The sequence below is a fragment of the Oncorhynchus kisutch genome, linkage group LG1, assembly GCF_002021735.2.
Source record: "Oncorhynchus kisutch isolate 150728-3 linkage group LG1, Okis_V2, whole genome shotgun sequence".
In the NCBI taxonomy this organism is placed as follows: domain Eukaryota; kingdom Metazoa; phylum Chordata; class Actinopteri; order Salmoniformes; family Salmonidae; genus Oncorhynchus; species Oncorhynchus kisutch.
Window position 1 is genome coordinate 36877160 of NC_034174.2, and position 288358 is coordinate 37165517.

The 288358-nt window shown below is 42.4% G+C and overlaps 5 protein-coding genes across 8 annotated transcripts; 2 read left to right on the top strand and 3 right to left on the bottom strand.

The window, feature by feature from the left end:
- Positions 1-4360: 4360 nt before the first annotated feature.
- Positions 4361-8345, bottom strand: LOC109895267 (class E basic helix-loop-helix protein 40). Its single transcript, XM_020488891.2, has 5 exons — positions 7896-8345; positions 7695-7758; positions 7304-7411; positions 6812-6935; positions 4361-6411 (listed from the first exon to the last, which is right to left on the bottom strand). The coding sequence occupies exons 1-5, from the start codon at positions 7967-7969 to the stop codon at positions 5504-5506; spliced, it is 1278 nt and encodes a 425-aa protein (XP_020344480.1). The 5' UTR covers positions 7970-8345; the 3' UTR covers positions 4361-5503.
- Positions 8346-23430: 15085 nt separating this feature from the next.
- Positions 23431-188326, bottom strand: LOC109895256 (inositol 1,4,5-trisphosphate receptor type 1). 3 transcript variants are annotated; one of them, XM_020488886.2, is made up of 60 exons: positions 188116-188326; positions 178600-178714; positions 168109-168179; positions 135555-135670; positions 134684-134770; positions 133936-134094; positions 127911-128009; positions 127493-127576; positions 127123-127269; positions 126813-126908; positions 126624-126668; positions 118897-119051; positions 114758-114857; positions 114305-114465; positions 113767-113908; positions 113366-113524; positions 107559-107731; positions 106264-106383; positions 105198-105392; positions 104565-104816; positions 104142-104283; positions 103768-103921; positions 103347-103537; positions 102976-103108; positions 102833-102887; positions 102529-102694; positions 101669-101839; positions 101004-101084; positions 100561-100698; positions 100352-100477; positions 99925-100125; positions 99428-99679; positions 98873-98998; positions 94986-95114; positions 92275-92395; positions 90097-90281; positions 89134-89282; positions 77135-77246; positions 75923-75958; positions 70832-70876; positions 69207-69342; positions 65970-66157; positions 58032-58215; positions 57588-57841; positions 56836-57036; positions 56414-56524; positions 55624-55719; positions 55371-55514; positions 55056-55163; positions 54498-54690; positions 50730-50852; positions 43755-43930; positions 42700-42864; positions 41642-41831; positions 41111-41206; positions 40876-41009; positions 29221-29386; positions 27376-27536; positions 26087-26248; positions 23431-25888 (listed from the first exon to the last, which is right to left on the bottom strand). In XM_020488886.2, exons 2-60 carry the CDS (start codon positions 178689-178691, stop codon positions 25802-25804), a joined length of 8241 nt encoding a protein of 2746 aa, XP_020344475.2. In that variant the 5' UTR covers positions 178692-178714; positions 188116-188326; the 3' UTR covers positions 23431-25801. The 3 variants fall into 3 exon arrangements, with proteins under 3 accessions (XP_020344475.2, XP_031678785.1, XP_031678787.1); XM_031822925.1 differs by lacking the exon at positions 75923-75958; XM_031822927.1 differs by lacking the exons at positions 70832-70876; positions 75923-75958; positions 188116-188326 and having other exon boundaries at positions 178600-178691.
- A 283-nt stretch (positions 188327-188609) lies between these two features.
- sumf1 (sulfatase modifying factor 1) lies at positions 188610-212372 on the top strand. 2 transcript variants are annotated; one of them, XM_020488873.2, is made up of 9 exons: positions 188610-188983; positions 200441-200614; positions 200899-200973; positions 204908-204990; positions 205224-205349; positions 206008-206122; positions 207395-207508; positions 207590-207649; positions 211888-212372. In XM_020488873.2, exons 1-9 carry the CDS (start codon positions 188693-188695, stop codon positions 211987-211989), a joined length of 1140 nt encoding a protein of 379 aa, XP_020344462.1. In that variant the 5' UTR covers positions 188610-188692; the 3' UTR covers positions 211990-212372. The 2 variants fall into 2 exon arrangements, with proteins under 2 accessions (XP_020344462.1, XP_020344467.1); XM_020488878.2 differs by having other exon boundaries at positions 188611-188983; positions 205227-205349.
- Positions 212373-221435: 9063 nt separating this feature from the next.
- Positions 221436-223363, top strand: LOC109903482 (uncharacterized). The gene is made up of 2 exons (XM_031835109.1): positions 221436-221544; positions 221704-223363. Exon 2 carries the CDS (start codon positions 221708-221710, stop codon positions 222644-222646), a length of 939 nt encoding a protein of 312 aa, XP_031690969.1. The 5' UTR covers positions 221436-221544; positions 221704-221707; the 3' UTR covers positions 222647-223363.
- A 1349-nt stretch (positions 223364-224712) lies between these two features.
- LOC109895220 (leucine-rich repeat neuronal protein 1-like) lies at positions 224713-262854 on the bottom strand. The gene is made up of 2 exons (XM_020488862.2): positions 262391-262854; positions 224713-228257 (listed from the first exon to the last, which is right to left on the bottom strand). Exon 2 carries the CDS (start codon positions 227974-227976, stop codon positions 225838-225840), a length of 2139 nt encoding a protein of 712 aa, XP_020344451.1. The 5' UTR covers positions 227977-228257; positions 262391-262854; the 3' UTR covers positions 224713-225837.
- Between the last annotated feature and the right edge of the window lie 25504 nt (positions 262855-288358).

Consider the following 288358-nt stretch of genomic DNA (forward strand, 5'->3'; position numbering starts at 1 on the left):
TTTGAGAACATGGGGAAGGGGGTCACAGACATCCTTAACATCATTAGGGCACAGAGACTATCCAACTTGGTCACCAACATCTGCAAAACAGTCAGGAAAGCCAGCCACGTTGAATGGTACTTTGCCACCCCCATCCTCAGAACCCTCAGACTCAGCACCATCGAGAACACTGTGCTGGGACCCTCCACCAGTGCACAATACATGGAGAGATTTGGGGTTCAGGACATGTCTGCCCACGGCTGGGCTGGCATGCTGGAAGTTCAAGGACATCATCGCCCACCTAAGCGCCATTTCAGCCGTAGACCGCAGCAGGTATGGTGAAACGTCATTCAGCACCGCATCACAAACAAACAGAAAGACATTGCATGGATGGCTGTTCATGGTTTCCTCCCCACTAGGGAATTCATGTATAGACAGCGCATAGCATGTACAGAGAGCTACCCCCATGGATGCACTGACACTGAAAACATATACCACCTGTTTGTTGAGTGCTCCGTGGCCAGGCGGGTCTGGGCCCTGTTTGTTGCCTCTGTTTCCTACAACAGGTGTTTGGTCAGACGTGAGTAAGACATCAACAAAATAAAGGAGATGATCGTGGACTTCAGGAAACAGCAGAGAGAGCACCCTCCTATCCACATCGACGGGACCACAGTGGAGAAGGTGGAAAGATTCAAGTTCCCCGGCGTACACATCACTGACAAACTGAAATGGTCCACCCACGCAGTGTTGTGAAGAAGGCGCAACGATGCCTCTTCAACCTCAGGAGGCTGATGAAATTTGTCTTGGCACCTAAAACCCTCACAAATTTTTACAGATGCACAATTGGGAGCATCCTGTCAGACTGTATCACAGCCTGGTATGGCAACTGCACCACCCGCAACCACAGGGCTCTCCAGAGGGTTGTACGGTCTGTGCAACGCATCATCGGGGGCAAACTACCTGCCCTCCAGGACACCTACAGCACCTGATGTCACAGGAAGGCCAAAAAGATCATCAAGGACAACAACCACCCAAGCCACTGTCTGTTCACCCTGCTATCATCCAGAAGGTGAGGTCAGTACAGGTCCATCAAAGTTGGGATCGAGAAACTGAAAACAGCTTCTATCTCAAGGCCATCAGACTGTTAAATAGCCATCAGTAGAACGTTACAGGCTGCTACCTATATACATTGACTTGAAATCACTGGCCACTTTAGTAAATGGAACACTAGACACTTTAATAATGTTTACATATTTTACATTACTCTTCTCATATGTATATACTGTATTCTATTCTATTCTATTCTACTGTATATTAGGCTATGCCGCTCTGGCATTGCTCGTCCATATATTTATATATTCTTAATTCCATTCCTTTACTTAGATTTGTGTGTATTGGGTATATGTTGTACAGTTGTTAGATATTTAAGCAATAACGCACGGGGGGGTGTGGTATATGAACGGCGCAAAGCCGAGTGCCTGGATACAGCCGTTAGCCGTGGTATATTGGCCATATACCACAAACCTCTGAGGTGCATTATTGCTATTATAAACTGGTTACCAACATAATTAGAGCAGTAAATATATATGTTTTGTCATACGCGTGGTATACATTCTGTTATACCACGGCTGTCAACCCATCAGCATTCAGGGCTCGAACCACCCAGTTTATAATACTCGTTAGATATTACTGCATTGTCGGCACTAGAAACACAAGCATTACGCTACACCCGCAATAACATCTGCTAAACACGTGTATGTGACTAATAAAATTAGCTTTGATCTGATTTATACGACAACAAAAAATATAAGAAATCCTTTGCTCTGGGCTACGTGGGACAGAATGTGGCCAATGGCAGAGTCACATGATGACAGTCCCCAAGTTCAAAGCCAAACTAGGGGAACTCTACGGGAAACCAGAAGTTGTGAATCTGCTTAACTGTAACAACGACATCGGCCAATACAACAGATCTATGAAATACATCCAGGGGCTGGAGTTAAAGATAAGCCCCAAACCCAGCCAGAATCTTTTAACAAACCCCCACTAGCAGGACAATGAGGGAAAATCTAAGTATGTGTATTGACCCAGAAGCAAAACATTGTTATGGAAGTATGAAATGATTGCTTTGTTTTAATAAATATTTGCCTTAACCACTGCCTCAACCATTTCTGTGTTTTGCTGAGGTCATTCTTTTATCATATCAATGAGGTTTGGGTTCCTTATTTTACCAGCAGGGGCCCCCACAGGGCTGAGGTTCTCCACTGGATAACAGTGGAGTTAATAGTGTCTATAACCAGTTATCCATCCAAACATTGTAGGCCAGTAAAGTACGTTGGATAAAAAATGTCACGACAGGCCTGATAGAAACAGCACATTTGTCGGTAAACTTTCCAAATGTCAACAAAACAAAATACGACAGACAAGGTGGATTCTTTTTGTGTTGGTAAAATGAATCATGTGAGACGTCGGTGAAAACGCTTTTATATGCACATATTGATATAATAACAATCATATCGAAGGAAACTTGGAGTCACGCAATGACATGTGACCCTCCCACTACGACTCTGGGAAAACATGCCATTTATGAGGCTACAGATGAAATACAATACGATCGTCACAGGGTAGAGAAATTGCAAGGTGATGGATGAGCTTGATGCTCCTTTCTAATAAATATTCAGGGTCTTATTCTTGTGACATAATGATCGATGCTTGGCTGCCGTTTGACAAATCAAAAACATTCTCACTCTTTTGTCCATAATAATCTTATAGTTTAGGCTATAGGCCTACCTGCACGGTAGGCTATCTACTGTAAGCTGTTGGCTAGAGTGCACATGGCAATACCAGAGTGGGCACATTCGCTATTAATGCAACATTTGTTGTGACAAAACCATCAGTAGAATTGAAAAATGCGATGGAAACCCATTTAACTTGTATTTTTATTTGGTACATGGGAATTGAACTGAAAAAGTTATTTTTATGTGCACTATGTCATCACGCACAGCCTTTTATCCGCAACAAGTCAATTTGATGGAAACACAGCTCTCTTGGGAAAATGAGCATATTGTTTTAATGAGGATTTTAATATATTTGCATGAAAATCTGTCACCAATTGGATGGAAACCTAGCTTATCAGTGGCCTTCTATCAGAGGCTTTCTATTAGTCATTTTAAATTAGCTGTATTTGTAAACATATATGAGAGAAGGTTGGTGTGTGTGTCATGAAGAGCAGTGACCATGCTCATGTACACCTGACTGCAGAGCATCTCTCCCTTCCTGGTCCCATCAACTCACCAATCACAGCTCAGCGCTACCCAGGGACAGCAGTGTGGCTGCACATGTGACAGCCGTGTGTGATCAAAATCATAGGTAGCTGTAAAAAATTACGTATCTGCTGGCATTTACTTTGTGTCGGTCTATTATGTGCTCCCACATTGAACTTCTCCTACTGGACAATATTGATCACCCTGAGATTGTTGATAAACTCAACAGCTTTGACTTAAATGTACACCAGTTCTTTAAACCTTGATCCCAGTTTATTAATAATCATCATTGCACCAGGATCTTTGACCCAATGCCCAATTCTTTGTTGTCCATAAACTATATAGACTGTACTATGAAGTGATAACATTATGATTATAACTATCTACCAGGATATTTGAGCCAGAAACCTGGTTACATCTGCCAGGAGGCAGAAACGTCCCCACAAGTGGATCTTCCAGCAAGACAATAACCCCAAGCACACATCAAAATCCACAAAGAAATGATTGACCACAACATCAACATTTTGCCGTGGCCATCTCAGTCTCTAGACATTAACCCCATTGAAAACCTGTAGTTTGAATTGAAGAGGGCAGTCCATAAGCGCAGTAGAAGGATATCTAGGATCTGGAAAGATACTGTATGGGAGGAATGGTCTAAGATCCTTCCCAATGTGTTCTCCAATCTCTTTAAACCCCCATCTTTTTGAGAGAATAACACTATTGCTTGTTAAACAAAATCTCTTTCTCTAAGCAATTGTATTACTATAAAATAATATAATTTCCCAATTTCTTTTTGCAACATAATTTAGCTCAGTATTTGTATTATTTACATTATTGTATTATTCTTGTGCTTCTGCATCCAAATGACTTCCAGATAAATATAAAAAACTGCCCTTTGCAGCTTACGGATTGTTGAGGGACCACCACGGTATCTGTATGTGTGTTTATTTATGTATGTCAGAAGCAGAGAGAACACCCATAGCAGTGTGTCTCTCCTTATGACCAGCCGGGCAAGACAAGCAGGGAGACTGCAACAACTCTCCCCAGTTGTTGTGTTTGTGGCAGAACTCGATCCCAGAATATACATTTCACCACAACATGCACTCTACTCACTCATGACGAACCAAGCAGATAAAATACTTTATTAATACGCTTATATAATGTATGTCAACATTTATAGACAAAATATGTACATCAAACATCTTTCTGGTAGGTCCCAAAATATCAAAGTACCTCTTTCTATAGAAAACTAATCTTCTGCTAAAACATATACATTCACTTCTCGCCAACTCCCAAATACATTTCATAAACACCTGATGTATTCTTTTATCAGTGTTTCACAAGTAAAAGGCAACAGGATGATAAACTCCAGGTTTGACTTGAGCAGAGTCAGATTGCAGATCAGGGTCAGCGCAGGGCTACAGTATGTACATGAGTTATTATGCGGTAAAAGGACTGTCCAACCTTTCTCTCTGGTTCGAGCGCTAGGACACGTATCAAAAATAGAGATGTACAAGAAGTATAAACAATAATTACAAAAAGTCCCTCTAAACTGTCAGTGAATTCCCAACTTGACATGGTCACATGATGACCTCACTAACTCCATACAGTAGGGAAATTATTTCACTCAGGATGTTTGTTGTTGTCATAGGGAATGGGGCAAAGCGCATTGTCAGTGATGGCAATGGTGACCTAAGGTAAATAGACAGCAACCTTTGGGTGAATGGTGACTATTGACATTTGGTGTGACATGGTTTACAAGGACGGTGTGTGTACAGCTGAGCCCTGTCAGTGTCCACAGCATGTAGAAACCTCAACAGCAGCAACATGTACGGGACTGCCACTTTTTTACATTTATACATTCAACCGTGTGTGTGTGTGTGTGCGTGTGCGTGTGCGTGTGCGTGTGTGTGTGTGTGTATATATATCCAGATGTCAATGTTGCACTCAGCACTCTGGTGGGGGTATAAAGTCAAACATTCAAAGAGGATTAGGAAACAGGTTGAGCTGTCTTCTATCCACACATTCCCTCTTTCTTTTATTCTCTTTTTCTGTTCGCAGCTGTGGATTATGCCTCACTGATCTGGGACCAGCCCTTCTGCATGCGCTCTATCTGTCTCCCTTCTGTCTTCTGACTTCTGGGATGAGGGGAGAGGGGTGGTGGTGGGTGATCTGACTGTCTGGTCACGTTCTCCTCCATGTATCCTCTCAGCATAGCAGTCTATGTTCAATAACACTTTTCTGTGTAAGTGCTCAGTGGTCTCTCAGTCTTTGGTTTCCAGGTTCATGGGAAGTACCTGCTTTAACACTTGGAGGAAGGCTGGGGAGTCCATGGGGCTTTGGGCTACGGTAGGGGGAGAGGGAGAGCGCCCCCTGGGGGACATCATGATCGAGGGAGAGGGGGCATGCCTGTCACTAGGCATGCCCTGCGCGGAGCCTCCCAGGCCAGGGTAAATCATGGGCATGGCCCCTGAGTACCAGCACTTCTCCAGCATGGGCAGATAGGCAGCGGCAGAGGGGGGGATGAGGTAGAAGGGCATGCAAAGGGGATGAGGTTGGGCCTGGTGAGGGGAGTAGGCGCTCATGTAGCTGCCGTGGCCACTGGAGGAGGATGAGGATGACTCTCCGCATGAGAGAGACTCGTCCTCGGATGACTCGACCCGGCTGCGTTTGTGGCACGCCTCATCTTCCTGCTTAATGCAAAGTGATGCCCTCTTTTCTCCCAGCGCCCTCTTCAGCTGTCTCTCCTGGCCGTAGTACCCTGTATGCGACGCCAGATGCTCAACCTGCTCGCCACCGTAGCCGCTGTCTGTGTCTGTATCGCTGCCGCTCTGCTCGCCGCCCACATGGGCATACCTCCGCTGGATGACGGGAACGCAGTTCTTCCCATGGCCTTCACTGGGCTTGGGGGGCTGGCCTGCAGGCTTCTCCCTGTGGGCCTGATGATGTTGGTAGTGGATGGTGGTCTCTTCAGACCGGGGTTTGCAGGGGCTACGGGGAGGACCCTGGAGGACCTCAGTGGCCACCTTGTGCAGGTGGTTGACCATGTGGGAGGGTGAAAGGTCACCGTGACCCTCCTGGTTGACCAGGTATTGCAGCACCTCCTTGGCACAGACATGGAAGCCTGAGCGGAAGATCTCCTCACTGTTCTCCTGGCTGGGAGAGGACTGCTCTGTAGGCAGGAATGGACAACACCACAAACGCTGTCAAACACAGATCTAGCCACAATGCAATATTATGGAAACTACCAAACTACTTTCATCGTATTTACATGATTCTTGTAAGTAATATATCTTAATATGGGTATAAAATCCCCTTCTACGCAACCACATCCAAACTAAACTTAGCAGTTATTCTGACTCAGTTCCTTATTCTATTATTATGTTATTATAATGCAGTAGATGAGCAATGCACTGTGCTGCATTTGAACATTAGTGAGGATGTGGTCTGCATCCAAATTGAAGCTAGCCAAGGCAAGAGACCACAAGCTATATTTAAATTCACTGATTTGTATGCGCTTCTGCATAATCATCTTATTGTGTGTGTGTGTGTGTGTGTGTGTGTGTGCTCACCGATTTGCATGCCATTCTGCAGACTGAGGATTTTCTGCTGCTGGTTTTCCAGTAGAGTGGTTAGAGCTTTCACATGCTTAAGCGTGAGCTCCAAAACCACAGCCTTCTCCAGATGGCCAAGAGTCTATGGGAAGAACACACACTACTTTCAGCACGGGCTCATCTCTTATGGATTACTAACACACACATGCACACAAACTTTCTCAACAACAATCAAAAGCAATAACTAAGTAGATCTACTCAAATGCAACATTTTAATGTGTAATATTACATTCTTTAATCTATAAAAATACAAATCAGAGGAAATGTGTTCAATTTTAGTTAACATCTGAAAAATGCCATTTGTTTAAGTACTCACATTCATTATTTAATTTTAAATTCCTTTACAGATCTCACCTGTTAGTCAGGCTGTCACCTTAACCTGAAGTACCACCAAGCAGCCACTTGATCGCGCTTTAGTAATGTGCTACTTCAAGATAAATAGGAACTTACTGTAAGTTTCAGGTGCTCGGGCAATAAATCTTTCAACTGAGCGATGCACTCGTTTATCCTGTCACGCCTTTTCTTCTCGATAAGTCGGTGAGGCAGTTTGTAGGTTTCCTAAAGGCAGGAGTGATATTGAGGTTAAATAACAACATCAGCAGTTTGACGAGCAGCACTGTGAACAGTAACATGGACTCCACGGATTACATCATATGGGAAAATAGGTCACCACATGATCGGAATGATCAGGCCAACTAATTGATCTAAATACATCAATGTTTCAATAGCATTGTATATAATCATAATATTATTCTATTGTAATCATATTTACAAACAGTTAATTAAGTGAATAAACACCAATATTGATTCTATAAAAAAAATATATAAAATATCAACCAACCTTGCTATCATCTCCTCGTTTCATTCCCCGACGGGATTTGTATACATACATAGGGAAATCCATCCTAATGAAAACCAGAAGACAGTCAATGAGATGTGGGTTTGGTGAGGTTGCGCACTCAATGTCAGGAGACGCGAATGTATGCCACTATAAATTGGGCAAGCATGGCATAGGGCACAAGAAGAATCATCAGCAACTTACCCTTGCATGTCAGACAGCTCAGCCTGCTGGTGCTTGGGGGTGGGTTGCGCACTTGGAATCCTTTCCATTTCCATTCTCTTTAAGCTACTCCAAATGACGCAGGAAAGGGCAAGCTTTTTCCCCCAATGTTTTCACTCAAGAACACAAATGAAATTGAATGAAAGTAAATAGTCCTTGAAATTTTTCACAAAAATATTTAAGTATTTCCTCCAATTTGTAGAGATAAGTAATCTATTTTACATTTGCATTGTTGTTGTTATGATTATTTATCGCATAATGGGAGCAGTGTCCCGGAGATCTCCACGTAGTCAGTCAAGAGGGAGTCCCGCAGATGCACTAGTCTTGGTTGCGCGTTGGGAAAGTGGGGGAGGACAGAGCTACGTGTTAAATAAACCCCTGACTCTCGCTCGCAATGACCTATCTCTGTCACATGAGTCTCACGTTTTGGACGGCGCTTGTCTTCTCGGACTGCCCATTTTCTACTGATAATGAGGATCTGGGGGCGGACGTCGGCGCCACGTCACACCGGAGGGCTGAATCCCGCGTCCAGTGTACCTGGCTAATATAGCCAGGCTAGTAGCTTCACACAACACAGAGCTACGCATCTCTCCAATAATGCTCAGCAGGTTCCACTACTGACAAGACATCATGGCAATAATAATAATATTGATATGGGAATAACTTCGCAAATATTGGGGGGTTTAAACGTGACAATATCTTATCCCAATCCGTTTATTTAGGCTATATCATCCACCTGTTGTGTCATACACAACACAATTTAGCCATAACTTTATACAAATAAATAATTCACAATTACAATGCATTATTAAATTATTATACTCTAACTTGTTCCTCTTCACTGTGATAAGTTAATATACCTATGGCATAGGGTTTTATAATAGGGGGCTTGCCATTTACCTTGTGTAGCACAATGTCTTAAAAACAGTAATGTACGGCTATATTAAGTTATTTCACCATATAAACTCAGTGGCTGAAAATATTAATTGAAAATGCAAGATAGGCCCTATCAGTGAAAGAGAATGTGCTAAAAACTGAGTAAAAGTGCATGTGATGCCACAATGTCAAATGTTGGAAATGTAGGCTAGCCCTATTATTATTGGTTAACTTGGAATGAATCCATAGATTCATAGGCCCACAATTTAACATTATAATTCAATGTAATGTTTTTTGTAAATGATAAATGATCCTTCAAGCACATAGTATAACTGAAAACCTCTGATGTGGTTTTTTATTTTGTTTTGCATTAGGAGGACCCTGTTGAAAAAAAGGTGCACCTGCTTGAGACATTTATATTTATAAGAGATCTCATTGCTTAGAGACAACCAGACTAATTGCTTTGGTTTCAACAAGTGTGAAGGGCCATAATGTTATTTTGCACCATCAGAACCATCTGCTAGTTCAGACTGGAAATGTGTCTGAAGACTGTCTGCATTGTTATCAAGTGTGCCACTACCATTGTCAAATTGATCTCATGGCCCCACCCGCCCCTGTGCGCTGAGGGCACATTCAGCACATGGCTACCATTTACAACTAATTTGCTGTAGGCTACTCCACTAGCAGCGTATCACCTAGCGGGCTAAAAACAGCAAGCAAGCTAGCCTTTTAGCTTCCCACATCTCCCCCCATGTGAAAGAATCAGATTTATAAGTAAATAATGTGCCCGAGCAAATATGATTTACTTGCCAGCAGTTTTTAAGGCCTAGTACTCGAGAAGAGTCCGTGCTCGAGACCACATATGGTCAGTGTTGCCATGTTCACTACTTTGAAAACGATGTTGCAGGTTTTTGGGTTATTTCTAAGTTGCACCACGGCCGCCTTGGCATTTTCTTTTAAACATATGTATTTCACTGTAACCTGCTACTGACTGTCAGGCAGTGCCGCATGCTGTTGCTGAGTGAGTGACTGGTGGGGAGGGCCAGAGGTGTTTGTGTGTGTGTAGAGAGAGCACTACAGTTATTGACTGAGACATGAGGGAGAGGAGCCAGAGAGATATCTATTGGGTGAAATACCACAGTGTGCAATCTCAGTAAGATTTGTGACCTGTTGCCACAAGAAAAGGGCAACCAGTGAAGAACACAATTGTAAATACAACCTTTATGTTTATTTACAAATACACCTATTTGCACATAATTACAACACTGTATATTTGAAATGTCTTTATTCTTTTGGAAGTGTAATGTTACATTTTTTATTGTTTATTTGCCAATAAAAACATGTAACCTCTACTACTTAACTAGGCAAGTCAGTTAAAGAACAAATTCTTATTTACAATGACGGCCTACCCTGGATGACGCTGGGCCAATTGTGCGCCATCCTATGGGATACCCAATCACAGCCGGGTTGTGATACAGCCTGGATTCAAACCAGGGACTGTAGTGACACCTCTTGCGCTGAGATGCAGTGCCTTAGACCGCTGCGCCACTTGGGAGCCAAGTGTTTATTATCTATTTCACTTGCTTTGGCAATGTAAACATATGTTTCCCATGCCAATAAAGCCCCTTAAATTGAATTGAGAGAGAGAGCAGCACGCGTGCACGGTTGTGACAACTTTTTACTAGTTGTAGGTGGGCTAAAAAGATTGTCATTATGGAGACACCTATTTCCAACCCTTTTTCCATAAAACATAACAATAATACGCTAGAACTAAATAAATAATTGAGACAAAGCACTGGAAAATTACTTTTGGTGCACTAGAGTGAATGACATAAATTCACTCAGAGGTGGTTTAAACTGCATTCTAATGTTGACTGCTAAAAGAAAATGGTATCTAGCAAAGGGCTTTATGCATGGTCAGTTCTTGGGTCTTGGGGTCAGCCCGAGAGGAAATTTGAAATGGAAGTTATGGAACTCCCTCGCGTTCTCTCGCCTCAGTAAAAGACCCAGATGCAGACAGTTCGAATAATGGACTTTATTATATAAACAGGGGGCAGGCAAAGGACAGGGGTCGGTAGTCCGTAAGGGCAGAGTCCGTAAGGTACAGAGTGGCAGACAGGCTCAGGGTCAGGCAGAGGTCCGTAATCCAGGGCAGTGGCAAAATTTACAGAACGGCAGGCAGGCTCAGGGTCAGGGCAGACAGAATGATCAAAACCGGGAAAACAAGAAAACAGGCTCAAGGAAACAGAAGTACGAAAAACACGCTGGTAGGCTTGACAAGACAAGAAGAACTGGCAAAAGACAAACAGAACACAGGGGACAATGGGGAAGATGGGTGACACCTGGAGAGGGATGGAGACAAGCACAAAGACAAGTGAAACAGATCAGGGTGTGACACACGTGGTTGTTTTTATGTGGAACAATATCCCTGGAGTCATTGCAAATCAATTTGTGCCACTTGTGTAGCCTACCGAGACCTGGCAAACCAATTTAATAAATAGCCTATTACTTCAGTTTGCTGTTGTAGCCTTGTGTTATAATGAACACATTAGATTGACGGTAACAATAGTCAGATTAGGCTACAGGTCAAACTATTTGTTGACAAGCATATTCACTTCTATTATTCATATTTAATTCAGTGATTTAAATTATGACACCATCCTCAGTAGCCTATTCCAGCAGGCTATTGGGAAACACAAGCACTTCTTATTACAAAATAGCCTTGCTATTCATTCATAAATTAGTCTGCTACTTTGAACTACAGGCTACTGTAGACTATCTGAAATTAGATGTAGGTCTGTCAGAGGCTATAGGCTACCTGCCTTTAGCTAAGCAAATTATGGCAAAGTGTAATTACAATCATAAACCCAGATTTTAGTCTGTAGCCTATGCCTATTAAAATGACAAGTCAATCTCGCAAATGGGCCATTTATACAGTTTGTAGTCTTAACATATGGCACATAATAACGGCACAATTGCCAGAAAATAACATTAGATTTTTTAATCTTCATCCAAGTGTTTCTTCCTCAGAGATTTCGAGATCCTCTGTCCAACTTTCATCACTCAAACTCTCCTTTGGGATTTATGTATAGTTATGCACATGCGCAAAGGGGATTAATTTAGATTTATAAACCTTGTTCGAGCCCTGAATGCTGATTGTCTGAAAGCCGTGATATATCAGACCATATACCACGGGTATGAAAAAATATGACTTTTTACTGTTCTAATTACAGTGCTAACCAGTTTATAGCAATAAGGCATCACAGGAGTTTGTGGTATATGGCCAATATACCACGGCTAACGGCTGTATCCAGGCACTCCACGTTTTGTCGTGCATAAAAACAGCCCTTAGCCGTGGTATATTGGTCATATACAGTGGGGAGAACAAGTAGTTGATACACTGCCGATTTTGCAGATTTTCCTACTTACAAAGCATGTAGAGGTCTGTAATTTATATCATAGCTACACTTCAACTGTGAGAGATGGAATCTAAAACAAAAATCCAGAAAATCACATTGTATGATTTTTAAGTAATTAATTTGCATTTTATTGCATGAAATAAGTATTTGATACATCAGAAAAGCAGAACTTAATATTTGGTACAGAAATCTTTGTTTGCAATTACAGAGATCATATGTTTCCTGTAGTTCTTGACCAGGTTTGCACACAATGCAGCAGGGATTTTGGACCACTCCTCCATTCAGACCTTCAGGTTTCGGGGCTGTCGCTGGGCAATACGGACTTTCAGCTCCCTCCAAAGATTTTCTATTGGGTTCAGGTCTGGAGACTGGCTAGGCCACTCCAGGACCTTGAGATATTTCTTACGGAGCCACTCCTTAGTTGCCCTAGCTGTGTGTTTTGGGTCGTTGTCATGCTGGAAGAACCAGCCACGACCCATCTTCAATGCTCTTACTGAGGGAAGGAGGTTGTTGGCCAAGATCTCGCAATACATGGCCCCATCCATCCTCCCCTCAATACGGTGCAGTCGTCCTGTCCCCTTTTCAGAAAAGCATCCCCAAAGCATGATGTTTCCACCTCCATGCTTCACGGTTGGGATGGTGCTCTTGGGGTTGTACTCATCCTTCTTCTTCCTCCAAACACAGCGAGTGGAGTTTAGACCAAAAAGCTCTATTTTTGTCTCATCAGACCACATGACCTTCTCCCATTCCTCCTCTGCATCATCCAGATGGTCATTGGCAAACTTCAGACGGGCCTGGACATGCGCTGGCTTGACCAGGGGGACCTTGCGTGCGCTGCAGGAATGGTTTTCCTTGAGACTGTGGTCCCAGCTCTCTTCAGGTCATTGACCAGGTCCTGCCGTGTAGTTCTGGGCTGATCCCTCACCTTCCTCATGATCATTGATGCCCCACGAGGTGAGATATTGCATGGCGCCCCAGACCGAGGGTGATTGACCATCATCTTGAACTTCTTCCATTTTCTAATAATTGCGCCAACAGTTGTTGCCTTCTCACCAAGCTGCTTGCCTATTGTCCTGTAGCCCATCCCAGCCTATTCAAATTGCTATCGTTAAAATACAATTGTGTTCGTTGTCCGTAGTTTATGCCTGACCGTATCATAACCCCACTGCCACCATGGGGTACTCTGTTCACAAAGTTGACATCAGCAAACCGCTCGACCATACAACGCCATACACGTGGTCTGCGATTGTGAGGCCAGTTGGACGTATTGCCAAATAAAATAAAAAACAACATTGGAGGCAGGTTATGTTAGAGAAATTAACATTACAATCTCTGACAACAGCTCTGGTTGATATTCCTGCAGTCAGCATGCCAATTGCATGCTCCCTCAAAACTTGAGACATCTAGTATTGTGTTGTGTGACAGAACTGCACATTTTACAGTGGCCTTTTATTGTCCCCAGCACAAGTTTCACCTGTGTAATGATCATGTTGTTTAATCAGCTTTTTGATATGCCACACCTTTCAGGCGGATGGATTATCTTGGAAAGGAAAAATGCTCAATAACAGGGACATAAACACATTTGTGCACAAAATTTGAGAGAATTTAGTGTGTATGGAACATTTCTGGGATCTTTTATTTCAGCTCACGAAACATGGGACCAACACTTGACCTGTTGCGTTTATATTTTTGTTCAGTGTATATAGCCTCCCAATATTGTACAATCTGTGTGTTGATTCAGTGGCCTGGCCTATTTTTGTTTGAATTCAAGACCAGATCTCTGTTTGTCAGTGTCAGAGTGTCATTTTGGTCATTTGTGTGGTATTACAAAAGATTCAGCTAATGTTTCCTGTCATGTAAGTGAAATAGAATTGAATGAAATGAAAGAGCTATAAAAAAACAAAGCCTCTGAGCCTATGATTTTTTTCAACCGGCTCTGGTCGCACTCCTCAGAACGTCCTTAATTGGCTGGTAGGGAAGAGTGGGGGAAATAATCTGAAGTTGCATGCTCACTATACATTAGGAGGGATAGTGAAAATGGTTTGAATTTGTGATAATTGTGGCTTTCTATTTGCCCTCAGCATTCATTGTTTTCACCATTCTGACAGTCGAAAGCAGCTTTTTTTAAAGTATGGGTGGCAGACATATTAAAACAATATTATATTAGGAACTCAGTTGGGGTCTTAAATGACTGCTGAAAGTTAGAATATATAACATATGCCATTTAGCAGATGCTTCCATCCAAAGCGACTTATGTGCATACATTTTATGTATGAGTGGTCCACGGGAATCAAACCCACTACCCTGGTGTTACAAGCACCAGGCTCCAACAACTGAGCTACAAAACATCACACATTTCACAAGGTGAAATTTTGAGATTTGGTTGTGCATCAGCAGTTTTTCTCCTGTTATGTCAGTCACTCAATAAGCCATGTCAGCTACAATTTTTAGATTGGTAAATGAGTCTAGCCAACTATAAAACTTGTAGTTATCATGGACGAATACTGACCGGGAAAGCAGGGCACGTGGCCAGGGGCCATGACCTAAAGGGGGCCCACATTGATTTTGTTAGTCACTCTCATTCAGATATCCTATTATCATGGCATAAGTCATGGCAAAATGTGTAGCATTGCAGGAAATTAGCTTTAAAACTGCAATTTTCTCATCTCTGCCCTATGGAAAAAGTAATAAATTGCATGAAATTTGAAAAAAAAGCTAACATTTCTCTTCAACCCATGGCAAAATGTGTAGACTTGCAGAAAACTTGCTTTAAAACTGCAGCATTTTCTCTCCCCGTGGCAAAATGTGTAGAATTGCAGGAAATGTACTTCTCTCTCCACAGTTAAGAGAGGGGCCACTAAAATGTTTTGCCTGCCAACCAAATCTTGCTTAGGACCTATTAACATATTTATACGTATTTTAGTACGAGTATTTTGTCATTTGAATTACACTGGGCTGAACTAAACTTCAATGTACACTGCTCAAAAAAATAAAGGGAACACTAAAATAACACATCCTAAATCTGAATGAATGAAATATTCTTCTTAAATACTTTTTTCTTTACATAGTTGAATGTGCTGACAACAAAATCACACAAAAATGATCAATGGAAATCAAATTCATCAACCCATGGAGGTCTCAAAACATTCAAAATTTGATGTCACACTCAACTTTGATGTAATGTCCTTAAAACAAGTCTAAATGAGGCTCAGTAGTGTGTGTGGCCTCCACGTGCCTGTATGACATCCCTACAACGCCTGGGCATGCTCCTGATGAGGTGGCGGATGGTCTCCTGAGGGATCTCCTCCCAGACCTGGACTAAAGCATCCGCCAACTCCTGGACGGTCTGTGGTGTAACGTGGCATTGGTGGATGGAGCGAGACATGATGTCCCAGATGTGCTCAATTGGATTAAGGTCTGGGGAACGGTCGGGCCAGTCCATAGCATCAATGCCTTCCTCTTGCAGGAACTGCTGACACACTCCAGCCACATGAGGTCTAGCATTGTCTTGCATTAAGAGGAACCCAGGGCCAACCGCACCAGCATATGGTCTCACAAGGGGTCTGAGGATCTCATCTCGGTACCTAATGGCAGTCAGGCTACCTCTGGCGAGCACATGAAATGCCACCCCACACCATGACTGACCCACCGCCAAACCGGTCATGCTGGAGGATGTTGCAGGCAGCAGAACGTTCTCCACGGCGTCTCCAGACTCTGTCACGTCTGTCACATGTGCTCAGTGTGAACCTGCTTTCATCTGTGAAAAGCACAGGGCGCCAGTGGTGAATTTGCCAATCTTGGTGTTCTCTGGCAAATGCCAAACGTCCTGCACGGTGTTGGGCTGTAAAGCACAACCCCCACCTGTGGATGTCAGGCCCTCATACCACCCTCATGGAGTCTGTTTCTGACCGTTTGAGCAGACACATGCACATTTGTGTTCTGTAGGAGGTCATTTTGCAGGGCAGTGCTCCTCCTGCTCCTCCTTGCACAAAGGCGGAGGTAGCGGTCCTGCTGCTGGGTTGTTGCCCTCCTACGGCCTCCTCCACGTCTCCTGATGTACTGGCCTGTCTCCTGGTAGGGCATCCATGCTCTGGACACTACGCTGACAGACACAGCAAACCTTCTTGCCACAGCTCGCATTGATGTGCCATCCTGGATGAGCTGCACTACCTGAGCCACTTGTGTGGGTTGTAGACTCCGTCTCATGCTACCACTAGAGTGAAAGCACCGCCAGCATTCAAAAGTGACCAAAACATCAGCCAGGAAGCATAGGAACTGAGAAGTGGTCTGTGGTCACCACCTGCAGAACCACTCCTTTATTGGGGGTGTCTTGCTAATTGCCTATAATTTCCACCTGCTGTCTATTCCATTTGCACAACAGCATGTGAAAGCTTGCTGAGCAACAGCATGTTATTGTCAATCAGTGTTGCTTCCTAAGTGGACAGTTTGATTTCACAGAAGTGTGATTGACTTGGAGTTACATTGTGTTGTTTAAGTGTTCCCTTTATTTTTTTGAGCAGTGTATTTAGTATTTTCAAAATTCTACAATTTATATTTTCTAGACACAAAATACTTTCCCATACCAATTTTTTAGAGCGGTTTACATTTTGTGCCACCCTGCATTGGTATCAGAAGTCGGAAAGCACGATGGTGTGATAAGAGCATCTGTTAAATGAACTCATTATATTTGTAAAATGTTTGATAAATTCTTTGAAAGAAAATGTACTTAATACAATTGTGAAATGTTGTTGTCTCATGTAGCCATCTTAAGATGAATGCAATTGTAAGTTGCTCTGGATAAAAGTGTCTGCTAAATTACTAAAATGTAAATGTAAATGTAAAAATGAACAATCACAAAACAAAGCATGCTGAGTATTATGACGATGAGCGCCGCCCTCGAAACAAGGGCAATAATAATACCCAGTGTGCTTTGTCGTTCATTTTGGGATATTCATTTTCACCTACACTGTATACATTTACATGTTGGTCATTTAGCAGACACTCTTATCCAGAGTGACTTGGTCAACTCAGGTAGATAAACAATAATCACAGTCATAGCAAGAAAAAGGGTTTTGTAACCATTACTGAAAATGTTGCTGTTCGGGTTGGCTAGTTGCAAAATCATTCCTGTTTATTTTGATACATTGATCTGTATGGTATTTTGTATCTTTATTTTGACATTTTTGCCCTTCCATAGCCAAGTTTTTTTAGTTTATTGTTTGAACAGTTGCTGAGATTATATTTGGTTATCAATGCAAAGTATGATGTTTATTCATTTCCAAGTTGAACAAAGACAACAATCTTGAAGTTGAAGTGATTCAGATATTTTGGCACAGTGAATCACTACCCAAACATGACACAACTGGTTTCAAGTGGCCAAGAGACATCATGTGAATCAGACAGGGGATATGTTTACATAAATGGATAGGTAGACACTTTTGCTTTCTCCTCATATCAACATAATTTCTGTAAGATTAAAAATTATGCCTGTAAAATAAAAAATTACGTTGCACAAGCCTTGCGCTTATAAAATGGCTGTGCTCCTTTGGAAATTTGGGCATGTTTAGAGCGACACCATTAGGTAAAATATATAAACTCAGCAAAAAATAAATACCTGTTCATGAGGGTTGCCTAAACACACAAATGATATTTCAGAAAGATGTGACCTTTTTAACCCTTTGAAACAGCCCCTGTTTAAGGCACTTCCGGTTGTCACAGGAAGCTGAAAGTAAACGCATATCCTCATTGGAGTTGACAACTACTAGTCAGGCTTCATTCCGGGCCTACTTTTTGCACGGTCGTTGCGGTCAGACCGAGCGAGCTACGGTCAAGTGTGGCACCTCGTTGGACACGGCACGCACGGCCTAGGGACTACAGTGATGCCATTTTCCAACACTTTCAGTGTTGATTTCAGCCTGTCCATTTGGTGATGGTTCATCACTGTTTAAACTTATTGGAAATGGACAAAAGTTAGCCATCAAGTCAGCGTCCATCAGTCAATAAGATATCATTCTGATTCCAAACTGATACATACTGACAGCAAACCCACTTTGTCCAACTCGTTTAGAAGCCAACTAACACATATTTCAGAGCTGGCCCAAACTTCACATAGCCTTCTGTTAAAAACATACAACATTTAAAACACGTAGTTATGTTCTAGCTGCAAACCTCGCTGCGGCGACCCCAAATCCCGAGTTTCGACTCAGTAGGTCATTCGAAGCCCGAGCAGTGACCTTAATTGGTGCTGAAATTTCACTTTTTCCGGGCGTTGTTGCGGGATCCCTGAAAGAGCAATCGGACAGAAATTTTTGGGTCCGTCTCTTGGGGGGGACTGCAAGAAAATAGTGGAATGTAAAAGGTTATTAACCGGTGCATATGCTTTTAAAATAACAGTTCTGTTCTGGAACAGTGTAGATCACGTTAGTTCCCAGCTCTGATTCTGTGCTTTAAAAAAATACATTTACCCATTTTCATTTCGGGTCCCTGAACTGGTTCCAACCCTTGGTTTGTAGAACTTATAGTTTTAAAACCGAAATGTACTTTACGAGGGTAGTATACAATATTATGTGTATTTTATAAAGTTGAACAGGTTAACATGCACCTGCCTGCTCCATACTCTGGCGACTTCTGTCAATTACTCCGACGACTGTCTATTAAATAGGCTTCTATCATAGAAGTCAATACAGCCTTGGCTTGAAGAGGCTGTTGGTCTACATTGTGCACCAAATTCATTGATTTATCTGAAAAATCTTGAAGAAAGTCCCAAGCATGCGACATACCACTTAGTATCATTAGTTGAAATCTAAGGGTTTAAGTAATTCAATTTTACCAACAACACGCACGTCACACTGTGCATTCCAACCATTACTAAAATATTTAACATTTGGAATGCGGACAATTAATATGGAAGCCCCCACAGACCTGAATCATTTAGACTGAATGGACCAATTATATACCGGCATAACCAAATAAAGCTAATTTAATCCTATTTCCCCACTATCCGGATTTGAGGGAAAAAAACAACATATTGTGACATTCATAGAGAAATGAAACAGGTCAGAAGGACAACATATAGGCTAGTTAGCCAATAAAGGGGTTCTGATATGGTTAATGTTTTTGCCACACATAATAACCTACAATTAACTTCTTAAAAATAAACGTTTGAGTTGGAACCAAATACGTTTTTTCAGAGGGATGCCATAGGCCAGGGGTTCTCCAACCTCTCCTTGGGGAGTCCCAGCCATTCCATGTATTTGAACTATTCCACAGCTAGCGCAACTGATTCAAATTGTCAACGTATCATCAAACCCTTGACTAAGTGAATCAGGTGAGTTAGTTCAGGGCTGCAACAAAATTGTGAAACATCTGGGGGTCCCCGAGGACAGGTTTGAGAACCACTGTTGTGGCCCTCCAGGACTGGAATTGAATAGCCCTGCTATAGGGTGTTGAGCCTTATTTGCATATTTCCCTGGTTGCCTTTCGAGTGAAGTTTAGAGTGACCAGTACCACCCGTATACTTAGATCGACATTGTATTTGTCCCATTATGCCGTCTCTGAGAGCACGGGCAGCTTCATTGAAGCCATCTCCATTTTTAAGTACATTTTCTTCTTCTACTACTTCAATGACTTGCCAGACAAACTGAAAGGGTGTATACGACCACTTGGAGTGTGTTGTTTGACAGAATGGAGCCATGGTTGGCGATTTACTGCCACCTGCAGTTACGCAATGTTTGCTCACAAGTATTAATTCATTGGCTGATCCTCCTGGTGACCTGGATGAATTATGCAATTCTTCCTTAACCCAAAGGAAGTCCCACCCAGTTGACTATTTCAAAATGGTGAAAGTGCTCAATGGCACTGCCCATGCTAAAATGGGCTTTTGAGCACTAGAGTCCTCTATCCATCTCTATGGTACCACCCATGACTGTGTTTGCTTGTGACAGAGACATCATTGTTGCAGTCACCATATTAATTATAATGACTTTCACCAAGTGAGATTCAAAATGAATGTTGTCATTAAAAACACATTTGAGAAAATACATATTTAATAAACTCGTAGTTCACAGGCCACATTAGGCCTGCAAGTCATATCATGCTGGATAGCAATGTGATGTGTAATTCCTCTTGGAACCCAGCCAGAGTAGGGATATCCAACATTTAGCATTTTCATTCACCCGCAACCTGCATTCAGAATGACTGCCAGGGTTGGGAAGTTAAGGACATTAGACTAAATAATCTAAACTGGAACAACCATTTCAGTTGCAGGTGCACTAAGACCAAGTAACAGATGTGTTGAGTTTAGAAAAATGTATGTTATTTATATTTGAGTAGCATAAGATTAATTCATTAATCAATGTACATGCAAAAACCTAGATATTCTACAAATCAACCTGCAATAGAACATGCTGGAAAATATGATATGGACTTGGTTTTGGCTCAACTCTGGTTATGAACACAAACACTGCCCACTGGGCACAGATGTCAATTTGATGTCCCATGTTGGTTTAATGTAAATTCATTGAAAATATGTTGAAACAAAGTTGATTCAACCAGTGTGCCCAGTGGATGGGGTTCTTTTACACCACTGAGTGTTAATTTAACTCCTGAATCAACACTAGTTAACACTGGCCAATTTGCTGCCTGCTATGAAAGGGACGCACACATCTGCATTTCAAGAACCTTTAAGAATTCTGAAGAACCGCAGATACCACGTCAAGAACCAAGCACTTAACTCACTTAAATAGGGCAAGAGTTGAGAAAGAACCATTTAAGAACCTTCATTTTTTTCAGTGTAGGTAAAGATTGAGTACACACCTCATCAACTCACAATACATTTTGTTACCAAAGAGATTAACTTTAGGGACACAAACAGGTTTAAGATTTTTAAACCTGGGCCTCCCGAGTGGCACAGCGGTCTAGAGGCGTCACTACAGACCAGGGTTCGATCCCAGGCTGTGTCGCAGCCGGCCGCGAACGGGACACCCATGAGGTGGTGCACAATTGGCCTAGCGGTGTCTGGGCTTGGGGAGGGTTTGGACAGCCGGGATGTCCTTGTCCCATCGTGCTCTTGCATCTCTTTGTGGTGGGCTGGGTGCATGCACGCTGTCTCGTGTCACCAGTTGTAGCGTTTCCTCAGGCAGATTGGTGCGTCTGGCTCCCGAGTTAAGCGAGCAGTGTGTCAAGAAGCAGTGCGGCTTGGAAGGGTCGTGTTACGGAGGATGCATGGCTCTCGACCTTCGCCTCTCTCGAGTCCGAACAGGAGTTGTAGCGATGGGACAAGAAAAAGGGGTAAAAGCCCCCCCCCCCCCCAAAAAGGTTGTTAAGCCAGTGTGTGTGTGTTTTGGGGGGTATACAATCATAATTGTCATGCTCATCAATTTGTTCAATGTTTTAGAAGTTTATTTCCACAATTATTTTAAAAGAAATTTGGCCATCAGTCCCTTACTCAACATTAGGGGCATGGCGCCTCTGTGTAAAATGAATGACCAGAAATAAGTCTACACTAAATGTTATATTTGAAATATTGATGTGTGACGTATTGTTCCTGTCAACTAGATTGTATAAATAAATGAAATAAAATACCCCATACAGATATAGATGTGATGCCCTGCCGAGGGTGAAAGTTTTCACATATCTTTCAAATAGACTGTAAATAATGGATATTTTATACACATTTATTGAGAATCTGTTTAAACAGCACTCCATTTCTTGATCAACTTTGTTTCACCATTATTCTCTGCAGTCTGTGTTGCCCATAGAATAAGAATAATTCATGATTCTTCATTCTATGGCACTGGCTTCAGGTCGGCCTTTGTCGTGTTTGCCTCTGTGATGAGTGAGTCAAACCACAAACTCATTCTCACCTGGTTACTGCTCGTAAATAACAGGAACTAGTCCTGCAGCCGATGGGTGGATTAAATTAGGAGAGATTTACAACGTATCACATGCTTTGGATTCACCTTCTGCTAACACTAGCATAACTGCACGCTATATGATGTAGTCGATTGCTTGTGGTTGACTGTTCTGCAGACAAATACAAAAATATGCACATACTGTAAAAAGCCCTTTTCAAACGAGGTGATCGAAAGGATGGAGTGGGTCTTTAATGGACCTCTTGGCATCATCTACTAGCACTGTTACAGAACAGTGACTGGTAATTCTTTGCCGATGGCAGTCTGAATGGGGTAAGAGGACACTCATTTGACAACAGGTGCTGTGGTAAGAGAACACTTACCTAACGACTGGTCCAGGTGCCATGGCAATGGCACGTACCCGACTGACCTGAAGAACCATGTAACGTTATAATGGGGACAACTATTAATACCCCTTTGCGCTCTCCAGGTTGTTCCATACTAAGAAAAGGAGACTGAGGTCTTAACCCTTTTTTCCCTTATCTTTATCGCTTATTTTAGGTATTTTTTATATTCCCTCTAAAGGGCATCTGCATTGTAGCTGTATATTAATTTGATCTCCTACTGCTTAGTTTTATTTTCTTCAGTCTGCTTACTGTATTGGGATATCTGCCATTTTCAATCTGTATTATCCTGAAACTTTTGGAACTCGTTCAATAAAGCAACCTAAAAAATAGCAGGAGCTAAGCTGTAGGGCATTTCCTAATTAGTGTTAAAGTGAGAGAGCCTCCAGAGGAGATTTCACACTATCTGGTGGCATTCCCCTGCTTCCTGTGTGTCAGAGGACTCATTCAGCTCTGGCTGCAGTGGGCAGCACCCTGCATGAATGGCACTACTCTAGTCATAAGTGGATAACCAGTTATGTGCATCGCATGATACACATTTAACAGCACACAGCAACCTAGCCCGTGTCCGTCGTTAATGCCTCATTCACTTCTAATTAGTGGGGAGAAATCACCTCCTATACAAGCTTCATCATGATGCCTCTATCTATGAAAAGCTAAAGAACTTAGAACAAATCTCAGAGTATATAGTATGTTCTCTAAAATGCTTATGTTAGAGGGTTTTTTCCATCCATGTGACCTGACGAAGACAAACTCTGGGACCTAGTTATAGGCTATAGGGCTCAGAGTTTTCCCTGGTCAGGTGAAGTGTTCAGGACAAACTCCTAACCTATAAAGTAAAAAGAGTAATGGACCAACTATTGATCCTTGGGGGACACCAATCATTAGATTCTGATACAGATTCTGTGTAATACATGTCACAATTCTTCTCTCTGTGCTGTTATATTCCATACAGATAGACAGAGGGTGATTTTTTCCACACATCTTTATTAAATAGACTTTTAAAGAATGTAATGTACATTTTAGACAGCTTGTTTTATATAGTAGTATTAAAGGCTTAAATGAGACTTTGGTCAAACAGCACTCAAAATCTTTTATATTAGTACTCTGATTTCTTTACATGAACACTGCAATCAAACCAGGACACCTCTCTTCACGGAAGGCCCTTCACAAACCAAAGTGACAAGTAGACTTAAGAAACTAGCGATAATAACAAAAATCAGCACTGAATTGATAGTAGAAATTGATGAAAATATAAGACTGTCAGAATCTCATTCAGTGCCAACAAGGAGAATAAAACAAATTCTCACTAGGTTGTTTAGTGTGCTCCCAATGTATGACATAAGCAATACCAACACTTTTACATGTGGTGACGTCTTCAGTGTGACTCTTTCTTGGCTTTCCTCATCAACTGCTACATGGGTGTACACCCCCCTCATAGTGCTCAAGTACATACCAGTGCTCACAAGAACCATCTACAGGGGACATACACACAGTACAAACAGGTAAATACACTTCAGGAGCCTGAGGACAAGACATCACAAATACATAACCTCAAACAGACGCCTCATTCTTAAAGCTTCCTAGAATGTTCAGATACCTTCAAGTCCGAATATAAGAACATTTAAACATATATAGTATATATGCACACAAACTCATATAAAAGTGTTTGAAAGCCAACACTCCTGGCTTTAGCAAAATACCCATGCTGTGCAAATGGATTTTGGGTTGAGTTGTCTTTTGACAAACATATATAATTGTCTCATTTGTCATTGGTCATTGGTCTAAAAAAAAATCATAAAGGTGATCACAACTCTATTCCACCATTATTATATATATATAAAAAATTATAATAATTCCATCTCCCTCAGACATTATGTACACATAAAACAAATGTGTGGTTGCATATTGGAAAGTATTCATATTGCACCTCGTACAAAAATAAGATATTAATTATTGTTTGCCCACCAGGTTTCAAACACAAAACAACAGGAAAGCATCCTTCAACACAAGTGTCCCAGTGCTCTCATGAGTCCTATTGTGCAATTGTCTGAGACTTCAAATTCACCAAATACATCAAGGCCATGGGAGAGCAGAACCGTGTCACCCATTCCAAGAGGTGAGGAAGATGGACAAGGCATTAAGGTTACCACGACAACCTAAGGCATATTCACTTTAGTAATTTTTACGACCTAAACTTACATAACTGGTTCCTTCTTCTTAAGTTCAAGGGCACTCTGGCACACCCCATATATTCCCCATCCACCCACTCAAACTCATGTGCACTATGCACAGTACATACTCAGTACATTACATGCATACACCCCATCTCCTAATGTGTACTAACTTCATAACTTAGTGTTGATTAAAGGGGAAATCTGCAGTTGCTACATCCATTTTTGGACTCCTATATTAATGATATAAACCCATTGATTTCTGAAGAATATGACTTATAAATATACCTCATGAGCTTAGTTCAACTGTCGTACCCCATCAGAACCCAAAATATCAGTTTGTTTTACTCCAATGTTTGTAAACAATGTAAATGTAAACAAACACTGTATAGCCACAAAACATGGTTAAAACTATATATTTGATATCATGGATGGTCAGTCCATGAATCCATATTTCTGTCTATGAATTTAAGAGAGGTTACATTTCTCCAGGCCCATAGCTGCAGTAAAGAGGTCAATGGAATGCAGATGGTGGGGGATGCTGGATTGGCGCAAATCCAATCAATCAATCTGATCTAGCAAAGTGGATATTTGTCAAATCCGTCATGATTTATGTATTGTAACAGGCCCACAATGTGCTTACTAAAGTGCCACTTGGATATATTAGTTGACAGCCATACAAGCATTATACTCCGATTTGTACCTAAACATAGTGTGAAATACACATATAAACAATAGCTTAAATGTAGACTAATTATGATTGAGGCAATGAGGGGATTTGGGATCTTTCCTCCACGCGTTTCAGTGGCATTTCTATTGTTTTGGTCAAGCTTGATTGACCTCTTTACCGCATGTATCCCTCAGCTTTTTACCAAAACAGAGTCGGGGTGGCAGCTTTGATATTGTTTAAAATGCAGATTGGCACTTTAAGGCATTCTGCACACATTCACACATAAATCCCTTCATACACATAAAGCCCATAGTAGTGTCAGGGACACTACTACTGTACATATAAACTTTGGCATACTCCTGTACCCTTCGTAGATTGTCAGAAAAAGAAGTTCTTAGACACTAAGGTCGGCCTCTCCTTTGTGTGAGTGGTCCTGGGTTAGGGTTAGGTTCCTGGGAGGTGGTGGGTGGTGGTTGTTTCCACAACGTTCCTCCTCAGGCTGGCTGCTGGGGGTTAACGTTCATGTGAGGGGGGTGGCCCAGGAGCCCAATCCTCTGCTTCTGTTTCCTCTGCTCTGTCATCTGCCAAGGGGGTTGGGGGTAGGAGGTGTGACAAGGGTTATGAACTCTGGGAACCCACCCCACCCATCACAGCCAACCCCAACTCCACAAAACTTTCTCCAATAAGTTTTAATAAGGTTTAATAAGCAATAGTAACCTATCCAGTCATCTCAGATCTACATGAATGCCAAGCCAATTAGCTGTGCAGATGAGACTCACCTGCTCCTTGAGTTCCGTGAGCTGTCCAGACAGGTTACACACCAGCCTCATGGCCGACTCCAGCTTCTCCTGCAGGTTCCTGATCTCGTTCTGCTCGCCCTCCGCATCACTGCTCACCAGCGACATTGCACGCATCCGCGGGAACCAGTCCAGGTTGTGCTCCTGTAAATAAGAATTTGCTCTTAGTTGCACAACTGAATGCATTCAAATGACATGGGTCTTCCATGTTTAACCCAACGCCTCTGAAGCATAAAAATGCGTTGAAGGCATTGAAACATAAGAGAAAGGCTGAGGGTTAGCAACAGAATCCTCCGTGGAACTGTATTTGTGTTCTACACTTTGATTTGAATAGGACACCAAACTGAACCGTACGGTATGACGACCAAAAATAATGTACACCGAACAGTAAAACCTGTGACTCTCTAAGAGCGGACTACTGGCATCTCAGGTCTATCATAAAGGAATACAATAATTTACCCCATTCCCTTTCAAGTGTTTTCATTGTCACAGCTTAATCTGTTTTGGGGTTTGACAACAGTTCATGTTAAGTCTTGTCCCTCTGCATTTCTGTTTGTCTCATCCTGTGAGATCACAATGTGTGTGAGAGGGTGGCAGGTAGCCTAGCGGTTAAGAGTGTTGGGCTAGTAACCGAAAGGTCGCTGGTTTGAATCCCTGAGCCGACTAGGTGAAAAATCTGCCAATGTGCCAGTGAGCAAGGCACTTAACCCTAAATAGCTCCTGTAAGTCGCTCTGGATAAGAGCGTCTGCTAAGTGACTAAAATGTAAATGTGTGTCTATCATCTAGTGTGTTTGTGTCATTCAGTCACTCAGTGTCATTCAGTGTGTACGTGCCATCTCTGTCAGTTGAGGGCGGAAGGGCAAATAGCTACGTTGAGGCGTGTGTGTATGTGTCACGTTCTTCTCTCGGACTCAGTACACACTACATACACAACTACGTACACACAAGGTCAACAGAGGAGGCATTTAGGTGCTGAAAGGAGAGTCAAGAGAATAAATATGCAGGCGGCCAAGGTCAGCAGCTAGTCAAGGGATTTACCTGAACAAACAACAACTCTATATAACAACTCTATATATCACAACTATAATACAGTATACCCTAACCATGCAAACTTCAGTCTACCCCCAGGACAGGATGCATGTTGTAGTGTACCCTATGCACTCATGTAAGTGGGGCAGCCTGGTTATATGCTGTATCAAATGACCTGTTAGACATTGTGGTTTGAGTCCAGAGCCAGCAAAGGCCTGGTGTGTGTTTGTGTGTCTGTCACCTTGATCATCTCTGCGACGTAGCTCTCGGGGCCGGTGTACTCTGTGGAGTCCTTCACCTTGACCAGCACTATGAAGAACAGGTAGTGCCACATGTTGTGCTCCTCCTTGATGTGCTCCTCAAATGTCACCGTCTTGTTGTCAAACTTGTCTCTCTCCAGACCTGTGAGGAAACAAAACATGCACGCACATACACACACACTTAGGAATGCTGTCAATTAGGTCAATATGACAGAGGACCTGGTGAATGCTAGGGGTATTATTAATAAGGGTTCTAGGATAAACTAGGGGTTTGTTGTAACGTTAATGGGTTACAGAGTTAATGTTTACAGTAAATTCATTGAGCTGTATCTACAGATATTTTCTTTAGTTATTTACATATGTAATTGTATTAGAATTCGTGTGTTGGCGATTGAGAGAACTATATACATATTTTGTTGTATTGGTTAGTATTGGATTACGCTTTGACTGCAAGCTCCAGAATGCCTTGTGACAGGAAGTAGAAAGAGAAAGCGCCAGTTATGTACAAGTGATTATCCTGACTTTCGCTAGCAACTTTCTTTTGTTTTGTAGAATCTAAAAGTTGTTAACGTTAACATTTAACAAGTAGTATTACTAAAAGAAGCTTTCATTTCAAACCCGACGTCCCGAGTTATTACTTTGAAGATAGTTATTCTATAGGGTTCGGGTTACGATAAAGATCGTAAATCAATTCATCGAGGGTAAGCCATTGTCGTCTTTCCAAGAAAAGGAAAATGTGACTTCCTGAAAGCAGAGGAGCACTTTCAATCCTGTGATATAGTGTTGTGTTTAACAAGCATCTGGCAGAAGCATTTTGACCTTTCCTGTGAACAAAGAACCCTCTCTCAGTCTGATGACTAAACAACATTAGTCTTCCTGGACAGACTGGCCATATTCCCAGAATCTCCAAAATATGAAAATGATCATGTGAATTTAGGGAATCCGTGGGAAAGTGTTGTCATTTTAGATTTGATCTAACTAGGCCAAAATCCTCTGACACCTGTTTAGGTCCTGCTACTACAGTAGGTGTATTGTCATTGAAATCATGAATAGGGATTCTATTCATGGACATACTGTATACTGGAAGAGGATTAAAGGGCAAGTCTGACTGTTACTTCAGCGGCTGAGAGGAGGACCAGGTCAATGGCTTGAGCAACCACCTCGCGCACTGTGATGGGATACCATCTTTCTAATCTCTCTCCAGTCTGTTCTTTGTCTCCGTTCCCCCCAGGAAACCATGGCGATGGTGAACCCCTCTGGTCAGGCCTCATCTAACGCGTGTGAGTCATAGACCAGCTCCACATACATACAGCTCAGAAACAGACGAAAACTGATCCAAGGTTACTGTGTGAGAACTGTCCCTGGACTAATTATATCTGCTGCCCACTGGACCCCACTACTTGACTGCCTAAGAGAGAATAAATGTGTGATGGGCAGGCAGGAATCCTCCATGACTCAGTCTTCTAGAGAAAGAGGGAGGAAAGAGGTGATGCAAGCAGTAAACTAACATTCATACAGGAAGGTCAAGCTAAGGACGTGTCTGCAGAACTTGTGCTTACTCATGAGGGTGTGTGTGTATATGTGTGTCTGTACTACCTACATACTCCGGTCATGCTCAACCACCGTGACACCATGTAGTTTATTTAGAAATAGAAAAAAAGTAACCATTTAAGATTATCTTGTAAAGTATAACTAAATTCTGCACGAATCTGCCAATTTTCTACTATCAAACTGAGAACAAAACTATTCAGACTAAATGTCTACCCCAGGCAAATGACTAGTTCTGTTCTTCTCAGTCTAGAGACAGTGCAGCTATGTCTCCTCACCACAGATGAAGCAGGTGGTCTTCAAGACCTCTTCTTTCTTCTGTTTCTCACTCCTCAGGTCTGCAAAGGTATCGATGATGACTCCGAAGATGAGGTTGAGGACAATGATGATGACCATGAAGAAGAAGAGCAGGTCGTAAATCACCCTGGCTGCAAAGAGAGGCTCCTAGAAAGAGAGGGGGGGGATTGGAGGGAGAGGAGAGGTTATAACTTATAATACATGTTAGGAAGCATTATAAACTCCAGGTCACGACTTGTACTGTACAAGGGCTGTGGAGGTAACAAAATTTCATCAGCCGGTGATTGTCAAGCAAATAACTGGTCGGTCTCACGGTAATTGACCGTTAATTAACAAACACATTTAGCATCTCCTGACTTCCACACCTAACCTACAAAGCCACTGATGCAGACCCTTGGAACATCTACATTTATTAAAGTCTAATAAATCCATGTAATATAGCCCACACCTGCACAATAAATCTATTATTTATTTTAGACAGGTCTAAAGAAACATGATATGAAGAAAAAGTAGTCTATTTCAGAAGAACAGAATAGCATACTCTGAGTTTTCCTTATGTTAGGTCCTGATCTGGCTTTGCCAAATGACTGTGGGCTACACTAGTTCATTTATCAGACAAGATTTTGTTAGAATTCCATGGCATCATTTTATAGTATGAAGAACACAATTGAACAAACCTGAATAAAATAGAAAGGATATTTTCTCCAAACGATTTGAGGGAGTGGGCAGATATGGCTATTCTGTGTTGAGCATTAACAAATAAATATGTATTCCTATATGCCTAATTTAGAGTTATTAATGTAACTTTAGTTGTTCTACATACGTTGGGCTATATGTTTAGATTTTTTAATACATTGTAAGGCTGCATGATGCGACTAATGATGATTTGAAAAAAGTTGCTTGAAAGTCATGAGCGCTGCTTTGTTTTTAAGCGCAGGCTGTAGACACTTCAGTCTCTCATTTACAATTTGAGAAGTACTTGATAATGCCTCAAAAACCAGCAGCATCCCCTTTGTGTGGCCGTAATGCACCTTAAAAAATCCATGCCGTTTGCGGACTGTGGTCGATGTGCCCATCTCGCTGAGTGCTGTGCGCTCCGAATCACCTCTCACTCACATGGCTCTCCATCACGTAATCGGGTCTTTCTCAAAGGCTACAAGTGAAGACAGACATCGGGGACGCAAATTCCGAGGTGCATATTGACGATATTGGAAGAACTGTCCACATTTACTTTGATGAGTAGGCCTAACGAACAGCAAAAGCACTAGCCTATGTCAATCTACTATCCCCATAGTACAAAAGTCAACCTATTCTATTCTGTGAGAGAAATAAATATTCCAAACATAGTCTGGGACAGTTCTGGGAGATAGATCCCCAAATAATACAACCACTAACATCAAAAAAACGTTTTTACGCAATGTGGCTGACGCAACAGATCAGAACATTTAGCTTAAAATGTTCATAAACTATTAGTCTATTTCTTCACATTATAAGCGTAATAATGTGCACATGGTAGTAGGCTATAAGCGCGAATGTTCCATTGGCAGAAAATACCATGATCAAAAGGGACCGCAAATGCAATTATGCATGTAATGCTTTAATTATACAAGGTGCATTTTTATGGTGAAAATTATCTTCCCCAAACTTGAAACTCACGTGCTACTTATGTATGCTAGTTAGGCTCTACACCCCTTGTAAAGCGGATTAATGTGCTCAATTTTAAGTTATTTGGCCAAACCTTATCAAAACATATAGGTGTTTGGGCTAGGTTACATGATTTGTGCGACTATGATTAGAAAAAGTCACACAAAAAAGGAATAGTTTCTTATGCTGGCAAGTGATAATATATCATTCACAATTAATAGGCTAATATTGTCACCTATCAGACTATTATTGATGTAATCTTGTCTTTACATATACTAAATTTGTTTTGATTTAGAATAGCAAATGGAGGACGCTTTTCATGTGGTTCATTTTCATCCCAACCAGGTAGGCTACACACCTGTTGTAAATAAAAGCAATGTGCTTAATATTAAGACAGCTGAGAAATAAATATAATAGGCCTAGCCTATAGAAAGCTGATGGAATCCTCTTTTTAGTAGAGGCCATCACTCTGTTTTCTCGTGCAATTGCATAGCCTATAGAAATGCTGCGCAACATGAGGTTGAGGACAATGATGATGACCATGAAGAAGAAGAGCAGGTCGTAAATCACCCTGGCTGCAAAGAGAGGCTCCTAGAAAGAGAGGGGGGGATTGGAGGGAGAGGAGAGGTTATAACTTATAATACATGTTAGGAAGCATTATAAACTCCAGGTCACGACTTGTACTGTACAAGGGCTGTGGAGGTAACAAAATTTCATCAGCCGGTGATTGTCAAGCAAATAACTGGTCGGTCTCACGGTAATTGACCGTTAATTAACAAACACATTTAGCATCTCCTGACTTCCACACCTAACCTACAAAGCCACTGATGCAGACCCTTGGAACATCTACATTTATTAAAGTCTAATAAATCCATGTAATATAGCCCACACCTGCACAATAAATCTATTATTTATTTTAGACAGGTCTAAAGAAACATGATATGAAGAAAAAGTAGTCTATTTCAGAAGAACAGAATAGCATACTCTGAGTTTTCCTTATGTTAGGTCCTGATCTGGCTTTGCCAAATGACTGTGGGCTACACTAGTTCATTTATCAGACAAGATTTTGTTAGAATTCCATGGCATCATTTTATAGTATGAAGAACACAATTGAACAAACCTGAATAAAATAGAAAGGATATTTTCTCCAAACGATTTGAGGGAGTGGGCAGATATGGCTATTCTGTGTTGAGCATTAACAAATAAATATGTATTCCTATATGCCTAATTTAGAGTTATTAATGTAACTTTAGTTGTTCTACATACGTTGGGCTATATGTTTAGATTTTTTAATACATTGTAAGGCTGCATGATGCGACTAATGATGATTTGAAAAAAGTTGCTTGAAAGTCATGAGCGCTGCTTTGTTTTTAAGCGCAGGCTGTAGACACTTCAGTCTCTCATTTACAATTTGAGAAGTACTTGATAATGCCTCAAAAACCAGCAGCATCCCCTTTGTGTGGCCGTAATGCACCTTAAAAAATCCATGCCGTTTGCGGACTGTGGTCGATGTGCCCATCTCGCTGAGTGCTGTGCGCTCCGAATCACCTCTCACTCACATGGCTCTCCATCACGTAATCGGGTCTTTCTCAAAGGCTACAAGTGAAGACAGACATCGGGGACGCAAATTCCGAGGTGCATATTGACGATATTGGAAGAACTGTCCACATTTACTTTGATGAGTAGGCCTAACGAACAGCAAAAGCACTAGCCTATGTCAATCTACTATCCCCATAGTACAAAAGTCAACCTATTCTATTCTGTGAGAGAAATAAATATTCCAAACATAGTCTGGGACAGTTCTGGGAGATAGATCCCCAAATAATACAACCACTAACATCAAAAAAACGTTTTTACGCAATGTGGCTGACGCAACAGATCAGAACATTTAGCTTAAAATGTTCATAAACTATTAGTCTATTTCTTCACATTATAAGCGTAATAATGTGCACATGGTAGTAGGCTATAAGCGCGAATGTTCCATTGGCAGAAAATACCATGATCAAAAGGGACCGCAAATGCAATTATGCATGTAATGCTTTAATTATACAAGGTGCATTTTTATGGTGAAAATTATCTTCCCCAAACTTGAAACTCACGTGCTACTTATGTATGCTAGTTAGGCTCTACACCCCTTGTAAAGCGGATTAATGTGCTCAATTTTAAGTTATTTGGCCAAACCTTATCAAAACATATAGGTGTTTGGGCTAGGTTACATGATTTGTGCGACTATGATTAGAAAAAGTCACACAAAAAAGGAATAGTTTCTTATGCTGGCAAGTGATAATATATCATTCACAATTAATAGGCTAATATTGTCACCTATCAGACTATTATTGATGTAATCTTGTCTTTACATATACTAAATTTGTTTTGATTTAGAATAGCAAATGGAGGACGCTTTTCATGTGGTTCATTTTCATCCCAACCAGGTAGGCTACACACCTGTTGTAAATAAAAGCAATGTGCTTAATATTAAGACAGCTGAGAAATAAATATAATAGGCCTAGCCTATAGAAAGCTGATGGAATCCTCTTTTTAGTAGAGGCCATCACTCTGTTTTCTCGTGCAATTGCATAGCCTATAGAAATGCTGCGCAACATGAGGTTGAGGACAATGATGATGACCATGAAGAAGAAGAGCAGGTCGTAAATCACCCTGGCTGCAAAGAGAGGCTCCTAGAAAGAGAGGGGGGGGATTGGAGGGAGAGGAGAGGTTATAACTTATAATACATGTTAGGAAGCATTATAAACTCCAGGTCACGACTTGTACTGTACAAGGGCTGTGGAGGTAACAAAATTTCATCAGCCGGTGATTGTCAAGCAAATAACTGGTCGGTCTCACGGTAATTGACCGTTAATTAACAAACACATTTAGCATCTCCTGACTTCCACACCTAACCTACAAAGCCACTGATGCAGACCCTTGGAACATCTACATTTATTAAAGTCTAATAAATCCATGTAATATAGCCCACACCTGCACAATAAATCTATTATTTATTTTAGACAGGTCTAAAGAAACATGATATGAAGAAAAAGTAGTCTATTTCAGAAGAACAGAATAGCATACTCTGAGTTTTCCTTATGTTAGGTCCTGATCTGGCTTTGCCAAATGACTGTGGGCTACACTAGTTCATTTATCAGACAAGATTTTGTTAGAATTCCATGGCATCATTTTATAGTATGAAGAACACAATTGAACAAACCTGAATAAAATAGAAAGGATATTTTCTCCAAACGATTTGAGGGAGTGGGCAGATATGGCTATTCTGTGTTGAGCATTAACAAATAAATATGTATTCCTATATGCCTAATTTAGAGTTATTAATGTAACTTTAGTTGTTCTACATACGTTGGGCTATATGTTTAGATTTTTTAATACATTGTAAGGCTGCATGATGCGACTAATGATGATTTGAAAAAAGTTGCTTGAAAGTCATGAGCGCTGCTTTGTTTTTAAGCGCAGGCTGTAGACACTTCAGTCTCTCATTTACAATTTGAGAAGTACTTGATAATGCCTCAAAAACCAGCAGCATCCCCTTTGTGTGGCCGTAATGCACCTTAAAAAATCCATGCCGTTTGCGGACTGTGGTCGATGTGCCCATCTCGCTGAGTGCTGTGCGCTCCGAATCACCTCTCACTCACATGGCTCTCCATCACGTAATCGGGTCTTTCTCAAAGGCTACAAGTGAAGACAGACATCGGGGACGCAAATTCCGAGGTGCATATTGACGATATTGGAAGAACTGTCCACATTTACTTTGATGAGTAGGCCTAACGAACAGCAAAAGCACTAGCCTATGTCAATCTACTATCCCCATAGTACAAAAGTCAACCTATTCTATTCTGTGAGAGAAATAAATATTCCAAACATAGTCTGGGACAGTTCTGGGAGATAGATCCCCAAATAATACAACCACTAACATCAAAAAAACGTTTTTACGCAATGTGGCTGACGCAACAGATCAGAACATTTAGCTTAAAATGTTCATAAACTATTAGTCTATTTCTTCACATTATAAGCGTAATAATGTGCACATGGTAGTAGGCTATAAGCGCGAATGTTCCATTGGCAGAAAATACCATGATCAAAAGGGACCGCAAATGCAATTATGCATGTAATGCTTTAATTATACAAGGTGCATTTTTATGGTGAAAATTATCTTCCCCAAACTTGAAACTCACGTGCTACTTATGTATGCTAGTTAGGCTCTACACCCCTTGTAAAGCGGATTAATGTGCTCAATTTTAAGTTATTTGGCCAAACCTTATCAAAACATATAGGTGTTTGGGCTAGGTTACATGATTTGTGCGACTATGATTAGAAAAAGTCACACAAAAAAGGAATAGTTTCTTATGCTGGCAAGTGATAATATATCATTCACAATTAATAGGCTAATATTGTCACCTATCAGACTATTATTGATGTAATCTTGTCTTTACATATACTAAATTTGTTTTGATTTAGAATAGCAAATGGAGGACGCTTTTCATGTGGTTCATTTTCATCCCAACCAGGTAGGCTACACACCTGTTGTAAATAAAAGCAATGTGCTTAATATTAAGACAGCTGAGAAATAAATATAATAGGCCTAGCCTATAGAAAGCTGATGGAATCCTCTTTTTAGTAGAGGCCATCACTCTGTTTTCTCGTGCAATTGCATAGCCTATAGAAATGCTGCGCAACATGAGCTCATGGGCACTCATGAAGTGTTTGATTAGAGGGACAATAGAGTACCAGGCAGTTAACAAGTTTGGTAGGCTACTAATGACCATCAGCAACATCAGAGCTTGGAGAAGACTAATTACCGTGACTAAACGGTCACGTGGAATTTGACTGCCTTCATGACTGGTCACCGCAACAGCCCTAACTGTAGAACGTGACACAGTGCGGGTGTACAGACTAAACCAGGGATGAGCAACAGGTTTTTGGTCCAGCCCACTAACTGCTCAACCTATAAAAAACGATTTAACTGCTCGAATACAATAAAATAATAAAGGTCCATTTAAATCAATGTAAACCAGTATTAGAAGATTTAAGTGTGGACTGGACATACTGTGACCCTTCAGGATGGCATTGCCCACCTGTGGATTAACCACATATAAGACTTAACACAATATAACACAAAGAAATGACACATATAACACATAGCACAATAAGGTCAGAGTAAAGCCAAAATCTTAGACAGTGAAAGTGGGGCCTGACCCTGGCATGTATCATACTGGGCTGACATATGATGAAGTGACCTAGTTCAGAAAGAGTGACCCATAAGCCTTGTTCACAGTGCAGGACTTAATGGTCAAATCAGTTTTGTTTTTCAAATCCATTTTGGAATACTGACTTTCCAAACAGCAAGAGACAAGTGACCAAACCGGATGTGTGCGTGTTCAGACAGCATTCATTTGCTGACGTGGCTACACCAGTTGTCATAGTAACGACAGGTGTGTGCACAGTGGTGTAGGCTGATAGGGAGCCTGAGCACCAACACCAATCACCTCAGAAATTATCTAGCTGTAACGGCGTTCTTCGTTTGTTGAAAGAGAGTCGGAACGAAATGCAGCGTGGTGGTTACTCATGTCTTTAATGAATGAAAAGTGACGATACATGAAATAACTATACAAAATACGAAAACAACAAACGGAACGTGAAACTTATTACAGCCTATCTGGTGAACACTACACAGAGACAGGAACAATCACCCACGAAAGACAAAGCGAAACTCAGGCTACCTAAATACGGTTCCCAATCAGAGGCAACGAGAATCACCTGACTGCTGATTAAGAACCGCCTCAGGCAGCCAAGCCTATACAACACCCCTAATCAGCCGCGATCCCAAATACTACAAACCCCAATACGAAATACAATAACATAAACCCCTGTCACACCCTGGCCTGACCAAATATATAACGAAAACACAAAATACAATGACCAAGGCGTGACACTAGCAAGCTAAGGTGACAACAATGCCTGCCATGGATGTTACCCAGTTGCTTTGAATGTTCAAAATCCTAGTGTAAGCCTCAAAGGATAAGGTGATCCAACTTTCAAATCAAATCCTTTTTGGCTAGCCAAGGCAGTCAACTAAGTTAACTAACTAGGTAGCTGTTCAGCTTTCTAGCACATTCACTAATTTGTTTGTAAACAATTAACAAGTTAATTAGCTACCACATGTTCTTGTCAAACTGGCAACATAGTAACTAGCTAGCAACAACATAATGCCAAACAACAGTCTAAAATCCACTTGAGGGTAAATAAATCAGATGTGACTGTTCAGACAAGTCACATCGCCAGGAATCAGATTTGTATCTAACGTCAAACCACCTACGAAGGTGGTTTGATATGTGGCTTGAAATATTCGATTCCATGTGCTTTTTGGCTGCTCAGACTTCAAAACAAAGTAAACATTTAGTTGGATATGAAAGTAAATCGGATTTTAGTCACTTCAAACTGCCAATGACAACACGGCTATAGTGATGGCCCGGGTTGTGTTCATTTGCGTAAACAACTGAAAACGTTTAAAGACATTTTGCAATGGAAAGTGGAAATCTGTTATTAGACAGGTCCAGGTAGTCCCTCTTTGTTTCAGTCTGTTTCTTCCATTTGGTGCCTATAATGAACATGGCCCAGGCTTTTACATAAAGGCAGAACGGGAGCATTGGTTATGAACAGGGGTATAGCCTAATCTGCCATGTGTGTTGATGTGAAACATAAGAACACAAGTGCAAGCGGCCAGATGCCACACTGTTACGACAATAAGAAACAGTTACGCAAACAGGCTATAATGTCGGTAACCTAACACAGGCTCTTCTCTCTTCCAGCACCTCTTTTGGACCGTAACGAGCATTTTATAGCTCCAGAGGCAAAGATTAAAATGTTCTGCACCATAAAACCTCTGGAAAACTTTAGAAAAGCTTTAGATTTCAGAGTTTCTGGGTGAAGCTTTTTTTTTTAAGAAACAAAAACAAACTGACATTCATTTCAAATGTAGGCTACGGGTCAAATGACCTTCTTGGGAGGCACCCAGTGATTGTGTACCGGTTTATGACAGGAGCAGACATTTCTCCACGATGCTCTATGTCATCAGCCCTGGTCTGACAGAGTTCAGAGAAAAGCTATTTCCAGACCCTACTGATTCCCACACAGGGAAGAAGGCCAAGCAGATGGAGGGGGTTCTGAGGAAATTATTGCAAAACCTCAATGTGGGGTGAGGTTAGGCCCATGACCACCGCAAATGACTGCTGATGGCACTCCCCCAGAGCCTACCTCCATCCCACCGTATCGAACTTCCCCGTTTCACCCCTCAGAACGCCTCTCCCCCAGAGCCTACCTCCATCCCACCGTATCGAACTGCCCCGTTTCACCCCTCAGAACGCCTCTCCCCCAGAGCCTACCTCCATCCCACCGTATCGAACTGCCCCGTTTCACCTCTCAGAACGCCTCTCCCCCAGAGCCTACCTCCATTCCACCGTATCGAACTGCCCCGTTTCACCCCTCAGAACGCCTCTCCCCCAGAGCCTACCTCCATCCCACCGTATCGAACTGCCCCGTTTCACCCCTCAGAACGCCTCTCCCCCAGAGCCTACCTCCATCCCACCGTATCGAACTGCCCCGTTTCACCTCTCAGAACGCCTCTTCCCCAGAGCTAAACAACCGTATCAAATTCTGCACGTGTTACATAATGCATAAATCAGTCTACCGGTAGCCTATGTTGAATGTATTTTAAGACATGATCTTGGTTTTATATGGTCTGTAACTTCCCATGAATTGATGTAACCTATGTTGTAGTTAGATACTGACAAAGACGTTAGTACAACATGTCGATCATGTCGTTTATAGTTGCAGCACACAAGACGTTAGTACAACATGTCGATCATGTCGTTTATAGTTGCAGCACACAAGACGTTAGTACAACATGTCGATCATGTCGTTTATAGTTGCAGCACACAAGACGTTAGTACAACATGTCGATCATGTCGTTTATAGTTGCAGCACACAAGAAGTTAGTACAACATGTCGATCATGTCGTTTATAGTTGCAGCACACAAGAAGTTAGTACAACATGTCGATCATGTCGTTTATAGTTGCAGCACACAAGACGTTAGTACAACATGTCGATCATGTCGTTTATAGTTGCAGCACACAAGACGTTAGTACAACATGTCGATCATGTCGTTTATAGTTGCAGCACACAAGAAGTTAGTACAACATGTCGATCATGTCGTTTATAGTTGCAGCACACAAGACGTTAGTACAACATGTCGATCATGTTGTTTATTGTTGCAGCACACAAGACGTTAGTACAACATGTCGATCATGTCGGTTATAGTTGCAGCACACAAGAAGTTTGTACAACATGCGTTTACTGTAGTAACACATGCGCAGAAGGTACAGTTGTTTAGCTACAGGAAGAGGCATCCAGAGAATCTGGTTACGCAGCCACTCCAGTCTATATACCAGCAGCACTTTAATGGTTCTTATCTAACTTGCTTCAGAAAACACATTGTGTTGGTAATGACGATAATGACATGACTCACCAGCTTCAATACAGAACATACAGAATTTTGCTATAGACATAGGTTTAACCCTACAGAAGATACTGAGCTCTATAGTCTAACTGACTGGGTCTGGACATTCACAAAGCATCTCAAAGTAGGAGTGCTGGTCTATGATCAGGTCCTCTCTCTTATTTAGCTATCCTACTCTTCAATCCCAGAAAACACACCCACTGGGTGGCCTACCAATTTCATCAGGTGTACTGTGTACCTTTCATTTGATTGGCGCAATATTAGAATGTAGCCTATGGAGAATGCGTTCAGAATGGAGATCAGTGAGAGCCATCAAAACATAAGCATATTCCTCTCTGTTTCAGAAGCCATGCTTAGATTAAATAGCATTCTGATATTTCACAATATGTATGTTTAGGGAAGTTTTCAAGAACCCGAAGCTACTTTATGAAAAAAATCCGGTTGAGAGCCTTTACGCACGAAAATTATAACAGAGTTCTTCAACCTATTGTAATGTTGAAAGACTGGTGTACATAGAATTATAATAGGGAGGACCGTACAACAGCATAGCCCTATTGCTTGCACTGACTATGGAACTGTGTGATGACAATGGCCAAGTATTGCACCATGTGTCATGTTCAAACTGTTTACGGCGGAAATATGTGTCATGTTGCTATGTTTTTCAGTTTGCTGCCATGTGACTGGTTTCACGTTCATCTCGAGTGTACATAAGGAAAAATCATCTGAAACCATTTCTATGTTTATTTACAATCCCCTTCTGCAAACAAATGATCCATTTACCTAGCTCTTATCAATCAATAACTTCATTTATAAATTACAGTGCATGAAGAATAGTGTTATTTGTATCGGGAAAAATTAAGTAGATGTTTTTCCACTTGGAACCGACAGGTTTGCTAGACCTTATTCATGGTTTCCTCGTGCAAAAACATGATGTATTTATGAAGAAATTAAATCAAGGTCAGAATACGCATATCTGTAGACACACCTACATTTCTGTGATCTCCACCCCAAACGCATAGGTTGCTGGCATATGCATTTCCCCATACTTAAATTCAAGGTCTGAATGCGCACAGAGGAAAGTGTGTGAAAAGGTCATTAAGTTCCATTTACGTGCACGTACAGCACCAGTCAAAAGTTTGGACACACCTTCTCATTCAAGGGTTTTTCTTTATTTGGACTATTTTATACATTGTAGAATAATAGTGAAGACATCAACGCATATGGAATCATGTAGTAACCAAAACAAGTGTGAAACAAATCAAAATATATTTTAGATTTTACATTCTTCAAAGTAGCCAGCCTTTGCCTTGATGACAGCTTTGCACACTCTTGGTATTCTCTCAACTTCATGCATTAACAGGTGTTCCTTCTGAAAATATTTTATTTCCTTCTTAATAAAAATCAAGAAAAACCTTTGAATGACACCCACCCCCGACTGGGTGGGTGTCTGGTCTGTCTGTTTACCTCTTTGGAGGGCTTTCTCAGGACGTCTCCAACCCCCCCTCCACTCCTCAGGCCATGGCTCAGCACAGTGACGATACACATGAGCAGAGAGTCACACGTACGCTCCTTGCCATCCTCCCTGTCCTCCACAAAGTCTGAGGGAGAGTGACAGGGAAGAGGGTTAATACACACACAACATCTAATTGCCCTTTCACTTTAGGTTATTATTATTGTATATAGTTTTACTGTATTGTACCTTCCACTTGGAGCTCTGTGGTGCAGTTGTTCTCTCCAGTCTCAGACCGACACATCCCAGCAGACACCATCTCATTGGCCAAACTGGCTCCGTTCTCTATAAAAGATATCAGGTTAGGTAGCAACGTGTATTAATGGCAACTAGATGAACAACACCTCCAGATAACACTATTGTATTGTTTTCCTTGTCCCTGTACTGTTATGGCTTTCCAGGGTGTGAGGGAAATTGGGTTGTTGTGTAACTATGTGCAACTCCTATCAACAGACCATAAACGTCTAGCCTGGTCCCAGATCTGTTATCGCTGTTTTGCCAACTCCTTTGGAGTTGAGGAGTTGGCAAGACGGCCCAAACAGATCTAGGACCAGGCTAATAAACATTCCTGGTCTGCTCTATAGAATTGGAAGGAATGGAACGGGCATCCCCATTCAGATTAATTATGCCACAATGGGTGGACTGGCTGCCATATTGTGTGTCCCCATAGCAGTAAAACAAATAGTAATTATATTTCTATGGTCTCCTCCTTGTCCTCACCCAGGGTGGTGTTGGGGATGCGATCCACCTCCAGGATGAAGTCATCCTTGAAGAAGATGTACCCTACGATGGAGAACAGGTAGACCAGGATGAGGGCCAGCACTGCTGTCAGCACGATGGAGCGACCGTTACGGGTCACACTCTTTATCACGTTCAGTAGAGTCTCCTCCCTGTACACCAGGTCAAAGAGCTGCACGAGAGACACAATACAGAGTTAACACAGAGTTATAGTTAGACCTAATATAGAAACAGCATGGAAGCATTTAGGAATTATTATTTGTTCAATATCTGTTTGGAATTATATTTTTTTGTGACCTCGATAAATGTATTGAGATAAATATATTCTGGTTAAGAAAGATAAAGTGTAAGAGGGATTGATACATTTGTCCAAAAACAGAATCATTTTTACGCATTTTTACTCTTTTTACGCGTCTTCTTTCATAGCCGTTCTTTTTTCCTGAGCAGATTCCCAGCCATTTTCTCTATGACAGGACGTACATAACTTTTCAGCAGTATATCCTATCATTCACATGGACATTTTCTGCATCCTGAGTGGCGCAGCGTTCGGAGGCACTGCAGTGCTAGAGGCATCACTACAGACCCGAGTTCGTTCCCGGACTTTATCACAACCGACCGTTCCCGGGCGCACAATTGGCCTAGCGTCGTCCGGGTTAGGGGAGGGTTTGGCCGGGGTAGAACGTCAAATTTGTTCTTAACTGTCTTGCCTAGTTAAATAAAATAATAAAAAGCCCCTGGGCCTCAGAGTTAGTTACTGAATGGAAAACATCCAGACTGGCACATGCAGTACACCTGACACATAAAACACCAGCAAGCACCACTCAACTCCCCAACAACATATCCTAAGCCAGTTCCTGTTCATTAAAAGTCACTGTCCTTAAATACCCTGTGTGTGTGTGTGTGTGTTTGCGCCTGCACGCACACACCAGAACATACACTAATGTCCCTGGACAGCTTCCTATTAAGTGTAACTGTGCGCTCACCATCAGCCATATATATTAATATACAGATGATATATGTAAATGTATAGACATTCTCACCAGTAGGCTGTAGAAGAAGACATGGACAAAGACCCCCAGGCTACAGATGATGAGGTACATGAGGTGGTAGAGGAACTCAACGTCCAGGATCATGGCCTTGTAGCCCCGTGTGAACGTCCCTCTGTTCCCCACAAAACTCATCAGGAAGATGGTCTTATTACACACCTGCAGGGACACGATAGGTTTATATTTATTATCATTATTTTATCTAACTTTTATTTAAATTAAGGAAATACCACATTGAGGTCAGAAGACCTCCTTCACAAGTGAGACCTCACCATTAATGGAATGGGAAGTAACACTTTAAGTAAAGTATCCAGCCATAATGCTTTATAACTTGTTGTAAGCATGTATAAGCCTTCATTATGTCTTATAAAACAAGGCGTAGAATATTTTAGGTCTCTCTCTACTTAAATTGTCAATATTCTCCTTGGACATGCACTACATGATGATCCATGATGACCATAAGACACAACATGATAATATAGGACAGGCATTTCATGGATTAGCATTGGATTGTTCTTAGTATAGTAGGTTTTTAGTAATACTGGGGTTCAGTAGATGAGTGTGGGGTAGCTGTCTCCCAGCTACAGGCAGCGAAGGGAGACGAGGAAGATAGAAGAGCCCATTTGAGGACGCACAGGGAGCAGGCCGTGTGAAAGGGGCATTTCCAAGGAATTTTTGGTGGCTGCAGGTGGGGTGTCAGCCTCCTCCAGTGTCTAGTGGCGCATTTCCCAGCTGACCAACCAAACACTCAAGCCATGCCAGTGAGCGAGCCACGCCAGGGAGTGACACCACAGGCAGACTGAGCACTGGAGAGAGGTCTGCATGGAGGGGGCATGTGGACAAGGTATGTGGGTAGTGGGCAAAAGGGTGGGTATGGGCTGTTGAGTGAGGTGTGAAGGGAGTACCTGGGGCTGGGGGTATGGAGGAGTGGGGGGAGCCTACTGAAGACTAGCAAGACCATTCACATTGGAGCACACGGAAAAAAAGATGAAGTGTGTGACTTATGATACAATAAAGTCATTCACACACGTTTCCCCATGCAGACATACGTTGAATGCTCCCAGCAGAAACAGGGTGGGCTGCAGGCCCACGGAGAAGATCAGGCGGATGATGGTGGCGATGATGAGGGTTCGGACCCCCAGGGGCTGGGGCATGGCCACCACGATGGCCAACAATGCCAACATGCCCACCCAGAGCAGGGCAGACAGGTGGGGCTCCAGGGTACCTGCCAAGGACACAATCACACATAAGCATACACACACGCCAGTGGAGTGTATTAATGGATGCGAAGGCCGGGCATCCCAAAAAATGGATGCGAAGGCCGGGCATCCCCAAAAACTTCTTTACAAAAGTATCTTTTGTCTCTGTGTTTTCATAATTTTCCTTCAATTCACAAGAGGCTGAATGTATCTTACTGGAGAAAGCACACAACATCGCCCCTCTGTATGTGTAGGCCATCTGTCTGATGCTGTCTGGTCAAAAAGAGTATGACAATGTTGCTGCCTGCAGCATTGAATGAAAGGGAAGCTAGCAAGTATTTGGCCTCCCGTGATTAAAAAAAGTATAAAATATAACGCCAATCAACACTGAGCTAAGCTGAGTGAGCGCAACCGAATGGTCCTGAAAAGAGAAACATTTGGCTTCACTCCTATCACATCGCGTCGAGAGAGAACTACGTCATTGACAGAAACAACTTGAATTGTTGCATCTCATTTTGTTGTTGTCCTCCGGTAGCTCGCTAGCTAAAATTGGCCCTTTTCTAAATTAACCATGGATGAAGATAGGGATTTGGACTTTTACTTCATTCTCGATACTGGCCATTGATTATAACGGCAATTCTGATCCAACCATAAATTCATACATTGTGCCCCTGGACTGAGAGGATGGAAGTTCAATATGTATCTAGATGTAGAAGGCTAATGTTAACTAGCTAATGTTTCCCATGAAAGGAAGTTAGCCTAGCGAGCAAGCATAGCCAGCATAAAATAAAAAGTGCATACTGTATGACAGAGTCATAGACCGTTTTGTCAACATTAAAGAGATCAGGATGGCATCGTAGTTTCTCTACAAGTTGGGTGAGTCAACATGCTTTTTCTACTTGCACGCAGGCACACAAATCAGAAGCATAGACAGCCACATATTTAGCTTACTTTGATTAGACCCCATCTTTTAGATGTCACTGTACAAGACTTAACATAGGTGATAAATGATGTTGAAATGTTGAAGTTGAAATGGTGCTGGAATACATGCGGGAGCTTCTGTTTTCTTTGCGACTTTCAGAAACTCTCCGTGGTTCTAGATCTATATAGTAGGGTACATGCAATATGCTTTGTGGACTTCACAAATTGTCAAATAGAAACATAAATAAATAGCTTTTTATCTAGGACAGAGTGAGAGATCTACTTGGATGGGCCTAACGGGAGGGATATATAACCTGAAAAATAGCTGTTATTAGCAGAGTTTTGGAACTCTTTGTTATTGGTCTATTAACTTAGCGACTGTTGCTATATTTAGCGAGTTTTCAGACCCCTTCCAGCAACTTTTATTGGTAAAAGATTATAGTGATAAACTTAGCTACTTTTCAGGCTGCTTATGGGGAGTTTGGACACCGAGAGTGTCTATGGTTTTAATAGCATTTAGCAACTTTTCCCACTCAATTCTTCCGCAAACGAGAATAGGAGAAGCTGTTTGTGCAACATGAGTCACAGCAACGGCGCGCACACAGGTAGAGAAGCACAAGGCGAGGGGGTGTGATGCGTGAGAGTGGGCGAAAACGCAATTTTGGTCAATTGGTGCTGTGATGTCGTCGCAGCCTTGACAAAATGTCACCTATTGACTTCTAGAGACAAAACAAGGAGCCAATAGCGGATCACACTGAAAATGTTTTGCCAACACTGGTTGTACAATGATGTATGATACAAAACACAGGAAAACTTAATTTTGAGTACACTGGGCCATTAAGCATTAATTTACACAAAGACACACACACACATAAAGACACACACACACACCTATCTTGTCAGCCTACAATCCCCACTTACAAACAACAATCTCTCCACATAAGAATGATGTAATAAATAATGCAATAACGTTAGCTCATAGTTATACTGAAAGGCACTTGAGAATGAAAATGACGGTGCACATTAAGACCAAGAGGCTTTTCCCTGATCTCTGACTACCAGCAGCCACCTGGGGACTTTGAGGAGCTGCACTTTGAACTCAAACAGAGCATGTTACATAACCCTAAAAAAGTAGGACACACTTGAGTGTGTTTTCCTTAGTGGGGCTTTAGAGAGAAGCCTACCTGATGCTCCCCTTGATCCAGGGGTAAATCCTGGATTAATGTGACAGTCATAGGGTTTCATGTGGCTCTGCCGTCACTACCACCGAACCAATCGCATCCCCACCAGCACCAGCAGCCCCCCCCACCCCAACCTTGAACTAGGCATGTAACAAAGGGCCACGCAAAGACCTGGTTCTGTAACCAGCCCCATTCACTAAACCAGGAGCTTACTCCTGGCAGGTGTGTTTGTGTTAGTGATGAGGGGGGAGTGGGTGAAATCGATATTTACATATCGCAATATCATTTTGGATGATATTACAGTGTATCAATACTTTGTATCGATTTGTAAAATAAATTAAAAAGTAGCTGCGCCAAAACCTTTTCATCCTCCATTTTCTTTTGAAATAGTGAGCCAACATGTTTGCAGTAGTTTTATTTCCAAGACTGACCAAAACTCATTTTCTTACGCTCTCCCATCTCTCTGCAGCAGACATGTAGAGAGCAATATGTTTGGAACATCAAATCGCAATATTGAACCGCAATACATATAGAATCATGAGAATCGCAATAGATATCGTATCGGCACCTAAGTATAGTGATAATATTGTATCATGAGGTCCCTGGCAATTCCCCGCCCGTGTGTGACTGTGGTGCATGGGAACGGGGGTGGGAAATTAGGGCAGAAGAAAAAGAGAGGGAGAAGTAGAGAGAAGAGGTAGATAGACACGAGAGAGAGGGAAGACAGAGGTAAAGAAGGAAGAAGAGGAGCAAAAATGGAAAATAAAAATAATGAAGGGAGACAGCAAGAGAGAGAGAGAGAGAGAGAGGAGAAAGAAGAGCGAGAGAATGACAGTTACTCCCTCCCTCTCACATGACAGGTGCCACTTACATAACTACCACTGCCTCTAAAAATATTCTACTGAAAGATTCATGACTGACTGGCTGGGGGCTGCTGGAGGGGTGTGTGTGTGTCCGACCCCCAAAAATCTTGTGTAAATATGTAAATATTTGTAATAGCGTGTGTATTTGTAAACACACAAGAACTAGGCCAAAGGTATGTGGGGTGTCACGTGATACCCTCTCCCTCTTCACACAGCTCTACTGTAGGGAGGGAAATGCACACACAGGCACACTGGGATGTACTATGCTGTAATACTGCTGTAGTCAACAGGAGAGGCCTCACCCACAGCCATTCTGCTCCACTCAGTTTTCTTATTTTTCCTTTATACTTTTACAAACTCTTATTTTCAATGACGGCCTAGGAACAGTGGGTTAACTGCCTTGTTTAGGGGCAGAACGACAGATTTATACATTGTCAGCTCGGGGATTCGATCTTGCAACCTTCCAGTTACTAGTTCAACGCTCTAACCACTAGGCTACCTGCCACCCCAGTAATTACCTCATCTCTGACCGTACTGGGTAAACGGCCTGTATCGCAGCACTCTCTGGATAAGACTAATGTCAATGAGCCAATGTATATGAACTTTCCACATTAGAAAGGGCCTTGGACGTTTTTGAGTGTTATGCATTTCTTCAAGTGTTTGAACAGAACTGGGTGCATCAAAAGAGGTTAGCTTTAAGATGTGCTTTACAGAAGCCAATGAAAGGTTGTGCTGAAGTGTTTAAATGGCTCAGTGAAGAACGGGGACAGTGAGTGAGTCCTGATCCCAGTCAAGTGACTAGAGGTCACTCTGATGAAAAGAAAAATGCATAGACCAGCACACATTTTAAGCTGGTCCATGCCGGCCATGCTGGTCTACTTTGTTCTGCTGGGAAAACAGCATGGTCTAGCTGTTTATGCTAGCAGACCAGCCTTCTTAGTTTTTTCACTGGTGACAAGCATTCATTGTGTTTTTACTGGTGACCAGCCTTTGTTGTGTTTTCACTGGTGACCAGCCTTCATTATTTTTTTGGGGCTGATCTCTGTCACCCTCACTGACCTGATGGTATGGCAGGAAGTTTTCTGCCAACCAAGAGGTTGAGGCAAGGTAAGGTGGGGTCCCAAGTGTGTTCATCAACGAATGCTTAGTAGTTGTCAACTAATGTTAAAAGCTTTCTTGTAATCAGGAAAGTTTGGTGAAGGTACACTGAGCTTCTGGCAGCTAGTTGCAAGTAAGTTACTTCATTTGACAATAACTTACCGACATCTGGGTGCCAGTGAGTTACTAGCTGTTACTGGCTATTAAGTTACTGTGAATTTTACAATAACTTACTGACATCTGGTTGCCAATTGGGTAACTCAAAATTCACAGCAACTTCCAGGCACCTGACTTAAACAGTAACCTCTTAACAGTGCAGCTCTTTAATGTCACAAAGCTCTAACAAAGACTGCAGAACTGACAGTGTTTAAAGAGGTACTCAACCTTCGACAACATAACCATCAACCACCTAAACTGGTACTACACTTCCACTGACAGTTGTCAAAAATATATTAGAAAAAGCCGCCCAAATATGCTAATGAGGCCCATTGATACATTGCCCCCACCTACATTTCAAAATGCAGTGGTGATAGTACCTTATATTCAAAATATTGGGTAAAAAAATGAACCATTATACTAGATTATCCACACATGTACCCTAAAAGGAACCAGTACCCGGTGAGTTCCTATGTGTACCTCTGAAGGTACCTTATGTGTACCTTTGACCTTTTTGTACCTAACTGTATCCTAATCTTGAGATTGTGTGGATATACATTCTTGGTAATAAAGATGTGCCTGGTGGCACTGCTAAAACAATAATGCACTTCCACCCAAAAGCTTGCAAGTTCAAATCCCCAAAGCATTTATGCACACTTCACATCAAGTGTCCCTAAAAGCACTGCTATTTTTACATTGTTGTTGTCAGATAATCAAACAATTATTGACTTAATTCTGGGCACATTTTAGCAAAGCGCAGAAATGTATTCTTGCCATTAAATGTGTGGGCAAATCTCTGTCATATCCACAGACCTGCTGGCGTAGCAGGAAATTCTAGTCAATAGCAACCGAGAGGTTGTGAGATTAAATCCCAAGTTAGGTATCGTCTCAAGTAACCAGCATTTTACAGCAACACCTTTATTCAGCTGTAAAAATACAGTAACTTGTTGTTCACCTTACTTTCACTGCAACCAGTAGCCTGTATCGTACCATAAAATGACAGGAACTTAAACAGTGTAGCATTTCATTGCATAAAAGGAAAACATGGTGGAGAGGGAAATAACAGGATGGTTCTTCACAACCATCACAGCAGTAATGAACCCTTCCACTCAAAATGTTTTAGAAAATAATAATGTTTATACATGTCACCCTCAGCCCTGACAAGGAACCCCGAAAAAATATAGTTTGTATATTCTGCTCCAGCATTGTCTAGTAGCTGGTCTGCAAAACCATGCCCATCATTATGATATTTCCCAGCATGCTCTATTGCAGATTGAGTTATAGAATTATTTGTTTCAATATCTGTGTTGTTGCATGTACATTGACTGATGAATTAATCAATTCATTGATCTTATGGTACACAAAGAAACATAACATACATTTTTCTAAACTAATCAAATATGTTAGTTGGATATATTGTACCCGTTACTGAAATGGTTGTTCCAGTTTAGGTTGTCTCATTCATTCACTTTTTATTCCTAGTGGTCATTCTAAATGCATATTTTGGGTGAATCAAAGTTCAAAATCGTTGGATGTCCTCACTCAGGTTAGAGTCCAATAGGAACGAGACATCACTTTGCAAGTGAGCATAATGTGACTTGATGTTGGTTTTGTGGTCACTTTGCAAGTGAGCATAATGTGACTTGATGTTGGTTTTGTGGGTGACAAGCATATGCTGGTACGTCCAGTGTCCAAAACACAGTGAAGGCTGGTCACCAGCCTATGCTGTTTTTTTCAGCAGGGCAACGGGTCAGAGGGGAAGGAAGGTAGGAGATTACTGGGCCAAGGGAAGTTTGGGAAGTGAAGGCCAGCAAAGGATTGTGGGTGACTTTTCTGAGGCCAAAATGTCAAAAATATTTTTATTTCTGAACCACAAAGATCAGAATGCCCAATACATACACTTACTGGTACACCGTTTGGAAATATTTACTGTTGTTGTGCACTCATAATGTTCCATAGTGCAAAAGTAGCTGTGTTACAAACACAAAAGAGCACGAAGGAGAAAATCTTAGCAATCCAGTTGCACTGAGATACATGTAGAAGTCCAAGTGATGCAGTGCAACTGGGCTGGATCATACCACCGTTTTTGGCCCTCAGTGTTGTGTGTGCGGCTCACGCAACCTTCCTCTGACCCGATGTTCTACAGCAGCACCTCAAAGGGATATACAAACTTGCTTGATCTCTGAGGGGAACAGAGCCGTGGCCGGAGTGCCCACATAAACAGACCATGGCTCAACACACATGAAAGAATCAGCAATGGAAACAGCGGAAACCTGAAATCTCTTAACTCCTTCATGTACAGGGAAGAGTCTTAGCACTGACTGAAGATACAGATGATGTCCCTAGTGAACAGCTACAGTATGTGTAGACAATGGTTCATTTGTAAAAGTGTTTTCTTACCAACACTACACGCATATACACTGTAAACACATATCCTGTTGTTTTTACAGTATCTTACTGGCAGCCAGTTGCCTGTAAGCTACTGTTTAAAAAAAGTACAGTATGTTACCATCATTTCCAAAGAAACTTTGGTTTAACAGTACATTACCGTAAAGTTTATACAAAATGTAAATGTCGAAAGTCAGGGTCGCTGGCAGGTGACTGACCTTCACGCAAACCCTCCAGGGGGTAGAAGAAGGCCACCAGGAGGTTCATGAGGACGGCCAGGTTGAAGGAGATGTTACTCCAGAATGACATGTTTCTGGAACACCAGTACAACACGGGCTGGGCTAGAGGAGAGAGAGAGAGAGACAGAGAGAGAGAGAGAGAGAGAAAGAGAGACAGAGAGACAGAAACAGAGAGAGAAAGAGAGACAGAGAGACAGAAACAGAGAGAAAGAGAGAGAGAGACAGAAACAGAGAGAGAGAGAGAAAGTCAGAGAGAGTGACAGAGAGAGAGAGAGAGAGGTAGCGAGAGAGAGGAGAGAGAGAGGTAGCGAGGTAGCGAGAGAAAGGAGAGAGAGGTAGCGAGAGAGAGGAGAGAGAATCAGAGAGAGAGAGAGAGAGAGACAGAGAGAGAGACAGAGTCAGAGGAGAGAGAGAGAGGTAGAGGTAGCGAGAGAGGTAGCGAGAGAGAGGTAGCGAGGGAGAGGTAGCGAGGTAGCGAGAGAGAGAGAGAGAGAGAGAGAGAGAGAGGTAGCGAGAGAGAGAGAGAGAGAGAGAGAGGTAGCGAGAGAGAGAGAGGTAGCGAGAGAGAGAGAGAGGTAGCGAGAGAGAGAGAGATGTAGCGAGAGAGAGAGAGAGGTAGCGAGAGAGAGAGAGAGGTAGCGAGAGAGAGAGAGAGGTAGCGAGAGAGAGAGAGGTAGCGAGAGAGAGAGAGGTAGCGAGAGAGAGATAGAGGTAGCGAGAGGTAGCGAGAGAGAGAGAGAGGTAGCGAGAGAGAGAGAGAGGTAGCGAGAGAGAGAGAGAGGTAGCGAGAGAGAGAGAGAGGTAGCGAGAGAGAGAGAGAGGTAGCGAGAGAGAGAGAGAGGTAGCGAGAGAGGTAGCGAGAGGTAGAGAAAGGTAGAGAGAGGTAGAGAGAGAGCGAGAGAGGTAGAGAGAGAGCGAGAGAGGTAGAGAGAGGTAGAGAAAGGTAGAGAGAGAGAGAGGTAGAGAGAGAAAGGTAGAGAGAGGTAGAGAAAGAGAGAGAGGAAGAGAAAGAGAGAGAGGAAGAGAAAGAGAGAGAGGTAGAGAAAGAGAGAGAGGTAGAGAAAGAGAGAGAGGTAGAGAAAGAGAGAGAGGTAGAGAAAGAGAGAGAGGTAGAGAAAGAGAGAGAGGTAGAGAAAGAGAGAGAGGTAGAGAAAGAGAGAGAGGTAGAGAAAGAGAGAGAGGTAGAGAAAGAGAGAGAGGTAGAGAAAGAGAGAGAGGTAGAGAAAGAGAGAGAGGTAGAGAAAGAGAGAGAGGTAGAGAAAGAGAGAGAGGTAGAGAAAGAGAGAGAGGTAGAGAAAGAGAGAGAGGTAGAGAAAGAGAGAGAGGTAGAGAAAGAGAGAGAGGTAGAGAAAGAGAGAAAGAGAGAGAGGTAGAGAAAGAGAGAAAGAGAGAGAGGTAGAGAAAGAGAGAAAGAGAGAGAGGTAGAGAAAGAGAGAGGGGTAGAGGGAGAGAGGTAGAGAGAGAGAGGTTTAGAGACAGATGTAGAGAAAGAGAGGTAGAGAGAGAGAGGTTTAGAGACAGATGTAGAGAAAGAGAGAGAGAGGTAGAGGTTTAGAGACAGATGTAGAGAAAGAGAGAGAGAGGTAGAGGTAGATAGAGAGAAGAGGGAGGGAGGGAATGAACATGAAGTTACACATTTTACCAATAAGAGTGAATCTATTGGACATTTGTTTGTTTGTTATGAAACTGTACAGCAGGCTCTGTATATTCTGTAGTATGTATAGCTGGAGGCCAGAGGTGTGTGTGTGTGGCTGAGTGCTGTGTGATACAGTACGAGTCACTGATACACTGTAAGTGTGAAACAATAGAACGGTTCAGTACTAAAGCACAAATACATTCTTATAATATAATTAAATGAACAAAGATGATACTTTTACTGCTGTTCATGTTGGTTTAGGATACAACCTTTAGACATGTCACTGTAACCTTTCCTCTACTGAGGCTGGCTGTCCCCTCCCCACAGCTGACAGTCAATCTGGCCTGTTGGCACAGTTTATTGACGCTATTGGTGTGTCACTATTCTGATTCAGTTTGGTTTTATTGGAAAAGAAGACATAGATGAGGGACTTTTCTCGCTTGTCTGACAGTGAGGAAAAAGTGTTTAGGCATGTGCTTGTGTGGATGCTCAGTGTGTGTGTTTGTGTGTGTGTGTTCTTAGTAGTGAGTCATACAGTTACAGATGTTTCACACCTCAGTGGAAATTCCCCAACAGCCCACTGACAGACAGTGGAAAGAAGAGCTATTAGGGTAAATCCATTTGAATTCAATCACCTTTTGACTGCATCCCCTTTGAATTGAAACAAAAAGTTCCATCCATATTTGACCATGGCAGTACTACTCAGAAAGTGACTTTTTGGACCTGAACGCTAAAACATTCCAGAGGTAAAGGTGCTTAGGGCGTACCTATTTTGCATACCCCGCCATACCATGAGACATCCATGTCTTTATCACTGGAAATGTAAACGGATAAGATATACACCACCATTCAAAAGTTTGGGTCACTTAGAAATGTCCTTATATTTGAAAGAAAAGCACATTTTTTGTCCATTGAAATAACAAAAAGTTGATCAGAAATACAGTGCAGACATGGTTAATGATTATTGTAGCTGGAAACTGCAGATTTGTTATGGAATATCTACATAGGTGTACAGAGGCCCATTATCAGCAACCATCACTCCTGTGTTCCAATCGCATGTTGTGTTAGCTAATCCAGGTTTATCATTTTAAAAGGCTAATTGCCCAATAGAAAACCCTTTTGCAATTATGTTAGCACAGCTGAAAACTGTTGTCCTGATTAAAGAAGCAATAAAACTGGCCTTCTTTAGACCAGTTGAGTATCTGGAGCATCAGCATTTGTGGGTTCGATTACAGGCTCAAAATGGCCGGAAACAAAGACCTTTCTTCTGAAACTCGTCAGTCTATTCTTGTTCTGAGAAATGAAGGCTATTCCATGTGAGAAATTGCCAAGAAACTGAAGATATCGTACAACGCTGTGTACTACTCCTTTCACAGAACGGCACAAACCACACAGATGGTTGAGGTCCACATATCAGATAATGTTGACTTGAATGGGAATATTTGTTGTTTTTATGTCTCTGTGTCCAGTATGAAGGAAGTTGGAGGTCATTTTGCGAGCCAATGCTAACTAGCGTTAGCTGGAAGTCTATTGGTATCTGCTAGCATGCTAGTTGATACCCATAGACTTCCAGTGGATAGCATAAAAATGGTATCCACGAGTTCATCTGACTCTGGGGATGTAGATAATGGGCCTCATTGCAAAAATCCCAAAGTATCCGTTTAAAGGTTTAAAACTTTAATTTTAAATGATATTAAACTCAACCGTTTATCTTTTCTAGTGTTGAAGATGTCTCATGGTATGGTGGGGAAAATGTGTAAACTTTGAGTCACTTTCTGACCACTTCTTCCCCATGGGCAAACATGTACGTAAAATTATGTTTAAATCAAAAGGGATGCTGTCAAAACGTGACTGAATTCAAATGGAATTACCCAAAAGGGAAACACTAACTTCTGTCAAAACAGTGAGAGGATGACACTCGCTCTCTTAATACTATCCCTGCGACAGCTCCTCTGGGTCACATCATTAGATCACTAGGAATTACTGCGAGGTTTTGGCATAACTTCTTATTAAATGTTTTCTTTTGACTGCATATAGTTAATGCAGTCACATTTCACTGGAAGTAGAGTAATATAATGAGTCCTGAGAAGCCATTTGGAAGAGCTAGCTACCTCTTAGTTTCTTCTGCCAGTTCATCTCATTGAAGAGGTCCTCTGCGCTAAGGAAGAAGTCATTGATCTTGCTGCCCTGCTCGTCCCTCTCAGTGGTGTAGTACACCCTCAGTTTGGACTCACAGGTCAGGAACTCACAGATGTTGGGCACAGGGAACACTATCTCCTCCATGGTTCGGTCATGACGCACAATCTGAGAGGAGGACACACACAGGAACACACTCAGTCAATGTCAGCTCTATGGGTGTGGAGTGGACCAGCCACCTAGCCCCTGGTTGGAGAGCACTCATGTGGCTGGACAGTGGAATTTAGCTCCAGGCTTTTGAGTATTTCCATTAAACCACATCAGATTAAGAGGAACTGAAATCCCTCTATGGCAGTTTCCCCAATGCTGGTCCTGGAGACCCAAAGGGGTGCATATTTTGTTTTTTGCCCTGGCACTAATAGGACCAGTATTACGAAACACTTCCCTATGGCAAAAACATTTTTCTTTGTCAATGACAGTTAAAGATATCCAATTAATACACTGTGTGAGTGTGTTTGACTGATGTCACTGACCTCTATCTGAGCAGTGTGTTTGGCGTAGAACTCCAGAGCCTCGTCTCCCTCTCCGTTGGTCCCTCCTGGTTTCAGCATCACCTGCAGCTCCTTGTTGTGGCGTGCCAACTACAGGGGTCCAAGTCAAGTAAGGGGTCAAATCGCTCATGAGAAGTATAGCAGGCAAAACTGCATCTGACTGTTGTGTGAGAGCCTCAAATGGTTGTGTCCAATAGTTGAATGTAATATCAATCAATTGTGGATCAAATGGTTGGTTATTCAAAAAACGATGTCCTTCTAAATGTGTCATTATGATAACTAGGCCCTGTCCTCTACCTGGTGGGCCAAGATGTAGATGTTGTGGCCCACGTTCCTGGGGGAGGCAGCATCATGCTCCTCCTCCTCCCCGCTGTCGTCATCCTCTTCGGGATCCTCAAACTCCACCTCTCCCTGCAGGTAGGCCTTCTTGATCACATCCACCTGAGGATCTCACCACCACCCAGACAACAATTACCTTCATTGCCCTATACCTGTGTGGGGAGACTTATGGGTGCAATTTAGATTTTTTTGGGGGGGGAAATGGGCTCACCAGCTCCTTAGGTCTCATGTTGTACAGGATTCTCTCAGCATTCTCACTGTCATGGCGACTCTCCATGATAGCCAACAACAATTTGGAGGCATTGTTCTGAGAGAGCGAGAGAGACACTTACAAAAAAACTTTTGTCTTTAATAAGACATCCTCATTACACTAAAAACACTACAGAGAGAGAAAGAGAGAAATAACTGAGATAATGGTTTGTTATCATGTAAACGTTATGCCATAGTCATGAGATACGTATAAAGTTGAAAATCAAATCTTTCTAAGCCGTTTCTGTTCCTCCTTCCAAAGAAAACAGGCAGAATCCACAAGGCTTAGAGGGAAAATGCAATCTGCAGATATTTGGTTTGGCACCAAAGGAGCTAGCTTAGGAGAGATTCATGAGTTGTCTAGGTTTCAAAAGCAGCAGCACACTGTTTGTGAAGTTCCACTCCGGGATAGAGTATCTACTAGAGTAGGGAGTAAAGTAGCTTTTACTACTAGGTCCAGTGTGGAGACCCAGCCTATGTTTTTATTTATTTTATTTTACCTTTATTTAACCAGGCAAGTCAGTTAAGAACACATTCTTATTTTCAATGACGGCCTGGGAACAGTGGGTTAACTGCCTGTTCAGGGGCAGTACGACATGTCAGCTCGGGGGTTTGAACTCGCAACCTTCCGGTTACTAGTCCAACGCTCTAACCACTAGGCTACGCTGCCGCCCCAAAATGTCCAAAATGGCACCCTATTCCCCATATAGCGCACTACTTGTGACCAAAACCCTTTGAGAGGGAGGCCTCACCTTGAGTTCAAGCACCAGGTCCATCCTCTTCTTCCCCAGTGGGTTGATGTCATTCAGGATCAGGGCGATGATGATGTCAATGCCATTGGACTCATGGGTGGCGATGCAGTTCTGCAAGGAAACAATAAAAGTCAATTTTATAAATGCGCTGCATGGACTACACTAGGTCACTAGTTATCCATGTCAGGGCCCTCTCAACCTATCCATAGACAGTATTAGTAGTATGGATGACAAATAGAAGTGGACCCAGGATAGGAGTCCATAACTGCTTCATATGGTATGCATATGTGCTTGTAGCTAGTTCTTACGGGATGGGCCCACTGTATCTGTTTGTAGTTCTAATGACAAAATGACACAGGCCCACAGTTAGTTGGTTCTAATGACAAGAGCCCATACATAGCTGTGGTTCTAAAGGCCAGTACCTGGTTCTCGTGGCAGGGTCCTTGGCAGTACTCGGTCAGGCTCTCCACTGTCTGGTTGATGAGAGCCACGTTCTTCTCATTGATGTAGAGGCCCAGTAGACCCAGGCCTCCCGTGGTGCTGCCACAGATACAGTCCAGGAACTGCAGCGTCTCACACACCAGATTATAGTTGTTCTTATTGTTCTGACACCGCAGAAAGTTCTGGAGAGGGACCAAGGGAGGGTAAGAATACAGCGGTTTGCACATTTTATACATAACATTTTTTATTTCATTCAGAAAAAATTACATTACGTAAAGTGTGACTCTGAACTAAAGAACATTCCAGTTAACATCAAACTGAGGACAGGATGACCCTGACTCCTTAAAACACAGAGAATATCTATACATGAGTCACTGGGTAATCAGCGCCATAGTGTTGAGCTAACAGTTAGATTGAAGACGTGACCACCAGGCCTCCATTAGTGAATAGAACCATCGATCTCATGACTCCCATATCATGTACTGACTACGCACTTCATGTTCATTCACAGCCATATTAAATGGCTCATAGAACACAACGCAGAAAGTCCTAACATTTACATTTTGGTCATTTAGCAGACATTCTTATCCAGAGCGACTTACACAATCGACCACTGCGAACTAAAGACATAGCGGTGAACTTCATAACTATTGCCATATAACATGACTTGTCCTGCTAAGAGGCTAGCTGTGAGGGCTAGCTCCCCTGATGTTGGGCTGGCTGAATAACTGACCTGCAGGTCTCGGTTGTGGTTCTCACAGAGCAGCTGGAGGAAGCGCAGGATAGGCTGCATGATGACAATGATGAAGCTCATCTCTCCATCTTCCTGGCTCTTGTCCCCGGCGCTGGGCGTGCCGTCTGCCGCCGAGAAGTGGTCCTCTGGGTCAGCCTCACGGCGGTACGAGTTGAAGGCTTTCTTAGTGGCCGACGATGCCTCCAGCAGCTGCTCTCTCGCTTCCTCTGTCACCACCACCGCTGAGTCTTTGGCTGCAGAGACACAGGGATGACAGAGGAACCAAACTAGGTATTGGGGATAAAATTAAGACTTCTTTGTGGCAGCTAGTATTTATTGCTAAAGTGTTCAGAGAAAAACAAACCTTAGATCAGTGTCTAGGGGTAACTTCATCCTACTCTCTTAAAATGCAATAACTGACAATAAAATAAGTTGACCTCTGACCTTTCTTGCGGATGGGCACTTCCTTGTCGGGGGCGTCGTCGTCCCTCTTTCTGTTGCCGAGGTCGCTGGTGTTGACTGTCACAGTGGCTTTGATCTCCAGCTGGGCCAGCTTCATCCGGTCGTAGAATACCCGGAAAAACTTCTCAGACTTCTTGTCCTCCGTCAGACGGCAGAAGAAGGAACGCTAGTACAAAGGAAGCCAAGTAAAGGTACTGGGAAGTAATGTTATTTACAACAAAAGGTTACAAGGGAGGAACGTTCATTTCCGTCATGTGAATGCTTGTGTATTGTTGTGTGTAGCCTTCTTCACCAAATTGAGTACACTAGGCGTTATTGTTGATGGCTCAGTTGGTTACTTGCAGCGTATAGTGTTCGCAATAGCACAGTTCTGGGTTTGATTCCTGCATGACAACAATACATGTGATAACTGTAAGACAGCTTTGGATAAAAGCATCTGCTAAATGTCCCTTTCGCTAAACAAAGGTTCAGGTAATTCAAATTGATCAAAATAAGACAGGTCTGCACTACTGTGTATACAGTACCACCAAGTACATATCATAAACATATACACTTTCTGCTACAAGGGCAATTCTGGTAATGTATGTAGTTACTGTAACACTGAATATTACCATGGAGATTACCTAAAGTCTCCTATTTAGACAACTTGTTTGATTCGGGCAACCCAAATTTGTCTGTCACACTGCCAAATGGTGAAGCGGGTTATTTGACCAAGAATGAGAGTGATGGAGTGCTGCATCAGATGACCTGGCCTCAACAATCACCCGTCCTCAACCCAAATGAGATGGTTAGGGATGAGTTGGACCGCAGAGTGAAGGATAAGCAGCCAACAAGTGCTCAGCATATGTGGAAATTCTTACACAGGGACACGAAGTTAATCTTAAATTAATCATTGTTTATTTGTCAGCGCGCTGGAGAGGTTCCAACAAACTTAATGCACCATAGTGAATGTGTCAGAAGCTCTGCCTGGGCAGTCCCAGCAGTTGTCTTATATACGGCTATACACAGACAAGCTATATTTGCATGATGTTTCATTCATGTGACAGACCAATCAGTATTCATAACATGTGACTGAGCAATATCTCACCAGGTTTCTTCTCTCTAAACTGAGACCTTGAAACTAAGATATATTTTGTTTGTTCTGAAAACAAGGTCTGGGTGTGCTGCCAAATTGCAGCTACTGATAGTGAGGATTTGTACAGTCAGCCACTTGCAAACACATATTTGTTTATAGAACAGTACATGTTCATAGAACACAGAAATTAGTTATAAGGAAAGAACAAACATGAAAACGTTTTGGAAAAGCATTCCAGGTGAAGCTGGTTGAGAGAATGCCAAGAGTGTGCTGTCATATAGGCAATATTTATATTTGAAGAATCTCAAATATATTTTGATTCGTTTTAAAAAAGGGTTATTACAGGATTCTATATGTATTATTTCATAGTTTTGATGTCTTCACTATGAGTAGGTATGTCCAAACTTTTGAGTTTTAGTCAAATATTATATGTTCGGGCCCTCCGACCATCCGCTCAAGAAAAAGTTGTCCCACGGCTAAAACTAGCTGATAAATCCCTGGTCTGACAACATCGTGTTTCAAGATGGGAATTCTCCTCTTTCTTTCTTTCTTTCTTTTCTTTCTTTTCTTTCTTTCTTTCTTTCTTTCTCTTCTTTCTTTCTTTCTTTCTTTCTCTTCTTTCTTTCTTTCTTCCTTCCTTCCTTTCTTCCTTTCTTTCTTTCTCACTCTCTGTGTGCCCCATGCATGCAAAACACCATTACACCAAGACCACAATCAGCCTCAGCAAACACTAAAGAAGGGAAGGAAAAAACCCCGTTAACGCTTTGACTGTGCCATCAAGATACTACCCTTTCTGAACTGCCTGTCATCTAATGCTGTGGAAGACCATTGCCAAAACACTGCCAGATCCATACAGATGTTTGGTTAAATTGTTTATTTATTCTGTTTTTAAAGCGACATATTCTTCTTGTAATGAATATTGCAATATAAAATAAATTGATTATTATTATTATCTCATGTGGTTACAGAACCTCAGTGGAGAGACCACAGTTTGGACTTGGACTCTTTATTCTGTGGGGGTCACATTCAAGCTAAATGGGAGCACATTCTAACCCCTGACTGCAATGAGATCTGTGCTGTCCTATTTCCCTGGAGTGGGGGGGGGGGGGGTTGGTAAGAGCTGTTATCTGGTCACAGTCTACTTGGAGGGAGAGGAGGAGAGACTCTGACCCAGTGGCAGAACATGCCCAATGCTCAGGGTGAATATGACACGAGAGGGAGAAGCCTACCCTACTTACACAGATAGAGGGAGGAAGGGAGGAAAGAAGGAGAGAGGAAGGGAATAATGGAGGGAGAGAGAAAGACAGACAGGGAGCAGAAAAGAGTTAAGAAAAGGGGCGAGATTAACAAAAAATTCAATGAGAAAGGGAAATGGAGTAAGAGAGGTAGGGAGAAATGGGGACGGAGTGAGCGAGTGGTTGAGGAAGGGGGGGGGGGTAATGTTATCAGAGTTGGTATCTAGGCTAGCTCTAAAAAGCTTGTTGCATAACTTGCTTTTTTTCTAGGTTAGGTGTGAAGTCTTAAACTGGGGTAGTGGTTGTGTGCTTTAGGGCTGGTTTAAGCGTGTGTGTATGTGTGCGTGCGTGTTGACATGCGAGGTTGAAAAACAAATAATTTGTAGTTTAAACAAAATGGACAAACTCCATTTTATGTCATATTTAAAAAGAGAGATGTGTATGGAACGCTTGCTGGCATGAGGGCGTTCAGTAACACAATGTTAGACATGTGAAATGAATGAAACATGCCACTCCTCCTTGGTAAAGAGCCCTGAGTTTGCTAACCTTAATTCTCTGAATACAAGGGAATCTCATACTACAGGAGATAGCTAAGTGAACCCACTGACACACCATACTGTACACAAGCACACACAGAGAATGTGGAATCATACAACAATGCACACACACAGTCGTGGAGTAATCTGCAGCATTAATAAACTCTGCTTAAAAGCTTGGGCAAAATATGTTACAATGTTGCTCACATACATTGTCATAAGTCACAGAAATAATGTCTTCTCAAATATGTAGGTCACCACGGATCAGTGTGGTTGTAAAGATAGCATTTTCGAAGTATCCAAGCCAACATTTAATGGGATAGTACCTTGCTCACTTACTATCAAAAAGTATATCTATAGTTTAGTGAAACTGATAACATACTAGTGTCTAGCCAGCAGTCTTTCCTCAGTATCAAAGGATTATGCAGTCTGAATAAAACAGTATTATGTTGTGTCATCAGGTATTCCAATGACAGATCTGCCCAGCTTAAACCCAAAATCAGTGACTTCTCCCTACACCCTCCTCTACTCCAAATCAACAATGACATCATTGTGTACTTATGCCCCCTGGGCAGCAGACTCCAAATCCCCCAGGCCCCACCCACCCCTACCCCCACCACTGTGCACCAGACCACTCGCACGTACACCCTCTGCCACCAGTCAGGGTGAAGGGGTGTGGGATGGAGGAGAGTAGGGGTGGTGGTGCGGGGAGAGTGTGCGTGCTATCCAGCAAGATCCAGTGCAATAAATAACTTGATGACAGAGTGGATAGTGCAGAGGCAGAGAGGGGGGATTAACTGAACCTCACAACCTGGCAAACCACAGAAGTGTGTGTGTGTGTGTGGGGGGGGGGGGGGGATGAGTGTTCATGCCTGTCTCTCTCCACGTTCATCTCTCCCAGAGACCGTAAAAAAAAACTCTCTCCTTCCCATCTCTCTTTCTCGCACAGGCGTGGGTGGGACATTGGGGCCTGAGGAGGGGGTGAGGGAGGAGGGGGGGTAGGCTTCACCGGTGGGGCCTTGGCCAGGATAACACACACAGCGATTACACTGATCCTAGCGGAGACAAGAGCTCTTCACAGCCCCCCTACTCCTCCCCTCCTGCCTCTAACCCTGGATAGCTTACATAACACACACACACACACACACACACACCGGTCTAAGGAATTGCATCTCAGTTGGGAGATGCAGGAGTCCCATAGGGCGGTACACAATTGCCCCGCCGTCGTCCGGGTTTGGCCGGGGTAGGCTGTCATTGTAAATAAGAATTTGTTCTTAACTGACTTGACCTGAGCTCTTCTAAATCCTAGAGGGTCCTAAAGGGTCTCCCTCGCCACAATTGATTCAAAACAAAGTTTGCATTGTGTGTGATTGCATTGTATGCATCACACACTGTACACATTTGTTGTTGCCGAACCATGCATTTTGCAACAGCATGATGGTAGAAGTAATATGGTCTTTCTTTCTTTCTTCTGCATTTCAGCGTGGTCAAAACATCCCCCTATTATTAGAAGACATTAGTAGAATAGAGAGATATAGTGTTCCTACAAGTACATTGTTTTGGCAGGCGTATTAAAAAGACATCTGTGTTTAGACCGGACTTAGAAAAATTGTTCTGGAAAAGAGACAACGCTCGACAGATTGATGTTGAGGATGTTAAGACAGACATGGTGGTGGAGGAGTAGAAAATGGAGTGATGGTGAGGAGGAGGGAAGAGGAGAGAGAGAGCGAGAGGGAAGTGAAGGATGGGGAGTCTCAGGGGCCCCCTGGAGTGTTGGGTAAACAGAGAGACTGTCTGTAACCATGGAGACTAACCCCAAGCGGAATGAGATTTAGGCGTGGCAGGGCGAGGCGGGGGCTCTGAAAAACAAGGTCACAGCGCTTTCCCTTCTCTCCTTCCGTTCCGCCACTTGGCATCAACAAAGGGATGTTATATAACAGCTATTTATAACAGCGCTCCCTCTCGTTCCCACTCTCTCTCTCCCTAATTCACGTCAGGCAGCGCCACACATAGACTAACTGCAATTGCAGCTCTCCTCCGCGTCTCTCTTCCTTTTGCCTTCTCTCTCCACTGAATCATTTTCTTCACTTACAGCCTTTTGTCCTCTCTTACCCAAAACGAGCCTCTTTGCTTCCTTCTTCCTGCTATCCTCTTCTCTGTTCCTTCATCTTCTACTCTTCTTCCTTATCCTCTGTCCTCTCTGTCACTCTGACCCTCCCCTGACAATGGAAGCTTGAAAAAAATCACAGACTAGACAATAGAATAGGACAGATGACCTTGTGTCTTGTCAATCATCTTACACAGTAACTCAGGACTAAAACCCAGAGAGGAACCTCACCATCCCAAACTTACTAACTTCCTTCCTTACATATTAGCACAAAGAAGCCTTTATTGGTGTGGCATTGGTTCTTCAGTGTGCAGTCAGTCTATGGATGCCTCCTGGAAGGCAAATGAGCAGCATGACTTCTGGTTTCACGTCAGGTGCCCGACCACTGCTGAAATGTCACATCACAACACAATAACCACGCACACACACAAGACCTTTCCCTCCCTTTGTGCCAACAGTAGCCGTCACAGGAAGGAAGAGTGTGGCAGGCAGGAACAATCTAATGTCTCCTGGAGAAAAGTGACTGATGTTTTTAATTATTTTATGTAACCTTTAACTAGCCAAGTCAGTTAAGAACAAATTCTCAATGACGGCCTACCTCGGCCAAACCCTAACCCGGACGACGCTGGGCCAATTGTGCACCACCCTATGGGACTCCCGATCACGGCAGGTTGTGATACAGCCTGGAATCGAACCAGGGTATGTAGTGACGCCTCTAGCACCGAAGCCTCTAGCACTGAGATGCTGCGCCACTCGGGAGCCCCTGACATGGATTGTTCTTGGCTAACTTTCTTTTATTTGTAGAAAGACAGTTGCTCAGTCACTCCTGGCCTGCCTAGAAGCTGGCAGGAGAGTGTATAAGTAAGGAGTTTGAGCATGACTGAGGGAGTGGGTGAGTGAGTACATGGTCAGGTTTATTTCTGTGTGGTATGTAGATCAGGGGGTAATGGTAAACCGTGCGAGTGCTATCTCAGGCTTCCATCCAGAAGAGTTGTCAAATCAAAATCAGATTCTATTGGTCACATACACGTGTTTAGCAGATGTTATTGTGGGTGTAGTGAAAAGCTCGTCTGGGATAGACCTGTCAACACAGATAAGAAACCTCAGAGTGGATCCCTTCTTAAAAAGATACATTGAAAACGAGGAGTGCTAGTACACCAACAAACATGCGCATTGCTATTAGTTTGTGTTTCATAGAAATAATATGAGGTCAGGACTCCAGCAAATTAATCTAAAAATAATTACAATACTATTTGTATAGTCTTAATATTCTTTGAGAGACAAATCCACTTTTCATCATAATTAAATAAATATATCTTCAAAGACCAGGGTTCAAAGACCAGGGTTAAGAAGATTATTATCCAGCTCATCAGTATGAAAAGTGAACCTGGAGGTTTCTAGAAAGACCTATTCTAGTGTGTCCTCAGGTTTCATAATCTACTGGGAGACAGAACAGTCCAAACACCACAGAGGACAACTGCAGAGACGTCAAGTGGTTATTTGTAGAGGTGACAGTTGGTGATCATCTGGAGAAGTATCCGGGTCAGAAAGCAAATTATCTAGCCTAGCAAGCTGGTTTACATTCATGAAATGCTACAGTATGTTAAGTCATGAAGTACTTAAGAGAACATGTCTCCCCTTTTTAGCATTAAATGATAATACTTATACTCTAAATTTCCGCTCAGTGTTTCAGAACAAAATAACTATGTAATAAAGAGCGGCAGTTTATTTCCAGTCGCCCCTCCTCTCTCCCTACTGCCCCACTTCCAGAGGCTCAGCATGACCCAGTCTGGGTCGAGAAAGAAAGAGAGGGAGGGAAAGAGAGAAAGAGGGAGGGCTGGAATGTTTTTAAGCCCGAGACATTCCTCATTGTTCATTCACACAGGCCTTATGTAATGCTGGTCACGTGATACTCTGTGCTCTCTCTGCAGCAGCGAGGCTAACAGGCAGGGAGGGAGGCAAACAGGGATACAGGCAGACAGGCTGCAGCCGTGGGAAGTCAGGACATCATCTCTGCTAGAGTGGCTTCCTCCCTCCTAATCTGATTACGCAAGTTGCCCCTGCTTACGCAAGCACAGGCAGGCAGAGACAGACAGACAACACAGACAGATTGATAGCAAACATAAATGCAGCGGGCTTGTGCACACATTTATATGCACACACACGTAACTAAATGTCTCCTATGTTTGCAGAGAAGTATCATATTTCTCCATTGTAAACAATCCAGAGGGCTTTATGGAGCAGGTGTCATGTGCCTCACAGTTTCAGTTCAATCATTCCCCTTGGCCTCAAGGGACTGTTTAAAGTTGACAGTAAACTTGGTCTTTATTGTGTGCTCAGCTCTGTCAGGAGAAGTAGAGCAGTGTTGTGGGGCATGCTGAGTCATTCTCTTCTTTAATAATAATAATTTTGGGGGTGTTTATATTTGTCCTGTTACAAGTGTGTAATGGAAATGTGTTTCTTGCATATTCCAACTCCCCTGAGCGACCTGCAGGAAGTGGGGTCACAGCCAGGGTCACCATTGTTCAGAGCCCCTAGAGCAATTAGGGCTAAGTGCGTTCCTCAAGGGCACAGCGACAGATTTTTCACCTTATCAGCTCAGGTTTTCAAATAAGCAACCATTTGGTTACTGGCCCAACACTCGAACCTTGAGGCTACCTGCCACCCCTTCTAAGGCAGCGGGGAGGGGTGTGGACTAATGCAAAATGGCTGCCTTGTACAGGGTCAGAGCAGGCCAGTACCTGGATAGACCTTGGTACTGTCCCTATCCAAGGACTTCTCTTTTTCTCTTTTTTTTCCCTCATCTATGAAGTGTGTTGGATGTTTGGACCAATGATGTATGTTGTTTATAGTAGTGAAATGCACTTTAAATAATGTTTGGTTTGATTTATCATTCAGGTATTTATTAGGCTTCAGTCATTCCTGACAAACCCACATCCTTATGATTGGCAGCTGGCTCTGACTCACTTGGATGGTGGTGTTCCCACCCTCCAGCAGGGCGATGGCCAATAGGATGCTCTCCTGAAAGACACGGTCACTGGTGGTGTTCATGATGAGGTCGATGACCAGGTCGGAGGCGCCCTCCTTGTCCAGATGACACTGCACCTCTGCCAGGCTCATCTCCCCTCGACTCAGGGCTCCCGGACCACCTAGACCTGAAGGGAGGGACAGGGGTGGAGGGTCAGGATTATGAATGTGGTTTTCCCTGATCTACTGATTTATAAGGATAAGGAGAGGTTTCAAATCTTATATCTAACATCTTACTACCACAGTCATCTATAGATACCTCTAAATTACTCATTCACAATGGAATGTCTGGCGAAATATGAGTGCAAAATAGGGCAGTCGCCTACATCCAGGCAGTCGCCTACATCCAGGCAGTCGCCTACATGTATATTTCATTGTGAAACCTTTACAAACTAATTTACAATGTAATTGCATATATAATTAGAAAGCAAATTCAAGTTTTAGCCACATTTCAAATAATGATGTTTTAATTTCATAAGAAAACATCAAGAGGGGCTACTATGCTTCTTATGAGCGATTAACACCAGTATCAATGACAACACCCATGGTAGCCTTTAGTAGTGGCACACACCCACGGCACTCACACACACATGCAAACACACCCGCTGCACTCACACACATGCAAACACACTCGCTGCACACACACACAAACACACAGGCAAACACACTGCACTCACACACCCACACACATGCAAACACACTGCAATCACACACATGCAAACACACTGCACTCATACACCCACACACATGCAAACACACTGCACACACACACAGACATGCAAACACACTGCATTCATATGCACACACAGACATGCAAACACACTGCATTCATATACCACCCCCCCCCCCCCCACACACACGTAAACACAATGCAATCACACACTCACACACATGCAAACACACTGCACTCGCACACATGCAAACACACTGCACTCGCACACATGCAAACACACTGCACTCACCCCCCCCCCCCCCCACACACACACACACATTAATAAGGCTTGGGGGGGGGGGGGGGGACCCAAGAACTAGGCTTATTACTCATTCCCATTAGAGGCATAGTGTTGTAACAGCACTTACATATTACATTGATTGACATGGACACTAAATCATTGAACATTGAACATGGGCACTAAAACATGCTTTACCTGGGTAATATGACATCATTCCATATGCGTTTACAGCTGCCACCATGTTAAGTGTGATAAACTTCTGCATCCTGGTGATGGTCTTAATACTACATAGAAATAAGCTACACTCTTATCATGGTTTATTCAACAGGCCTCATTCCCCAAAAAGCCAGAGTAGTTCTCCTCAACTGAGCTGTATGAGAAAAGCTGTGTGAAGAGATACATTGCCTCAATATTTTGGTCAGATCAATCACAGTGACCTGCTCATCATGAGGAAATAACAGTGTTGTGCTCAGTCACAGGGCTGGACTAGAGCTAGACATCTCTACAGCTCAGCAGTAAAGAATTATGTGTGTGTGTGTGTATAGAGATAGGCCTCCTGGTTATATAACAGAGAGATAATGAACAGGTCTGTTTGAGAAATCTTGACATGCATACACTTCTTTAGCAGAACAATATCAACTTCCCTTAGTTGTGCTATCTGCATGACTAATAAAGATGAATAAAGATACTTTTCTTTGGAAGGGGGCAGAGGTCCAGAGTTAAGAATTAGGTCAAAAGAATATGCAACGTTGCCATGCTTGGTTTGTGTGCACTAGAAACTCTTGCTTTTTAAAAATAATTATAATATTTTTTTTACATTTTAGGTTCCTTTTGTTCATTTGCATCTGGCAAATTACTCATACAACAGTTTGTGACAACTTACACAAAACAATGGACAGACAGACCGAGAGACAGAAGAGGACAGATGGAGAAGAGGATAGACGGAGAAGATGGGGAGACAGAGAGAAAGACAGACAGAGAGACAAGGAAGAGGACAGGGAGACAGAGAAGAGGATAGACGGAGAAGATGGGGAGACAGACAGAGAGACAAGGAAGAGGACAGGGAGACAGAAGAGGATAGACGGAGAAGATGGGGAGACAGACAGAGAGACAGACAGAGAGACAGAAGAGGACAGACGGAGAAGAGGATAGACGGAGAAGATGGGGAGACAGAGAGAAAGACAGACAGAAGAGGACAGACGGAGAAGAGGATAGACGGAGAAGATGGGGAGACAGAGAGAAAGACAGACAGAGAGACAAGGAAGAGGACAGGGAGACAGAGAAGAGGATAGACGGAGAAGATGGGGAGACAGAGAGAAAGACAGACAGAGAGACAGAAGAGGACAGACGGAGAAGAGGATAGACGGAGAAGATGGGGAGACAGAGAGAAAGACAGACAGAAGAGGACAGACGGAGAAGATGGGGAGACAGAGAGAAAGACAGACAGAAGAGGACAGACGGAGAACAGGATAGACGGAGAAGATGGGGAGACAGAGAGAAAGACAGACAGAGAGACAAGGAAGAGGACAGGGAGACAGAGAAGAGGATAGACGGAGAAGATGGGGAGACAGAGAGAAAGACAGACAGAGAGACAGAAGAGGACAGACGGAGAAGAGGATAGACGGAGAAGATGGGGAGACAGAGAGAAAGACAGACCGAGAGACAGAAGAGGACAGACGGAGAAGATGGGGAGACAGAGAGAAAGACAGACAGAAGAGGACAGACGGAGAAGAGGATAGACAGAGAAGATGGGGAGACAGAGAGAAAGACAGACAGAGAGACAAGGAAGAGGACAGGGAGACAGAGAAGAGGACAGACGGAGAAGATGGGGAGACAGAGAGAAAGACAGACAGAGAGACAGAAGAGGATAGACGGAGAAGATGGGGAGACAGAGAGAAAGACAGACAGAAGAGGACAGACGGAGAAGAGGATAGGCGGAGAAGATGGGGAGACAGAGAGAAAGACAGACAGAGAGACAAGGAAGAGGACAGGGAGACAGAGAAGAGGACAGATGGAGAAGATGGGGAGACAGAGAGAAAGACAGACAGAGAGACAAAGAAGAGGACAGGGAGACAGAGAAGAGGATAGACCGAGACAGACAGACAAGATGAGAAACAGTAGAGACAAATAAGATGACAGACAGAGAAGAGGACAGACAGAGGAGATGACAGATAGAGATACTATATACTAGATATAGGGAATCTTCTCAGAGAGATGCTCTCACCTGATTGGCTCTTGCTGGGCCCTACTGGAACCAGGGTTCCGTTGCTGAAGGCAGTCAGGCTGTCCCTCCGCCCACCACTCCTACTATGGAAGTTGCCATAGTAACGGTTCACCAGAATCTGCCTCAACGCCTCACCCTACAAAGAGAAGAAAACTGAGGTGTATTAATGGGATGGTGTAAGAGAGGAGACTTGAGAGGGAGTTTATTATACAGTGTACATTATGAGCACCATATATGCATCATCATGCCAGTGAGGCCCAGTTGAATTGATTAAAGTGGTTTGAAGAGGGAAGGGACATATGGCAACTTCCCAGGATCAGGCCAAGCCAATCAAAAATAAACATTGTGTGCATGAACTGAACTGCTCTAAGTTACCCACATAGTCCTGCAAGGATGAAGATTAGAGTTCAGATGGCATGTTTGTTTTGGTTGGAATAGGGTTCTGAAAACACCAGGGTTATGGGTTTGATATCAGCATGGGCTCCCTATGTCGCTGTAGATAAAGCGTCTGCTAAATGTCCATATTGTTATTACTCTCCCAACATTCTCATTCACATATTGAATAAACACTCAATAACACAAGTAAAAATAAGTCATCAAGCTTGTTATATCTCTATCCCTGGTAAAAGTGAGCCTGCGTCCTGCTTTGGGAGTTTGGGACCTAGCTTTTTTCAGACAGGCCTGCCCTCCCAAGACATAGCAAAGATGACTCATCCAGCCACCAATGGGAGTCTGCACGACTCTGCCATTGCCACGGCAACTGCAGCGCACACGTTACCTGACAGACCTCCCATGAGGGGAACTGAGGGAAAAGAGTGAGAGGTGGTAGAGTGTGTGTGTGCGTGTGTTACAGTCAGCCGTGGGTGTGCATTTGAGAATGAGAGCGACATTACATAAAGCCTGCTACCATGGTAATGCTCCAGCTAGCAGAGATGGGCTAACCCACGCAGTACGGAGAACAGAGCCTTATCTGTCATCGGCAGGGGGCAGATTTATGGACATTGTTTGGGCATTGTGTGAAACAAACGACACAATCACACATCGAGAGCCAAACATCCAATCACGCTCCACATCTTTGTCTTCCACTCCCCATTTCCTTTGAGACAACAAGTGTGTGGAGGTGGGAAGGTAGCATATGTTGTGCGAGTTGGTCCATCTGTGTTCGATTGCAGTACCCAGTTTGTGTTAGAGACAAACTGACTGCTAAGAGAATGCCACTGAAATACAGGCTTCACTTGTGCTCATCCTTTCCACACACACAGACACACTAAGCCAACCGTGATTATATGGAGGACACCAAGTCAGCTAACAACAACCGTAGGGTAAGGGCTGCAGTGGAGTTCGTAATCTGTTGAGTTCAGTGATGGGTTAAGGGTTCAGGCTAGGGTGAAAGCCTAGCAATCTCTACGGTCGGTCTTGATCATGTGTGTGAGCTTCTGTTATGTTAGAGTTACGTTCAGGACTAGGGGTTTATCTTGGTCATGTTATGGCCTTGGCCACTAGTACCTACCCTTTTCTGATGTTATGCTCATGTTCATGTTCGGATCCTCCGGTAGTTTATTAAGGTTAAATTGGGGTTAAGGGTTTATGGTTGTGCTCATGTTACAGTCAGGATTAGTACCTACCCTCCTCTGGTCATCCAGTATTTTCTGTGGCTGGTTGAGATCCAGCTGCTGGTGCAGTGAGGTGGGTTAGCACAGCACAGCGGGCCAACAGAAACAAACACAGGGTTATTCCTCATGCAGCATTGGTAAGGCCAACATACACAGACACAGTGTTAATAACAGATTATTAATAATTCTATAAATTATTGACTTGCAAATAGGCAGCTATAGGGTTGTGCCATGCCATTGACTGGTTAGAGCGGGGTGGTGTGAAGGTTATGGAGGGGTCAAAGCAAAGGGAGGGGTCAGCAACGGCGATGATGACTATCAATCAGGAAGTAAAGGGAGGGTGAAGAGAATCAACAGTTCACTCTCTGGAACCACAGCATATAACGAACTGCAGACCAACGTTGCAGTCAGCAAAGTACAATACTACTGTACAAATGACAGCACAAATAAAAGTAATCCATGGTTCTCTTGTCTTTCATGTGGATCCTTGGCCTTTTGGAGAGGTTGCGGCCACATAGTGGGATGTACAGGATACCTGTTAGCTAGCTACAACTGTTTGGAGTCCGATCACGCTCCCGTGCAATCATGTTAATTACATAAGATGCAGATACACTAGAAGGGGAGGCGTGGATGGGGAAGGGGTGGAGGGGAAAGAGAGAGGGAGGGAGTTACATAATGGAGCTCAGTGACACACAGGAGCTTAGAAAACCCATCTGTCACCATAACAAGAGAGCGAGAATAACACAACAAATCACAACACAGGGCTCTGCCAGCACAACCATGCCCCCCCTGAAACAAGGAAGGAGGGAATAAAGGGCGGCTGAGGGCAGGCCTATAACTGGCTACATTAACCTGTTGAGTGTAGGGGGCAGTATTTTGATGTTTGGATGAAAAACGTACCCAAATTAAACTGCCTATTTCTCAGGCTCAGAAACTAGAATATGTATATAATTGTCAGATTAGGCTAGAAAACACTCTAAAGTTTCCAAAACTGTCAAAATACTGTCTGTGAGTATAACAGAACTTATATTGCAGGCGAAAACCTGAGGAAATTCCAACTAGGAAGTGCCTCTTATTTTGAAAGCTCCCTGTTTCATTGCATGCCTTCCCTCCATTTAAAGGGATATCAACCAGATTTCTTTCCCTACGGCTTCCACATGATGTAAACAGTCTTTAGACATAGTTTCAGGCTTTTATTCTGAAAAAATGAGCGAGAATGATCACATCTCGATAGTGGATGACTGGGTGCCAGCAGAGTTTTGCATGCGCAACAGCTTGGAGCAGACATTTTCTCTCTCTCCTATTGAAAAAGCTACGGTCCGGTTGAAATATTATTGATTATTTATTGTAAAAACAACCTGAAGATTGATTATAAAAAACGTTTGACATGTTTCTACGAACTTTACGGATACTATTTGGAATTTGCGTCTGCCCCGTCGTGACTGCTCGAGCCTGTGGATTTCTGAACAAAACGTGCCAACCAAATGGAGGTATTTTGGATATAAAAATAATCTTTATGGAACATAAGGAATATTTATTGTGTAACTGGGAGTCTCGGGAGTGCAAACATCTGAAGATCAAAGGTAAGCGATTCATTTTATTGCTTTTCTGACCTTCGTGACGAATCTACTTTGCTGCTAACTGTTTGTAATGTTTTGTCTGCTGAGAGATGTCCTGACATAAACGCTCAGTTTGCTTTAGCTGTAAAGCTTTTTTGAAATCTGACACATCAGGTGGATTAACAACAGGCCAAGCTGTATTTTGCTTTATTGCACTTGTGATTTTATAAAAATGTAATATTTTTAATAACTTAATTTGAATTTGGAGCTCTGCAATTCAGCGGATGTTGACGAAAATGATCCCGCTAACGGGATGGGTGCGCCTAGAAGTTAGAGAGGTTGTGTGTGTGTGTAGGGTTGGAATAGTGTGCCGTTTTCCTACCGTATATCCAATATATGGTAGATAAGCCTGAGAATTCCTGGTATGTGTCTGTATAGAGACTAGCATGTTTGTGTCACCTTAAAACTTTCAGTGATTATGTTACCTTTTACACATCACTTAAAGACTTAAGAACATTTAAATCTAACTTAAAAAGTTACGTTTACATAATCATACTGTTTCCTTCAAAATGTATGACCACATCAATGCCAGACAGCCACCGTCACACAGCCTGCTGATCAGAGCAGATCTGCGCTCTCTCCCCAACGCCCATGGGTCCAACCACAGCGACCGCACAACAACCCCTTATGCTCACCACATCCTCCCCAACAATCGTTCCACCGAGCTGGAATCTCCCCGCGGCAAGCCCCTGCTGTCTGTCACATCTCCAGATTCCACGTTAAGAGAAAACACATGCAAAAACATTCCCCTTTTAGGTGTTTTTTTTGTGTGTGTGCTGTGCATGTCCATGTGTTTGTGTTTTAGCAGGCGGAGGGAGACAGTCATGTTTAGACCCGTTGCTGACTGAAATGGATCTTGGGGTTTGCCGCTTGGCTGCCCACTGTCCAAAGTTCTCCAAACACAATAAAGACATTGAGGAAACCTAATAGAATGTCTGTTGCTCTCTGTCATTTTCGCTGCAACTAACCTGCTTTTCTCAGACTTGCAAAATGAAATCAATCTAGTCCACCCAAGCTCTTGAGCCAAGGCCAACACCAACCAAGTGTCTGGTGAGTGTCAACAATTGACCGGAACTACTTTTGTACATAGTCATAGTCATCTATAAAGGATCTATTCAGCTAAAGTAACAGTTCAGAATGTTGCAGAGATGTAACGTATAGAGCTGACACAATTCCATGTTCTACATGACAGAGTATCATATCTGCTCTAAAACATTTATATCTGACGGTTTTGTGACATTACACCCTCCTGAACAGAGCCCAGGTCCCTCTCACTGATTTGCCTCCTTCCTCTTTAAATCATGGGCCCAGGTGTTAAAAGGGAAATCTGAGATTACAACATCCATTTTTATTATTTATTACATCCATTTGTATTATTTATACATTTGATACCCATTGATTCTAGAAGAATATCACTTATGGATGCCTCTATTAGTTCAACTTTCACACCCCATCAGAACCAAAAATACACGCTTATTTAGTGGCGAACCAGTGGGGAACCAGAATGAGAACATTTTTGTTCTGGCCCAACACCAACACACATGATTCAGCTTCACCTAATCAACTTATCATCAAGCCCATGATGTGTTGAACTGAGTTAGCTGGTGCTCGGTTAGAACAGACATGGTCCCCCTGTGAGTTGCCGGTCCTACCAGAATTAAGAATACATAACATAGATATTCTAGAGCAGCTCACACATATATGTTCATGTGCATTTAGGACAAGCTACATTTTAACCCACATATATTTATCTTGCTTAATCACAGAGAGGTGTGTGTGTCTGCACTGTGCTGTGTGGGGAGTCTCTTCCAACACTAACACACCACGGAAACAACCTCTGCCAACTCTACTTAGACTACACACACAGTGTAAGTGACTGTGCAGAGTGTGAGAGAAAGAAGGAGAGAGATACTGAGAAAAAGTGAGAGAGACAGAGACAGAGAAAGAGAAAGATAGAGGGAAAATAGGGAGAGGTATTAGCGAGAGAAAGGTGGGCGAGGTTGGCTGGCTTGTTTACCTCATACTGCCGTTATTACATCAGAGCTAGCGGTGAGGAGGGAGGGGCATCAAACCGGTGTGGATAGGGAGGGCTGTAGACAGATATATACCCCCCCTCCTCAACCCTGTACCCCATATAGCCCCCCCATATCCCCTCTTGGACCCCTCCTGCGAAGGCACAGCCAGTGTCTTTGGGTATACAGCTCCTCCACACTGTTATTGGCAATTACCTCTGAAGGTCACACATCAGTGGAGGTCAGGAGAGAGAGAGAGAGGGAGAGAAGCAAGGAGAGAGAGAGAGGCAAGGAGAGAGAGAGACGCAAGGAGAGAGAGAGAGACGCAAGGAGAGAGAGAGAGGGAGAGACGCAAGGAGAGAGAGAGAGGGAGAGACGCAAGGAGAGAGAGAGAGGGAGAGACGCAAGGAGAGAGAGAGAGGGAGAGACGCAAGGAGAGAGAGAGAGAGGGAGAGACGCAAGGAGAGAGAGAGAGGGAGAGACGCAAGGAGAGAGAGAGGCAGGCTGGGTTCCAGGAAAAAGGGAAAGAAAGCCGACCCGGTTCTTATGTAACCACCGCCCCAGAGCTGGCAGCGGCCCAGGGATCGTGCAGCTCACAGGCAGGGAAAACTAGGACGCAGCCACACACACACACACACACACACACATCTTCCTAATCCTAGATACACTGTTACAGTGCCTCCTACTGACACCCTGGGGAAAGGCAGGGGAAACACCCTAAAACAGCCATGAGCTCAGACTGCACATAGAAAGTAGAGAATGGGGAGAAAGGAAGAATGCATAGGGTAAGAGAGAGAGGAAGAGAAGATAACTAAATGGCACACATTTGAGAAGCCAACATTTCTGGTCACAAATGCATTTAGGTCAAACAGAAAGTGTCAGGATATTCTATCAAACTCACACTCTCCTCTTAGTGGTCCATAACTAGGGCCAGGGATTTTCTCTGCACACTTGACTAGAACAGAAAGAACTCCTGGTCCTGTCCATGACAGCATGGTGCTGCAATATCATTGACTAAAGCTCTTCCTGAAAGCTCCATTCATCCTTCTAGTGAAATAGGGAGGGATGTTCCTAAATGGAACTAGTGCACACATTCCACAGCCCTTAGAGAGACTGACTGGGACACACATACTGGCAGCCTGCCCTACCAGCATGGGACTCACCCTGGAACAGCACAGCACTACTGGGTAAAGCGCACACACGTGCACATATGGGAACGCGCACACACCCACCCACCCACACCGTTACTTACTGATTGGGAGGGTGAGGAGAGCGGGTGGATGAGCGGGAGAGAGGGTAACAGGGAAAGCAACCCAAATCTACCACTACAACCCCAGGCGTACTACCTACAGACACATTTCACCACCACATACAGCCACAACTACAATCACAGACCTACATTTAAGAGGACAAGGCACATTCACAGAACAACTGAAAGAGGGAGAGAGAAGTTGAAGAAAAAGAGGGACAACCTCAGGCATATCCATCTCATCATCAAAGGCCCTGAGCTGAAAGAGAAGAGAGGGGTGGAGGGTTAGCCATGGATTAGCATAAAGAGGATGCAGGCTGCTGTGTCAGTGTGAGCAGGGCACACCACATCATTAGATGGAGCAAAAAAAACTAAATGTCACAGTCTTAACAAGTAGACCCTTGTTCTCATTAACTTTTTATTGGGCTTTTCTATTCAGGTGAAGTCCGTCAGTTGAAAATAGAAATTCACGCAGACGCATGATAAAAGAACAGGTTCACACTTCCCACAACCAATAATCTGAACCTAATGATCTCTTTTGAAGGCGTTACAATTTTTATTTAATTTTTTTATTTAACCTTTATTTAACTAGGCAAGTCAGTTAAGAACAAATTCTTATTTACAATGACGGCCTAGGAACAGCGGGTTAACTGCCTTGTTCAGGGGCAGAATGACAGATTTATTTTTTACCTTGTCAGCTCGGGGATTCAACCTAGCAACCTTCGGTTACTGGGCCACCTCTCTAACCACTAGGCTACCTGCCGCCCCGAATCAACTATACCTCCTAAAAGCTATGACTGCTCTTACGTAATGATGGAGGTACTGTCAGCCATTGGTTAGCATATGGAGGATACAGGCTGCCGCTGTATCAGTGTGAGCAGGGCACACCACAACATTAGGAAGCATACACAAACTTTAGTCAGACAGTATATAAAGAGCGTCTTCATGTGATGTGAATCTTAGCACACATTTAATACTTTAGAAAATACATTCATTATTAAAGGGTGTTTGACACAAAACGGAAAGAGTTGGTATAATAGTAAAGGCGAGATCCATCAATTCTGAGCCAATTCCCTTTCTAGGAAGATCGGGGGTTATATCTCCCCGCTTGACCTCAGACATGAATGCTTTCATTGGACCGTGCTGGTCAGCCAAGTAGTCATGAGGTCAGTCTAGCCTGGACCAGCTCAGTGTGTGTGTGTCTATGTGTGTGTACTCATCATGTAGATCCATATCATTCCGTATCACATCAGAATAAAAAGAACACACTCACACTGGTTGATAAGTTGTACAATGTGAGCGATCCTAAAAAGAGAAGGGTAGAAACTAGATAGGGTTGGTCATCGACACCACTGTGATGGAGAGAAGCAGTGGTATTCGAGGTTCGGGGCTGCTGATGGAGGTAAGGTAAGGTGTGTTGTGACTCGTGTCCTACCTTCTCTCCATATCCTCTGTCTTTGGTCATCATCTCTCGGAGGGTCTGCAGGACCTTGATACAAAGCCTCTCTTCATTCTCCTCCAGAAGCTGCTTGGTGTGTTTGATCAGCCTGGGGAGAGACAGTATCAAAGGTCACAGTGGGGTCCACTAACCATGGGGTCAAGTTCACAAGGATTGACTGGATGGGTGGGTTTGGGGCTCACCGTAAGGTGGTGTGGTGGGTGTTGTACACACATTTTCATTTAAGTAATTTAACCAGAGTGACTTAGTAGGTGCATTCAACTACGTTTTTTTATTGGAAAACAATCACATATTAGTCATTGCAAGTAAACACTTAATTTTGTTTCTTTTCAGATGAAGTCTGCCAAGTGGAAATAGAAATTCACGCAGACACATAACTTAAGATAAAAAACAGCTTCACGTTTCCCACGACCAATAATCTTATCCACAAATGTTCTCTTTTTGAAGGCCTTGGCCACATCCAACTATACTGAACAATAATAGAAAACGCAACATGTAAAGTGCTGGTCCTACATTTCATGAGCTGAAATCAATTTGACACTAGAAGGTACAGAAGACGGTGTTGGTACTGTCAGAATGAGGGCGTCTGTAGTCCCACTGGTGTTGCTGCTGTGTGTCTGGGTTCAGGGAGAGACCGACACACAGACCACCACCCAACCTGACATCTGGACTAAACTGGAAGACCTCAGAGACACTGTGCACAACCTGGGGGTCATCGTGATGGGAGAGCAGCTGAGCAACACAGACTGAACTATCCGTCTACAAGAGCCAGGTGGTTGATCTGAAAGTGGAGCTGACATCACCAAGTATCAGATGTGAGGTCAGGAAGGAGAGTGACGGTACAGTCACAAAGATCCTATTAATTTAATAATTACCTGTTCTCATATGTAATTCCATGGGTACAGTAATGTGAAAACTTTGCATAATCTTTTTACTTCATCTACCACAGCAACCTTTTCTACGTGCACCTTTCCTACACACTTCTCAGTAGTTGGAATTCAGACTTACCTTACTTACTGTGCCTTCGGAAAGTATTCAGGCCCCTTGACATTTTCCACATGGTTACAGATTTATTCTGTCCCCCCCCCCCCCCATCAAGCTACACACTAAACCCCATAATGACAAAGCAAAAACGTAAATATCACACTCACATAAGTATTCAGACCATTTACTCAGTACTTTGTTGAAGTACTTTTGGCAGCGATTACAGCCTCAAGTCTTCTTGGGTATGACGCTACAAGCTAGGCATACCTATATTTGGGGAGTTTCTCCCATTCTTCTCTGCAGATCATCTCAAGCTCTGTCAGGTTGGATGGGGAGTGTTGCTGCACAGCTATTTTCAGGTCTCTCCAGAGATGTGCGATCGGGTTCTGGCTGGGCCACTCAAGGATATTCCGAGACCTGTCCTGAAGCCACTCCTGTGTTGTCTTGGCTGTGTGCTTAGGGTCATTGTCCTGTTGGATGGTGAACCTTCGCCCCAGTCTGAGGTGCTGAGCGCTCTGGAGCAGGTTTTCATCAAGGATCTCTCTGTACTTTGCTACATTCATCTTTCCCTCGATCCTGACTAGTCTCCCAGTCCCTGCCACTGACAAAGATCCACACAGCAAGAAGCTGCCACCACCAGGTTTCCTCCAGACGTGATGTTGGCACTCTGAACTATTTGGCCTATCTAGAGCTCTGTCAGAGTGACCATTGGGTTCTTGGTCACCTCCCTGACCAAGACCCTTCTCCCCGACTGCTCAGTTTGGCCGGGCGGCCACTTCTAGAAAGAGTCTTGGTGGTTCTAAACTTCTTCCATTGAAGAATGATGGAGGCCAATGTGTTCTTGGGGACCTTCAATGCTGCATAATGTTTTTGGTACCCTTCCCCAGATCTGTGCCTCAACACAATCCTGTCTCGGAGCTCTACGGAAAATTCCTTCGACCTCATGGCTTGGTTTTTGCTCTGACAAACACTGTCAACCGTGGGACCATATACAGACAGGTGCGTGCCTTTCCAAATCATGTCCAATCAGTTGAATTTACCAGAGGTGGACTCTAATCAAGTTGTAGAAACATCTAAAGGATGATCAATGGAAAGAGAATGCACCTGAGCTCAATTTCAAGTCTCATAGCAAAGGGTCTGAATATTTGTGGAAATAAGGTATTGCTGTTTTTTGCATTTAATAAATGTGCAAACATTTCTAAAAACCTGTTTTCGCTTTGTCATATATGGGGTATTGTGTGTAGATTTTGTTTTACTTAATCCATTTTACGACAAGGCTGTTACAGTTACGTTACGTAACAAAATGTGGAAAAAGTCAAGGGGTCTTTAATACTTTCCAAGGCACTGTATGTAGGTGCGTAACGAGCATTTCAGGCATGGTTCCCTTGCACGCATTGAATAGAATTTATATAACTGCTGAAAATCCTTCCACTTGCTGGCCAACAGATTTTCTGCTGGAGTTTTCATTCAATTGCGTTTCAGTACATTTTCTCGACAGACTTACTAGAATATATGGAGAAAACAGTTCAGAATATTAGGGCCCAATGAAAGAAAGCCATGTAAATACATACATATTGGTCTCATTTAAAGCACCAATTGATAGATACAAAAATGGCCTGATCTTGTATATTATTTATGGCTCATAAAGTATTTATGAACCATACAAATTAAAAGTTTGGAAAGCCTTTACACATTAAATATATTGGTTTGATTCATCCTGAAAGTTACAATATTAAATTCATGAAATATTGGAAGGTGAGAATAATGTACAATAGGGGTTGAACAGTAGTCCTATAAACCTACCCTAATAATCCTCACTAATCATAGAACTTTGATGACAACGGTCCATTCGTCATGAAGCGTGGCCCAGGCTCCAGGTTTAAACTGCTATATATGGTCTGCATTTCATAATGATTCAAATAGGCTACATGTCCCAACTTGTAATACGTTAGCCTAATATGATCTACAGTGCCTTGCGAAAGTATTCGGCCCCCTTGAACTTTGCGACCTTTTGCCACATTTCAGGCTTGTCCATTTTGTAAATTCAGATCATTTCGCTTTTGGAGAGGACACTGGACGCTCGGGCCGAGGAGCATGTTTGATTTGAGCGATCTGACCTTACACCGGCAGTCAAGCACCCAAGCTAACATTGGCTAGCTACTTCCAGACACAAATGAGAGTGACCAATCTGACCATTGTACTCGCCCTAGCAGAGCTGGTTAGGCATTTTCCGTGTTATCCAGAGCGTTGGTGACTAACTGTGTTGCTGGCAACAATTTAATTACGCTTTTTTGCAGACTTACAGTGCCTTGCGAAAGTTTTCAGCCCCCTTGAACTTTTTCGACCTTTTGCCACATTTCAGGCTTCAAACATAAAGATATAAAACTGTATTTTTTTGTGAAGAATCAACAACAAGTGGGGCACAGTCATGAAGTGGAACGACATTTATTGGATATTTCAAACTTTTTTAACAAATCAAAAACTGAAAAATTGGGCGTGCAAAATTATTCAGCCCCCTTAAGTTAATACTTTGTAGCGCCACCTTTTGCTGCGATTACAGCTGTAAGTCGCTTGGGGTATGTCTCTATCAGTTTTGCACATCGAGAGACTGAAATGTTTTCCCATTCCTCCTTGCAAAACAGCTCGAGCTCAGTGAGGTTGGATGGAGAGCATTTGTGAACAGCAGTTTTCAGTTCTTTCCACAGATTCTCGATTGGATTCAGGTCTGGACTTTGACTTGGCCATTCTAACACCTGGATATGTTTATTTTTGAACCATTCCATTGTAGATTTTGCTTTATGTTTTGGATCATTGTCTTGTTGGAAGACAAATCTCCGTCCCAGTCTCAGGTCTTTTGCAGACTCCATCAGGTTTTCTTCCAGAATGGTCCTGTATTTGGCTCCATCCATCTTCCCATCAATTTTAACCATCTTCCCTGTCCCTGCTGAAGAAAAGCAGTCCCAAACCATGATGCTGCCACCACCATGTTTGACAGTGGGGATGGTGTTGAGCTGTGTTGCTTTACGCCAAACATAACGCTTTGCATTGTTGCCAAAAAGTTACATTTTGGTTTCATCTGACCAGAGCACCTTCTTCCACATGTTTGGTGTGTCTCCCAGGTGGCTTGTGGCAAACTTTAAATGACACTTTTTAAGGATATCTTTAAGAAATGGCTTTCTTCTTGCCACTCTTCCATAAAGGCCAGATTTGTGCAATATACGACTGATTGTTGTCCTATGGACAGAGTCTCCCACCTCAGCTGTAGATCTCTGCAGTTCATCCAGAGTGATCATGGGCCTCTTGGCTGCATCTCTGATCAGTCTTCTCCTTGTATGAGCTGAAAGTTTAGAGGGACGGCCAGGTCTTGGTAGATTTGCAGTGGTCTGATACTCCTTCCACTTCCATTTCAATATAATCGCTTGCACAGTGCTCCTTGGGATGTTTAAAGCTTGGGAAATCTTTTTGTATCCAAATCCGTCTTTAAACTTCTTCACAACAGTATCTCGGACCTGCCTGGTGTGTTCCTTGTTCTTCATGATGCTCTCTGCGCTTTTAACAGACCTCTGAGACTATCACAGTGCAGGTGCATTTATACGGAGACTTGATTACACACAGGTGGATTGTATTTATCATCATTAGTCATTTAGGTCAACATTGGATCATTCAGAGATCCTCACTGAACTTCTGGAGAGAGTTTGCTGCACTGAAAGTAAAGGGGCTGAATAATTTTGCATGCCCAATTTTTCAGTTTTTGATTTGTTAAAAAAGTTTGAAATATCCAATAAATGTCGTTCCACTTCATGATTGTGTCCCACTTGTTGTTGATTCTTCACAAAAAATACAGTTTTATATCTTTATGTTTGAAGCCTGAAATGTGGCAAAAGGTCGCAAAGTTCAAGGGGGCCGAATACTTTCGCAAGGCACTGTACTATTGCTAGCGATCCTCAGGAACAACCACACAAACGTGACAGGCAAACGTGACTGTCTTTTTACTGTTGTTTTTATTTCTGTACTTCCCTATTGTTCACCTAATACCTTTTAAAAAATATATAAATTGCACTGTTGGTTAGAGCCTGTTGTATTTGGCGCACGTGACAAAAAAAAATTGGATTTGATTTAAACAAAAAATGTAAAGAAACTAACACTAAATCAGTGACAGTTATACATGTATGTGGGTATAACTGACGGTGGCTACCAATAGTGGCAAATATTTAACACGATACAAATGGTAGAAAACACAGTGAAAAATCCAGGCATAAAATTAAAAACAATCTAGAAATCATAAATCAACTTGGTAGGTTTGGCGCTATACTGTTATTTGCGCATAGCTACAGATGCCTATAGCTTGAGTATCCAAATTTCATCCGGTTATTAAATCAAGCTTTATTTATACAGCACATTTCAGATATGAATGCAACACAATGCACTTCACAGGAAAAAAACGAGTACAAAGAATGAAAATAAAAACATATTTACTACACAAGAAACATGAGGATAAAAACACAAAAGAATAACAATTTAAAACTGAAATTTAAACTGAAAGCAGCCTAAGGAAAATTGAAGTTAAAAATGTATGTTTTAAGATCCCTTTAAATATGTCCACAGCTTCGGCCCCCACAGGTTTATTGGCAGGCTAGTCCAGAGGCAAGGGGCATAGTAACTAAAAAAGAGGCCTCTCCATGCCTCTTGGTCCTAGGCTTTGGGATAGCTAAAAGGCCAGTGCCAGAGGACCTGAGGGACCTCTTGGGTACATAACTTAAAAGGATGTCTGATATGCATTGGGGTGCACAATCGTGGATTAATTTGAAAACCAATAGAAGAATCTTAAAATTAATTCTAAAACTCATAGGCAGCCAGTGCAAAGGCTTTAAAACTGGTGTAATGTGCGCTCTCCGTCTGGTCTTGGTCAGTACCCATGCTGCAGCATTCTGTATGTTTTGCAATGGCTTTCTTGGGTAGACCAGACAGGAGAGCATTACAGTAGTCAAGCCTGATTGTAATAAAAGCATGGATGAGTCTCTCTGTATCAGCCTAAGAGAGTAAGAGGTAAACACCTCTCCGGGAAGAGGAAGGGCGTGGTTGTATGCTTCATGATTAACAACTCATGGTGTAATCATAACATAGAGGAACTCAAGTCCTTCTGCTCATCCGATCTAGAATTCCTTACAATCAAATGTTGGTCAAATTACCTCCCAAAATAATTATTGTCAGTTATCGTCACAGCTGTGTACATGTGTACATGGCTGAATATAAACAGTTAGTTTATAGCTAGTCACGCCGCAAGGCAATCAAAAAAGAAAAATGCCAGTACAGGGAAAAAGGAGTCGCAATTCAACAGCTCAGACACGAGATGTGGCAGGGTCTAGTTAAGAGGTGACTCTGGGATTCTGGCCTCCGAGGCAGAGTTCCTCTATCCAGTGTGTGTTCTTTTGCCCATCTTAATCTTTTCTTTTTATTGGCCAGTCTGAGATATGGCTTTTTCTTTGCAACTCTACCTAGAAGCCCAGCATCCCGGAGTCGCCTCTTCACTGTTGACGATGAGACTGGTGTTTTGCGGGTACTATTTAATGAAGCTGCCATTTGAGGACTTGTGAGCCACCTGTTTCTCAAACTAGACACTAATGTACTTGTACTCTTGCTCAGATGTGCACCGGGGCCTCGCACTCCTCTTTCTATCCTGGTTAGAGCCTGTTTGTCCTGTTCTGTGAAGGGAGTAGTACACAGCGCTGTACAAGATCTTCAGTTTCTTGGCAATTTCTCGCATGGAATATCCTTCATTTCTCAGAACAAGAATAGACTGACGATTTTCAGAAGAAAGTTCTTTGTTTCGGGCCATTTTGAGCTTGTAATCGAACCCACAAATAATGACGCTCCAGATAATCAACGAGTCTAAAGAATGCCAGTTTTATTGCTTCTTTAAATCAGGACAACAGTTTTCAGCTGTGCTAACATAATTGCAAAAGGATTTGATAATGATCAATTAGCCTTTTAAAATTATAAACTTGGATTAGCGTGCCATTGGAACACAGGAGTGATGGATGCTGATAATGGACCTCTAAGGCTAATATAATAATAATCGATTAAATGTTTTATTTTTATAATATATTTAAATCAGCCAATTCCAGCTAGAGTAGTAATTTACAACATTAACAATGTTTACACTATTTCTAATCAAGTTGATGTTATTTTAATGGACAGAAAATGTGCTTTCCTTTCAAACAAGCACATTTCTAAGTGACCAAACTTTTGAACGGAAGTGTCTCTGTGTGTGTGTGTGTGTGTGTGTGTGTGTGTGTGTGTGTGTGTGTGTGTGTGTGTGTGTGTGTGTGTGTGTGTGTGTGTGTGTGAGATATATATGTATATATATTAGTTGAAGTCAGAAGTTTACATACACCTTAGCCAAATGCATTTAAACTCAGTTTTTCACAATTCCTGACATTTAATCCTGGTCAAAATTCCCTGTCTTAGGTCAGTAAGGATCACCACTTAATTTTAAGAATGTGAAATGTCAGAATAATAGTAGAGAGAATGATTTATTTCAGCTTTTATTTCTTTCATCACATTTCCAGTGGGTCAGAAGTTTACGTACACTCAATTAGTATTTGGTAGCCTTGCCTTTAAATTGTTTAACTTGGGTCAAAGGTTTTGGGTAGCCTTCCACAAGCATCCCACAACAAGTTGGATGAATTTGGCCCATTCCTCCTGACAGAGTTGGTGTAACTGAGTCAGGTTTGTAGGCCTCCTTGCTCGCACACGATTTTTCAGCTCTGCCCACACATTTTCTATGGGATTGAGGTCAAGGCTTTGTGATGGCCACTCCAATACCTTGACATTGTTGTCCTTAAGCCATTTTCCCACAACTTTGAAAGTATGTTTGGGGTCATTGTATATTTGGAAGACCCATTTGCGAACAAGCTTTAACTTCCTGACTGATGTCTTGAGATGTTGCTTCAATATATCCACATAACTGTCCTTACTCATGATGCTTTCTATTTTGTGAAGTGCACCAGACCCTCCTGCAGCAATGCACTCCCACAACATGATGCTGCCAACCCCATGCTTCACGGTTGGGATGGTGTTCTTCGGCTTGCAAGCGTCCCGCTTTTTCCTCCAAACATAACAATGGTCATTATGGTCAAACAGTTCTACTTTTGTTTCATCAGACCAGAGGACATTCCTCCAACAAGTACAATCTTTGTCCCCATGTGCAGTTGCAAACCATAGTCTGGCTTTTTTATGGAGGTTTTGGAGCAGTGGCTTCTTCCTTGCTGAGAGGCCTTTCAGGTTATGTCGATATTGGACTCTTTTTTACTGTGGATATAGATACTTTTGCACCTGTTTCCTCCAGCATCTTCACCTTTGCTGTTGTTCTGGGATTGATTTGAACTTTTCACACCAAAGTACATTCATCTCTAGGAGACAGAACGCATCTCCTTCCTGAGCGGTGTGATGGCTGCGTGGTCCCAGTGTTTATACTTGCGTACTATTGTTTGTACAGACGAACGTGGTACCTTCAGGCATTTGGAAATTGCTCCCAAGGATGAACCAGACTTGTGGAAGTCTACAATTTTTTTTCTGAGGTCTTGGCTGATTTCTTTTGATTTTCAAATGATGCCAAGCAAAGAGGCATTGAGTTTGAAGGTAGATCTTGAAATACATGCACAGGTACACCTCTAATTGACTCAAATTATGTCAATTAGCCTATCAGAACATAATTTTCTGGAATTTTCCAAGCTGTTTAAAGGCACAGTCAACTTAGTGTATGTAAACTTCTGACCCACTGGAATTGAAATACAGTGAATTATAAGTGAAATAATCGGTCTGTAAACAATTGTTGGAAAAATTACTTGTGTCATGCACAAAGTAGATGTCCTAACCGACTTCACAAAACTATAGTTTGTTAACAAGACATTTGCAGTGGTTGTATGTAAACTTCTGACTTCAACTGTATCCAGAGCTCTTGCAGCATTTTGTCCACCCAATCAAGGATCAGATAATAAATCTAGAACTGAAAGCTTAAGCTACAGCTAGCTAGCACTGCAGTTCATACAATGTGGTGAGTAGTTGACTCAAAGAGAGAGAAAGACAATAGTTGAACAGTTTCAACAAATACGTTTCTTCAAAATTGAAGGAGAAGCAAGAGAGGAAGGGAGAGGGAGAGAGATAAAGCTATATTTCGTAGTATTTTTCTTTTCACTTGCTAATTTAGCCTCCTCAAAACACCCAGCTCAAACAGAGAAGGATGCTATGTTAGCTATCTGGCTATCCAACACTAGAACCCTTCCATGTCAAGGAAGCTTTTGGTTTTAATAATTTATTGCCACCGGGGCCCACCGGTGTAACTGCTAAACTGCTTGCTGACTGTACACTGTACTGTAATTGTAGCGGGTTTACTAATGCGTTACTTCTATTCTATGTTGACTATGATGTTAGATAATATGGTAACAACAAAGTAGCTATGTGTAGCAGTTATGACATGAAGGTTTGTCTTGGAAATGTTTTTCGCCTGGTCAGACAGCTGATGTGTTGTGCACTGAAGTCCACAAGCAAAGAGAAAAGGTGAGAGAGGAGAAGTGCACATAGAATCAAAAATAATTACAATGACCAAAGTTCTCATACTGTTTGTATGTGGCTGCAATGAAAGTGAACTGTGTGTGCGCGTGTGATCATTCTGCCGATTCTGTTGAAAAACAGAACGGAACGAAACGGGGATAAACATACCTGAATTTGTCCAATAGAAACTCTAGTTTGCAACTGTTGGACTAACGATTACACCCCAGATCAGCTAGATGAAGGCAAGAGTGTGCAAGGCGGCATTGAATGGGTCACGGTTTGTCACCTTGATTACAAAAAATTATCTTGACCCATGCACCTACGTTGTAAACTTTCATTCACAGGCTAGGTTGTAGCAACCTCATGATGTGTTTAGGGAATGCAGTTAATATGATGTGTTTAGAGAATGCAGTTAATGTAGCTACTCTAAATCTTAGAAGACATGGTGATTCAATAATAAATCTATTTAATCATAATTCACTTCCTCCTCTACCATGTTCTATTCACAGACAGACCGAAGGTGGTGTTCTCTACTGCTCTGACTAACTCTGTAGGACCCTTCCGTAGTGACACTATGCTGATCCTTGCCAGGCTTACAACCAAATTACAGTTAGCACATACTGTTCATGGCATACATTTCAACCATTTGAGGACAAAATAATGTGCACGAATGTCTGAATATGTTTTTTATCCTGATCCAGGTCTCTTCACAGTGCCAGCGAGAGGAGTCTACTACTTCAGATACACTGTCTGTGGTCAGGATACAGAACCAATAGTTGTACACTTGTATAAGAACAACCAGAGTATAGTAGTCACAGGTGAAATGAATGATGGCCAGTATGAGTATGAATCTAATGCAGCAGTCCTAGAGTTAGAGGAGGGAGATGTGGTCTACCTGCAGCTGGAATCAGCCCACCAGGTTTATGATGATATCCTTACTCGTACCACCTTCAGTGACTTCCTGCTCTTCACCATGTAGTTTCAGGGTGTGAATGAATGTTTCCTCCCACCAATACATTCATAAAGAATGGGCAATGTGTCTGTCATTACTTTGAGCTTTCAAAGTGAAATACATATAATGATCTGTCTATATACCAGAGGTGTGGACTCGAGTCACATGACTTGGACTTGAGTCACAAATATGACAACTCGACTTTGACACCAATGACTTGTGACTTGACTTGGACCAGAGCCTTATGACTCGACCTGACTTGATACCCTCCCCAAGCCCAAATCTAAAAAAATGATGCTATTAAAAAAAAAAGTGTGCAGCGCATCAACTCTTCATTTAACGATTACAGTTTGAACCGGACAGCAGCAAATAAAATTGTGCCAGATGAGAAAACGTTGTGCGTGGCAGTGCAGAGGAACGTTGGCGGGTGAATTCAGATGGAGCCCTTGGAAAGATGATACCCAAAATTATTTGAATATAAAGACAACGCTGTCTCAACAAAAAAACGGATTGCAACTTGCAAAACATGCGGGAAGAAAATTACCGACGGAGGCGCAACAATTTCCAACTTTGTTTGACATTTGAAGCTGCACAAAGAACAATAAGTCGTGGCTAATATGGCCGACAGCTATATATTTTATTACTTTACTAGTGTTTCATGTTGGCTAACGTAAAGTTAAATCAATGAGCTTCCACACAGTCAGTCAGTGCGGGAACATGATCATTGCACCCAAGATTGAGCTACAAACGGCGAGGCAGTTGGTAGCCTAAATCCTGCCTGACGTTCCTAAAACAAGGTTGGGCGATTGTGTACAAGCCTACATCGCCCGATTGTGCCCCATAGCGATCCACAATAGTCGATCACTATTGGGGGGGGGGGGGGTCTTTCTCATGGCTACCCATATTTCCATAAATATATAACATTTATTTGGAAAGTATCTATATATTTTTTAAAAGCATTCATGATTTGCGTAAATGAAATATACTAACAATTACTCTTCTTAAAAATATGAAATGGTATTATATTTGGTGAAGAGCACGCATAGCACATTCATCTCCTGTACATCTATCACTCCAGTGTTTTATTGGTATATTGTAATTACTTCGCCACCATGGCCTATATATTGCCTTACCTCCCTTAACTTACCTCATTTCCATACACTGTATACAGACCTTTTCTACTGTATTATTGACTGTATGTTTGTTTATTCCATGCGTAACTCTGTGTTGTTGTATGTGTCGAACTGCTTTGCTTTATCTTGGCCAGGTCGCAGTTGTAAATGAGAACTTGTTCTCAACTAGCCTGGTCTTGACTTGAGACTTGACTCGGGACTTGCCTGTCTTGACTTGGGACTTGAGTGCTAAGACTTGAGACTTACCTGTGACTTGTAAAACAATGACTTGGTCCCACCTCTGCTACATACTATCCCATACACTGTATACGTTGTTTAGTGTGGGGTGGGATTGTTACTGTGAAGACACGTACTTGCAGATGAAGCCGCCACTCTCACACTTCCTGCGGGAGTCAGTGTTCTCAGGGAAGAGTAGCTCGGGCCGATGCAGTACATCCACTAGGACAGACAGCTCAGCCTGGACCAACGGACGCAGGCGGTCTTCTAGAGCTGACACTATGTCCTACAGAGACAAAGTGACAGGGAGGGAAAGGGGGAGAGAGGAAGAGGGGCAGAGAAAAAGGGAGCGAGTTAAAGGGATAGTGTGAGATTCTGTCAATTAATGATAAAGACAGTTGTGCTAAGCTCATGAGGCATTTATAAGTTATATTATTCAAGAATCAATGAGTAAATATAAAGAATTGAAATGACAGTTACCAACTTCACAAATCCCAGACTGTAGCTTTAACTTTTTGTGCCTCAGTGTGGTAAAGGGATTGTGCGAGATTTTGCCAATGAAGCCCTTTTTGTACTTACCTAGAGTCAGAAACTCATACCTTTTGTGTGTCTTTGACGGAAGTTGAAGGAAGTTGAAGGTCGTTTTGTGAGCCATAGCTAGCAATTGTGCTAGTTCACAACTGCCCATCTGACTCTGGGTAAGTAGAGAAAGGCTTAATTGCCAAATTCTCGCTCTACCCCTTTAACACACTGAGGCACAAAAAATGTAAGCTGGTCTGGGATTTGTGAAGTTGATAACTGTCATTTCAATTCTTTATTCACTTACTGATTCTTGAAGAATATATCTTATAATGGGCTTATGAACTTAACACAACTGTCTGTCTTTATCATAACCCAAAATATAAGGTTTTATTAATCCATTGTTCACAAACAACAAGAATGTAAACAAACTATGTATAGCTTCAAAATTATTAAAACTATCGCTTGGATGTCATGGTCTGTCAGTCCTTGCATGTGTAGAGCAATATCTATGAATTTAGGAGGGATTACATTTCCCTAGCCACGTCCCTCAGACAGACTCACACAAACAGTGTACCCACCTGAAGTCTCTCGATGATGTTCCTGTAGTCTCGGGAGGTGGTCAGTACTGAGTCTCTGCGTGCAGCGTTACGGGCAGACATTCTCCAGGACATGGCTGTCTTCTGAACGATGTTGTTGGACTTCACAAACAGGTTGTTCACCTGGCTGTCCAGATCCACTGGGATGGCTATGGCTCGCCCTTTAGCTATCACATTCAGTACCAGTCAAAATTTTGGACACGCCTACTCATTCAAGGGTTTTTCTATATTTTTACTATTTTCTACATTGTAGAATAATAGTGAGGACCTCAAAAGTATGAAATAACACATATGGAACCATGTAGTAACCAAAAAAAGTGTCAAACAAATCAAAATATATTTTATATTTGAGATTCTTCAAAGTAACCAACCTTTGCACACTCTTGGCATTTTCTCAACCAGCTTCATGAGGTAGTCACCTGGAATGCCTTTCAATTAACAGGTGTGTGTTGTGTTGACATAGGGGAGGTATCAGTTGTTTTGTGACAACATAAAGGAGGTATACAGAAGAAAGCCTTATTTGGTAAAAGACCAAGTCCATATTATGGCAAGAACAGCTCAAATAAGCTAAGGGAAACGACAGTCCATCATTACTTTAAGACATGAAGGTCAGTTAATACGGAACATTTCAAGAACCTTGAAAGTTTCTTCAAGTGCAGTCGCAAAAAATCCATCAAGCTCTATGATGAAATGGGCTCTAATGAGGACCGCCACAGGAAAGGAAGACCCAGAGTTACCTCTGCTGTAGAGGATAAGTTCATTAGATATAACTGCACCTCAGATTGCAGCCCAAATAAATGCTTCACAGAATTCAAGTAGACACATCAACATCAAATGCTCAGAGGAGACTGCGTGAATCAGGCATTCATGGTTGAATTGCTGTAAATAAACCACTACTAAAGGACACCAATAAGAAGAAGAGACTTGCTTGGGCCAAGAAACATGAGCAAGGACATTAGACCGGTGGAACTCTGTCCTTTGTCTGATAATCTAACTGTGAGATTTTTGGTTCCAACCGCCGTGTCTTTGTGAGAAGCAGAGTAAGTGAACAGATGATCTCCGCATGTGTGGTTCCCACCGTGAAGCATGGAGAAGGTGTGATGGTGCTTTGCTGGTAACACTGTCGATTATGTATTTAGAATTCAAAGCATACTTAACCAGCATGGCTACCACAGCATTCTGCAGCGATACGCCATCCCATCTGGTTTGCGCTTAGCGGGACAATCATTTGTTTTTCAACAGGACAATGACCCAACACACCTCCGGGATGTGTAAGGGCTATTTTTCCAAGAAGGAGAGTGAGGGAGTGCTGCATCAGGTGACCTGATTTAACCCAATTCGCAGCAGGTTGCCTAGTGGTTAGAGCGTTGGGCCAGTAACGGAAAGGTTGCTGGATTGAATCCCCGAGCTGACAAGGAAAGAAAATCTGTCGTTCTGCCCCTGAGCAAGGCAGTTAACCCACTGTTCCCCGGGCACTGAAGATGTGGATTTCAATTTAAGGCATACCCCCGCACCTCTCTGATTCAGAGGGGTTGGGTTAAATGCAGAATACACATTTCAGTTGAAGGCTTTCAGTTGTACAACTGACTAGGTATCCCACTTTCCCTTTACAATTGGGATGAGTTGGACCGCAGAGTGAAGGAAAAGCAGCCAACAAGTGCTCAGCATACGTGGGAACTCCTACGTGGGAACTCCTGTTGGAAAAGCATTCCAGGTGAAACTGGTTGAGATAATGCCAAGAGTGTGCAAATAATATAAAATATAATTTGATTTTTAAAAACTTTTTGGTGTCATTTCATAGTTTTGATGTCTTCAATATATTTCTACAATGAATGAGTAGGTGTGTCGAAACTTTTGACTGGCACTGTACACACAACCAAGGAAGATGTCATACAACACTCATCTTCAGAGTACATCCCAATCATAATAGCACTGCCTCATCAGGGAATTTGACTAACAAATGACCAACAAATGGCTAACATCAAGTTGGATTTCTTTGACAACCCCAATATATAAAGTGTTATACAGTTGGTCAAATCTATACATACAATAGAGTAGGTCATAGAAGCCAGGTTAATTTGAGGGATCTTTGTTGGAAATGTAAAATCGGAGCTACAGTAGTATCGGGGGTTAGTGTTATGAATGTGTTGTACTTCTTACCCACGTCAGACAGCACCTTGATACAGCTCTCCACTGAACCCTTCTGGACTGGGACCAACCAGTTACAGTGGTACACTCTGAACACTGCCTGTAACTGCTGTACAAACACTGGCTGCCTGGTCTGAGGAGGGTTAGGAGAGGGAGAGGAGAGGAGGGTGAGAGTGAGAGGTAGAGTGAGAGGTAGAGTGAGAGGTAGAGTGAGAGGTAGAATAATTGAGTTATAAAAAACTGATCAACTAGATAATACTATAAGGTTTATATAACCATGTTATTGTATACTTGACATGGATGCTTCCGACTCACACTAACTATTAAGGCTCCACCATTACAAACCATACCTCCACCTAGCCCTGTGAAACAACACGGTGGCCCCAATCTGGAAATCAATCACGCCAAAAAACTAGTACAGTGACAAAGTGGAATCACACTTCAATGGCCTCGACGCAAGATGCATGTGGCAAGAACTTCAAACCATTGGGGATTCTAAAAGGAAAACCAGCTGCGTGGAGAACACGATGTCTCTATCCAAGATGAGCAAAACACTTTTTATGCTCGCTTCGAGCTAATCAACACCGCTCCTCCTACGAGAGCTAGTGCTACTGAAGAGGACAGTGAGCGCTCGATCTCTGTGGCAAACTTGAGTAAGACCTTCAAGCATGTAAATATTCACAAGGCAGCCGACCCCTATGGTATCCCCGGCCGCGTCCTGAAGAGCATGTCCATACCAGCTGGCTGGAGTGTTTACAGATATATTCAACCTTTCCCTGTCCCAGTCTGATCTTCAAGTTTCAAGATGTCCACCACTGTCCCTGTACCCAAGCAAACAAAGGTAACCTGCCTTAATGATCATCGCTGTAGCTCTCACTTCTGTAATTAAGTGCTATGAGAGGCTGGTCAAGGACCACATCAACTCCACCGTACCCGACATCCTGGACCCATTAACATTTTCATTTTAATTTCCGACCCAACAGATCCACAGATGACGCAGTCGCCATTGCTCTGCACAGTGCCCTATCCCAGCTAGACAAGAGGAATACCTATGTGAGACTACAGCTCAGCTTTCAACGCCATAGTCTCTTCCAAGCTTGTTACTAAGCTCAAGGCCCTGGGTATGAACACCTCCCTCGGCATCTGGACTGGTGGTGAGGGTAGGCAACAACACCTACACCATGATGACTCTCAACAGGAGGGGCCCCTCAGGGTTGTGTGCTCAGCCACCTCCTGTACTCCCTGTACATCAACGACTGAGTAGCCACAACACGACGGTGGTGGGCCTGATCGCCGACGGTGACAAAACAGCCTACTGTGAGGAGGTTAAAGCCCTAGCAGGGTGGTGCCAGGAAAGCCAATGAGCTGCTCGTGAACTACAGGAAACAGGAAGGGGAGCACGCCCCTATTGACTTTGACAGGGCTGCAATGGAGAAGGTCAGAAGCTTCAAGTTCCTCTGCGTGCACATCACAGAATACTTAAGAGTACAGAATATTGTATGAAACAATACACTGATTTTTTTCTTAAATATAATTTAAAAAATTAGATTTGATTGAATAAATGTATTTATTGGTTTATTTTAATTGTGAAATAAAATGTAATAAATGAATTGAAGGTTATTTGTTAAAGTGGCAGTGAGGTTGAAATAATACTATTTTTGTGTAAAAGCTGAAAAAAATGACTGGAATTTCAGCCAGTTCAGTTGGGATGTGATTACAATGTGATGTGTCACAATGTGATCTGATTATAATAGACCAATGACTGTTCATCTGGGTAAGGGGCGGGCTCTAGACCAACCTATCAGCCAATCAGGGCTGTGTATGTAAATATCTTCAAATTTGTTCCTAACGCCAACACGATAACTGTGAGCATTCCACAGACCAAAGGAGGCTCAGGGAAATACATGAATACATTATTATTCATTAAATAAACACACACAGTGATTTATTAGAGAATACAGAGATATTTTAAAAATACAATTACAAAGACAGAATGGGGGCTAAATGTACCGATTTTAAAGGTTGTGTCATTAGATTTAGGGTGTGGTTGGGTCGGCAGAAGTTTTAGGCCAAAAAAATTGTGTCCCCAGAAATTCTGGTGAAAAAAATGGGGTCCCAGCTGAAAAAGTTAACACCTAGTCATTTGTGGTCCCCATTTTAAAAAATGTATATAAAATACCTCTGTCAGGTTCCCCAAAAGTGAGGCCTGCAGCAGAGGATAAAAGCAGTCAAAGAATAAAACAATTGTCCGTGATGATTTTCAGAACAAGCCACTTGATAACCTGGTTTCTCTCCTCTCTTACACAGTCTCCACATTGGTGCAGATGTCCATAATAAAGGTCTCGAAGGTGGTACTCCTTTTATTCTAGGAATTGAAGAGCAGTTTACCAAGAACTAGATGAATGGACATTGAACATAAAGAGCTAGGGGATGGGGGATTGATAAACAATTACAAAATGCTGTCTACCAAGGTTATGACTCCCGTGCACACCATGATAACAATCATTATAGACTGTGACAGGAGTAGGCTACAGCCCTCTAAGGATAGCTCTACGGGATTATGACAAACTCCATGTTCCAAGATAGAAAGATAACATAAACGGCAAATGAGATTGTGAAAACAGAGGAAGGAAGGTTGTACTGGCTTTCTCCGAAAGACCTTGGTTCCTCTTACAGAACGTCCCTCTCTTTTCTGGGTAGGGATGTGGGTTGCCGTTGGTTACCTGCAGGCTGGTGCTCTGGTCGGAGAAGGGTGAGCTGAAGAAGGTGGTCACGATGCTCATGACTGTCTCGGTCACATAGCTCTCCAAGACCGTGTCGGCATGTTTGCGGTCACTCGTGTTGTTGGACACCTGCAGAGGTCACAAGGTGAACACAACTCATTCCTGTTTCACCTGCAGTTGTACTGCACTTATGACATCTATACATTTTGAATACAGGCCTTTGTATAGTATAGTATAGTGAAGGACCAATGAGTTTTCAAAAGGGGCGGATTTCATAGAAGTATATTACAGTTTATTATAGGGAGGATAAACTGTATTTATGCTATTGTGCTCCAATGATGCCTTCTAAATTTCATTAATATTTTTTTAGAAAAGTTTGTTTGAAACCCTGATCCATTCTCATCAGTCATTCAGACGTATATCTCTTGCCTGGTTATTTCTACTTAGAAAAGTCTTGAACGGGCCGCCTAACATGCTGACCACACCACCCGCTTTGCGTGTGAAGCGTTGCAAAATACATTTACACAATCATTTCATCAAAACTGCTTGTGCGCGTCAAAGTTGCTCTGGATAAGAACGTCTGCTAGTTGGTGCTTTGAGAACTAACAATCACCTCAATAAAATTCAAAAATCAAAATCAAAAATTCCAAAAGGTATGCATTCAGGAGTATTTTTGTCATGGCATAGGGCCCTCATTGATTTCATTATAAATGTTTGAGTCACTCAGATAGCATAAGCCATGGCAAGATGTGTAGAATTGCAAGAAATGTGCTTTAAAACTGTAAATATTTCTCTCAGACTCATGGCAAAATATGTAAAACAGCAAAAAATTGCTTTAATTCAGCAACATTCTTTCTCCGCCACATGGCAAAATGTGTAGAATTGCAGGAAATTAGCTTTAAAACGGCAACATTTTATCACTGTGGCCAACAGGAGGGCCTCAAATGTTCTGAACGCACCATGGCCACGCCCATGTTCACGCCTCCCACCACCTTCGCCTCATTTTGATCTAGAAAAAACCTTAGCTGTGTTCGAATACCCATACTAACATACTGTATATTACATAAGTATATACTGTATACTTAATAAGTATATACTACATACTATTAGTTCATTTTAGTATACTGTAAATGGAAGAGTATTCTTTCAGTTTACTAGCTCTTCGCCGGTCTACCGGAAGTTGATGCTGTTGCTATGCAACCTCTTGCAAGCTAGTTAGCATAACACATTAATAGTTAGACATTTTATGGATTTGGATGTGTTCTTAAATTCAATATGTTCTTAAAATCAATATGGATTGCCAGAGTGTGATCTTAAATTCAGAGCGTTGTCAGATTGTCCATTTTGTAAATTCAGATCATTTCGCTTTTGGAGAGGACACTGGACGCTCGGCCGAGGAGCATGTTTGATTTGAGCGATCTGACCTTACACCGGCAGTCAAGCACCCAAGCTAACATTGGCTAGCTACTTCCAGACACAAATGAGAGTGACCAATCTGACCATTGTACTCGCCCTAGCAGAGCTGGTTAGGCATTTTCCGTGTTATCCAGAGCGTTGGTGACTAACTGTGTTGCTGGCTTTTTTGCAAACTTACAGTGCCTTGCGAAAGTTTTCAGCCCCCTTGAACTTTTTCGACCTTTTGCCACATTTCAGGCTTCAAACATAAAGATATAAAACTGTATTTTTTTGTGAAGAATCAACAACAAGTGGGACACAGTCATGAAGTGGAACGACATTTATTGGATATTTCAAACTTTTTTAACAAATCAAAAACAGAAAAATTGGGCGTGCAAAATTATTCAGCCCCCTTAAGTTAATACTTTGTAGCGCCACCTTTTGCTGCGATTACAGCTGTAAATCGCTTGGGGTATGTCTCTATCAGTTTTGCACATCGAGAGACTGAAATTTTTTCCCATTCCTCCTTGCAAAACAGCTCGAGCTCAGTGAGGTTGGATGGAAAGCATTTGTGAACAGCAGTTTTCAGTTCTTTCCACAGATTTTCGATTGGATTCAGGTCTGGACTTTGACTTGGCCATTCTAACACCTGGATATGTTTATTTTTGAACCATTCCATTGTAGATTTTGCTTTATGTTTTGGATCATTGTCTTGTCGGAAGGCAAATCTCCGTCCCAGTCTCAGGCCTTTTGCAGACTCCATCAGGTTTTCTTCCAGAATGGTCCTGTATTTGGCTCCATCCATCTTCCCATCAATTTTAACCATCTTCCCTGTCCCTGCTGAAGAAAAGCAGGCCCAAACCATGATGCTGCCACCACCATGTTTGACAGTGGGGATGGTGTGTTCAGGGTGATGAGCTGTGTTGCTTTTACGCCAAACATAAGGTTTTGCATTGTTGCCAAAAAGTTCAATTTTGGTTTCATCTGACCAGAGCACCTGGTCAGCACCTGGTCAGAGCACATGTTTGGTGTGTCTCCCAGGTGGCTTGTGGCAAACTTTAAACAACACTTTTTATGGATATCTTTAAGAAATGTCTTTCTTCTTGCCACTCTTCCATAAAGGCCAGGTTTGTGCAATATACGACTGATTGTTGTCCTATGGACAGAGTCTCCCACCTCAGCTGTAGATCTCTGCAGTTCATCCAGAGTGATCATGGGCCTCTTGGCTGCATCTCTGATCAGTCTTCTCCTTGTATGAGCTGAAAGGTTAGAGGGACGGCCAGGTCTTGGTAGATTTGCAGTGGTCTGATACTCCTTCCATTTCAATATTATCGCTTGCACAGTGCTCCTTGGGATGTTTAAAGCTTGGGAAATCTTTTTGTATCCAAATCCGTCTTTAAACTTCTTCACAACAGTATCTCGGACCTGCCTGGTGTGTTCCTTGTTCTTCATGATGCTCTCTGCGCTTTTAACGGACCTCTGAGACTATCACAGTGCAGGTGCATTTATACGGAGACTTGATTACACACAGGTGGATTGTATTTATCATCATTAGTCATTTAGGTCAACATTGGATCATTCAGAGATCCTCACTGAACTTCTGGAGAGAGTTTGCTGCACTGAAAGTAAAGGGGCTGAATAATTTTGCACGCCCAATTTTTCAGTTTTTGATTTGTTAAAAAAGTTTGAAATATCCAATAAATGTCGTTCCACTTCATGATTGTGTCCCACTTGTTATTGATTCTTCACAAAAAAATACAGTTTTATATCTTTATGTTTGAAGCCTGAAATGTGGCAAAAGGTCGCAAAGTTCAAGGGGGACGAATACTTTCGCAAGGCACTGTACCTGACACCAGCCATATTCAACCAGTGTTGATTACTCATAAATTTATTATTTACGAAAGCACCCAAATGTCCATTGAGAACGCACAACGACGATACCATTTAGCTAACCTAAGAATGACAGGAATAATAAAGTCAATAAACATTGGGTAGTTAGTTAGATAGCCTATAGTTAATATACTGGCAAGTTTGATGTATAAGAAGCCAAGTAACTTTAAGTAGCTAGCTAACATACCGGTACATACTGCTGTAATGATATGCTATGTGGTTCGTAAGGACAGTGTAGCTAACAAATTGTCAGCCAACATAACGTGTAAGGTAACTTATTTGAAAAGTAATTACTTTATTACATTGCTCAACATTGTTAGCATTTGTCATAATTAGTATCTGCTATTGTTGGACTTCGGTGGCATATTTTCTACCATTTTCTTCAAACCTGAAAACGATGTGATGCCACACCCATTTCCTGAAGAATTGCATCAAGGTCCCTAAAGTACGGAAATAGTGTCCTCTGCGTGTGTAGTTAATATTTTGGCGAATTTAGTACAACATACGACCAGTAAGCATAATATATACTCAATTCACATCAAATACTATGGTTAGTGTGGGGAGTATTCGAACACAGCTCCTGTCTTGTATAAGTCTCTCACCCTGCAGATGTCCACCAGGAAGTTCTCAAAGAGCTTCCACATGTGGTTGCTGGTGTAGATCTCCTTCATCTCCACCTCCGTGTCCACGTAGCAGTGGTTCAGGAAGTTGATGTAGGCTATCTTCACCTGGAGAGGACAGCGTTAAGCACACACATTACACCCTGTCCATAGCTCAAGGAGTTGTTTTACAATGATGATGAATACATCCTGATGTGATTCTAGCTCAGGGCAGGGCACAGTGATTGGGGCCTGTTAGTTGACTAATCTAGGGGCCATGGTTGTTCTGAGTTTGTCCCTGTAGAGTAGGGCTCACTACTGTCTAAGACCGAAAAGATGACAGATAGTGGACAATGACTTGTCCATAAGAGTGAGACGGGAACAAGGGCAGAAAGGCCATTATAGGAAAGGTTAGATGATGAATGGCAGGCCTGTGAAGACTTGGGGATCCACAGCCCCCTGCTCTACACCTTCAAGTCGAACCCCAACTCCCTAAGCCCTACCCTTCTCCCTAAACCCTAAACTCTGCATCTTCCATCCTGAAGCTCCTCAGCTCACCTCAGGGATACAGTCCTCGTGGGTGACCACCCTCACTATGTCGTCCAGAGGCAGCAGAGAGTTACATTTGATCTCAGTGTAGACATTCTTTCCCTCAGTGCAGACAGCCAGCAGCTCTACCAGGTGGATGTGGTACATCAGAGGGCTGTTCTGATCCATACGGTCTCGCTCCGACCGCATCATCGTGACCAGGGTCTGGAAGGACGCACGGTCGTTGTAGAACACCAGCACGTCCTCGCCAGCATTCACCAGCTAGGGGGAGAAAGGGACAGAGAAGAAACATATACTAAGTCAATGGAACAAAATAGACTATGGAACAGTTGAATGCCGGGTATTTTATGTGTGGATAGGGATCGATAAATACAACAAACTGTGTAGGACACAATTTGATTTCATTGGGTGGTTATGATTTGATTTAATGACGAATGCGCCATACGACTGGCTGGACAGAATAAGAAATTGGCAATGAGACAACAGGGTGAGGATGAGATAGTTACCTCAGCCATGACGATGTCTTGACACTTTTTGATGAACTTGCTCTCGGCCTTGACGATGGTCTGCAAGAACTTGAGGTACTGGACGTTGCGGCCGTGCGTCTCGATGCAGTGGACAAAGTGCTGTACCACGCGCTCGTTGATCTCACTGCACAGCTGGAAGTTATTCATGAAGATATGTTGCATGGTGACAGCCTCTAGGATCTGATAGGGGAGAGAGAAAGGAGGGGGAAGGAGAGAGATAAATGGAGGGAGATACAAAAGAGAGAGAGAGAGTTCATTCTGGATCAACATTGAATTGGTACATCTTCAGAAATCTTGATGTACATAAACTCTCAGGTTTTATTTTATTAGAGGAAGACAGTGCTAATGCCATGGTTAAAGTAATAACAGTGGTGAGGTCATGGTGGGTCAGTGCGGTCTGTCTCACCCCTGGATTGAGGAACAAGTTGATGTGTTTGTGGAGCAGAGCCTGGTTCTGCTGGTTCCCTGCACAGAAGTTCTGCAGGAATTGGTGGGCCAGCTTCATGATCTCCTGCATGCGCACGTCCTCGCCCTGGAGATAACACAGAGGATGAAAGGATCGCGAGTACACACACACACACACACACACACACACACACACACACACAGCAGTACCTTCTCGTAGGGGATCTGTAGTAGCTCCAGCACCACGGTGTGAGCTCCCATGTTCCTGAGGAGTCTCTGCTGCTGCTTCTTACTCTTCCTGCCTGACAGACCCTCCTGAACACATAGCCTGCTGAGACGCAGCAGAATCTACACACATACACACACGGGGGAGACAAACAAGTGGAGAGAGAGGGTCTAGCTCAACTATGTTAAAAGGGAAACGGCAAGAGTCTGGGCAATTTAGCCATTGATCTCCTTACTTGGCTCGCAAAACTACCTCTAACTTTCTTCATACTGCACAGAGACATAACAATGATATCCACGAGTTCATCTTACTCTGGGTAAGTAAAAAGGTATTGCCAGAATCTTGCAGTATCTCTTTAACAATAGCTCTATCCATCCCAGAGATAATACAGTATACTGAAAAGTTAAAAAGACTGTTTAGACTTCACCTCCTTCACCACTCTGTAGTTGTAGCTCCTGGTGCTCTCTGGTTTCCTTGGCTTGTCTGAGCCACCCGAGTTGGAGTCACCCTAACGAACAAACAGAACAAGACCATTAGCCAATGCATCTCTCACAAAGGATAGCGAGCTTAGCTAACAAGTTTAACACAGAGAGCCAGCAGTGAAAAAAGTACCCAATTGTCATACTTGAGTAAAAGTAAAGATACCTTAATAGAAAATTACTAAAGTAAAAGTGATGCGTGTTTTTTACATTTATTTACAGATAGCCAGGGGTACACTAACACTAAGACATAATTTACAAACTAAGCATTTGTGTTTAGTGAGTCCACCAGATCAGAGGAAGTCGAGATATCAAGAGAACATCCCTGGTTAATTGTGTGAATTGGACCATTTTCCTGTCCTGCTAAGCATTCAAAATGTAACGAGTACTTTTGTGTGTCAGGGTAAATATATGGAGTAAAAAGTACATTATTTATTTCGGAATGTAGTGAAGTAAAAGTACAGTTATCAAAAACAGAAATAATAAAGTACAGATACCCGAAAAAACTACTTAAGTAGTACTTTAAAGTATTTTTACTTAAGTACTTTACACCACTGCAGAGAGTTAAGCGCTAGGTGGCTAACTCCTGGTCTGTGCATGCCTACTACTGTACCTTCTTGTGTTGAGACTCTGCAGAGCCCTCCCCAGCATCCATGCCCTCATCTGGCCCCTGTCTCTTGTAGACCCACAGCTCAGACTTCTCCACAATGGAGCGTAGCTGGTCCAGGTCTGACTTGATCTGCTTGTAGTTCTCTACATCCTTACTGGTCACCAGCAACTGGACCTGGAGACATGGACAACAGACCAGTAGGACACCAGTATGGAGGATACCAGGTGTGGGATGGTTGTTTATGATTAGAGTCGAACAATGGTTTTACCTGACCATGTGCCTTGACTAGGACAAACTCGCCCTCGGAGGTTATAACTGCAGGTTTTCCTGGTCAAGTCAGGCAGCCATTTCCTGGTCAAGCTAAACTAAAAGCCTAAGTGGTATTTGGATAACTGTATAATTCTAAGGATATTACGTAAGTGTGAGTGATGGGTCATGGGTAGACTACATACCCTAATGGAAAATATGGACAATGAGTACAGTAACTTCTAGGAAAGTGAATATGTATGATTATTCTGCATGTATGACAAGACAACAGTACATCTGTCATTGTAGTCATTTAGCAGGCATTCATATTCTGACAGACATACAATAAGTGCATTATAATAAGGGCATATAATTATAGCTAATGGTTATGCTTTTGTGATGCAGATAAACTCAACCCTAGTCTTTCTGAGAAATGCTTATACAATCTACTCATGCATTTGGAATTGGCAACTTTGAATGAGATGTAGGTCATGGTTTCTATAATATTACATTAGCAAGCGAAGGTCTGATTTTTAGTTTGTTTTAAAACTGCAGGTCAGAAAACAGCTGACTCACGCATCACTAGTATATACAGTGGGTGGGTAGTAGGAGTGTACCTGTTTGAAGGCCTGTAGGACCTCCTGTCTCTGACTGAAGTGTCTGAAGAGCAGGTGGAGGGCTCGGGACACCAGGGGAGGGTAATCGTGCATGGTCAGGTGGAGAAGGACCCTCAGGAAAGTCCTACCACCGTGGTCATCCAGGTCTAACGGGGTGTTCTCCTCACTGGATGTGGACACACAAGCAAACATATATAAAACGTGCGAGCGCACACACACACACACACACACACACACACACACACACGGTCAAGTATCAAACAATAACTAAACTGCTGCAGGTTTAGTGTATCACAACAGTTACCTTCCACCAAATATCCCTTCTGCCTGCTCCTCTATGTGCTCAAAGTCCAGAGCTCCTGAGAAAACAATTCAGAGTGACCTTAGTAACACACAAAGAGGTAACATGCCAAGTGATGGGTGCCATGACCTGAGCTCTCCTCCCACCTGGCATGTTGTTTGGTCCCTCATGGGTTCCTGCTATAGACAGATCTGACTGGGAGTTGCTCTCATCAAACTCCCTCTTAAAGATACACAGCAAACAGGAGATCCGGTAGTCCAGACGCACATTCAGAATGAACTGCAGAGAGACAGAGAGGAACATGACACATACTGAATAAGGAAGACTGTTGTACTGTAGAGGGATCATATTAGGATTAGCATTGGGGGTTATGGGTGAGTAGTTGGGGTTAAGGAGGGTAACCAAGTTTGGGGGAAGGGCGTTTGCAAATGGGTGTACGAGTGTATACAGTAGATCTATGGTCTGTATGGCATTGATTGTGCTATGGTGTGTACTGCATGTGTGTGGGCCTTTCTACCTGTAGTATCTCTATGATCTTGAGCTTGGTGTCCATGACCAGGATGTCCTGTTTCTCTGGCTCTGTCTGGGTCTTGACCTGGTCCCCGTCGGGTGGGTTGATGGGGGTGGTGGGCAGGAACCCCCCTCCTCTGAGCACCACCTGAGTCATCAGCTCACCCACCCCGTGGATGGAGCGCATCACGTTACTGCCTGGAAACACACATGATTGCGACAACCATCATGTATGTGAGAGCACAATTGTTCTGTCCTTTGTTAGCCATGGGGTGAATAATGCTCAAGCCTAGGGTTCCAAAATCCCAGAAGTCAAGTAGAATTTCTGGGAAAAACCTGGGAACTTTAGAAAAATTTCAACCCTACTAAAGCCCCACTGATGTATGGACCTTCACCCCTCTGCAGGGCAGTGTGTTACCGTGTCCTACCTTTAGTCTCGTCTCCCTTTTCCAGCTTGTTGATGGGGAAAATGGTGCTGACGTGGACACAGTCCAGGATGGCCAGCAGGATCTTGGTCAGCCTCAGCAAGTCACTGAAGTTGTAGAAGCCAAAGTAGATGAGGTTCCGAGATAGATTCACTACCTGGGAATGGACAAAAAGAGACGGGAAGAGAGAACAAAGCTAGTGATTAGTAAATCCATGTCCTACTGAAACCCATTCTTCTTTGACCAATAGGAAGTGCATTTAATACAGATTAGACCAATAGTGACTGAGCCTAATACTGCTTTTTGCCTTTGACCAATATGGACTGGGTCTCATATTGATTTGACCAATAGGGACTGAGCTTCCAGATGGGACTGACCTCGAAGGTGAGTTTGTTCTTCTCCTTGTCGGCGAATGGGAAGCTCTGACACACCACGTCTCTAAGATAGTTCTCGACAAACTCCATGGTCAGGGCAAAACACTCCTTGATCTCATCCTTGGACGTCCCGTCATTGTCATAGCTGGGACCAGAGGGACACAGATCACAGGTAGGGGACAGGTGAGTACTTACAACTAACTCCTACCATGTTAATGCTTCTCTAAATACTCCACTAAGAATATTTGTTTTTGTTTTACCTAAGTTAAAATAATGTCCATGTAAGACAGACAAGGCTATGGCACATTGTTTTCAAACCTTCACTACAAACCGTATATATTGCACTAAAGTATTTTCTGATTGGCCATTGAACATGTCACTAACTCCTCTCCTCAACCCTGATAGGCCGTCGGCCCTGCCACTCACTCGTCAATGGCGATCTCGGAGGGGATCTCGGACCAGAGGCGGGCGTACTTGACGGGCGTGACCTGTTCCTGGGGGTCGCGGTCCACGTGCATGTGCAGCATCATGCGGCAGAAGGAGGCGCGCAGGTCGTAAGGCAGATCCTCGTCAGACATGCAGCGCAGGATCAGATCCACGTCCAACTGGCCAGAGATCTTATTGATGGCCAGATACTGACGGTCCAGACACATCCTAGCAAACAGGTTCAGCTGGTACCTGTGAGAGAGAGGGACATAGGCATCACTGCTTAGACATTACGATACACAGAGACCAGGAACAAACAGAAAATTAAAGTCACAAGGTTAGTGATGCCGCCTGGTTCTCTCTACTTCCTGGCACTTTTTATTAAATCAATTAATGTCATTAGTTGCAGAATAAAGTAGACTATAATTAATTTATCGGACCTTTTCCAAGTAGTCAAGTGTAAGGGATGAGGAGGGTGGGTACGCACCTCATCCACTCCCAATGTGTAGGACCCAAACCCATTTCCAAAGGAAACCAAGCATATACACACATGAGTATCGACAGAGATAGAAGTTATTCATCTTCTACAGATAACACAGTAAAGATGAGAGAACGCCTGGTGGTGTTTCTGACCTGTAGTAGCTGACCACCTCTTGGTCCTCCTTGGCGCCCTCCTTGGCGTCTTGGGCCAGCTCTCTGATGCTCTTACTTCTGATCTCCTTACTACGGTCCTTCCAGAACAACCACACCTCCTCCTCGTCCTCCTCAGACTCCACTGAATTCTCCCCGATGGATGCTCCCTCGATCTCAAACCTGGACAGCACCAGTCTGGGGAGGAGACAAACCGGTATTACTCCTCTAACCACAGATTTAGGATCAGAGTAGACTATCACGCAATCCTGCACACAGCCGGTTGACCAAACCAGAGGTACATACAAACATGTTAGCGTGGCTATACACGTGACTGACACATTTATAGCTACGGAAACATACAGTGTGCTTGAACCAAACAGCATCATATGGATTTCTGAGAACACAAGAAGTAAAACTGCCTCTTCATTTGTGTAGCACTGAGAACAAAACACATAGGTATAAATGAATGCAAGCCTTCCGTCATAAACAAATATTACAGTTGACTATAGAATACTATAGTACTTACTATAGAATTATATAGTATTCTGTAGTAAACTGTAGCATACAGCAGAATACTATGCTACACTGTAGTATCCCTCGATCATATGTACTACTTACTATAGAATTTTGTAGTATAGTGTAGAAAACTACACATTGTAGTATCCCTCGATCATGAGGTGCTTACTATATCATTTTGTAATGACACATGGCGATATTAAGTGCATTGCAATCAAAGCATTTTCTGTCTGAAAGAACAGATGTTTACTGAATGGCCACATGTTGTACTAGATAGGCATGTCCATTAGGACAAGCATGAGGATCCACCAGGAGTAAACACTCCATCATGCAGTCACCTTGAACAGCTTGATCTGTATGACGGAAAGGGCTCCTACTGAATACACTTCAATAAAGAGAGCAGTATTGCTGTATTTATCTGCCATACTAGAACAGCCTGTAACAGACCATAGACCTACACAACCATTGACTATTTTTGTTAAATGTTTAGGGGAAATTAGATTTTAAAGGTATTGATTAATTGAAATCTCGTGTAAAAGAGAGGGCTTACTTGGTCTCTATAAGGATGTCTCCGTTGATGGGGTCCAGGACTGCGTTACAGATGAGCTCCTGTGTCACCGGGATGGATTTGTTCATAGACACACACAGGTCTGACAGATAGTCCAGGAACCTGGAACACACACACACCATTCAATGTCAACTGCTCCACATGTGCACAAAAACACATTTATTTAGACCCATGATGTCCAATGAAAATTTCCCCAAACACTACACAATTAAATGACACATGAAAACATAGCATCTGCCCTCGAGCAGCTTACAATACACTCCACACCACAGGAGGCTGCTGAGGGGAGGATGGCTCATAATAATAGCTGGAACGGAGCACATGGAATTGCATCAAACACATGGAAACCATGGATTTGATACCATTTCACTTATTCCGCGCCAGCCATTACCACAAGCCCGTCCTGTACAATTAAGGTGTCGCCAACTTCCTGTGGTCCACATGTCTTTACTCCCTTGATGTGGCAAACGACTAACACATTCCGACACACAGCCACCAGTCTTCAATTACATTGAACACAGCAATATACTGTATCATCTGGCTAAAAGGAGCATACAGACATATCAAGACATGCAAATGAACACATAAAAAACACTATACACACAAACATGTGTGCATGCGAAGTGAGCGCACTTGCACACACCCACATGTTTGTTTTACCATCTTTGTGGGTACCAAACAATTTATTACCATTTCAAATCCTATTTTCCCTAACCCTACCCCCATAACCTAACTCCTAACTGAACAAAAATATAAACGTAACATGTAAAGTGTTGGTCCCATGTTTCATGAGCTGAAATAAAAGATCCCCAAATTTTTCAATACGCACAAAGCTTATTTCTCTCAAATTTTGTGCACAAATTTGTTTACATCCCTGTTAGTAAGCATTCTCCTTTGCCAAGAGAATCCATCCACCTGAAAGGTGTAGACTATTAAGAAGCTGAATAAACATCATGATCTTTACACAGGTGCACTTTGTGCTGGGGACAATAAAAGGCAACTCTAAAATGTGCAGTTTTGTCGCACAACACAATGCCACGGATGTCTCAAGTTTTGAGGGATCGTGCAATTGGTATGCTGACCGCAGGATGACCACCAGAGTTGTTTCCAGAGAATGTAATGTTAATTTCTCTACCATAAGTTGCCGCCAAAGTCGTTTTAGAGAATTTGGAACCCTAACCCCTAAGCCTAAAATAGCCTTTTTCCCTATGGGGAAGTATCCTTGTGAGGACTTCTGGTCCCCCACAAGGATAGTAAAACCAAACACACACACTGACCTGGGCTCCCGGTTCTTCCTGACGAGGCTGACAAAGGTGTCTATCTCTGCAGCGGTGATGTGTTTCTCCAGCAGCTTGCGGTTGTTGTGGAGCAGAGCTGTGATAGTGTCCTCAGCCAGAACATCATAACCTATCTGCTTCTGCATGAAGCGGAACTGCTTGGCTATATACTCCTGTGGGACAAACACAGGCTCTGATCATAGTCAAACATTATCACAACATTGGGACTGTGGTCCTTTATGGCTCAGTTGGTACGTGCATGGTGCTAGCAACACCAGGGTTGTGGGTTTGATTTCCACTGGGGCTACTCATGCGAAATTCTATGCACTCACTAATGTAAGTCGCAATGGATAAAAGCTAAATAGCATATGTTACATTGTGATGCAATGCTACTGGATGAGGTCAATAAATTAATGCAAACCCCGTTGAATGGTTAGCCACATTTGATTTAACAAACATTGCAATTGGATTGAATTAAATGTGTTCATAGTGTGATCCACCTTGCTACTAAACTCAGCAAAAAAAAAAGAAACAGCCCTTTTTCAGGACCCGGTCTTTCAAAGATAATTTATAAAAATCCAAATAAACTTCACAGATCTTCATTGTAAAGGGTTTAAACACGGTTTCCCATGCTTGTTCAATGAACCATAAACAATTAATGAACATGTTACTGTGGAACGGTCGCTCAGACATTAACAGCTTACAGACAGTAGGCAATTAACATCACATTTATGAAAACTTAGGACACTAAAGAGGCCTTTCTACTAACTGAAAAACACCAAAAGAAAGATGCCCAGGGTCCCTGCTCATCTGTGTGAATGTGCCTTAGGAATGCTGCAAGGAGGCATGAGGACTGCAGATGTGGCCAGGGCAATAAATTGCAATGTCCGTACAGTGAGACGCCTAAGACAGCGCTACAGGGAGACAGGACGGACAGCTGATCGTCCTCGCACTGGCACACCACATGTAACAACACCTGCACAGGATCAGTACATCCGAACATCAAACCTGCGGGACAGGTACAGGATGGCAACAACTGCCCGAGTTAGACCAGGAACGCACAATCCCTCCATCAATGCTCAGACTGTCCGCAATAGGCTGAGAGAGGCTGGACTGAGGGCTTGTAGGCCTGTTGTAAGGCAGGTCCTCACCAGACATCACCGGCAACAATGTCGCCTATGGGCACAAACCCACCATCGCTGGACCAGACAGGACTGGCAAAAAGTGCTCTTCACTGACGAGTGATGGTTTTGTCTCACCAGGGGTGATGGTCAGATTCGCGTTTATCGTCAAAGGAATGAGCGTTACACCGAGGCCTGTACTCTGGAGCGGGATCAATTTGGAGGTGGAAGGTCCATCATGGTCTGGGGCGGTGTGTCACAGCATCATCAGACTGAGCTTGTTGTCACTGCAGGCAATCTCAATGCTGTGCGTTACAGGGAAGACATCCTCCTCCCTCATGTGGTACCTTTCCTGCAGCAACATCCTGACATGACCCTCCAGCATGACAATGCCACCAGCCATACTGCTCGTTCTGTGCGTGATTTCCTGCAAGACAGGAATGTTAGTGTTCTGCCATGGCCAGCGAAAGGCCCGGATCTCAATCCCATTGACTACATCTAGGACCTGTTGGATCGTAGGGTGAGGGCTAGGGCCATTCCCCCCAGAAATGTCTAGAAACTTGCAGGTGCCTTGGTGGAAGAGTGGGGTAACATCACAGCAAGAACTGGCTAATCTGGTGTAATACATGAGGAGGAGATGCACTGCAGTACTTAAAGCAGCTTGTGGCCACACCAGATACTGACTCTTACTTTTGATTTTGACCCTCCCCCTTTGTTCAGGGACACACTATTCCATTTCTGTTAGTCACAGGTCTGTGGAACTTGTTCAGTTTGTCTCAGTTGTTGAATCTTGTTATGCTCATACACATTTTTACACATGTTAAGTTTGCTAAAAATAAACACAGTTGACAGTGAGAGGATGTTTCTTTTTTTTGCTGAGTTTAGTTCAGGTCTCCCGAGTGGCACAGCGGTCTAAGGCACTGCAGCTTTGTGCTAGATGCTTCACTACACACACCCTGGTTCGAATCCAGGCTGTATCACAACCGGCTGTGATTAGGAGTCCCCATAGGGTGGCGCACAATTGGCCCACCGTCATCCGGGTTTGTCCGGTGTAGGCCGTCATAGTAAATAAGAATGTGTTCTTAACGGAGTTGCCTAGTTAACAAAAAGTTACACACAAAATAGTTTCTGTATTGTTACTTACCTACAATTCCCACTCATTACTTCAACAACAACACATTTACTGTAACACAGGAAAAACCAAATGACATTTTGGTGGATTCAAAAAAGGTAGATAAAATGTAAGATCCCTCCTGTAAATTCCCCAAATTTCCATGGGTAATTCCCAAATGTCTTCCAAATTGTCCTGGATTTGTTCAACTGGCCAGTGTAACGTCAGACTACAGACACAGTATTAGTGTGGCCGTATCAAAGGCCTCCAGGCCATTCATCTGAGAAAAAAGCTTCAAACTGCAACCAGTGCCTGCAACCTGGTTCAGGTTATTCGTCAACCTACCAAGGTAGTTAAACAGCACAGGAATGAAATTGTCAACATATATTGATCACATCTTTACTAATGCTGCAGAAATTTGCTTGAAATCAGTATCCAGATCCATCAGATCTACTGATCACAATATAGTAACCATATCTAGGAAAACCAAAGTTTCAAAGGCTGGGCCTAATATTGTGTATAAGAGGTCATACAATAAGTGTTGTAGTGGTTCCTATGTTGTTGATGCAAAGAACATGTGTTGGTCCATGGTGTGTAATGAGGAGCAAACAGATGTTGCACTTGACACATTTATGAAATTGCTTATCCCAGTTACTAACAAGCATGCACCCATTAAGAAAATGACCATAAAAACTATTAAATCCCTGTGGATTGATGAGGAATTTAAAAATTGTATGGATGAGAGTGATGAGGCAAAAGGAATGGAAATTATGTCTGGCTGCACAACCGATTGGCAAACATACTGCAAATTGAGAAATCATGTGACTAAACTGACTAAACTGAATAAAAAGAAGAAACTACACAATGAAACAAAGATAAATGACAAAGAATGATAGTAAAAAAGCTTTGGAGCACCTTCAATGACATTTTGGGGGAAAAAGACAAACTCATCTGCATCAGTCATTATATCAGATGGTTCCTTCATTACAAAACCAACTGACATTGCCAACTACTTTGATGAATCCGTAAAGTACAGTTGGGCAAAAAAGTATTTAGTCAGCCACCAATTGTGCAAGTTCTCCCACTTAAAAAGATGAGAGAGGCCTCTGAAAAAGCTCTGCGACACGTTAGGGTCCACTCGTTCAGACTGGTCTTACTCCATCATTTATAAGAATACAAGCCTGAACCTATTTCTAAAGACTGTTGACATCTAGTGGAAGACATAGGAACTGTAAATGGAGTCCTAAGTCAATGGATACTGTAATGGCATTGAATAGAAAACTACAAAACCACAAAAAAATTACTGAATGGATTTTTCTCAGGTTTTCACCTGCTAAATCAGTTATGTTATACTCACAGACACTATTTTAACAGTTTTGGAAACTTGTTTTTTTTCTATCCAAATCTACCATCTACTATGCATGTCATATCTTCTGGGCACGAGTAGCAGGCCACTGAATTTGGGCATGCTTTTCATCCAAAATTCCGAATGCTGCCCCTACCCTAGAGAGGTTAACAAAGAGCTGCAGTTAGTTTCAGAATGGGTAGCAAGGAATAAGTTAGTCCTAAATATTTCAAATTAAAAGCATTGTATTTGGGACAGATCATTCACTAAACCCTAAACCTCAACTAAATATTTGAATAGATAATGTGGAAATTGAGCAAGTTGAGGTGACTAAACTGCTTGGAGTAACCCTTGATTGTAAACTGTCATGATCAAAACATATTGATACAACAGCAGTTAAGATGGGGAGAAGTTTGTCCAGTATAAAGCGCTGCTCAACCTTCTTAGCAGCACTTTCAACAAGCAGGTCCTACAGGCTCTAGTTTTGTCACACCTGGACTACTGTTAATTTGTGTGGTCAGGTGCCACAAAGAGGGACTTAGGAAAATTGTAATTGGCTCAGAACAGGGCAGCACGGCTGGCCCTTGGAGGTACACAGACAGGAAACAATAATATGCATGCCAATCTCTCCTGGCTCAAAGTTCACTACTTGTATTTGCACTGAGCTGTCTGTTTAAACTACTAGCAAACAGCTCAAGACACTATGCACTATGCACTACACATGATAACATACGCTGCCTTGACAGCAGCTAATGTGGATCCATAATAAATACAAATCTTAGACTGGGAGAACAGAGGCTGTCCACAGGCACCACGCAGCTTCCTCCTTCAGTTGAAACCACTCCAACAATTACACACAGTATGTGACAGTGGACTGTCTGTCTGTGTGTTTGGACAATGCATGTTTCTGTTGGCGTGTGTGTGTGTGTGTGTGTCTTGTGGCCCGGAAGGGAGCGTTGTGCTGCTAAAAGTTTTATGAAGGCAGAATGTGAGGAAGGAGATGATTGTGGATTACAGGAAAAAGAGGACAGAGCACGCCCCCATTCTCGTTGATGGGCATGACAAAACCTATTCCCCCTCAGGATCCTCAAAAGGTTCTACAGCTGCACCATCGAGAGCATCTGGTTGCATCACCACCTGGTATGGCAACTGCTCGGCCTCTGACCGCAAGGCATAACAGAGGGTAGTGCGAACGGCCCAGTACATCACTTGGGCAAAGCTTCCTGCCATCTAGGTCCTCTATACCAGCCGGTGTCAGAGGAAGGCCCTAGAATCCAGCCACCCTAGTCATAGACTGTTCTCTCTGCTACCGCACGGCAAGCGGTACCGGAGCGCCAAGTCTAGGTCCAAGAGGCTTCTAAACAGCTTCTTCCCCCAAGCCATAAGACTCCTGAACATCTAGTCAAATGGCTACCTAGACTAGTCGCATTGCTCCCCCCCTCACCTCACCACTGCCACTCTCCGTTGTCATCTATACATAGTCACTTTAATGTCACTTCACTCTACCTACATGTACATACTACCTCAACTAACCAGTGGCCCGCACATCGACTCTGTACCGGCACCCCCCTGTATATATTGTTATTTTTTTTACTGCTGCTCTTTAATTACTTGTTACTGATAAGAATAAGAGATAAAAATATATTTTGAAACAGCACTGTCGGTTAGGGGCTCGTAAGTAAGCATTTCACTGTAAGGTCTACACCTGTTGTATTCGGCGCATGTGACTAATAAAATTCGATTTGAGAATACTTGACACACTGACTGAACAGCACATTCAATTACAGCTAAATGCCATCATACAGTTTAGGCTAATTGTACAAGTGCTGTGGCTCGATATTTTGGCTATAGGTTAAGTCCCTGTCTGCTGGAACACACGGTCCAAAACACCACGTGAAAACAACCCCTATGTCATTCCTCTACTAAAGCCCGCTAGGTTCTGCAGGTCTAATCGAACCAGGTACTGTAGGTGTATATAAAATCAAATGGATATAGCGCCACTCAGGCTTCCAATTGAATTCGGGGAACATCATCACAACTGCTTACACGCTCATTTAGCATCTTCAGATCAGCAAACACTGAAAGAGTATGGGTTCGGTTAAGGGGCTAGGGATAAGGTTGGGGTAGTGGTTGTTTTGGGACCAGACCAGCCATGTAAACTGTCATGTGTGTCCTTGTGTGGCTGTCGTAGGCCCAGACCAGTAGGCCTGACAGTTACCGAGCTGCTTACCTGGTTCTTGCGGTAGTCCTGTTGGGAGTGGCGTAACACACGGTAACACAGGCGGCAGATGTGCCTGAAGGGGGCGTGGCGCTGGTCAGCCAGCTCCTCCAATCGCAGCATGGGCCCATCCCCACTGTCTGTGAATGGAGCCTGCAGTAGCTTGAAGATCTAGAGAGAAATTCCACCCATTGGATGATAGTCCATCAGGTTAAGAAAATAAATTTGTTTGGAAAAATGTTTGGCGAAGTATGACAGTTTGTTATACTTTGTTGAACTTCAACAGAGTTTAATAGAAGACAAAGGAGCTTGCATCCCAATGGATCCACATTGAAAAGGAATGAAGTAGACTTTTTCACCCCTTCAGTCTGTGGACGTTCTAGTTGTCCCTTATGAATGACATTGTCCTCTACCTGTTTGAGGATATTCTGTTCCCTCATGAGTTTCTGTCTCTCTCGATTGGGCTTGTTGACCATGATTTCCAAAACATCTTGGCCATTATTGGGGATGTCCACCACAAAGAACACCAGGTCCTCCAGAAGCTTGGTCACTGCCCTGGAGGACACACAGGAAGAATTTTTTAAAATTTAACCTTCATTTAATTAGGCAAGTCAGTTAAGAACAAATTCTTATTTACAATGACAGCCTACCCCGGCCAAACCCTAAACCAGATGACGCTGGGCCAATTGTGCGCCGCCCTATGGGACTCCCAATCACGGCTGGTTGTAATACATCATGGAATCAAACAAGGGTCTGTTGTGACGCCTTGAGCCCTGAGATGCAGTGCTGCGCCACTCGGGAGCGCACATGAAGATTCTTTGAGATTTAGAATTCTTAATGAGGGCCATGTTGATACCCAGAGTTCCAAGGACATTCCATTCTGGAATGGTTTTGTGCCTACATTGAAGAGGTAAAGAACACATAGTGAGCACTAAAATAGCTGCCGTGTACCTCCTCTCGTTCTGAGTGATGGTGCCCTTCTCCAGTTTGCCTGCGATGGACGCCAACACTTTACTGGCATCATTGGCAAAGTCAAGATCTCGGACTTCAGCGGGCGAGACGGGTACGATGGCAAACGCCTCTTTGTCTTCTTTCAGTGCTGATGTGCCGATCTAAAAATAACAACATTGTGAGGAACTGATGAGTTAATTAGGATTGTAAAATTAAGTGAATTCTAGTAAGTAAAACTCACAAATAGAAAATGAATCATTTGTGCATCCGGTGGTCAGATCTAACGTGAGGGTATTATTATTTTATGAAATGTTTGTGTTGGACAGATTTAAGTGGGACACACAAAAAAACATGATATAAAGTAGTTAAAGATTGGGCTTGACAGACTATTGGTAAGGTCTCAAACTGTCTGGTCTTAATTAATGGAGATTGGCTGGTTGAGCTGTCACTCACACGTAACATGACCGGTTTCTCCTCTTCCTTGTCGATGGGGTGGTTAGTGCTGTGGACCCATGTGTTGGTGCACAAGTGTCTGAGCCTCACATACGAGTTCCTGGGTGCACGCACACACACACACACACACACACACACACACACACACACACACACACACACACACACACACACACACACACACAATGAGCATTGTGAGTCAAGAATGAATGTCATTACTGGGCTAGGCCCACTATAGCATATACTAAGAAGTCCCATACCAAACAGGGGAACAGACATGTGCCACTGATTAAATATTGAAAAATGTATATTTTCTGATGTATTCCAGTACAGAGAGGGATATCATAATAATAGTGGTTACTGTAAACCAAACATCTAACAGTATCTGTATAAATCAACCAAAATAAAACCAAACATCTTCTCCTTCATCAACGTCACCAGTCCTTGCACCCTCACAACCAACATGAAACAGTAACACTGGTTACTGCAAGTCAAACCCTCCCTACTGAACAGTCAGCTTGGAAGTCAAAAACAAGACACAGACACGCACACACTTTATTGCTTCATGACCTCATGAAACTCCCTCACCTACTCTCCCAAGACGGAAATCCTCCCTACCCTCTCCAAAACACAGGCTCAGACCTGTCCAATGTCAACAGATTCTGAAAACTCCATGACCCTAACACAGCCCACTCACCATTTCCACTGAAAGTGAGAACAGAAATGTGTTTAAATGGGGGAATTGCACTTGAAATCAACTAAATGTGTCTGATAACGAACAAACACCACACAAATCTAAAGATTATACACCGACCAGTCAAAAGTTTGGACACACCTACTCATTCAAGGGTTTTCTTTATATTTACTATTTTCTACATTGTAGAAATCAAAATTATATTCTATATATATATATATATATTATTTGTATATTTTTTTTTTATATTTGAGATTCTTCAAAATAGCCAGCCTTGATGACAGCTTTGCACAATCTTGGAATTCTCTCAACCAGCTTCATGAATGCATTAAATGCATTAAAATTAACAGGTGTGCCTTGATAAAAGTTCATTTGTGGAATTTCTTTCCTTTGAGCCAATCAGTTGTGTTGTGACAAGGTAGGGGTGGGTATACAGACGATAGCCCTATTTGGTAAAATACCAAGTCCATATTATGGCAAGAACAGCTCAAATAAGCAAAGAGAAACAACAGTCCATCATTACTTCAAGCGCTATGATGAAACTGGCTCTCATGAGGACCGCCACAGGAGAGGAAAACCCAGAGTTACCTCTGCTGCAAAACACAAGTTCATTAGAGTTAACTGCACCTCAGATTACAGCCCAAATAAATGCTTCACAAAATTCAAGTAACAGACACATCTCAATATCAACTGTTGAGATGAGATTGCGTGAATCAGGCCTTCATGGTCAAATTGCTGCAAAGAAACCACTACTAAATGACACCAATGATAAGAAGAGACTTGCTTGGGCCAAGAAACACGAATAATGGACATTAGACCGGTGCAAATCTGTCCTTTTGTCTAATGAGTCCAACCGCCATGTCTTTGTGAGACACAGAGTAGGTGAACGGATGATCTCCGCATGAGTGGTTCCTACCGTGAAGCATGGAAGAGGAGGTGTGATGGTGCTTTGCTGGTGACACTGTCAGTGATTTATTTAGAATTCAAGGCACACTTAACTAGTATGGCTACTGCAGCATTCTGCAACTATACGCCATCCCATCTGGTTTGTGCTTAGTGGAACGATCATTTGTTTTTCAACAGGACAATGACCCAACACACCTCCAGGCTGTGTAAGGGCTATTTGACCAAGAAGGAGAGTGATTGAGTACTGTATCATATGACCTGGCCTCCACAATCACCTAACCTCAACCCAATTGAGATGGTTTGGGATGAGTTGGACTACAGAGTGGAAAAGCAGCCAACAAGTGCTCAGAACATGTGGAAACTCCTTCAAGACTGTTGGAAAAGCATATAAAACGCTTTTGGTTTACTACATGATTCCATATGTGTAATGTTATAGTTTTGATGTCTACTATTATATAATGTAAAAAATTGTAAAAATAAAGAAAATCCAAACTTTTTACTGGACTGTACAGATACAGTGGGGCAAAAAAATATTTTGTTAGCCACCAATTGTGCAAGTTCTCCCACTTAAAAAGATGAGAGGCCTGTAATTTTCATCATAGGTACACTTCAACTATGACAGACAAAATGAGAAAAAAAATCCAGAAAATCACATTGTAGGATTTTTAATGAATCTATTTGCAAATTATGGTGGAAAATAAGTATTTGGTCACCTACAAACAAGCAAGCTCCTCTGTCCTCCACTCGTTACCTGTATTAATGGCACCTGTTTGAACTTGCTATCAGTATAAAAGACACCTGTCCACAACCTCAAACAGTCACACTCCAAACTCCACTATGGCCATTACCAAAGAGCTGTCAAAGGACACCAGAAACAAAATTGTAGACCTGCACCAGGCTGGGAAGACTGAATCTGCAATAGGTAAGGAGCTTGGTTTGAAGAAATCAACTGTGGGAGCAATTATTAGGAAATGGAAGACATACAAGACCACTGATAATCTCCCTCGATCTGGGGCTCCACGCAAGATCTCACCCCGTGGTGTCAAAATGATCACAAGAACGGTGAGCAAAAATGCCAGAACCACACGGGGGGACCTAGTGAATCACCTGCAGAGAGCTGGGACCAAAGTAACAAAGCCTACCATCAGTAACACACTACGCCGCCAGGGACTCAAATCCTGCAGTGCCAGACGTGTCCCCCTGCTTAAGCCAGTACATTTCCAGGCCCGTCTGAAGTTTGCTAGAGAGCATTTGGATGATCCAGAAGAAGATTGGGAGAATGTCATATGGTCAGATGAAACCAAAATATAACTTTTTGGTAAAAACTCAACTCGTCGTGTTTGGAGGACAAAGAATGCTGAGTTGCATCCAAAGAACACCATACCTACTGTGAAGCATGGGGTGGAAACATCATGCTTTGGGGCTGTTTTTCTGCAAAGGGACCAGGACGACTGATCCGTGTAAAGGAAAGAATGAATGGGGCCATGTATCGTGAGATTTTGAGTGAAAACCTCCTTCCATCAGCAAGGGCATTGAAGATGAAACGTGGCTGGGTCTTTCAGCATGACAATGATCCCAAACACACCGCCCGGGCAACGAAGGTCCCGGAGTGGCCTAGCCAGTCTCTAGATCTCAACCCCATAGAAAATCTTTGGAGGGAGTTGAAAGTCTGTGTTGCCCAGCAACAACCCCAAAACATCACTGCTCTAGGAGGAGCTCTGCATGGAGGAATGGACCAAAATACCAGCAACAGTGTGTGAAAACCTTGTGAAGACTTACAGAAAAAGGTTTGACCTTTGTCATTGCCAACAAAGGGTATATTACAAAGTATTGAGATACACTTTTGTTATTGACCAAATACTTATTTTCCACCATCATTTGCAAATAAATTCATAAAAAAATCCTACAATGTGATTTTCAGGATTTTTTGCCCTCATTTTATCTGTCATAGTTGAAGTGTACCTATGCTGAAAATTACAGGCCTCTCATCTTTTTAAGTGGGAGAGCTTGCACAATTGGTGGCTGACTAAATACTTTTTTGCCCCACTGTATATAGATATATCTATGTGTGTCCTTCCAGGGGGGGGGAATATGACTGTTTACTTTTCATATTGCAACATTTTCATTAGAATCTGATCTGCATCAACAGTCACTGTTTTTTTAGGACTTTCCGGACACACAGTCATCAGAAAATGTTTCAATTATTGAATTGGAATTTCAGTTTAATTCCTCAATTGACTGACTTCAACTCAAATTGACCCCAGCCCTGACAAATACAGCCTGGTCACTCACCTTTGCACATGACAACAACACAGGATGTATTTTAAAATCAACAAATTATCTTGGATGTTGTAAAAAGAGATGTTTCTTATTAGAACAATGGTAAATTCCTCTGAAAGTATTATGAGTACTAGGGTCTTTTCGCACAATGTGAACTGCTGGGGGCTGCTTAGCAGCAGACTATGTGGCCCCAAAGTCCTATCTGGGCACCAGGAAATTGCCTCCTCTTAGCATGGTAGGCTCCAGCTCAAAGTCCTACCTGGGCACCAAGGAGTCCCCCCCTCTCAAAGTGGTAGGGTCCAGCTCAAAAATGGAGGAGATGTCATTGCCTTCAGGGACAGACACCAGGGTATACATGACCTTCTCCTGGGGGTTCCTGAGGCGGGCGCGGAGGTCGACCTGCTCAGAGTCCAGCTGGAGACACAACATGGAAACACAGTCTCGTCAGATCACTGTACAGCAACATAGACATGGGCACTGAAGACCAGAATCAATGATTATGAAGAGTAAAATAATTGACAGACCATCAGTATACACCGAGTATACAAAACAATAAGAACACCTCTTTCCATGAGATACACTGACCAGGTGAAAGCTATGATCCCTTATCGATGTAACTTGTTAAATCCATTTCAAAATCAACGTAGATGAAGGGGAGGACACAGGTTAAATAGTCATTTTCAAGCCTTGAGACAATTGAGACATGGATTGTGTATCATTCAGGGGGAGAATGAGTAAGACAAAAATGCATGTGCCTTTGAACAGGGTATGGTAGTAGGCGCCAGGCGTACCAGTTTGTGTCAAGAACTGCAAAGTGTGTATCAAGAATCGTCCACCACCCAAACGACATCCAGCCAACTTGACACAACTGTGGGAAGCATTGGAGTCAACATGGACCGGCATCCCTATGGAATACTTTCAACATCTTGTAGTGGGGGGGGGGGGGGGGGGGGGTGTATTAGGAAGGTGTTACTAATGTTTGGTATACTCACTGTACATGGGTTAAGTTTTGTAATAGAAACGTTAAAAGTTCAGGTCACACACACATGGGTCAGCTTCCTGTGAAATTCCTAGATCAATGACCTAAAGCTCAAATCCTGGGCAGGAACTGACTGAAGAAGATAAGAGAATCACAACTCAAAGGGATCTTTTCATTCACCACAATGTGAGAACATCGATTTGATCCAATTTCTTGTTTAAAAAAAATCTAATTTAGACCAATAGAACTCTATAGGCTTAATTCAATATACTGCACTAAACCTCATGACCTACTAATTGTAGGAAGTTTTAAAGACCAAAAGAGACATTCTGGTGTATTGAAAGTATCAAATCAGTGTTATCACTGAAATATCAACAAATATGTATAAATATTAATTTCAGTAATTAGAGTAATAAGTAATTTAGTATAATTATCTGGTTAAACTGCAGCTCTTTTATAAGTTTGGCTTTTCCGCTGTGTTCACATGGTCACTATTGTAGAGTGGATGATTGTCTAGTAACACATTACCCTTTTGACTTTATGGTATTGACCCGAACCGCGCTGTTCTGGCTTGGTGATTTTCTTTTTACGTCATCCTGTCAAGATACTACATGGTGGATTCATAACCAGGCCAGTGCGGTATAACTTGGCTCGGCTTCGGTATACAGTTGAAGTTGGAAGTTTACATACACTTAGGTTGGAGTCATTAAAACTGGTTTTTCAACCACGCCGCAAATGTCATATTAACAAACTATAGTTTTGGCAAGCTGGTTAGGACATCTACTTTGTGCATGACACAAGTAATTTTCCCAACAACTGTTTACAGACAGATTATTTCACTGTATCACAATTGCAGTGGATCAGAAGTTTACATACACTAAGTTGACTGTACCTTTAAACAGCTTGGACAATTCCAGAAAATGATGTCATTGCTTTAGAAGCTTCTGATAGGCAAATTGACATAATTTGAGTCAATTAGAGGTGTACCTGTGCATGTATTTCAAGATCTACCTTCAAACTCAGTGCCTCTTTGCTTCACATCATTTGAAAATCAAAAGAAATCAGCCAAGACCTCAGAAAAAAATTGTAGACTTCCACAAGTCTGGTTCATCCTTGGGAGCAATTTCCAAATGCCTGAGGGTACCATATTCATCTGTACAAACAATAGTACGCAAGTATAAACACCATGGGACCACGCAGCCGTCATACCGCTCAGGAAGGAGACGCGTTCTGTCTCCTAGAAATGAATGTACTTTGGTGCGAAAAGTGAAAATCAATCCCAGAACAGCAGCAAAGGACCTTGTGAATATGCTGAAGGAAACAGGTACAAAAGTATCTATATCCCACAGTAAAAAGAGTCCTATATCGACATAACCTGAAAGGCCGCTCAGCAAGGAAGAAGCCACTGCTCCAAAACCGCTATAAAAAAGCCAGACTATGGTTTGCAACTGCACATGGGGACAAAGATCGTACTTTTTGGAGAAATGTCCTCTGGTCTGATGAAACAAAAATAGAACTGTTTGGCCATAATCACCATCGTTATGTTTGGATGAAAAAGGGGGAGCCTTGCAAGCCGAAGAACACCATCCCAACTGTGAAGCACGGGGGTGGCAGCATCATGTTGTGGGGGTGCTTTGCTGTAGGAGGGACTGGTGCACTTCACAAAATAGATGGCTTCATGAGGAAGGAAAATTATGTGGATATATTGAAGCAACATCTCAAGACATCAGTCAGGAAGTTAAAGCTTGGTTGCAAATGGGTCTTCCAAATGGACAATGACCCCAAGCATACTTCCAAAGTTGTGACAAAATGGCTTAAGGTCAACAAAGTCAAGGTATTAGAGTGGCCATAACAAAGCCCTGACCTCAATCCTATAGAAGAGTTGTGGGCAGAACTGAAAAAGCGTGTGCGAGCAAGGAGGTCTACAAACCTGACTCAGTTACACCAGGTCTGTCAGGAGGAATGGGCCAAAATTCACCCAACTTATTGTGGGAAGCTTGTGGAAGGCTACCCAAAGCATTTGACCCAAGTTAAACAATTTAAAGGCAATGCTACCAAATACTAATTGAGTGAATGTAAACTTCTGACCCACTGGGAGTGTGATGAAAGATATAAAAGCTGAAATAAATCATCCTCTACTATTATTCTGACATTTCACATTCTTAAAATAATGTGGTGATCCTAATTGACCTAAGACAGAGAATTTTGACTAGGATTAAATGTCAGGAATTGTGAAAAACTGAGTTGAAATGTATTTGGCTAAGGTGTATGTAAACTTCCGACTTCAACTGTATGTTCATCCCCATAGAGCCAGGGACAGACACACACCTCCAGGCATGGAGACAGCCCTCAGTTCCCTACTCTGTTAGTCATACAAGCTTGTTCAACCATGTGTTGACAAAGGCTGCGTTTACACAAGCAGCCCAATTCTGAACTTTTTTCCACTAATTGGTCTTTTGACCAATCACATCCGATCTTTTGACATATCTTTTTTTTTCAGATCTAATCTGACTGGTCAATAGACCAATTAGTGAAAAAAGATACGAATTGGGTTGCCTGTGTAAACGCAGACTAATGCAACTAGTGCATCAGTACTTACTATGTAGTCCTGTGTTTTGTAGAGACAATTGTGCAATTGAGATCATTTCTAGTGGTAGACTGCCATCTGTTGGCTAAAGGCAGGTAACAGTTGCCTGACGACTCAAAATGAATTCTTCCACTGCTCATTGTTGAATTTGTTTTTGGTGACGTCAAAATGAGTGGTGTTGTACACCACTCAGAAACTGCTTCTTCAATAGAAATGCTCAACCACACTTGTAGGCGATGTCATGGCGACGTTGGCTTCCAAAGCTCATGCATAGAAACACGTCATCGGGTTTATCGGTCGTCTGGCGCGGAACTGCACATGTGTAGGCCATCAAATCAAAGGTATTCCTCATTCCTTTCATGAGGTTGGACAAATAACACGTTCTACTAAAGACATTGGTCAGGCTGTGCATTTAGATTTCAGGAAAATTAACAACTAAGGAAGAATATTTCACTTACATTGACTTCTCAAACCCTAAACCGGTCTACTTGGTCTGTTTTGCAAGCATTCCCGGAAATCTTGCGATGTTGCGCCCCTGGGTTTAGAAACTCTGTGGCTTTACCCACATGTGCTTTGGCTCTAGCCCAACCCATCGGTTTCTGGAACCAAACAGAACGGTTAAAATATGAATGCTCTCTAGAAATAGGCTGAAATGTACTCAGAGCAAGGCTCATTAAGGAGATAAAAAAATAACACCGTCCATGGGCGTGGCATAGCAATTGGCCAGAGCAAGGAGTTTGGGTAGCCAGGCAAAGTTAACAGCCCTCACTAGACACTGTGTCTCCTAACCAATTGTGCTATTATGTAGGTTTTTTCACGATATTTGTAAATGATTTTGTACATCATGTTTCTGCAACCGTATCTTACGGCAGAAAAGAGCTTCTAGATATCAGGACAGCGATCACTCACCTCGGATTAGACACCAACAACAACAGCAGCAAGCACGACTCACACGATATTCTCCAAACACCCCACAGTGCAGACATCCCAATTATTCGCAAAAGGAACCACAGAGGAAGAAGAGCAGGACGCCTCGTCCAGACCCACAGAAGGCAACTAGGAAAGCTGCCGTTACCGTCAATATTACTCGCCAACGTGCAATCATTGGACAATAAACTAGATGAGGTACGATCACGAATATCCTACCAACGGGACATCAAAAACTATAATATCCTATGTTTCACGGAATCGTGGCTGAATAACGACATGGATATTCAGCTAGCGGGATACACGCTGCACCGGGAAGGATAGAACAGCACACTCCGGTAAGAGCAGGGGGACGGTCTGTGCATATTTGTAAACAACAGTATATTATGATAAATTGCAGGCCACACTACTTGCCTAGAGAGTTCTCAGCTATACTTTTCGTGGCTGTTTATTTACCACCACAGACAGATGCCAGCACTAAGACCGCACTCAGCCAGCTGTATAAGGAAATAAGCAAACAGGAAACCACTCACCCAGAGGCGGCGCTCCTAGTGGCTGGAGACTTTAATGAAGGGAAACTTAAATCAGTTCTACCAAATCTCTATCAACATGTTAAATGTGCAACCAGACGGGAAAAAAATTCTAGATCACCTGTACTCCACAGACAGAGATGCGTACAGAGCTCTCCCTCGCCCTCCATTTGGTAAATTCGACCACAACTCTATCCTCCTGATTCCTGCTTACAAGCAAAAATTAAAGCAGGAAGCACCAGTGACTCGGTCTATACAGAAATGGTCAGATGAAGCAGATGCTAAACTACTATCACAGACTGGAACATGTTCCGGGATTCTTCCGATGACATTGAGGAATACACCACATCAGTCACTGGCTTTATCAATAAGTGCATTGAGGACGTCGTCCCCACAGTGGCTGTACGTACATACCCCAACCAGAAGCCATGGACTACAGGGAACATTCGCACTGAGCTAAAGGGTAGAGCTGCCGCTTTCAAGGTGCGGGACTCTAACCCGGAAGCTTACAAGAAATCCCGCTATGCCCTGCGACAAACCATCAAACAGGCAAAGCATCAATATAGGGCTAAGATTTAATCATACTACACCAGCTCCAACGCTCGTCGGATGTGGCAGGGCCTGCAAACTATTACAGAATACAAAGGGAAGCACAGCCGCGAGCTGCCCAGTGACACAAGCCTACCAGATGAGCCAAATCAATTCTATGCTCGCTTCGAGGCAAGCAACACTGAGGCATGCATGAGAGCATCAGCTGTTCCGGACGACCGGGTGATCACGCTCTCCGTAGCCGACGTGACTAAGACCTTTAAAACAGGTCAACATTCACAAGGCTGCGGGGCCAGATGGATTACCAGGAGGTGTGCTCCGGGCATGTGCTGACTAACTGGCAGGTGTCTTCAGTGACATTTTCAACATGTCCCTGATTGAGTTCGTAATACCAACATGCCTCAAGCAGACCACCATAGTCCCTGTGCCCAAGAGCACAAAGACAACCTGCCTAAATGACTACAGACAGTGGCACTCACGTCCGTAGCCATGAAGTGCTTTGAAAGGCTGGTCATGGCTCACATCAACACCATTATCCCAGAAACCCATTATCCCAGAATCCCTAGATACCGCCCAAACAGATCCACAGATGACACAATCTCTTGCACTCCACACTGCCCTTTCCCACCTGGACAAAAGGAACACATATGTGAGAATGCTATTCAATGACTACAGCTCAGTATTCAACACCATAGTACCCTCAAAGCTCATCACTACGCTAAGGAACCCGGGACTAAACACCTGCCTCTGCAACTGGATCCTGGACTTCCTGATGGGCCACCCCCAGGTGGTGAGGGTAGGTAGCAACACATCTGCCACGCTGATCCTCAAAACTGGAGCTCCCCATGGTGCATGCTCAGTCCCCTCCTGTACTCCCTGTTCACCCACGACTGCATGACCAGGCACGACTCCAACACTATCATTACGTTTGCTGACGACACAACAGTGGTAGGCCTGATCACCGACAATGACGAGACAGCCTATAGGGAGGAGGTCAGAGACCTGGCCGGGTGGTGCCAGAATAACAACCTATCCCTCAACGTAACCAAGACCAAGGAGATGATTGTGGACTACAAGAAAAGGAGCACCGAGCACGTCCCCATTCTCATCGACGGGGCTGTAGTGGAGCAGGTTGAGAGCTTCAAATTCCAACAACAAACTAGAATGGTCCAAACACACAAAAGACAGTTGTGAAGAGGGCACGACAAAGCCTATTCCCCCTCAGGAAACTAAAAAGATTTGGCATGGGTCCTGAGATCCTTAAAAGGTTCTACAGCTGCACCATCGACAGCATCCTGACTAGTTGCATCACTGCCTGGTACGGCAATTGCTTGGCCTCCAACCGCAAGGCACTTGAGACGGTAGTGTGTACAGCCCAGTACATCACTGGTGCAAAGCTGCCTGCCATCCAGGACCTCTACACCAGGCGGTGTCAGAGGAAGGCCCTGAAAATTGTCAAAGACCCCAGCCACCCCAGTCATAGACTGTTCTCTCTACTACTGCACGGCAAGCGGTACCGGAGTGCCAAGTCTAGGACAAAAAGGCTTCTCAACAGTTTTTACCCCCAAGCCATAAGACTCCTGAACAGGTAACCAAATGGCTACCTGGACTATTTGCATTGTGTGCCCCCCCAACCCCTCTTTTACGCTGCTGCTACTCTCTGTTTATCTTATATGCATAGTCACTTTAACTATATATTCATGTACATACTACCTCAATTGGCCTGACCAACCAGTGCTCCCGCACATTGGCTAACCGGGCTATCTGCATTGTGTCCCACCACCCGCCAACCCCTCTTTTTACACTACTGCTACTCTCTGTTCATCATATATGCATAGTCACTTTAACCATACCCACATGTACATACTACCTCAATAAGCCTGACTAACCAGTGTCTGTATATAGCCTTACTACTCTTATTTTCAAATGTATTTGTATGATTGTTCGATTTCTTTACTTACCTACACACACACACACACACTTTTTTTTCTCTGCTCTGTTGGTAAGAGCCTGTAAGTAAGCATTTCACTGTAAGGTCTACACCCGTTGTATTCGGCGCACGTGACAAATAAACTTTGATTTGATACTTCTCTATGCAGACACCGCCATCTAATCGTGGTACTGGGGAAGTGCTCATTACTGTGACATGGTGTTCAAGCGGAGGTACACAAGTTAGAAGAGTTACAATGATCATTGTTTCCTGGGACACAGTAGTGGTATGTGGCTGATTCATTTCACATTGTGTCAACGGTGACTGAAGACGTTGGGTTGTGACTGAAGACGTTGGGTCGGTCCATTCAGTGGGACACAGGAAAACACGGTCACAGCAGAATACTGTATCTGGTTCAGATGATCCACAGTATTCATCATTCCTCCAGAGCCCACTGCTACCAGAACAGGACACTGTGACTTACTGAGGAACGGAACTCCAGGCACTCCTCCTCATAGTCAGGGTTCACCTGGAAAACAAACACAACAGTACATACATATAAGGAGTAAGCTAGAGATTACTTCCCTGGTAAAAATTAAAGATCAATATGATTTTGACCTGTGTTGTAGGTACCGCAAGGGTGTGTGTGTGTTGTAAAGGCAGTGTTACTGACCTCTGCAGCCAGATAGTGTCCAGTGGCCAGGTGTTTGAACCTGAACAGACTGTTCCAGTAGCCAGCTCCGCCTCGACATGGATCATGCTGCACCACCTATCATGAGTAGAAACACAGGCATCAGTCACATGTCATATCTCATGCTGGAGTTGTGTACATGCACATTTTAACAACTTGTCAGACCATATAAACTTTAAAGTCAAATGTAACTTTTAGTGACCATAAATTGGCAGTTGCGAGGGAGCAGTCAAATTGCCATGATCTGAGGGGCCTTCTACAAATTCTATTTCCATGTGCACTTCCTCCACACCTCCACCTCCCATAAGGCTTTGCTGCTGGTTGCAGAGGTAGCCGACTGACGTCCGGTGGTGCGCAGGAAGACATATTGTTTTTTACGGTGGTCGTCACAGGTGAGGAACTTCTCCTGTTCCGCATGGAACAGGCGCACCACGTCGCCCTGGCAACAGACAGACAGGAAGGTTGTTACCATAGAGACTGCTAGGGAAGTGTCACTCTGCCTTGGGCTAGATTTTATGGCTAAATTAACAGTCTTCAACTGGGATACCGGGTTCGTTGAACCATTATTTTCTCATTCATATTGATTGGATGATGGTCCAAATCAAGGAAAAGTCAACTGAGAAAATCAGGCCTGATTGGTTGAGAACTGTGATAAAACCAACCCCTTTTAGAATGATCTCCTGATTGTCACTCCATTTCATGAACAGCACGATCTTCCAGCTGGTGTTACAGTTGACCGAGTTCACCTGAAACACAAAACAGGCAAAAAGAGTTCCACAGGATTACCAGTTTAATCCTTTAATAACAGAAACACATTATCACTGGTACTCTAATAACTACAGAGCAGCACACCATTCTCACAGAATAAGCTGTAGGCTAGAGCTTAATGCAAATCCTTGAAATAATTGATGCAAATGTGGAGGACCATGCCACAGTGGTGTATTGTCTAATATGGTAGGAGGAGCCCAATAACAGTACACACTACACAGACTCCTATAAATTCTCTACATACAGCATACTCCCACACAGCCATCTATAAAACATAGAGGAGATGAGCTGCAGACAGGGTGAGGGTCTAACCTCGTTACAGCCTGGGTTGTCCACAAGCTGATGGGTGCTGGCATGTAGGGGCTGGCCAGCATTCACTGGGTTCAGGACCACTTTGTCCCCTATCACCACCTGGAGTGAAACATACACACACTACAATTTAGTATGCATTTATTCCACGTGTGCACACACTTATTCACACGTTATGTGCCCGCAGAGACACACACTCACGTCAGCTGCTAAGAAACATTAACAAGACTTATTTGCATGCGTCTGTCCACAGTCAAATACAGGATACTATGTGAAGCTCTGAATCCCAAACTAAATCACTCATCCACAGGGGCTATTCATTAGATGTATTACTACTAGAACAACCAAGTCATGGCTCCACCTGCAGTCACCTGGTACTTGGGCTCAGTCATCTGTGTTGCTGCTTTAATCCACTGAGAGCGACTGTTGCAAACTCATATATAGCTCAGGTGGCTGGACACCTGAGCAACTGGCGGGCGAGCTACTTATCACCAAAAATAAGCGAGGCGCAGTGCGGGAGGCGAATATAATAGACCTAGGAGATACTGGGGCAAGATATAAATGTTCAGGAGCTGTAGTTTAGAACGTGCAGTTTGATTGGCTGAGCCAAATGTAGATGAGTGCAAGACCTGTTGTAGGTACCAGCACTAATGTGAAGGCAGGTAAGGCAGAGTTACCTGAGAAAGAGATCCATCCATAACAACTCGATGATGAGCCTCGTGGAATACCTACAGTGTGACTCTCCAGAAAAGTAGTGCTAAAAAGTCTGTCTAAATCAAGCTAATGTTAGCTCACAAAACAAAAACAAAAAAGGTAAAACCAACGATCATCAGCAATTCTTCCATATCAGTAAGTGTACATACGGCACTAAACCATAATATAAAAAGGCAACATGTAAAGTGTTGGCACCATGTTTTATGAGCTGAAATAACATCCCAGAAATGTTCCATATGTACAAAAAGCTTATTTCTCTCAAATTCTATGCCAAAATGTGTTTTACATCCCTGTTTGTGAGCATTTTTGCTTTGCCAAGATAATCCATCAACCTGACAGGTGTGGCATATCAGGAAGCTGATTAACCAGCATGATCATTACACAAGTGCACCTTGTGCTGGGGACAATAAAAGGCCACTCTAAAATGCCATTTTGTCACACAACGCTAAGTTTTGAGGGAGCATGCAATTGTCATGCTGACTACAGGAATGTCCACCAGAGCTGTTGCCAGAGAATTACATTTTATTTCTCTACCATATGTCCATACCCGGCTTCTTCACCTTCAGGATCATCTGAGACCAGCCACCCGGACAGCTGATGAAACTGTGGGTTTGCACAACCTAAGAACTTCTGCAAAAACTGTCAGAAACCGTCTCAGGGAATCTCATCTTTTATTTATTTAATTTTTATTTCACCTTTATTTAACCAGGTAGGCTAGTTGAGAACAAGTTCTCATTTACAACTGCGACCTGGCCAAGATAGCAGTGTGAACAGACAACAATACAGAGTTACACATGGAGTAAACAATAAACAAGTCAATACCACAGTAGAAAAAAAGTCTATATCGTCTATATACATTGTGTGCAAAAGGCATGAGGAGGTAGGTGAATAATTACAATTTAGCAGATTAACACTGAAGTGATAAATGATCAGATGGTCATGTGCAGGTAGAGATACTGGTGTGCAAAAGATCAGAAAAGTAAATAAATAAAAACAGTATGGGGATGAGGTAGGTAAATTGGGTGGGCTATATACCGATGGACTATGTACAGCTGCAGCGATCGGTTAGCTGCTCAGATAGCAGATGTTTAAAGTTGGTGAGGGAGATTTTTGCAATTCGTTCCAGTCACAGGCAGATGGCACTGTGATAAACTGCATCTAGTTTGCTGAGTAGAGTATTGGAAGCTATGTTTGTCGTCCTCAACAAGAGTCTTGACTTGACCGCAGTTTGGCGTCGTAACCGACTTCAATGGACAAATGCTCACTTTTGATGGCCACTGTCACACTGGAGAAGTTTGCTCTTCACAGATGAATCCCGGTTTCAACTGTACCGGGCAGGTGGCAGACGTGTATGGGGTCGTGTGGGCAAGCAGATTGTTGATCTCAACGTTGTGAACAGAGTGCTTCATGGTGGCAGTGGGATTATGGTATAGGCAGGCATATGCTACAGACAACGAACACAATCAGATTTTATCGATAGCAATTTGAATGCACAGAGATACCGTGACACGAACCTGAGGCCAATTGTCCTGCCATTCATCCGCCTCCATCTTCTCATGTTTCAGCATGATAATGCACGGCCCAATGTCGCAAAGATCTGTGCACAATTCCTGGAAGCTGAAAATGTCCCAGTTTCCATGGCCTGCATACACACCAGACATGTCACCCATTGAGAATGTTTGGGATGCTCTGGATCAACGTGTACGACAGCGTGTTCCAGTTCCCACCAATATCCAGTAACTTCGCACAGCCATTGAAGAGGAGTGGGACAACATTCCACAGGACACAATCAACAGCCTGATCAACACGATACGAAGGAGATGTGTCGCGCTGCATGAGGCAAACGATGGCAAACGATTGACTGGTTTTCTGATCCATGCCCCTACCTTTTCTTTTAACGTATCTGTGACCAACAGATATTACAGATATCTGTATTCCCAGTCATGTGAAATCCAACGATTAGGGCTGAATGAACTTATTTAATATTGACTGATTTCCTTATATGAACTGTAGCTCAGTCAAATCTTTGAAACTTTAGCATGTTGCGTTTATATTTTTGTTCAGTGTAGTTAGATGCACCATTTAGTACTTTTAGCCAGCTTGCTCGCTAACTGATACGTTAGCGAACCTGGTAAACAAACTTTGCAAACATAGCTACTTAAGCTACAAAATGAATACCTAGTTAGTTGTGGATAATTACACACACTCCAAAACCGTGTGTATCATTCAGAAAACATGCATATTTATTTCATTATTAGCAAAGTAAAATGCAGTGTTTTTTAACACATGCACAGCCACCATCTTGGGCAGAAAACCTTTTTGTTGCTACTACCTCCCGCCAACCCAAAACTGACATTAATGTGCTGTGCCACTGTGCAAACGTTTTGTCAAAGGGTTTTGCAAGCTGCGTGTGGCAAAAAAACTCAAAATAAAAAATGTACAAAAATATCTGGAGCTGTGGTGGTCATAAAGTTTTGTCAGCTGGGGATTGTCAAGCAAATAACCGTTAATTAACAAACACATTTAGCATCTCCTGGTTTCCAGGCATAGCCTACTAGCCACTGATGCAGACCTTTGGAACATCTACATTTTAAAAAGTCTAATAAATCCATTTAATATAGCCTACACCATCACAATACATCTAATCTTTATTTTAGACAGGTCTAAAGAAACATGATATAAAGAAAATGTAGTTTATTTCAGAAGAACAGATAAGCATACTCTGAGTTGTCCTTATGTTAGGTCCTGATCTGGCTATGCCATATGGTTGTGGGACACACTAGTTTATTTAGCAGAAAAGATTTGCTTAGAATTCCGTGGCATTAGTTTATAATATGAAGAATACAATTGAACATAGCTGAATAAAACAGAAAGGACATTTTCTCCAAACGATTTGAGGGAGTGTGCACGTGTCTATTCTGTGTTGAGCGGTTAACAAAGAAACAGGTCCTCCTAATGCTTAATTTACAGTTATTTATGTAACTTTAGTGGTGATACAAATGTTGGGCTATATGTTTTGCAATTTAATACATTCTAAGGCTGCATGATGCGGCTCTAATGATGATTTGAAAAAAGTTGCATGAAAGGCATGAGCTCTGCTTTGTTTATTTTCACAGGCTGTACACACTTCATCAGTCTATCATTCACAATTTGACAAGCACTTGATAATGCCTCACATTTCCCGGCGGCATCCACTTTGTGTGGGCGTAACGCCCCCTAAAAAAATTACATGCCTTTTGTGGCCAGTTACAGATGTGCACTTGGGCTGAATATAATAATTATCAGCTGTGTGCGCAAAAGCACCTCTCACTCACATGGCTCTCTCAGATATCTTAATTCCTATTAGCCAATGCCCATCACGTGATCGGGTCCTTCTCACAGGCTACAAGTGAAGACAGACATATCGTGGAGCCAACTGAGCACGTCTTTATTGAATTCTGAGGCACATATTGAAGACGTTGGATGAATTATCCACATATACTTTTCTTCAGCCAACAAGATGAGTAGGCCTAACAAACAGCAAAAGTACTAGTCTATGTCAATATATTATTATTACTTTCTCGTCCTTGTGTGCGAGAAAGAAATGTTCCCAACATAGTCTGGGACAGTTGTTTGATGCAATAGATCCCAAATTATTACAACCACTAGCATCCCAAAAACATTTTAAAAGCAATGAGGCTGATGCAAACGACCAGAACATTTAGCTTAAAATTTTGATAAATTATTAGGCTATTTCTTCACATTATAAGCACAGCAATGCGCACACAGCAGTAGGCTATAAGCGTGAATGTTCCAAAATACAATCATTTAGCGGGTAAACACCATTCTCAAATATGTGATTATGCATGTAATGCTTTATTATAAAGGTACATTTTTATGGTAAAAATGATCTTCCCCAAACTTTAAACTTGTGCACCGCCTATGTACTACTGAATGCAAATTAGGCTCTACACCAGCTGTAAAGCAAATTCATTTACTTAATTTTAACAAGTTATTTGGCCACCTTATTTGTGATACAAACCTTATCAAAATGAATAGGCCTATGGGCTAGGCTACATGAAAAAGTCACACAAGCTGGGAATCATTCACAAGTGACAATAGCCTATCACTTGTGAATTATATAATATTGTCACCCATCAGACTATTCATAATTTAATTTTGTCTTTACATATACAAAATAATATATGACATTTGTTTTTATTTAGAATGGACCATTATCACACACTTGTATTTTTTGCCCCTATTTCGAGACATGTCATCTATGCACTTAAATAGCGAATGGAGGACGTATTTTCCGGTGGTTCATTTTCATGCCAGCCAGGTAGGCTATACTCCCGTTGTAAAGAGGAGCAATGTGCTTACTATTAGGAAAGTTGAGAAATAAAAAAAGTAGCCCTAGCCTATAGAAAGCTGATGGGATCCTCTTTCTTATAGAGGCCATCAAAGCCATTTTATCTCACGCAATTGCATAGAAATGTTGCGCAACATGAGCTCTCATGAAGTGTTTGATTAGATTTTCGAAAACATTTGCATTGAAGTTAGAGTGATTAGAGGGACAATAGAGTGCTGAGTACCAGGCTGTTAGCAAGTTTGGTAGGCTACTAATGACCATCAGCAACATCAGAGCTTGGAGAAGCCTAGTTACCAGTTACCGTGACTAAACGATTACGTGGAATTTGACTGTGGTCATGTCTCGTGACCGCCGGTGTGGCAGTAATACGGTCACCATAACAGCCCTATCTGTGATCATATTAGATTCCTGACACATTTGGTTCACTCAGTCTGAGTACTTGTTTAAGTTGATTACACAGTATGATTCAAGCGATTCCTACATACAGTATGTGATCATTTCCATAGGTGTAACTCACACTGTCTCCTATAGAGCGCAGCTTGTAGAAGGGATCGATTTATATAAATAAACATTTATAAACTGGGTGGATCGAGCCCTGAATGCTGATTGGCTGACAGCCGTGGTATATCGGACCGTATACCATGGGTATGACACCTCAGACACCTCAGGGTTTGTGGTATATGGCCAATATACCACAGCTAAGGGCTGTATCCAGGCACTCTGTGTTGCGTCGTGCCCTAGAACAGCCCTGAGCTATGGTATATTGGCCATATACCACACCCCCTCTGGCCTTATTGCTTAAATATATAGAACTCACAGTAACACCTATGGAGCAGAACCGTATACTGTAGATAGAACTCACACAGTCTCCTATGGAGCGCAGCTTGTAGAACCATGACATAGATACAGTAGAACTCACACTGTCTCTTATGAAGTGGAGCTTTAGACCCATATAGAACTCACACTGTCTCCTATGGAGCGCAACTTGTAGAAGGGTTGAATGTAGAACCAGGAGCCTTCGTTCCCGGCCGTGTCCAGCATCACTCTCATGGCGTTCTTCTCCAGCAGCGCTGGCAGACGCTTGTTCACAGTCAAGTACTTGTTACTCTTCAAATGGAGGAGCTGGGGGAATACAGCAAACATACAATATTATACGATAAGACATAAGTTATTGTGTCTGTCATTTTTGTGATACAAACATACTGAACAGTTTTGCTTGTGCACTTCATCGTCTTCATATGATTTATTCTTGTGTTGTGTGGGCTTTCACTGCCCTCATGAGCATGCAAAACATTCTCTCAGAGCAGTCTATGACTGAAAGGTTATGACTGAGAAAAGAATATGCTCCATTCTGAAGCTAGAAAAACACTATCTAGATCCTCCCACGTTACTGTTCTATTTATAAACACACATAAACCACATGGATGCCTCCAGGGCTCCCAGTCTCTCCTCACCAAGTTTGGAACCAGCAAAATATATTGGATGGAAAGCCTCAAAATGCTTTCCTCACTTTAAAATCCCATAGAAATATGTGGGCTACGATGACATTATTGGCCACAAATTTGGAATATGAGATGTGAGCTGTAACTGAATGTGTTGAGACAGTTACTCATTATGACATGAATTGGCTTCATTGATGATGTGACATTCAGCCGTTAGTACAAGCCAGACATCGGTCTTGCAGACAATGAATATGTACACACACACACACCTGAATGACGTTCCCATACTGAATCACCGTTCCAAGCAACTTTTTATTTTCAGAATCGTTTTGCTTCTTTTCCAAATCCGCTGCATGCTACATAAGTGAGGGAAAGAGTGAAGAGTTAGACATTATTATTGCTACTACCAACATTGCTGTGCTTTTGCACAAATAACTATACATATGGACTTGAGTAGGAGGGAATACTTTCTATGACAGAAATCTCAAATAAAAAGAATGTAGCAACGGCATGTGCTGTTGCCTGCAAGCGTCAACTGGAATGCTAGAACCTAAAACTCTGTCCTCACATTACCATGGTAACACAGGCGAGATTTGAATCTATCATTTTATGACTGTAGTTAGATTCCAGAAGGCTTTAAATGGTTTTGTTTTAGGAGAGAGAGAGAGAGAAAGGTGGGACGGGAGTAGTGAAACTAAAGTATGCTTCAGAAATGTCTATAAAAGGACCTGAACATTACCTCATCAAATATATAATCCTCCATAAGAACACCCTCAAACGAGTGTGGGGACAGAAAACCTATCCTCTCTAAGAGAGCTCCTCAAACAGTGGTGGTGAGGCCAAGACTGCTACTGTACCTGTCAAACTAGACAAGTCTGTTGTTAAAGGGAAATGGGTATTTCACACTTGTAAGTGCTTTACTAATGTAATGTAGCTGTATTGTATTTTAAAAGTTATTGCTAGTTTAGAGTTTAGTTTATATTAGTTATCCAAAGAGGGCTCATCTATTGTTACTCTTCTTCATTCAGCTGGATATGAGACGACGAGTCATTATGCCACTGATTAATGTATATAATCAATAATTTAATACAGTAATATGTTAAGACAGTTGTATAGGGGTCAGGTGGAGGAGTCACTCACATGGAGTTTGTTGAGGAGGACCGTGTCTGTGGTGCTGTTTCCTCCAGGTTTCGCTGCCTTCCAGAACTGTTTCTGAGCAGAGTACCGATTCATTGGACACAACCTGAACAGACAGTCTGAACAGAGAGACACATCAAAGTGTATTGGTCACGTACACAGTTTAGCAGGTGTTATAGCAGGCCCAGCGAAATGCGTTTTGTTACTAATTGCAGCAAAAATGTCAAACAAGTACATAAATAATAATTCAAAAAAAGAAATCACGAATGTCAGTATGAATCCAGTTAATAACCCAAATAACACAATCAGTAATCTAACTGTAATCTATGCGTATATCCACCAAAACTACAGAGTGTACAAAACATTAGGAACCTTTCATGACAGATTGACCAGGCGAATCCAGGTAAAAGCTATGATCCCTTTTTCATGTGCCAGTGTAGACGAAGGGGAGGAGACCGGTTAAATAAGGATTTTTAAGCCTTGAGACATGGATTGTGTGTGTGTGTGTGTACGCCATTCAGAGGGAGAATGGGCCAGACAAAATATTTAAGTGCCTTTTAATGGGGTATGGTAGTATGTGCCAGGCGCCTGTCAAGAATTGCATTGTTGCTGTTTTTTTAATGCTCAATAGATTCCCGTGTGTATCAAGAATGGTCCACCACCCAAAGGACATCCAGCCAACTTTACACAACTGTGAGAATCATTGGAGTCAACATGGGCCAGCATCCCTGTTGGAACGCTTTCAACACCTTGTAGAGTCAATGCCCTGTCGAATTGAGGCTGTTCTGTGTGCAAAAGGGGGTGTAATTCAATATTAACACGGTGTTCTTAATTTTTTGTACACTCAGAAGGATATGTACAGCAGTAGATATACAAGTGAGCTACAATATGTGAAGAATACAGTAGGAATACAAAGTGTGAAAATCTGCATAAAATAAATGTTTCATGTCTTTATATACATGGGAGAGGAGCGTTGGCTGTGTGTGAGTGTGTGTGTGTAAGTAGATAATGAATAACAGTTTCAGAGGTGAAGAATGGTTAGGATTGAGGTGTTGTCAATGCAGCTATATTGAAGTTGCTGAAACAATAACTAAGGATGAACTTCAATTGATCAATGTAAATAAATACACAATGCTAAGTGAGGTGCCTAATGATGCACACACCGACAAAGCCACACGTGCACAAAACACTTGCATCATCATTCTCCCGGAACTACATGCTAAAACACACACACAGTTCAAAATTAGGTTAATATCCAGATAAGTCTTTTGAGCGCAGATCAAAGAGGGAGAGGATGTGACGTGTGTATTTCCTCCATTAGTGGAGGAAATATGGATAGGGTAATCAAATCAACAGGTGTAGACCCTCCCGTGAAATGCTTACTTACAAGCCCCTTAACCAACAATGCAGTAAAAAAATATATATATAATACATATTTAAAAAATGTAAAAAAGAGTTAAGAAAAGATTTACAAAAAAAAGTAAAGGCATCCCGAGTGGCGCAGCAGTCTAAGTGCTTGAGGTGTCACTACAGACCTAGGTTCAATACCAGGCTGTGGCACAACTGGCCGTGACCGGGAGTCCCACAGGGTGACGCACAATTGGCTTAACGTCGTCTGGGTTAGGGGAGGGTTTGACTCTTCGCGCTCTAGCGACTCCTTGTTGTGGGCAGGGCGCCTGGAGGCTGACTTCGGTCGTCAGTTGAACAGTGTTTCCACCGACACATTGGTGCAGCTGGCTTCCGGGTTAAGTGGGCAGGTGTTAAGGAGAGCGGTTTGGCGATCATGTTTCGGAGGACGCATGACTCGACCTTCGCCTCTCCTGAGCCCGTTGGGGAATTTCAGCGATGAGACAAGATCGTAATTTGATTGCAATTGAATATCACAAAATTGGGGAGAAAATGGAGAAAAAAATACAAAAACGAAATAATAACAGTAAAAAAGTAACAGTAAAATAACAATAACGAGGTTATATACAGGGGATACCTATACCAAGTCAATGTGCTGGAGTACAGGTTAGTCGAGGTAATTGAGGTAAAAAAAGGGGGGGGGGTTCAATGCAAATAGTCTGGGTAGCCATTTGATTAACTGTTCAGGAGTCTTATGGCTTGGGGGGTAAAAGCTGTTAAGGAGCCTTTTGGACCTAGACTTGGGCACTCTAGTAGCGCTTGCCGTGCAGTAGCAGAGAGAACAGTCTATGACTAGAGTGGCTGGAGTCTGACCATTTTTAGGCCCTTCCTCTGACACTGCCTGGTATAGAGGTCCTGGATGGCAGGAAGCTTAGCCCCAGTGATATAGCCTTTGTAGCGCCTTGCGGTCGGATGCCGAGCAGTTGCCATACCAGGAGGTGATGCAACCAGTCAGGATGCCTCGATGGTGCAGCTGTAGAACTTCTTGAGGACCTGAGCACCTATGCCAAATCTTTTCAGTCTCCTGAGGGGGAATTGGTGTTGTCGTGCCCTTTTCATTACTGTCTTAGTGTGTTTGGACCATGATAGATTGTTGATGTGAACGACACCAAGGAACTTGAAGCTCTCATCCTACTCCACTGCAGCCCCATCGATGTGAAAGGGGACGTGCTCGGCCCTCCTTTCCTGTTGTCCACGATCAGCTCCTTTGTCTTGATCACGTTGAGGGACAGGTTGTTGTCCTGGCACCATAGATCTTTGACCTCCTCCCTATAGACTGTCTCATAGTTGTCAGTGATTAGCATGTAAACACAATGTGTGTGTGTGTGTGTATATATATATATATATATATATATATATATATATATATATATATATATACATACACAGGGCCTTCGGAAAGTATTCAGACCCATTGACTTCTTCTACATTTTGTTACGTTACAGCCTTATAATGAATTTAAAAAAGAATAATATGGAAATCCAGCCACCCTGTTAAGGTTTTCTTCCGTCGAAGGAGAGGAGGACCAAAATGCAGCGTGGTTATCTCGATACATCTTTAATAAAGATAATAACGAACAATACAAAAATACTAAACGTAACGTGACGTGAAAAAAAAAAAACAGCCCTATCTGGTGCAAACAAACACAGAGACAGGAACAATCACCCACGAAACACTCAAAGAATATGGCTGCCAATCAGAGACAACGATAAACACCCGCCTCTGATTGAGAACCACTCTAGGCAACCATAGACTTACCTAGACAACTCTACTATACCACAATCCCATAACCTACAAAAACCCCAAGACAAAACACACCACATAAATAACCCATGTCACACCCTGGCCTGACCAAAATAATAAAGAAAACACAAAATATTAAGACCAGGGCGTGACACACCCAAACTGTTCTCTATGCTACCATACGGCAAGCAGTACCGATGCACCAAGTCTGGAACCAACAGGACACTAAACAGCTTCTACCCCCAAGCCATAAGACTGCTAAATAGTTAGTTAAATAGTTAACCAATAGCTACCCAGACCACCCAACTCTGTTGACTCAACACATGCGTTGTGATTACTGTTTATGGTCTATATTCTTGCCTATTCACTTTATCCCCACCTATATGTACACAGAGTTGAAGTCAGAAGTTTACATACACCTTAGCCAAATACATTTCAACTCAGTTTCACAATTCCTGACATTTAATCATAGTAAAAATTCCCTGTCTTAGGTCAGTTAGGATCCCCATTTTATTTTAAGAGAGAACGATTTATTTCAGCTTTTATTTCTTTCATCACATTCCCAGTGGGTCAGAAGATAAATATGCTCAATTAGTATTTGGTAGCATTGCCTTTAAATTGAACTAGTCACTGATCATAATCTTGATGTGATTGGCATGACTGAAACATGGCTTAAGCCTGATGAATTTACTGTGTTAAATGAGGCCTCACCTCCTGGCTACACTAGTAACCATATCCCCCGTGCATCCCGCAAAGGTGGAGGTGTTGCTAACATTTACGATAGCAAATTTCAATTTACAAAAAGAAAAAGACGTTTTCGTCTTTTGAGCTTCTAGTCATGAAATCTATGCAGCCTACTCAATCACTTTTTATAGCTACTGTTTACAGGCCTCCTGGGCCATATACAGCGTTCCTCATAGAGTTCCCTGAATTCCTATCGGACCTTGTAATCATAGCAGATAATATTCTAATTTTTGGTGACTTTAATATCCACATGGAAAAGTCCACAGACCCACTCCAAAAGGCTTTCGGAGCCATCATCGACAGTGGGTTTTGTCCAACATGTCTCTGGACCTACTCACTGTCAGTCATACTCTGGACCTAGTTTTGTCCCATGGAATAAATGTTGTGGATCTTAGTTTTTCTCAATTGCTAAAACCCAATTTGTAAAACCTTGCTCCATTTCCTGAAAACATTAAACACAAAACCTCATCTTCAAGCACTATTTACATAACCTCTGACTCCTCATGCAAAATGAACCACTCGCCTCAAAACAGTTTTACCTGTGTTCAAAATCAAACACTGCTCTCAAATCATAAACAAAGTGATCAAAATGATATACACTCTCAAGCAGTCAGTAAACAATACACCGAAAAATAGAAAAACACATTTTTCAAAACATACAATTCTCAGGGAGAAGTACATTTTTATCAAAAAAAATAATCATTTTTCCGTCATTGTCTTTTGATGAACGAAAACATGTTCTATCATAGTAGCTCAAAATGTATCAGAAATTACTACTCTGCTATGCTCCTTGCAATTTTGTTTTTTGTTCTTCCTCCTCCTTGTACCTCTATTTTTACAGTACTGTACCCTGCATCTCACAAACTTGTCCTTTGTCTCTTGTTCTTTGTTGATATGAGCCTTCAACCAGTCAAAATCTAATGAGCAGTCAGTACTGTTAATAAATGGAAAGCACAATGTTCAGGGCCATACAATTCATTGTACTACAGTATCCATTCTCAGACTTTCTCCTTCTCACCTTCAACAACCTGTTTGCTCTCTGAACTGGCTTATATTGGTTGTGTCGCATCATTTGAAACAGGTTAAATCAGTTTTGAGTGGTTGAGTTCAATCAATGACATATGTTCTCTATTTGTATTTGATTGTTGCCACTTGTGTTTACCAGTATGGATGACATGTGCATTAGAGTGCAGAATGTGTTTTGAGAATGAGAATGTGTTTAGAGTTCTGCTGAAAAGTCTAAGTGAGATCTGCAAATTGTGTTTTATCATGTGAAATGGTTTAAGGTATTGACAACAGACTGCATAATTAGCCAAATGAGTCCAGGCAACTGAGAACCTTGTTCAGCCAATGGGTTTTAGTGTTTTAGCAATTGAGAAAAACTAATGTTTTTCCTCATAATCCTGGACTATCGGATCACCATTTTATTACGTTTGCAATTGCAACAAATAATATGCTCAGACCCCAACCAAGGAGCATCAAAAGTCATGCTATAAATTCACAGACAACACAAAGATTCCTTGATGCCCTTCCAGACTCGCTCTGCCTACCCAAGGACGTCAGAGGACAAAAATCAGTTAACCACCTAACTGAGGAACTCAATTTAACCTTGCGCAATACCCTAGATGCAGTTGCAAAAACATTTCTCATAAGAAACTAGCTCCCTGGTATACAGAAAATACCTGAGCTGTGAAGCAAGCTTCCAGAAAATTGGAACGGAAATGGCGCCACACCAAACTGGAAGTCTTCCGACTAGCTTGGAAAGACAGTACCGTCCAGTATCGAAGAGCCCTTACTGCTGCTCGATCATCCTATTTTTCCAACTTAATTGAGGAAAATAAGAACAATCAGAAATTCCTTTTTGATACTGTCGCAAAGCTAACTAAAAAGCAGCATTCCCCAAGAGAGGATGGCTTTCACTTCAGCAGTAATAAATTCATTTAACTTCTTTGAGGAAAAGATCATGATTATTGGAAAGCAAATTACAGACTCCTCTTTAAATCTGCGTATTCCTTCAAAGCTCAGTTGTCCTGAGTCTGCACAACTCTGCCAGGACCTAGGATCAAGAGAGACACTCAAGTGTTTTAGTACTATATCTCTTGACACAATGATGAAAATAATCTCTAAACCTTCAAGCTGCATACTGGACCCTAATTCCAACTAAACTACTGAAAGAGCTGCTTCTTGTGCTTGGCCCTCCTATGTTGAACATAATAAATGTCTCTCTATCCACCGGATGTGTACCAAATTCACTAAAAGTGGCAGTAATAAAGCCTCTCTTGAAAAAGCCAAACCTTGACCCAGAAAATATTTTTAAAACTATTGGCCTATATCGAATCTTCCATTCCTCTCAAAAAAATTTGAAAAGGCTGTTGCGCAGCAACTCACTGCCTTCCTGAAGACAAACCATGTATACGAAATGCTTCAGTCTGGTTTTAGACCCCATCATAGCACTGTGACTGCACTTGTGAAGGTGGTAAATGACCTTTTAATGGCATCAGACCGAGGCCCTGCATCTGTCCCCGTGCTCCTAGACCTTAGTGCTGCTTTTGATACCATCGATCACCACCGTCTTTTGGAGAGATTGGTCACCCAAATTGGTCTACACGGACAAGTTCTGGCCTGGTTTAGATCTTATCTGTCGGAAAGATATCAGTATGTCTCTGTGAATGGTTTGTCCTCTGACAAATCAACTGTAAATGTCGGTGTTCCTCAAGGTTCCATTTTAGGACCACTATTGTTTTCACTATATATTTCACCTCTTGTTGATGTCATTCGAAAACATAATGTTAACTTTCACTGCTATGCGGATGACACACAGCTGTACATTTCAATGAAACATGGTGAAGCCCCAAAATTGCCCTCGCTAGAAGCATGTGTTTCAGACATAAGGAAGTGGATGGCTGCAAACTTTCTACTTTTAAACTCGGACAAAACAGAGATGCTTGTTCTAGGTCCCAAGAAACAAAGAGATCTTCTGTTGAATCTGACAATTAATCTTAATGGTTGTACAGTCGTCTTAAATAAAACTGTGAAGGACCTCAGTGTTACTCTGGACCCTGATCTCTCTTTTGAAGAACATATCAAGACTGTTTCAAGGACAGCTTTTTTCCATCTACGTAACATTGCAAAAATCTTTCTGTCCAAAAATGATGCAGAAAAACGAATCCATGCTTTTGTCACTTCTAGGTTAGACTACTGCAATGAACTACTTTCCGGCTACCCGGATAAAGCACTAAATAAACTTCAGTTAGTGCTAAATACGGCTGCTAGAATCCTGACTAGAACCCCAAAAATTGGATCATATTACTCCAGTGCTAGTCTCCCTACACTGGCTTCCTGTCAAGGCAAGGGTTGATTTCAAGGTTTTACTGCTAACCTACAAAGCATTACATGGGCTTGCTCCTACCTATCTCTCTGATTTGGTCGCTACGGTCACAAGACGCAGGCCTCCTAATTGTCCCTAGAAATTCTAAGCAAACAGCTGGAGGCAGGGCTTTATCCTATAGAGCCCCATTTTCATGGAATGGGCTGCCTACCCATGTGAGAGACGCAAACTCGGTCTCAACCTTTAAGTCTTTACTGAAGACTTATCACTTCAGTGGGTCATATGATTGAGTGTAGTCTGGCCCAGGAGTGAGAAGGTGAACGGAAAGGCTCTGGAGCAACGAACCGCCCTTGCTGTCTCTGCCTGGCAAGTTCCCCTCTTTCCACTGGGATTCTCTGCCTCTAACCCTATTACAGGGGCTGAGTCACTGGCTTACTAGGGCTCTTTCATACCGTCCCTAGGATGGGTGCGTCACTTGAGTGGGTTGAGTCACTGATGTGATCTTCCTGTCTGGGTTGGCGCCCCCCCTTGGGTTGTGCCGTGGCGGAGATCTTTGTGGGCTATAGTTGGCCTTGTCTCAGGATGGTAAGTTGGTGGTTGAAGATATCCTTCTAGTGGTGTGGGGGCTGTGCTTTGGCAAAGTGGGTGGGGTTATATCCTTCCTGTTTGGCCCTGTCCGGGGGTGTCATCGGATGGGGCCACAGTGTCTCCTGAAAAATTATTTGTCTCAGCCTCCAGTATTTATGCTGCAGTAGTTTGTGTCAGGGGGCTAGGGTCAGTTTGTTATATCTGGAGTACTTCTCCTGTCCTATCCGGTGTCCTGTGTGAATTTAAGTATGCTCTCTCTAATTCTCTCTCTCGGAGGAATCTGTCTGTAAACAATTGTTGGAAAAATTATTTGGGTCATGCACAAAGTAGATATCCTAACCGACTTGCCAAAACTATAGGTTGTTAACAAGAAATTTGTGGAGTGGTTGAAAAACATGTTTTAATGACTCCAACCTAAGTGTATGTAAACTTTCAACTTCAACTGTATCTACTTAAATTACCTTGTACCCCTGCACATTGACTTGGTACTGCTACCTTGTGTATATAGCCAAGTTATTGTTACTCATCGTGTATTTATTCAATGTGTTATTTTTCTGTTTTTCAATTATAAAATGTTCTCTCTGCATTGTTGGGAAGGGCCCTTAAGTAAGCATTTCACTGTTAGTCTACACCTGTTGTTTACGAAGCATGTGACTAGTACAATTTGATTTGTGTACTGTAGTGCATGCTGAAATATGACAGGCAGTGTTCAGTCACTGTACATAACGCCATACAACGGGCCAGTCCTGATAGTACTGTGATTCTACCTGTCATTTCCATAGCCACGATAGGAAGCAGGCTGAGAGAAACAGCTCCTCAGATTTGCATGTGGTCTCAGCTAACCCAACCAAACAGAGTTCCTCTTCTGGAATACCTAATCAACAAGCTGTTCAAACGTACTGTACTGTTGCAGTGACAAAGAGCTCCACTGATGAACCCAAAATACACAAGTACATCAATCCTTTCCGCTAGATAGGGGTATTATAACCAGTGGAGGCCATAAAAATGTATTTGCATACTGGAGATATTACATACTGTAGATATGATATAACTTACACTTCTTTTGTACTGCAACTCAGCTCATAACAGTACAAAGTACCTATGGTCAGTACCAAATCACATATCTCGGGGCCAACTTCATACGGAACTTGTATTCAGAAGTCTAAATAGAGTGAAAATCCCAAACTAGGCTTTTATGCCGTATACTGACAGTATGATATACTGACAGTATGATATACTGACAGTATGATATACTGACAGTCTTGATTTTTAATAGCGTTAAAAAAACTACAAACGGTTGGGGACATCCCCGCCTTGTGGGGGATGCGGTGTTGCCACCATACGGGCCACCCACGCCCCCTGTCTCTCAGGCCTGGTTTCTTCTTTGACCTCAGATTAGATGAGAGCTCTCTCTCTCCTCAAAGCGAAATTTTGAAAAAAGAACAATGTGTCATCCTCCCACTTTCTCTCTCTCTAGTCGTAGCAGCAGTAAAGTGACCAAATAAGGCTAGCTAGAGCAGGGGAGTGAGAAGAGAGAGGTGGGGACTCCAACTCTCTCCAACCCTCCCTCTCTTCCTCTAAGCTCTCCTCAAGCTAATAGCTGTTTCTGCCCCCTTTCCTCTCTGATATGGTTTACACCATGCAGTCCAAAAACAGGGTCAGACAAACAAATAAGAGGAAGTGGTTGTGGAGAAAGACAGAAAGAGCGCAAAAGTAAAACATAGGGAGGGAGTGTGAGAGAGAAAGAAAGTAGAGAGTGAACATAGGGTGAGGTGCTTTGATCTATTCCCTTAGAGCACAATTCTCTGGACAGAGCGGCCCTTTGTAATGTGTAGCGTGTGTGTGCGCGTGTGTGTGTGTGTCCGTCGAAAAAAGATGATGTACCATCTCTGGCTATGGGGCAGAAGAAAAAAAAACGTCCACCAGGATCAGATCAAACTAGGAGTCAAAATGGAGTCAAACGGCAGATGAATGTAGAATACCACAGGAGAGCAGACGGGCCGACTGAGAAATACAACTCCTTTAACACAAAACAAGTACCTTATAGTAACACAAACAGTCTTGTTTGTTTACCTGACATACAAAATACCTAAGTGGAAACTGGACACACACACACAGACATATTGTACATACACACCAGGGATTCCGTTAGGAAAATGTTACGCCGGACAACTTGACGAGGAAGATTTTAATTTACTGTCCAACTGAGAAATTTACCAGACCCATATGCATTGCGTGCATAACCCATTAGGACGTGCACCTACATTCAAAACATTTGCGGGAAAACACCATTCTAAAACAGCGCACCTAGGAAAACACCGATTATGATTTTTCAACGCCGATACCGATTATTGGAGGACCAAAAAACGTTGATACCGATTAAAATCTGCCATTTTTTTGTGTATTTATTTATTTGTAATAATGACAATTACAACAATACTGAATGAACACTTATTTTAACTTAATATAATACATTAATAAAATCAATTTAGTCTCAAATAAATAATGAAACATGTTCAATTTGGTTTAAATAACGCAAAAACAAAGTGTTGGAGAAGAAAGTAAAAGTGCAATATGTGCCATGTAAGAAAGCTAATGTTTAAGTTCCTTGCTCAGAACATATGAAAGCTGGTGGTTCCTTTTAACACAAGTCTTTAAATATTCCCAGGTAAGAAGTTTTAGGTTGTAGTTATTATAGGAATTATAGGACTATTCCTCTCTATACCATTTGTATTTCATATACCTTTGACTATTCGATGTTCTTATAGGCACTTTATTATTGCCAGTGTAACAGTATAGCTTCCATCCCTCTCCTCGACGCTACCTGGGCTCGAACCAGGAACACATCAACAACAGCCACCCTTGAAGCAGCGTTACCCATGCAGAGCAAGGGGAACAACTACTCCAAGTCTCAGAGCGAGTGACATTTGAAACGCTATTAGCGCATACCCTGCTAACTAGCTAGCCATTTCACATCGGTTACACAGCCTAATCTCGGGAGTTGATAGGCTTGAAGTCATAAACAGCGCAATGCTTGAAGCATTGAGAAGAGCTGCTGGCAAAACGCACGAAAGTGCTGTTTGAATGAATGCTTACGAGCCTGCTGGTGCCTACCATCGCTCAGTCAGACTGCTCTATCAAATCATAGACTTAATTATAACATAATAACACACAGAAATACGAGCCTTGGGTCATTAATATGGGCGAATCCGGAAACTATAATTTCGAAAACAAAACGTTTATTATTTCAGTGAAATACGGAACCGTTCTGTATTTTATCTATCAGATGGCATCCTTAAGTCGAAATATTGCTGTTACATTGCACAACCTTCAATGTTATGTCATAATGGCAAATTAGTAAATTAGTTCGCAATGAGCCAGGCGGCCCAAACTGTTGCATATACCCTGACTCTGCGTGCAATGAACGCAAGAGAAGTGACCATTTCAGTTGGTTAATATTGCCTGCTAACCTTTCTTTTAGCTAAATATGCAGGTTTAAAAATATATACTTCTGTGTATTGATTTTAAGAAAGGCATTGATGTTTATGGTTAGGTACACGGAGCAATGACAGTCCTTTTTTGCGAATGTGCACCGCATCGATTATATGCAACGCAGGACACGCTAGATAAACTAGTAATATCATCAACCATGTGTAGTTAGAACTAGTGATTATCATAGATTTATTGTTTTTTATAAAGATAAGTTTAACGCTATCTAGCAATTTACCTTGGCTTCTTACTGCATTCGCGTAACAGGCAGGCTCCTTGTGAGGCAGGTGGATAGAGCGTTGGACTAGTTAACCGTAAGGTTGCAAGATTGAATCCCCAAGCTGATAAGGTAAAATTCTGTCGTTCTGCCCCTGAACAAGGCAGTTAACTTCTTTGGGATAGGGGGCAGCATTTTCACTTTTGGATGAATAGCATGCCCAGAGTGAACTGCCTCCTACTGAGTACCAGATGCTAATATATGCATATTAGTATTAGTATTGGATTGAAAACACTCTGAAGTTTAAAACTGTTTGAATGATGTCTGAGTATAACAGAACTCATATGGCAGGCAAAAACCTGAGAAAGAATCAAAACAGGAAGTGGGAAATCTGAGTTCTTTTTTAACTCACCCCTATCGAATACACAGTGGGATATGGGTCAAGATCACTTCCTAAGGCTTCCACTAGATGTCAACAGTCTTTAGAAACTTGAATGAGGCTTCTACTGTGAAGTGGGACCGGATGAGAGCTCTTTAAGTCAGTGGTCTGGCAGAGTGTCACAGCCTCATGACGAGCAGTCACGAGAGTTAGCTCTCGTTCCATGGCTTTTCTACAGACAATGGAATTCTCCGGTTGGAACATTTAAAACTTTTATGATAAAAACATCCTAAAGATTGATTCTATACTTAGTTTGGCAAGTTTCTTCGACCTGTAATATAACTTTTTTTACGTTTCGTCCGACTGGACCAGATCACTCTTTTGGATTTTTTTACCAAACGCCCTAACAAAAGAAGCTATTGGACATAAATGGACATAAATGATGGACATTATCGAACAAAACAAGCATTTATTGTGGAACTGCGATTCCCGGGAGTGCATTCTGATGAAGAGCATCAAAGGTAAGTTAATATTTATAATGCTATTCATGAATAATGTTGACTACCCAACATGGCGGATATTTCTCTGGCTGGTTTGGGCTTTGAGCGTCTTTCTCAGGTTATGCTTTTTCTGTAAAGTTTTTTTGAAATCTGACAGCGGTTGCATTAAGGAGGAGTGTATCTAAAGTTCCATGCATAACACTAGAATTTATCAACATTTATAATGAGTATTTCTGTGAATTCATGTGGCTCTCTGCACAATCACCGCAAGTTTCAGGACTACTGGACGTAACATGCCAATGTAAAATGAGATTTTTTGATATAAATATTCACTTTATCAAACAAAACATACATGTATTGTGTAACATGAAGTCCTATGAGTGTCATCTGATGAAGATCAAAGGTTAGTGAATAATTTTCTCTCTATTTGTGCTTTTTGTGACTCCTCTCTTTGGCTGGAAAAAATGTTTGGGTTTTTCTGTGGCTTGGTGGTGACCTAACAATCGTTTGTGGAGCTTTCGCTGTAAAGCATTTCTGAAATCAGACACTGTGGCTGGATTAACAGGAAATGTTATCTTTAAAATTGTGCCTAATACTTGTATGTTTGAGAAATTAGATTTATGAGATTTCTGTTGATTTGAATTTGGCGCCCTGCATTGGCTGTTGGCGAGGGGTTCCGCAAGCGGAACGGGGTTAGACAGGTTAACCCCAGTCCTAGACAGGTTAACCCACCGTTCATAGGCCGTCATTGAAAATAAGAATGTGTTCTTAACTGACTTGCCTCGTTAAATAAAGCTGAACATTTTTTTCACATTAAATGTTTAAAAATGGGCAAAATCGGCATCCAAAAATACAGATTTCCGATTGTTATGAAGTCCGTATTGCCCAGCGACAGCCCCGAAACCTGAAGGATCTGGAGAAGGTCTGTATGGAGGAGTGGGCCAAAATCCCTGCTGCAGTGTGTGCAAACCTGGTCAAGAACTACAGGAAATGTATGATCTCTGTAATTGCAAACAAAGGTTTCTGTACCAAATATTAAGTTCTGCTTTTCTGATGTATCAAATACTTATGTCATGCAATAAAATGCAAATTAATTACTCAAAAATCATACAATGTGATTCTGGATTTTTGTTTTAGATTCTGTCTTTCACAGTTGAAGTGTACCTATGATAAAATTTACAGACCTCTACATGCTTTGTAAGTAGGAAAGCCTGCAATAATCGGCAGTGTATCAAATACTTGTTCTCCCCACTGACTTAAAGAGCTCTCATCCGGTCCCACTTCACAGTAGAAGCCTCATTCAAGTTTCTAAAGACGGTTGACATCTAGTGGAAGCCTTAGGAAGTGATCTTGACCCATATCCCACTGTGTATTCAATAGGGGTGAGTTAAAAATGAACTCAGATTTCCCACTTCCTGTTTTGATAGCTGTGTTGAATAAATAAGATACATAACGACTAACGAAAATACACAGGACAATTTAATTCCACGAAATTATGCAAATGAACTTATTAGACCGATAAGCATGACGGTCAAATGTATTTAGCTCGACTGGTATTTCCATCACTTAATAAAAAGCAATATTTCGCAAAAGCTGGCAATTAACAGCTAACGGAAACCCAGGTAAAAACACACACTCTCGCTCTCTGTGTCTGACAGGTAAACAGCCTGTGGTGAAGGTTCTCTCCAGTTTCCTCCTCAGTCAGTCAGTCAGCTGTGGGAGACGTCAGGGAATTCTGTGGACGCTCCTTCTCAGAATTCCCACTCGGACTCCAGGGAGAGATTGCTCAGAGGGTGACCTGGTAAACTAGAGCATTTAATGATTTGCAACATTGTTTGGCATTCCTGATCTTAGCTGGAGCTCTGCGCTTTATTAGAAGGAAATACTATCTACGCATCACAAAACAGGACTATGACCCACCGACTCTCTTCATGAGCTCACAGTCAAGGAATCGTAATGTAGACCAAAGTGGAGCAAGCTAGACGACCCCACTAAGTAGTTTTTCACCTCAATTTTTTCCCCTCTTAGCAGGGCTCAAAAGGCCTCTGAAGCACTGCAACAGAGCTCAAATGTGTTGCTCAGAAAGACAGGCTGTGAGGCATCCCACTAAAACCATGACAACCACAGACAGACACGCTGCTCCTCCCCTCTCATTACCACCCAATATATGTGTTAAACTGTATCGGCTTCAAGCTGTTCCTCTGTCATGAAAACTGAAAGAACCAAACCAGCAACACATACACACCTCAGATCTCCACATCAAACAGCACTCCTAAATAAACATGGCCTTAGACACACACACACACACACACACACACACACACACACACACACACACACACAGAGGGAGAGAGCACGAGAGAGAGCGAGACACAGACAGGTCTATACTGTTTTCATGGTCTTGGTTTCACCACCTGATGACAAAAAGAGAGAGCTGGGCTTGGGCATCAAACAGTGTGTGTGTGTGTGTGTGTGTGTGTGTGTGTATGTATATGTACAGTGGGGAGAACAAGTATTTGATAACCTGCAAAATCGGCAGTGTTTCCTACTTACAAAGCATGTAGAGGTCTGTAATTCTTATCATAGGTACACTTCAACTGTGAGAGACGGAATCTAAAACAAAAATCCAGAAAATCACATTGTTTGATTTTTAAGTAATTAATTTGCATTTTATTGCATAAGTATTTGATCACCTACCAACCAGTAAGAATTCCGGCTCTCACAGACCTGTTCCTATTTCTTTAAGAAGCCCTCCTGTTCTCCATTCATTACCTGTATTAACTGCACCTGTTTGAACTCTTTACCTGTATAAAAGACACCTGTCCACACACTCAATCAAACAGACGCCAACCTCTCCACAATGGCCAAGCCTAGGGAGCTGTGTAATGACATCAGGGATAAAATTGTAGACCTGCACAAGGCTGGGATGGGCTACAGGACAAATAGGCAAGCAGCTTGGTGAGAAGGCAACAACTGTTGGCGCAATTATTCGAAAATGGAAGAAGTTCAAGACGACGGTCAAGCACTGCACCGTATTGAGGGGAGGATGGATGGGACCATGTATCGCGAGATCTTGGCCAACAACCTCCTTCCCTCAGTAAGAGCATTGAAGATGGGTCGTGGCTGGGTCTTCCAGCATGACAACGACCAGAAACACACAGCCAGGGCAACTAAGGAGTGGCTCCGTAAGAAGCATCTCAAGGTCCTGGAGTGGCCTAGCCAGTCTCCAGACCTGAACCCAATAGAAAATCTTTGGGGAAAAAATAAATAATGAAAAAATAAAAAAAACTCTAGACCACCTTTGCTCCACACACAGAGACTCATACAAAGCTCTCCCTTGCCCTCCATTTGGCAAATCTGACCACAATCATATTCCTGATTTGTTAATTTTCAATATTTGGAATATTGAATTACAGTAATCGTCATCAACAAGAATGGCGCCGGAGAGGATGGCTGGCATTTTACGATCCCCAAACCATTTCTGCCCTAGACAAAATTCCCCAAACACTTCCCAATTGTTTGTGCAGTTCAAGTCTGCAGACATTTGTTCATCTGCATCGCAGTCAAAGTTGTTTTCGTTACCAATAATAACTTTGGAAATGTGTGTGTTTCTTTCAAAGTAAGTGCCTTATCACGTTATATTAGTTTCTGCATGTCGTGTTCTGTCGTTTCTACTGTAGCATAATATTTTTGCGTATATTCCTCATAACCGTGGACACACGAGGTAACGTTACTTAATTTCATAACCTTTATGGTGTTATTCTCAATGCTTAGGTTGCTAGCTACATTCTTCTATTAGCTCTGGAAAACATTGTTAATTGCATCAGAGAAGTATCAGCATGTATTGTATTTTGAAGCTACCCTGGCCCTAAGGCACACCATCTCAGTGCTAGAGGCGTCATTACAGACACCCATGTTCAAATCCAGACTGCCTTTCTTTCAAAGTAAGTGCCTTATTACCTTATAAATAGTTTCTGTATGTCGTGTTATACCGTTTCTACTGTAGCTCACTGTGTGTATGGAGCATAATATATGTGTATATTCCTTATAACCGCGGACACAAAAGGTAACGTTACTTATTTCATAACCTTTATGGTGGTGTTATATTAAATCGTGCTTATGTAGCTAGGTACATTATTCTATTGGCTCTGTAAAACAATGCTAATTGCGTCTGAAGTATTGGCTTGTTGTATTTTGAAGATACCCTTGAAAGATATCTTATACCACTTAGTCATTTAGGATGGCAGTAGCATTGTTGATGAAATGCAGTCATCGGTGCAGAACTAGGAAGCCGTCTTGGGAAAAGAGGGTGGCAAAGAAGGGAGTTGCAAAGGAGGGAGTTGCAAACATAGAGAACACTGTAGCACAGATCCTTAAGGAGTTTTTCTTTACTATCACCATGAGAAGGACTTTCACCAGGAAGGTATATATTTCACTAATTGTGGTTGTTGTCCCCACTCCTGGCTCTCTCTTCTCCTGTAGCTCCAAGGCATAGCGATTGGTCTCTGCAATGTCTCCCACCAGCTCCTCTGTCAGAAACATCTTGAAGCGCTCTGCCTCAGATGGAAATGGCAAGGGCAGTTGCACTCCAGACTGAGACTCATCAAAGCAAACAGCAGGGCCAGGAGGGGTGAAATGGCTGGCAGCCTTCCAGCTACCACAGAACTCCTGTACTTCATCCACTGTCAGTCTGCCTCCATCACCACCTTCAAAGGGGACTAGGACTTTGTCAGTGGACAAGGGGTCGTCAGATTCAGGGTTCTCAATGGCTGGGGGGCAGCTCCTCACTGTCAGAATCTGATTGACTCATTGACTGACTCATTGTCATACATTTTTTACATCTCCAGAATTTCCGCATTTGTGAGTTGTCTCCTTTTGAAAGACATTGCTAATGCTACAGCTTAGATCACTAGCTACATACATAAAACAACAACACTGAATGGCGCAGAGTGGGAGTGAGAGGTTATGTGATTGACTGCCTGCGCGCACCATTTGTATCAATAAATCACTATCTGAAAATGTTTTGTGGTAATTGATATACTTACTGTTTTCACGTTTTTCAATTTCCGGTGATAAATCATGCATTCCGATTCTTGCATAGATGGTAATGGGCACATTGTACAGTCGTGGCCAAAAGTTTTGAGAATGACACAAATATTTCCACAAAGTCTGCTGCTTCAGTGTCTTTAGATATTTTTGTATGATGTTACTATGGAATACTGAAGTATAATTACAAGCATTTCCTAAGTGTCAAAGGCTTTTATTGACAATTACATGAAGTTGATGCAAAGAGTCAATATTTGCAGTGTTGACCCTTCTATTTCAAGACCTCTGCAATCCACCCTGGCATGCTGTCAATTAACTTCTGGGCCACATCCTGACCGATGGCAGCCCATTCTTGCATAATCAATGCTTGGAGTGTGTCAGCATTTGTGGGTTTTTGTTTGTCCACCCGCCTCTTGAGGATTGACCACAAGTTCTCAATGGGATTAAGGTCTGGGGAGTTTCCTGGCCATGGACCCAAAATATCGATGTTTTTTTCCCTGGGCCACATAGTTATTACTTTTGCCTTATGGCAAGGTGCTCCATCATGCTGGAAAAGGCATTGTTCATCACCAAACTGTTCCTGGATGGTTGGGAGAAGTTGCTCTCGGAGGATGTGTTGGTACCATTCTTTATTCATGGCTGTGTTCTTAGGCAAAATTCTGAATGGGCCAACTCCCTTGGCTGAGAAGCAACCCCACACATGAATGGTCTCTGGATGCTTTACTGTTGGCATGACACAGGACTGATGGTAGCGCTCAAGTTGGTCTTCTCCGGACAAGCTTTTTTTCTAGATGCCCCAAACAATCGGAAAGGGGATTCATCAGAGAAAATGACTTTACCCCAGTCCTCAGCAGTCCAATCCCTGTACCTTTTGCAGAACATCAGTCTGTCCCTGATGTTTTTCCTGGAGAGAAGTGACTTCTTTTCTGCCCTTCTTGACACCAGGCCATCCTCCAAAAGTCTTTGCCTCACTGTGCATGCAGATGCACTCTCACCTGCCTGCTGCCATTCCTGAGCAAGCTCTGTACTGGTGGTGCTCCGATCCCGCAGCTGAATCAACTTTAGGAGACGGTCCTGGCGCTTGGTGGACTTTCTTGGGCGCCCTGAAGCCTTCTTCACAACAATTGAACCGCTCGCCTTGAAATTCTTGATGATCTGATAAATGGTTGAATTAAGTGCAATCTTACTGGAAGCAATATCCTTGCCTGTGAAGCCCTTTTTGTGCAAAGCAATGATGACGGCATGTGTTTCCTTGCAGGTAACCATGATTGACAGAGGAAGAACAATGATTCCAAGCACCACCCTCCTTTTGAAGCTTCCAGTCTGTTATTCGAACTCAATCAGCATGATAGAGTGATCTCCAGCCTTGTCCTTGTCAACACTCACACCTGTGTTAGAGATAATCACTGACATATCAGCTGGTCCTTTTGTGGCAGGGCTGAAATGCAGTGGAAATGTTTTTGGGGGATTCAGTTCATTTGCATGGCAAAGAGGGATTTAGAAATGAACTGCAATTCATCTGATCACTCTTCATAACATTCTGGAGTATATGCAGTATATACAAACTGAAGCAGCAGACTTTGTGAAAATTAATATTTGTGTCATTCTCAAAACTTTTGGCCACAACTGTATGTGTGTAAAATACTTTTTTGAATGTTGTACTGATTATTATGAGCTAAGCTAATTCCAGCTATGCGTGGAGCCATGTTTGTTGACATACAATACATTCTGGGTTTCACGTGATCGTCTGTCAGACCAAAGATGCTATAACAAATTGAGGTGAGTAAGGGTTCACTCAATTTTTGAGAACTTCAGGAAGTGAATGGTGGGATGTGAACGATGGTAGACGACACATCCCTTCAACATGCATACTATAAACAGACCAAACTCATCTAGTCTTCTCTTATTATCTTTGGTTTCTGTGAGGAAAAAAAGCATGGCTGCACGCTGAAACTAATCGTCGGATTACTTTAGATTTCTAGAAAGTGTTTTACTCAATTATTTCGATCAATGGTGAGCTCACCCGTGAGTTGATTAATTATACATAGTAATTGCTATTAGCTAATTCATATTGTAGTTTATGTCAACCGTGAGTTAGAAAATATGACCGCTTGTGTTGTGTCAATCTTTCCTCAGTTAGTGCTAGGACAAATGTAGCCTACATTTTTCCGTTTGGATGATTGTGTTATGCTATAGATACTTCTGTGAACATCGCATCCAAAAATAAACTGCTCACATTCTGGACTTAATTTTGTAAGGACTGCGTTTGTGTAAATAGTTTCTGAAAAAAGTGTAGCCAGCTCAATTGATGATTGTTGCATCATTTGAAAACTGGCCGTTCTAAATAAGCATTTTAAATAAGCGTTCTAATCACTGTAGAACGATCACACGTGTGAAAGGGTTCATGTCCTTGAGTAGCCCAGCCAGAGCCCAGACTTGAACCTGATCAAACATCCTTGGAGAGACCTGAAAATAGCTGCGCAGAGACACTCCCCATTCAAGCTGAGAAAGCTTGATAGGATCTGCAGAGAATATTGGGAGAAACTCCCCAAATACAGGTGTGCCAAGCTTGTGGCGTCATACCCAAAAAGACTCAAGGCTGTAATCGCTGCCAAAGGTGCTTCAACAAAGCACTGATTAAAGGGTCGGAATACTTATGTAAATGTGATATCAGTTTTGTATTTTTAATATATTTACAAACATTTCAAGAAACCTGTTTTTACTTTTGTATCATGAGGTATTGGGTGTAGATTGATGAGGGGGAAAAAACTATTTAATCAATTTTAGAATGAGGCTGTAACGTAACAAAATGTGAGAAAAGTCAAGGGGTCAGAATACTTTCCAAATGCACTGTATATTGTACTGGAAAAATTCAGTTATAAATGATTTTGTCTTAGTTAAAAATAAATTGTCCTCTAGTAGACTTTGATTAAATGTCACCTTTATCGCTTGAGATGTTATGGCATTCAGGACCAGAAAGTCACTTTCTGAGCAGTACTACAGTGGGAAAATATGTATGGAAGGTTTTGTTCAAAAAGGGTGCTGTCAAAAAGTGATTAAATTCAAATGGATTTACCCTATTGTGCCATAGTAACAACTAATGTGTATACTAGGGTTAGGCGGTATACATATTTGTTTTATTCCCAGGCAATGGATGAGTCTCGAAGCTATTCAATGGCTTCCTTCCCTTGCCTAACCTCTCCTTTACCTCACTGCCAGGTGAAAATCATATGCTGAAGACATTACCACAACACACCTGGTAACTAGGCCCTGTATTCTAAACGTCTGGTTTGAGCCTGTGAAGAGCTGCTTAATCACCTAGTACACATCCATGTAAACAACTTTAGCTGTGACGAGGAAGAAAGCAGGATGAAGGGAGGAGAGTGAAACAGACAAAACCAGCCACGGACACTGATCCCACTAATGTCTTCCACATGCTCTCACATTGTTGTTCACCAACAAATGTTTTAAAATGGCACAAAATATATACATTTTTTTAAACACACAAAGAGAAGGCTCTGGCCCTTCTCTGGTAATTTAGGTGGAACAAAAAGGTTCTAATCTTGTTCATTGTCAATTACCTTAGAAACAGAGTTGGTCCTGATTTAGAGAACACGTTTCTCCTGAGAAGACGGTAAGGAGAGTTTTGAGAGCGATCATTGTGGAACGGAGCTAGCTTAATATACTGCAACAAAGGTGGACATTATAACTGTGTTCACGAGAGGAATGGATGGGTCATCTCAGGCAACAACAACATTTTGAACTGCTACAGACCTAGGTCTACACAGCACAGACCATTCACTGAATAAAGGAAAACTGAACAGTATGAGATGGGTTAGTCACAGTTTAGTAGTTTAGTCTGCAACTTAAACGGAATAAAGATACATCTGTCAACACAACAACCCCACACCTTATTTGTTCCAAAACACACAACCCTGCAATCACGCCTGGCTTCTTAGCAGTTATGGAAGAGGAGGAATAGGAGTTCTAACATGGTCACTTAGAGATGTAGTAGCCCAGCCGTTTCAGCACCAGAGCGTGTATGGTTTGCTGAGCTGCAGCGACATGGGCATAATGTATGACATGGGTGTAAGTTTGTGTAAGTGCATGAGTGTGTGTCAAATGAATGCCCTTGCACACATTAGAGTCTGTGTGTCTCTAACTGTGTGCGTGCTCCATGCTTGCAGATGTGTGCATGTGTTTGCCTACATATGTGTGTGCGTGCGTGAATGTGTGTGTGCATGTGCACTTAGGTGAGGGAGTGTGTATAAAGTGCTTCTGCTTACATTGGGAGGAAATGGTATGCATACCTCGGCAGTTAGGCCTGGTAGCCAGGGCTAGTCTGGCCCTCATCCAGCAGCAGGCTAAAGTAAGGAGGATTATATCCACCGTCTCTCAGAGCAACAACACTGCATCCCTCACAACACAGTATTTACCTTTTACTATTATTTTCTCTGAGGAAGAACTCTCCAAAAAATGACACAGAATCTAGGATCAGCTCACCCTCTTCAAATCCTAACCATAACCATTAAGGAGGGGAAATGTGAAACTAACCTAAGATCAGTGTCTGTCTCATGGTAACACCATCCTACACCGGAGGCCATCCGGCAGACACACGATACCTCCCCAAGGAAGTCTTAAATAAGCACTTCCCAACCCGAAGTTTGGGGAGAGAAAAGGAAGTACAGTATCTCCCACAGAGGGTATACAGCGGTTTTAGGTATTTGGCTAATGTTAAAAACAATAGGAAGAGACCATTTCTTATTAATTTTAACATCTGAAAAAAACAAATAATAAACCTATAAAACAGAATGGAAATAACAGTATAATAAATGAATCTGTTTTTGGGGTCACAGGAGGCTACATCTGTGACCCCAAAAAGGCTACATCCCTCCTGGCTAGCATATGTTATTGTTCAACAACAATGCACTGACTGTTGGAATACAGGCTACATCAGGTCACAGCACTGGTTGAAGACTTACATGACACACAAGCCCAAATCTTCCTGAAGTGAGTGCACACATCTTCCTGAAGTGAGTGCACACATTCCCTCACCCTCAAGGATTGGCAAACATTGGATTGGTGTAAAATATATATATATATACACAAAAAAACACAGTAATACAATGCTTTCCAATCTGTAAGGGTAAGTGAGCAAATGTGTTTCATAAAGAAGAGAGGAGAAATGGAATTGGGCTACAGTCTTTAAACAAATCCTATTCAAAAACGTTGAGGGAGCCACGATAGCCCACAGCCATCACAGGAGCATGACAACGCCCCTCTCTCTGCCTCTAAATTCAATTTTAATTTAAGGGCTTTATTGGCATTGGAAACATGTTAACATTTCCAAAGCAAGTGAAGTATATAATGAACAAAAGTGAAATAAATACAAATTAACAGTAAACATTACACTAACAAAAGTTCCAAAAGACTAAAGACATTTCAAATGTTATATTATGTGCAAATAGGGAAAGGGACAATGAATAAACATAAATATGGGTTGTATTTACAATGGTGTTTGTTCTTCACTGGTTGCCCTTTTCTTGTGGCAACAGGTCACAAATCTTGCTGCTGTGATGGCACACTGGTATTTCACCCAGTAAATATGGGAGTTTATCAGAATTGGATTTGTTTTCAAATTCTTTGTGTGTCTGTAATATGAGGGAAATATGTGTCTATGGACATACATTTGGCAGGAGTTTAAGAAGTGCAGCTCAGTTTACACCTAATTTTGTGGGCAGTGTGCACATAGCCCGTCTTCTCGAGAGCCAGGTCTGCCTATGGCGGCCTTTCTCAATAGCAAGGCTATGCTCACTGAGTCTGTATATAGTCAAAGCTTTCCTTAAGTTTGGGTCAGTCACAGTGGTCAGGTATTCTGCCATTGTTTACTCTCGGTTTTGGGCCAAATAGCATTCTAGTTTCCTCAGTTTTTTTATTAATTCTTTCCAATGTGTTGAGTAATTATCTTTTTGTTTTCTCATGATTTGGTTAGATCTAATCGTGTTGCTGTCCTGGGGCTCTGTGGGGTCTGTTTGTGTTTATGAACAGAGCCCCAGGACCAGCTTGCTTAGGGGAATCTTCTACAGGTTCATCTCTCTGTATGTGATGGCTTTGTTATGTGAGGTTCAGGAATCGCTTCATTTTAGGTGGAATAGTAGAATTTAACATCTCTTTTCACTATTTTGATAATTAGCGGGTATCGGCCTAATTCGGTTCTGCATGCATTATTTGGTGTTTTACGTTGTACACAGAGGATATTTTTTGCAGAATTCTGCATGCACATTCTCAATTTGGTGTTTGTCCCATTCTGTGAATTCTTGGTTGGTGAGCGGACCCCAGACCTCACAACCATAAAGGGCAATGGGTTCTATAACTGATTCAAGGATTTTTAGCCAGATCCTAATCGTTATGTCGAATTTTGTGTTCCTTTTGATGGCATAGAATGCCCTTTGTGCAAGTTACATGTGGCGCAGTTGTTTAGGCCGAGGTATGTATCGCTTGTGTGATCTAGGGCAACGGTGTCTAGATGGAATTTGTATTTGTGATCCTGGCAACTGTACCTTTTTTGGAACACCAGTATTTTTGTCTTACTGAGATTTACTGTCAGGGCCCAGGTCTGACAGATCTGTGCAGAAGATATAGGTGTTGCTGTTGGCCCTCCTTGGTTGGGGACAGAAGAACCAGATAATCAGCAAACAGTAGACATTTGACTTCAGATCCTAGGGTGAGGCCGGATGCTGCAGACTGTTCTAGTGCCATCGCCAATTCGTTGAAAGACAGTTGAAGTCGGAAGTTTACATACTCATTTTTCACAATTCCTGACATTTAATCCTTGTAAAAATTCCCTGTTTTAGGTCAGTTAGGATCACCACTTTATTATAAGAATGTGAAATGTCAGAAAAATTGTAGAGAGAATGAGTTCAGCTTTTATTTCTTTCATCACATTCCCAGTGGGTCAGAAGTTTACGTACACTCAATTAGTATTTGGTAGCATTGCCTTTAAATTGTTTAACTTGGGGCAAACATTTTGGGTAGCCTTCCACAAGCTTCCCACAATAAGTTGGGTGACTTTTGGCCCATTCCTCCTGACAGAGCTGGTGTAAATGAGTCACGTTTGTAGGCCTCCTTGGTCACACACTTTTTCAGTTCTGCCCACAAATGTTCTATTTGATTGAGGTCTGGGCTTTGTGATGGCCACTCCAACACCTTGACATTGTTGACCTTAAGCCATTTTGGAAGTATGCTTGGGGTCATTGTCCATTTGGAAGACCCGTTTGCGACCAACCGTTAACTTCCTGACTGATGTCTTGAGATATTGCTTCAAAATATCCACAATTTTCCTCCCTCACGATGCCATCTATTTTCTGAAGTGCACCAGTCCCTCCTGCAGCAAAGCACCCCCACAACATGACGCTGCCACCCCCGTGTTTCACGGTTGGGACGGTGTTCTTCAGCTTGTTAGCATCCCTCTTTTTCCTCCAAACATAACAATGGTCATTATGGCCAAACAGTTCTATTTTTGTTTCATCAGACCAGAGGTACTTTCTCCAAAAAGTACGAGCTTTGTCCCCATGTGCAGTTGCAAACCGTGGCTTTTTATGTCGGTTTTGGAGCAGTGGCTTCTTCCTTGCTGAGCAGCCTTTCAGATTAGGTCGATATAGGACTCGCTTTACTGTGGATATAGATACCTTTGTACCCGTTTCCTCCAGCATGTTCACAAGGTCCTTTGCTGTTATTCTGGGATTGATTTGCACTTTTTGCACCAAAGTACCTTCATCTCTAGGAGACAGAACGCGTCTCCTTCCTGAGCGGTATGATGGCTGCATGGTTCCATGGTGTTTATACTTGTGTGCTATTGTTTGTACAGATGAACGTGGTACCTTCAGGCATTTGGAAATTGCTACCAAGGATGAACCAGACTTGTGGAGGTCTACAATTTCTTTAGATTGTCCCATGATGTCAAGCAAAGAGGCTACACCTCCAAATGGCTCAAATTATGTCAATTAGCCTATCAGAAACTTCTAAAGCCATGACATAATTTTCTGGAATTTTCCAAGCTGTTTAAAAGGCACAGTCAACTTAGTGTATGTAAACTTCTGACCCACTGGAATTGTGATTAGAGGTCAACCGATTATGATTTTTCAACGACGATATCGATTATTTGAGGACCAAAAAAAAAAGACTATACCGATTCAAATCGGCCCATATATATATATATTTTGTAATAATGACAATTACAAAAATACTGAATGAACACTTATTTTAACTTAATATAATCAATTTAGTCTCAAATAAATAATGAAACATGTTCAATTTGGTTTAAATAATGCAAAAAGAAACTGTCGGAGAAGTGCAATATTTGCCATGTGAAAAAGCTAACGTTTAAGTTCCTTGCTCAGAACATATGAAAGGTGGTGGTTCCTTTTAACATGAGTCTTCAATATTCCCAGGTAAGAAGTTTTAGATTGTAGTTATTATAGGAATTATAGGACTATTTCTCTCTATACCATTTGTATTTCATATACCTTTAATGTTCTTACAGGCACTATAGAATGCCAACCTAATCTCGGGAGTTGATAGTCATAAACAGCGCAATGTTTGAAGCACAGCGAAGAGCTGCTGGCAAATGCAGGAATGTGCTGTTTGAATGCTTACGAGCCTGCTGCTTCCTACCACTGCTCTATCAAATCATAGACTTAATTAAAATATAATAAACACAAAGAAATACGAGCCTTAGGTCATTAATATTGTCAAATCTGGAAACTATCATTTTGAAAACAAAACGTTTATTCTTTCAGTGAAACACAGAACCGATCCGTATTTTATCTAACAGGTGGCATCCCTAAGTCTAAATATTGCTATTACATTGCACAACTTTCAATGTTATGTCATAATTATGTACAATTCTGGCAAATTACAGTCTTTGTTAGGAAGAAATGGTTCTCACAGTTCACAACGAGACAGGCAGCCCAAACTGCTGCATATACCTTGACACTGTTTGCACAGAACGCAAGAGAAGTGACACAATTTCCCTAGTTAAAAGAAATTCATGTTAGCAGGCAATATTAAACTAAATATGCAGGTTTAAAAATATATACTGTATTGATTTTAAGAAAGGCATTGATGTTTATGATTAAAGTACACATTGGTGCAATGAGTGCTTTTTTTGCGAACGCGCTTGTTAAATCATCACCGTTTGGCGAAGTAGGCTGTGATTCAATGATAAATTAACAGGCACCGCATCGACTATATGCAACGCAGGACAAGCTAGATAAACTAATAATATCATCAACCATGTGTAGTTAACTGGTGATTATGTTAAGATTGATTGTTTTTTATAAGTTTAATGCTAGCTAGCAACTTACCTTGGCTCCTTGCTGCACTCACATAATAGGTAGTCAGCCTGCCACGCAGTCTCCTCGTGGAGTGCAATGTAATCGGCCATAAACTTGTCCAAAAATGCAGATTGTTATGAAAACTTGATATCGGCCCTATTTAAATCGGTGGACCTCTAATTGTGATACAGTGAATTATAAGTGACATAATCTGTCTGTAAACAATTGTTGAAAAATTTACTTGTGTCATACACAAAGTAGATGTCCTAACTGACTTGCCAAAACTATAGTTTGTTAACAAGAAAATTGTGGAGTGGTTGAAAAACGAGTTGTAATGACTCCAACCTAAGTGTATGTAAACTTCCGACTTCAACTGTATGTTGAAGAGGTGGGGCTTAAGCTGCATCCCTGTCTCACCCCACAGCCCTGTGGAAAGAAATGTGTGTGTTTGTTGCCAATTTTAACTGCACACTTGTTTGTGTACATGGATTTTATAATGTTGTATGTTTTCCCCCCCAACACCACTTTCCATCCATTTGTATAGCAGACCCTCATGCCAAAAGGAGTCAAAAGCTTTTTTGAAATCAACAAAGCATGAGAAGACGTTGCCTTTGTTCAGGGTGTGCAGGGTGAATACATGATCTGTCGTAGGGTAATTTGGTAAAAAGCCAATTTGACATTTGCTCAGTACATTGTTTTCACAAAGGAAATGTACGAGTCTGCTGTTAATAATAATAATAATAATAATAATAATAATAATAATAATGCAGAGGATTTTCCCATGGTTGTTGTTGAAGCATAACCCACGGTAGTTATTGGGGTCAAATTTGTCTCCACTTTTGTGGATTGGGGTTACTAGTCCTTGGTTCCAAATATTGTGGAAGATGCCAGAGCTAAGGATGATGTTTAAGAGTTTAAGTATTGCCAATTGGAATTTGTGGTCTGTATATTTTATCATTTAATTGAGGATACCATCAACACCACAGTCCTTTTTGGGTTGGAGGGTTTGTATTTTGTCCTGTATTTCATTCAATGTAATTGGAGAGTCCAGTGGGTTCTGGTAGTCTTTAATAGTTGATTCTAAGATTTGTATTTGATCATGTATATGTTGTTGCTGTTTGTTCTTTCTTATAGGGCCATAAAGATTGAAGAAGTGGCTTACCTATACATTCAGGTTTGGATAGATAACTCTTTGTGTTGTTTGGTCTCTCTCTCCCTCCCGCCCTCTCATGATAACAAGTGTCACCAACACATGTCATCACCACCAGTAAATGAGTCCATGTAGGAGGGGTTACCATGGCCACTTTGACCACTTAGTGGGAGTGCACACACAGACACAAGCATGCACAAAGATAACTTGACTCCACACACACACACACACACACATTACTGTACAGACAGATAGACAGAAGCTGTTGGTAACAGTCTCCTAGGAGGAGATAAATTCAGAGAACTTCTCTGGGACATCAAAGACACAATTGTCATTCAGTGTACTCTGAGGAGACCCAAGCTTTATGGGTTATAAATACAGTACAAATATCTAGACTGCAGCTAATGGTCACAACGTATGATAGACAAAGCCCCACTCGCATTAAACCACATCATGCAATGTAGCAACTAACTCCCAGTATGAGTGGAATGCTTGTTAGTCTCACTGCCTTACAGCCATGCTTAAACATCCTCATTAACTCCTCACGGGGCGACACTTACTTATACAATCCTTTGATTACTGCAGAGTTACATCATACTTTTCTCACCTCCTCTGTGATAATTAGACACTAACACAGCCGAATGCTAAAACCTAAAATAAATAGATGGAACATCCAACTAAATCCAGACTAAAAAGATGAACATACTGTATTTTATTAGACAGATTTTATGGTGTACAGTGATAATGCCCTATAGGAAGCCGGTGTTGGGAGAATATTGGCATCGGTGTTGTTAGAACCAAGACCAAGTCGAGGACCGGCAAACCATGCCAATACAACGGGTTACCAACATATTCAAATAATGATTGAAATATTTCCAATAAAACGTTATTTTGATAAATGTATTTATACTAGTTCATCCTTCCACAAAATATAGTCCTGACACTAATCTATGGTTTCTACACAAGCCGGCTAGTCATTCGTTCTATCGGTTGCCAGAGACGCGACCCAGTCATTCAGTCTTTTTGTTCTTTACCTACGGACATGATCCAGTCGTTTGTTCTAAATGTTCCATAGCCATACTAGCTGGCAACGTTCTTATCCCTTGCTTGCTAGCTAACCAAATTAGTCACTTCAAACAGTGCAGCCAGAATAACAGCAGAAGCTGCATTTGCATAAACTGTTTTGTAGTGAAATTTATTTGGATGCCCCCATTACAATGAGATAAAGAGGTGCGATTTCACCTAGCATAGAAAAATGTGCTCTCTCGTCAGGACACTTTTGTTCAGAGAAGCTAGCCAACAACAAAGGTAACACAAACCTTTGTATATTTGACTCACCACCTGGATCCGGTCCTATGTAGCAAAATTTTAAATTTTTATTTTTTTATTTTTAACATTGGATAAAAGTAGAGACTCAGAGCTACAAAATTGTATATCATACACAGCATTTTTGAGGAACAATGGGAAAGTAATTGCTTTGAAGGGTGATACACTTGTAAACTCACCTTTGATTAAAAAGGGCCTTTGAATGTTTTGGTGACTACTGGAGAGCTCTCCTTTGTCTACACCCATTCAGCATTGTTCACACCCTCTTAAGCCAGCCCCACCCTTCTCTTTAAGGATTCTAACCTGAGTTGAAACTTGAGTGAGGTGCACATGTACAGTACATAAACAGATGCATGCACCATATATTTATGTGGTGGACACTTGATACAGTCACATGATATTGTTGTGGTATGTAACAAAGTCATGTTACGACCACAGATATCAATATTAATTTTATATGTCAATACTTTGCTAAGTCTTGCTAAGTGGATGGGTCTCTACAGAAGGTGCAAACGGTACAGACAAATGGTTACTTGCATAGTAGCAATATCAAAAATAGTGTCAAAATAAAATATAGTACGTACAAGAACAAGATCAATAATGATATTAGTGATAGATGAGGTGGTTATATGCATACAATCAGCGGTAAAGTGGCTGAGCAGCAGGATAAAAAATAAAATAATAGTAGCAGCAATGTATGGCGTGTGTGTTAGGAGAGAGTCATTTGAATAGAGGCACTGCAGATACTGCTGATGACTGGTTCGTCCAATGCATGAACAAGGGAATCTATATTCGGAGAGCCTGTTTTGGTTCTGCCCTTGACTTTTCTGTAGGGTATGTGATGTCCATAGCCTCTGTCGCAAAACTCCCTGATCTTCTCAAAAATATACGTTTGTCTAGCTGTGTCTACTTTGGTCTTTCTGAAGCACTGCTTGATGAGCCCGAAGCACCAGTCGGGGGCAAACATGGTGTGGCCTGTGATCAGGAAGTGAAGGTCCAGACTGGTGGAGCTTGTGCATACCAGGCACAATACCAGAGCACAAACTTGTTCTGGTTTTGGCCACTGCAGTTATCACAATTCAGGTCCCCACGTAGTTCCCCAACTCTGTAGTTGTTGAACAAATGGTGCATGGAGTTGATACCTGCGCTGCTGTCTTTGCTTGCTTGGGCCAGCTCTCTTTTTGATGGAAGGCATTCGACCATTCTCCTTGTATGACTGGTGGAGAAGAGTAAGGCTGGTTCTACTGATGTTGAAAGACAAATATTTTAGCATTATTATACAATAGATGAGAAATGGCATTCTGAGATAACATCGCTACACACAAATCATACATGTAACGTTAGATAGCTAGCCAGCTTGCAGCTGGCTAGCTAACTGCAAGCTTTAGATAGCAATACAAACCGATTGTCATAGATACCTAAAGGTAACCAAATAGGTTCAATGTTAGCTCGCTAACATTAGGCTATAACTACAATGTGAAATGGCATTCTGAGAAAACATCACTAACGATACACACAATTCATACACAAATGAATGTTAGCTAGCAAGCCAGCAATCTAATCTCAGCTAAAAGCAAGTTTTAACTTGGTCTTATGTTTAGACATGTCAAGTTAATGTTAGCTAGCTAAAAAATGAACTAAAGTAACGTTACTAGCAATACAAACCAATTGTCATAGCTAAAGTTAACCAAATAAGTTAGGTGCAATGTTAACGTTAGCTAGCAAGCCAGCCATCGAACTCCAGCTGGCTAGCTAACAGCAAGCCTTAACTGGCAATGAAAACAACTTTATGACAAAATTAGAAACGTATAATATCTGAAACTGTAGCTAGATTCTTACCCGTATACATGGATGAAAGCTTCACGGCAGACTGCAACCCCTTTCATTAAATAAGACGTCCTGTGTCATTTCCATTTCGTTTGCAGTTTGTTTGGCCTGTTGTGTTCCACTGATTTCAAAACTTGGTCAACTTCTTCCGTGACAACACTGTTGATCTCCGTTTCTTCCCCATCACCGTCATCAGAAGACTCTACAATGTATTCTTCAATGAAAATGTTTTATCTAAAATCAGGGATTTCCTCATCATCCGATTCATTTTCAGTCAGAGAGTCAAGCATGGCATGATCGTCCTCCAGAAAGTAGCCCATCACAACTTTTTCCCACTGACCTTTGTCGATAGCGCTTGATAAATTCAGGGCAGCCATGTTATTGAGAGCAGTAGCAACATATTTGCAGTTCTTACGTTATATCTTTAGAAAAAAATGCAGTAGAAAGGATTATCTACGCATAACGAGCAGCTCATTTTATAGACACAAGACTCATCTCTCAGCATGTCCAGCCACTCATTATCTCTGACAATTATGGCTAGCAGGAACGTTCCTGCTATTTCTTTGGCTAAACAAACTAAGCTCTTAATTTAACAACTTTATTCGTATTTACAGATCGCATAAAAGTTTGGTATTAAGGCATATGAAAGTTCAAATGTTCGAGAAGGCATTTCTGCCAAAAACGCATTTTGATTTTAAAAAATGATGTTCAAAACAGCTCTCCTGTGAATTCGTGACTTGCAACATATGCCTAGTTTCCTGAATCAGTCCACATATATCTAAGAAAACGATGCCAGCTGATTCATGATTTTGACTGACTGAGAAATGCTGCCTACCTGCCAGTCTCGCCCTGACAGAAATGTGAATTAATGTCTAGATACTTTTAGGCATTTTAACATCATAGATTTAGCCGGTGGTAACATGTGGAATAGACACTGGCTGGAATGCTGTTTTAACCAATCAGCATTCAGGATTAAACCCACCCGTTGTATAAAAAGACACACAGGCTACAGTCAAAGCCTGACACACTCACATTGCACATCAGCTTTGTAGGCCAAAAATGTTCCATGGGTGATAACGACCCCTGACCTGAGACTTAAAGGTCGTGAGTTCAGTTGTACTTCCTGTTATGGGGATAGAAATAACCCAACAGCCAGAGATATATCTCCCTTCATGAGCCTCAATATGTTCCTATTCTCACAGAATCACATCTGAGCAGGAAACATAGACAAGATGACACACACACACACACACACACACACACACACACACACGCACCAGTGTCAAAGAGAGCAGCACTTTTTGAAGTCTATGTGGACAGGGAGGGATACTGGCGCTATCACCAGAGAAACGCAGTGTAATACAAGAAGAAACATCTCCAGTGGAAAACACTGTGTAAACAGGCTGGATTTACTGAGGTGACGTGGTGCTGCGTAAGCTGCTATAGTAGAATGAGAGGGGAGTATACCATTCTCTTACCTCTGAACTTTTTTGGGGGGTTGTTAAGGTCCCCTGTGTCGGGCTGTACCACACAGCGGTCATCTACCAACCTGTGGAGAGAAGAGACAACGACGGAAGTCAATCATGGACGGATGTCAATCATGGACAAGTCAGAAACATCGATAGTCCACATACACTCTTAACATGCCAATGAACACGAACCGTTTCAATATACTAGAAACGTTCATGCACACATTCAAATGTGCACTCACACAGCTCTCTTTATTTTTAATATACAACCCCCTGGCTCTAAACAAATGTGTCTCGTTTCAGGAAACTAGGTGTATGTCGCACCTCACTACTTCACAGGAGATGCATTTGAACGTAAACATATATATTTTTTTCCTGTAATACGAATACAAGTCAAGACATTGTCAGCTATAATATGGTCATTAATTGAACTGGAATGCAGGTAACAAGCAAGAAACGAACCAAAACATTGTTCAGAAAGTTGCTTTTAGTTGCCTGGTTTGCTAGACTGATATATACTAAATTCATTTTTAAAACGGATGGGTTTATTGGTGTTAAAATACACCAGTTACAGTGGTCCATCCTATAAAAGTTGCAGAGTAATGCGGCACAGCATGCATGGTGCCACATAATTATATGACACGTTATTTAAGTGCCAACCACTTACCATTAATGCTAGTTAGTGCTAGTTTGACCACCAGAAGGCATCTTTGAGAAGCATTTGATAGCCTTCAATAGTGGCTGTACTAGAGAATTTTAAAATGTTTTGTAAGAACATAGTATATGGGACTGATTAAAACATTTTGCTTAATTAAATTTGCTTAATATCATGGTGTTTCTATTCCAAGAAAAAAAAAAAAAAAAAAAACTCTGGGTTTCCGTTAGGATGGAACGGAAAAATGTGGCGCTGCACAATGTGATGGTCGGGAGTAGGCTACAGTACTGGGCTATTTTGCTAAAGAATCCCCATGTCATGCGGGCACGCTGGAGACCGCGGATCAATTCTCCAATGGGGAGGAAGGAGTAGGCGGTCCTTGTAAAAAAATATTTGTTCTTAACTGACTTTTCTAGTTAAATAAAGGTTGCACTAAGAGCATAACATTTCTACACCTGAATTGTAGTGTAACCAATAGCCAAACGGAGATTCAGTCAAAATAAAATCTCATTGATTTATCAAGACCAGTCCCCATGCTTGTCTCAGAGCAGCATGAAACAGTGCTAAAACAGTTGTAGGCTATTGCTTCAAAACCTATTGCTTCTAACTTCAATATGCTCTTTAAATAAATAAGACCTACACCACTTTTAACAGCACATTACTCAACACCAGTGAGACTCATGTTGCCTACGGTAGGCCAAAACAAAATTGAAAAATATGACGTGACTCTCAGCCAATAATTACATTTGGAGGATATTTCTGTAATTCAGTGATATTTATTCCCATAGTAATTCATTATGGATCCATAACTAAATAAACGTCGGCATTTTGAAATAATATTTGTATCATTATTTTATTAATGAAAGCATAAAGATGCCATTATTAGCTACATTGTTGTAGACTGGCACTAAGAACAGCAGGAACATTTCCCTAGTCAGCGCCATTATTAGCGCAATGCCCCTTAAAGTGTTGCCCTGTGCTACCCAGTGTGGCGGGGGTCCACCCCCTTCCCTACGAGCTAGGTCTGTCTTCTGTGCATGTCTCTGCGGCCCATTCCGTTCCCCCTGCCCTTGTGCCTTGAACCTCGCGCGCTTTCAGTGGGTGGGTGGGACAAGACCAGAGCAGACTAGACCAGACCAGACCAGACCAGACGTTTACAAACAGTTAGGTTGGAGTCATTAAAACAAATTTTTCAACCACTCCACACATTTCATGTTAAAAAACTATAGTTTTGGCAAGCCGGTTAGGACATCTACTTTGTGCATTACAAGTAATTTTTACAACAATTGTTTACAGACTATTTCAGGGTATCACAATTCCAGTGGGTCAGAAGTTTACATACACTAAGTTGACTGTACCTTTAAACAGCTTGGAAAATTCCAGAAAATTATGTCATGGCTTTAGAAGAACATCACTTGAGTCAATTGGAGATGTACCTGTGGATGTATTTCAAGGCCTACCTTCAAACTCAGTACCTCCTTGCTTGACATCATGGGAAAATCAAAACAAATCAGCCAAGAAAAAAAAAGAAGATTGTAGAAGTCCACAAGTCTGGTTCATCTGTACAAACAATAGTACGCAAGTATAAACACCCTGGGACCACACAGCAGTCATACCGCTCAGGAAGGAGACGCGTTCCGTCTCCTAGAACATACTTTGGTGAGAAAAGTGCAAATCAATCCCAGAGCAAAAGCAAAGGACCTTGTGAACATGCTGGAGGAAATAGGTACAAAATTATCTATATCCACAGTAAAACGAGTCCTATATTGACATAACCTGAAAGGCTGCTCAGCATGGAAGAAGCCACTGCTCTAAAACCACCATAAAAAAGCCAGACTACAGTTTGCAACTGCATCAGTCCTCTGGTCTGATGAAACAAAAATAGAACTGTTTGGCCATAATGACCATTGTTATGTTTGGAGGAAAAAGGGGGAGGCTTGCAAGCCGAAGAACACCATCCCAACCGTGAAGCACGGGGGTGGCAGCATCATGTTGTGGGGGTGCTTTGCTGCAGAAGGGACTGGTGCACGTCACAAAATAGATGGCATCATGAGGCAGGAAAAGTATGTGGATATATTGAAGCAACATCTCAAGACATCAGTCAGGAAGTTAAAGCTTGGTCGCAAATGGGTCTTCCAAATGGACAATGACCCCAAGCATACTTCCAAAGTTGTGAAAAAATGGCTTAAGGACAACAAAGTCAAGGTATTTGAGTGTCCATCACAAAGCCCTGATCTCAATCCAATAGAAAATTTGTGGGCAGAACTGAAAAAGCGTGTGAGCAAGGAGGCCAAAACACCTGACTCAGTTACACCAGCTCTGTCAGGAGGAATGGGCCAAAATTCACCCAACTTATTGTGAGAAGCTTGTGGAAGGCTACCCAAAACATTTGACTCAAGTTAAACAATTTAAAGGTAATGCTACCAAATACTAATTGAGTGTATGTAAACTTCTGACCCACTGGGAATGTAATGAAATAAATAAAAGCTGAAATAAATCAATCATTCTCTCTACTATTATTCTAACATTTTACATTCTTAAAATAAAGTGGTGATTCGAACTGACCTAAGACAGGGAATGTTTACAAGGATTAAATGTCAGGAATTGTGAAAAACTGAGTTTAAATGTACATGTATATATATATATATTGTCCTGCTAATAACAGGGTTAAAAATATATCTGTGAGAATATTCAAGAGAGTTTTATATAACTCTAAATTAATAATACAAATTTTGAAAATTGTGTTGTTTAAAAAACAGCAATATTTTGGCGATTATTTTGTTTTCAAATAATGTAAAATGAGCAAGAAGGTCATTCTTGAACATGGGTAATACATTGTTACTAATTTGTAAATAAAGCCAGTTTGTCATTTAGAATGATTTATTTCTGTTTTCAGAGGGAGATAAACCAAAAACCTACAGTTCTCATTGGTGTCTCAGTCAAGGCCAGCACGGGTATTGAACCAGCATCTGTAGCATCACAGCTTGCACCGCTATGCAATGTCTTAGACCCTTGCGCCACTCAGGCGCTGCGACACAGCCCAGGATCAAACCCAGATCTGTAGGGATGCCTCTAGCACTGCGATGACCGCTGCACCAATCTGGAGGCCCTTATTCACTCTGTTTAGCACATGGCCTCACATGTGATTGCTTAAAGGATGGGTGGGGCTAAGGCTTAAGAGGGTGTGAACGATGCTGAATGGGTGTAGACAAAGAAGAGCTAGCTCTCGAGTAGGTGTACCGAACCATTCAAGGGTCATTTTCTCAAAAGTGGGGTTACAAGTTTATCAACTTCAAAGCAGAATTACTTTCCCATTGTTCCTAAACTGAAGTGTATGATATACCATTTTCTAGCGGTGAGTTTTTACTTTTATCCAATGTACAAAATACCATTTCAAATTTAGCTACATAAGATTGAATCAAGCCGGTGTATACATTTATCCACATGGGTTATTCATATACAGTATTTGTAGGAAACCTGCAACTTTGCACATCGAGGGCTTGTATTTTAACACAACAAGAAATTCCAGGTTAAGGGCTGGCAAGTAAGCATTTCACGGTAAGGTCTACACTTGTATTCGGCGCATGTGACAAATACATTTTGATTTGATCTAAGCACATTGTCAGCACGAGATCCTGCAATAAAGCACCATTGGACCCATAAAAAGTACACTATGTTTTCAAAACATTCAACTACAGAGCACTGTTTATCCTGACTCCCTTAGTCACTATTGTTAATTAAACCAATCACATACTTGTGATTTCACTGTGATGTTTCTTGATTCGCCGGTGCTCTTCCACAGTCCACACAATGATGAAGAAATGAGAGTTAGGATTAGTTGGCTGCTGCCAGTGGGTGGACAAGCTAGCATTCCTGTCGGTGACAAATTTAGCTTTTTACTGGCTCGGAATAAAGATTGCCTGGACTCCAGCCAGATCCAACATCCATCCTAGTCGTGTTCCTGTGGACTCATGGAGTGTCCACACACATGATCAGTCGTACTACACATGGACCTGTCTGTCTGCACCAGGGATACACCTCTCTGAACATGACAACACACTGAGGCTCCTGTCTACAGTGTCAACCTCCGCAGAGCATTATACAGCATAGCTATACTGAGCATCTGAATGACGTTTGCTTAATGTGCAGCCTGGGTTTGTTAGATCAATGTGAGCAAGATTTATCACATACAGACACTGACATGTTAATCTTGTGGAGAACTGATAAAAATGTGATTGTCTGACCCTCGTTACTGTCCAATTCCAGTTACTGTACATTAATCCTACTTTAACAGCTGCTCGTCAGGACAAGAGAACAGGCATCCTAAAAGACAAGAGGATTCTCAGACTAAAGCCCTGGAATCATACCGCATTGTTCAAAATCTAACCTTTGATTTGTCCCCTCAGGCTTTCTACTCTGGTTTGTGAGAGTTGGAGAAGGCCATCTGTTGGGTCCACACTTCTAATGGTGTGTTGTATGTATGCATCTTGGTTTTTGAGTGTGATTATTGCAGTGTGTGTGTGCGTGAGTACACCAGATGATTCTTGGAGAGGGCAAGTGATGTCAACCGTGTGCATTTGTCATAATGACATGGTATCAGAGCATGACCTGTGTGTTTAGGGTTCATTTCAGGAGTTATTGTATAATAGTAACCTGTAAGAAAAGAGGGTCTATGGCACTACCCTCACCTCTCTCCCTACAATCCTATCCCTGAATGATTGGGGGGTAAGAGGTTAAAGAGCACACTGATGGTGAATTTGAAAAGGAATTTCTCCATAAGCTGTAGCGTTAGGTTCCCAGCTCTGTAGATGTGTAGGTCATGTTAAACCCTGAAGCTCCTATTCTTTGACGTTTGAAGTTGTATTATATGTTGTGTGTATGTGTGAGATTGTGTTTGTTTTTACTATCCTTGTGACATTGGTGGAAAAAGTACCCAATTGTCATACTTGAATAAAAGATACCTTATTAGAAAATGACTCAAGTAAAAGTGACCCAGTAAAATACTACTTGAGTAAAGGTCTAAAAGTATTTGTTTTGAAATATACTAAAGTATCAAAAGGAAATGTAATTGCAAAAATATACTTAAGTATAAAAAGTGAAAATAATTTAAAATTCCTTATATTAGGCAAACCAGATGGCACAATTTTCTTGTTTTTTAAATTACGGATAGTCACAAGCATGTGTTTAGTGAGTCCGTCGGATCAGCGGCAGTAGGGATGACCAGGGAAGTTCTCTCGATGAGGACCATTTTCCTGTACTTTTGCGTGACAGGAAAAATGTATGGAGTAAAAAGTACATTCAACAAAAATATAAAAGCAACATGTAAAGTGTTGGTCCCATGTTTAATGAACTGAAATACAATACCCCAAAAAGCATTTCTCATTTGCCAAGATAATCCATCAACCTGACAGGTGTGGCATATCAAGAAGCTGATTAATCATCATTGTCATTACACAGGTGCACCTTGTGCTGCGGACAATAAAAGTCCACTAAAATGTGCAGTTTTGTCACAACACAATGCCATAGATGTCTGAAGCTGAGGGTGCATACAATTGGCATGGTGATTGCAGCAATGTCCACCAGAGCTTTTGCAGAGAATATAATATTAATTTCTCCATCATAAGCTGCCTCCAATGTCGTTTAGAGAATTTGGCAGTACGCCCAACCGGCCTCACAATAGCAGACCATGTGTACGGCATCATGTGGATGAACGATTTGCTGAATTCAACGTGCTGAACAGAGTGCCCTATGGTGGTGGTGGGGTTATGGTATGGGCAGGCATAAGCTACGGACAATGAACACAATTTCATTTATAAATGGCAATTTGAATGCACAGAGATACTGTGAAGAGATCCTGGAGGCCCATTGTCGTACCATTCATCCGCGGCCATCACCTCATGTTTCGGCTTGATAATGCGTGGCCATGTCTCAACGATCTGTAACAATTTCTAGAAGCTAAAAATGTCCTAGTTCGTCCATGGTCTGCATACTCACCAGACATGTCACCCATTGAGCATGTTTGGGATGCTCTGGATCTACATGTTCGACAGTATGTTCCAGTTCCCTGCAATATCCAGCAACTTCGCGCAGCCATTGAAGAGGAGTGGGACAATATTCCACGGGCCAAAATCAATAGCCTGATCAACTCTATGCGAAGGAGCTGTGCCACACTGCACAAGGGAAAATTATATTTTAGGCTTAGGTTTAAGGTTAGGGTTACAATTCACATTAGGGTTAGGTTTAGGGTTCATTTTAAGAATTTTGTTTGGTCCCCACAAGGATAGTAAAACAACTCAGTGGAGGCAGTGAGGTCTCTTTCTGCTGTGACTCAGTCTGATCCATTTTTCATGAGCAGCGGGGGGGTTCCAGGAATACTGAGCCTCTAGAAGTCAGGTGGGATTGATCTTATGGAGAAGTTGTGTGTGTGTGTGTGTGTTGATCATAATCATAAAGTTTAAGTGATAATACATTTAATATATACAACAAGAGGGAAAAAAAGTAGTGTCTCCACCTCCATCCTCCCATCCCATCCCATTCCCCCAATCAGCCAAGAGGTCTCCATCCAATCCAATTGTTTGTATGTGTTGTACAAATAACAATTTATACAGCCCGTGTTGGGCTTTAGCTGAGATGATTATTTACAGAGTCAAGCATATTTTTCCAGGCTTCAATTGCACCTCGACTAGAACCATTCATTTTCGCGGTCGATAATCACTGGTATTATGGTCCAATGTACTTTTTCTCTCTCTCGTCCACATGCACAAGCATGCTGGTGCCCGCACACAATTACATCTTACCATTGTGTTCATTGCTTCCCACTTACTTCCAATTCCTCCCAGTCTACCAGTAAATTATACATACTATCATTGTCATGGAGCCATCCAGGACCAGACATCCACTTCCACTTCAAAGGGCTTAGTTCTCCCAGCCCTGTTCTTTGGGAAAAGTGGGAACGTCATTTATCAACTCTTCCAAACCACGCTCTATCAGTGGCCCACAGACGGCCGAAGGGGCCCCTGTGCAGCAAAGTAGAGACCCCTCCACCTGACACACACAGCCCTTCGTACCAGTACCTCCCAGCTACAATAAACTTCCCTAAGAGGTTAACTGACACACAGGCCACACCATCTCTTCTGTGATTAATCTCCACAGCATTCCTCTATCAAACACACTCCTCTTAATATGGGGACTCACACACACACCACATCCACCACAGACAAAAGTCATTTATATATGCACTGCAGAGCTTTGATGGCATTACCTTTATGACCTTTTCAAGTGTAGATGAAGCTATGAATTCACCCTTAAAGGGATAGTTCCCTCCCAAATGAAAGTCTGTCAGACATTTTCAGACCTCAAAACTGGCATAATGCCCAGATAAGTTTAAGTCCCATGGGATCTGCTGAATAGATCCAGCTGACTGCTTTTGAACGGCATCCGTGGTCAGGAAGAAAAGTGGTCAGACAAAGCAGATGCTAAGCTACAGGACTGTTTTGCTAGCACAGACTGGAATATGTTCCGGGATTCCTCTGATGGCATTGAGGAGTACACCACATCAGTCATTGGCTTCATCAATAAGTGCATCGATGACGTCGTCCCCACAGCGACCTACGTACATACCCCAACAAGAAGCCATGGATTACAGGCAGCATCCTCACTGAGCTAAAGGCTAGAGCTGCCGCTTTCAAGGAGCGGGACTTTAACCCGGAAGCTTATAAGAAATCCCGCTATGCCCTCCGATGAACCGTCAAACAGGCAAAGCATCAATACAGGACTAACATCTAATCGTACTACACCGGCTCTGATGCTCATCGGATGTGGCAGGGCTTGCAAACCATTACAGACTACAAAGGGAAGAGCTGCTCAGTGACACGAGCTAAACAACTGTGCTCGCTTTGAGGGAAATAACACTGAAACATGCATGACAGCACCAGCTGTTCCGGATGACTGTGTGTTCACGCTCTCCACAGCCGATGTGAGTAAGACATTTAAACAGGTAAACATTCACAAGGCCGCAGGGCCAGACGTTTTACCAGCATGCGCTGACCAACTGGCAAGTCTCTTCACTGACATTTTAGACCTTTCTGAGTCTGTAATACCAACATGTTTTAAGCAGACCACCATAGCCCGTGCCCAAGAACACTAAGGAACCTGCCTAAATGACTACCGACCCGTAGCACTCACGTCTGTAGCCATGAAGGGCTTTGAAAGGCATGTCATGGATCACATCAACACCATCATCATCCCAGAAACCCACTCCAATTTGCATACCGCCCCAACAGATCCACAGATGATGCAATCTCTATTGCACGCCACACTGCCCTTTCCCACCTGGACTAAAGGAACACCTATGTGAGAATGCTATTCATTGACTACAGTTCAGCGTTCAACACCATAGTGCCCTCAAAGCGCATCAATAAGCTAAGGACCTTGGGACTTAACACCTCCCTCTGCAACTGGATCCTGGACTTCCTGACGCGCCACCCCCAGGTGATAAGTGCCGGTAACAACACATCCGCCACGCTGATCCTCAACATAGGGGCCCCTCAGGGGTGCGTGCTCAGTCCCCTCCTGTACTCCCTGTTCACGCATGACTGCACGGCCAGGCACTCCAACACCATCATAAAATTTGCAGATGACACAACAGTGATAGGCCTGATCACCGACAACGACGAGACAGCCTATAGGGAGAAGGTCAGAGACCTGGCAGTGTGGTGCCAGGACAGCAACCTCTCCCTCAACAAGACAAAGGAGATGATTGTGGACTACAGAAAAAAAGAGGACTGAGCATGTCCCCATTCTCATCAACGGGGCTGCAGTGGGGCAGATTGAGAGCTTCAAGTTCCTTGCTGTCCATATCACCAACAAACTAACATGGTCCAAGCACACCAAGACAGTCGTGAAGAAGGCACAACAAAACCTATTCCCCCTCAGGTGACTAAAAAGATTAGGCATGGGTCCTCAGATCCTCAAAAGGTTCTACAGCTGCACCATCGAGAGCATCCTGACTGGTTGCATCACGGCCTGGTATGGCAACTGGTCAGTCTACGACCGCAAGGCACTACATAGGATAGTGCGAACAGCCCAGTACATCATTGGGGCCAAGCTTCCTGCCATCCAGGACCTCTATACCAGGCGGTGTCAGAGGAAGGCCATAAAAATTGTCAAAGACTCCAGCCACCCGAATCATAGACTGTTCTCACTGCTATCGCACGGCAAGCAGGACCGGAGCGCCAAGTCTAGGTCCAAGAGGCTTCTAAACTGCTTCTACCCCCAAGCCATAAGACTCCAGAATGTCTAGACATTTACACCACTGCTGCTCTAAGTTGTCATCTATGCATAGTTATTAAAGTAACTCTACCTACATGTACATACTACCTCAACTAACCGGTGCCCCTGCACATTGACTCTGTATCGGTACCGCCCTGTATATAGTCTCGCTATTGTTATTTTACTGCTGCTGCTCTTTAATTACTTTACTTTAATCTCTTATTCTTATCCGTATTATAAAAAAATCTGCATTGTTGGTTAGGGGCTTGTAAGTAAGCATTTCACTGTAAGGGCTACCTACATCTGTTCGGTTACAAGACAATGTTATTTGATCACTCAGGGCCGTGCACAGACCTTTAGAGGGACAGGTGCTCAAAGTGAAAAATTGTGTTGACTTAGATATGATTGTAAGTAAATGATCTAATATTCCTGTAGCCACATTTCAGTGATTCCTCCATCCCAAATGGATGGGAAAGAAATAGTCACCATCTAAAATGACTACAATAGATCGTATCCATGTTTGCCAATCAGTGATAATAGCTCAAGGATAAAAGGGATAGGTGAAATGAACTCACCCCAGAGTGCTGATAAAGCCGTTGGTGGAGCCCTCTGCATACAGGGAGCAGATGTCCCCGATGTGTAGGAAACTGGACATCTTATCCGACATGTCTCACACACACAGGGCCACACCTGGAGGAGAGGAGAGGCAAGGAGAAGTACTGCTACAAATAGAAATCACAACACACATTTTTTTTAAATGGAGAGAAAAAAAAACATTTCTGAACTGGGCAGGTCACACGGTCAGGAATAACCCAGGACCCAAAGAGTGATTTGAGTCTTCATTTTCCCAGCTAACAATTTTAGGCAACCCTAACCCATAATGTTCCTCTAATGTTTGAGTGTCCAGTTTTCCATTAGTTAGCGGAACATTTTATATATGTTAGTAAAAACCTTCTGGGAACCTTTTTAGCATGTTTTGGCATTAGAGTAAGGAAAACATTCCCTTAATGTCAAACACAACAGACCCAGAAAGTGGTTGCCATGTTCTCAGAATGTACAATTTGAATGTTCTAGACACATTTCATGGTACTTTGAATAACTTTCACATGTCCAGTTCTGTGGGTTAGGAGAGAAGTCCATCAACGTCCCGCCAAATATACACAGAACATAGTTGCCATGTTCTCAGAATATAAGATATTGTTCATGACACGTTTCATGAGAACAATGCAAGAACATTCGTGTCCAATTTTCTGTGGGTTAGGAGAATATTGGTGACATGGTTACCATGTTCTCAGAACACAAGATATTAAAAATAGTCTAGACACATTTCAAGAACATTTCTGCACAGCAAATTCTCCAGTGTTAAATCAACACAAGCTAGGTTTTCATCCAATTGACAACAGATTTATGTAAATATTCTAAAATCCGCATAAAAATAATATGCACATTTTCCCATCAAACTGACTTGTTGCAGATAAAGGCTGTGCGTAATGACGTAGTGCAAATAAGAATAACTTTTGCGGTTAAATTCCCATGTACCGTATAAAAAGATACAAGTTAAATGGGTTTCTATTGCATTTTCACTCTACTGATGGTTGTCTCGCAAAAAAAGTGTGTTATATAGCAAGTGTGCACATTCTGATATTGGCACGTGCACTCCATCCTAGAGCTCACATATAGCCTACATGATGAGATTATTATTATGGACAAACGATTAAGAATATTTTTACTTGTCAAACAGCAGCCAAGCACAGATTATCATGTCACCAAAATAAAACCCTCAATATGTATTGGAAAGGAGCAACAAACTCCTAACCTTGCACTTTCACCACCCTGTGAAGTTCATCAGAACTTATCTCCTCTGTAGCCCAATAAACAGCATGATTTCCCGACCAGTCGTAGTTGAAGGACCACATGTCATCGCGTGACTCCAAGTTTATTATTTCGATATGATGGTTACTATATCAATATTTGCATGAGTATTTCTGCCAACATTTCTCACATAATTCATTTTACCGACAAAAATATCCCACCTTGCCTAGAATTGTTTTGTCGACATTTGGAAAGTTTAGCGAAAAGTGTTCTGTTTCCATCAGGCCGGTCATGACATTTTTTAACCGACATGTACTTTACCCACATAAAAAGATTGGATGGAAACCTGGTTCATGACCGTGTTAAATTTAACACTTGGTCAGTGTCTATACGGGTCCACACTTTTCAGTGTTAAATTAACACTGTGTTTAGTGCTGACGCTGTTATACTTTGCCAGTGTTTGGAAATTAACACTTATGCAAAAACACCTTATATAGAATTTTGAACACTAGGAAGTGTATATAGTTTACACCAATGGTGTTAAGCAATAACACCTGAAATAGTATTTTTTTACAATTATGTAAAGAGGTCTGTATCACTTCACAATATCGCTAATGTTGAATTAAGGATATTGTAACAATAGGTACAAGTCTTTACTGCCAAATGCTTTTATGTAATCATTTACAAAGACTTCAGGACTGACAGTAGACACGCTCAAACTTCAGTTAACAGAACCATAGGCCACTTAAACTGGTACAACACTTTCACTCACGGGTGGCCATAACATGAAAGCCACGCCCCAATATAATTTCAAAGTGTGCCTTTGAGTGAATTGCAGAGTTACCACCCATGACATGTAATTGTTCGTGACAGAGACATGCTTGTTGAACTTGTTCATTTTCAGTTCTGCCAAAGCAAGGGCTGTCCAGAGCATTTCTTATGCATCAGCTGTTAAAAGGATTGAGGGTTCGAATGGTGCTCCCAAAGAGTCCATGGTGGTGGATAGGCCTTCACTGTAGGCTGCACATGTTGCCTTTAACCAGTAGGACACAGATAGTATAGGAGGTTAAGAAGGTGGACTTTGTGGCCTTTATAGCTATGGAGATTAATGGCACTGCCAAGGTGGAAACGAAGTACAGAAAAATAGATATCATTGTGGATGCGGTGGAGCGGTTCCTGGGACTGAAAAACTTCTCGGTAGAGGACATGCAGAGTATAGAGTATTGCCCTAGAGCACGAGAAGAAAAATATGGAGATTTGAAGGAAGGAATAAGTGGGAGTTTTGTTTTTGTCAATGTCCTATTTGTCATTTGGGTTAGTTTTCCTCATCAAGTATGGATTTTTCTTTGTACTTTTTTTCTCAACCCTGTCCAGTTGGTGGCTGCAATACACATTTTTGGGTTGTAGTCCGTCATAAAAGCCGAAGAAGTAGTAGTTTCAGTCCTGTGGACTTCACCAAGTGAGTTCTTACTGGAGACTAAATGTATTATTAAAACTCTTTAGGACAATACATTAAATATATCATAAGGCCTTACTTTGATGACCAAGGTTTACCCTAACACAGCGGTGTTAGGAACCTCCTGATTTACACATTATGCAGGCTTGCAAAGTGATGTATAATTCCTATTGGAAACCAGACAGAGTTAGGACATCCAACAGTTGGAAACATTTCAGTAATGGGTGCAATAAATCTAACTAACTGATTAGACCAGATTTGAATTTTTTTTTGTTATTTATCTTTGTGTAACATAAGATGAATCAATCAATGTAAATGCAACAACACAGATATTAAAAACAATAAAAATGTCTGTCTTGCAGTACAGCGTGCTGGCAAATCTCATAATGATGGCTGTGGTTTTGATGGGAATGTTTTACACTCAACACGGGTTATTAACACCAACACTGGGGTTCTTTTACACCACTGAGTGATAATGTCTTAGAGTTCAATTTAACTGCTGAATCAACTGAAATGTTACACTGACAAATCAACACTAGGTAAATTACCAGATAATTTGCTGTGAGTGTGTATATATATATATATATATATATATATCTCAAAGCTTCTTCCCATATGTTTCACTAAACATCACACCTTGTTACTATTGTCCAGCCAATCAAGGACCTGATTGGTGAACAACTGATCCATTCATAGCTTTGTCTGTTGTCAAGGATAGAGATACTCACACAGAGCTTTGAACATAGTGTTTCGATTTACATATTTGACCTACATGAATACATTGTGCATGATCATTTATACAGTAATTATTATTCAACAGTCCTCACCTGGGATTTAAAAACTGACAACCTCCTGGTTCACGGTACGCCGATCTTCCTGCTATGCCACCATGTCAGTGTAATGTCTCAGTTAATCTGACTATTCTCATCTTTGATTGATTTACTTATTTCAGCAATTAAAGGGCTTTCAGTATAGTTGTCTCATGTTGGTGGAGCATGTTAACCTGTTTTACTGATACTCCTGAATCAGTATTATCAATAAAAGTTCAATTTTCTATTGGATTGAGATCAGGACTTTGTGATGGACACTCCAATACCTTGACTTTGTTGTCCTTAAGCCATTTTGCCACAACTTTGGAAGTATGCTTGGGGTCATTGTCCATTTGGAAGACCCATTTGCGACCAAACTTATTGACTGATGTCTTGACTCTTAAGATGTTGCTTCAATAGATCCACATAATTGTCCTCCCTCATAATGTCATCTATTTTGTGTAGTGCACCAGTCCCTCCGGCAGCAAAGCACCCCCACAACATGATGTTGCCACCACTGTGCTTCACGGTTGCAATGGTTTTCTTCGGCTTGCAAGGCTCCCCCTTTTTCCTCAAAACGTAACAATGGTCATTGTGGCCAAACAGTTATATTTTTGTTTCATCAGACCAGAGGACATTTCTCTAAAAAGTACGATCTTTGTCCCCATGTGCAGTTGCAAACCGTAGTCTGGCTTTTTTTAATGGCAATTTTGAAGCAGTGGCTTCTTCCTTGCTGAGCAGCCTTTCAAGTTCTGTCAATATAGGACTCGTTTTACTGTGGATATAGATACTTTGTACCGGTTTCCTCCAGCATCTTCACAAGGTCCTTTGTGGATGTTCTGGGATTGATTTGCACCAAAGTATGTTCATCTCTAGGAAACAGAACTCGTCTCCTTCCTGAGCGGTATGATGGCTGTGTGTTCCCATGGTTCTTATACTTGCGTTCTATTGTTTGTACAGATGAACGTGGTACCTTCAGGCCTTTTCGAAATTGCTCCCAAGGATGAACCAGACTTGTGGAGGTCTACAATAATTTATTTTGATTTTCCCATGATGTCAAGCAAAGAGGCACTGAGTTTGGCATTGTTTGGCACTGAGTAGGCATTGAAATACATCCACAGGTACAACTTAGTGTATGTAAACTTCTGACCCACTGGAATTGTGATACAGTGAATTATAAGTGAAATAATATGTCTGTAAACAATTGTTGGAAAAATTACTAGTAGACATCCTAACCGACTTTCCAAAACTATAGTTTGTTAACAAGTAATGTGTGGAGGGGTTGAAAAATTAGTTTTAATGACTCCAACCTAAGTGTATGTAAACTTCCAACTTCAACTGTATCAGACAGGTGTGTTGTAACTGTTGCCAAATAATGACATTAACTGACATAGTATATTGCTAAGAATGTGAGAGTAGGGTGATTACCCTAGCGGGTCTCGAACCCAGGCTACCAGCACCAATGATGAAAAATGCCCAATAAGGGATCTCTCTATGGCATGTGCTTATTAGGCCAATATATCTCAGCCATGGCCAAAAGATATCCTAACCCCTCATGTAGATGAAACCACTTGATAGGAGTAAGCGATAGGGTGAATGCACTTTAAAGTAAATCTCAGCTCTGTTAAAAGTATACCGAAGAAAAATAAATATTTTAATTGATCATAGTGATTCAAGAGTATCATTAAAAACAGGTTCAATTATACAACTATACTGAAAGCTCTTAAATCGCTGAAATAAGTATATCAAATAAATAATGATAATAATCAGATTAACCGATACCTGACATGGTGGCATAGCGGGATGATTGGAGTAGAGTAAATCAAGAGGTTGTGAGTTCAAATCCCAGGTGAGGTCATGTTGAATAATAACTACTATGAAAATGCACAATGTGGGCCCCCCGAATGGCGCAGCGGTCTAAGGTACTGCATCACAGTGCTAGAGGCGTCCCTGGGGGAGCTTAACTTGGCTCATTGTGATCTAGTGACTCCTTGTGGTGGACCGGGCACCTGTAAGCTGACCCCGGTTGTCAGTTGAATGTTGTTGCCTCTGACACATTGGTGTGGCTGGTGGGTGTGTGTTAAGTTTGGTGGGCCATGTTTCGGAGGAGGCATGACTCAACCTTTGCCTTTTGGGGAGTTGCAGTGATGAGACAAGATTGAAAAAGGGGGTAAAAATAAATAAAATCACAATGTCAAATATGTACGTTAAAAGCACTGTGTCCCTAACCTTGCCAAGTATGTATGTTTAGCTTGACGTTGATGGAATATTCTTCTAATCCAGAGACAACTGGACACATGCACGTTCTTCAACGTTACCATGAAGTGTGTCTAGAACATGAATATCTTATATTCTGAGAACATTGTAACCATGTTCTGGGTATATTCTATTTGACACTCAGGAAATAGTCTCTTGGAAACATTCATTGCACATCACAGGAACATTCCTATGACAACATTAGTTAATTGCCTAATGAGACCCTTAAGGCAACATTCTCTAAAGTTTTGGGAAAGTTTGTTGTTAGCTGAGGAGAAATCCCAGAGAGAGAAGTAGCAGGAGCATTTGCATGGGGCCAGGCACTATCTGATGCTCCAGCCTGGTGTGTGTGGGTGAGGGGTAAACAGTTAATGATTAGGAGAGGCAGAGAGAAACAGGAAGGCCATGCACCTGTGGTTATTAGACCTGTCATGGGCTATATGGTGGAGGGAGTGACAGACCCGTCAGTTCAACAAGTTTGAAGGTGTCACTGTGTGTTATTGTAACACTGACCCAAGCTGGATTACAATCAGGGCTGGATTCAATCCCCTTTCAATTCAGGGAAGTAAGCGAAAACAGCCCATTACTTTCTATTGGACTTGGACTGAATTGTAAAGGAAGTTACACCAAATCTGGTCAGTGGTTAGAATACAATGTATGACATCTTGGGATGACACATGGTCTAGACTCTAGTAGTGCATGGTTATTGTTATACAGGTGTTACAGTGCCCAGTGAGTAAAGCTGTGTCCTATGCTGTGTTAATACCCTTAAGAGTCAGTCCTTACCATGCCTCGAACATCACAAACAGTGAGAAAGCCTGGAAACTGAGGCTACTGACCACAGAAAACTGGACACATTAATGTTCTTGTAATACTCCCATGAAACACGTCTACAATACTATTATCTTAAATTCTGAGAAAATGGTAACCATGTTCTGGGTAACTTATATTTGACACTTAGGGAATGGTCTGTTGGAAACATTCCTTGCACATCACAAGAACATTCATATGACAACATTGATTAATTACCTAATGGGACTTAAGGGAATGTTCTCTAAATCTGTGGGAACGTTTGTTGTTAGCTGAGGAGAAATCCCAGAGAGATGTAGCAGGAGGATTTGCAGGGTGGTGCGGTCTGCCCAACGCATCACCGGGTGCAAACTACCTGCCCTCCAGGACATGATGTCACAGGAAGGCCAAAAAGATCATCAAGGACAACAACCACCCAAGCCACTACCTGTTCACCCCGCTATGATCCAGAAGGCGAAGTCAGTACAGGTGCATCAAAGCTGGGACAGAGAGACTGAAAAACATCAATCTCAAGGCCATCAGACTGTTAAATAGCCATCACATTAGAGGCTGCTGCCTATATACACGGACTTGAAATCACTGATAACTTTAATAATTGGAACACTAATCACTTTAATAACTTGTATTACTCATCTCATATGTATTAGAGGTCGACCGATTAATCGGAATGGCCGATTAGGGCCGATTTCAAGTTTTCATAACAATCGGAAATCTGTATTTTTGGGTGCCGATTTGCCGATTAAAAAAATAACCTTAAGTCAGTTCAGAACACATTCTTATTTTCAATGACGGCCTAGGAACGGTGGGTTAACTGCCTCGTTCAGGGGCAGAACGACAGATTTTCACCTTGTCAGCTCGGGGGATCTAATCTTGCAACCTTACAGTTAACTGGCCCAACGCAATAACGACTTGCCTCTCTCGTTGCACTCCACAAGGAGACTGCCTGTTACGCGAATGCAGTAAGCCAAGGTAAGTTGCTAGCTAGCATTAAACTTATCTTGTAAAAAACAATCAATCATAATCACTAGTTAACTACACATGGTTGATGATATTACTAGATATTATCTAGCGTGTCCTGCGTTGCATATAATCTGACTGAGCATACAAGCATACAAGTATCTAAGTATCTGACTGAGCGGTGGTAGGCAGAAGCAGGCACGTAAACATTCATTCAAAGAACACTTTCTTTGCGTTTTCCGAGCAGCTCTTCATTGTGCATCAAGCATTGCGCTGTTTATGACTTCAAGCCTATCAACTCCCGAGATGCTGGTGTAACCAAAGTGAAATGGCTAGCTTGTTAGCGTGCACTAATAGCGTTTCAAACGTCACTCGCTCTGAGCCTTCTAGTAGTTGTTCCCCTTGCTCTGCATGGGTAACGCTGCTTTGATGGTGGCTGTTGTCGTTGTGTTGCTGGTTCAAGCCCAGGGAGGAGCGAGGAGAGGGACAGAAGCTATACTGTTACACTGGCAATACTAAAGTGCCTATAAGAACATCTAATAGTCAAAGGTTAATGAAATACAAATGGTATAGAGGGAAATAGTCCTATAATAACTACAACCTAAAACTTCTTACCTGGGAATATTGAAGACTCATGTTAAAAGGAACCATCAGCTTTCATATGTTCTCATGTTCTGAGCAAGGAACTGAAACGTTAGCTTTCTTACATAGCACATATTGCACTTTCACTTTCTTCTCCAACACTTTGTTTTTGCATTATTTAAACCAAATTGAACATGTTTCATTATTTATTTGAGGCTAAATTGATTTTATTGATGTATTATATTAAGTTAAAATAAGTGTTCATTCAGTATTGTTGTAATTGTCATTATTACAAATAAATCAATAAATAAAAAATTGGCCGATTTTAATCGGTATCTGCGGTTTTTGGTCCTCCAATAATCGGTATCGGTGTTGAAAAATCATAAATCGGCAGACCTCTAATATGTATATACTGTACTCTATCCTATTCTACTGCATCTTAGTCTGCCACTGACATTGCTCATCCAAATATTTATATATTCTTAATTCCAATCTTTTACTTTCAATTGTGTGTATTGTTAGATATTACTGCACTGTTGGAGCTATAAACACAAGCATTTTGCTAGAAACACAAGCATTTCGCTAAAAACACAAGCATTTCACTACACACGCAATAACATCTGCTAAACACATGTATGTGTCAAATAAAATTAGATTTGACCTGTCCAGAAAAACTCCAGACTAACTATAGGCTGTCAATGGGGCCTAGAGTTTTTCCTGTTCATGTGGCTGGTAGAGAAAAACTCCTGGAACATACTGCACCTACGGAGTCCCGGCTCACATTGGTGACATTTCAGTCTACAGAGTTCCTACTGTGCGAGTCTAGTAGCCTACACACATACATATTATTTGCCTACACTGCAACATCCCCCAGGAGTGAGTATAATGAGGCTGACCTCAAGGCCTAGTTTCAGAGCAGTCATTTTAGCAACATACTCGAAGAAAAACAAAAACATGGTGAACAATTCAGCCCATCATATTACCTGAAAACCACATTGCCTAACATTTAGTAGACAACAACAGTGCACGACATAGATATAACGTTACTGTCATGTTTATCAACATGATGTCCAAGCCACTGGGCAAACTGGCAGCACAAATCCATATTTCTCAGTCTTCTTTCAAAAAGGGATAGTGTATGAAATCACTCGAACTTTACTGAGCTTCAACACATCTGAGTCGAGTAGACTACAGTTTGAACACTTGCGTTGCTTCAATTGTTCAATTATATTATATTTCATATCAGATTGGCAAAACCGTGTTACTCAGCTCGGGGGGGGGGGGGGGGGGGGTAGTTTAATCAGCGTCGGTGCAGATACATTGTTGCGCTTCTTCCCTCGCCACAAGCAATACATATTTAAGAGGCGGGGATGCTCCCGCAAACTGTACAGAGTTGTGGTCAACTTTACCTTCGCTGTGGTAAGAGGTTGAGAGCGACGCGCGAGGCTGGGTCAACGGGAGAGCATGGCAGTGATATACCGCTTTCAACTAATCCATAGCACGGAGATTCAGTCGGCGAGTAGGGTCCGATATTTTTGACAGCTCAATCCAATCACCTTGCCTTCCGTTCGTTCGCTACATGAGCGCTCGTCTCCGCGTGAAGGTCTGTAGCCCCTCATAAAATTATATACCAGTACTGGTTTCTGGGAAATGATGTTTCATGAATTATTCCTTCGGACACTTAACAAAACAGAAAGCAAAAGTATGACTACAAGTCCCAACGTATGGTGAGTATTGCGTGTTATTTAAAGAAACTTCTCCAAACTTTAGACACTGCTGGAGGAAGTGCAATTTAAATTTAAATCAAGAACTATACACAAACATTATGACACACATTGTAAATCATGAGTATGCTGAAATGATAGCCTACATGTTTATGGTATAGAGTTGCAACCTTACAGTTATCAGCTGACTGATCACGTGACTGATAATGCGGAAGCATGGCTCTGTCCACAAACAAGTGGTCTTAAGCTGAATGGTGCAACAATGTTGTTTTATTGTGCGTTTTTATTATTTTCCCTGAATGTCAAAGATGATGTGCTGTGTGTTCAAAGCAAGCCAGAACTCTCCGTCGGCACAGAACATGAGACGATCGTTCCGCTGGCGGCAGAGAGCTCGAGCTGTGGTTGCCACAACCTGAAGAGAGAAGCAGTTGTGGATATCGAGAAGGAAAGCTCCATAATAACAGAAAACCCTTCGGTCAAGTACTCGAAAAAGTCAAATGAAAGGCATACAGACACTCAGACGAATGGAGAAGAAACTGATACTCGTAGTCAGGTATTATATCAAGCGTTCACATCGTTATAGAGATAACGTTAAATAGTAATGACCTCTTTATGTAGGCACTAACTCTACAATGGTTCTTTGGACAAAGCCTATGAGGAAATGACTGGCGTTTTTGTAGGGTTTTTGGATTAACGAAAATAAGGTCTGTAGTAAACACAGGGTTAGGAGATAATTTACATTTTGTTATATGAGAGTCTTCAACAGCTAATTTATATAGGTCATGTTTAACTGACTGATATTATCTCATAGAACAAAAAGTACAAGTTCTCCTATAAGAACTCTCGATCCAATGGCAAAATTTGTAGAATTGCTGCAAACTTGCTTTAAAACTGCAACATCATGGCAGAATGTGTTGAATTGCACGAAATTAACTCTAAATTCACCCCCCCCAAAACAAAAAAAAGATATCCGCTGTCAAGACTGGGGGGTGAATGTGGGTACGCAGACCCGCAAGCAACTCACCCCCACCAAAGCTGCCCATCCCTGTTCTAAATATGTCTGTGTAGGTGGTGTCTGTACATGGTTCTGGTGTCTATCATATGGTTCTAGAACAATTTCCGTTGTCTGTTGATGGTCCAGATGTGTCTGTTGATGGTCCAGATGTGCGTATGTTGTCTGTTGATGGCCCTGATGTGTGTATGTTGTCTGTTGATGGCCCTGATGTGTGTATGTTGTCTGTTGATGGCCCTGATGTGTGTATGTTGTCTGTTGATGGCCCTGATGTGTGTATGTTGTCTGTTGATGGCCCTGATGTGTGTATGTTGTCTGTTGATGGCCCTGATGTGTGTATGTTGTCTGTTGATGGCCCTGATGTGTGTATGTTGTCTGTTGATGGCCCTGATGTGTGTATGTTGTCTGTTGATGGCCCTGATGTGTGTATGTTGTCTGTTGATGGTCCGGGTCTGTTGATGGTCCTGGTGTGTGTCTGTTGATGGTCCTGATGTGTGTCTGTTGATGGTCCTGATGTGTGTCTGTTGATAGCCCTGATGTGTGTATGTTGTCTGTTGATGGTCCTGGTGTGTGTCTGTTGATGGTCCTGATGTGTGTCTGTTGATGGCCTTATGTGTGTCTGTTGTCTGTTGATGGTCCCGGTGCGTGTCTGTTGATGGTTCAGATGTGTGTCTGTTGATGGTTCAGATGTGTGTATGTTGATGGTTCAGATGTGTGTATGTTGATGGTCCTGGTGTGTGTCTGTTGATGGTCCTGATGTGTGTCTGTTGATAGCCCTGATGTGTGTATGTTGTCTGTTGATGGTCCTGGTGTGTGTCTGTTGATGGTCCTGATGTGTGTCTGTTGATGGCCTTATGTGTGTCTGTTGTCTGTTGATGGTCCCGGTGCGTGTCTGTTGATGGTTCAGATGTGTGTCTGTTGATGGTTCAGATGTGTGTATGTTGATGGTTCAGATGTGTGTATGTTGATGGTCCTGGTGTGTGTCTGTTGATGGTCCTGGTGTGTGTCTGTTGATGGTCCTGGTGTGTGTCTGTCGATGGTCCTGGTGTGTGTCTGTTGATGGTCCAGATGTGCATATGGTGTCGGCTGATGGCCCTGATGTGTGTATGTTGTCGGCTGATGGCCCCGATGTGTGTATGTTGTCTGTTGATGTCCCCGATGTGTGTATGTTGTCTGTTGATGGCCCTGATGTGTGTATGTTGTCTGTTGATGGCCCTGATGTGTGTATGTTGTCTGTTGATGGCCCTGGTGTGTGTATGTTGTCTGTTGATGGCCCTGATGTGTGTATGTTGTCTGTTGATGGCCCTGATGTGTGTATGTTGTCTGTTGATGGCCCTGATGTGTGTATGTTGTCTGTTGATGGCCCTGATGTGTGTATGTTGTTGTCTGATGGCCCTGATGTGTGTATGTTGTCTGTTGATGGTACTGGTGTGTGTCTGTTGTCTGTTGATGGTCCGGGTCTGTTGATGGTCCGGGTCTGTTGATGGTCCTGGTGTGTGTCTGTTGATGGTCCTGATGTGTGTCTGTTGATGGTCCTGATGTGTGTCTGTTGATAGCCCTGATGTGTGTATGTTGTCTGTTGATGGTCCTGGTGTGTGTCTGTTGATGGTCCTGATGTGTGTCTGTTGATGGCCTTATGTGTGTATGTTGTCTGTTGATGGCCCTGATGTGTGTATGTTGTCTGTTGATGGCCCTGATGTGTGTATGTTGTCTGTTGATGGCCCTGATGTGTGTATGTTGTCTGTTGATGGCCCTGATGTGTGTATGTTGTCTGTTGATGGCCCTGATGTGTGTATGTTGTCTGTTGATGGCCCTGATGTGTGTATGTTGTCTGTTGATGGCCCTGATGTGTGTATGTTGTCTGTTGATGGCCCTGATGTGTGTATGTTGTCTGTTGATGGCCCTGATGTGTGTATGTTGTCTGTTGATGGCCCTGATGTGTGTATGTTGGCTGTTGATGGTACTGGTGTGTGTCTGTTGGCTGTTGATGGTCCGGGTCTGTTGATGGTCCTGGTGTGTGTCTGTTGATGGTCCTGATGTGTGTCTGTTGATAGCCCTGATGTGTGTATGTTGTCTGTTGATGTCCCTGATGTGTGTATGTTGTCTGTTGATGTCCCTGGTGTGTGTCTGTTGTCTGTTGATGGTCCTGGTGTGTGTCTGTTGATGGTCCTGGTGTGTGTCTGTTGATGGTCCTGGTGTGTGTCTGTCGATGGTCCTGGTGTGTGTCTGTTGATGGTCCAGATGTGCATATGGTGTCGGCTGATGGCCCTGATGTGTGTATGTTGTCGCCTGATGGCCCCGATGTGTGTATGTTGTCTGTTGATGTCCCCGATGTGTGTATGTTGTCTGTTGATGTCCCCGATGTGTGTATGTTGTCTGTTGATGTCCCCGATGTGTGTATGTTGTCTGTTGATGGCCCTGATGTGTGTCTGTTGGCTGTTGATGGTCCTGGTGTGTGTCTGTTGATGGTCCTGGTGTGTGTCTGTTGTCTGTTGATGGTCCCGGTGCGTGTCTGTTGATGGTTCAGATGTGTGTATGTTGATGGTTCAGATGTGTGTATGTTGATGGTCCTGGTGTGTGTCTGTTGATGGTCCTGGTGTGTGTCTGTTGATGGTCCTGGTGTGTGTCTGTCGATGGTCCTGGTGTGTGTCTGTTGATGGTCCAGATGTGCATATGGTGTCGGCTGATGGCCCTGATGTGTGTATGTTGTCGGCTGATGGCCCCGATGTGTGTATGTTGTCTGTTGATGTCCCCGATGTGTGTATGTTGTCTGTTGATGGCCCTGATGTGTGTATGTTGTCTGTTGATGGCCCTGATGTGTGTATGTTGTCTGTTGATGGCCCTGATGTGTGTATGTTGTCTGTTGATGGCCCTGATGTGTGTATGTTGTCTGTTGATGGCCCTGATGTGTGTATGTTGTCTGTTGATGGCCCTGATGTGTGTATGTTGTCTGTTGATGGTACTGGTGTGTGTCTGTTGTCTGTTGATGGTCCGGGTCTGTTGATGGTCCTGGTGTGTGTCTGTTGATGGTCCTGATGTGTGTCTGTTGATGGTCCTGATGTGTGTCTGTTGATAGCCCTGATGTGTGTATGTTGTCTGTTGATGGTCCTGGTGTGTGTCTGTTGATGGTCCTGATGTGTGTCTGTTGATGGCCTTATGTGTGTATGTTGTCTGTTGATGGCCCTGATGTGTGTATGTTGTCTGTTGATGGCCCTGATGTGTGTATGTTGTCTGTTGATGGCCCTGATGTGTGTATGTTGTCTGTTGATGGCCCTGATGTGTGTATGTTGTCTGTTGATGGCCCTGATGTGTGTATGTTGTCTGTTGATGGCCCTGATGTGTGTATGTTGTCTGTTGATGGCCCTGATGTGTGTATGTTGTCTGTTGATGGCCCTGATGTGTGTATGTTGTCTGTTGATGGCCCTGATGTGTGTATGTTGTCTGTTGATGGCCCTGGTGTGTGTATGTTGTCTGTTGATGGCCCTGATGTGTGTATGTTGGCTGTTGATGGTACTGGTGTGTGTCTGTTGATGGTCATGGTCTGTTGATGGTCCTGGTGTGTCTGTTGATGGTCCTGATGTGTGTCTGTTGATGGTCATGGTCTGTTGATGGTCCTGGTGTGTCTGTTGATGGTCCTGATGTGTGTCTGTTGATAGCCCTGATGTGTGTATGTTGTCTGTTGATGTCCCTGATGTGTGTATGTTGTCTGTTGATGTCCCTGGTGTGTGTCTGTTGTCTGTTGATGGTTCAGATGTGTGTCTGTTGATGGTCCTGGTGTGTGTCTGTTGATGGTCCTGGTGTGTGTCTGTCGATGGTCCTGGTGTGTGTCTGTTGATGGTCCAGATGTGCATATGGTGTCGGCTGATGGCCCTGATGTGTGTATGTTGTCGCCTGATGGCCCCGATGTGTGTATGTTGTCTGTTGATGTCCCCGATGTGTGTATGTTGTCTGTTGATGTCCCCGATGTGTGTATGTTGTCTGTCGATGTCCCCGATGTGTGTATGTTGTCTGTTGATGTCCCCGATGTGTGTATGTTGTCTGTTGATGGCCCTGATGTGTGTCTGTTGGCTGTTGATGGTCCTGGTGTGTGTCTGTTGATGGTCCTGGTGTGTGTCTGTTGTCTGTTGATGGTCCCGGTGCGTGTCTGTTGATGGTTCAGATGTGTGTCTGTTGATGGTCCTGGTGTGTGTCTGTTGATGGCCCTGGTGTGTGTCTGTTGATGGTCCTGGTGTGTGTCTGTCGATGGTCCTGGTGTGTGTCTGTTGATGGTCCAGATGTGCATATGGTGTCGGCTGATGGCCCTGATGTGTGTATGTTGTCGGCTGATGGCCCCGATGTGTGTATGTTGTCTGTTGATGTCCCCGATGTGTGTATGTTGTCTGTTGATGTCCCCGATGTGTGTATGTTGTTTGTTGATGGCCCTGATGTGTGTCTGTTGGCTGTTGATGGTCCTGGTGTGTGTCTGTTGATGGTCCTGGTGTGTGTCTGTTGTCTGTTGATGGTCCCGGTGCGTGTCTATTGATGGTTCAGATGTGTGTCTGTTGATGGTCCTGGTGTGTGTCTGTTGATGGTTCAAATGTGTGTGTGTTGATGGTCCTTTTATTTTATTTTTATTTTACCTTTATTTAACCAGGTAGGCAAGTTGAGAACAAGTTTTCATTTACAATTGCGACCTGGCCAAGATATAGCAAAGCAGTTCGACAGATACAACGACACAGAGTTACACATGGAGTAAAACAGACATACAGTCAATAATACAGTATAAACAAGTCTATATACAATGTGAGAAAATGAGAAAATGAGGTGGGAAGGGAGGTAAAGGCAAAAAGGCCATGGTGGCAAAGTAAATACAATATAGCAAGTAAAACACTGGAATGGTAGTTTTGCAATGGAAGAATGTGCAAAATAGAAATAAAAATAATGGGGTGCAAAGGAACTAAATAAATAAATAAATAAAATTAAATACAGTTGGGAAAGAGGTAGTTGTTTGGGCTAAATTATAGGTGGGCTATGTACAGGTGCAGTAATCTGTGAGCTGCTCTGACAGTTGGTGCTTAAAGCTAGGGAGGGAGATAAGTGTTTCCAGTATCAGAGATTTTTGTAGTTCGTTCCAGTCATTGGCAGCAGAGAACTGGAAGGAGAGGCGGCCAAAGAAAGAATTGGTTCTGGGGGTGACTAGAGAGATATACCTGCTGGAGCGTGTGCCACAGGTGGGAGATGCTATGGTGACCAGCGAGCTGAGATAAGGGGGGACTTTGCCTAGCAGGGTCTTGTAGATGACATGGAGCCAGTGGGTTTGGCGACGAGTATGAAGCGAGGGCCAGCCAACGAGAACGTACAGGTCGCAATGGTGGGTAGTATATGGGGCTTTGGTGACAAAACGGATTGCACTGTGATAGACTGCATCCAATTTGTTGAGTAGGGTATAGGAGGCTATTTTGTAAATGACATCGCCAAAGTCGAGGATTGGTAGGATGGTCAGTTTTACAAGGGTATGTTTGGCAGCATGAGTGAAGGATGCTTTGTTGCGAAATAGGAAGCCAATTCTAGATTTAACTTTGGATTGGAGATGTTTGATATGGGTCTGGAAGGAGAGTTTACAGCCTTTTTTTTTTATTTCACCTTTATTTAACCAGGTAGGCTAGTTGAGAACAAGTTCTCATTTGCAACTGCGACCTGGCCAAGATAAAGCATAGCAGTGTGAGCATACAACAAAGAGTTACACATGGAGTAAACAATTAACAAGTCAATAACACAGTAGAAAACGAAGGGGGGGTCTATATACAATGTGTGCAAAAGGCATGAGGAGGTAGGCAAATAATTACAATTTTGCAGATTAACACTGGAGTGATAAAAGATCAGATGGTCATGTACAGGTAGAGATATTGGTGTGCAGAAGAGCAGAAAAGTAAATAAATAGAAACAGTACGGGGATGAGGTAGGTGAAAAGGGTGGGCTATTTACCAATAGACTATGTACAGCTGCAGCGATCGGTTAGCTGCTCAGATAGCTGATGTTTGAAGTTGGTGAGGGAGATAAAAGTCTCCAACTTCAGCGATTTTTGCAATTCGTTCCAGTCACAGGCAGCAGAGTACTGGAACGAAAGGCGGCCAAATGAGGTGTTGGCTTTAGGGATGATCAGTGAGATACACCTGCTGGAGCGCGTGCTACGGATGGGTGTTGCCATCGTGACCAGTGAGCTGAGATAAGGCGGAGCTTTACCTAGCATAGACTTGTAGATGACCTGGAGCCAGTGGGTCTGGCGACGAATATGTAGCGAGGGCCAGCCGACTATAGCATACAAGTCGCAGTGGTGGGTAGTATAAGGTGCTTTAGTGACAAAACGGATGGCACTGTGATAGACTGCATCCAGTTTGCTGAGTAGAGTGTTGGAAGCCATTTTGTAGATGACATCGCCGAAGTCGAGGATCGGTAGGATAGTCAGTTTTACTAGGGTAAGCTTGGCGGCTTGAGTGAAGGAGGCTTTGTTGCGGAATAGAAAGCCGACTCTTGATTTGATTTTCGATTGGAGATGTTTGATATGAGTCTGGAAGGAGAGTTTGCAGTCTAGCCAGACACCTAGGTACTTATAGACGTCCACATATTCTAGGTCGGAACCATCCAGGGTGGTGATGCTAGTCGGGCATGCAGGTGCAGGCAGCGACCGGTTGAAAAGCATGCATTTGGTTTTACTAGCGTTTAAGAGCAGTTGGAGGCCACGGAAGGAGTGTTGTATGGCATTGAAGCTTGTTTGGAGGTTAGATAGCACAGTGTCCAAAGACGGGCCGAAAGTATATAGAATGGTGTCGTCTGCGTAGAGGTGGATCAGGGAATCGCCCGCAGCAAGAGCAACATCATTGATATACACAGAGAAAAGAGTCGGCCCGAGAATTGAACCCTGTGGCACCCCCATAGAGACTGCCAGAGGACCGGACAGCATGCCCTCCGATTTGACACACTGAACTCTGTCTGCAAAGTAATTGGTGAACCAGGCAAGGCAGTCATCCGAAAAACCGAGGCTACTGAGTCTGCCGATAAGAATATGGTGATTGACAGAGTCGAAAGCCTTGGCGAGGTCGATGAAGACGGCTGCACAGTACTGTCTTTTATCGATGGCGGTTATGATGTCGTTTAGTACCTTGAGTGTGGCTGAGGTGCACCCATGACCGGCTCGGAAACCAGATTGCACAGCGGAGAAGGTACGGTGGGATTCGAGATGGTCAGTGACCTGTTTGTTGACTTGGCTTTCGAAGACCTTAGATAGGCAGGGCAGGATGGATATAGGTCTGTAACAGTTTGGGTCCAGGGTGTCTCCCCCTTTGAAGAGGGGGATGACTGCGGCAGCTTTCCAATCCTTGGGGATCTCAGACGAGATGAAAGAGAGGTTGAACAGGCTGGTAATAGGGGTTGCGACAATGGTGGCAGATAGTTTCAGAAATAGAGGGTCCAGATTGTCAAGCCCAGCTGATTTGTACGGGTCCAGGTTTTGCAGCTCTTTCAGAACATCTGCTATCTGGATTTGGGTAAAGGAGAACCTGGAGAGGCTTGGGCGAGGAGCTGCGGGGGGGGCGGAGCTGTTGGCCGAGGTTGAAGTAGCCAGGCGGAAGGCATGGCCAGCCGTTGAGAAATGCTTATTGAAGTTTTCGATAATCATGGATTTATCAGTGGTGACCGTGTTACCTAGCCTCAGTGCAGTGGGCAGCTGGGAGGAGGTGCTCTTGTTCTCCATGGACTTCACAGTGTCCCAGAACTTTTTGGAGTTGGAGCTACAGGATGCAAACTTCTGCCTGAAGAAGCTGGCCTTAGCTTTCCTGACTGACTGCGTGTATTGGTTCCGGACTTCCCTGAACAGTTGCATATCACGGGGACTATTCGATGCTATTGCAGTCCGCCACAGGATGTTTTTGTGCTGGTCGAGGGCAGTCAGGTCTGGGGTGAACCAAGGGCTGTATCTGTTCTTAGTTCTGCATTTTTTGAACGGAGCATGCTTATCTAAAATGGTGAGGAAGTTACTTTTAAAGAATGACCAGGCATCCTCAACTGACGGGATGAGGTCAATGTCCTTCCAGGATACCCGGGCCAGGTCGATTAGAAAGGCCTGCTCACAGAAGTGTTTTAGGGAGCGTTTGACAGTGATGAGGGGTGGTCGTTTGACTGCGGCTCCGTAGCGGATACAGGCAATGAGGCAGTGATCGCTGAGATCCTGGTTGAAGACAGCGGAGGTGTATTTGGAGGGCCAGTTGGTCAGGATGACGTCTATGAGGGTGCCCTTGTTTACAGAGTTAGGGTTGTACCTGGTGGGTTCCTTGATGATTTGTGTGAGATTGAGGGCATCTAGCTTAGATTGTAGGACTGGCGGGGTGTTAAGCATATCCCAGTTTAGGTCACCTAACAGAACAAACTCTGAAGCTAGATGGGGGGCGATCAATTCACAAATGGTGTCCAGGGCACAGCTGGGAGCTGAGGGGGGTCGGTAGCAGGCGGCAACCGTGAGAGACTTATTTCTGGAGAGAGTAATTTTCAAAATTAGTAGTTCGAACTGTTTGGGTATGGACCTGGAAAGTATGACATTACTTTGCAGGCCATCTCTGCAGTAAACTGCAACTCCTCCCCCTTTGGCAGTTCTATCTTGACGGAAGATGTTATAGTTGGGTATGGAAATCTCTGAATTTTTGGTGGCCTTCCTGAGCCAGGATTCAGACACAGCAAGGACATCAGGGTTAGCAGAGTGTGCTAAAGCAGTGAGTAAGACAAACTTAGGGAGGAGGCTTCTGATGTTGACATGCATGAAACCAAGGCTTTTTCGAACACAGAAGTCAACAAATGAGGGTGCCTGGGGACATGCAGGGCCTGGGTTTACCTCCACATCACCCGCGGAACAGAGAAGGAGTAGTATGAGGGTGCGGCTAAAGGCTATCAAAACTGGTCGCCTAGAGCGTTGGGGACAGAGAATAAGAGGAGCAGGTTTCTGGGCATGGTAGAATATATTCAGGGCATAATGCGCAGACAGGGGTATGGTGGGGTGCGGGTACAGCGGAGGTAAGCCCAGGCACTGGGTGATGATGAGAGAGGTTGTATCTCTGGACATGCTGGTAGTAATGGGTGAGGTCACCGCATGTGTGGGAGGTGGGACAAAGGAGTTATCAGGGGTATGAAGAGTGGAACTAGGGGCTCCATTGTGAACTAAAACAATGATAACTAACCTGAACAACAGTATACAAGGCATATTGACATTTGAGAGAGACATACAGCGAGGCATACAGTAATCACAGGTGTTGAATTGGGAAAGCTAGCTAAAACAGTAGGTGAGACAACAGCTAATCAGCTAGCACAACAACAGCAGGTAAAATGGCGTAGACTAGGCAACGGGGCCAACAGATAAAACAAACAAGCAGAATGGAGTACCGTGATTTATGGACAGTCCAGCGTGCATCAGCTATGTAGCCAAGAGATCAGTGTCCAGGGGGCAGCGGTGGATGGGGAAGGGAAGCTGGACTGGCGAGTGTTATCCAGGTTAAAAAAAACGAACAATGACTAAATAGCTTGTAGCTAGTTAGCTGGTTAGCTTCTGGAGGTTCTTGAGTGTGTTCTAAAAATAAATAAAAAATAATAGCGATTCCGTATCACATTGGGTGAGGCAGGTTTCCGGAAGGTATAAACAAATTAAAAGTCAAAAGAGATAGAAAGTAACTATGGGTCCGGTGGGCGTTTGGGACGCGGCGATTCAGGCGGTTAGCAGGCCTGTGCTAACAAGCTAACAGTTTGTAGGCCCGGGCTAGACAAGGTAGCAGTTAGCGGACCGGAGCTGGACAAGCTAGCAGTTAGCAGGCCGAATTAGCAAGCAGGGAGATAGCGAGGGCTAGAGAGTTAGCCTTTGGGGGACGTCGCGATGGGGTGAGTCTGTTTATTCCTCTTCATGCGGTGACATCGATAGACCGGTCGTGGGCCCGGGTATTGTAGCTCAGGAGTATGCTACGGTGGTAGCGCAGGCCGGGCTAGCTTCAAGCTAAGTGGGTGGAAACGCTAGCCAGGGGTAATCGTCCAGGGTTGCGTTTTAGCTAGATAGCTAGTTGTGAAGATCCAGCGTATTTGGAAGCTTAGGTTTAGCAAAATGTTTTTAAAAAGGGATAGCTATGTAAAAAACGAAAAATATGTAAAAAAACGAAAAATAAACAAAATATAAACAAAATATACAGGGACACGACACGACAGGACGACTTACTGCTACGCCATCTTGGATCTTGGATAGACACCTAAGTATTTGTAGTTGTCCACGTATTCTAAGTCAGAGCCGTCCAGAGTAGTGATGTTGGACAGGCGGGTAGGTGCAGGTAGCGATCGGTTGAAGAGCATGCATTTAGTTTTACTTGTATTTAAGAGCAATTGGAGGCCACGGAAGGAGAGTTGTATGGCATTGAAGCTTGCCTGGAGGGTTGTTAACACAGTGTCCAAAGAAGGGCCGGAAGTATACAGAATGGTGTCGTCTGCGTAGAGGTGGATCAGAGACTCACCAGCAGCAAGAGCGACCTCATTGATGTATACAGAGAAGAGAGTCGGTCCAAGAATTGAACCCTGTGGCATCCTGGTGTGTGTCTGTTGATGGTCCTGATGTGTGTCTGTTGATTGTCCTGGTGTGGGTCTGTTGATGGTCCAGATGTGTGTCTGTTGATGGTCCTGATGTGTGCATGTTGTCTGTTGATGGTCCTGATGTGTATCTGTTGTCTGTTGATGGTCCTGATGTGTGTATGTTGATGGTCCAGATGTGTGTATGTTGTCTGTTGATGGCCCTGATGTGTGTATGTTGTCTGTTGATGGCCCTGATGTGTATCTGTTGTCTGTTGATGGTCCTTGTGTGTGTCTGTTGATGGTCCTGGTGTGTGCCTGTTGATGGTCCTGGTGTGTGCCTGTTGATGGTCCTGGTGTGTGCCTGTTGATGGTCCTGATGTGTCTGTTCTTTGTAGATGTCTGTTGTCTGATGGCCCTGTTGTGGTCCTGTAGATGGTCCTGATCCCAGGAGGGGTGTTCCTGATGGGTACAGACAGTCCTGGCATCCCCCAGGACGGGGAGGGTCCCCAGAGAAGGGTGCACCTGGACCATTTCTACATGGATGCTCATGAGGTCAGCAACCGCCACTTCCAGAGCTTCATCAATGCCACGGGCTACATCACTGAGGTAGGTTTTTTAAATGTAACTGACTTTATTGAGATTAGTCTTATTGATATCAAGTGTCTCTTTTTCTCAATGGAGACCTGCTGGTCAAAGACCGAAGTAGTGTCAGCAGTGTTACAAATGAATTACAAACATGAAAACATATATTGCTTCACATATGTGGAATTGTGGTTTACTATGAGACAGCCATGCTGACAGATGTCACTCTATAGAAGTGATTGCTCCCTTCTCTGATTTATTGTTCTAAGATGCTGTCACTTCTCTCTCCCCATTCTGTGTTCCTACAGGCAGAGAGGTTTGGAGATTCGTTTGTGTTCGAGGGGGTGTTGAGTGAGGAGGTCAAAAGCCAGATATCCCAGGCAGTAAGTACCCTTCAGAGCAAAAAAGATAGGAAGATACATTTAATTCTCCCAAGGCAAGGGATATGTATTGTGCATCCATCATGCTGATGAAATGAAGTGACGGCTGCATTCAATGTTCGATTGTAAACTTCTTTTAGTGTTGTTTACATCTAACCTAGGTGCTAGCGTGACTGTTTCTGCATTCAACAATGCCTCTTCCTAGACAAAAGCGATACAGGAGTTGGCTAAAGAAAATACGGGCGTCCAGGCTAGTATAGCCTACTTCTTGTTTTCATAGCTGTTTCAGTCCTGCACACACAGGGCCCTAACTTGAGTTCCATCTGCATTACTACCAATTTTTTTGCATCAATGAGCATGTGTCTAAAGGTAGTCTACGGCCCATGGAGAGGCAATGTTGTGGTTTCTCATTCTGTCATCTGATGACATTCCACTAGACCCCCATTTTATCAGTCTCCTTTGATTATGCTTTGAAGCCTGTATAGAGAGGTGACTGCCCTCTGGTTTAATTATTGAGCAGATTTCACTCCGCTCCACAGAAGACAGCCAAGTAATTCTCCCTGGGGTAGTACAGGTCATTTAGGCTGTTTAGTGGAACTCTCTCAACATGGAGTATACGAGAGGGAATCAGTATGATTGGTCCTCAGATCCTCAAAAGGTTTTACAGCTGCACCATCGAGAGGATCCTAACGGGTTGCATCACTACCTGGTATGGCAACTGCTCAGCCTCCGACACTACAGAGGCACTACAGAGGGTAGTGCGTACGGCCCAGTACATCACCGGGGCCAAGCTTCCTGCCATCCAGGACCTCTATACCAGGTGGTGTCAGAGGAAGGCCCAGAAATTGTCAGACTCCAGCCACCATAGTCATAGACTGTTCTCTATGCTACCATACGGCAAGCTGTACCAGAGTGCCAAGTCTGGGTCCAAGAGGCTTCTAAACAAGAGTCACATGTTTTTGAAGGCTGTTGACACCTTTTTCCAGTCAAGACACCAACATCTTACACCCCTGTATATAGACCCCTATTATTATTTACTGCTTTAATTATTTGTATTTTCTTAAAACTGCATTGTTGGTTAAGGGCTTGTAAGTAAGCATTTCATTGTTGTATTCGGCGCATGTGAGAAATAACATTTTATTTGAAAAATGCCAGTAACTGTTAAAGGTTCACACACATACACACACACATCGTACTGACACAGTACTGGAATTCAATGTCATCAAATTAGATTACAGTATGATTTCAACATAGCCAGAATTCAATGTCATCAAATTAGATTACAGTATGATTTCAACATAGCCAACTGTAAACATGATATGTCTTTACAAACAACTTCCTATGCGCACAAGTCTTACTCTGAAAACTGGAAGTTAATTATGGTTGTCCTCATGGGATGGAGGATATTGGGGCACACACATTAGCATGTAATCAGTCACAGATGGATGTCCTCACTGGTTAACATGGTGATTGAGAGAGCAAGGTTACTACTTCACACGCTTTGTTTTCCTTCTGGAACTTGGACTGCTGTTTGAACTTCCTGCTTTTTTCTCTGTATCTTTTACCTCAGTATTACTATACAGATCCCTGTGCATTAGGTTGGATTCAATTATTTATTCCATTTTTTATTCAAACCTGTTGTGATGTACTCCCAAAGCTGAGTTGTTTAGTGTGACTGACACATTGGCTTAGGAAAGCACATATGTTTTTGAAGGCTGTTGACACCTTTTTCCAGTCAAGACACCAAAATCTTACACTGTTATTTTTAGTTGTGTAAAAAACACTGTTTTGTTTGGGAGTCAAATGAAGAAAACAAACACCCCTGTATGATGGCAGAGCTTTACAATGCAGAGCAACAGCCACAGAGCAGGCCAAAGTGGCACCTGCCTGGTGTCCTTTAAGTATCCATTTTCTGGTGTGTTGTAGTGGGTTAACATTTCACACACACAATGTCGATTCAAACTTTCTATTTCTCTGAAAAGGGAGAGGGGGGAGTGAGGGAGAGGGGAGAGTGAGGGAGTGAAAGAGATTTATGTTATGTGTAGACTGTTGGTGGACTATAGACATGGGGTGCAGATTCAGTTGAAGCGGGGACTGGGAGAGGAGAGTGTTTTAGAGGTGGCGAAAGAGTGTGTAAACACTGCTTGCTTAGGAATGTAGTACTACTCCCCCTTCACACTCAACTACAGTGCCTTGCGAAAGTATTCGGCCCCCTTGAACTTTGCGACCTTTTGCCATATTTCAGGCTTCAAACATAAAGATATAAAACTGTATTTTTTGTGAAGAATCAACAACAAGTGGGACACAATCATGAAGTGGAACGACATTTATTGGATATTTCAAACTTTTTTAACAAATCAAAAATTATTCAGCCCCTTTACTTTCAGTGCAGCAAACTCTCTCCAGAAGTTCAGTGAGGATCTCTAAATGATCCAATGTTGACCTAAATGACTAATGATGATAAATACAATCCACCTGTGTGTAATCAAGTCTCCGTATAAATGCACCTGCACTGTGATAGTCTCAGAGGTCCGTTAAAAGCGCAGAGAGCATCATGAAGAACAAGGAACACACCAGGCAGGTCCGAGATACTGTTGTGAAGAAGTTTAAAGCCGGATTTGGAAACAAAAAGATTTCCCAAGCTTTAAACATCCCAAGGAGCACTGTGCAAGCGATTATATTGAAATGGAAGGAGTATCAGACCACTGCAAATCTACCAAGACCTGGCCGTCCCTCTAACCTTTCAGCTCATACAAGGAGAAGACTGATCAGAGATGCAGCCAAGAGGCCCATGATCACTCTGGATGAACTGCAGAGATCTACAGCTGAGGTGGGAGACTGTCCATAGGACAACAATCAGTCGTATATTGCACAAATCTGGCCTTTATGGAAGAGTGGCAAGAACAAAGCCATTTCTTAAAGATATCCATAAAAAGTGTTGATTAAAGTTTGCCACAAGCCACCTGGGAGACACACCAAACATGTGGAAGAAGGTGCTCTGGTCAGATGAAACCAAAATTGAACTTTTTGGCAACAATGCAAAACGTTATGTTTGGCGTAAAAGCAACACAGCTCATAACCCTGAACACAACATCCCCACTGTCAAACATGGTGGTGGCAGCATCATGGTTTGGGCCTGCTTTTCTTCAGCAGGGACAGGGAAGATGGTTAAAATTGATGGGAAGATGGATGGAGCCAAATACAGGACCATTCTGGAAGAAAACCTGATGGAGTCTGCAAAAGACCTGAGACTGGGACGGAGATTTGTCTTCCAACAAGACAATGATCCAAAACATAAAGCAAAATCTACAATGGAATGGTTCAAAAATAAACATATCCAGGTGTTAGAATGGCCAAGTCAAAGTCCAGACCTGAATCCAATCGAGAGTCTGTGGAAAGAACTGAAAACTGCTGTTCACAAATGCTCTCCATCCAACCTCACTGAGCTCGAGCTGTTTTGCAAGGAGGAATGGGAAAACATTTCAGTCTCTCGATGTGCAAAACTGATAGAGACATACCCCAAGCGACTTACAGCTGTAATCGCAGCAAAAGGTGGCGCTACAAAGTATTAACTTAAGGGGGCTGAATAATTTTGCACGCCCAATTTTTCAGTTTTTGATTTGTTAAAAATGTTTGAAATATCCAATTAATGTCATTCCACTTCATGATTGTGTCCCACTTGTTGTTGATTCTTCACAAAAAAAGTTTTTACAGTTTTATATCTTTATGTTTGAAGCCTGAAATGTGGCAAAAAGTCGCGAAGTTCAAGGGGGCCAAATACTTTCGCAAGGCACTGTATTAGACTGTGTGTTTGTGCATTTTTGTTTGTGTGTGCGCCAGTGCACACTCGGCCTGACCACCATGACATCAGTTCCTGATAAGTTGTGTTCTGTCTACCTGTGTGACATAGCAGCTGTTGTGACTTCCTGGTTGTCAGGTGGCTGCTGCCCCCTGGTGGTTGCCTGTCAGAGGAGCAGACTGGAGGCACCCTGAGGGCCCCGACTCCAGCATCACAGACAGGTAGGTGTTACATCGCTATACTGGCTCATTCTAATGAGATCCAGTGTCTACCAGTATCTGTATGTCACAGATGGGTAGAGGTTTGTTGATAAACTGATGGTTCTTATGACTCAGGTTGAAGTTGTGTGTTTGGTTCCTGCTTGAGCCAAATGTACAAAGTATACAGTATGTGTTGCTATACTACTAAATTACCATCTATTATGATATTATTAACCATAACCTGGTTGTGCTAGCAGGCTGGACCACCCTGTGCTGCATGTGTCATGGCAGGACGCTGTGGCCTACTGCTCCTGGGCCCACAAGAGACTCCCCACAGAGGCTGAGTGGGAGTACGCCTGCAGAGGGGGCCTACAGGAGAGGTAGTGTAATGTGTGTGTGAGGTAACAACCCCACTACTAATATATATAGATTAAGTATATTTAAGCAGTACAGCATAAGGCCTGAGGGGGTGTGGTGTATGGCCAATATACCACGACTAAAGGCTGTTCTTACTCATGGCGCAACACGTAGTGCCTGGATACAGCTATGAGTCATGGTATATTGGCCATATACCACAAAACCCTGAGGTGCCTTATTGCTATTATAAAATAGTTACCAATGTAATTTTTTAAATGTTTACTTTTATTTAAGTAGGCAAGTCAGTTAAGAACAAATTATTATTTTCAATGACGGCCTAGGAACAGTGGGTTAACTGCCTTGTTCAGGGGCAGAGCGACAGATTTTTACCTTGTCAGCTAGGGGATTCGATCTAGCAACCTTTCGGTCACTAGTCCAACGCTCTAACCACTAGGTTACCTGCCGCCCCACTAATTAAAACAGTAAAAATATTTGTTTTGTCACACGTGGTATACAATCAGGTATACCACAGTTTTCAGCCAATCTGTATTTAGGGCTCAAACCACACAGATTATAATATGTTATATGCCATTATTCCTACAGTACACCTTTTAATCCTTGCACAGTTCTAGTAGTGCCTATCTTTATCCACTGCCCTGATCCTATGTTCCTGTATTTTAGACTTTACCCGTGGGGGAACAAACTGAAACCTAAAGGACAGAACTACGCCAACCTCTGGCAGGGAAAGTTCCCCACACACAACTCAGAAGAGGACGGGTACACTAAAACCTCACCAGTAAGAGATGGGGAGAGACAGTTACTGAGAGAGAGAGAGACCGAGACAGAGAATGAGAAAGAATGAGACTTAATTACAGTATGTAAAATTGACTGAAAGACTATGACTTGACTAAAAGACTGTGAAAACAAAGTGCTCAGGGGAGTCTGTTTACTCCCATGTTAGGGAGGCAGGGTGGCCCTTACCCACAATCCATTGTGATGAAACAGGAAGTTGATCTCTGATTCAGCCACTGATTACCAACAGGAACTGTGTGTCATTGGAGATTAGAGGGATAATCAAGTTAAGAATGTCACAACACCAGCGGCTCAGCTGCTCTAGATCACATGAATAACATTGAGAACATTCATGAATTGCATAGTAATAGTGAAATTATACAATTTGATATGATTTGTCTCACTTCAATGGCTGCTGAGATTTATCAGCTCCATTCTTTTACAGGTCTTTCAGGGTTACACTTTCTATGATGTATACATTACCGTTAAAAACGTAGAAATGTCCTTGTTTTTGAAAGAAAATAACATTTTTTGTCCATTAAAATAACATCAAATTGATCAGAAATACAGTGTAGACATTGTTACTGTTGTAAATGACTATTGTAGCTGGAAATGGCTGATTTTCTTTTTAGGGAATATCTACATAGGCATACAGAGGCCCATTATCAACAACCATCACCCCTGTGTTCCAATGCCACGTTGTGTTAGCTAATCCAAGTTTATCATTTTAAAAGGCTAATTGATCATTAGAAAACCCTTTTGCAATTATGTTAGCAGAGCTGAAAACTGTCGTTCTGATTAAAGAAGGCAATAAAACTGGCCTTTAGACTAGTTGAGTATCTGGAGCATCAGCATTTGTGGGTTCGATTAAGGGCTCTCTGTACGCCTATGTAGATATTTCATTTAAAAAATCTGCCGTTTCCAGCTAGAATAGTCATTTACAACATTAACAATGTCTACACTGTATTTTTGATAAATTCAGATTTGATTTGTTTTGCTTTTCTTTAAAAAATAAGGACATTTCTTAGTGACCCCAAACTTTTGAACGGTAGTGTATATTCTGTATATACGCACTGTTTTAAAACATGCAAAAAAAACATACTGTGATGCATGTCTGGAGAAGTGTTTTATTCTAAAATGTGATGTTTAATTATCAGTTTATAGCTCTTTTTAATATGCTTCCCATGCAACAGTTGCAACGCTATTTCAATCATTTGGGACACCTTATTGGTGTAGAATGTGAAAGTATCTTTCTCATATCTTTCTATGTCTGCAGGTGAAGTCATTTCCTGCAAATGGCTATGGCCTGTACAACATGGTAGGGAATGCATGGGAGTGGACATCTGACTGGTGGACTGTACACCACACCACAGATGAACGGCACAACCCGGTAATACACACACACTTTTTATGTCACATCTGTGAGGATTTCTTCTTGATGTTTTGATATTTTCTCTCCTCCCTTTTGCAGGCAGGTCCACCATCAGGCACAGACCGAGTGAAGAAAGGAGGCTCCTACATGTGCCATAAGGTAACCTTTATGCAATTACTATTTCTATGGCCACAAGCACTGTTCATCACACAAACTGTTCACACCCCTTTTGATGGCGGAGAGAACATTTAGCAGGTTTAAAGCTCATTTTCTTGCAATTCTATACATTTTCCCATGTCTAATGTGTATTCATGTGATATTTGAGTGACTCAAACATAACAAAATCTATGGGCTCAAAAACATTAGCTGACATGGGCTAGTTGATTTGTACATTTCTGACAAGTTATACATTTTTCTCGAAGGTATCCAATGACTGACATGACAAGAGGAAAACTAATGGTGCACTAACCAATTTCAAAATTGCAACTACAGAAGTCAAACACACACCTACATACCAGAGCCTAGCCGGTCTCTGAAAAAAGCAGTGGTTCCCAAACTGTGAGGCGTGCCCCCCTTGCCGACCCCTCGCATCTCCCACAGTTTGGGAACCACTGCTTTAGCCTAGTGCAATCGAGTACAGTGGGATACAACCATCAAAGCTCTGCAGATTTTGCTGCAAAGAGACCGAATCGTTAAATAATTTGTTTTGGTACTTTCAATATGTAGCTTGTTTTTGGTTGCAGGTTAAGGAATGGCTGAAGAATTACAACATTTATCTAGAGTTAACTCTTCAAATAGCACTGCTGGGTGATTTTAAAAAGTCATAGTCAATCGATCAATAATATAATAATACTCATATAAAAAATGTTTCTTTAATGTACAATATGTAAAAACTATGAGAATAGAAAGGTTGTGAAATATCGAAGCTTAGTTGAAAAACATATGGCAAATTGAAATCAAAACTAGATGGTCTTCAGAGATGGGAGTGGGAATGGGAATTACATTACTGTTGTAAAATATACTGTGTCCGTAAAATGTATATAGTATAATCTGGAAGTAGAAGCCTAAGTGTTGTTCATTTGTTTACTCCAATTAGGGGAGGGGTGGTAGGGTTAAGGGAAATTATAAAGAAAATATATACAAAAAAAAGTTAATATTTACAAAAAAATGTATGGGAGATTGGAAATGATGCAGACAATTACATTGATGGAAACCATCATCTATTTGCAATATTAAAGCTGATCTACCCACACACAAAAAAGTTCAGTGGGCCTTTCTGTATGGAGGGGTGTGTTGTCTGTGTGTGGGTGGTTCAGAGACCGGCTCTGGTGTGTAGGTGTGTGTTTGACTTCTATGCCCATGTAGAATAGCCTGACTCGGCTACCACAACTAGAGAGAGAGCCTTTCAGCTTGAATTACACAACGTACTGTTGTAATTCGTAACAAAAGGGAGCTGTATACAATCTCCACCCGCTTAACAGCAAAGGGGGGAATGATTTAAGGGGAAAAACATACTTCTACTTTTCCTGGTACAGTTGCTAGGTGATCCTCTGGGAGGCCCAATATGCTGTCTTCCACAGTAAACTGAGCTATTAGCCCCGCCTCCTCTGGTTGCCTTGATGTTGCGATTGACAGCATGCAAAATGATTCCCAAGCACCAACCTGGGTTTGTTTCAATCTGAGGGGGTCATGTGAAGGAGGAAAGGACTTCAATCTAACGGGCTTTGTGATTGTAAAACAAACGTTGGCCCTGTTTAAATACTTCAAAATACAGTACCAGTCAAAAGTTTGGACACACCTTCTCATTCAAAGGTTTTTCTTAATTTTGACTATTTTCTACATTGTATAATAACAGTGAAGACATCAAAACTATGAAATAGCACATATGGAATCATGTAGTAACAAAAAAAGTGCTAAACAAATCTAAATATATTTTATAATTTAGATTCTTTAAACAGCCACCCTTTGCCTTGATGACAGCTTTGCACACTCTTGGCATTCTCTCAACCAGCTTCACCTGGAATGTTTTTCCAACAGTCTTGAAGGAGTTCCCACATATGCTGGGCACTTGTTGGCTGCTTTTTCTTTACTCTGCCGGTCCAACTCATCCCAAACCATCTCAATTGGGTTGAGGTTGGGTGATTGTGGAGTCCAGGTCATCTGATGCAGCACTCCATCACTCTCCTTCTTAGTCAAATAGCCCTTACACAGCCTGGAGGTGTGTTGGGACATTGTCCTGTTGAAAAACAAATGATAGTCCCACCAAGTGCAAACAATATGGTATGGCGTATCGCTGCAGAGTGCTGTGGTAGCCATGCTGGTTAAGTGTGCCTTGAATTCTAAATAAATCACAGACCATGCCACCAGCAAAGCACCATCACACTTCCTCCTCCATGCTTCAAAGAGATCATCCGTTCACCTACTCTGCGTCTCACAAAGACACGGTGGTTGGAACCAAAAATCTCAAATATGGACTCATCAGACCAAAGGACAAATTTCCACTGGTCTAATGTCCATTGCTCGTGTTTCTTGGCCCAAGCAAGTCTCTTCTTCTTATTGCTGTCCTTTAGTAGTGGTTTCTTTGCAGCAATTCAACCATGGAAGACCTGATTCACGCAGTCTTGAGATGTGTCTGTTACTTGAACTCTGTTAAGCATTTATTTGGGTTGCAATTTCTGAGGCTGGCATCTCTAATGGACTTATTCTCTGCAGCAGAGCTAACTCTGGGTCTTCCTTTCCTGTGGCGGTCCTCATGAGAGCCCGTTTCATCATAGCGCTTGATGTTTTTTTGCGACTGCACTTGAAGAAACTTTCAAAGTTCTTGACATTTTCCAGATTGACTGACCTTCATGTCTTAAAGTAATGGGGGACTGTCGTTTCTCTTTGCTTATTTGAGCTGTTCTTAAATACCACCCCTACCTTGTCACAACACAACTGATTGGGTCAAACGCAATAAATTCTTGACGCACCCATCCCGTTAGTGGGATCATTTTCTTCAACATCTGCTGAATTGCAGAGCACCAAATTCAAATTAAATTACTAAAAATATAAATTTTTCATGAAATCACAAGTGCAATATAGCAAAACACAGCTTAGCTTGTTGTTAATCAACCTGGCGTTTCAGATTTCAAAAAAGCTTTTCGGTGAAAGCATACCAAGCGTTTATGTAAGGACATCTCTCTCAGCAGACAAAACATTACAAACAGCTAGCAGCAAAGTAGATTGGTCACGAAAGTCAGAAAAGCAATAAAATGAATCGCTTACCTTTGATGATCTTCGGATGTTTGCACTCACGAGACTCCCAGTTACACAATAAATGTTCCTTGATCCATAAAGATTATTTTTATATCCAAAATACCTCCATTTGGTTGGCGCGTTATGTTCAGAAATCTACAGGCTCGAGCGGTCACGACGAGGCAGACGAAAATTCCAAATAGTATCCGTAAAGTTCGTAGAAACATGTCAAAAAATTTTTATAATCAATCCTCAGGTTGTTTTTACAATATATAATCGATAATATTTCAACGGAACTGTATCTTCTTCAATAGGAGAGAGAGGGAAAATGTCTACTCCACTCTGTTGGCGCATGCAAAATGCTGCTGGCACCCAGCTATGCACTGACGCGATGTGATCTTTCGCGCTCATTTTTCAAAATAAAAGCCTGAAACTATGTCTAAAGACTGTTCACACCACGTGGAAGCCATAGGAAAAGGAATCTGTTTGATATCCCTTTAAATGTAATGAAGGCATGCAATGGAACAGAGAGCTTTCTGGAAAAACAGCATTTTCCTCAGGTTTTCGCCTGCAATATAAGTTCTGTTATACTCACATACAATATTTTGACAGTTTGGGAAACTTTTGAGTGTTTTCTATCCTAATCTGACAATTATATGCATATTCTAGATTCTGGGCCTGAGAAATAGGCAGTTTCATTTGGGTACGTTTTTCATCCAAACATCAAAATACTGCCCCCTACACTCAACAAGTTAAGAAGGGAAGAAAATCCACAAATTAACTTTTAACAAGGCACACCTGTAAATTGAAATACATTCCAGATAACTATCTCATGAAACTGGTTGAGAGAATGCTAAGTGTACGCAAAGCTGTCATCAAGGCAAAGGGTGGCTACTTTGAAGAATCTCAAATGTAAAATATATTTTGATTTGTGTAGCATTTTTTTGGTTACTACATGATTCCATATGAGTTATTTCATAGTTATGATTTCTTCACTATTATTCTACAATGTAGAAAATAGTAAAAAATTAAATAAAAACTCTCGAATGGGTAGGTGTGTCCAAACTTTTGATTGCTTTCAGTCTAATGCACATTGCTACCAATCTAATGTACATTGACGTATGATTTTCTGTTTTTCTCCCTCTATCTCTATACCACTCCAGTCATACTGTTACAGGTACAGGTGTGCAGCACGGAGTCAGAACACCCCTGACAGCTCTGCCTCTAACCTAGGGTTCCGCTGTGTCTCCCAGGAGCAGCCGTAACCTTTCACCCTTGACCCTGACATGGGTAGTCTGACTTTTCCTTTTTTGTACCATTCCCCATTGGCTCTCGTCTAGGGTACTAACTCTGCCTACCCTGCCCGCCAGGTGAAACAAGTCAAGTGCACCTCTTCATACAGCCAGTGATGTCAGTGTTGTTCATGAAATGCAGGATTACCGCGTGACGTGGAGATTTATGTAATATATTTTCTTGTAAAATATTTTAAAAATGTCTATGTGAATGAATAAATATTCAAAGGGAACATGTGTGAGGTGACTTTGTTTTGGAATGAAGACATTTCACAGAATGATTTAGTAGAACTCTTATTATGTAAAATTTTGCCAAGTCTCCTGTTCTTGCTATGAAATAAAGACAAAAACTCACATATTTCCTATGCTCTTTATATCCAATGAACAGAATATCTGGTACAATTATAAATTAAATGAACCAAATGCATTTAAGATTATTTGTCAAAATTCCCAATATTACCTATAAATTGCCATCACCTATTGTGAAAATACACTGTTGTTTATTATGCTCTCATTACGTAGTCACTCTGTTAGACAGTAGAAGTTTGCCACTACAGTGCCTTGCGAAAGTATTCGGCCCCCTTGAACTTTGCGACCTTTTGCCACATTTCAGGCTTCAAACATAAAGATATAAAACTGTATTTTTTTGTGAAGAATCAACAACAAGTGGGACACAATCATGAAGTGGAACGACATTTATTGGATATTTCAAACTTTTTTAACAAATCAAAAACTGAAAAATTGGGCGTGCAAAATTATTCAGCCCCCTTAAGTTAATACTTTGTAGCGCCACCTTTTGCTGCGATTACAGCTGTAAGTCGCTTGGGGTATGTCTCTATCAGTTTTGCACATCGAGAGACTGACATTTTTTCCCATTCCTCCTTGCAAAACAGCTTGAGCTCAGTGAGATTGGATGGAGAGCATTTGTGAACAGCAGTTTTCAGTTCTTTCCACAGATTCTCGATTGGATTCAGGTCTGGACTTTGACTTGGCCATTCTAACACCTAGATATGTTTATTTTTGAACCATTCCATTGTAGATTTTGCTTTATGTTTTGGATCATTGTCTTGTTGGAAGACAAATCTCTGTCCCAGTCTCAGGTCTTTTGCAGACTCCATCAGGTTTTCTTCCAGAATGGTCCTGTATTTGGCTCCATCCATCTTCCCATCAATTTTAACCATCTTCCCTGTCCCTGCTGAAGAAAAGCAGGCCCAAACCATGATGATGCCACCACCATGTTTGACAGTGGGGATGTTGTGTTCAGGGTGATGAGCTGTGTTGCTTTTACACCAAACATAACATTTTGCATTGTTGCCAAAAAGTTCAATTTTGGTTTCATCTGACCAGAGCACCTTCTTCCACATGTTTGGTGTGTCTCCCAGGTGGCTTGTGGCAAACTTTAAACAACACTTTTTATGGATATCTTTAAGAAATGGCTTTCTTCTTGCCACTCTTCCATAAAGGCCAGATTTGTGCAATATACGACTGATTGTTGTCCTATGGACAGAGTCTCCCACCTCAGCTGTAGATCTCTGCAGTTCATCCAGAGTGATCAAGGGCCTCTTGGCTGCATCTCTGATCAGTCTTCTCCTTGTATGAGCTGAAAGTTTATTGGGACGGCCAGGTCTTGGTAGATTTGCAGTGGTCTGATACTCCTTCCATTTCAATATTATCGCTTGCACAGTGCTCCCTTAGGATGTTTAAAGCTTGGGAAATATTTTGTATCCAAATCCGCCTTTAAACTTCTTCACAACAGTATCTCGGACCTGCCTGGTGTGTTCCTTGTTCTTCATGATGCTCTCTGCGCTTTTAACGGACCTCTGAGACTATCACAGTGCAGGTGCATTTATACGGAGACTTGATTACACACAGGTGGATTGTATTTATCATCATCAGTCATTTAGGTCTGATGTCATTCAGAGATCCTCACTGAACTTCTGGAGAGAGTTTGCTGCACTGAAAGTAAAGGGGCTGAATAATTTTGCACGCCCAATTTTTCAGTTTTTGATTTGTTAAAAAAGTTTGAAATATCCAATAAATGTTGTTCCACTTCATGATTGTGTCCCACTTGTTGTTGATTCTTCACAAAAAAATACAGTTTTATATCTTTATGTTTGAACCTGAAATGTGGCAAAAGGTCGCAAAGTTCAAGGGGGCCGAATACTTTCGCAAGGCACTGTATTTAAATAGTTCTCAATTGTTGTGTCTGTGCCTATCTGTGATCAATGGAATAGAACATTCTCTTTTAATTTGTTTATTTTTATTTCAGAATGAAATGGGATTAATTTATATTTAATTCCATGTACACATGTGTTATGCAGATGCAAAACTCTCCAATAGTGTGTGATTGCGGCCCGCAATTCGGCGCGCTCCTGAATGTGGGCATTCACATTCAGGCCCCCCTTCGAGCATCCCATTGGTTCCTGCAAGAACGCCCTCCTCAAGCATCGCATTGGTTCCTGCATGAACACCTCCACTCAAGCGTGCCATCTTCATGCTTGTGTGAGACTTGATATTTTGGATTTGATTGTCTAAGCAATTAAAATGTGGGTCAAAAGGGAAATAGTATTATCCAAGTTTTTCAGGGGTGAAGGACACTATCTACCTGTGTCCTAGCTAGCTAGCTACCGATGTCGCTCCCGCCTGCTGTGTACCGGAGACCTCCATGCTAGCTAGCTAGCACACAGTGTCCTTCGCTTCCGCCTGCCGAACACCTGCCCTCAGGTCGTCATCAAGGATCTGACGCCGAGGAATCCAACTCCTCTCCTCTGGACCATATCCTTCCCAATCCACGAGATATTGGAAACCTCGACCCCGCCGTCTGGAATCCATTATGCGGCGCACCGTGTAGGCAGGACCACCTCCGATCATACGAGGAGGACGAGGACGAGGCAACAGCGGACTGAGGAGAACCGGCTTGAGGCAGGAGACATGAAAGGTGGGGTGTACTCGAAGCGTTGCAGGCAATTTGAGTAGGACCACAACAGGGTTAATGATTCTCTCCACCACAAACGGACCAATGAACTTTGGTGACAGTTTCCTCGACTCAGTCCATAGAGGAAGATCCCGTGTTGCCAACCAAACCTTATCTCCGATGGTATAAGCGGGAGCAGGAATACGGCGACGATTCGCCTGGATCTGATACCGGTCAGAAACTCTAAGGAGGACCTTCCTGGCCCGATGCCAGGTCCGGTGGCAACGACGAATGTGGGCCTGGACAGAAGGAACCGAAAGATCCCTCTCCTGAGAAGGAAACAAGGGAGGTTGGTATCCGTACAGGCATTGGAAGGGGGACATCCCAGTGGCAGATGAAGGAAGGGTATTATGGGCATACTCGACCCAGGGTAATTGAGATGACCAAGAGGTGGGATCAGAGGAGACAAGACAACCCAGCATGGACTCCATCTTCTGGTTGGCTCTCTCCGCCTGACCATTAGATTGTGGGTGAAATCCAGAAGTGAGACTGACTGTAGCTCCAATGGCCAAACAGAAGGATCTCCAGACAGCAGAGGTAAACTGAGGACCACGGTCAGAAACAATGTCACTGGGCAATCAGTGAACCCTGAACCTCCCTAACCAGGATCTCGGACGTCTCCGTGGCAGATGGAAGCTTGGAGAGAGGGACAAAATGAGCAAACTTGCTGAATCTGTCCACAATGGTCAGAATGACCGTGTTCCCAACAGAAGGGGGCAATCCCGTGACAAAATCCAGGGCCAGATGTGACCAAGGTCACCGAGGAATAGGTAGGGGGTGAAGAAGCCCAGAGCTGGGCCGATTGGTACTTTTGTTCTGAGCACAAACAGGACATGCGGCAACAAACCTCCGGGTATCTTCTCCTATGGCAGGCCACCAAAATCGTCTGCGCAGTAGCGCCATAGTCCGAGCAACGCCAGGGTGACAAGCTATCTTGCTGGCGTGGGACCACTGAAGAACAGCTGTGGACCGTTACCGGGGCCGGGCTGCGTCCGAAGGGCCGCCATCACATCCTCCTCAATCCTCCATGTAACGGCTCCCACGACAAGGTTCTGGGGAAGAATCGTCTCAGTCTTGGCCCCACTCTCATCCGTCTTGAATCCTGAACCGCCCGAACCTTCTCTTGGTCCATCTTGATCTCACCCCTGGAGATGATGTACCCGAGGAAGGATGTAGTGTGGGTGTGAAAATCACACTTCTCTGCCTTCACAAACAGATGGTTCTCCAATAACCGCTGCAGGACCTGCTTAACATGCTGGATGTGGCTGGAAAGCTCCTTGGAGAAAATCAGGACGTCATCCAGGTAAACAAACACAAACAGACCGATCATATCCCTCAGCACGTCATTCACCAAACCTTGGAACACTGCTGGAGCGTTAGAAAGTCCAAACGGCATCACCTGGTACTCGAAATGTCCCATAGGTGTATTGAATCCAGTCAACCACTCGTCCCCCTCTTTGATCCGAACCAGATGATACGCATTGCGTAGATCAAGCTTCGTAAACACAGTAGCACCCTGTAAAGAATCGAAAGCGGAGCTCATCAAGGGCAAGGGGTACTTGTTCTTGACCGTAATATCATTCAACCCCCGATAATCAATAAACATTCGAAGAGAGCCATCCTTCTTACTCACAAAAAAAAATCCAGCTCCCAGGGGTGATGACGAGGGACGAATGAGACCTGCAGCAAGAGACTCCTTTATGTAGATCTCCACCGCTCAGGTCGAGAAATACTGTATAACCGTCCCTTGGGAAAGGCAGCTCCAGGGAACAGCTTAATTGTACAATCATAAGGTCGGTGGGAAGGAAGTGACTAAGCTTTCTGCTTACTGAACACCTCACCCAACTCGTGATATGTTTCAGGAACCAGGGACAAATCAGGAGGAGCAGACTCACTGACCCGATTGGGAACAGCATGAGAACAGGCAGTCCTGAGGCAGTTAGCATGGCACTCAATGCTCCAACTAGTTACCTTACCAGTCACCCAATCGAACGAAGGATTGTGTTCTCTTAGCCAGGGGTATCCAAGAACCAGAGGAACATGGGGGGAAGGCAAAATGAAAAAAGAAATAACCTCTGAATGATTCCCCGACAACAACATCTTAACCGGTTCAGTCCTCGTGGTGATCCGTGCCAGAATACTGCCGTTCAGAGTGGTTGCTTCAATGGCTTGCGGTAATTGCTCCTTGGAAAGCCCCAGCTGTTCCACTAAGTCGGCATCAATGAAGCTGTCATCGGCACCTGAATCGATGAAAGCGTTAATCGCTAAACTCTGATTCTTATTCATGAGGGTAGCAGGAAAACGAGGTCTGACAGGGCTCTTGAGAGGTTGAAACTGGCTCGCTAACAAACCTCCCAAACTTAACGAGCTGAGCAGTTTAACGGGCGCTGAGGACAAATGGAGATGTAATGTCCCGAGCTACCACAGTAGAGGCAGCTGTTGGTCTCACGTCTACGTTGGCGCTCGTCCTTGGTTAACCCGTGCCGCCCCACTTGCATAGGTTCAGGATCTGGCGGCAGGACTCCTCCACTAATCCCGTGTGAAGGAAAATGATCAACCCGTTCTGGTCCACTTCCTGACCCGAAAGGTAACCGAGTCTCAGATTGATTAGATGGACCCCACTGCTTCTCCCTCCTTCTCTCTCGGACTCTATTATCTACCCGAATAGCCCGAATAGCTAAGGTGACCAAGCTGTCTAGATCACACGAGCTGATAGGATATCAGCTCGTCATTGAGTTGCTCCGACAACCCCTGGTAAAAAGCCGCTTGTAGTGACTCCACATTCCAACCACTCTCCACAGACAATGTCCTAACTCGATCATAAAGTCTGCCACACTGCGAGCTCCTTGGCGAAGAGTGAACAAACGTTTAGCTGCGTCCTTACCTCGGACTGGATGGTCAAAAAGCTTTCTCATCTCTCCCGTGAACTCCTGGTATGAAGCCATGCAGGTCTCCTGTCGTTCCCAAACGGCTGAAGCCTATTCCAGAGCTCTTCCACGCAGCAGTTCAATAACAAAGGCTATCCTAGCCTTGTTAGTGGCGTAAGAATGGGGCTGCAGATCAAACACTAACCCACACTGCATAAGAAAAGAACGGCATCTTCCCAAATTCCCTTCATATTTATCAGGCGTCGGTACCTTGGGTTCACGGAAGGAAACCGCACCAGACACGGCAGGTGAGATGGGTGAAACAGGTGGTGAATGAATCGCCGGCAAACTGAGCTGATCCTGGATTTGTGTCAAGCTAGCAGATAAGTTCTGGATTGAACCCGCTATCTCCTGTAGCGCCGTCTTGTGTTGTCCCAATGTCTTCCCCTGCTGGGTAATGGCATGGCAAACGGAGTCCAGGTCCGCTGGGTTCATCCTTGGCCGGATCGTTCTGTCACGTTCTTTCAAAATCGAACCCAGAAGCAGACCAGGACAAGGAGAGTAGGAAGAAGGTGAGTATTTATTTACAAGTGAATGTGAATGGGTAGATATATCCAGGTGGCGTAGCGGGCAGCGGTGGTGAGTTGATGGGAGTAAATAGGTGGATCCAATGGGGTAGTGTAGAGAAATGCTATTTCTTATGCAGGTGACCAAACTATTGTTGATAAAGGGCTACAACTCAAAGTAGAGCCTGTGGGGTCCCCTACAGGATAGCTCCCGCATTACACTAATGGCCAAAACCAGCGCACACACACATAATCTCCTTTGTATCTTAACATTGTGTGCCCGAAGAGGATTCTACGATGACGGACAGACAACTGAGCCAATGGCGGAAGACTACAGACTACACCCCAGCTGAACCAATCCAAAGATCCGATCTTCCAGAATCAACCTACTTTCTGTTCTATATATAAGTGGTGTACTGATTGTATCGGCCTCTTCTTCGTCTGCGTTTCCGTACGAACCAGCGGGAGAGCCGTAATTACGCTGTTCTAGATATCTTCACTCTGAATAAACTGTAGCTTGTCATACAATTTACCACCTTGTCTGAATCGATCCTTGACCGACTCGCCCGTCTACATATCCAATTTCTAACAGTAGCGGAATCCTCCGACGACCAGGCGGGAATGGGGTAAATGATCCGGGTGAGAAACTGAGGACAGAACAAACGGAGGTAAGTTTAAGGCAAACAGTACGTAAAAAAACAAAACAAAAATTCTATCCAACTTGAGGCTGATACTATGGCACAACATACTGTTCATGGCTAACGATCCGGCAGGGAATGGATGTCAGGTCAGAGCTTTTGAAGGGGAGAGGTGATGATCAGGACAGGTGTGCAGATTACTGATGGGATATAGGTGCGGGTGAACATCGATCTCCCAACAAGCTAATTCGCCCGGCAACCAGACAGGGTGCGTTCCAGGACACCGGAAACACACTCCAGGATAGAAACACAGGCAAACACAGACTCAGGAAGCGGGATTCGTGACAATTTTTAATGACATCACAAAATAGACATTAGTTTTCCATAGACCATCTCTCATCATTCCCCACATTCTTCTGTTAGAAATACTGTTACGGTATTCACTTTTTGGATATTAGAGTTTTGGCCGGCAAAAGTTTCTGGGGACAAAGGACATTCCTTTAGCCAATACTGGATGGTAAAGATAGAGTCTCCTTAATACCGGACGTGAGCTGTCTCTTCTGTGGATGAGAGAGGGTCTGGTTATTGTCAACCATTGCCAAGCTGATCTAAACCATTGGATCCTCACAAGACAGTCATGAGAGTAGTGAGTGTTGCAACTGAGGGACAGACGATTTTTACTTCAGCACTCACCAGTCCCGTTTTGTGAGATTGTGCGGTCTACCACTTGTTGTTGCTCCTAGACATTTCCACTTCACAATAAGAGCACTTACAGTTGACAGCGCCACTCTTGAAGAGCAGAAATTTTACGAACTGACTTGTTGGAAAAGTGGCATCCTATGACGGTGCCACGTTGAACGTCACGGAGCGCTTCAGTAAGGCCATTCTACTGCCAATGTTTTTCTATCAAGAATGCATGGCTGTGTGCTCGTTTTATACACCTGTCAGCAGCGTGTGTGGCTGAAATAGCCGAATCCACTCATTTAAAAGGGTGTCCACATACTTTTGTATGTATAGTGTACATCATCAATGACGTCCGAAACTGAGATCCCACTGATTACGTCGCGGTTCTGGGGCTTTTTTTCAATTCCAAGCTGCTTTCATACACCAAGCTCTACTGGGCACCGTACTTACAAATATAGTTTGGATTTTATACATGTATTGTAGTTTCACCTGACTGGTATTTTAGCAGGTAGAGTATGGAACTATGGAACAATCAGGGATGTGAGGGTATGAGGTTGAATCCTTTTAAAAGCATGCTATTATGAAAATGTATTTTATGTGAAACCACACTTTCTGCGCTATTGTTCAAATCAGTTGTTTTATTTAGTATAGTATATGTGTCTATCTTAAGCATCCTAAATAATGCCAGAGATTCCATTTTGAAAAATAGTCAACTTGAAGGCAAAAAAGGGAAGCATGATGTAAGATGCAAATGACTCCAACGACTTACCGCTACGAAATAGAGTTTTGATGAAAACAATGGAGGAAAAAAAGTATATTTGATAATTCCACTAAAGCGCATTGTGAACAGATAATGAAGCCCTGTGTTATGAACCGTCTTTTAGCACAATTTGGGTGAACGCTCCAAAGCATTCAGAACGCCTCGGTTTCCCATCACTAATGATCACCATCCACATGAGCGTGCCACCCGCCTTCAGGCCATGAATGAGGCATGCAATGACATCAACCCAGACCAGTGTCAGGCTTGCAACGCTAAACGTTTTTTCCCCAGGTGCATGAACAATGAAGGCATGCTTGATGCAAACTAGTACCTGCTAACTAGTTTCTTTCATTCATTTATTTTGTTTCATTTAATTTGTTACATTTGATTACTGTACACCTATGTTGTACTCAGAAAAATGTAATACATTTGTTGCATCAATGATTGTGGAAGATCATCAATGATCACACATGGGATAGAAATGATGGACATTTTCATGGGTAGTACAAGTGTATAGCCTAATGTGAAAACAGTGTAATGTACTGCAATTTACTGTACTGTAGCATATCACTTTCAGCACTTCAAAGGGCAATTTAGAAACAAGTATCTTGCATTGTTTGCTATTGGATTAGCTGGTTGTTGAAACAACTAAATTGAGAAGATATCATTATGTTGTATTTTGGTGATTTAACCAATTTTTTCATATTTCACAGCAAAGTCATATTTTCGATCAATGGTTGTGTGGCCAAACAAAATGAATGCACGCGGAAAGGTTTTGAATGTGTTACCAGTTTTGTATTTATAGTTTTGGAGATTCACCACATTGTGAAAATAGAACCAAAGCGATTGAATAGAAAATACAAAAATGACTGTGCTGTTTGGATACATACTGTTGTTCAGATACTTTTATTGAATGTCTGATTTAGCTACTGTACAGGTAATTCACTCATTGTGGAGTGAGAAGAGCTATCTACATCTACCAGGCAGCAAGTCTTCCATCGCCTCCACCAAGCACCTATCTTCAAACTTGAAAAGAAAGGTAGATCATGGTATCATGGTAGCAATGAAAATCTAATTCAAGAGTGAGTGTGTGTGTGCATGCATGAGTGCGCATGTGTGTGTGAGAGAGGCCATATTTGTAGCCTCAGAGAAGAGAGTACAGAATGTAATGTTTATAAATGTGTTATTTCTTTCTTAGGGAAATGAAGCGTACTAATTCAAGAGCTATAGAAGAGAATTATTTCAGTGGAGAGCATAAGAATATCACCACACTGAAAAATGAGGCAATCCTTAAAACAAATGGGTACATTTATAATCTCATTCCACCACACCCAGAAGAACCTGAGTTTCACATATCCAAAGTGGTCCATGTCACCAAAGGATCTAAAATTGATGAAATCTTGGATTCAAATGGATTTAGGGGCGGGGATAGGAGTCTCCTGTGGTGGAGCCTAGCCATCGAGCATGATGATATCAGAGCTGCAGAAGACCGTTACCTGGAGAATATCTTCCCAGACAGAACACCAGGGCAGAGAGAGGCACAGAGAGAGATAGGTTCCTTCCTGAATCAGTTCACCACCTCACCTGCCTTTAGGCAGGCATCGCGTTATGGGAACTTCAGGTTCACTCTCAGTCTGTCTGATCTCCTGAAGATGTACGGAGAGCAGATATGTGGTGGAGAAAAGCCTGTCCTGAAAGTGTATGAAACCACTGTCTACAAACAGGAGATAATGTACTCTGTGCTTGTTCACTCTCCAAGTGTGGATGAGTTTGAGGAGTACCCATTTCTTGGTGATGGCAGTGATGATGCTGTCTGTGGTTACAGGGAAAACGATGTAGAGGGGGAAGGAAAAGGACACATTGTCTGGCGAGCACAAGCCATGTCAGCAACACAAAAAGTTGGGTTAACCATAAACAACATGGACAAAATAGTAGAAACAGATGGTAATGTTTACAATCAATGGTACATGTGGGACCATGTTACCCTGGCGCTCCACCTGCCAGAAGGCCTGCTCCTAAATGTTGATAGAGAGAATCTGATCAAAAACCTTACTGCTTGTGAGGCTGATAAACCGTTTCTTGGGGATCATCACATGTCCCTCTTAGATGCTGAGACAAAAGTTCAGAACTTAAACAACTAACTCTGGAACTGATTAACAAAATCAGTCAGGCAGGTTACATTAAATGTTTAAGGATAATCAATTAACAAACCATAAAAACATATTATGGTATTTAACCATTTTCCCCTTTTAAATTTTTTTGCACTCAAATGAACTGTTTAGGGGGGAAATATTTGTCTCATTCAATATTTGTCCCACAATTTAAAACACTTATGCCATATTTGTAAAAGCACCAGATGTCAGGGCTTTATATCACCCTATGTCGTGTGACGATTTAAATCATTTAAGCATCTATGCAGTTCTTATGAAGAAATGCTGAATGCCTTATAAAGCTTTTTTATTGTTATTTTTGTGGGACCAAAATGATGTTGTGTTATGTATTTTTAGGTTACTGTGTCATATTGGGGTCATTTATGGTCACTAATAGATTTAGTGTGATGGGACTGCAGTGGCAGTATTTACCACTCATTCCCACTTTCCTCTGTACATTTCTGCATGATGTATGTATATTACAGCTTTTTGTTTACACTCTTTGAGTCTCTGTATTGCTACATAACGATGAGTATCATGTAATATTTTCTCCAATCTAATTGAACACAAAAAGGATGTTTTAAATGAGAAGGTAGGGCTAATCAAATGAAATGCAAGATTTTAACTGTTCTATTAACTGTTGTTTGTGTGCAAAGTTACACATCAAATCCACACTGTTTGCCTTTTTTGGGAATAAATTATGTAAATGTCATCACAATATTTTCCTGTCATATGTTTCCCTCTTCTGTGCGGAAAAGTTTTATTCCACCATTCTGTGACAAAAACAAACAGAAAACGTAATGTATCAGTAGAGCAGAGTTATCAACAGACTCCTACTCATACCCTCCCAGATGGAACCATCCCAAAAAATAATATGTAAGAACTTTATATCTGCTGTTATATATCATTTGTATTTATTGAATAATCTTCATCTATTGTTTTCCTGAAAAATCACTCCTAGTCAAGTATTCCATTTTAGGGATTTCTGAGGCCTTAAAACATCCCCAGTCGCACATTAGTTCTCATGGTCAATTCTTAGTGCCCACTAGAGCTGTCTTGTAACACCCACTAGAGGGCAGCACAGACTCAGAAGTCTATTTGATACGTGGTATGAAACATATAATCAAGAGCTGCACTGGTCTCTTTCATTTAGATCAGAGCAGTATTGGCTATTCTTCTTGCACCGTCAAGTCATAACCCCTCGCTTAACACATTGTCTCCTCATCTACTGCTTGTATGAAACTCACAGAGCAATAAGACACCTATAAACAGACAGAAGGGGATTGATGGTGTGCAACTAGTGCATAGTACACAGGACACTGGTCTACATCAACAACCCACCACATCTACAACCTCCTGCTACCCTCAATCTGGTCATATCCATCTTCAGACCCTTCCTCAATTCCCCCTCACATCCTCTCTACAGGTATTCTACTATTCTCTCTGAGATCTCCCCTAGCTGTTTCTCTCTGCATGTTCATAATGTGGGTGTAGTGAGAGGAGTGATTTAGTCAGAGGAAACTGGAGGGAACAGTACAAACACCATCTGTTGTCACATGTTAAGAGTCAAGGTGGCATGTTGTATGATATTACCCCAGTTCCTTCACTAGTGAAACACTGATTGATGATGTGTAATGTGGTAATATAGTGGAATAACATTTTTATTCTCGCTCACTCTGATATAGTGTGCACACATGCACTCACTCACTCACTCACTCACTCACGCACACACAAACACAGATGTAGAGCAGAGCAGACAGAGGGGGGGGGGGGCTGACAGGATCTGTGCTCTCTGTATGGCTGATTAGACTCAGGGGAGTGGGCTCTGCTGCACAGTGTGAGTCTGAGCTGTGAGCTCCATGCTAAGATACTGCTTATATTCTGCTGAAGCACATTAGAAGTGAAGTGGAACCGTGTCCTCATGGAAAAATAACCAGAGCCAAGTGATCAGAGGTCAAACAGAGGTATAGTAACAGGTCATGGGCTGCGCAATATAATTTCTACTGAGAAATTACTAAAACAGTTTAAATAAATATGCATCAACTGATTGAGAGACATTTATATTAAAAAAACAAAAATGTTATTTATTTAAACTTCTTCCTCATATACAACATTTTGCATGTTAAAATCACAACAAATGTAAGTGTTCAGCAACAGATTTGAGCAAATAAGAAATAAATAATTGAAGAGTAAATAAAAAAAGCTACTACTGTACCTAGTTTTGTTATCAAACATTCACATTTCTAGTTTTACAGCACATTTATCAGCAAACTAATTACAAAAAAAAAGAGTTTAAAATGATAGTTGATTCAACATTACCTTACAATCGCTAGAGTTATTCAGTAGACAGTATACGAAGTCTAATCCCCATAGTCAGCTTTTAATTGAAGTCCATACAAACTCATTTACATTTCAGTGCACAACAGATGACCTGATTTACAAAAGGAGAGAATAAGCACTGCAATCCCTAACATTGCCAGGGGAACCTTTACCTAGACTAATAGTACCTGTTGCTGCATCTGCAACAAGACAAAAAGCTGTGCTATCAAAAACGCATCACAGAAATAAAATGCAGCAAGTAAGACAATCTGGAAGCTAGACACAGCTGCCATCTTGGAATAGTCCAAACGATAAAAGAGAAAAAGAGAGAGTCAAACAAAGGCGATACGCTATACTAATAAAAATCCTGTCCTTTATCACTCTGCCATGTGTTAGCAAAGCAGAAAAATCCTGTCCTTTATCACTCTGCCATGTGTTAGCAAAGCAGAAAAATCCTGTCCTTTATCACTCTGCCATGTGTTAGCAAAGCAGAAAAATCCTGTCCTTTATCACTCTGCCATGTGTTAGCAAAGCAGAAAAATCCTGTCCTTTATCACTCTGCCATGTGTTAGCAAAGCAGAAAAATCCTGTCCTTTATCACTCTGCCATGTGTTAGCAAAGCAGAAAAATCCTGTCCTTTATCACTCTGCCATGTGTTAGCAAAGCAGAAAAATCCTGTCCTTTATCACTCTGCCATGTGTTAGCAAAGCAGAAAAATCCTGTCCTTTATCACTCTGCCATGTGTTAGCAAAGCAGAAAAATACAAAAACAAATGTTTTATGACTTTTATATGACTTTTGCACCAAAATGGCAAAAGTGTGTCTGTGTGTGCTGGTGGAGGGGTGGCCTGGGCCAGGCCTGCTTCACCACATGTAGTAGCTGCGTGTGGTGTCCACGGGGGAGGGCTTGCTCTCTGTACCGACCTCCTTGTCCTTCTCACTTTCTGCCTCCCATAGGTTGATGAGGGGCGGGTAGAGCTCATTGAGGGGGATGGAGGAGGTCTTCTGCATGTACTTCTTCAGGGAGTGGTGGTAGTTCTTCCTCTTCCAGCGCCGGGCCACATACACCCCCACAGTAGCCAGGCTGAGGAAGGCCAGCATGGTGGCCATGACGGCTAACAGGGCGGCACTAGGTCTCTGGTCCAACACGTCCAGGGTGAAGGTGACGCTGCGCGTGGTCACGTTGACGCACGACTTGTGGGTCTGCAGGTGAATGTTGGAAACAGTGAGGCACACCTCGTACTCGGTGGCCGGCTGCAGGTGGGTCAGGTTGTACTCGTGTACGTCGACGGGCACGCGTGCAGTGTAGGTGATGTGGGGGTTGTCAATCTTCATGGTGGCCGATGCCCACTTGAGGTTGGAGGTCATGACGTTGGAGTTGATCTTCCAGGAGACCAGAATGGAGTGGGACTCGGTCTGCTTGACGTAGATCTTCATCACCTCGGCACTGTCCAGCAGGGTGCCATTGATGCGGATGGTGGTGACGCGTGTGTCGGCGCCCTCTGTGTTCTGGGCTATGCAGGTGTAGCGACCGGAGTCCTCCACCTGGACGTGGGACAGTCGCAGGGTGCCCTCACTGCTCAGGTGGTACCGCTCCGACACCGTGTCCACTGTTATCTTGCTCCCCATAGGAGACACCCAGTATATCTCTGGCTCGGGCTCAGCAATAGCCCTGCAGTCCAGGCTGACACTCATGCCCAGCTCAAGGTTCAGGTGGCTGGGGAAGGTGTCGTGGGAGATGAAGGGCAGGCACTGCTCTGGGGAGTCCGGCAGCTTCACCTCTCTGACCCGCTGGCCCCGGAGCTCGGGCGGCGAGGTACACAGCATAGCCAGGGGCTCCATGAAGCGCACGCTGGTCCTGTTGGAGCTCATCCACTGGATGACACAGTCGCAGCGTAGTGGGTTGCTGTGGAGGCTGATCTCGCGGAGGTTGGGCAGCGCCTCAACGGTGTGCTGGTAGACAGAGTTGAGGGCATTGTTGTTTAGCATCAGGCTCTCCAGGGAGGACACGTCCCTGAAGGCCGTCCGGTGCACGTAGGACAACTTGGGGTTGTTAGTGGCCTCCAGCTTGGTCAGCTCAGGCAGGTTGTCCAGGGCGTAACAGTCGATGGATACCAGGTCAGCCATGTTGTTGATACCAAGCTCCTTCAGACGCAGCATGTTCCTGAAGTCTCCCTCATGGATCTTGTGCACTGGGTTCTTGTTCAGGTCCAGGAATTTCAGGTTGGGCACTTTCTGCAGGGCCAGCTGGGGCACCCGGACCAGCTTGTTGTCGTAGAAGGATAGGCTCTCCAGGTTATCCAGGCCCACCAGAGCATTCCCAGGAATGTCGGTGAGGTCCATGCAGGCCAGGACCAGGCTCCTCAGGCTCCCCAGTGGCTTGAAGTTCATGTCCAGGATGCCAATGACAGGGTTCTCTCCGATCATCAGGATCTCCAGGTTGGGCGTTGCCTCGAACCAGCGGTTGTCGATAACCCGGAGCCTGTTGGAGTTGAGGTGGAGGCGCAGCAGGCTATGCAGACCGGAGAAAGCCCCGGGGGCGATGGTGCTGATCTGGTTGTGGTTGATGTAGAGCTCCTGTAGGTTGCTGAGGTCCTGCAGGCAGTGGTCAGGCAGCTGGCTAATCTGGTTCTCCTCCAGGTGAAGGGTGGTAAGCTGGTTCATGTTGGCCAGGCCCACAGCCTCCATTGTGCTGAAGTTGTTCTGGGACAGGTCCAGCTCCGTCAGGTTGAACAGGGCCTCTAGCTCCCCGCTGGTGTGGGCGATGGAGTTGCTCTGGAGCAGCAGCACCTGGGTGTCAGAAGACAGGTTGGAGGGGATGTGTGTCAGCCGCAGGTCGTTGCAGTCCACCGTGGCCGCCTCCCTGTAGGTGGACTGGGGGGTGAACCAGGGGCGCACCTCACACACACACAGCCGCGGGCACTCCCCGCCCTGCACCAGGGGCAACAGCAACCCCACACACAGCCATGCCAGCGGGGGCCAGAGGAGGGGGCTTGGAGCCATGTTGTCTGCTCTCTGTCTTGTCACACTGAATTTAGAGGAGAGGCAGGGTTCCCGAGGACAGCCTGGAGGATAGGTGTGGGGTCATGGGCATCAGTGTCCTCCCTGCTTGTAGTGCGTTTTTTCTAGAGCTGCAGTCCATCCACAGTTAGTGTGAGAGTGCGAGCAGTCCACGATGATTGCAAGTGTGTGTGCGTTTCAGAAGGGGGCCAGGGGATGTTCAGGGTTGTCCTCTTCCTCCACTCACGTATTTTTCTCTCTTCTCACAATTCTGCTGAATAAGTCTGCAACACACAAAAACCAAGAGAGGTATTAGAAGTCTGAAACAATGGTGAATGCATTACATTGTTCCATTATCATCCCAGAAACAGATGGTGATTTAGATAAAGAATAGATATAGAGGGAGAGGGAGACTGCGAGATAGAAGCAGGCGGTGAGGGATTGAGAGTTCCCGGTGAGAGATAAAAGCCATAAAACATATCAGACAGTGAGTTGCATTTCATTACACACAGCTGATATTGACAAGGCTTCCCAGCTAGCACATAACATTCTGAGAACCTCTTACATCTAGGTGAGAGCCTGGTTGCCCTATGGTTATTTTGCATACAATCTTCCCACAACTTTCTGAGAATGGTACAAGATAGTTGCTTGGCTTTGGAACATTCTTAGCCCATTTAGGGACTTTTCAAGAAACGTTGTTTTCTTGGTATTTCATTACTTTAACAGAATGTTTCATAAAAGTTCAAACATGGTTACATTGAAAATAAATGTAGGTTATGTTCCAGGAATGTTTGCCAACTGGTTTGACATTGGTAATGTTCTCAAATAGTTCAGAGACCATTAAGAAACAATGTTCTTCTGTGGGAACTGTATTATTTCAGCATAACGTTTCCTCATGGGTCTATTCAAAGTCATGTTCTCAAATTGGACGTTTAAGAAAACATTACATAAAAACCACAAGAAAACTTCAGTTATGTTCAGAGAATGTTACTTAAAAACATATACCATTCTCAGCATCAACAAAACTCTTTCTATTATCTTGTTAAAGATGCACCATGCAAAAATTGCTCCTCCATTTCCTGGTTGCTAAAATTCTATACATTTTTGTCACATATATTTTTTCATTACCAAAAATATTGCATTTTCAGCTGTTTGAAGCTGGTGTACAAAATCGAAAGAAAAAGATGCAAAAATTAAACTTAAGAACGGCAAAGATATAAATAACACACATAGAAGAGATTTGAGTGTTAAACAGTCATCACTAGCTGGCCTCCGCCCAGTCCTCTGAACCCAAACGCGCGAGTATGCATAAATTGATTTTGTCCCCCTACACCAAACGTGATCACTACACGCAGATTAAAATAGCAAAACAAACTCTGAACCAATTACATTAATTTGGGAACAGGTCGAAAAGCATTAAGCATTTATGGCAATTTCGCTAGTTAGCTTGCACTTGCTAGCTAATTTGTCCTGTTTAGCTAGCTTGCTGTTGATAGCTCATTTGTCCTGGTATATAAACATTGAGTTGTTATTTTACCTGAAATGCACAAGGTCCTCTACTCAGACAATTAATCCACACATAAAATGGTCAACTGAATTGTTTCTACTCATCTCTCCTCCTCCCAGGCTTTTTCATCTTTGAACTTATATGGTGATTGGCATCTAAACATTCATAGTATTACTACACCAACCGGCAGCACAGTTTGTCTTTCAATCACCGACGTGGGTATAACCAATGAGGAGACGGCACGTGGGTACCTGCTTCTATAAACCAATGAGGAGATGGGAGAGGCAGGACTTGCAGCGCGATCTGCGTCAGAAATAGAAAGGAGTTCTATTTTAGCACTTGGCAACGCAGACGCTCGTTGACATGCGCGAGCAGTGTGGGTGCAATAATTGAATAACATAGATTTCTACATTTATTTTGCAACACTCGCGCACGCGACGCGAGTGGTGTGGTCAGCCTATTAGACTGCTGCCCTATGTACATAGTCATTGAACACTATGTGTATACTGTATTCATGTTATATAACTACTGCTGTACACACCTTTTCAATTCACATACTGTCTATACATACCATTCACATACAGTACATATAGACACTCATTGGCCAGTTAATTAGATACATCCATCTAGTACTGGGTCGGACACCCCTTTGCTTCCAGAAAAGCCTGAATTATTCGGGGCTTGGAAATGTTGCTCAATTGGTATCAAGAAACCCAACGTGTGCCAGGAAAACCGTCCCCACAACATTACACCACCGCCACCAGCCTGTACCGTTGACACCAGGCAGGATGGGGCCATGGACTCTTAAGCCAAATCCTGACTCTGCCTGCAGCATTACGAAACAGGAACCGGAATTCGTCCGACCAGGCTTTGTTTTTCCACTCCTCAATTGTCCCGAGTTGGTGATCATGTGCCCACCGGATGCACTTCTTGTTTTTAGCTGATAGAAGAGGAACCCATTGTGGTCGTCTGCTATAATAACCCATCCTTTACAAGGACCGACGAGCTGTGCGTTCCGAGATGCCGTTCTGCATACCACTGTTATACAAAGCCGTTATTTGCCTGTTTGCGGCCCGGCACGTCTGTTAGCTTGCATGATTTTTGACGATCTCCTTCGACCTCTCATCAACTAAATGTGTTCACCCAAAGGACTGCTGCTGACTGGATGTTTTTTGTTTGTCAAACCATTTTCGGTAAGCCCTACACCCTACTGTGCGTGAAAATCCCCGGAGAACCGGCCCATTCTGAGGTACTGGAACTAGCGTGCCTGGCAGGCACCAACGATCATGCCACGCTCAAAGTCGCTTAGGTCACTTGTTTTGCCCAATCTAACATTCAATTGAACAGTAACGGAATGCCTCTCTGCCTGCTTTATATAGCAAACCATGGCCACGTGACTCACTGTTTGTAGGAGTGAACCATTTTCGTGAACTGGGTGGTGTACCTAATAAACTGTCCACTGAATGTATATTTATATTCCGGACTCTGGTCTGGAAGATAATTTCCTGAAATTCTATCCATTTTGCCATGGGGTGTTGTACTGGGTATTTAAAGGGTAACTGCACCTGCTGATTTGGCCTCATTTCTTGGCTTGCATCTCAAGAAATGCTGGCGGCCATGACAGAAGCCAAATGTGAGTTGGCTTGGGGGTGTGGTTTGATGTCTGTGTTTCTTGGGGGTGTGTCTTTGCCATCACTAAGACACACCTATCTGTCAGACCTTTCCAGCAGCTGTTTCCCTCCACTCAATCATAACAAACAAACCTCCTGCAGGTTGAGTTCAATAACTACAGGCAGCTGCATGGTGAGATGACGGAGGAAGCTTTGAATAGGTCAGTAGCCTACAGAGTAATATGAAAAGAATGCAATTGCTGAATTTATGTAGATATTCTAAACTAAGTGTTTTTCTAACTTTCAAATGTAGCAACAGGTCCGTGTTGAATAAACAACCACTTACATCATACCATAGAAGCAATGTTCTGCTAATATAATAATGCACACCTTTCACCTTTTATTGTCATGCCCAACCGATACAGATACAGTGCCAATCAACATTTTGTCTGGTGGTAATGGGGCTACATTGGCAAACATGTCAGAGTGGTCATACCTTCCAGTGTTGTTTTCCGTATACAACAGGAGTTCCCCGATCCTGCTGCAGAATACACAGGGTTTCTCCCTCCCCATATTGACTAATACCATTCAATAATTTTAAAAAGACAATACAAGTAAAAGAGCCATCAGTATCAAGCCCGTCTGTCAGCGTGGACTTCATCAAATCATCGTGCAAGTCTCCACATGCTGGCTCCATATGTGTTTCTGTGAACACATACACATATAGTCACTGTCATAATACCAATGGCAGTTAGGAGAGGTAATATCTGACATACAAACAGGTCATACTGTATGTTGAAGTTTGAACAGCTTAGATAAAACCTACCCAATTATGGTCTCCCCATCAAACAACCAAGACTGGCATCTGCAAAAACATATACAGTCCTCTCCATCTGTAGAAATAGGCAGAGTTAATCATTGACACATGGAATGAAAAATGTGTTACAAATACTGGACATTTCTGCTGTAATGTATCACTTTCAGTCACACACTGTGGATGTGTTGAGCGCCAGGTCTCTCTCCATTCAGAGACGCCAGTACCAAGACCCTGTTCTACTACCAATGGCAGTTAGCATAGGTGATATCTGACAAACAAAAATATACTAACTGCCATTGGTAGTAGAACAGGGTCTTGGTACTGGCGTCTCTGAATGGAGAAAGACCTGGCGCTCAACACATCCACAGTGTGTGACTGAAAGTGATTACTTCATTCATAGTGATGCTCACAGCGAGGGCATGTCTGAATGATGCTGATGAGGGCTCTCTTGCTGGTCTTCTCTATGATGCATGTTTGGCTGCAAACTGGACAACTGCAGCAGGCCATCTTATGAGGTGGTGTTGACTGGGAGGGCCTGTGACAGGGTAAAGTGGTAAATTGCATTTTGTTCTAAAGAAAGGATTTTCAATGATTCAATTTCAATGATTTTACCGATTTACAGTTCATAATATAATCAGTCAATTTAAATAAATAAATTAGACCCTAATCAATGGATTTCACATGACTGGGAATACAGATATGCATCTGTTGGTCACAGATACCTTAACAAAAAAGTAGGGGGTGGATCAGAAAACCAGTCAGTATCTGGTGTGTTTACCATTTGCCTAATGCAACGCGACACATCTCTTTCGTATAGAGTTGATCAGGCTGTAAATTGTGGCCTGTGGAATGTTGTCCCACTCCTCTTTAATGGCTGTACGAAGTTGCTGGATATTGGCGAGAACTGGAACACTCTGTTGTACACGTCGATCCAGAGCCTCCCAAACACACTCAATGGGTGACATGCTTGGTGAGTATGCAGGCCATGGAAGAACTGGGACATTTTCAGCTTCCAGGAATTGTGTACAGATCCTTGCGACATGAGGCTGTGCATTATCATGCTGAAACATGAGGTGATGGTGGTGAATGACTGGCACGGCAATGGGCTTTGGGATTTCGTCACGGTATCTCTGTGCATTCAAATTGCCATTCATAAAATGCAATTGTGTTTGTTGTCCGTAGCTTATGCCTGCCCATACTATAACCCCACCACCACCATGGGGCACTCTGTTCACAACGCTGACATCAGCAAACCACTCGTCCACACGATGCCATACACACTGTCTGCCATCTGCCCGGTACAGTTGAAACCGAGATTAATCCGTGAAGCGCACACTTCTCCAGCGTGCAAGTGGCCAGAGAAGATGAGCATTAGCCCACTGAAGTCAAACCCACAGTTTCATCAGCTGTCTGGGTGACTGGTTTCAGATGATCCCGCAGCTGAAGAAGCCGGATGTGGAGGTCCTGGGCTGGGGTGGTTATACGTGAGCTGCGGTTATTAGGCTGGTTGGACGCACTGCCAATTTCTCTAAAACAACGTTGGAGGCGTATGGTAGAGAAATGAACATTCAATTCTCCGGCAACAGCTCTGGTGGACATTCCTGCTGTCAGCATGCCAATTGCATGTTCCCTCAAATCTTGAGACATCTGTGGCATTGTGTTGTGACAAAACTGCTAATTTTATAGTGGCCTTTTATTGTCCCCAGCACAAGGTGCACCTTTGTTCTGAACATGCTGTTTAATCAGCTTCTTGATATGCCTGTCAGGGATGTAAACAAATTTGTGCACAAGATTTGAGAGAAATAAGCTTTTTGTGCATATGGAACATTTCTGGGATCTTTTATTTCAGCTCGTGAAACAACACTTTTACATGTTGCGTTCATATTTTTGTTCAGTGTAGTTTATCAAGCCGGGTATTTTTTAATACAACTTTTCATATAACACACATTACCTGTTGTTGTTGATGAAGCCGTCTGTGTCGTCAGGGAAGTAACTCTGGTCACTATTTGAGGCCTCATGATGACGTGTCCAGGAGGAATTTTAACATCTGTTCTCAGGAGGTTTAAAAAACGTTCAGTTTTACCGGTCAGGAAATATATGGCTTCATTCCCACACCATAGGAAACCAAAAACACAAGTTCCCACAACTTCCAAGGAACCAAATGTGCGAGCTGGGTTTTAACCTAAATAACAGCATGAATAACAAATTCATATCTGCTAAATAGGCTACTGACAGCGCAACATTTCAGTGAAACTGAGAGTAATAGATTTAGTTTGCTGCTGACAATGTGAAAATAAACAGTCACACCGGTATGTTAGAATACATTTATGAGTCAAATACATGCACACCAGGTTTTGTGCAGACCTGGTTTCAAATACTATTTGAAATCATTTTGAATACTTTAGCTGTGTTTGATTGACCTTGCCAGTTTCAATGGGAACAATAGACAAGTCCCAAAAGTAAAAATCCCACCCAAACAGCAGATGATTAAAATATTTGAAAGATTTCAAATAGTATTTGAGCCCAGGTCTGGTTCTATGTTTGGACTGAAATGCCTGACATTCTGTATAGTTTCTCAGCGGAGGGTTAGGCTGGAGATATCACCCAGCCTACACAGCACCAGCCTGCAGACTTCTTGGGGACTCATTTGAGTCATATAGAATACATCTGTGAAATTATTCTTGTTGCTGTGCTTTTGTGCAGAGGTTAGTTTCTGTCTTTTAATGAGCTTTTACTCAGCCAAAAACAGGTGAAAAAAAGCCAACACTGAGTTTAAGTTAATCAGTCCGAATGTCAATCAACCTGACTGCTCTGGCCTGTTAGGGGCAGGTTACCTCTGATGAACAAAAGCTAGAAAAAATGAAAGTGAGTCAGAGATTTCAGTAAAGTACTTCATCATATCGGTGTCCTCCTAATTCTCCTCCTTTTTATATCAAATAAGGAGCATACTACATACATTAACTGTGACATGTACTAGTCCGGCTGTTCTAACAGCTAGGTGAGTGAAGGGTGTTATAAATCATACTGCACATCCAACAATAAGCCTATAAAATCTGAGTTCACATTGTATTGAATTTGTATTAAATACACATTGTGTGCATATGGCTCACTATATTTGTGTACAGAAGACCTGTCTTGTTGTTCAGAAAATGTTTAATATTATGGTCCAGAATTGTAATGCATATCAATGTATACAGTGCCTTCAGAAAGTATTCACACCCCTTGGCTTTTTACACATTTGTTGTGTTACAGCCTGAATGCATAATTGATTACATTTAGATTTTTTTGTCACTCGCCTACACACAATATCCCATAATGTCAAAGTGGAATTATGTTTTTCGTAATTTTGACAAATTTATAAAAAATGAAAGGCTGGAATGTCTTGAGTCAATAAGTATTGATTTTGTTATGGCAAGCCTAAATATGTTCAGGAGTAAAATGTGCTTAGCAAGTAACATAATAAGTTGCATGGACTCACTGTGTGCAATAATGTTTTTTAACATGATATTTGAAGGACTCTCACATCTCTGTACCCCACACATACAATTATCTGTAAGGTCTCTCGGTTGAGCAGTGAATTTCAAACACAGATTCAACCACAAAGGCCAGGAAGGTTTTCCAATGCCTCGCAAAGATGGGCACATATTGGTAGATGGGCAAAAAAAAGCAGACATTGAATATTCCTTTGAGCATGGTGAAGGTATTAATTCACTTTGGATGGTGTATCAATACACCAGGTCACTACAAAGATACAGGCGTCCTTCCTAACTCAGTTGTCGGAGAGGAAGAAATCGCTCAGGGATTTCACCATGATGCCAATGGTGACTTTAAAACAGTTACAGAGTTGTGATAGGAGTAACTACAACAACGTTGTAGTTATGCCACAATACTAACCTAGTAGACAGAGTAAAAAGAAGGAAGCCTGTACAGAATACAAATATTCCAAAACATGCATCCTGTTTGCAACAAGTCACTAAAGAAACACTGCAAAATATGTGGCAAAGCAATTTACTTTTTGTCCTGAATACAAAGTGTTATGTTTGGGGCAAATCCAAGACAACATATTAATGAGTACCACTCTCCATATTTTCAAGCATAGTGGTGGCTGCATCACGTTATGGGTATGCTTGTAATCGTTAAGGAGTTTTTCAGGATAAAAAATAAATGGAAAGGAGCTAAGTGCAGGCAAAATCCTGCTTTCCACCAGACACTGGGAGATGACTTAATCTTTCAGCAGGACAATAACCTAAAACACAAGGCCAAATCTATACTGGAGTTGCTTACCAAGAAGATACTGAATGTTCCTGAGTTACAGTTTTAACTTAAATCTCATTGAAAATCTATGGCAAGAGTTGAAAATGTTTGTCTAGCAATGATGGACAACCAATTTGATAGAGCTTAAAGCATTTTGAAAACATTATGGCAAATGTTGCACATTCCAGGTGTGGAAAGCTCTTAGAGACTTACCCAGCAAGACTCACAGCTGTAATTGCTGCCAAAGGTGATTCTACAAAGTATTGACTCAGGGGTGTGGGGATATTTCTGTATTGTTAAATGCTAAAATATCTAAAAACATGTTTTCATTTTGTCATTATGAGGTATTGTGTGTAGGTGGTTGAGAATTTTTTTTGATTAATCCATTTTGAATTCAAGCTGTAACATAACAACATGTGGAATAAGTCAAGGGGTATGAATACTTTCTGAAGGCACTACATGTATATTAGTAGACTAGAGAGTGGTAGACTAAATGTATGATGCATATTTGATATGTATATTTGTTCCTATCAGAGGTGTATTGTGGATATGAACTCGGCCACTCTGATGTACAATATTCTGTGTCCGTCTCTTCAGAGATTACCTACATGTTATTCTCTCCCAGGGGAATATCTGCCTATGCTACCGGGCCGGCACAGTGACAGAGGAAGATCCTTTTGGTGTGGCAGCAGCAGCCATTGCTCGCTGATCTGACTGTGGGCACGTTACTTACACAACCAGGGTGGGTAGAGAGAGGAAAAATGCTTGGCTCGACATAGTTTTAAAGGGAGACTCGATTTTCAAGACATGTCTCTAGAAAGCACCGGCAACACAGGTGGGTAGAAATCAATTAGAGGCCTGGAACCTCTGGGCTGTGACTTTTCCAGCACCGGGCTGGGCCCAGGGTGGTGGGATGGATGTGGGTGGACGGGCAGGGCTGAGGCCAGCGTGTTGGTACTGGCAGGGCTGGTCTGACAGGTCTAGCCCCAGAGGACAGGGAGCATTCAGAAGCCCTTCACCGCCACCGTGCTAGCGCCTCACATCTATTTCAGATGAGCCACTGGCACTGCTGCGGTCTCCTCTTTCCCCAACACATTTAGGAGGCCCAATTATGGAAATGAAACACAGCAGTTTATTCTTCCTCTCCATTTAAACAGTCAATATGTGATCGTAAGGCCTGTCAGGGGGGAAATATGTTTTTCCTATATCAGTTTGGTGCTGTCAGTGATAAAGGTATTTCCACTGTAGTGGTGAAAACCTCTGTGCTGCTGTGAGAGTAGTGTTCTCAGCAGGTGACAGGTCAATGTAGGTATGATGGGGATGAACAACCATTTACAGTATGATCTGCACATGATCTATGACTATGCCTCTTGTCTGCCTGCCCTGCCTGGGGATATTCAAATCAGTGACAGTGGAAAATAACACTGCATTATCATAAACAGACATGACAGTGATGAGCACAGAGCAGGCCCTAGTAACTCCTATCCATTTGATCATTTGAGCATTTTTCTCACAAATGAAACCAAATCCATCGCTATCCAGGCTAATTTGTTTTCAATACTGGGGAAAGGGATGATTACATCCCAGCCTTTTAGGCAAGGTGAAACACTTTGTATCTGTTCAGGCAGGATTCAAGTGGGTGTGAAGATATTACAGCTGAGGATGGCAATATATCTCTTCAACCTGGAGGAATAATCAGCCTCCCATAACTCTCCTGGTCCTGTGTTCTCTGGGTCCTGCAGCTCCTACACTGAGAATAAACCACAGTGTTCCTCAGCCTCCAGTCTAAGTCAGATGCTCATAAAATAACACATTGATCCTCAAAAACACACTCGGCACAGCCTGAAATGGTGTGTGTGTGTTTACACATCAAAACCTGACAACCATGTCTCTGAGTTTCAATATTAACATAGAACAGGTTTTGTTTGATTTCTCTCTTTTCTTTCATGTGTGATTTCTCATCTACATTCAGCGCAAATCTGGCAGAAACACAGAGCACAAGGATGTGAGACTGACAGGAACTCACAGCTTTGATTCAACATATTGCAGGTGTGGTATTTATACTGACTCAAACAAAACGTAGTAATACAGAACAATAAACAGAATGTCAGTCCCAGTGTTTCATGTCTGCATATTTTAACAATGATCACAACATGGAATCTACATATCCATAACCCAACGCCTGATGAAAGGCCTATCTGCCAGTACAAATTCTCAATTAGTTTTTCTAGTCAGTGTGGGAGAAACAAGGTTCAGTACTGTATACTGGATACAAAATATACAATGTGAAGTCAATTAGAGTATCCATTATCTGGTGAGTATCCTATTTTTATGGCTGTTACCGTGAGAAACTCCCACACCTCTTAGATACCGTTCCAATAGCAATGATGATCCATATCATTATTCAAGTAAAATGCCCCGGGCATACAGAGAGCCATCTCAATGATTCATATACTGTGACTGAACTGGAACATCAGGGCTTTATATCCTCTTCCTCTTCTCAGGGCTCAGGAAAGGACAATATAGAGACCTGAAAGTCATCTCTCCCCCTCTATCCATCCATCAACCTATTTAACCATCTATTCATCTATGCACCTGCAGTTGAAGTCGGAAGTTTACATACACTTAGGTTGGAGTCATTAAAACTCGTTTTTCAACCACTCCACAAATGTCTTATTAACAAACTATAGTTTTGGCAAGTTGGTTAGGACATCTACTTTGTGCATGACACAAGTCATTTTTCCAAAACTTGCTTACAGACAGATTATTATAATGTATCACAATTCCAGTGGGCCAGAGGTTTACATACACTAAGTTGATTGTGACTTTAAACAGCTTTGAAAATTCCAGAAAATGATGTCATGGCTTTAGAAGTTTCTGGTAGGCTAATTGACATCATTTGAGTCAATTGGAGGTGTACCTGTGGATGTATTTCAAGGCCTACCTTCAAACTCAGTGCATCTTTGCTTGATATCATGGGAAAATCAAAAGAAATTGACCTCAGAAAAAAATGGTAGACCTCCACAAGTCTGGTTCAACCTTGTGAGCAATTTCCAAATGCCTGAAGGTACCACGTTCATATGAACAAACAATAGTACGCAAGCATAAACACCATGGGACCACGTAGCTGTCATACTGCTCAGGAAGGAGACGCGTTCTGTCTCCTAGAGATGAACGTACTTTGGTGCGAAAAGTGCAAATCAATCCCAGAACAACAGCAAAGGACCTTGTGAAGATGTTGGAGGAAACAGGTACAAATATATCTAAATCCACAGTAAAAAAGGAATGGGAGAAGGTCATGTGGTCTGATGAGACAAAAATGGATGGGGCCATGTATCGCGAGATCTTGGCCAACAACCTCCTTCCCTCAGTAAGAGCATTGAAGATGGGTCGTGGCTGGGTCTTCCAGCATGACAATGACCCGAAACACACAGCCAGGGCAACTAAGGAGTGGCTCCGTAAGAAGCATCTCAAGGTCCTGGAGTGGCCTAGCCAGTCTCCAGACCTGAACCCAATAGAAAATCTTTGGAGGGAGCTGAAAGTCCATATTGCCCAGCGACAGCCCCAAAACCTGAAGGATCTGGAGAAGGTCTGAATGGAAGAGTGGGCCAAAATCCCTGCTGCAGTGTGTGTAAACCTGGTCAAGAACTACAGGAAACATATGATCTCTGTAATTGCAAACAAAGGTTTCTGTACCAAATATTAAGTTCTGCTTTTCTGATGTATGAAATACTTATGTCATGCAATAAAATGCATATGAATTACTTAAAAATCATACAATGTGATTTTCGTTTTAGATTCCGTCTCTCACAGTTGAAGTGTACCTATGATAAAAACTATAGACATCTACATGCTTTGTAAGTAGGAAAACCTGCAAAATCGGCCGTGTATCAAATACTTGTTCTCACAACCATTTTCCAAAGACTGGTGACATCCAGTGGAAGCGGTAGGAACTGCAAACAAGTGCCTGAGAAATCCAGTTCCCCAATGGAAACTCATTGAATTGACAGTGACCTCAAATGTATTTTTTCTGAATGGTTAGTCCTCGGGGTTTTGCCTGCTACATAAGTTGTTATACTCACAGACATGATTCAAACAGTTTTATTAACTTCAGTGTTTTCTATACAAATCTACTAATAATATGGATATCTTATATTCTTGGAATGAGTAGCAGGAAGGTGAAATTGGGCATGCTATTTATCCAAAAGTGAAATTGCTGCCCCCTATCCCAAAGAGGTCTTAAGGACAACAAAATCAGGGTATTGATTTGTAACTCAATCGTATAGAAAATCTGTGGACAGAACTGAAAAAGTGTGTGCAAGCAAGGAGGCCTACAAACCTGACTCAGTTACACCAGCTCTGTCAAGAGGAATAGGCCAAAAGTCACCCAACATATTGTGGGAAGCTTGGAAGGCTATCCAAAATGTTTGACCCAAGTTAAACAGTTTAAAGGCAATGCTACCAAATACTAATTGAGTGTTTGTTAACTTCTGACCCACAGGGAATGTGATGAAGGAAATAAAAGCTGAAATAAATAATTCTCTCTACTATTATTTTGAAAAGTGGAGATCCTAACTGACGTCAGTTTTACTAGGATTAAATGTCAGGAATTGTGAAAATTTTAGTTTAAATGTATTTGGCGAAGGTGTATGTAAACTTCCGACTTCAAATGTATCCATCGGTCTGTCTGTCTATACACTGCATCTTTTATATCCAGCCATCTATCAGGCAAACTACTTTTTTGTCTCTCTCTCCCCTCATCTCTCTTTCTTCCTCGCTCCTTCCCTCTCTCTTCTCTTAAATTGGAGGAGACAGGCGAGGTAATGCTGTTTTCACGCTGAAGCCATAAAACTCAGACACCTGGCACCAGGCTCCTGGAGGGCTGGCAGCTCTGTGGGGGGTTGTATCCGGTCTGACCGAACGCTACCACAGTGTGTGTGTTCATGCGTGTGTGGGGGGGGTGGGGGGAAACAACCTCTAGGGCTGTTTCGGTGACTGTTTTGCCGCCACACCGGCAGTCATGAGTCATGACCACAGTCAAATTCCATGTGACCGTTTAGTCACGGTAACTGGTAACTAGGCTTCTCCAAGCTCTGTTGCTGCTGATGGTCATTAGTAGCCTACCAAACCTGCTAACTGCCTGGTACTCGGCACTCTATTGTCCCTCGAACCCCTAACATCAATGCAAATGTATTCGAAAATCTAATCAAACACTCCATGAGAGCCCATGAGCTCATGTTGTGCCATATTTCTATTTACATTTTTTTTGTCTTATTTTTGTTGTTGTTACTTTTACCCCAATTTCGTGGTATCCAATTGGTAGCTACAGTCTTGTCTCATTGCTGAAACTCCCATACGGACATGGGAGAGGTGAAGATCGAGAGCCGTGCGTCCTCCGAAACACAATCCAACCAAGCCACACTGCTTCTTGACACAATGCCCACTTAACCCGCACCCGGCCCGCCACAGGTGCAATATTTCTATAGTCTATGCAATTGCTTGAGAAAACAGAGTTTTGAAGGCCTCTATTAAAAAGAGAAGGATCCCATCATTCTATAGGCTAGGCCTACTATATTTATTTATCAACTTTCTTAATTAAGCACATTGCTTTGCCTTACAACAGGAGACTAGCCTACCTGGCTGGCATGAAAATGAACAACGGGAAAAGTATCCTCAATTCACAATTTAGGTGCATAGATGACATGTATTTTTTTACCCATGCCCCTGTTACCGGGACAGGTGACTGAATGTTCCATTCAAAATCAAAACTCATTTCACACATATTATTTAGTATATGTACAGACAACATTGAATTAAGAATAGTCTGATGGGTGCCAATATTATCAGCTGATGTGTTATCACGTGTGAATGACGCCCAGCATGTGCAGTAAGACAACAAACAGTGCATTCATTTTTTGCCGATTTTTTCAAATCATAGTGGCACACCTCATGTAGCGTAGCCCATAGGCCAAAATGTTTTGATAAGGTTTGTATCACAACTAAAGTGGCCAAATAACTACTTAAAATGAAGCACATGAATCCGCTTTTACAACCGTTGTAGAGCCTAACTGGCATACATAGGCGGGGCATGAGTTTCAAGTTTGGGGAAGATGATTTTCACCATAGAAATGCTTCATTATAATAAAGCATTACATGTATAATCACATTTGCGGTCACCTTTGAGAACAGTGTTGATTGCATTTGGGAACGTTCACACTTATAGCCTACTGTTGTGTGCACATTGCTGCACTTATAATGTGAACAAAATAGCCTAATAGTTATATCAACATTTTAAGCTAAACATTCTGATCTGTTCCATCAGCCTCATTGCTTTTAAAAGTTTTTTTGATGCGAGTGGTTGTATTCATTTGGGATGTATACAGTTGAAGTCGGAAGTTTACATACACCTTAGCCAAACTAAGTTTTTCACAATTCCTGACATTTAATCCTAGTAAAAATTCCGTGTCTTAGGTCAGTTAGGATCACCACTTTATTTTAAGAATGTGAAATATCAGAATAATAATAGAGAGAATGATTTATTTCAGCTTTTATTTCTTTCATCACATTCCCAGTGGGTCAGAAGTTTACATACATTCAATTAGCATTTGGTAGCATTGCCTTGAAATTGTTTAACTTGTGTCAAATGTTTCGGGTAGCCTTCCACAAGCTTCCCACAATAAGTTGGGTGAATTTTGGCCCATTCCTCCTGACAGAGCTGGTGTAACTGAGTCAGGTTTGTAGGCCTCCTTTAATCGTGCATGCTTTTTCAGTTCTCCCCACAAATTATCTATGGGCTTGAGGTCAGGGCTTTGTGATGGCCACTCCAATACCTCGACTTTGTTGTCCTTAAGTAATTTTGCCACAACTTTGGATGCTTGGGGTCATTGTCCGTTTGGAAGACCCATGAGCGACCAAGCTTTAACTTCCTGACTGATGTCTTGAGCTGTTGCTTCAATATATCTATGAAATTTTTCGCCCTCATGATGCAATCTATTTTGCAAAGCACCCCCACAACATGATGCTGGTCAGTATGGCCAAACAGTTGTATATTTTTTTCATCAGACGAGGACATTCCTCCAAAAAGTACAATCTTTGTCCCCATGTGCAGTTGCAAACTGTAGTCTGGCTTTTTTATGGCGGTTTTGGATTAGTGGCTTTTTCCTTGCTGAGTGGCCTTTTAGGTTGTGTCGATATAGGACTTGTTTTACTGTAGATATAGATATTTCTGTACCTGTTTCCTCCAGCATCTTCACAAGGTCCTTTGCAGTTGTTCTGGGATTTATTTGCAATTTTCGCACCAAAGTACCTTCATCTCTAGGAGACAAATCGCATCTCCTTCCTGCGCGGTATGATGGCTGCGTGGTCCCATGGTGTTAATACTTGCATACTCTTGTTTGTACAGATGAACGTGGTACCTCCAGGCATTTGGAAATTGCTCCCAATGATAAACCAGACTTGTGGAGGTCTACAATTTGATTCTGAGGTCTAGGCTGATTTCTTTTGATTTTCCCATGATGTCAAGCAAAGAGGCACTGAGTTTGAAGGTAGGCCTTGAAATACATCCACAGGTACACCGCCAATTTACTCAAATGATGTCAATTAGCCTATCAGAAGCTTTTAAAGCCATGACATAATTTTCTGTAATTTTCCAAGCTGTTTAAAGGCACAGTCAACTTAGTGTATGTAAACTTCTGACCCACTGGAATTGTGATACAGTGAATTATAAGTGGAATAATCTGTCTGTAAACAACTGTTGGAAAAATGTATTGTGTCATGCACAAAGTAAATGTCCTAACCAACTTGCCAAAACTATAGTTTGTTAACAAGAAAATTGTGGAGTGGTTGAAAAACGAGTTTTAATGACTCCAACCTAAGTGTATGTAATCTTCCGACTTCAATTGTAGCATCCCACAAGTGTCCCAGTGAATGTTTGGATTATTTATTTATTGCACAGAAGAACAAGTTGACCAAAAGAATAGGTCAACTTTTGTACTATTGGGGGATAGTAGATTGACATAGGCTAGCGCTTTTGCTGTTCGTTAGGCCTACTCATCTTGTTGGCTGACGAAAAGTCGGCAAAATGTGGAACGTACTTCTAAAATCTTCAATTTTACAATGTGAGTGAGTGTGCTTCGGAGCACAGCAGCCGGGAGAAGGGAATTATAATTATTATATTCAACCCAAGGGCACAATGGCCACTTTGGCTGCAAAGGGAATGGGTTTTTTAGGGGGCACTACGGCCACACAAGGGGGATGACACTTGTAAATTCGATGCCTGGTGAGAATATTATCAAGTGCTTGTCAAATTGTGAATGAGAGACTGATGAAGTGTGTGCAGCCTGCACAAGAAACAAAATCAGAGCTCATGTCTTTCACGCTACTTTTTTTCACATCATAATTAGAGTTAGCGTTAGAGCTGCATTATGCAGCCTTAGAATGGATTAAAAATCAAAACATATAGCCCAACCTTTGTGTCACAACTAAAGTTGCATAAATAGCTCTAAATCAAGCATATAGGTGGACACGTTTCTTTGTTAACTGCTTAACACAGAATAAACGCATGTGTGCACTTCCTTGGAAATCATTTGGAGAATATATTATTTATATTTTATTCAGCTATGTTCAATTGTATTCTTTATACTATAAAATAATAAAAAAGAATGCCACGGAATTCTCAACAAATCTTGTCTGCTACAGTGCCTTGCGAAAGTATTCGGCCCCCTTGAACTTTGCGACCTTTTGCCACATTTCAGGCTTCAAACATAAAGATATAAAACTGTATTTTTTTGTGAAGAATCAACAACAAGTGGGACACAATCATGAAGTGGAACGACATTTATTGGATATTTCAAACTTTTTTTACAAATCAAAAACTGAAAAATTGGGCGTGCAAAATTATTCAGCCCCTTTACTTTCAGTGCAGCAAACTCTCTCCAGAAGTTCAGTGAGGATCTCTGAATGATCCAATGTTGACCTAAATGACTAATGATGATAAATACAATCCACCTGTGTGTAATCAAGTCTCCGTATAAATGCACCTGCACTGTGATAGTCTCAGAGGTCCGTTAAAAGCGCAGAGAGCATCATGAAGAACAAGGAACACACCAGGCAGGTCCGAGATACTGTTGTGAAGAAGTTTAAAGACGGATTTGGATACAAAAAGATTTCCCAAGCTTTAAACATCCCAAGGAGCACTGTGCAAGCGATAATATTGAAATGGAAGGAGTATCAGACCACTGCAAATCTACCAAGACCTGGCCGTCCCTCTAAACTTTCAGCTCATACAAGGAGAAGACTGATCAGAGATGCAGCCAAGAGGCCCATGATCACTCTGGATGAACTGCAGAGATCTACAGCTGAGGTGGGAGACTCTGTCCATAGGACAACAATCAGTCGTATATTGCACAAATCTGGCCTTTATGGAAGAGTGGCAAGAACAAAGCCATTTCTTAAAGATATCCATAAAAAGTGTCGTTTAAAGTTTGCCACAAGCCACCTGGGAGACACACCAAACATGTGGAAGAAGGTGCTCTGGTCAGATGAAACCAAAATTGAACTTTTTGGCAACAATGCAAAACGTTATGTTTGGCGTAAAAGCAACACAGCTCATCACCCTGAACACACCATCCCCATTGTCAAACATGGTGGTGGCAGCATCATGGTTTGGGCCTGCTTTTCTTCAGCAGGGACAGGGAAGATGGTTAAAATTGATGGGAAGATGGATGGAGCCAAATACAGGACCATTCTGGAAGAATGATGATGGAGTCTGCAAAAGACCTGAGACTGGGACGGAGATTTGTCTTCCAACAAGACAATGATCCAAAACATAAAGCAAAATCTACAATGGAATGGTTAAAAAATAAACATATCCAGGTGTTAGAATGGCCAAGTCAAAGTCCAGACCTGAATCCAATCGAGAATCTGTGGAAAGAACTGAAAACTGCTGTTCACAAATGCTCTCCATCCAACCTCACTGAGCTCGAGCTGTTTTGCAAGGAGGAATGGGAAAACATTTCAGTCTCTCGATGTGCAAAACTGATAGAGACATACCCCAAGCGACTTACAGCTATAATCGCAGCAAAAGGTGGCGCTACAAAGTATTAACTTAAGGGGGCTGAATAATTTTGCACGCCCAATTTTTCAGTTTTTGATTTGTTAAATAAGTTTGAAATATCCAATAAATGTCGTTCCTCTTCATGATTGTGTCCCACTTGTTGTTGATTCATCACAAAAAAATACAGTTTTATATCTTTATGTTTGAAGCCTGAAATGTGGCTAAAGGTCGCAAAGTTCAAGGGGGGCGAATACTTTCGCAAGGCACTGTACCTACGACATTTAAACTGGAACAAACAACTCAGTAATGGGTGCAGAAAGTATAACTGATTGGATTAGTTTATAAAAATGCATTCTATTTACCTTTGTGTCGCATAAGATTAATCAATCAATCAATGCACATGCTTCAAAAATAGATATTGAAACAGACAATTCTAAAACTCAACCTGCAAGAGAGCATGCTGAGAAGTATGATGGGTGTGGTTTTGGTTCAAAGTGATGTGTATGAGTTTCAGGTCCCTGTACTGGAGTAAAACTGGGCCTCAAAATATAGCCTTATGAAATACATATGGTATTGGGTTAAATAATAATAAAAAATAATAACATATCTGCTTGGGATCTCACTTAGTGAAGTCCATAAGACTGAAAACAGAGGAACGCAACAACCATACCTCTGTCACGCCTTGGTCTTAGTGTTTTGTGTTTCCGTTATATATTTTGGTCAGGCCAGGGTGTGACATGGGTTTACGTTTTGTGTTTCGTATTGGGGTTTTATAGGATTTGGGATTGCTAGGTTTAGGGGTGTGTCTAGTTAGGCTTGGCTGCCTGAGGCGGTTCTTGATCAGAGTCAGGTGCTTCTCGTTGCCTCTGATTGGGAACCGTATTTAGGTAGCCTGAGTTCGCTTTGTTTTTCGTGGGTGATTGTTCCTGTCTCTGTGTAGTGTTCACCAGATAGGCTGTATTAGGTTTCACGTTCCGTTTGTTGTTTTTTGTTGTATTTATCGTTATTTCATGTACCGTCACTTTTTTCATTAAAGACGTGAGTAACCACCACGCTGCATTTCGGTCCGACTCTCTATCAACAAACGAAGAACGCCGTTACAACCTCTGTCACTAACAAATACAGTCATGGCTGGTAACGCTACAATGTAATTGAAAGGCAAGGCACTGGGAAATATGTGAATAAGGCATTACACTTGGTGACAGATTTTCATGTGAATATTCAAAAATCCTCATAAAAACAGTATGCCCATTTTCCCACCAGATATGCTTTCATCAAATTGACTTGTTGCGGATAGAAGGCTGAGTGTGATGACGTAGTGCACATAAAAATATGTTTTGTGGTTAAATTCCCATGTACCAAATAAAAAATAAGAGTTAAATATGTTTCCATCGCATTTTCAATTCTACTGATTGTTTTGTGTTACATGGCAAACGTGCCCACTCTGGTCTTGGAACATGTGCTCTAGCCAACAGCTCGCAGACAGTGTGGGAAGGCTACCTACATGATGAGATTATTATGGATAAGTGTTATCCCTGTACACCAAGTCAGAACCGTAGGATAAATAAAGGGGGCATACAGTGGGGAGAACAAGTATTTGATACGCTGCTGATTTTGCAGGTTTTCCTACTTACAAAGCATGTAGAGGTCTGTAATTTTTTATCATAGGTATACTTCAACTGTGAGAGACGGAATCTATAACAAAAATCTAGAAAATCACATTGTATGATTTTTAAGTAATTCATTTGCATTTTATTGCATGCAATAAGTATTTGATCACCTACCAACCAGTAAGAATTCCGGCTCTCACTGACCTGTTAGTTTTTCTTTAAGAAGCCCTCCTGTTCTCCACTCATTACCTGTATTAACTGCACCTGTTTGAACTCGTTACCTGTATAAAAGACACCTGTCCACACACTCAATCAAACAGACTCCAACCTCTCCACAACAGCCAAGACCAGACAGCTGTGTAAGGACATCAGGGATAAAATTGTAGACCTGCACAAGGCTGGTATGGGCTACAGGACAATAGGCAAGCAGCTTGGTAAGAAGGCAACAACTGTTGGCGCAATTATTAGAAAATGGAAGAAGTTCAAGATGGCAGTCAATCACCCTCGGTCTGGGGCTCCATGCAAGATCTCACCTCATGGGGCATAATGATTATGAGGAAGGTGAGGGATAAGCCCAGAACTACACGGCAGGACCTGGTCAATAACCTGAAGAGAGCTGGGACCACAGTCTCAAAGAAAACCATTAGTAACACACTACGCCGTCATGGATTAAAATCCTGTAGCGCACGCAAGGTCCCCCTGCTCAAGCCAGCGCATGTCCAGGCCCGTCTGAAGTTTGCCAATGACCATGGGACCAATGGGAGAATGTAATGTGGTCTGATGAGACAAAAATAGAGCTTTTTGGTTTAAACTCCACTCGCCGTGTTTGGAGGAAGAAGAAGGATGAATACAACCCCAGGAAACATCATTCTTTGGGGATGCTTTTCTGCAAAGGGGACAGGACGACGAGGGGAGGATGGATGGGGCCATGTATCGTGAGATCTTGGCCAACAACCTCCTTACCTCAATAAGAGCATTGGAGATGGGTCATGGCTGGGTCTTCCAGCATGACAACGACCCAAAACATACAGCCAGGGCAACTAAGGAGTGGCTCCGTAAGAAGCATCTCAAGGTCCTGGAGTGGCCTAGCCAGTCTCCAGACCTGAACCCAATAGAAAATCTTTGGAGGGAGCTGAAAGTCCGTATTGCCCAGTGACAGCCCCGAAACCTGAAGGATCTGGAGAAGGTCTGTATGGAGGAGTGGGCCAAAATCCCTGCTGCAGTATGTGCAAACCTGGTCAAGAACTACAGGAAACGTATGATCTCTGTAATTGCAAACAAAGGTTTCTATACCAAATATTAAGTTCTGCTTTTCTGATGTGTCAAATACTTATTGCATACAATAAAATGCAAATGAATTACTTAAAAATCATACAATGTGAATTTCGTTTTAGATTCCGTCTCTCACAGTTGAAGTGTACCTATGATAAAAATTACAGACCTCTACATGCTTTGTAAGTAGGAAAACCTGCAAAACCGGCAGTGTATCAAATACTTGTTCTCCCCACTGTATAAGCAGCCAATGAAAGCTCTGACAATTTTCGATGACTACATATCTCTAAAACAGGTTATAGGCTACATGTGCACCACCAAGTCAGAACATTAGGCGAAATTAAGAGGGGAAAATATATCAAATTATTAGGGTGAGGCACATGGGCTACTAACAGCTTACTACACAACATACACTTAATATGACTTTCTTAGCTACAGTATACATATCTCCCTGGCATATTAGATCATTTATGCAGCAGCATACAAGACATTTTTGGGTTCACCTTGTGCTGTGCTCACTTGAACAGGAAGGAGGCGCGGCGGTCCTTCATTGGCTAATTTTGTCATCAAAGTCTGGCATTCTCTGGCTTTATGGTGCTTTCAAGACAACTCAGAAAAAAACAAGGTCGAATCATGATGACGTCAGTGATCTTCAGGTCGTAGCTCTAGAAAGAGGCCTGAGTTCCTGACTTGCAATTCTGAGTTGGATGACCAAAACATATTTCCCCAGTCAGAGCAAATTTTTTCCCAAGTTCCCAGTTGTCTTCAACTCACTGAAGTCAGATTTCCCAGTTCCGAGTTAACAGTTGTTTTGAGCGAGGTAGAAATCATGCTGGATTGACAGCATGGCCAATGTTGAATGTTTAACATTTTAAACTTGGGAAAGAGACCCTTAAACCCAGACTTGGGAACACAAACCCACTTAACTGAATAGCAGGCTAGTGATTGCTTTGCAATGCTTGCAGTTAGCCACTGATTCTTTCCAAACCACTCATTGTTGAGTTTGCGATTTCCAACTTGTTGTGTAATGTTTATGTCCAATACGTTGTATCTATAATTTCTTTAAATTATTTCTCTTCGTACGACAAGTATTAAAAATAATTTTCCAGTAGATTGTCGACTTGATTCATGATGATGACTGCTAGCTAAGATTTTGAAAGTATGATGTTGATATGATCAGTCCAATCAAAGCTACTGTAGATATAAAGTGATTTGACGTCATTTTATCTGTGACCAATGACCTTGAGCCTTCTTGGATGGGCACTTCTAATGTAACTCTATAGCAGCACCCAAGGGACTTGAATTTTCGAGCTCTACCCTTAGATTTGGTGGTGATGTAGTGTCCCCATGAGTGACAGAACACTGAGCCAATCATGTCGTAACTAGAGAACATTACCAACCCCTACGCTCCGTATTTTCCGCTGGCTGCTCCACCACCACAGAAAGCACTGAGCTGGGATGAAACACCTGCATTTTGGAGCTGCCATACTCAAGAAAGCAAAAAAGAGACAATGTTTGTATGCCGCTTTTTTAACTCAATGATTTTTTTACATTGTTTGAAAACTGATATGTGACATGTATTAATGCCAAAATAAAATGCTTTTTTTTTGTTGATAAAATTGTGGGGCTCAAGCTCTGCCCAACCTTCTGTGAATGATGGGTCGCCACTGCCTGAGTGCCTGAACCATGACGCTAATCTCACAGCCTGGGGAAGCACAGAACAGCACACTCATTTACAGTTTACACGGAGGTACACACACAGGCACGCACAGACACGCCGATTATGCTCACACACAAGCTCACAAAGGCCCGCATACACACACACATAACTCATTCAACAATACACACACACACAAAGAGTTTAAGAGCTATACATACAAACATACATAAAGACGTATACCACAACATGAACACAGGCACATCATCAGCAAACCAGTGCCTGCGAATCATGAACACCACCACCCACTCATACTGTACATGCTGTGGTTGTACATAAATTGCATACATAGTCCTGGTCCTAGTACTGGTGCACAAACAGTTTCTTTCACACACACTCCTACTCACACCTCCACAAACCAGTGGTACACTGAAAGGGCAGAAATCCCTCATCCAGACATTATCCAGCTGGTTTAGAGCAGGCCTCAGGCATGCAGGGGGGATTTACTCTGCCTCTTCATTCTGTCACAGCCTTTATGTGTTTTAGCTTCCTCAAAACACACATGCATGATCACGCACACCATACACAAAAGCTTACAAACTCACAAAACACGCAAACACACAAACAAACACAAACACACAACCATACTGTACACAAACTCATACACCAAACACACACACACATACACACCTCATACTCCTGTACATTTTAAATGTGTTCAATTCTCGGGCCGACTCTCTTCTCTGTATACATCAATGATGTTGCTCTTGCTGCTGGTGATTCTCTGATCTACCTCTACGCAGACAACACCATTCTGTATACTTCTGGCCCCTCTTTGGACACTGTGTTAACTAACCTCCAGACGAGCTTCGATGCTATACAATTCTCCTTCCGTGGCCTCCAACTGCTCTTAAACACAGGTAAAACTAAAAGCATGCTATTCAATCGATCACTGCCCTCACCTGCTCGCCCGTCCAGCATCACTACTCTGGACAGCTCTGACTCAGAATACGTGGACAACTACAAATACCTAAGTGTCTGGTTAGACTGTAAACTCTCCTTCCAGACTCACATCAAACATCTCTAATCCAAAATTAAATCTAGAATCGGCTTCCTATATCGCAACAAAGCATCCTTCACTCATGCTGCCAAACATACCCTCGTAAAACTGACCATCCTACCGATCCTCGACTTCGATGATGTCATCTATAAAATAGCCTCCAACACTCTACTCCACAAACTGGACGCAGTCTATCACAGTGCCGTCCGTTTTGTCACCAAAGCCCCATACACTACCCACGATTGCGACCTGTACGCTCTCGTTGGTTGCCCTTGCTTCATACTCGTTGCCAAACCCACTGGCTACAAGTTATCTACAAGTCTCCGCTAGGTAAAGCCCCGCCTTATCACAGCTCACTGGTCACCATAGCAGCACCAACTCGTAGCACGCGCTCCAGCAGGTATATCTCACTGGTCACCCCCAAAGCCAATTCCTCCTTTGGTCGTCTTTCCTTTCAGTTCTCTCCTGCCAATGACTGGAATGAACTGCAAAAATCTCTGAAGCTGGAGACTCCTATCTCCCTCACTAGCTTTAAGCACCAGCTGTCAGAACAGCTCACAGCACCTGTACATAGCCCATCTGTAAACAGCCCATCTATCTACCTACCTCATCCCCATACTGTATTTAATTATTTATCTTGCTCCTTTGCACCCCAGTATCTCTACTTGCACATTCATCTTCTGCACATCTACCATTCCAGTGTTTAATTGCTATATTGTAATTACTTTGCCACCATGGCCTATTTATTTTATGTCCTTAACTTACCTCATTTGCACTCGCTGTATATAGACTTTTAGTTTTCTTTTATTCTACTGTATTATTGACTGTGTGTTTTATTTTTTACATGTGTAACTCTGTTGTTGTATGTGTCGAATTGCTATGCTTTATCTTGGCCAAGTCACAGTTGCAAATGAGAACTTGATCTCAACTAGCCTACCTGGTTAAATAAAGGTGAAATAAAAAAATATGTTCACCCAGCTTAGTGCCTTCCCTTCCAGAAAAGATAAGGCAGGCAAGTAGGACGAGATGTCATTTAGGTATCATCAGCCCTGTCTATTTGATGCCAAGGCCTCGTAAATGCATTTATTACCCGAGTCTCCAAACAGCACAGGGACTAATGAAGCTCATCAAAGCCACAGCAGCAGCACACAACCAGGAGAAGACAGATCTGGTCCCTTATCCAGGGTTAGGCTGTGTGGGTCTCTCTCTGTACCCACATAGAGCTCATTGGTTCTGGGGGTAAGAAGCTAACAGACACCCTGTTTAGAGCTCTGAACAGAGGTCTGGAAGTCTTAGACCAAAGATGGATGCTCTTTTTCCTGTCCTGCTGAGTTTTTTGTAAGAGCATTAGGTTTCCTTGAGCTGAGTCCACTCTGCCAACATAAGCACTCACTGTTCCACAAAGACATCAATAGCTAAAACCTTCTCAATCACCGAATCTGGACACCAAAATACACAAAGGCAAGCATATGAATAAAAATGAGCCAAATTGCTTTTTATCCATTGGGGAGGAGACAGTGTATACAGAGTGCCTGTCTTCAGTATCCGTTTTGCTCAGTGACTTAACCCTCGGCTTTCAGATGCTGGCTGGTACTGCCAAGAGGAAACTGGGTCTAATGAGAACATGATAGCACTTTTCACAGGGAAGAATAATGTGTTTCTCTTCATTCATTCGGCCCTTTTCATTGGGCCTAAAATGTGAGCAGTGTTTCCCAATCAGCAGCCACACAACAGGCTCACTCACATTCATGCTGTCACCATGGTGACCGGCTATGCCACATGTCTGCTTCATACCCAAATGAGGAGACAGCTGTGTGTGCCATTAGGCGTCGTAGAGCGAAAAGCGAACAAGAACTACCGCTAGCACGAGATCACAACGATAAACATCCATATGCAATGACCGGATTAAACATCAGACACCATCCAACGAAAGTCTGATAATTGCTATACCAGCAGACAATGGCTCCCACTATAGCGTGGCTACGTTCAGTCTTCCGCTACCACAACAAAGAAACAAGGGTCTGCTGTTACCTAGTAGATTCTACTGACTACATCTACAAACACACTGCAGCATGTCTCCTTCCCAAACAACAACTATTACTGATGAAACATAGCATATCACAATACAGCAACCACAGCCAAACCTACCATTCCATCACTATTATTAGTTTTCAGTCACAATACTCCTATATTACAGCTCCATACACGAGTCCCCAGCTCCGCCATGTGCTGCTGACAGCCAGCCGGCCTGCCAGGCGTGTGTAGCTGATGGGCACTGCATGTCCTTGCTGGGCAATTCCACGGAAACAGAATTAGACTTTGACTCAGATTTTTCACTTTAAAATGTATGCCAACCAAATCCATTGATTTCAAAGTTTAACAAACTATACAACTCTATGCACAAGGACTACTTTGAACAATTTACCCCCTGAAAATGTCACAAAAACACATTGACTGGAAGAACTATGCTGATGCAAAGTTTGGTAAGATTAAGATTCAAAGATGTCTGCAGAAACAATGGGGTGTCAGCTGTGCTATGATATGACACCTTGAGTTAAATGCTTTTTGGGGTTATTGAACTACAGTAGGTGAAGTGGATTTACATCCGGTAATGGAAGTACGGTAACAGAATTACATCATGGGTCCCTGATCTGTACTATATAAAAATGCATAATTATGGATATGAATATCATTCTCTTCGTGGTTATGTATCCTGAATAGGTACACAAAAGTAGAAATATGCAATATCCTTCTTTTGCATATTTGAGTATTGTTCTACACACTGGCTAGTATTGTAATGAGCTCGGCCCCCAAACAAGACCACATTTGGTTGGTCCGGACCAGACCTAATCTGAAACAATCATAGATGTCTATGCTTCACAAGTTTGGACACCCCAGTACAGCCCAGTAGAGCACAGCAGAGTACAGTTCAGTAAAGTAGTTAAATACAGTACATTATACTGTAGTCTACGTTAATGCCCTATAATGTACTCTACTCTATTCTACTGTACTTTACTGTTCTCTACTACGCTCTACTGTATAGTACTGTGCTTTCCAAATCTGTGAAACATAGATGCTGGTGCAGGCTGCCGGTGCAGGCTGCCAGTGCAGGCTGAACAATTTTAAACTACTTTTCACCCGGTGTCAGTCGGTGCTCAGTGGGTGAGGATGCTTGTAACAGTAAATGGAAAGAGGGTAGGTGTCAGTAAGAGCCGGGAGAGGTGACATTAACTGGAGAGAGTGAGAGAGCGAGCGAGACGTCTATACTGTTTTTACAGTCTTCGTTTGACCACCAGATAACAGAATGAGAAAAAAAAACTTATGAGCTAGGCTTGGGCAGTAAACCGTATATATACCGTATACCACCAGGGTATTTGGAAATAGCCATGGGGTGGTTTTTCAAAATCGCCAATACCGTTGATAATATATGAAGTGTTTTCATAAATGTTCATATTTGTAGATAGTTTTTAAGTAAATACCTGCAGTCAAATTGTGCAATTTGTTATGAGATGAAGAAGATTGCGTTGTTAATTTCACCTGTCACATAATTTTGTATTATAAAGTATTATTACTGGCGCATAGTTTGTTTACAAGCATACAACGACAAGAGACCAGAGTCTTGTGAATCACTCACTGTTGTGCAGCAAACGCCGGGTGATCTAGTTACAGTATGGAATTCACAACTAAGTGTTTGCCAGCTTGATATCTTATAAATATTAAGTTAATTGTCTAAAATGTGCAAAAAGCTCTGCCGTTGTACATTTGGTTTGCTAATTTAGTAGCTAGTTATATATCTAGCTAGCTAAGTAGTTGGCTTCTTCCAAAATCAAGCTTCGCTTGGTAACACCAGAGGATCCCCTCCTGGATCAAGAGTCTTGCTGTCTAATATTTGTTTTGTGCATGCAGCAAACTATGAGCAGCATTTCTGAGTTACATGTATAACTTTATGAGCTAGGATGTCTGTCTTGCAGATAGTTTCGGTCAGAGACTGTATAAAATGTTTGCAAATGCATTCTCTATGGGATTTTACATGTACATTGCTAACCTTCGCATTACAGAGGCTATGTGGGGTTTGAAAATAGCACCCCTTGTGTTCAGTGCTGGTATGACCGGATATGCTGGCACAAGGTTGGTATGAAGGTATGACAAACTGGATACTGCCCAAGCCTATTATGAGCTGAACATACAGTACCAGTATGCCAGTGGAAGGGAGTACAGTAGCAGGTGACCCAACTGTGGTTTGTGACTACTATGATTTCCCATTGTAGCCAATTCAACTGCAGTAATTCCGTTACCGATTTTTCGGTAATTCTATTACCGATTTTTCAGTAATTTGGTAACAGAATTACGAGTTTTAATTATTTATAAACATACTTGATATTAAAAAAACTATAACTAATTGGTGGGTCTTCCTTTACTTGCTGCGTCTGTGAACGTTCATTATCCTTCCTCATCATGAGGGAGAGAAATTAGAAAAGATCTTAGATATGTGGGTTTTTGGTAACAGAATTACAAGGTAAAAGGCATTGTGTCTTAAACTTAATTCATCCAAAACTAAATATGTGTTGATAATAGTTGGCAGGGGTCTTTGATTCAACATTATTGTGTTTTGATGTATTTCTAATATCTTTTAAGACTTTTTCTGTTAGATGTTGTCTAAGACACCTTTTCCATCTGTTTGACCAGAAATCAAAGCCTTTGCTTATCCTGGAAAATGGTTGAAAAATGTATATATGCCTTCAATTCTCAAAAATATAGACTTAGCTTCATTTGACACCCAATTTGACATGCTCCTATGAACTTCACTTGAAGGTGCTCATAGGTTCATTTCGCAGCAGTCATAAAACATACAAACAAAATTACAAATTAAAAAACAACAGCAAATAGCAAGGGATATTTACAAGCAAGTAGCCTGGGTAACTGCATTTTCATTAGTCTGAGTGAGAGGCACCCTGTTCCTCCTGCATTGGCCTACCTGAGAGGCACGCTGCTCCTCCTGCATTGGCCTACCTGAGAGGCACGCTGCTCCCCTGCATTAGTCTGCCTGAGAAGCAGCCTGTTCGGGCCCCATTAGTATGCAGGCGTCCCGCTCCACATCACACAGGGCTTTGGTGCAGCTGGTGGAGGCAGAGCAGAGGTGTGGAGCTGAGAAGAGGAGGAGGAAATGTGTCTGTTCAGCCAGAGAGAGGAAGGAGGGGGAGGGGACTGGGGAGCAATTCTCCTTCTGAGGAGCACTACTGCTTCTGAGCCAATAGGAATCCTTCTCTGCTCTGCTCTTCCATAAAGCAATTGGTGGCCTCTCAGGGGTGTGTGCTTAGTCCTCTCCTGCAGTGAAGCGGGTTGAGAGCATCAAGTTCATCGGTGTCCACATCACTAAGGATCTATCAGGGTCCAAACACACCAACACAGTTCTGAAGAGGGCACGGCAATGCCTCCTCCCCCTCAGGCGATGAAAAAATTTGACATGGGTCCCCAGATCCTCCAAAAGTTCAACAGCTGCACCATTGAGAGCATCTTGACTGGCTGCATCACCACTTGGTATGGCAACTGCTTCGCATCCGACTGCAAGGTGCTACAGAGAGTAGTGTGTACACCCCAGTACATCACTGGGGCTGAGCTCCCTGCCACCCAGGACCTCTATACCAGGCGGTGTCAGAGGAAGTTCCTAAAAATTTTTTGTCAAAGACTCCAGCCACCCAAGTCATGCACTGTTCTCTCTGCTACCGCACGGCACCAAGTCTGGAACCAATAGGGCCCTGAAACGCTTCTAACCTTAAGCCATAAGACTGCAAAATAGTTAGTTAAATATTTCACCAAATAGCTACCTGGAATGCATTAACCCTTTTTGCATGAACTTTGACTCCTCACATACGCTGCTACTACTCTTTACTATCTATCACTTTATTCCTAGTTATATGTACATATCTACCTCAAATACCTCGCACCCCTACACATCGACTCGGTACAGATAAAACACATAGAATTATGCTAACAGCATCTAATGTGACAAGGTTTAATGAATACTTTTGTTCGAGTAAGCTAATGTGAGGCAGTCTTGTATGTTTCAGTAGCTGAAGCTATTCAGATCCAACATGGGCGTTTCACAAATGCCTAATTCCCTATGGACAGAGATGGTGCTGACAGTAACAATTTCTCTCTCACACAATCTTTCTCTATATATGAGAGAGAGATATCATAATATATAAATAAGAGAGAGAGAGAGACAGAGACTAGATCAATATATATACATATATCTTCTGTCTTTCTCCTATTTTTTTCTCATTCTATCTGCAACGACAAAGAAATGCCAATATGCCCTTTGAGCATGGATCAATCATGCTGACTTTGGCAAAGTCCTTCAACATTGCACCAATAGAGAGACGCACGTCAAATATCTCAAAGGATACTCATGTGGGACAAAGCCTAAAAATATCATCACAGCAGTCAGGCATGTAGATTACACAATAAAATTCTACTAAGTAAGCATTTTCCAATAGATTGGTGGCCCAATAACACTTTATGCAAAAATATACTAGTCCAATCAGAACTTCTCAGTCCATATTCTGATTCTGAGTACCCCAATAACAGTAAGTGCTCTTTGTAACCAGAAGTATAGTAGAGAGATGCTAGGATCCATTACCAATCCACATACAGTGGTATGAGAGCAAAATCAAGCAGTCAGCATCTCTGAATACCCATTCTCTCTGAGATTTGAGTCATAGCAGCTGCTTGTCTCAGAATAATGGCCATTAATTCATTCCCTACCCAAACATTAGATGGGTAGAGTTTGATAATCAGCTGCCTCAGTCAGAAACATCTTTACAAAAACCTCACAATGGCGTGACATATTTCCCTCACCCCTCAACTTGCAGTCACAATGGGAGAGGGTCGAACTGGAGCACCTCAGTCATCCCCCCTCAAACACCCCACTGAACCCTAAAATTAGAGCCCACAGTGCAGAGTCAGTCCCAGGCTCTCTCAATGGGTCTCAACAACTTGTGTTGTGAACACATGCGAGTGTGCACACACACACACACACACACATCGTGTTAAACACGTCTTTGAGTTGGCTGGTTCTCACGACTCCTGAACTGCTGGCGGAGAATGCTGCTTTGTGCGTGTGGGTGGGGGAGGGCACGGCATACACACTGCCTGTGCCAGGCCTTCTTCCTAAAGCGGGTTATACCTAATAGCTTCTTCCCGCCTCCTCCCTCACCACTCTGGCTAGAGTACATCCACATATGTCAGCATTCTCAAAGTTTTCCCAAGACAAAGCCCTGGTTCAGTTGGCAAGGCCAAAGAGGACAGTAGTGAATAACAGGATAATTTAAATCAACTGAGCCTCGGCCAATGGATTTCGCACATTGCCTAATCAGGCTCAATTGAATAAAAATGACCGAAACTGCAATTCCTTGAAAACAAAATCCTTAAGCTGAAAAACGAAACCCTGCTTAACTTTTATGTTGATTGCCTCTGTAACTGTAGGACTGTTCATCAAACCAACTATTACAACTTATGATCCAGCTTTTAATCCTCCACATTACCAAGACTTGACTTGTGAAGGCTTGATTGAATGTGGCCCTGAGTCACTCAAAGCATATTTAGCTCTGTGGCTTTAGCTTCAGCGAGCAGTAACAGGTGCCACGGTCACACAATAGCTGCAACAGACCCGATGAGGATGAGAAATCAATTTACAAAGGTGTCCCAAATTTTTTGGGCACCTCCCCTACCAGCTCTGCCCCCAATTTATCTTGAGCAACCCATTGTCTTTTTCTTTTCCTCTGAAGACTTCTTGTCGAATTTCTCCACAGAGTAGTCGAGACATCTGCCAGGATCCTCACACTTTCGTATGCAAATTAATGTGATAGGGCATGAGGGCCGGCAGTCAGCTGTTTCAGCTGCTTTCCCTGTGATTGTGTTGTGTGTGGCAATAATATAGGCGACATTATTGTTTAGCATTTTCTTCTGCTCTTGTTTATAAAGCGGTTTATAGTGGGCTATTTTACTGTGAGTGCATGTTTGTCCACAGTGTTAAATCAACACTGAGTGTTACAGTTAACACTGGTTCAGTGTCTATACAGGTCCACACTTTTCAGTGTTAAATTAACGCACTGCTTAGTGTAAAGCCTTATTCCCATATTTCCCAGTGCCTTTCTTGTGAATTCATTACCACCAATGACTGTATTTGTTAGTGACTGCAATGGTTGTTGCACTCAGCCATGTTCATGTTATCTTTAAAGTTAAATTACTTGTAACACAAAGATCCCTTTTTTGTCTGTCCACAACACTTTATTCCAAACTTACTCTGTCCAGTGTCTGTTCTTTTGCCCATTGTAATCTTTTATTTTTATTGGCCCGTCTGTGATATGGCTTTTTCTTTGCAACTCTGCCTAGAAGGCCAGCATCCCGAAGTCGCTTCTTCACTGTTAATGTTGAGACTGGTGTTTTGTGGGTACTATTTAATGAAGCTGCCAGTTGAGGACTTGTGAGACGTCTGTTTCTCAAACTAGACACTCTAATGTACTTGTCCTCTTGCTCAGTTGTGCACTGGGGCCTCCCACTCCTCTTTCTACTCTGGTTAGATCCAGCTTGCGCTGTTCTGTGAAGGGAGTAGTACACAGCGTTGTACGAGATCTTCAGTTTCTTGCCAATTTCACGCATGGAATAGCCTTCATTTCTCAGAACAAGAACAGACTGACGAGTTTCAGAAGAAAGGTCTTTGTTTCTGGCCATTTTGAGCCTGTAATCGAACCCACAAATGCTGATGCTCCAGATACTCAATTAGTCCAAAGGCCAGTTTTATTGCTTCTTTAATCAGCACAACAAGTTTCAGCTGTGCTAACATAAGGGTTTTCCAATGATCAATTAGTATTTTAAAATGATCAACTTGGAATAGCTAACACAACGTGCCATTGGAACACAGGAGTGATGGTTGCTGATAATGGGCCTCTGTACGCCTATGTAGATATTCCACACAAAAAATCTGCCGTTTCCAGCTACAAAAGTCATTTACAACATTAATAATGTCTACACTGTATTTCTGATAAATTTGATGTTATTTTAAAATGGACAAACAAAACAAGGACTTTTCTAAGTGACCCCAAACATTTGAACGATAGTGAATATATATTATTTATTTATTTTTTGGGGGGGGGTCACTTAGAAATGTCCTTGTCCTTGAAAGAAAAACACATTTTTTTTGTCCATTAAAATAACATAAATCACCTTTGTAAATTGATTCCTCATCGGGTCTGTTGTCGCAGCTATTGCGTGACAGTGTATCTTTTTGTTTTTTACTGGGGGGGGGACAAATTCAGCCTGCAGGATGCCAGTTGGGGAACCCTGTCATAAGGCCTTATTTTAAGGGCTTAGTTTTACTCTAATATAGTGGTCTGAAACTCAGGGCAGCAAGTCACATTACACAGGTTTGTAAAGTGATGTGTAACTCCTATTGGAATCCAGCCGGAGTGGGGCTATCCAACGTTTGGAATTTTTATTCAGAATGACTGCTAGGATTGGGAAGACTACGATACCTAAAGCTATAAACTGGAACAACCATTTCAGATACTGGTGTAATAAGCACAAATAACAGATTATTAGTTTCAAAAAAATATATGGTATGTATATTTGAGTAGCATAACATGAATTGAATTAATCAAAAACACACATATTGAAACAAACAATTAAAAAATCTACCTCCAATAGAGCATGCTGGGAAATTTGATAACAATTGGTGTGGTTTTGGTTTAACACTGGTTATTAACACCAACACACTGGTTATTATCACCAACACACTGGTTATTATCACCAACACACTGGTTATTATCACCAACACATTCATTTACATCAATGACTGTTAATTTAACACTTACAGAGTTAATTTAACACCCCACCAACACTAGAAATGTGACACTGAAAAATCAACACTAGGTAACACTATGCAATTTCCTGTGTCAGTGTGTCATCCCTCAGACAAAATCGATATGAATTCGCATTCTCAATTGATAGTAATTCATTAATATATGCACACACATATCAGACTACATCCTCCATATTATTTGCCACATGTGGGCTACTGAATGCGGATCACAGTGCCCTTGCAAATCCAATGGGTGCACTGATGCTGTAGCTAGCCCTACCATTTGATGTGAGATTCAGCCAGCTTCTACAATATTAATATGAGCAGCAAGGGTTCCGTAGACCTAAATAAACAAAGAGCTTAGCCTACATATTTTATTTGGACGATATGCCAATTGTGCTGTCACCACCACATTAGAAAGAATAATGCAACATCTTTCCTCTCCTCAATGACAGTCACATTCACTTCAATACGTGAGGAGTGCAGTGACTATAGGAGGCATATTTGTTTGAATCCTTGGCAAGGTGCAGATCATTTCAGACCATGCCTATTTATTCCGAAATTACCGTTTCCAATTAAGTTCATGATTTTATATCTGTGAATAATATTCAAAAGCTAAGCATGCGATTCTCATTAATTGACTTATTTCACAATGGTTAACCAGATACGTAAATTGTAGCATAGGTCCTACATATGAAAATGAGCAATTGGTCTCACCTTAGCATTATATCAACCACAAGAATGCCTCTCCCCCTGTACACATACTTAGCTGCCACCGGAAAAAAACAGGCAATTTGAGCGCTCAGTCTTGAAAGATAATATTACTATATATATGAAAAATTAATAATACAATATTTAACTTAGCAAAAAGCGACGTCTCTTTACAGAGGTTTAGTTTTGATTTCTTCAGCCGCCGTTCTTCTGTCCTCTGTGCTTCGCCCGCGGCTGACTGAATAGCTTTATCATCGCCACTGGTAACCCGAGCACAGCGCTTGCCTTGAGCTCGCGCTTCTCTGAGCTCGTACCCTCCTCCAAGTAAACACACAGAGAGCACCTGGCGCTGACCAGAGCTGCGAGTCCTGTCAACTGATTTCAAACGCGAGATTGGTCGTGCGGCAGTGTATGTCATCACAGCCTGGTGCCCAACTAGACGACCTCACCATCTGCTCGAGTTCTGCTGTGATGGGAACAAAAGAAACTCGCTGTGGGAAACTAGAAGCAAGGGTGAGGTTGGCGTGGCAAGGGATGAAAGGGTTACATTTTTTACAAGTTCCAGTGTTTGTCAGAAAGTGTCCAATGTAAGGTGAAGTGAGTCAATGACCTCTAAAATTAACTAATCTTGCATGAATCCAAAAACCTAGCCTACACTGAATCTACATAATGGCCTTGGAAAAGGTTTGGTGGCATATAGCTCAGTATCGGGCAACTGGTTTTGAGTTATGTTGAGGTGTACAGTAAATCTAGGGTGTGGCAATATTTTGATGTCAAATTATAGGCCTAATTCCATTCTGTCTGGATGTGTGATGTCTTGGTAATCTGTGACTAAAATATCACTACACAGCTATGATATATAATTTTACCAGCACACACTATAGAGAACATGCACATGTGTGCCACACACACACAGTAAAATTACATTGATGTTCTCTCTCCACCTGTCAACCTTCTCTCCTCTCTTTCTGCTTCCTTCCTTCCTTCTTCTCCTAGGATAGCTTTGAAGTGACAGTGCTTCATCACATTCTGTTTCATCTCTTAGAGCTGCCTGCTTCCACCTGAGCTGATGCATTGAGCCTGAAGGACCTTGCAAGGCACAAGTGGGATCATTCTTGTGCTTGAGACAGACATGATAGGATGAGTGCAGCTTTTCTCCTGTTTGTTGATATTGTACTGGCATGTTAGGTTGTACTGTTGAGTGGTAAAGGGTCACAGACTTCGGTGGAGAAATCAGTCAGAACTTCCTGACATCATTGTGTGAGAACATAAATCTGATAGACCATTTCAGCGATTGTCACACTTTTTCCGGTCATTGATTCAATGTCTTGAGCCCTCATACTAACTTTTATTCATATTGAACATCATCGTCAAATCAAAATGTTATTTGTCACATGCGCCAAATACAAATACGACCGTATAGTGATGTGCTTCCTTACAAGCCCTTAAACAACAATGCAGTTAAGAAAATACCAAAAAAAAAGTTACAAAAGTAACAAATAATTATTTGAATCAATATTTCGCTTTCTCTAGCGTATGATCAACAAATGGATCCATACGAGACAACTTCAGAAAGGAAGAGCAAGAGCGGTGGTTTTCACATCCCTATTTAAGCGCCCACACCAACAGAAATCCAATTTTTTGAGCTGAAAGACAATTGCCAGAGCTTACCCATCATGTTGTATAACAATGTATGTCAATAGGTCATCATTTTAGTCAAAGTATGATGTATTTGCTCTTGAAGAGAGAAATCTGAAGTGGGACATTCGTGGAAATCCGTGTCAATGCCCTGTCTTTTCCTATGAGATGACGTGCAAATTCTTTTCAGCCTATGTTTCATTTCAGGGCTAGATTTTATTTGATCGTTACCAGTTACCTGTATGTTTATTAATCAGAAACAGCTGCAATGTTCTTCCTCTTCACAACTGAACTGAACCAAACAGCCTTGTGTCCACTTGGTCGCCTGAGCAATGGAGCAAATACAAATAGGTGGTCCAAATGTTTTTCACTTATTGTTGAGCTAGTCTGTATAAAACATATATACAGTATACCTGACTATTTTATAAATGGTATAAATGCGTGATATGATTGAATTTTGCAAAACCCACTCACCTAGTCACCCCAAGATGAATGGTTTTGACCACTAAAGTTTTTCTTCACTACACTCTTGGCTCCACTGCTTTGATATGTATGTATCCTATAATGAAAAGACACAGTGGCGTCATTAGACCTGAACTTTCAAGGCTTCAAACTCAGATGTTTTTGTTTTCTAACATTTTGATGGTCTATAAAAAATGTATTATAATAATGAAAAAAATATACACAAAATCAAATGTGTTTTATATACACTACCGGACAAAAGTTATAGAACAACATTGTAGAATAATAGTGAAGACATCAAATTGATGAAATAACACATATGGAATCATGTAGTAACCAAAAACGTGTAAAACAAATCTAAATATATTTTATATTTGAGATTCTTCAAATAGCCACCCTTTGCCTTGATGACAGCTTTGCACATTCTTAGCATTCTCTCAACCAGCTTCATGAGGTAGTCACCTGGAATGCATTTCAATTAACAGATGTGCCCTGTTTAAAGTTAATTTGTGGAATTTCTTTCCTTCTTAATGTGTTTCAGCCAATCAGTTGTGTTGTGACAACAGAATATAGCCCTATAAATCCATATTAAGGCAAGAACAGCTAAAATAAGCAAAGAGAAATGACAGTCCATCATTACTTTCAGACACACCACAAAAAACAATATACAATACATACAGTTGAAGTCGGAAGTTTACATTCACTTAGGTTAGAGTCATTAAAACTCGTTTTTCAACCACTCCACAAATTTCTTAATAACAAACTATAGTTTTGGCAAGTCGGTTAGGACATCTACTTGGTGTATGACACAAGTCATTTTTCCAACAATTGTTTACAGACAGATTATTTCACTTATAATTCACTGTATCACAATTCCAGTGGGTCAGAAGTTCACATTCAGTAAGTTGACTGTGCCTTTAAAAATTCTATTAAATTATGTCATGGCTTTAGAAGCTTCTGATAGGCTAATTGACATCATTTGAGTCAATTGGAGGTGTACCTGTGGATGTATTTCAAGGCCTACCTTCAAACTCGGTGCCTCTTTGCTTGACATCATGGAAAAATCAAAAGAAATCAGCCAAGACCTCAGAAGAAAATGGTAGACCTCCACAAGTCTGGTTTATCCTTGGGAGCAATTTCCAAATGCCTGAAGATACCACATTCATCTGTACAAACATTAGTATGCAAGTATAAACACCATGGGACCACGCGGCCATCATACCGCTCAGGAACGAGACGTGTTCTATCTCCTAGAGATGAACATACTTTTGTGTGAAAATTGCAAATTAAACCCAGAACAACAGCAAAGGATCTTGTGAAGATGCTCGAGGAAACAGGTACAAAAGTATCTATATCCACAGTAAAACGAGTCCTATATCGACATAACCTGAAAGGCCGCTCAGCAAGGAAGAAGTCACTGCTCCAAAACCGCCATAAAAAAAGCCAGACTACGGTTTGCAACTGCACATGGGGACAAAGATTGTACTTTTTGGAGAAATGTCCTTTGGTCTGATGAAACAAAAGTAGAACTGTTGACCATCATTATGTTTGAAGGAAAAAGGGGGAAGCTTGCAAGCTGAAGACACCATCCCAACCGTGAAGCACGGGGGTGGCAGCATCATGTTGTGGGGGGACTTTGCTGCAGGAGGGACTGGTGCACTTCACAAAATAGATGGCATCATGAGGGAGGAAAATGATGTGGATATATTGAAGCAACACCTCAATACATCAGTCAGGAAGTTAAAGCTTGGTCGCAAATGGGTCTTCCAAATGGACAATGACCCCAAGCATACTTCCAAAGTTGTGACAAAATGGCTTAAGGACAACAAAGTCAAGGTATTGGAGTGGCCATCACAAAGCCCTGACCTCAAGCCTCAATGTGGGAGCTTGTGGAAGGCTACCCGAAACGTTTGACCCAAGTTGAACAATTTAAAGGCAATGCTGCCAAATACTAATTGAGTGTATGTAAACTTCTGACCCACTGGGAATGTAATGAAATAAATAAAATCTGAAATAAATCATTCTCTATACTATTATTCTGACATATTATTCTGACATGTATAAATTAATTGATCAGTAATCACATAACAATACATTATTTGTTCAGTTTAAATGTGTGTTTGTTTGTGAGTGTGTAAGAGATAGGCTATATGAAGGAGATAACTGAGTCATTTGGTTCATTGGGCTGACCCCCAGTCTTCTCTTGAAATATGGAGGGATGTTGATATTTTGGCAATGTAAGATAAGAATTCCAGAGTATGGTACCTCTATATCGGATAGTGAATTGACTATGTGAGGTGCGGAAGTAGGGAGGGTGAAGGTTCGCGCAGTGTCTGGTGTTATATAGATGGATTTCAGAATTAAGAGTCAATTGAAGGGTTTAGGTAAACTGTCTGGGAGGTATGAGCATTTGTAGATGAAAGTGCATAATTGGCGTACATTAATGTCATAAATAGTCAAGATATTGAGTTTCTTAAGCAAAGGTGCAGATGGAGCCAGGTAATTAGAGGAGGTGGCTAGTCTTGCAAATGTATTTTGTATGATGAGTATTTTGTCTAGGTAGAAGACATACAGTGCTATGAGGCTTGAAATGTATCTCAGGTTCATCCTGGTTCCATTGATCATCCTTGATATGTTTATACAACTTGGAGCCTACCTGTGATAAAATCAATTGATTCGACATGATTTGGAAAGGCACACCCTGTTTATATTTGTATTTGTGTTTATTATGGAACCCATTAGCTGCTGCCAAGGCAGTTCCTGGGGTCCAGCAAAATTAAGGCAGTTTATACCATTTTAAAAACATTAAAATACATTCACAGATTTCACAACACACTGTGTGCCCTCAGGACCCTACTCCACAACTACCACATATCTACGGTACAAAATCCATGTTGTGTGTGTATAGTGCGTATGTTATCGTGTGTGTGTGTGTGTGTGTGTGTGTGTGTGTGTGTGTGTGTGTGTGTGTGTGTGTGTGTGTGTGTGTGTGTGTGTGTGTGTGTGTGTGTGTATGCATGTGTCTGTGCCAATGTTTGTGTTGCTTCACATTCCCCGCTGTTCCATAAGGTGTTTTTTTAATCTGTTTTTAAAATCTAATTTTACTGCTTGCATCAGTTACTTGAGGTGGAATAGAGCTCCATGTAGTCATGGCTCTGTGTAGTACTGTGTGCCTCGTCTGTTCTGGACTTGGGGACTGTGAAGAGACCTCTTGTGGCATGTCTTGTGGGGTATGCATGGGTGTCAAGGCTGTGCGCAAACAAACAGCTCGGTGCATTCAACATGTCAATACCACTCATAAATAAAAGTAGTGATATAGTCAATCTCTCCTCCACTCTGAGTCAGGAGAAATTGACATACATATTATTAATATTAGCTCTCTGTGTACATCCAAGGGCCAGCCGTGCTGCCCTGTTATGAACCAATTGAATTTTTTTGGTGGCACCTGACCACACGACTGAATAGTAGTCCAGGTTAGAGGTTGACCGATTAATCGGAATGGCCAATTCATTAGGGCCAATTTCACGTTTTCATAACAATCGGTAATCGGCATTTTTGCCAATGTGTACCTAACCATAAACATCAACGTCTTTCTTAAAATCAATACACAAGTATATATTTTTAAACCTGCATATTTAGTTAATATTGCCTGCTAACATGAATTTATTTTAACTAAGGAAATTTTGTCACTTCTCTTGCGTTCTGTGCAACAGAATCAGGGTATATGCAGCAGTTTGGGCCGCCTGGCTCATTGCGAACTTTGTGAAGACTATTTGTTCCTAACAAAGACAGACAACTTCGCCAATGGGGGATGATTTAACAAAAGCGCATTTGCGAAAAAATCACAATAATTTCACAAATGTACCTAACCATAAACATCAATGCCTTTCTTAAAATCAATACACAGAAGTATATATTTTTTTAAACCTGAATATTTAGTTAAAATAATCCAGGTTAGCAGGCAATATTAAACTAGGGAAATTGTGTCACTTCTCTTGCGTTCATTGCACACAGAGTCAGGGTATATGCAGCAGTTTGGGCCACCTGGCTCGTTGAGAACTAATTTGCCAGAATTTTATGTAATTATGATATAACATTGAAGGTTGTGCAATGTAACAGGAATATTTAGACTTATGGATGCCTCCCGCTAGATAAAATACAGAATGGTTCCGTATTTCACTGAAAGAATAAATTATTTGTTTTCGAAATTATAGTTTCCGGATATGACCATATTAATGACCTAAGGCTTGTATTTCTGTGTGTTATTATGTTATAATTAAGTCTATGATTTGATATTTGATAGAGCAGTCTGACTGAGCGGTGGTAGACGGCAGCAGGCTCGTAAGCATTCATTCAAACAGCACTTTCCTGTATTTGCCAGCAGCTGCTTCAAGCATTGAGCTGTTTATGACTTCAAGCCTATCAACTCCCGAGATTAGGCTGGTGTAACCGATGTGAAATGGCTAGCTAGTTAGCGGGGTGTGCGCTAATAGCGTTTCAATCAGTACGTCACTCGCTCTGAGACCTTGAAGTAGTTGTTCCCCTTGCTCTGCAAGGGCCACGGCTTTTGTGGAGCGATGGGTAACGATGCTTCGAGGGTGGCTGTGGTCGATGTGTTCCTGGTTCGAGCTCAGGAAGGGGCGAGGAGAGGGACAGAAGCTATACTGTTACACTGGCAATTACTAAAGTGCCTATAAGAACATCCAATAGTCAAAGGTATATGAAATACAAATGGTATAGAGAGAAACAGTCCTATAATTCCTACAACTACAACCTAAAACTTCTTACCTGGGAATATTGAAGCCTCATGTTTCAACTTTCATATGTTCTCATGTTCTGAGCAAATAACTTAAATGTTAGCTTTTTTACATGGCACATATTGCACTTTTACCTTCTTCTCCAACACTTTGTTTTTGCATTATTTAAACCAAATTGAACACGTTTAATTATTTATTTGAGGCTAAATTGATTTTATTGATATATTATATTCAGTTAAAATAATGTGTTCCTTCAGTATTATTGTAATTGTCATTATTACAAATTTAAAAATTTAAAAAATTGTCTGATTAATTTTGGTCCCCCAATAATCGGTATCGGCATTGAAAAATCATAATCTTTCAACCTTTAGTCCAGGTTAAACAAAAATGGGCCTGTAGGACCTGCCTTGTTGATAGTGCTGTTAAGAAGGTAGATCAGCGCTTTATTCAGGACATACTTCTACCCATCTTAGCTTCTGTTGTATCAATATGTTTTGACAATGTCAGTTTAGAATCCAGGGTAACTCTAAGCAGTTTAGTCACCTCAACTTTCTCAATTTCCACATTATTTATTACAAGATTTAGTTGAGGTTTAGGATTTAGTGAATGATTTGTCCCAAATACAATGCTTTTAGTTTTAGAATTTTTTAGGACTAACTTATTCCTTGCCACCCACTCTGAAACGAACTGCAGCTCTCTGTTAAGTGTTGCAGTCATTTCAGTCGCTGTATTAGCTGACATGTATAATGTTGAGTAATCCGCATACATAGACACTGGCTTTACTCAAAGCCAGTGGCAATTCATTAGTAAAGATTGAAAAAAGTAATGGGCCTAGACAGCTGCCTTAGGGAATTCCTTATTCTACCTGGATTGTGTTGGAGAGGCTTCCATTAAAGCACACTGTTCTTTTAGACAGGTAACTCTTTAGCCACAATATAGCAGGGAGTGTAAAGCCATAACATATCAGTTTTGCCAGCAACAGACTAGGATCGATAATGTCAAAAGCCGCACTGAAGTCTAACAAAACAGCCCCCATAATCGTTTTACCGTACATTTTTTATATATATATATATATAAGGTCCACAGTTGACAGTGCATATCAGAGCAAAAACCAGGCCATAAGGTTGAAGGAATTGGCCGTAGAGCTCCGAGACAGGATTCTGTTGAGGCACAGATCTGGGGAAGGGTACCAAAAAAATCTGCAGCATTGAAGGCCCTCAAGAACACAGACAATATTACAGTAAATTAGATATTGGTAAATTTAGCTATAGTATCGAGTTCGGAAGCAAGCCCGATGATCTAAACCAATAATCTTTCTGATGACACCAACGGATTTCATAACTTTGCTGCAGACAAATTGGAATTTTCCTTTAACAAGTCACATTATAAGTTGCAATAATATTATTTAACATTATTTTTGAATCACTACCTCATCTCTCTACCATCACACATACAATTATATGTAAGGTCCCTCAGTCATACGATGAATATCAAACACAGATTCAACCACAAAGACCAGGAAGGTTTTCCAATGTCTCACAAAGGGCCCCTATTGGTAAATGGGTAAGAAAAAGCAGACATTGAATATCTCTTTGAGCATGGTGAAGTTATTAATTACACTTTGGATGGTGTATCATCATTATGAACATGTTAACATCTTGGCCATGTTCTGTTATAATCTCCACTCAGCACAGCCAGAAGAGGACTGGCCACCCCTCATAGCCTGGTTCCGCTCTAGGTTTCTTCCTAGGTTTTGGCCTTTCTAGGGAGTTTTTCCTAGCCACTGTGCTTCTACACCTGCATTCCTTGCTGTTTGGAGTTTTAGGCTGGGTTTCTGTACAGCACTTTGAGATATCAGCTGATGTAAGAAGGGCTATATAAATACATTTGATTTGATTTGTATCAATACACCCAGTTACTACAGCGATACAGGCGTCCTTCTTACGAAAGTTTTGATCAACAACATTGTAGTTACTCCACAATACTAACCTAATTGATACAGTGAAAAGAAATAATCCTGTACAGAATAAAACATATTACTACAAGGCATTAAAGTAATCCTGCAAAAAAATTTGACAAAGCTATTCACTTTATGTCCTGAATACAAATTGTTATGTTTGGGGCAAATCCAATGCAACACATTACTGAGTAACACTCTCCATATTTTCAAGCATAGTGGTGACTGCATCATGTTATGGGTATGCTTGTAATCGGTAAGAACTGGGGAGTTTAAAAAAAAGGAACATAATAGAGCTAAGCACAGGCAAAATCCTAGAGAAAAACCCAGTTCAGTCTGCTTTCCACCAGACACTGGGAGATTAATTCACCTTTCAGCAGGACCGTACTCTTAAACACAAGGCCAAATCTACGCTGGTGTTGCTTACCAAGAAGACAGTGAATGAATCCTGAGTGGCCGAGTTACAGTTTTGACATAAATCTGCTTGAAAATCTATGGCAAGGCTTGAAAATGGTTGTTTAGCAATGATCAACAACCAATTTGACAGAGCTTGAAGAATTTTGAAAAGATTAATGGGCAAGTATCGTACAACCCAGGTGTGGAAAGCTCTTAGAGACTTACCCAGAAAGACTCGTTGATACAATTATGAAGCTTAAAAGCTTTAAATATTTCTTCACAAAACAATTCAAATAGCTCTGATGCCTTTCCTTGCATTTATTATAGCAATGTTTTTGTTATGATGGAGTCAGCAGAATTGACCATATATCAGGCTGACCCTAGTTGACTAATGCACGTCCGGTGAAGGACATATTGACTGAAATATAAACATATCACTCCCACTCTCGCCAGTTTGGTAAACATTGAGAGCGTTCTGAGTGGATTCAGCAGTCACTCAGTGACCACTCGACCTATAAGGTCAAACAAACCAATCATAATTTCACCGCATTATCCTGCGCTATATGTGAGTGTGTTTGTTTGTGTGTGTGTGTGTGTGTGTGTGTGTGTGTGTGTGTGTGTGTGTGTGTGTGTGTGTGTGTGTGTGTGTGTGTGTGTGTGTGTGTGTGTGTGTGTGTGTGTGTGTGTGTGTGTGTGTTTATGTGCTACCAGGAAAGGCATTGTGGCATTTCGTGTGGTTATTAGATTTCAGATCACAGGGCTGCAGCTCCACATATCCCTCTGGGAATACCATGCACAGATAAACATGCACCCCTCGCTCTCCTCCTTTTCCTCTTTCACCGTCTCTCTCTCTCTCTCTCCATCCCTCCCATCCATCTCTATTCATTCTGTTGAAGGGAGAGACAGCATGTAATTAGCAGCGAGTCTGTTTTCAGTGAAGGATGAATAAAATATGGGTAAGGGATGATTAGATGACTGTTCAAATGAATGAAAAGGATCCAGAAAGAAGCCAGGAAGGAGATCTTATGTGACTATTATGCAGATATGATACAGTATGACCATACTACTTACTGTATGTAGTCTGTTGGAAGGCTGAATAGGGTTGTGGCCTACAGATATTTTGATGCACAAACATTGTCATGTTATTTCATCCGGACTAAATGGAGAGTAAACTCTTTTGCACAAAGAGCAGCCGGTATGAGGCGGGTGCTATAGGGACACTGTGGCCATTGGGTACTTGGATAAGATCATTCATGTAATCAGTCTAATTGGGTCATGTCATGAGTCAGATAAAGAATAGATCCCCAAAACAGCACAAGACTAAAAACACACACAAACACATTAGAATACTCTGTTCAGCCCAACCACAGTCTACATAGACTGGACAGTTCATTGTGGTTAGGTTATAGCACTTGTTATCGTAAAATTATCTGGAATTGTAAGATCTGATATTTTTCTCAAAAGTCATCATAAAATGCAACAGCATTACTCCACCTCTAATGGAGACAGGAATCTGAAAATGGAAATGTGGTTCTGAGAAACTTAAATCAGTGTGACAATCTGCACACACACTGTGTGATTCTGGGCCTTAATGGAAATGGATATAAACGTTTTTTGATTGCACTCCTTATCTTATCTGATCGAATTAGCTAATTGGAGACAGCTTGGTGGTGTCGTCAGCTGCAACTGTAGCAGATGCCTCCTCCTACCAACATGTTTAGCACATTGCCACCTTGTTGTGACATACTGTCACACACCCTCGCAACACGGATGCCAGGAAAAATAGCTGACGACAGTTGACTGATGTCGCTGCAAACACACACACACCCCAGTAAACTCTGTGAGCGATGTGTCTGTGTCCGTCTCTGTCATCATAGTGAGATGTAGTTAGCAGTGTTGAGGGAAGCTACACTGAAAATATAGTTTACCAAGCTGCCAAGTACGTCACACTAGAAGTCTTAAGCTACATTAAATCTACCCTTAACTAAAGTTACTTTGAAAAACTAGTTTGTGAACAATTATCATATCTAAATCTGAAATGTCAGACTACAAATTGCAAGAACAGTTTACTAGAGAGTCCGATATTAACAGAATGTGTCATTTAGCCTATTAAACACAAAAATCAAGTGAGTGAGAATTAGGTTGCCTGGCTACCCATCCACATCAGTGGCAGTCAGTGCCATTTAAGATGAGGGAGGACGATTTTATTTTCATGAGCATGGCCTTATTTCTATTACAGCATATTGGATGACTCTTATTCATATTCCATTCACCCAGCTCAATGTAACAGTGATAGGTTTAGGCTACTACATGATACTCAAATCTTCCCTATACCCATCATGAGGTTGCTACAACCTAGCCTATGAATTAAATTTCATACACAATTTCGACACAGGTCGAGAAACAAATTTGAGATGACAGACAGGGACACATGGACAGACAGTGACATTCAATACCGCCTTGCACACTCTTGCCTGAATATAGCTGATATAGGGTGCAATCATTAATCCAACAGTTGCAAACGAGAGTTTCTATTGGACAAATTCAGGTATGTTTATCCCCGTTTTGTTCCGTTTGCTTCAGTTTAAGAAACGTCTTTCAACAGAGTCGGCGGAACTAATACACCCCTGATCACGCGTAAACACGGTTTATAGGTTCATAGCAGCCACGTTGTATTCCTTATCACATCTATGCGCTCTCCTCCTGTCACCTCTTCCCTTCCATTGTGGACATCATTGCTCAACACATCAGCTGTAATATGGCGAAAAAAACTTTCCAAGCCAAACACACAGCCTACATTGTTGTCACCATACTAGTTAAAGTTACGTCATAGTCAGTATAGCTAATAGATCTAATGCATTAGTAAACCCCCTACAATCATGCAGTAACATTACAGTGTACAGTCAGTAAGCAGTGACACCGGCGGTCCTGAGTGGCAATAAATGAGTAATACCAAAAGCTTACCTTGACTTGGAAGAGTTCCAGTGTTGTGTTGGAAAGTCATAGCCAGCTAGCTAACATTGCATCCCTCTGTTTGAGCGAAGTGTTTGCGTAGGCTAAACTAGCTAGCTGCACTTGCTTGGTAAAAGTAAGTGAAACTGAGTGAAAAAAAATTATCTCTCTCTTTCTTTCTCTCTTGCTTCTCCTTCATTTTGGAAGAAATTAGTTTGTTAAAAACTGTTCAACTATTGTCTTTCTCTCTCTTTGTGTCAACTACTCAACACATTTTATACACTGCAGTGCTAGATAGCTGTAACTTGTGCTTTCAGCCCTAGATTCATTATCTGATCCTTTGATTGGGTGGAAAACATGTCAGCTCCAAGAGCTCTGATAGGCTGGAGGACGTCCTCTGGAAGTTGTCATAATTACTGTGTAAGGCTATGGAAGAGGGTGAGAACCATGAGCCTCCTAGGTTTTGTGTTGAAGCCAATGTCCCCAGAGAAAGACAGAAGCTACCTGCTACACCATGGTGCTACCCTACAGAGTGCTGTTGAGGCTATGTTTTACAATTTGAGTTTTTATTAAATTCACTGAGGAGGATGGTCCTCCCCTTCCGCCTCTGAGGAGCCTCCACTGATCCACATCGCTCCGACCAGAAGTTTGTTGCTGTCAATATAGCAGCGTAGTATGTCATCAGGCAAAGAATTAGGCAGGTCTGATGCCGAAAAATAAAATGATTACCTACTTTACCATATTTTCTCTTCTTTTTGCAAAAAGAGTTGTGTGTATCCAGTAGTTAGCTACACCACTGCATGGCAAAAATAATTAACTACTGAAAACACTACCAAGATTTGAATTTAGTTCAACTACCACCAAACTACAGTCAAATTAAATTACTAGTTGAACTACATGTAGTTCACTACTCCCCAACACTGGTAGTCAAATCTCTGTTGTTGAATGTGGCAAGGAAACACACAAGGTACTGTAAGTAAAGTACAAGTATATCATGTCCTGTCTCCTAGCTAGACAATCAGCAATCACCCAGAGAGAGGTCTCTGGGGTCTGAGGATGAGCTGGATATTTGCCTTAGTTCATGTTTAAACAACAACAGGAGTTATTCTTATGCTCGCTGAGGTCTTAGTGTGACAGGGTATTGTCTCAGTATGAATGTTATCAGTGTAAGCTGTCCCTGTGTATTACCACTGTGTGTAAACTGTGTCAGAGAGAGCTATTTTAGTGCTATTGATGTGTGTGTGACATAGAGAGCTATTTTAGTGGTATTGATGTATGTATGTATGCCTGAAAGTGTGCGTACGTGTGTCTGTTGATCCTGTGTTGAATGACAGTATCAGAGTGAGCGTCAGTGTGAGCTGTCCCAGTGGTATTGATGTTAATGGTCGTTTAAGTGAGGTCCTCACTGCCGTTCCACCAGTCACTACGTATTAGGGTTCAAATTAGACCCTTCCAGTCTCCAACCAATCTAAGCCACTTAACAAGAAAATCAACAGATCCCTTTATAATTGCTCCTGAGCAAAGCAATTTACCAAGGACTCTTGGGGTTTGACTTTCATTTGCATTTGTCAAACACGCGCCTCGGTTCATTTGTTTTAGTCCAAAAACTAATTGAAATAGTTTTCTAGAAGTCAAACGCTCAAGCATATTTAGCCGAATTGGCTGTCTGTGGCTGTTTGCTTGATGTGAAATAAATTGATTAAATGATGTTAAAAAAGTGGAAGTTAAGGAATCTGGTATAGGGCCATTATTTGAATGGCAAATTAGAATAATAGCAGCCATTTGCAAATTACACCGTTCCCAATATTTATCCAGGCTAAGTGGCTGCAGGGAAATGTGTAAAGCCTTCATTTTTTTTCAATTTATCCTCAATAAACAGAGCATAAATATTTAATTGATAAGTGAGAACAGTAGCTTTCTAGAACACTACTATTTGCGAAGGAGGGGAAACAAACTGTGACTCCATATGTAATAGAATTACATCCTGTGACACATTTTGGAAAACAGTTTTATTGGGCTTCAAACTGACGTTACTCATGTCGAGCAGTTTACTTGGCATAACATAGCCTACTGCCTAATCCCAATCAAATCAAATCAAATGTATTTATATAGCCCTTCGTACATCAGCTGATATCTCAAAGTGCTGTACAGGAACCCAGCCTAAAACCCCAAACAACAAGCAATGCCGGTGTAGAAGTATATGTGTGCACCGTGCACTCTTGCTGATGTCAATGCAAACCAAGTTTGACCAGAGGCACGTACCACGACTGAAGACAATTGCAGTTCCATTTAAGTTGAAATGTCAGTGAGGAATCAAATCAAAATCAAATCAAATTTGATTTGTCACATAAACATGGTTAGCAGATGTTAATGCGAGTGTAGTGAAATGCTTCTAGTTCCGACAATGCAGTAATAACCAACAAGTAATCTAACCAAACAATTTCACAACAACTACATTATACACACAAGTGTAAAGGGATGAATAATATGTACATAAAGATATATGAATGAGTGATGGTACAGAACGGCATCGGCAAGATGCAGTAGATGGTATCGAGTACAGTATATACATATGAGATGAGTAATTTAGGGTATGTAAACACATAAAAGTGGCATTGTTTAAAGTGGCTAGTGATACATGTATTACATACATTTTCCAATATTAAAGTGGCTGGAGTTGAGTCAGTATGTTGGTGTAACAGTATAACTTTAGACCGTCCCCTCGCCCATACCCGGGCGCGAACTAGGGACCCTCTGCACACATCAACAACAGTCACCCACGAAGCATCGTTACCCATCGCTCCACAAAAGCCGTGGCCCTTGCAGAGCAAGGGAACCACTACTTCAAAGTCTCAGAGCAAGTGACGTCACCGATTGAAATCCTATTTAGCGCGCACCACCGCTAACTAGCTAGCTATTTCACATCTGTTACACTCACCCCCCTTTTGACCTTCCTCCTTTTCCGCAGCAACCAGTGATCCGGGTCACGGCACCAAATTAACAGTATAACTATAGACCGTCCCCTCGCCCATACTCGGGTGCGAACCAGGGACCCTCTGCACACATCAACAACAGTCACCCACGAAGCATCGTTACCCATCGCTCCACAAAAGCCACGGCCCTTGCAGAGCAAGGGGAACCACTACTTCAAGGTCTCAGAGCAAGTGACGTCACCGATTGAAATGCTATTTAGCGAGCACCACCGCTAACTAGCTAGCTATTTCATATCCATTACATTGGCAGCAACCATTCAATGTTAGTGGTGGCTGTTTAACAGTCTGATGGCCTTGAGATAGAAGCTGTTTTTCAGTCTCTAGGTCCCTGCTTTGATGCACCTGTACTGACCTCGCCTTCTGGATGATAGCGGGGTGAACAGGCAGTGGCTCGGGTGGTTGTTGTCCTTGATGATCTTTATGGCCTTCCTGTGACATCGAGTGGTGTAGGTGTCTTGGAGGGCAGGTAGTTTGCCCTCTGTGATGCGTTGTGTAGACCTCACTACCCTCTGGAGAGCCTTACGGTTGTGGGCGGAGCAGTTGCCGTACCAGGCGGTGATACAGCCCGACAGGGTGCTCTCGATTGTGCATCTGTAAATCTGTAAACGTTTGAGTGCTTTTGGTGGCAAGCCAAATTTCTTCAGCCTCCTGAGGTTGAAGAGGCGCTGCTGCGCCTTCTTCACCATGCTGTCTGTGTGGGTGGACCAATTTAGTTTGTCCGTGATGTGTACAATGTGTGGAGAGGTAATGGAGTTATGTTGGAGACATGTTGTGATATTTTCTCCAGAGTACTTTTAGCCATGCAGAAATGGGCCATGTTAATTAGAGCTAGGCCCCTTTTTTCTCCACTTCCTGCCTGAATGACACGCCCAAAGTAAACTGCATATAATTGGTACCATTGGAAAGAAAATACTTAGAAGTTTGTAGAAATGTTAAAATAATGTAGGAGAATATTACACAATAGATATGGTTGGAGAAAATCCAAAGAAAAAAACCCAGAATTGGGTTTTTTTGAGAGACCATCCTCTTAGAAAGGCAAGTAAAAGGTCATATTGAAAATTAGCTCCACAGGGTGTCAGCAGTCTATGTTCAAAGTTTCAGGCTTGTAACTTCAAAAACGAATAAGAAATAACAGTTTTAGTAGAAAGACATAGTCTTGGAAATTTGTGTTTCCTATTGAACATACTTCTTTTCGAAATAAATATTATAGTTTTATTACATTTTAGGGTATCTGAGGAGTAAATAGAAACGTGTGGATTACTCAAATCGATGGCGCCAACTAAACAGACTTTTTGGGATATAAAGAAGGATTTTATCTAACAAAACGACACTACATGTTATAGCTGGGACCCTTTGGATGACAAATCAGAGGAACATTTTCAAAGAGTAAGTGAATATTTCATCGTTATCTGTGAATGTATGAAACCTGTGTCGGTGGAAAAATAGTTTGATGTGGGGCGCCGTCCTCAAACAATCGCACTACAGCACTCTGTAGAGTGAGGAGACAGTCGGATCCAGCTCTGTCCGCCCTTGGCCTAGCTGTTCACTGAATGCAGGTGGTGAGCACATTTGTCAGGCCATAGGGCATTACCCTGTATTCGTAGTGCCCGGTGCTGGTGCTGAAGACAGTCTTCCATTCATCCCCCTCTCTGATGCGCACCAGGTTGCTTAGTGCCGTGCATCTGTTTGATCAAAGTAGGTATGAGAGGCAGGGGATAACTGAATTTAACAGTAGCCTTATTCAGTGTCCAGTAATCGATATAGGGGCGGAGACCTCCCTCCTTCACAAAAAATAAGCTGGAGGCGCCCAGGGTGGTGGACTGACGGATGGATCCTTGGGCCAGCGCGGGAGGGTAGAACCAGACAGTAGGTTGATAGTGCAGTCCCATGGGCGATGAAGGGGCAAGCACGTGGCATGAGTCTTCAAGAAGGCCACCTGTAGGCCCTGGTACTCCTCTGAGATAGGGACGTGGGTGTCCTGGTCCAGACTTTCCACAGAGGTGGCACAGATTGACACAGAGAGACACCTCCCCTTACACTCCTGCAACCAACCCAACAACCTCCTCTATGTCCATGATATACTAGGGTTATGCAACTGTAGCTAGGGGAAACCTAAATCTACAGGGTGTGCAGGAAAGTCTAAGATGAGGAAAGTGATGCGTTCATGGTGGTTGTGGGTAACTGAGGGAAATGGGAATCGTGGTCTGGCACACCAGTCCTGTTCCGAGGGGATGGTTGACTAGGGCAAAGACTTGAATAGGGGTTGTAAAGGGACTAGAGGAATGCGTAATGATAAGGCCACTGACCGGTCTAGGAAATTGCCTGCATCACCTGAGCACACTAGGGCAGGACTCAGTGGGGGGCCAGGATACTCAGGGAAAGTGACAGGGTGGAGGACAGGCTTAGTGGACAGAGAGGATCAAGGCACGTCCACGCCTACCTGGGAAGGTGCAGGAGCGCTCCTCGGCCTGACGCTTCCTCGCTTGGTTCTCCTTCTGGGACAGGTGTTCAAGGGATGGTCTGACTCCCAGCAGTAGGAGCAGAGACCCAGTTGACGGCGGTGTTGACGTTCCTCATGGGGAAGGTGCGTCGTGCCCACCTCCATGGGCTTAGTCTCGCTGGAGGTTCCTTGAGAGAGACCCAAACCCCTGGGATTTGCGACGATGGGCATGCAGGAGATTATCCAGGCGGATGGACATGGAGATGAGCTGGTCCAGCATGAGGTTCTCATTGCGACAGGCCAGCTTGGTCTTGACGTTCGCCTGTAGCCCACTGCGGAAAAACGTTGACAGGGCCTGGTCGTTCCAGCCAGTGGACGTAGACACGGTTGGGAAATCCAGAGCGTACTCCAACGCTGTCCGGGACCCCTGGTGTAGACAGAGGAGACACTCACCTCCCTCTCAGCCTTCTGTAGGGTGGTCGAAGACAGCACGGAAGAGTTGGGTGAAGCTCTCATAGGACTGCACTTCTGGTCCGTCCCTCTCCCAGACGGCTTGCGCCCACTCCAGAGCCCCGCCTGTCAGCACCGAGGTCACCAAGGCCACCTTGTCTCTCTCTGAGGCTGTCTCGGCATGACGGGCCAGGTGGAGGTCACACTGCAGAAGACACCGCCTGCAATGAGCTGAGGTGCTGTCAGACTGCTCCGGGAGGGGCAGGTGGACGTTGCTGATCGGACCGGGTGATGTAGAATATGGTGGGGTGGCTGGAACGACCGTGGGGAGCTGGGAAGGTGGTGGCATAGCCTGCAGTTGGCATATGGCCCGGAGCATCTCGTCCATGGCAGTCCCAAGGCGCTCCAGGCACAAGTCCGCTCCTACATCAGAGAGGGATGTCCTGCTGCTTCCTGTTTTCTTGGGTCGGTCATTCTGTCACTGGTGTAGAGAGGAGTAGGCAGGACTTTAGGCGAACCCAGAGTGCAAAATATAAAGTACTCAAGAAATAGTAAGAGAGATTCCTCTCAGGAAAACTAGTAACATTTACAATGACCGACAAAGACAAATGGCAGAGGGAGTATATACAGTGGGGCAAAAAAGTATTTAGTCAGCCACCAATTGTGCAAGTTCTCCCACTTAAAAAGGTGAGAGAGGCCTGTAATTTTCATCATAGGTACACATCAACTATGACAGACAAAATGAGAGAGAAAAAATCCAGAAAATCACATTGTAGGATTTTTTATGAATTATTTTGCAAATTATGGTGGAAAATAAGTATTTGGTCACCTACAAACAAGCAAGATTTCTGGCTCTCACAGACCTGTAACTTCTTCTTTAAGAGGCTCCTCTGTCCTCCACTCGTTACCTGTATTAATGGCACCTGTTTGAACTTGTTATCAGTATAAAAGACACCTAACGTCGACCGATTAATCGGCATGGCCAATTGATTAGGGCCGATTTCAAGTTTCCATAACAATCGGTAACCTGCCTTTTTGGATGCCGATTATGGCCAATTACATTTCAATTCACGAAGAGAATACATGGCAGGCTGATCACCTGTTACACGAGTGCAGCATCAAAAGGACCTTGTGGCTGCAAGGAGCCAAGGTAAGTTTCTAGCTAGCATTAAACTTATCTTATTAAAAAACAATCAATCTTCACATAATCACTAGTTAACTACACATGGTTGATAATATTACTAGGTTAACTAGCTTGTTCTGCATTGCATATAATCAATGTGGTGCCTGTTAATTTATCAACGAATCACAGCCTACTTCAACTTCGCTAAACGGGTGATGATTTATCAAAAGCGCATTCGCGAAAAAAGCACAATCGTTGCAATAATGTACCTAACCATAAACATCAATGCCTTTTTTTAAATCAATACACAAGTATATTTTTTTAAACCTGCAAATGTAGTTAAAAGAAATTCATGTAAGCAGGCAATATTAACTTGGGAAATTGTCACTTCTCTTGCTTTCAGTGCAAGCAGAGTCAGGTTATATGCAGCAGTTTGGGTCGCCTGGCTCGTTGCGATCTGTTGAAAGGCCATTTATTCCTAACAAAGACCGTAATTAATTTCCCATAATTTTACATAATTATGACATAACATTGAAGGTTGTGCAATGTAACAGCAATATTTAGACTTAGGGTTGCCATCCGTTCGATAAAATACGGAACGGTTCCTTATTTCACTGAAAGAATACATGTTTTGTTTTGGAAATTATAGTTTATGGATTTGACCATATTAATGACCAAAGGCTCGTATTTCTGTGTGTTTATTATATTATAATTATAAGTATATGATTTCCTATTTGATAGAGCAGTCTGACTGAGCGGTGGTAGGCAGCAGCAGGCTCGCATTTATTCAAACAGCAGCTTTTAACAATGCTTGGAAGCACAGCGCTGTTTATAACTTCAAACCTATCAACTCCAGAGATTAGGCTGGCAATACTAAAGTGACTATAAGAACATCCAGTAGTCAAAGGTATATGAAATACAAATGATATAGAGAGAAATAGTCATATTATTCCTATAACTACAGCCTAAAATGTCTTACCTGGGAATATTGAAGACTCATGTTAAAAGGAACCACCAGCTTTCATATGCTCTCATGTTCTGAGCAAGGAACTTAAACGTTAGCTTTTTTACATGGCACATATTGCACTTTTACTTTCTTCGCTTGCACTGTGTTTTTGCATTATTTAAACCAAATTGAAAATGTTTCATTATTTATTTGAGACTAAATTGATTTTATTTATGTATTATATTAAGATAAAATAAAGTGTTCATTGTTCATCCAGTATTGTTGTAATTGTCATTTATTACAAATATATATATAAAATCAGCCGATTAATCGGTATCGGCTTTTTTTTGGTCCTCCAATAATCGGTATCTGTATCGGTGTTGAAAAATCACAATTGGTCGAGCTCTGCTTTAAATAAAGTTTAATTTGTGTCACGTTTCTTCAAAATCGAACCCAGAAGCAGACCAGGACAAGGAGAGTAGGAAGAAGGTGAGTATTTATTTACAAGTGAATGTGAGTAGGTAGATATATCCAGGTGGCGTAGCGGGCAGCGGTGGTGAGTTGATGGGAGTAAATAGGTGGATCCAATGGAGAAGCGGAATCCTCCGACGACCAGGCGGGAATGGGGTAAATGATCCGGGTGAGTAACTGAAGACAGAACAAACGGAGGTAAGTTGAAGGCAAGCAAGACGTACAAAACAACAAAACAAATTCTATCCAACTTGAGGCTGATGCTATGGCACAACATACTGTTCATGGCTAACGATCCGGCAGGGAATGGTTGTCAGGTCCGGGCTTATGAAGAGGAGAGATGATGATCAGGACCAGGTGTGCAGATAGCTGATGGGATACAGGTGCGGGTAATCAGAACTCCCAACTGGCTACATTGCCCGGCAACCAGACAGGGTGCGTTCCAGGACGCCGGAAAAAACACTCCAGGACAGAACACTGGCAAAAAAACAGACTCAGGAAACGGGATTCGTGACAATTTGATTTAGTCCTATACTTTAAATTGTATTTTTGGTTGAGTTGGAGACGTGAATCCAACATATTAATGATTAACTTGAAGATGAAATTTGAAATGAACCAAAGCTTGAAACCCTTAGGCCTATATGTATTGTATATTTTTTAGTTTAACCCTGGGTGGACAAAAGCTGTTGATGACTTTTCAAATGCTATATAGGCCTAAATAGTGTCATTGATGATATATGACTTATAAAGTATGGTTACATTTAATTTGCACTGTTAAACTTACTCTTTGGAATGACTTCGATAGCAACAGTGAATATATTTAGTTATTAACAGATCTCTCACTAATCATTCTCACAATAGCACATTGGTAGTTGTCCGTAACACATTTAAGCACTACTGGGCTTAGTTAAAACCCTGGATGGGAGTCCAAATGTATAGCTGTAGCTAGATCAACTCTCCACTAAGAGGTGCTGACCAGCCTATTGTTATTTTTTCAATAGTGGCTATAACGTTGAAGATCTGATATTGTTTCAAAGGAACAAATTCAACATATTATATACAAGGTTTGTCTATGTTAAAAATGTGTTAAAATTCTGATATAATCCTGTTGTTGTAATTCAAATCAAATCAAATTGTATTTGTCACATGCGCCTTACAGTGAAATACTTACTTACAAGCCCTTAACCAACAATGCTTTAAGAAGTTTAAAAAAAAGAAAAAAAAGAAGTGTTAAGTAAATATATATATATATGCTATATACAGGGGGTACCGGACAGAGCAATTTGCAGGGGCACCGGTTACTCGAGGTAATTGAGGTAATATGTACATGTAGGTAGAGTTAAAGTGACTATGTGTAACAGTATAGCTTCCTTCCCTCTCCTTGCCCCTACCTGGGCTCGAACCAGGGACCCTCTGCACACATCGACAACAGCGTAAAAGAGGGGTCTGGTTAGCCCTTGATTAGCTGTTCAGGAGTTTTATGGCATGGGGATAGAAGCTGTTAATAAGCCTTTTGGACCTAGACTTGGTGCTCCGGTACCGGTAAAACTTGATGATGGTGTTGGAGTCATGCCTTGCCATGCAGTTATGAGTGAACAAGGAGTACAGGAGGGGACTGAGCACGCACCCCTGAGGGACCCCTTGTTTAGGATCAGCGTGGCGGATGTGTTGTTACCTACCCTTATCACCTGGGGGTGGCCCATCAGGAAGTCCAGGATCCAGTTGCAGAGGGAGGTGTTTAGTCCCAGGGCCCTTAGATTAGTGATGAGCTTTGAGGGCACTATGGTGTTGAACACTGAGCTATAGTCAATGAATAGCATTCTCACTTACGTGTTCCTTTTGTCCAGGTGGAAAATGGTAGTGTTGAGTGCAATGGAGATCACATCATCTGTGGATCTGTTGGGGCGGTGTGCAAATTGGAGTGGATCTAGGGTATCTGGGATAATGGAGTTTATGTGATCCATGACCAGGCTTTCAAGGCACTTCATGCCGTCAGACATGTGTGCTACGGGTCGGTAGCCATTTAGGCAGGTTACCTTAGTGTTCTTGGGCACAGGGACCATTGTGGTCTACTTGAAACATGTTGGTATTCCAGACTCAGTCAGTTGGTTAGCGCATGCCCTGAGTACATGTCCTGGTAATCCGTCTGGCTCTGCGTCCTTGTGAATGTTGACCTGTTTAAAGGTCTTACTCACATCGGCTATTGAGAGCGTGATTAAACAGTCATACGGGAACAGCTGATGCTCTCATGCATGCTTCAGTGTTTATTGCTTCGAAGCAAGCATAGAATTTATTTAGCTCATCTGATAGGTTCATGTCACTGGGCAGCTCGCGGCTGTGCTTCCCTTTGTAGTCTATAGTAGTTAAGCCCCGTCTTATCTCAGCTCACTGGTCACCATAGCAGTACCCACCCGTAGCACACGCTCCAGCAGGTATAATTCACTGGTCACCCCAAAAGCCAATTCCTACTTTGGCCGCCTTTCCTTCTAGTTCTCCGCTGCCAATGACTGGAACGAATTGCAAAAATCACTGAAGCTGGAGACATATCTCCCTCACTAACTTTAAGCATCAGCTGTCAGAGCAGCTCTCAGATCATTGCACCTGTACATAGCCCATTTGTAAATAACCCATCCAACTACCTCATCCCTATATTGTTTTTTTGCCCCTTTGCACCCCAGTATCTCTACTTGCACATTCATCTTCTGCACATTTATCACTCCAGTGTTTAATGGCTAAATTGTAATTACTTCACCACTACTGTCTATTTATTGCCTTACCTCGCTAATCTTACCTCATTTGTACACACTGTATATAGATTTTTTCTATTGTTTTATTGACTGTACATTTGTTTATTCCATGTGTAACTCTGTGTTGTTGTTTGTGTCGCACTGCTTTTGACCAGGTCGCAGTTGTAAATGAGACCTTGTTCTCAACTAGCTTACCTGGTTAAATAAAGGTGAAATAATACAAATAAAAGTTTGCAAGCCCTGCCACATCCGACGAGCGTCGTAGCCGGTGCAGTACAATTCAATCTTAGTCCTGTATTGACGCTTTTGCCTGGTTGATGGTTCATCGGAGAGCATAAGCTTCTGGGTTAGAGTCCTGCCCTTTGAAAGCATCAGCTCTACCCTTTAACTCAGTGCGGATGTTGCCTGTAATCCATGCCTTCTGTGGGGACAACGTCATCGATGCACTTATTGATGAAGCCAGTGGCTCGTGGTGAACTATGCCATTGGAAGAATCCCAGAACATATTCCAGTCTGCGCTAGAAAAACAGTCCTGTAGCTTAGCATCTGCTTCATTTGACCACATTCTTATTGACCGAGTCACTGGTGCTTCCTGCTTTAGTTTTTGCTTGTAGGCAGGAATCAGGAGGATAGAATCAGATTTTCCAAATGGAGGGCAAGGGAGAGCTTTGTATGTGACTCTGTGTGTGGAGTAAAGGTGGTCTAGAGTTTTTTTCCCTCTGGTTGCACATTTAACACGCTGGTAGAAATGAGGTAAAACGGATTTGAGTTTCCTTGCATTATTATTCTCGGGCCACTAGGTGTGCCGCCTCTAGATGAGTGCTCATTCAGTGCAGTCTTAGTGCCAGCATCGGTTTGTGGTGGTATATAGACAGCTACTAAAAATACAGATGAATATTTGGTAAATAGTGTGGTCTACAGCTTATCATGAGAAACTCTACCTCAGGCAAGCAAAACCTTGAGACTTCCTTAGATTTTGTGCACCAGCTGTTGTTTACAAATATACATAGACCCTTGTCTTACCAGAGGCCGCTGTTCTATTCTTCCAAAAAAGCTTAAAACCCGCCAGCTGTTTGTTTTTCATGTCGTCGTTCAGCTACGACTCGGTGACACATAAGATATTACAGTTTTTAATATCCCGTTGGTAGGATATACGTGATCGTAGTTTGTCTATTTTATTATTAATTGATTGTATGTTGGCTAATAGGACTGATGGTGATGGATCCTTACAAGGCACCAGGATCTTCATCCTCGATACCTCTATCTCGTTCTCCTGAGAATGAAGGGGATGAGAGCCTTGTCGGGCGTCTGAAGTAAATCCTTCCCGTCAGTCTCGTTGAAGAAAAATATTCCTCCAGTATGGGGTGGGTAATCGCTGTACTGATATCTAGAAGCTATTTTCGGTCATAAGACACTGTGGCAGAATCATTATGTACCAAATAAGTTACAAATAATGCAAAAACATATACACAACAGCACAATTGGTTATCGGGTCATAAAACGGCAGCCATCTCCTTCGGCGCCATTCTGTGCAGGATTCCACCCTCAAAACAACAGTTTCCGTTAATTACTATTTTCAAATACAATGTATTTTCCACGTAGATTCCCCTCGCAATAATTTTACAAATTACGTTGATGATTCAACCAGTTTGCGCCCAGTTGGCTGGCACAAGACTATACAGTAGATAGATCACTGTATGTTGGGTTGGAGTCTGGTGTGCTGAGCTGAGACTGGGGGAGGAGTATGGAAAAAGAGACAGATGAGAGGAGGAGAGAGAGGAGGAGAGCAGAGAGATGGGGGGGATGAGTATTTGGTATTTGGTAAAAGCATTAGCTATTATTCCTGGAGTCCACATGAAACATATTTATTTATTATTTATTTATTTACCTTTATTTAACCAGGTAGGCAAGTTGAGAACAAGTTCTCATTTACAATTGCGACCTGGCCAAGATAAAGCAAAGCAGTTCGACAGATAAAACGACACAGAGTTACACATGAAGTAAAAACAAACATACAGTCAATAATGCAGTATAAACAAGTCTATATACAATGTGAGCAAATGAGGTGAGAAGGGAGGTAAAGGCAAAAAAGGCCATGATGGCAAAGTAAATACAATATAGCAAGTAAAATACTGGAATGGTAGTTTTGCAATGGAAGAATGTGCAAAGTAGAAATAAAAATAATGGGGTGCAAAGGAGCAAAATAAATAAATAAATTAAAATTAAATACAGTTGGGAAAGAGGTAGTTGTTTGGGCTAAATTATAGGTGGGCTATGTACAGGTGCAGTAATCTGTGAGCTGCTCTGACAGTTGGTGCTTAAAGCTAGTGAGGGAGATAAGTGTTTCCAGTTTCAGAGATTTTTGTAGTTCGTTCCAGTCATTGGCAGCAGAGAACTGGAAGGAGAGGCGGCCAAAGAAAGAATTGGTTTTGGGGGTGACTAGAGAGATATACCTGCTGGAGCGTGTGCCACAGGTGGGAGATGCTAAACATGACATAATACATAGTACAGAACATTATTAGTTCAAGGACTGATATACATACATTTAAAATGTCACACATAGCCTACATATCAGTACATTCCCACAATATCTAGGTATAATACATAATACAGTGCAAATTACAATACAAGATGAGTAAAAT

What these genes read in the sequence shown, in the direction of transcription:
- LOC109895267 (XM_020488891.2), bottom strand. Translation starts at nt 7,969, where the DNA reads ATGGAAATGGAAAGGATTCCAAGTGCGCAACCCACCCCCAAGCACCAG. An exon ending in GAGCTGTCTGACATGCAAGG is followed by an intron (nt 7,759 to 7,895) that starts GTAAGTTGCTGA and finishes GGTTTTCATTAG; the next exon opens with GATGGATTTCCCTATGTATG. An exon ending in AACGAGGAGATGATAGCAAG is followed by an intron (nt 7,412 to 7,694) that starts GTTGGTTGATAT and finishes TCCTGCCTTTAG; the next exon opens with GAAACCTACAAACTGCCTCA.
- LOC109895256 (XM_020488886.2), bottom strand. Translation starts at nt 178,691, where the DNA reads ATGTCGGATAAGATGTCCAGTTTCCTACACATCGGGGACATCTGCTCC. An exon ending in CAAGGTGCTGTCTGACGTGG is followed by an intron (nt 90,282 to 92,274) that starts GTAAGAAGTACA and finishes TGAATGTGATAG; the next exon opens with CTAAAGGGCGAGCCATAGCC. An exon ending in TCTTCTTCTACAGCCTACTG is followed by an intron (nt 41,832 to 42,699) that starts GTGAGAATGTCT and finishes TCTCTCGTGCAG; the next exon opens with CTCTTTGACCTGGTGTACAG.
- sumf1 (XM_020488873.2), top strand. Translation starts at nt 188,693, where the DNA reads ATGTTGTTTTATTGTGCGTTTTTATTATTTTCCCTGAATGTCAAAGAT. An exon ending in AAACTGATACTCGTAGTCAG is followed by an intron (nt 188,984 to 200,440) that starts GTATTATATCAA and finishes GTGGTCCTGTAG; the next exon opens with ATGGTCCTGATCCCAGGAGG. An exon ending in GACTCCAGCATCACAGACAG is followed by an intron (nt 204,991 to 205,223) that starts GTAGGTGTTACA and finishes TGGTTGTGCTAG; the next exon opens with CAGGCTGGACCACCCTGTGC.
- LOC109903482 (XM_031835109.1), top strand. Translation starts at nt 221,708, where the DNA reads ATGAAGCGTACTAATTCAAGAGCTATAGAAGAGAATTATTTCAGTGGA.
- LOC109895220 (XM_020488862.2), bottom strand. Translation starts at nt 227,976, where the DNA reads ATGGCTCCAAGCCCCCTCCTCTGGCCCCCGCTGGCATGGCTGTGTGTG.